The 288,358-nt window shown below is 36.2% G+C and overlaps 3 protein-coding genes and 1 pseudogene across 4 annotated transcripts; 2 read left to right on the top strand and 2 right to left on the bottom strand.

The window, feature by feature from the left end:
- Positions 1-18,046: 18,046 nt before the first annotated feature.
- Positions 18,047-46,323, bottom strand: NMBR (neuromedin B receptor). The gene is made up of 3 exons (XM_072643471.1): positions 45,680-46,323; positions 24,859-25,207; positions 18,047-20,714 (listed from the first exon to the last, which is right to left on the bottom strand). The coding sequence occupies exons 1-3, from the start codon at positions 46,135-46,137 to the stop codon at positions 20,313-20,315; spliced, it is 1,209 nt and encodes a 402-aa protein (XP_072499572.1). The 5' UTR covers positions 46,138-46,323; the 3' UTR covers positions 18,047-20,312.
- Positions 46,324-85,263: 38,940 nt separating this feature from the next.
- GJE1 (gap junction protein epsilon 1) lies at positions 85,264-89,599 on the top strand. Its single transcript, XM_072638476.1, has 3 exons — positions 85,264-85,299; positions 88,009-88,191; positions 89,207-89,599. Exons 1-3 carry the CDS (start codon positions 85,264-85,266, stop codon positions 89,597-89,599), a joined length of 612 nt encoding a protein of 203 aa, XP_072494577.1.
- Positions 89,600-98,144: 8,545 nt separating this feature from the next.
- Positions 98,145-221,316, top strand: VTA1 (vesicle trafficking 1). Of its 2 annotated transcripts, XM_072643473.1 has the most exons (9): positions 98,229-98,393; positions 139,263-139,341; positions 142,786-142,880; positions 145,305-145,432; positions 146,391-146,466; positions 169,318-169,429; positions 178,673-178,843; positions 198,173-198,253; positions 220,212-221,316. In XM_072643473.1, the coding sequence occupies exons 3-9, from the start codon at positions 142,800-142,802 to the stop codon at positions 220,355-220,357; spliced, it is 795 nt and encodes a 264-aa protein (XP_072499574.1). In that variant the 5' UTR covers positions 98,229-98,393; positions 139,263-139,341; positions 142,786-142,799; the 3' UTR covers positions 220,358-221,316. The 2 variants fall into 2 exon arrangements, with proteins under 2 accessions (XP_072499573.1, XP_072499574.1); XM_072643472.1 differs by lacking the exon at positions 139,263-139,341 and having other exon boundaries at positions 98,145-98,393.
- Positions 221,317-245,462: 24,146 nt separating this feature from the next.
- LOC140523844 (large ribosomal subunit protein eL6-like) lies at positions 245,463-246,312 on the bottom strand (annotated as a pseudogene).
- Between the last annotated feature and the right edge of the window lie 42,046 nt (positions 246,313-288,358).

Below are 288,358 nucleotides of genomic sequence, written 5' to 3' on the forward strand. Positions count from 1 at the left end.
GAGGGTATAATATCTAGGCCAAAACCTCAATTTTAGAAATGAGGAAACTAAGGCCCAGAAAAGTTAAGTGTCTTTCACAAATGATATAAGACTCAGGGTTCTCACCCTAGGTCCTCTAATTCTGAGTCCAGTCCTCTAGACATGTACTACTTACTATTAGACTCTAAACCTGTTGAGTCCAGGAAGTATGGAGCTTTTCACCTTCCTATTTCAAGTACCCAATACTATCTACACCTTGCAGAGAGTAAAAATTTAATAAATATTTTATTTCTCAATGTAGGAGGAGATTGAGATAACTTTAAGATCCATAGACAAAGTATTTTTATACATAGAATCAAGCTTTAGAAAATTGAATGTGGTAGTGGTGTATAGGATAAAATGAAGGCAAGAGGTTAGGTGATATGGAGACCATTGACCATTTAGGGGTCTCTACTTGTAGCACATATTAACAAAGTGATAATAAGGGACTAAACTAGGCGATCTCTCTCTCTCTCTCTCTCTCTCTCTCTCTCTCTCTCTCTCTCTCTCTCTCTCTCTCTCTCTGTGTCTCTCTGTCTCTCTCTGTGTGTCTCTCTCTCTCTGTCTCTCTCTCTCTCTGTCTCTCTCTCTCTCTCTCTCTCTCTGTCTCTCTCTCTCTCTCTCTCTCTTTCTATTTCACTCTCGCTCTCTTGTGCTCTGCTTTCTCTCACTCTCTTGCTCTCATTACCACTTCAGAGAAATTCTCTATCATGTGTTATAAGTCCTCAACTACAACATTTCTTTTCTTTAATTTTTGTTTTCAGTACTCTGATTTTCCATCTTAATATCTTTTTAGAAGTTTTATTTCTCTTTTGAACTATTCTAGAAGATTTCTTGCTGTTGTTCTGTAATTTCTGAGGAATATGCAGAATTATGTTTCATTTGGTACTTTTTCTTTAATTTTCTCTTATAATATTTTTCAATGTTATTAACTTTTACAAACTATTGATCATGTTTTCTTCTGTCTTTATGAATCTTGTTATTGGTTTATCAGTGTAGAATCTAGAAATATGCCCACACTAACTCTCTTAGATTTTTTAAAAAACATTTTTGGGTTATTTCTAATAGCTTTTTTTCTGGCTTCCTTCATCTTTATACTGCTGTGGTGGGCACTGGAAAGACCCACAATGTTGGATGACTTCAGTTTCATCCAACTTGGGGCATAGCAGAATCTTCACCTGGAGTAAATCCTTTGGAGACAGAATTTACTGCAGTTAGATTTCTATTCCCCCCTAACAAAGGCATGGAAGCCCTATTCCTCTTTAGCATACATTACCTTATGACCTTTATTGATATACTCCCTCCCCTCCAAGCTATTCTATCATTCTACCTTATCTTTTCCTTAAACATATTTTTTCATTTATATTGTTATCTAGTCTTACCACCACTCCCTTCAACTGAACAACTGACAACAGTAACAAAAATGAAATGAAATAAAATAAAATTCTCATAACAAATATTTATAATCCAGCAATACAAATTTCCACTTTGACCATATCCAAAGATATTTGAATCTCACTTCTGACACTTAACTCTATGATCATGAACAAGCCTATTAATCTTTCTGAGATATAGTTTCCTCTTCCGTAAAATGGGGATAATAATAACAACACTATCTACCTCAAAGAGATGCCAAGAGGCTCAAACAAGATAATGTATAAAATACTATGTAAATATTCACTAGCATTCTTATTCAATAATATTCACATAATTCTTTTCACAATATTCAATAATATTGCACAGCATTTCTGAATACCAAGTTCTAAATTATCTGGAGTTTCCAAAGAAAGTTTGGAGGGATGGAGGAGAGGAAAGGGAGTGCCACAAAAATATTTAGTGCACAGGTAACAACATGGCTATGAGTGACAGGTTAATGATAACAGTCCTTAGCACTTCCTACATCACAAGGTTAATGTGATGATACATTTTATAAAGCACCAAGTGTAGATGTGATCTATTGTTAGTTACTCATAAAACAAAATGAACCACTTTTTGGTTTAATATTCATATTAATAATGTTTATCAAGGTAATGACTTCTAGTCACATGTTGAATGGTTCAGAGTCATAGAACACCTCAGTCTTCAATTAATTAAAGGAGGTCTCCAAAGCACATCCATCTGTAAACTGTAAGATAGTGGAGGAAAAAAATAGTTTGTTCTGTTTGGGAAAACTTCCTGTGGTTATTGCTGTAGTTGTTCAGTATTTTCAGTCATGTCTCACTCTTTATGACCCCATTTGTGATTGTCCTGGCAAATATACTGGAGTGGTTTGCCATTTCCTTCTCCAGTTCATTTTATGGATGAGGAAACTGAGGCAAACAGCATTAAGTGAGTTGCCCAGGGTCACACAGCTCATGTTCATCCTTCATTGCTGAAGAAGAAGACCATGCCATCAGAGAAATGATGACATGACTTACACTTGACTTTGTTTTGAGTGAAGGAGGACTGTGCAGGTCACCAGCCTCACTTTTCCTCCAGAGCCATCTGCATCCAGTGTCCTGATATTCCTCAGGATGACTGAAGATGGCCCAGGATGCACTGGGAGAACTTGGGCCCTTTAGGTCAAGGTCTTTGCAGGCACTCACTTAGGGTGAGGCCCGCTCATTGAATAGGTCTGTTTAAGAAGTAGCCAGGGCATGGCCCCTTTAATGAGGTCAAAAAAAAAAACCAAAGACATCAGGCTAGGTGGGAAACAGCAGCAGTTACTATTGATAATCACTGTAAAGCTAGGGGGGTCCAGGAGCCCTTGGCAGGGGCCCATTGGAGTCCCAGTTTCAGAGTGTAGTAAGTTTAAGGTTGTGGGACAGGACAGGGAGCAGGAGAGAGGAGAGGAAAGGAGAGGAGAGGAGAGGAGAGGAGAGGAGAGGAGAGGAGAGGAGAGGAGAGGAGAGGAGAGGAGAGGAGAGGAGAGGAGAGGCAGTAAAACCCAAGTCAACTGGGCAACTTTTGGCCATCCAAATTTACCTTCCTTTGGAGAGGAGAAGGAAGGAGAGCAAGAGGCAAACAGGAGAGGAGGAGGTGAGGTACCCAGCTAGCATTTTGCCAGCTGCATCTACTCACAGGATCGTAAAAGTCTGAGGCCCAATCTCAATTCAGGAATACGAGTCTTCCTTATGCCAGGCCCAGAGCTCTAACCATTGTGTCACCTAGTTGCCCCCCAAACTTCCTGACCTTGAAGCTACTGTGAACTAGAATAAATTACCAAAAGATATTGAAAAATTGCTTCCCTTAGAGACTTTATTTTATTATTATTATTATTTTAGTTTATTTTTAGTTTTCAACATTCATTTCCACAAGATTTTGAGTTCCAAATTTTCTCCCCATCTCTCCCCTCCACCCATCCAAGACACCATGCCTTCTGATTATCCTTCCCCCAATCTGCCCTCCCTTCTATCACACCCTCCCTTCTTTTATCCCCATCTTCTCTCTTTTCTTGTAGGGGAAGATAGATTTCTATACACCATTACCTGTATTTCTTATTTCCCAGTTGTATGCAAAAACAATTCTCAACATTCATTCCTAAAACTTTGAGTTCCAACTTCTCTCCCTTCCTCCCTCACCACCCATCTCCACTAAGAAGGCAAGCAATTCAATATAGGCCATACATATGTAGTTATGCAAGAGACTTCCAAAATAGTCATGTGAAAGACTAACTATATTTCCCTCCATCCTGCCCCTCATTTATTCTATTCTCTCTTTTAACCTTGTCCCTCCCCAAAAGAGTTTACTTCTAATTACTCCCTCCTCTTATTTGCCCTCCTTTCTATCATCCCCCCACACCCCACTTATCCCCTTCTCCCCTAATTTCCCATAGTGTAAGATAGATTTTCATACCAAATTGAGTGTGCATGGTATTCTCTCCTTAAGCCAAATGTGATGAGAGTAAGCTTCACTTTTTCCCTCTCACCTCCCCCCTTTTCCCCTCCATTGAAAAAGCTTTTTCTTGCCTCTTTTATGAGAGATAATTTGCCCCATTCTATTTCTCCCTTTATCCTTTCAATATATTCCTCTCTCACCCCTTAATTTTATTTTTTTTGATATCATCCTTCCCTATTCAACTTACCCTGTGCCCTCTGTCTACATATATATATATATATATATATAAAATCCCTCCAACTACTCAAATACTGAGAAAAGTCTCAAGAGTTACAAATATTATCTTTCCATGTTCCCTTAGAGACTTTAAAGACAGGACAACACTTTGTGTCTGTCACTGCCAAACAATGTGGCGAGGGGGGCAGGTCTATCTGTCTTTGACCATGTGTTGTTTAACATTGTAGTCAATGACATCATAGACGACATTCAAATTTATAGATAACACAAAGCTGGGAAAGACAGTCATTTTTTTTGGATAACAGAGTAGTTACCTGTGGCAGGAAAAATTCAATAGAGATGTAATGTAAAGTGTAATATGGATTCAAAAAAAGTCAACTTCATAAATATAAGATGAGAGAGATAATTAGATTGTTGTGCATGTGAAAAGAGCATTGGGTTTTTAGTAAAATGCGCTAAAGTTTTACATGAGTTAACTGCATGATACAGCAGCCAAAAAAGCTAAGATGACCTTAGGCTGAATTGAGAGAGGCATTGCATCCAGGAATAGAGAGGTAATAGGCCAGTTATAACATGTCCTAGTCTGCCACATCACAAGTTTTGTGTTCAGTTCTAGCCATCACATTTTAGGAAGGACATTAATAGCTGGAAATGTTCCGAAGAGATTTCTTAAACTGATGAAAGGTTCTACGGGACCCATTTTAAATCAGGGACTTTATTTTGCTTCTTTCTATATCTCCAGCACTTAACATAGTGCTTGGCACTGTGAAATTCAAATACTTATTCTATATTTTATATTCATCTCTATGTAATTCTATTCAGCATTTGATGCAAAAACCCAAGCTTCGTCTCTCAGTGAAGAAGCTTATGAGTTCAAAAGTTTCAATCTTTCTCTCTCAGAGTTAAATGCCAAAGGATTAAGCTTTTCCATAATCACTGTTAATTAAAAAGAAACTCTGAACTTGGCTTATACAGTTTTTTTTCATAAAGTGTTCTAGTTCTATTGGAATTTTTATCTCAGCTTCACCTGCAAATCATTCTTGCCAAGGGAAGCTTGTTAATTCATATAACTTCAGTCTCTGAGAAATTGAATGATATCATGTGCCATCCTTTGGAATCAGACTAGCTGATCTTGTCTTATCTTAATGCCCTATCCTTGTAAATTTTAGGTGCCTTAGAATCTAGTGCTCCTGTTCAGTATGAATGACCTCAAGATGCCGTTGGCCCCCATAAAATCACAAAAATATTCCTTAGAGACAAAGGGAGGTGGATCTAGTCCTATGTTTCCATATGCCCCTTATTTAATGTAACCAATCATGATCACCCAACCCCCTGACATTGACAATTCCATAACTAATGACATGATTTTTGTTCCGGTCTTTGTTCTACACTTCTAGAAGTGAGTCACATCTTCAGTTCTGGGTCTTTGGACAGAGTCCATGCCGTTGACTCCTCTTTTATTAATAGGCTTCATCACCTGTAATCATGCTCAGAGAATTGCTTCATTTTACCTTTTTATTAAATTTCAATCATCATAGCACAGAACAGGTACTTAACAAATGTTTATTAATTATTTATTTGAGAGTGGAGTGTAATATTATTTCAAACATTTAAAAAGTTTTCATGTTGAAGAAGTATGATCATGTAGAAGAAAGATTAGACATGCTTTGTTTGGAGCTTCATTTTTTTTCTTTTTTGGCAAGGCAATCAGGGTTAAGTGACTTAGCTAGGGTGACATAATAAGAGTAAAGTGTCTGTGGCCACATTTGAACTCTGGTCCTCCTGACTCCAGGGCTGCTGCCCTGTTCACTAAACCACTTAGATGCCCCCTAATAAGTTATTGTTAATTTGGACGTGTTTGGCTGCAGGGAACAGAATTTAGAGCAGCAGATGGAAGTTGCTGAGAAGTAGAAGTCATCTCAAGATACTGCAAGTATCCTTTCGCTGTAACATTTAAAGGGAAAGCAAGTATGTTGTATAGGTGAACGAGATGTTTTCCAAGGTTTCTTCACAATCTAGGTTTCAGTGATTCTTTGATCTGCAAAAAGAGGACCTAACATCAAATCCTGACTCTATCGAATACTACCTATGCATCCTTAGGTAAATTATTTCACCTTTCTCAGCCTCAGTTTCATCATCATCATCATCATCATCATCATCATCATCATCATCATCATCACAATAACAATACTGGCTAAAGTTTATATAACTTTAAAATTGCAAAATGCTTTACCTATGTTATTTCATTTGATCCTCACAATAACCTTGCAAGATAGGTGTAACTAAAACAATATACAACAGGAAATGAGAAAACAGAGGCTAAGAGAGATTGTGATTTGCTCTGGGTCACATATCTAGTGTGTGTCTGAGGTCCAGTTTGGACTCTGGTCATGCTGAATCTAAATCCATTATTCTACCCACTTTGACTGCTCTACTTAATTATCTAGCTGCACATATGAAATACTTCCCTATTTTCATCATCATGTTTAAATATCAAAGCATGTATCAAAGCCCATCTTTGTCCGAGGTCTCTATGGTTTGATGTATAATATAAAGGAAAGAAAAACAATCAGCACTCAGCTAGAAACACAAATAAAATAAGAAAACAGTTTCTTCTATGGTATTAAATCATCAGCCATTTTCACCAAAATACCTGCTAATAGTTTCAGAGCAGAGTGGATGGAAAGCTACCTCAGGAATATGTTAACCAAGAAAGTCAATGGTTTTCAGTATTTAAACCTTTTTAACTCAGAAACTAGATCAGATAACCAAGCACTCAGAAGAGTCAATTCCCAGAGCTTCAGAGGGTGAACCTCTAAAGCCGTTTCTGCTCAAATCAGTCAAGCTTATCTATCTGTGATTACTATGTTTGGAAACCATTTGATAAGAATTTTTTTTTGGCTTCACTCTTTGGGCTCAGAAAATATTTATCACAATGATTTGAAACAGCTAAATACCAATTGCAATCGCAATGTAAACATGTCTCCATTCTCTCACACAATTAGCACCCTAAGACATTTGATGGATCTGGATTAAGGTATCTTCAGATACTGAAAGCAAACAAAATTTAGTCACTATCAATTAAGTAATCCATACAAAAAAAGAAGTCGGTTTACATAATAAGAATCAGTGGACAATTTGTGTCTGGATTGTTCTACTCCTTTTTATAGAATATTTGTCCTAGGGAATGAGGCCATGGCACAATCTGAACTTGTTAATCTATCAAAAAATCATCAAGAATTAATTGAGCATCTGCCATGAGCAACATTATATGTATATTCTGCCTCAAAGCACTTGTAATCCAGGCAGGCAGATAAGATTAACACATGAAACAGTAAAAAAAAAAATAATAATAATGCAACTGAGTAGAATTAGATGCTATTTTTTGCTATTACTGTTTTAGTGGTTTAGAATAGGAGAGATTAGTGTACCCTGAAATAATTGACAAAGGCTTCCTAGTAAATGTAGCAGGTTGATTCTTAAATCGCTGTATTTGTTAGGTTATCTCACTTCTAAACAAAAATTTCAACAACTCTACTGCCTACTGTATGAAGTATAAACTCTTTTCCCACCTGATTTTTAAGTTCCTTCATAATCTAGTTATCTCTCTTATGCAGCCTTATTTCCCACTATTTCTCAACATGAAAATTTTGCTCTTGTCACATCAATGACCTCTTTATCTCCAATTGATTCCATTTTTTATTCCCTTTTTCATGTCTTTGCTCATGTTCGAATCCCAGATCTCTTTCTTTTCTCTGAAGAGAAGAAGCAGTAGGAGTAATAGTATCCAAAAATGGAAATAAAAGGCAACATACACATAAACTCATCAGCAGCAGATCCATCAAACAAATACTGTTATGTAAATCCATATATACAAATGGAGGAGTTAATTACGTCAATTCAGGACTAGATTACTGCCATCAAAAATTGCACAAAGTTTATTCTTAAGTGTCTCAGATTTAGTGATCAATTTAGATCATACAAGAAAATGGCAAAAAGAAAAAAATAAAAGGAAGAGAGATAAGAAACGTTTATATAGTGTTTCGGATCTTATAAAAATGTTTTACTTATATTATCACATTTAATTCTGAAAAGAAAACCCAAAAAAGTAGGAATAATTGTTTCCCCCATTTTAAATAAAAAGTAATAGAAGCTCAAAAAGTTAGATGACTTGCCCAGGGTCATATTGCTAATCTGAACGGAATTTACACTTAGATCTTCCTAAATGCAAATATAGAATTCTTTCTAATATAAAATGCTGACTATTTTTTTTTTGTTGTTCCTTCAGGTTAAACTCCACTTTATTCATTGAACTCACATAGTAGAATGAGCAGAATAGATGAGATCCAGTGACACTGGCCTCCTTACTGTACCTTGCATAAGATACTACGTCTGTCACCTCTACACATTTTCCTCATATCTGGAATTATCTCCATTCCTCTTGGCCTCCTGGGCTATCTTCAAGCCCTAGATATCCAAGAAGAGCTTCCTGAGAACATGGGCTACACTTTGTTCTGAATTGTTATTATTATGCTTATTAACAATGATAATTTTTGTCTTTCTTTCCCCTCCCCCCCAGTGCCTAACTCAGTTCCTGGAATATGTTAAGCATTTAAAAATTCTTTTTGATTGACTAACTAACTGGATATAAAAGAGAGATACTTGAGTGGAAGTTAGTCACAGCAACTCAAGGAATGACTGTCATATTTTTGTGCTCACATTTCCAATAGCCAAAAGACAACTCCACTTGAACATCCTACTGGCACTTCAATCTCTGTAATGTACAAAACTCAGCTTAAAAACCTACTTAAAACCACTGTCAGTGTCATTATCATTCACTATTTTCCATATTCTAAGCCTTAATATTGTTTTTACTTTGTTCTCTCCTTCACCTCTTGTATTTGATTACTTATCACATCCTACTATTTCTACCATCACAATATCTCCACTATCTAATCCATCCGCAAATTCCTGGTTCTAGAAACTTAGCACATGTTCTCATTAGTGCCTTTTTGTACTCTTTTAATAGTCTCCCTTTAAATTATCTCACCTCCACTCTTTCCCCCTGCCCCAACCCTATTCATCCTTCACAGCACTGCCAAATTCATTTTCTTTTTGCATGGATTTGGTCATGTCATTCTTCTACTCAACAATTATCAGTGACTTTCTTGACTGGTGAATTCAAGTCAAACTCTTTACTTGGTATCGAAAGCATTAAAACATTTGGCACTATCTTACCTTTCTATCTTTGTTACACATTACTCCCTATCTTGTGTCATATGTCCCAACCAAAGTTGACTTTCTTTCCTGAAAACATGCTATTCCTTGTATCTCCAATGTATTCCCTCCTCCTCTTCAATAGTTGAATTGTCATCCATCCTGTAAAGTTCAGTTCATATGTCACTTGTTCCATGAAGTCTTCCACAACCCTCATTATTTTAATTTCATTTTCCTCCTTGGACCTTATATAATGAGGAGTCTAACACTGCTCCAATGCATTATCATTGATTATAATTTTGTATTATAATTATCTGTGCATTTGTATCATATTTTCATATTAAAATTATCTTTCACATTTCCTATATACTTCTAGATTATAAATGTTATGAAAGCAAAAACCATGTCCCATGGTTTTGTATCTCTCTCTGGGCCTAGCTTCCAAGATCAAATACAAAGTGCTCTATTTGTAATTCAAAGCCTTTCATAAACTAGACTTTTCCTTTCCAGTCTTATTACCTTACTCCAAAGAGTACAGACATGTACTATTTGATCCAGTGACATTGGCCTCCTGGTTGTTCCACAAACAAGACACTCCATCTCTCAGATGAAGGAATTTTCTCAGGCTATCATTCATGTCTGCAAAACTTTCCCTCCTCCGCTCCAGCTCCTGACCTCCCTAGTTTCCTTTAAGTCTCAACTAATATCCCACCTTCTACAAGAAACCTTCCCCACCCCTTCTTAATTCCAAATTTTCCTTTTCAATTATTTCCTTTTTATCCTGTATATAGCTTGCTTGTATATACTTGTTTACATGTCATCTCCATTAGATCATAGGGCTTGTCTTTTGCCTCTTTTTTATCTCCAGCCCTTAGCACAGTGCTTGACACATAACAGATACTTAATTTTGTTTATTGATATATTGTTTATTGATTTAATTTTATTGATTATATTGCTTTTATATTATTTTTATTATTGATTTATCATTGATTATAATGCTTTTTACACAGGGAAAAGGTGAATGGAGGAAAGACTAAACGTTTATTAAGTGCCTCCTGCATGCCAGGTACTGTGCAAAGGCCTTTACAAATAATCTCATTTGAGATTTATATACACAGTAAATAAGAGAACATGTAAATAATTAGTAATTGGCTGTAAATTGAATGGTAACTTAAAACTGATAAGAATCTTAATCACCATCTTAGCCAACCCTTCCATTTCATAGATAAGGGAATTGAAGTCTTGGGGAGCTTACAAGGTAATGTGGTATACTAGAAAGAGTGCTAGTCTTGGGAGTCAGGAAAAACCCATATTTAAATTCTACCTCTAAGATTTACCACTTTGGGTGACCTCGGGCAACTCTTCAACTTCTTCTGTCTCAATTCTCTCATCTCTAAAATGGGGCCAGTAGTACCTTTAGAACCTATCTCATAAACCTGTTATGGGGAGCCAATTGAGATAATGTGTGAACTGCTTTATAAACCTTTGTAAAGGTCAGTTTTTATGTTTAACTGACTTGTCCATTAGTTTTCAAATAACATAAATCTTCATTGGGCATGGAAGGCTCCTACAAATGTTATTTTTCACCACCTCAACTTTGAATACAAAATCTTGGAAATGTGGAAACTTTTTCTAAAAAAAAAAAAGAAAATCAGCTCATGCCATTGGCAACATGTCAAGAAAACATTTGCCTAGATGGTTGACTCATAAGCTTCCTTCAGAAATATTATTCTTCTCTCTCAAGACCACCAAATCACCAATTATATTGGCAACATAGTATCACTTAGAGAACTACCTAGGGAATCTACTCAAAGAAGCTAAAGACTTGAAAGACTTTTTATTATTTTGCCTGAAAAGTATTTTGTGTATGCATCCTGTTTCTCATATAAACCTTTGAACGCATTATCTAGATATCTTTAAAACAGGCTATGAAGCTGGAAATGACAGTTGATTATGGTACAAGAATAATGAAAGGATTAGGATAATTTCCTGATCAATTTCATGGGGTTACAGGAAGGTTAGCTTTTGTTTTGGACTTTTTTTTTACATTCACAGAGCTTAGCACATTGCCTTGCACATAGTAGGTATATAACAAATGCTTGTTTACTTGACTTCACTTGACTTGATTTTTACGTGATTTGATTTTTGTTTATCTGTTTCTCTGGAGGGAATGAACCTATCCTGTGATGTTTCCTGGAGGGTAAGTCTCAATGATAATGTGGTAGTTGTCAAGTGATAACAAATTAGTTGTCTTAGACAACTATGCAACAAAATGTTGTGGAAGGAATCTAAGAATCTGTAATGGTCTGTAAAAGGGAATCTTAAATCTTTAAAGACTTCAAGATGTTGGTCTCATTGTTCTCTAAGATCTTTTCCCAACTCTAAATCTGCTCATTTGAGAATATCATTAACAAAACACTTTTCTTAGACTATTCAAGTGTTCTGGTTGTGTTTATACAAATGCTCAAATATTTCATTAAAAATGAAACATTTAGTCAATCATCTGCACTTGAATAATAGTGTGAATTTTTCATCCAGATGTTTGGCATTATCCATGCCAATTTTAGAGGGCAAAGACTGTGTCCAACCAGTCAATAGAGAAGAAAAGGCAGAAAAAATATAAAAATTTTAACTGGTGTTTTTCTGGTGATGATGAAGCCTCAGAATTTTTATTTCAAAATTCCAAACCCATCTGTCTCTCCATGGGTTAACCACAGATATCTCCCTTATGGATTTAAAGCACATATTCACTTATAAATCAACTCAACTTCCAGCAATCCACTGGAAAGGATTTAGGACTCCAAGTGTTGTACTAAGAAGAATATGTTCTCCCACAATAATTTTAATGCTTAGAACATAAAGTTACAATGACTAATTTGCACTTTACATATTCATTAGGCCTGGTAAGAAACGTGGCCAAATGATTTCAAGAGACAAATACCAAGTAAACACTTAAAACAGAAGAGATCCTGAATGCTAAATCCCATAGTAGTGCTGGACATGCAAGCAAAAGCTTACTCAGAGTATAGGAGCAGTTGCTCTCTTGTCTTAGAGAATACAGCCTGAAATAGACCAAAGTTTTTCTCAATCAAATCATTTGTGTTTGAAAAGAACTAAAGAGCTCATATTTTCATTCTTCTCCAATACACATTGGTTTTATGTTACTGAATTTTGTCATTTTCCTCTTCATCAGCAACAGTATGTTTCGTTAGTCAAGTTGTTTTTGAAATATATTTTATTGTTGTTACTGCTGCTGTTACTGTTTTTTGTTTGTTTTCTTGTGCAAGATTGGGATTTAGTTGAATAAATCAATAAGTTCATCCCACCTCACTTAAAGTAAATGATAAGTTGTCCAATACCTTAATCAGGTAAAAAAAGATAAATCTCAGTCATAGACTTTAGTTTTAGTCCATCAATTATGAGCTTCAACTGTATAAAAGGCCTTTTACACATCATATTTCAATAGACTGGATTGGTTGAGGAAATGTGGTCACATAAGGGTCGTCAAGAACCAGAGTTATTCCCAAGCTTGAAAGAAGAATGGTATTTCAATAAAACTCTGGAAGAGGAACCACTTTAGTTGGGAGATGGAAAGACTTCAACTTTGTCCAGTTATTGCCCTCTGAATATATCTTGATTCTGACTCAGTAGTCAATCCAAAAACCTGGAACCAGTTGAAAAAGTCTGCTCACATGGCAAAGACCATGTGGACACTGAATCAGTTGCATAAGCTGCATGCTCAGAAGTGTGATCCTGGCCAGTCCAGACCCTTTTAAACTTGAACACCAAAAAAAAAAAAAAGGCAGAGTTCCACAGTTTGGTGAAAATCCAAGGAATAAAAGCAGGCAGTTCGTACCATCCCATAAAGCATTGTTAAAGTTGCAATGAATCAAAAACACAATGAATACAAGTGAATCACTAAATGCCTTTAAGGGAAGCTATACAGTCAAGTGTTTGGTAGCACTCCAATTATGATCTTTGTCTCAGTAATAAAGTGAGACAGGATTCAAACATATAAAATAAACCCAGAAATATTCTGGGTTGTTACAGATTCCAAGATGGATGATAGTGAGCTACTGATTGGATTTAATTCATGTTAAATTAACATCGATTCTGATCTTCACTAAAATATATTTACCCCAGACTATATCACAGATCTAAGCATTCCTGCCTGGATTACCAAAGATTACCAAATTTTAACCATAGAAATTTCAAATCTAGTCCAATATACCTGAATCCTAATTCTTGTGAATCCTTAAACTGTGATTTCTAATAATAGTAGCTAGCATTTATATAGTGCTTTAAGGTTTGCTAAGTTCCTTAAAATTATTATCTCATTTTATCCTCACAACCATGAAAAGTAGATACTATTATTATTCTCATTATACAGATGAAGAAACTGAAGCAAGCGGAGTATAAAAAGACTTGCCCAGGGTCACACAGTTAGTGTTTGACATCAGATTTGAACTCATGCCTTTCTAACTCCATTTCTAGTGATATATGCACTAGGCTGCTTAGCTGGCTAATTAAAGGATCCATGTTGAATCCCAAAAGACCTTTAACTTATGACATTCAAAAAAAAAAGTCATGTTCTTCATTCTGTCACTTCATGTGATGCACACTTTGAGTTAGGGACCCTACTAAAAATGCTCTGTGCTAGATGCCATGATTTGCCAGCTAGTATGACTAAAATGTAAAAGGAAATAGATTTAGGAAACTTAAGAGGCTCTGAGATGGTCAAGATTAAGCTAATTAACTAGTGACAAAAGTTAGCTGACATGTTTCAAAAAGTTATAGGAAAAAAAGGTGAAAATATAGTCTGGATTAGTCACTGAATCTATGCAAAACATGGTATTAACTGTAGTCTACAACCAGAAAGTTTTGGTGCAACTGACACCAAGAATTTTTTTTTTTTTTGCTTTCACTTTAAAAAATGGGATTGTTTACATATGAAAGTAAGAAATAAAACAATAAGTATGATGAAACTTAATAGAACTGATCACAGCAAGAGCAGAGAAATTTCTCAAGGTTCCCAAAGGATGGAATTTGTGGAATCAAAGGTCAGCAGAATTCTAGTTTTGGCCCAAAGGAAAATAGCTGTCTTAGTAGTAAATTATGTTAGCCATGATTGTTAGGATATGCAGTATCTTTAGGAAGTTTTTAAAAAGGAAAAGGACATCATTATGAAATAATTTAAGTAGATCTGCTTGAAAACACTAATTCTGTTAGTTTTCTCTGTGTGGCTTATGTAATTAGACATCAATTTTGAATGATTTTGCTTTTGGATGGTGTACTTACTGTCCCATATTCCCACTGCACTGACTTAATATACTTACATTAATTACTTGTGCATAAACTTCCTAAGGTCAAGGAGAACATAGGTTTTCATTTTTAACTCCTTAGCATCCAGCCTAGTGCCTTGCACACAGTAGGAGCTTAGTAAATGTTTGGTAAATTGAAATAAATTGACAAATAGTGGCTATAAAATTATGAGTGTGCATGGTAGGGGAGGGAGGATGAGTCAGAGAAGAAATAAGGTGCTGTCCCAAATACTCATCTTTGTTTCATGTTTCTTAAATCTCATTCGTTACAGATAAATTCTGAGAGAAAATGTATCCTTCTGTACTGGGTAATGGGATACACAAAATAATTTCAATACAAACAGTACCATGTGACATTAAAGTGCTGTCTGAAAAACTACCTAACAAACCAGAATAGTCCTAATTTTTAAATGTTTTAGACAACTCATTACAGTCAAGGCTGAAATCTCAGACTGATGCACAAGCCACACTGTACCACTAACATTAACAGACTTTGCATGACTAAAATCCAATACATTGCCTTAAAACACCCACCATTAACTTCACAGCTAGAGCTTATCTGGTTGACAATATGAAGAAAAATGAAGCTGCTATTGGTAAATCATTATTTGGATAATTTTGTGTTTCTTAAATCAACTGGAAATGCTTACTTGATAACTGCCTACCCACTGAATTCAGTAAATTAAACAAAACAAACAAAATTTAAATTAATCAACCATTCGGTTTAGGGTTTGAGCTGCATCATGCCAAATAACTGGCTTCACTAATTTCTTAGTTTATAACCAAGGTGTTTAGGAAACATGGAGACATGGTACCCATTAGAAATCAAGGGAACTTGTGAATATTTTTAGTTCTAACAGTGACAATAGGTTCATATTGGTATCATTTTGAGCATTGGACCCTACCTCTTTTCTTTCTTCAACTACATTAGACCATTCTTCCAAAATGGTGAATGTTTTAAGGACAGCTGGATCTGGACTCAGGAAGACTTACTTGAGTTCTGTTTCCAATCCTGTCTCAAACACTTTCTAGCCATATGACTGTGGGCAAGTCACTTAACCTCTGCCTGTTTTAGCCTCCTTATCTGTAACGTAAGGATAATAGCACTTTGTGAGGTTATTGTGAAGATAAAATGGAATATTTTTTCACTACTTTACAAATGTTAAAACACTCCATAAATGCCACCTCTTAGTATTATAAAAACAAAACTGTGAGGTCTCTTTTTTTGGTTGACATAATGGTAAAAACAAATCATTATTAAAGCCTGAGGATTGCACAGTTAATTGCCTAGATGAGTAGCAGTAAAGCAGAAATGTTATAATTTAATCTCTCTGGTGGCACAGGGGGTAGAGTCCTGGGCCTGGAGTCAGAAAAACCTGAGTTCAGATGCTCAGTAGTTATGTGACCTTAAGTGAGTCACCTAGATGTTGTTTGCCCCAGTTTTCTCAATTGTAAAATGAGGATAATAATAATAGCATCTCCCTCCCAGGGTAGTCGTGAGGTTCAAATGAGATGCTGACAAAGTATTTAGCATAGTGACAATCACAATAGTGGGTGTCATCAAGACGTTAGCAATTATTATCATTTATGATCATTCCTCTTTACAAATGAAAACATGAATTGGAGGATCCAGAAGGATGTGAGTGATTTGGCTGTTTACAAGACCTAGACTTAATAGATGTTTTGGAGGTTTCTACTTCCCAGGGTACTATTAAATAATATAAAGGATTCTACTTAATCATTTTGGTGCCCTCCATGTTTCTTGATCTGACAAGGGAGATTAATTTATATTTTCATCTTGCACAAAGAGATATGCTATATAAGTCTTGCTTATTTACTAACAAAGTTAGTTCCCAGTAATGAAATTTTGGCCAAATATTGTTGAATCACACTTCAAAAAACACAGTCCAATAGCTGCCCCTCCAAAACTAAAGCTCTACTGTTTGAAATTTTGGTCAGAAGTGACATATGGAACAACTTGACAAAATAGTTTAGAGAGCAAAAGGATAGATGAAGTTACAGACAGGATTTTATTGTCATTCCTGCTTTGATGCACAATAATAATAATAATAATAAACTTTCTCAGCCAAAATATGTAGGTCATCTCAAAGTTCCTTTTTTCTAGGAATCCTAGGAAAATACATACAGTTATTGAAATAATCAAAGTTTCTCTACTTTAAGAGAAATTTATAGATTGAAATTTTCACTTCTTAGATCATCAGATCTTTTGAAGTGCCCTTATTTCAGGGTAAAGTATCTTCTGAGCCTATTACACCTATGTTAAAGCAATAAGTGAATCAGAAAAATTAGGGTTTTTATAAGTAAATAAAAACAAAACCTCGTAATCATTGTGACTATGAAATATTATAAAGTCATTATTAATATTCTGAGCATTTTCTGGATTTTCCTAATATGTATGGTTTTCTTAGTCCACAAGTGTGATTTTCCCTCCTTTCCCCTAATTTTTATCTTGTGTATTCATCCTTCATTGCCAAAGAAAACCAGAGAAATGATAACATGACTTGTACTTGACTTTGTTTTGAGTGCAAGGTCATCAGCCTCTCTTCTTCTCCACAGCCATCTGAATCCACTGACCAGATATTCATCAGGATGACTGGAGATGACCCAGGATGCACTGGGAGACCTTGGCCCATTTAAGATCAGGCAGACGACAAAATGGAGGAGAAAGCTGAGAGACTGTGGGCCTTCGCTTCCTTTGTCCTAAAAATGTTTTTAAAAGAAACATAAACTTGTAATACTGCAATTATTAAATTAGAGTCACCAATGATTAACAGTGGTTGGTATGTCAAATGTATAATACTTAACATAAACCTAATATGCAGACTGCTTTATTAAACAGATTCTTTCTTTCTATTCTTTGCAAAATTTGACATTGATCAGATGTCAGATTAAATACTAAAATTATTCACATAGTTTTAAATTAACAGGATTTTGGATATAAGCCATAACATATGTGAATTGAAAGATGTGAATTTGGAAGAGAAATGAGACTATGTAAAGTAAACAGCTGACTATGAATGAAGATGTTGTCAAAAAGCAAGACTTAATTTTTCAGATCATAGCTTAAGATACTGGAATGACAAATTCTTGACTAAGGATGAAGGATATTTAATGAGGATTGAGAAAGCTATGTACGTGGCCAGAGCCTTGCTGGTCTGATCAAAAGAGTTTAAAAATAAAAAATGAAAGAGGGGAGGGGGAAAAATCCCCAGATAAATTATAAACCTGTTTTTACAGGAAATACAAAATATAACAGAAAGAGGAATTTGTGTAACGTAGTTGAGATTTTCCACTTTTAACAGAAAAAAATAATCATAAAGATAGGAAAAGCTCTGACATTTTTAGATGTTTATTTAACAACACAAAACATAAATAATAAATAAAATATATTGAAATTTAACACATAAATGATAAATACCCTCACATGAATTGTTGAGCCTTGGTGGGAAAGAATTCATGACTGTCAATGTAAATTTCAGGGATAATTTCATTTTTGTCTTTGCATTCCCAGTGCCTAAGAAAGTGCTTTGTATATAACAGTCACTTAACTAATAATTGTTGGATTTAATTTTAAGGAAACAGATACAATTTAAAGGGCAGCAGAGTAGCATTACTGTTCAAATCTATACCTACACACAAATACAAGAACCTAAAATATAGTAACAAACATTTAGGTGAAGAAATAAGAAAAGAAAAACAAAGTATTTTATAGGAATGTAATCCAGACCACCTTGATGGATGGAGGAAATTAATGATGAAATTATTGATACAGACCACAGAACTGACACTGAGGTCAAATATACTAGTGATGGGGGGTTTAAACTACACAGACATCTGCCAAAAACATCATTCCACTAAAAATGCCATATGAAGTGAATCCTTGGTTTTCTAACAATTTTAGTTCCTACAAGGTAAAGGACTTCAACAAAGTGTTAATCTAGAACTGATTCTGACTAATTAGGAGCAACTGGCTGGTCAAGCAGAAGTTTCAGGCACCTAAAGAGATAGGGACCATTTGGCCCTAAGAATTCATGGTTGTCAAAAAGGGAAATAGGGTACCTAGCAGACATCTCTCTAATTCTATAGTTATTCAGTGAATTTTTTGAACCCAAGTGTAGGCCTTTATATGTATTCACAAGACAAAATTAAGATCAATGGTTGAAAATTATAAGTAGGCAGATTTCAGCTCAACAGAAGATAGAACTTTCAAACAATTAGAACTACATGAATATCAAATACTTTGTCACTAAGAGCTCATCACTTGAAATGACCACTTGATTACTCACAATGTTTGAATAAGATAAAAGTCAACAACTGCTTTTCTGCTGATGAGTTATAGGGCCATGAGGTGTTACTATCTACCCTTTAGCCCCCTGGCACTGTCAACTTTACTATCTAAATAATCTAATCATTTCTGCTATATGACATTTGAAAAGAACAGTGATTTAAAATGGGTTGATTCAAAGGCAAGGCTTTCTCATTCCTGACTGGAAATAGAATCATTTAATTAAGAGCAGGTTTACTTTTAGATTAAAAAAAAAAGATGCCAACTCACAGCAGATTGTGAGGTACTATGGCATAGTGGATAGCTGTCTGAATATGGAATCAGAGAGCTCAGGTTCAAATCTTGCCTTGGCCACTTGTCCATTATGTGACTTTGTGTAAAGTCACTTAATTTCTCTCGGTTTCAGTTTCTATATTTATAAAAAATGAAGTTGTACTAGATGACCACTAAAATCTATTCTAACTCTAAATCTACGATCCTATAAGATGTGAACCATAAAACAACTTAATCAGCTACAGATTTTTAATGTTCGTCGTTGTTGTTGTTCAGAAGCTGACATGAATTGCAAAACCCCCATAACCATCATTCTCAAAGGAGAGCATACATATAGTCAATCACACCCACAGGAACAACTCATCACCAAAAAAGAATTCTACTGTTTAATACAGATGGTACTAACCCTTATGCTATTTCATTGGTTAGTGAATTACTGTCGTTGTTAGTTTTTTACCGTGTTTAAAAAAAATATCATATCATCTTAGAAGCCAATGTTCTGAAGGTCAGGGATGCATTTTATGCTGACATAGTCACTGAATTTTCAGTAGCTATTATCATCACTTAGAATTTAGGTCCAAATTTTTGTGCATATATTGGCATCATTTGTAGCAGAAGTTCCCAAACTAAGCATCTCTAATTGTAGCCTATACCAGAAATGAAAAGTCTCCGAAAAAAGTAAATCTCAATATCATGTAATCCCTTATGGAATATCTTAATAAACACAGAAATTCATGTCATATTTCCAAGAAAAACACTTTGAAGGAAAGTGCTCTGCAGTCAGCTGTAGCAATAGCTTAAATCCTACAATTTATAATATTGTGTGTTATATCAGGCTGGAGTATTTTTTTAGGGGGGAGGTGCAGGTTGAGAACATGGAAGATATTTTAAACTGCTCTTCAGTCTTCCTCTATGTGGGCAATCCATGTGTTGAATGTAATTAAGGGACCCATTCAAAGAAAAACACTTTTCTTGTTTGTCTTGCTTTCTCTGAGTCAACAGTGATCAATCCTCTAATGAACTAGCTGAAAGAACATTGGAAGAAGGAAGGAATTGTTTAGTTCTGCTCAGTTCAACAAGGATATGAGTGTATTCTTTCAAGATAGTGAGTCAAATGACTGGAATCACAGATTCATTTCCTGCTTCATGCTGTGCCCATTCAGGAAGGCAGAATTGGTCACTGTGTTCTTAGCATTGCTTTTCAGAGAAGTCATTCGCACAGCAGAGGAGCTAAGCAGGTAACTGGTAGATCTCTCCCTATAGGCCCTCCTCCCGCAACAAAGCTGACTATTGAAATGTCTCCTGAAGCTCTCGCTGAGCAGGTAAAGAGCAAAGGGGTTGACACAAGAGTTGCAGAAACTCAACACACGGGCCACTAAGGTAATGATCATGTGGCCAAGGGATGGATCAATTTCTTTGTAGTTAAAAGATCGATACATGTAGAGCACATGATTCGGAAACCAACAGAGTACAAAGCATCCCACAAAGACCAGGACAATTTTAGCCAGGCGTTTTCGTGTTTCCATCTGAAAACAGAAAGAAATAATCATATAGATGAGCAAAATAAAATCAAGTCAGCCCCCAACCTAACAATCACTGAAATAAGTGAAGTGGACCTTGATATGACAATGCATCCAAATTACTTCAGCCAAACAATGACTTTCCTTCATCAAAGTGGCACCTGGCACTGCTGTGAAATCTCTTAGCTTAATCGCACTTAGCATTGCCTTTACCACTTATATTTGACAGTTTACATATATTGATGATAAATCACAAGTAAATGCCTAAGCCTTTACATTTCTAATCCACAATCTTTCAAAGTTCTCTTGTGTTTAACTGTTTTTCTTGAGCTTCCAACTATTAACATGAATTATCTCTGTTTATGTTAAATCCACCCAATAAATGAGGCATGAAAACTAAACAAACTTGGGCATTTTTCAGACACCAGACTAGCCTCAAGAGGAAAAATATAAGAGGCTTTTAAAGCAGAGATGATTTTTTTAACCCTCACCTTTCCAAACAGACATCTAATACTACTGTACATTGACAGAACCCTTTAAAGTTTACAAAACTCTTTCTTCCAAAGAACCCTTTGACATATAAGCCTTAGTATCTCTATTTTAGAGATGGGAAATCTGAATCTCAAAGAGCTTAAGTGACTTGCCCATGATCACATGGTGTAATGCAGTGCAAAGAATGCTGAACTTAGAGCCACAAAATAAGAGATCAAACCCAGGCTCTACCACTTACTGTCTGAGTGACTTTAGGCAATTCATGTAACTTCTCTGGGTTTCCTTATAGGTCAAATGAAGGTGTTGAACTAAATTTATGACCTATGATCTATGACCTCTTTATTTAATGTCGACCTTGCTTCCCACATCTTGCTACCTGTGAAAATTATCAAGTATTTCACAACTTTAAAATGGTTAAAAATAAATTTTTTAAATCTCAAAAAAAATCAAAATTAATTTCCTTTCATTTCACTGTAGGAAACATTTTGAAGGTAATTATTTTGTGGAAAGTCTCCAAGAACTTCCTCAGGGGGGAGAGAATGGGGGAATTGCTGTTCTTTTATTTTATCTCTAAATCATTTTCTACCACTGTTTCTGACAGTTTGATTATATCTGTCTTAGAATTTCAAAATAAGAGTTGTGTAGCAAATTGAGAAAAGGTAGTGCTGCCAAGCAAAAATTTTCCTTGAGTTACTAGTGGAATATGTGAACTATGTTCAAATCTGTGATTTTATTGTTATAGCAAGATCCGGGGAAAGTGTTCCCCATACAAACTGGCAACCACTCCTAACATCCTCTTAGAGAGTTATCTGGCACTGAAAGGTCAAAGTGACTTGTCCACAGTCAGTTTATGTCAGAAAGAGAATTTGAATATACTTTCCTGATTCCAAGACCAGCTTATTATTCTCTATATCATGTTTCCTTCCAGCAGAAGATGCCAACTTTAAAATTGTGCTTTTGATGCCCATTTCAGTAACAAATTACATCAAGATTTATAGAAAGCAGTGCCTCTGATCCAAGTTAATATTCCAAAAATACCAACTCTATCTCACCAGTCTTCTTGCTCAGAAATTATTACTTCAATTTCACCTCCTATCTCTCTGGCTGCTATGATCTAATATTTGACAGTAGAGTTACTGGAACTATCTGGTAGTGCTGCTTAGACAAACAAAAAAGCTCCAATTACTACCCACTCCAGCAATATCCAATAAGTCATTTAAAATGACCGGGAACTTCATGAGCTCTTGGCTGCTGCACTCATTTCTCATGGTGCGATGATGCCCAACATTCTTCATTCCACACACTTCCCTGGAAGATTACCTAGAAGATTTGTCATATGCAAAACCCTCTTTATCCCAAGATATTTAGCAATCTTCTAGAGAAGAGGAAAATAGGGAAACCTATGGGGCTTTTACCTTTACACTCATATTGCTTTCTCTAAACAACTTCATTTGGCTTGGAATGATTTAGCAGTTGGTAATTTGGATTTTTAATTTTTTGATGAGTCATTTAAAGAAATAAACAAATATTTGCTACCTAAAAAAAATCCATTAACTATAGGTAAAGTCCAAATGTCCCCTGTCCCTTACTGATCTCTCTTTCCCCTGAATTTTCATTGTCTGCAGAATAAAGTAACAATATTATAGAATGTTAGAAGAAGAATGGACCTATAGAAATGATCTAGTTGAATACCCTAATTTGTTGATGGATATTCTCTACATCTATATCTTATCTTCCCAGGTATATTGTAGCTTTGTTCAGACAGAAATCATGCCTCCAATTTCTTTGTCTTTCCCAGACTCTAATATGGTACCTTGAAATGTCGTAGGCTTCCAAGAAATATTTTATTAGTGGACTGATTTGTTCAGCAAATACATATTCTGACTTTGACACTGTTAGGTACCAAAGAGAAGAATTGCCTAGGTTAGGAAAAAAGTTCTATGAGCAAGGAATCTCCATATATAATACCCTATTTGAAGGATACACAATTTGAAGCCAGTGAATTTTTAATTTTGTTGTCAAGAGTTTTCAAACTGCTCATCAGATTGTCATTGTGGAATAAAAGACAAAAGTTCCTCTACTGGGGCAACTTTGAGGCTAGAAAACAGAAGAAAGAGGCAATGTAATAAAAGAGAAAGAGCACTAGGTTTGAGTCTCAGCTCCAACACTAGATATATAATACTAGGCAAGTCAATTAAACACATTGTGCCTCAGAGTTACTATTTTAAAAAGGTGTTATTTTCAATGTTATTTTGCATCATAGAGTAAAAATGGTAATTTTCCCACTATGCCAGATCTGAGTAAAAATGTACAATTGAACTGTATACTTTTCTTTTTCAGCTCCAAATATCCAGATGCTTAAAAGCAATTGTGTGACTGTCCGAAATGAAATGTTCACTTTTCAATAAGAAAAAGAATCTCACTGAGACCCAGGATAAAAAAAAATAAATGTTGTGATTAAAACCCCTACTCAAGAAACCAAATATTGATAATGTTATTTCAGTAGAGCCCAGAACCCCATCCATATATGTATCATTTATTTGTATTCTATCTAATTCAAAGGAAGTTATAAGACTCCTTATTTCATAATTTAAATCAACTCAATTCTTCTTGTCTCAACCAAGGAACAAGCAGAGGTAATTTGTCCCAACCTATGAAAACCAATAGAGGATTACTCTCTCCAGGTTTATATACAAGGCTAACCTTTAAAGCTCTGGCTTCCAGTCGTAGTATTTAGGTTCCTTTTTTTTTTTTTTTAATTAAAAAAATCCATATGATTGGTTCCTATTGGTGATGCTCTTAGTAGTGAAGTAATTTTTTAGTGGTGAAAAAATTTTTACTATGGAAATTCAGGGCCAGCTCTAAGCAAAACTGCACAAGAGTCAAAATTCACCTTTCAGTTTCTTTCCACCTCCTGGCATTCAATTCTCTTTGGTGTTCTACACTTTCATACTACCTTCAAGTTGCCTTGTAACAACCAGTTTTACCCCGCTTATGTCTCCTTCCCCATACTCTAAAACTAACTCTTTTTTTCCATCCTTTATTTTTCAACAAAACTCCAATTCCCTACCTGAATTTCAGTTAGCTGCTCTGAGAAAAAAAATATGATTAAACTAAGGCCAGAATAACTATGACCAACAGTGTTATATGACAAACCCTGCTCACCAAGACATTTACAAGTAAAAATGAAGATATTAACTATGAGAAATTAATTTCTAATAGAATTTTAAACCTTATAATGGGATAGAGGGCCATATATTGGGGAAGGGGGATAAGACCTTCTAAGAGCACTTCAAATCATACCACACTGTGTAAATATATAATCCATCTATGTACCAGCCTAGTCCTGACTACAAAGAATGCTCTAATGCTACTCTGCTATTTCGTCCTAAGAACAATTGAACACTTACATCTGACTTGTGACTAAAATCTCTTATATGTATATTCTACTCTGCTTTAGAATGTGAGCTCCATGAAAACAGAGATTCTCCCTCCTTTTCTACTTATATCTCCAGTGCTTAGCACAGTGTTTTGCATATAGGAAGTACTTAACAAATGCTTTTTCATTCAGTCAGTCATTCATTTAGTTTCCTGAGCTGACTAGATAAAATGAAAAATAATTACTAGTATATAGTACTTATTCCCACTCATTTCTTACCTGTTTTTTAGAATGCTCATTGTATTCTCCAGGGATGTTGTGGGCACTTTTGATTAATGTTTTTGCAATGTGATAATAATAAATACTTATGATAACAAGGGGTATGAGGAAGTAGACCAAGAAAATCATCACTGAATGGATCTTTGGATGTAATTCATTAGTCTGTGGGTATGGCATACATGCTGTGAAGCTGCCATTATCCATACTACTGATGTGGGCCACTTCGGAAAACACGGCTTCAGGAACTGCTAACAGCACAGAAATTACCCATATGCCAATGGCTTTCAAACAGGTCCACAGGACTGCACCTGATGTCTGGATATCCATAGGATTCACAATGGCTTTATATCTAGAAATAAAACAAATTTTTATTTTATTTTTCAAATTTCTTCTATGTAAAAAGGAGCCAACACTCTTCTATTTAGGGATAGATTTTCCAGTGTGTGAATTGTCTAAGTATTTTACTCCTCATTTTTCTAACTATAGGTCATTTTTGCTATTTGTTAGTAAGGTGGACCAAGGATTAGGTATGAATCACAAATTCTAAATTCAACTGTTAATGAAGTACACTAAATGAAGGAGCAGAATAATGCAGATAATTAAAAATTGCAGCAATTCAAGAACTGTTAATATAGAATGATAGCTCACATTTATATAACACTTAAAAGTTCATAAAGCACTTTACATATGTTACCTAATTTGATCATCAGGAGATTCTATCATTATAGCCAAATTTTACAGATGAAAAACTGAGACAGTCAGAGATAAGTGACTTGCCTATGGACATATAGCTAGTGTTAGAGGCACAACTCAAATCTTTCTGAGTTTGCGTCCAAGTCTAGAACTCTATCAGATATATCATTACATCACCCAGGCAATGTTCACAGTACCAAGGGTGATTGAATGCCAGCAAAGTTCTGAATTACAAAGTATAACAGACTCTCCATATAGGAGGCAGAAGAAAAACGTTTATTCAGACACCAGAGAGCCAAATCCATCATAGCAACCAAGAAGTCAATACACATTAGCACTGTAGAGGACAAAGCCATTCCCATGCTTCCCCCACTCCTTTCCAAAATCAAACACTCATGAGTCCAGCTGTTTGCTTGCCTGTGTCCTTCTCAGTTCTCACTAGCCTGACCAACTTCTTCCCAGTTCTGCTCCACCCTTCCTGTTCCAATCTTTCAGCAAGCTCCTCCCACCACATGTGATGTAGGCTTCCATTTGATTTAAGCATGTCAGGTAGTCCTATTAATGAATGGGAACAATCTTCCCATTTAAATTACCATTACAACCATCTAGCTGCCTTAGTATATTTTGATATTTACATTTGTCAATGTCTAATGTCCTAGAAGAGCAGCTAAGTGACACAGAGCCCTGGACCTGAAGTCAGGAAAACTCATCTTCCTAAGTTCAAACCTGACCTCAGATGCTTATTAGCTATATGACCCTGGACAAGTCACTTAACTCTTTTTGCCTCAGTTTCCTCATCTGTAAAATGAGCTCGAAAAGGAAATGACAAACTACTCCAGTATATTTGCCAAGAAAACCCCAAATGGGGTCACAAACAGTTGGACATGACTGAAAAACAACAATGTCCTGAAAATTCATATTTCTTTAATCATTAAGACTGGACTCTGATGTATGAAAATGTGATTATACTCTGCTCAGAACTTTCCCTGATTTCCAAAGGAAAATCTTCTTCCTGGAGATAGCATCCTTTCTTTGCACCAACCTAAGTAGTATTGCCCTCTTTCTGCCTTAATTTGCTATATTTACAGTTTATCACCAGGGAGTCTGAGAAAGACAGTTAAATGAGTTAGATCCCTCCATTTGAATGAATAATGGAACTAAAATAAATAATAGTTATTAATGAACGACTTTATCACCTGCTTTATCATGTAAATAAGAAATTGAAAGTATACTTTAAGATTAAATATTATAAACACATCATTGAAACTTGACTATACTGTAGAACTACTTGAAACTGTAGTTAAGAAAAATTCAGTAATAAAGGTACAAACTCTTAATTTAAAGGAAAATCTGGAGTTAACCTCAGATTCATGTTCTTCCCAATTTCACATTATCAAGTATAATCAAGACTTAGCTTTCTACTCTGTTTTTAAAGTCAGTGGTCTCCAAACTTTTTTGATCATACACTCTTATCAGTGTTTTGTTTTTTCCTGGTATACAGATTGGCTAGAGGAATAAGAAAGAGTGGGAGATGCCAATGGCACCAGTGCAGATGCTACTATAAATACTCAGGTAGGGGTTAGGTTATAATTGCCTGAGAGCTTAGCAGCTGTCAGAACAGTGGAACAGCAGTGATCTGGGAGAGTATTGAGCCATAATGAGAATGAGTAGATAAATAAATATCTTTGTGTTGGATAAAAGGCTCAAGATTAACAAGTGTGGAAAACCAATTCATCATCCCACCCTCTGATTCGCTGATCACATATCTCATTGGGGTCCAGTCACAATTTCCCCAAGAAAGTCCTAGCCCCGACTTTAGAGACTACTAATTTTACCAATGCACCTGATATATTAAAATTATGACATTTTAAACCTAAAATAGACCTTCAGTTTCATTTAGTCCATCCCTTATATTTTGTGGACAATGGTTGATTGCGTAGTGATGCCACTTCCTACTTTTTCCTTACAAAATATAGCAGTAAATAGAATAATTTCATAAGAGAATTCCTGTCACTGTAGTGTAAAAATTACAAAACTAATGATACCTTTGAACCCAATGAAAACCCAATATTGAGAATATAGCCTGGGACCATTGCATGCTTTGCTTTTGGAGGGTGCAAATCCAGCCGTGATAGAAGCTAATGGGAGAGGCCATAGGAACCTTTGTTCCTCTAAAACCACGAGAACACACAGCTTAAATTTTCTTGGGTTTAAAAGGGAGAGATGGGGCCAATGTGATGTACTATGTAAGTATCATAATATGAATTCAAATGCCAGAAGATATATCTGAGAACAGACAATTTATCAAAAACTCAGTCCCAGGATGGCAATGCAACTCTGTTTTATAATCTGAAGAGTGTTCTTACCTATATATCTTTTGCTTCAAAAGGATCTGTCTCTGTGAAAGTATTTTTTTAAACTGAAGGAATATAATACAAATGAAAACAGATATAATCAATCAGGTTTCCTTCAAACATTGATGGGGAAAATGTGTGAATAATAATGGTCCCCAAACTATTTCTTATATAGGTAATAATATAGCCTGATATGTGCAGGGGGCCATTTTTCACTCATACAAGTAAACTCAGTAAAATAGTTCCAATTTTAACAAATGAGAAACAAAAAATAGAAAAGGATAAAAGGAAATAGAAATGCAAGTTATGTATTGAAATTTTAATAATCCTTTTATTGAATCTTGCCTGCCATCTCTGTTTGATATGAACAAATAATAAATTGATTCAATCAAAATTTTTAAAAGTAAAAGAAAATTATCTTGTCTTCTAATTTCTTTTCTGCTTGGAAAATCATCACACAGTCTACATTCACCTTCACATTTTCCTGAAGTGGAACTTGGTATTTTCCATCTTGGATTATATGTGCATTACATGCTTATGACTTCCATTGACTTTCAAAACTTCTGGAAAAGACAATAAGTATTCTCTACTGTAGATATTGATACTTTGTAAACATTTTATGTCAGATTAAAATACAATATCTTTCAATAAGTGTTTGAAGAAGAAAGCATATCAGGGTTTTTTTTAGCAGTTTAAAAGTTTTTAGATATTAGAATGATAACTAACATCAGTATTTTAACTTTCCTGAGTGGCAGAGTAATTGCCCACTTGCACTGGTAGAAGAGGAAGCTTCCTCTATCAAGGAAGCCATAATCAGATTCTCTAAAGTAAATTTTTTCCATAAAACTATACTTTATGTAGCCCCCCAAAGGACCGTGCCAGAGAGGGATGGGACTAGTAATTTTATCTTCTTATGGAACTTATGAGTGGGAAAACTACTTCTAATAAAGTAGACTGGCACTTTCTCTAAAACTTAGAGGCCTAGAGAGCTGCCTAAAACGCTGAAACAGTCAGTAAATTACTTAAAAGTCCTGACTTCTCTATCCACCACACCAAGATATTTCTCCATTATATTCCATTCCCCATACCAATCCCAACAAATAATACAAGAGTTATTGTTTTTAGTTTTGGTGGGGATGGGGGTGGTGTGAACCTGTGATTTCATCAGCCTGAGGAACTTACCCAACTCACCTCTCACTTTAAATTGTGAACTCCTTGAGATCGGCTGTCTTTTTCCTCTTTTTGTTCCCCAGATCTTAGAAGAGTCTGACACATAATAGGTATCTAATAAAGGTTTATTGATTGACTGACTGATTATGGCCTCAAGAGCTGCCTGAGGCACTGAGAGGTTATATGATATGCTAATTGTCATAAAATGTGTGAGAAGTATAACATGAACTCCCCCATAAGGCTTCCTGAGTCCACGACCAGCCTGTTAGGTCACACTGCCTCTCATAGAAATTCCTAAAAAGAAGAAATGTGGGTTGAAAGTAGTAGAAAAAGCCTAGTACAAGAGAGAACTTAGCAAAATGTTATATCCCCTGACTTTCATTGTTAAGAAGGGGACTAGATTTAGTACTTGTCCTATAAAATTTCCCCCCAATAATAATAATAGCTCAAATTAAAGTATGTAAAGGTTTTATACACATTATGTCATTTGTTCATCACAATAATCCAATGAAGTAATGTTGCATGAATTTCCTCATCAGTGCATCTAATTCATGGCTTTAGATAGAACCAACCATAGAAAAAGACTTTTTTATACTTCAAGTACGACATATCCCACAAGCAATTGATAGGAATTGGTATTATTCACAATTCAGCTAGTAGTATTTATACATTACCCCAAACAAACAAAACAAGATGACTATTCATTATACTGTGGCTAGTTATACAAAGAAAAAAAGTGTGATTTTTTTTAGAAGAATTTATATAGTTAGCTACACAAGATAGGTAAGAGACTGTCCTTTTAGTACTCTCAGCTCTGGCACGCTCTGAACCTCTGATTCCTCATCTGTAAAACAAGAATGTATGCCTCTTGTGATCAAATGACCTAATATTTATAAAGTATGTTATCATCATAGATCCTATCCTATAAAAACACTAGCTATCATCAATATCATTCATTATTATTATTCATATTATTATTATTATCCTGAAGACTGAAATATTTAAGATCTAACTCTGAGCATGTGACTCATCATCCTCCCCGTTTAAATATCTGCCCCAAATTTAACATGATTCATTATTTAAATAGAGAGGATGCGTCATTCCTGTAGTGGGCAAACCCTCAACTTAGATCAATTGTCCAGGCTTTTACCTATTTTAATTCTGTGTTGTAGAGACCAGCTATTTTTCCACAAACTGTGTGACATGAGTCTGACAGGTAGAATGAAAGCAATTTACTGCTACCTTCAGGAAGCCAAAGACTTTGGACTTTTTCCTAAAATATTAGTAGTAGTCTTCAGGAATGGAGACATCCAACCCCGCCAGGAAATGCTATTTGTTTTAATAGTAAAAGGAATCAATTTGGGATATTCCAACAAATTTCACTGGCAAAAAATAAATAGAGCCTTAGAACTGCCACATGTTGAGTGTAAAACATGGACTAAGCAAATAATGGGCTTCTGAAAGGTTATTTTTATTTACTAAAGGGAGTAGAATTGACAGTTTCTGACAGTTATTTGGAATTGTTTGAATGGCTCATCTATGAAAATGGTCCTGGGGGCACTTCTGTACCTGGAAAATGCTTCATAGAAATAGGGATTCTGAAGAAAGAGTTAGTTTTGAGTGAATTTCATGCCTGTTGGTTTTGATTACTGAAATTGGTTACTTTTATTTATGAAGGCAAGAAATCAAAGATGTCATTTTTTACTTAGAGAATGTGAGGTTCTTGAATGGTAAGACATTCCTCATAGGTGAGTTCAACAAGTCAAGGCTGATTTTTCTTTGAGTAATAATACAATTTATCAACTTGCTTAGAACAAGGCTCAATCCACCCACATTTCTTAAAATAGAAAATATCCCGTATTTAAAAAAAATTATTCTTATTAATTTGCCATATGATAACCTGTATAAAATGACTTTTAGTTTTCACTCTAATATTAACATTTAAATTTATAATACACATAAATGCCTTAAATAACAATGCAAAACATTTTAATCACTGCCATGTTCTTATCCACTGAATTGACTGGTCCTATATGAAAGCCCTTTCCACACAACTTTCCCGTTTTTCATTCCAGGTATTCCATTTCCATAGTTTTTCACAGGCTGCTTGTCACCAGTGCCTGGAATACACTCCCTCCTTACCACTGCTGGCTAGAAAGTCTAGCTTCCTTCAACGCTTGGCTCAACATAAGGTTTTCCCTAATCCTCCCAGATGCTACTGCCTCCCCCACAATTATTTTGTATGTGTTTTTTTCTACATACTTTTATGTTCACATATATTCTTCCTCAACATAGTGTAAGTTCCTTGAAGGTAGGGAATGTTTTTATCTTTGCTTCCATAGAATCTCATACATAGTAGCTATTTAATAACTACTCATTGATAAAATTATTGATTAATTTAGAGAGCCAAATAAAAATATAATTTAACACTGGGCTACTCCTATGTGTAGTCAATATCAGAGGGAAATCAAAAAGTTTCACCTATCCAAAAATGTCTCCATTAACAGCCCGTCATCTCACCCTCTGACTACAAGACCTTACTTTGACTGCGTATGTTAGTATGTTTGACATGGGCATTAGAGCTGAAATATTGAGACCCCCTTTGCCTCTATTTTGGCAAGCCAAATAACGTGTAGAAGCCTGAATACATGCTGAAAACTTTAAATTCTACATATCTTACATTTTTCTGCTTTGAAGTCTCACAAAAGTTATCTAACATAAGGAACATACAACTTAGATTAGTAACAGCTTACACTTCATATAGTATTTACTTGTTATAAAACACTTTCCCTCCTTTTGAAGGACTTAGTAAGAGAAAAAGAAGAGTAAGATTCAAGCTAAGAACTTTTCATTTTACAATAGGAAGAATTTCCTGAAAAAAAAAGGAATGGAATTAATGAGAGAGAAAGTAGACCTTCCTCCTTTGGGTCTGATTGTGGTCATTTAAGTGTGGTGACTTAAATGGCATGCCAAACTTCCTAACAGCTTATGAAAAATTGTTCAAAATTGGGATGGTCAAAATTAACAGAAACTCTCCTTTTCTCAGTTCCTTTCTCTTGGTGACCTCTATTATACAGAGATTTATAGGACTTCATAGAATATTAGAATTTCACAGGACCATAGAATCACATTATTTTTTATTTAGAAGGCACTCTATTGATCATCTACTAAAACTAGTACTTGAAGAGAAATATTTACACTACCCCTGAAAACTGATCATCTAGCTCCTACTTGAAGATCTCCAATAATAGGAAGCTGATATATGTAAAGTACTTTCCAAGCATTAATACAAATATCAGTTAATATTACATTATTTCCTCTCAAGATAGCTCACTCTATTTTTTAATATATTTCATCATTAGAAATTTATAGCATACCTATAATATTAAACACTCCCCAGTCCATCAGCCAGTCCTTATATAGCCTATTCTCAAGACTCTTCATACTTTCCCGTGAACTTATTTTGTCAAAGTGATTCTTAAAATATGAGACCTAGAATTGACTTCAGTACTCTTGATTCTATCTGATCTGGACAGGAGAAATGCAGGATAATATCTGATCTGATTAATGAGATTATTTTACTGGGAACCAAGCCTCCACAACACTTTCTGACCATGCTCCCACCATGCTGTCTACACTCTGACCATCATGTTTAAACCCTCATCATGACCTTGGACATTCTTGCTTAGTCTCCCAATTCTGACAGGGTAAACTTTCACCTTATTTTCCTGGGAACCAGCCTTCACACCATTTCCCAGACATTTCTGAACCATGCTGTGAAATACTTGTCCACCTTCTTTCTAGCTTTACTTTATATATTGTCTTCCCCTATTGACATGTAAGATCCTTGAGGGCAAAGTATGTGTTACTGCAGGCTAGGATTTCATTAGTTTTTTGTTGTTGCTTTTTTTTTGGGGGGGGGGGGCGGTAATCTTGCTATGTTGACATCTCACGTTGAGTTTACATTTCATTAAAACATTAAAATCTTTTCCATACAAATTGTTGTTTAGTGACAGTTCCTTCAATTCTACTTGTTTTTGAAAGCTAGTGTAGAATTTTAAATTCCTTTATTAAATTTCATTTTCTTAGAACATTCTAGCCTATTGAAAACTTTTTGATTCCTGATTCTCTCATCTAACACGTTAGCGATCCACTATTAGTTTCATGTCATTTCAAAATTTAACAGTCAGATTTTTTAAAAAGTTTCATCCAAGTCATTGATAAAAATGAACAACAGATGTCAAACTCAGAGTCATGAGGGATTCTATCAAAGGATATCCTTTAAATTGACAGCAAGTCAATGATAAATCCTATTACCAAGTCATTCAAATAGTTCTACATTTATTATAACAATGTTAATTATATATTAATTTTATTATCATATAGCTCACATTTTTCCAAATTGTCCACAAGGACAACATGACACTTTCTCAAGGTAGCTAAAATCAAGTATACAGTGTCTATAGCATGCTCATAACATTCCAGTCTAGTAAATCAATTTAAAAATATAAAGAAAAAAAAGAAATTGAGGTTAGACTTAAAGAAGTCATTCTCATCCCTGGTAATCCTGAATCTCTGGATGTGAAGTATTTGTTGACCTAATATAAACAACAGGTGTGTCTGTTTTCCTGGCGCATATATCTGGAACTTGAAGGAGAACTTCCCAAGAATTATCAAGCCTGTGAACTTCTACCTACTTCTGGCAATACTTGTGATGATAAATAATGTTATAACAAGGGATCTAAAAAGCATTGCTAAGAATTATTTTAAGAATCCAAAAGACCTTGGGAAAACAGGTGGTATTTTCATTGCTATTGTGAATTGAGTAGAGAATTTATAAAAGAAAAGCAGATTTGGGGAATGAATTGCTGACTAAGAACATAGTATCTAAAACTTAAATCTTAATGTCACAGACTAAAATATAGGAATATATCACTTTTGGCACGGGATAGTGAACATCTAAGAAGATCCAGCGTACGCAAGATATTAACAATAGCTAGTATTTATATAACACTTTATGGTTTTCAAAGAGCTGTCTATGTTTCTTCATATGATCCTCACAACAACCCTTTGAGGTAGCTGCCATTATTATTCTCCATTTTACAGATGATGAAACTGAGACAGAGAGGATAAATAACTCACCTAGTCACATAGAAAGTATCTTAAGCAGTATTTGAATTCAGTTCTTCCTGACTCCAAGTCTTCTACTCTAGCCACTGTGAAATATAGACACTACATTGAAAAGAGAGGAGAAAGAATGTATGGGGAAAAAAACTAACTACATATATGATATATATATATCATATATATGTATGTATACATATGTATGTGTGATAAGCCTGATACCACACAGAGTAACAAGTACAAAATGACAGGAGAACTAAAGATTATATGAAGAGAATCAGCAAGAAAATTCCTGGATTTAGATAACTGTAAATGAGAGCACAAAATCTGGTCAGCAAATAGGATTTCAGATACTAAATGCAAGGGGAAAAATGACCTAGAAACCATCTCTGAGAATCATTGAGATGACACTTATGCCTGGAAATTTGGCTCTGGAATGGCATACCTTATTCATAGGACGGATTAAAAAATCAAGATGTCCTACTGTGGTATATGAAGAATATATTCATGAGAAAAAACTCTAGAACCCAAAGGAAGAAACATAGTGAAAAACATTTAAGTGAAAATCAAGGTAGGTAGAAACAGAAGCAATGTTGTTATAGGAATGCATTACAGATCATTTCTACAGACAGATTAATTATATGAGCTTGCAAAACAGATAATAAACCTGGCAGAGAAGCATGACATCATAATGATGGAGAACTTCAACTGCACATTTATCTGTTGAATCTCTCTCTCTCTCTCTCTCTCTCTCTCTCTCTCTCTCTCTCTCTCTCCCTCCTCTTCCCTCCTTCTCTCCCTCTGTGTATGTCTCTCTCTTTCTATCTCTTTCCCCAGTGCAGAAAAGCTGATAAATTTTGGCTTAGTTTGATGATGACTTCACTCAAAAATGATAAAGAAAACAGGTATCTTTGATCTACACATATATTTGAATCAATAACAAAGAATTGCTTATAAAGAAGAAATGACAAGAATCCTGGGATTGTGATTACTCTATCCTAGAGATAGTAAAAGAGAAGGAAATGAAATCTGAGCATAGTCTCCCACTCACCCTAGATGAATGGAGAATGGATTTTACCAGGTTAAGAGAAAAGAGAGTTAGGTTACAATGACTATTTTGTGGAAGTCATACCAAAAGGATTAGAAATCCCACAAGATTGAAATTCTGAAGACAAATGAAGAAATTATTCCAAAAAAGAGAGAAAATTATATCTGCCTAAAGATACTGGTGTGGATATAGGGAATTCAAGGATAAATTCAGATTTTTTTAAAATGTCATTTACTAAAGATAGAAGCAAGGGGAAATAATTGAAGATGAATATCAAAAAGTAGTATATCCCTATAAGAACTGTGTCAAGATCTGAGACTGATAGTGAATGATAAGATAGGGGGATAAGAGAAGGATGAAAGGAAGGAAAAAACAGTTTCCCAGGTCAATGAGAGGATAACATATAAGAATAAGAAGACAGAATCCAACACTTAGCTGGCTTACATTTTCTCTTCCATAGAGAAAAATTTTTGAAGTAGGGAGGATAGAATAAAACTTATCAGCTATGAGTGACATCCCAAGAAAGTAAGGAGGTATTCAATATTGTTCTTCTTCAGTATCATTCTCTAAGAACTTTTATAAATCACTGACCCATGGCTTGCCATTTACCACTGCCCATTATTTCAGTACCTTAGGAGCTATTTAAAGGAACTTAGTTCATTTGTGCCTGGGAAGTTGAACTCATTGAAAGTGTCTGACCAAAGAAAACTTAGATTCTACTAAGGGAAAGAATAGAACATGTTCACAGATAAGTAATGCAGGATACACTAAAAAATTTGCATATTAATTGGGGGTAAAGACTTTCTCAAAGGAATGGCACTTGACTTCATACTTGAAGGGAACCAGAGGTTTCAAGATGTAAAGTTGAAGATGTAGTGCATTCGAAGCATGGACAACAGATTGTACAAAGACATAATAATAAGAAATAGAATGTCACATACAAAAAGCCACAAGTAGACCACTAATATGGCTGTAGCCTTGATTTTCAAAAAAAGGTAGGAAGATAGTAGGATCTATCTGAACTCTAGGACAGTGTGCTTGTTGTCCATGCTTTGAAAAGAAATGGTTGGTGAACACTTAGATGGGAAAAATATGATTACTAAAAGTCAATATAGCTTTGTCAAGGTCAGGTCATGTGACAAACTTGATTGACTCCACTGATTATTTAACTAGGAATAATAAGAGATACCTCAGTATTTGGAGGGAGATATAACCTTATCACTATGAGTATTCCCATTCAGTGATGAGATTATCACTTATTTATTTCCCTCCCTACTCTTCATTTTCTCTTGTGTTCTATTAATCTTCTCTAAGAAGGCTACCCAACATTCTGTGCTAGAAGCTTTCCTCTAGTTCTCATGACTCTACATATATACCACTGGAGTAAACAAGCTATAAGTTAACATTTGTTTGCACTATGCTCCTCCTGTCTTTCTTTTTAATAGTTATACATTTTTATGCTTCCCCAGTGTGATTCTGCATTTCAGAGTGTTACAGTGTCTACCTTGTACCTCTCCATTGCCTTTTGTATGACCCATAAATTTAATTCTTCTGAGATTATGGTATTCCTTGCTTCGTAGTCAGTCATAAAGGATTACCAGAAGAGTAGTGCTGTTGATTTTTTTTGATGGCCTTTTGTTTCTGGAAGAAGTTTGCTGCATTTAAAGCACTGAAATGAACACTTTTTCTGCCACATGTAGAGTACCGCCTCTCATATACAAAACAGTGATGATGATGATGACAGTGATGATGAGGATACTCATGCTATGTTCCTCTCAGAGTTTTGGGGAGGAAAGAACTTTGTAAACCAACAAATGTGAATTACTGTTATTGTGAAAGGTGGGTAAGTGGCAAAAAAAATTGTTCCAATCTGAAATACAGGCAAAGGTAACTCAGAGAATCATTAGTGCAAAAAGAAGTGAAGTTGAAATAAGGGGAGAAAATGAAACCAGATTCACAGTGAGAAGAATATGGGATAAGTACTAGGCAAATGTCAGCTTTTGGCATTATTGAAGGAGTTGCCTCTGGGTAAAATTGTGATGTAAAGAGTTTGTTGCTGATGCCCTCAAACTTCTTCTTCAAGTATCTCTCTTTTCCTTCTTTTTCCATCATAGTCTTATACACTGCATCCTTGTTTATTATATTCTGCCTCACCATGTCTATTTTTTCATTTAATTACCAAATATCAAATAATTAGCTTGTACCATATCAGCAAGCATTTATTAAGTACCTTCCTTGTGTTAGGCCCAGCATTAGGTACCAGACATACAAATATAATTAAAGTGAGTGTCTGACCAAAGAAAACTTAGATTCTACTAAGGGAAAGAATAGAACATATTCACAGATAAGTAATGCAGGATACACTAAAAAATTTGCACATTAATTGGGGGTAAAGACTTTCTCAAAGGAATGGCACTTGACTTCATCCTTGAAGGGAACCAGAGGTTTCAAGATGTAAAGTTGAAGATGTAGTGCATTCGAAGCATGGACAACAGATTGTACAAAGACATAATAATAAGAAATAGAATGTCACATACAAAAAGTCACAAGTAGACCACTAATGTGGCTGTAGCCTAGAGTAGATGAAGAGCAGTAATGTGTATTTACACAGCATGAAAAAATAGGATAGAACCAGGTTGTAAAAAGTTTTATTGCCAAAAATAGTAGTTTGGTTTTCATCAAAAGAAAGAAAAATGAGGAGCCACTGAAGCTACTTGAGCAGGGTGTTGACATGGTTAGACCTGTTTCTAAAATGTATCTGCTTGGTAGAAGCAGGGACCTGCCTGAGCTCTCCACTCAAACCCCACAAAATACCTGTAAAAAATGACCCTAAACAAATTTTAGAGCAGCAGAAGCCACAAAATGACAGAGTGAGATAGATTTCAAGTTCAACAGAATCTGGAAGGCTGACAGGATAGGTCTATTGCACCCACTCAGAGTGGGATATGGCATTCAGAGATAAGCTCAGTCCTGCACAGCCAGGACTGGAGCAGACCTCAAGGCACTGAATTACTGCATTTTGGGTTTCCAGACTTCTCAACCCACAACTCCAAATACAGCTTTAAGATCAGTGGGAAAGTTCTTTCATCTGGGTAAGAGAGGAACACGGTCTGACTCCAGCACCAAGCCCAATCACAGGGCAGTGGGAGCCATTGCTGCAGTAGCCAGCTGCTTCTGGAGCTCTTGGCCTACAAACAGTTGGGAATCAAGGGGCTGACCTGGGTTGTAGTCCTTGCTGGTGGCCCTGAGGCAAGGAGGGGCTCTGGCATGGTGGAATTGGTGGCAGTTCTGGAGAGGGAATCCTACCCGCAGATCCAGGACAGAAAAGATGGCTTGTGGTTGTTCACAGACAAGAGTGCAGGTCAGGAGGGGAATAAAGAACTCTCCTTTGATCAAACCTCTTTGGAGGAGGTGAGAATTTACAGGTCTCTGGAGATATCTCTGAAAGCATTTGCACAAATCCCCTGAAACTTAGGGTAGTGCACCCTCCTTTCAACAAGGAGCTAAGAGGTCTAGTAATTGACTGGGGAAGTGACTAAAAGGGGGAAAAATAAGACTATAGAAGGTTACTTTGTAGATGAAAAGGTATTTTCTTTGGACAAGAAAGATCAAAGTATTCACCAGAGGAAGACAGCAAGGTCAAGGCTCCTACCAAAGCCTCTAAGAAAAATATGAAAAAGTCTCAGGCCATGGAAAAACTCAAAAAGGATTTTGAAAATCAAGTAAGAAAAGGAGAGAAAAAAATGGGAAGAGAAATGAAAGTGATACAAGAAAATCATGAAAAACTAGTCAATAGTTTGCTAAAGACCCAAAAAAATGCTGAAGAAAATAACAGCTTTAAAAATAGACTAACCCAAAAGACAAAAGTCAATGATGAGAAAAATGTCTTAAAAAGCAGAATTGGCCAAATGGAAAAGGAGCTCCAAAAGCTCACTGAAGAAAATAATTCCTTTAAAATTAGAATGGAGCAAATGAAAGCTAATGACTTTATGAGAAATCAAGAAATTATAAAACAAAATCAAAAGAATGAAAAAATAGAATACAATGTGAAATATCTCATTGGAAAAACATCGGACCTGAAAAACAAATTCAGGAAAGATAATTTAAAAATTATTGGTTTACCTGAAAACCATGATCAAAAAAAGAACCTGGACATCATCTTTCAAGAAATTATCAAGGAAAACTGCCCAGAACCAGAGGGTAAAATGGTTGTTGAAACAATTCACCAATCACCTCCTGAAAGAAATACCAAAAGGAAAACTTCTAGAAATATTGTAGTCAAATTTCAGTGTTCCCAAGTCAAGGAGAAAATATTTCAAGCAGCCAGAAAGAAACAATTCAAATATTGGGGAAACACAATTAGGATAACACAGGATTTAGCAACTTCTACATTAAGGGATCAGAGGACTTGGAATATGATATCACAGAGGTCAAAGGAGCTAGGATTAAAACCAAGAATTACCTACCCAGAAAAACTGAATATAATACTTCAAGAGAAAAAATGGAATTTCAATGAAAAAGAGGTCTTCCAAGCATTGTTGTTGAAAAGATCAGAGCTAAATAGAAAATCCAACTTTCAAATATAAGAATCAAGAGAAACATGAAAAGGTAAACAGTAAAGAGAAGCCATAAGAGACTCATTAAAGTTGAACTATTTACATTCCTACATAGAAAAGTGATACTTGTAACTCATGAGACTTTACTCAGTATTAGGGCATATAGATAGATAGATAGACAGATAGATAGATAGATAGATAGATAGATAGATAGATAGATAGATAGAATGATATAGATATACACACATATATATGTGTATCTGTTTGTGTGTATTTGTATGCACATGTATATGTATGTGTATATTACATGTGTGTGCACACATATGTATGTATGTGTGTATATGTATGTATGTATGTGTGTACATGTATAGACAGAGGGCACAGGGAGAGCTGAATATGAAGGGAGGATACCTAAAAAATAAAATTAAACATTGAGAGAGAAATGTAATGGGAGAAAAAGGGAAGGAAGAAGAAGAATATAGTAAAGTATCTCACATAAAAGAGGCAAGAAAGAGCTTTTACAATGGAAGGGAAGAGGGGGATGTGAGAGGGAATAAGTGAGCCTTACTCTTATTGGATTTGGCTTAAGGAGGGAATAACACATTCAATAGGGTATGGAAATCTATCTTACTCTACAGGAAGGTAGTGGGGGATAAAGGGAAGGGAATAAGAGAGGGAGAATTATAGAAGGGGCATCAGATTGGGGGAAGGGGTAATCAGAAGCAAACACTATTGTGGAGGGACAGGTCAAGGGAGAGAATGGAATAAATGGAGAACATGACAGGATAAAGGGAAATGTGTTTAGTCTTTCACAACATGACTGTTATGGAAATGTTTTGCATGGCTGCACATGTATGACCTACATTGAATCACTTGCTTTCTCAATGAGGGTGGGTGGGGAAGGAGGAATGAAATGTGGAACTCATAGCTTTAAAAATGAATGTTAAAAATTGTTTTTGCATGCAACTGTGAAATAAGTTGTACAGGCAATGGGGTATAGAAATCTATTTTGCTCTACAGGAAAATAGAGGGGATGGAGATAAGAGAAGGGTGGCATGTATGTGATAGAAAGGAGGGCAGATTGGGGAAAAGGATGGTTTGGGTACATGCTGTCCTGGGGTGGGAGTGGGAGAGATGGGCAGAAAATTTAGAATTCAAAATTGTGTGGAAGTGAATGTTGAAAACTGAAAATAAATAAATTATATTTAAAAAATAAAATGTAACTGCTTCAGAGGTCAGTGAATTTTAACAAAAACTATTAAAGATCAAAAAGATTTTAAGAAGCAAAGGAAGGGAAGCCTAACAGTGAGGTTTCAGGCATTATGACAGGTAACAAGAGAAATATTTGGGACAAAGGGGTGTTGCCAATATTCTGTAAATTATGTGAAGATATTCCCTAGTGTTTACCTATAAGGTGAACCCTAGTCATAAAAACTGGATCCAATTGAATCTTTTCCAGGAATATATGACTCTCCTCAAAGGACAACTGTAGCTAAATCAATTTACAAGCATTTTAAAGAGCCTTTTATGTGTGCTAGACCATGGCAGTAAGAACCCCAGGAACAAGTACAACAAAGCAGCACCCAAAAAGGTCATCAGTCTCTGTCCCTATATTAAAAAATATATCGGCCCCAAATAGGTATCTGGGCTATAATGGTGTGGTCAAAATTTGATACCTCAGTTATGTGATCTTGTTATCTATACTGATGAATTTTATCAAGTCCCCACTGTACTATGTAAACAGATTATGTTTCTTTCTATAATTTGGTTCCTTTTTTACAGCCCACTGTGTTTATGGCCTCTCTCTGGCCCCAGGAAAAGGCACACAGAAGATTAAGATTTATCAGATCAATCTTCGAGGATTCCATGACTATGAAATTTTCAGATATCTGAGTCTTTGACCAAAAAAAAAAAAAGCAGCCCAATTCTCTCTTGATTCAATATCAGGATTTTTGTATAAATTAGCCAGAAAATTGTTTCAACTTTCTCTTTAATTTATATTCAAATATTTGTTATTTTGTCACTGACTAGTTATAATGGTCTGCATTAGATATTATTGGATTGTTAAGCATGTGACTTTTTGATCTGCTGTCAAATAAGTCAGGTCAATAACAACTTCCTTTCTATTCTTTCATTGGGTTATCACAGTGTTTATACATTATATATCTATATATATATATATATATATATATATAAAACACTTAATAAGAGATAAAATATAAGATAGTGAAATTAAAGCTTCTAGACAAAGTATACTTATAAGGGTCACTTGATGGAATGGAAACAGGACTGGATATGGAGGCAAAGGACTTGAATTTGAATCCAAATAGGATTGGTACTAGCTGTGCAACCTTAGCCAAGTCATTTAATATCTCTGAGCTTCAGTGTCCTTATCTGTAAAATAGGGATAGAGATTAAACCTGTTATTTAATTTGTATGTTGAACTCCTTAGGCAAGGACACTTCCTCTACCAATGCAGGTCAACACCCTTTCTGCAACTTACAGTCTTAGTGAGTTAAGTTAAATCACTTGCCCAAGGTCACATAGCCAGTATATATCAGAGACAGAACTTGCACTCAGACTCTCAAGGCTCTGAAGGCAGCTCTCTATCCACCATACACTATCCACAGCTTCTCCTGTAAAATAAGGATATTAACTGTAATAACCTATTTACAGCATTATAGTGAGTATTGAATGAGACAATGTATTTAAAACACTTCGTGAACCCTAAGATCTTATATAAGTATTAGCTATTATCATGAAATTGGTCACAAGATGAATTAACCCATTGGTGTAGATAATTTGGACAGAATGTGAAGACAGGAAACTAAATAGGAAGAGGAGTTTGGGCTGAAACAAATTTGGGAAGTTGCACAAAGCCTTCAGTGATTTCAAGCTGCTCACTGCTGCAAATGCGTATGTTTTTAATAAGTTTCCTGGTGATGCTATATGGTTCCAAATCATATGACATCATAATCTCAGCAGTATAAGAATTGCAGGTTATTCAAAGGGCAATCAAGATGCCTAGTGTATATTCTGAAGAATTCTCTTCCTTATTCTTCTTTGTATAATAAAATATCTATTTTTTGCTAATGATTGCTACATCCATAATTAAAAAGAAAAGAAGAAAGAAAATGTGCTCCAAGTTCCAAATAACCAACGTATAAATGAACCTTTTGAAAATGACAGAAATGTAGAATATATTACCAACAACATGTTGGGGATGAGAAGTAGTAAGAAAAAATGCCTAATGTAAAGGGAAGTGAACAGAACCAGGAAAACCATCTACAGAATAGCAACAATAATATAAAGACAAACAATTTTAAAAGACTTTGGAACTCTGATCCACACAATGGAACCAACCATAGTTGCAGAGGACTCATGTTTAAAAATGCTATCCACTCCAGATAGAGAGGTGATGGAGTGTGGACTAAAGCATATTTTTGGAGGGAACTACCACCACTATCACCCCTTTATCATTCATACTTTAAGAGGAGGATAAAGATAAGGATAATAAAAACAACAAATAGCTTGAAAATCATTTTAGATTTTGAATTGAATTATCTTTTCATCTTGGATTGCTACTAAAACTATGTTTTATTCCCTAAGCACACCTTAACACAGAGGGAAATATCTAAAAATGTCAGTTGAATAAAAGGAAGGAAATTCATATGGCATTAAAATTATATGGAACTTATTCACTAAGAATGTAGTTTATATGGAAACCACCTACACTTATCTGTTATCTGTTAATACCTGAGAGGAAAAAAGAAAGCAGTATCTGACCCTAGACAGGACAATTTTACTTATGCTTCCTTGGCTGTTATGAAAACCAACTTGGTAAACTCAGGATTGTCCTACTGGGATTCTAAGATTCATGTCTGAAAAAAATTACATGAAAAATGATAAAAATTACTAGAACTGCTTCAGTAAGATCCATACATGAGGTTTGTCCAAAATCATCATAGCATCATTTTAATTTAAAATGTAAAAATGGATTTATATATAAAAGATAATACAAAAAGGAATATTATCTTAAGTTTCATACACTTCAAGAGAATTCCCAGCACATTAAAAAGAACAATAAGAATTGTGTCTATATAAGTAAAGTAATGTACATAATTGAATAAAGTGTCCAGATAACTCAGACAAAATAACTCTACTATTGTCTATGAAAGTGTGCATTGAAGTCTAATTTGTTTTTTGGAATGACATTGTATAGTCTTCAACTTAACAGATATTTGCTTTCTTCTCCACTTCACTTTATCCTTGTGCTAACTCTGACTAACTCTCCACTGACAAAGCAGAATAAGGAATCAATATAATGATCTGGATAATTCAGTAATACAAACTTTGTTTTTCATTAAGAACTTGGATTAAGAAATTAAATAACCTCCATTTTCCATACACTTATTTTTATTTCAGCTTTTCTTCATCCTTCCTAGACAATGTAACATTCAAATGTTTAGGTAGCACAGAGTGAGTTCCTGGAAGTGTAAACTAACAAATTAGTACATTCATGTTTTAAGGCATACACAGGTCCCAGTCCATGCTTCCATCCAGCTGTGGAGATATTGCCTATCCTTTTTTGCAAGAAAAAGAAAAATCATCTTTTTCCTTTAGCTATCTACTTAAAAGTTTGAAAAGATGAGAGCAAGATATAGTGAGAGTATCCTTGGACAAGAATAAAAGACCTGGATTCTAATCCTAGGTCTATATCATACCATGTTATGAAACACATGACCTCTCTAGATCTTCTTTTCTTATCTGTAAAATTAAGCAATTGGACTAGACAACCTTCAAGCTGTAAATGAAATTCTAGTCTTTATGTCTCTATAAAGTTATATATAGGATAGTTACATTTACATATCATGTGTATTTGTGTATAGACACACATATACACACATTTAAGGATGGTGTGGATTTTTTTTTTTTTTACTAGACTTGGGATTTCATTTGTATAGGGAATTCTCAGTAAGGAATTTTCTTCTACCATTGAAGCCTAGCACCTGCTCTGAAACTTACTTATTTTTGTAAAATATGCTGAACACATCTTGCATGGGGTTGAATTTCAATTTGCTCCATTGTCAATAAATAACAAAACTTGGTACATCCCAGTTGTAAGGAAAGTGTATGTTCTTAAATTGCTAACTGGTAGTAAACAAATATAAAATGTCCAAAATACTGGGTCTTAAGATACTGCATAAAAGTGGTTGCTATTGCTTCAAAGAGTAGTAATGCATTAGAAGTAATGCATTAGTGCAAAGGTTTCCCTTACCCAATTAAAAACTTCAGAGGCAAAATATTGATAATACTTGAGAGGGTTATTTTAAGGGATATTCTAAACTATCAAGTTAGTCTACTGATTAAAAGATAAAATACAGTGTCACTCTGAAGATTTCTCCTCCCCTCATAAGACACCTGAGATTGAACTTTTACTGTACAATGTGGTGAAACTATCTATAAGAGTGTCATCATGATAGTGATGTACTAACAAATGTATTTTAGAAATGACTTCAAGCACTTTGATATCTTCTTAAATAAATTTCTTAAATTATGTTTTCAAATTTAACGTTTAAATTATGTTTTAATTCATTTTATCCATTCTATCTCGTTGTCTCTGGCTTGCTCTCTCCCCCTCTCTCTTTGTCTCTCCTTTCATCCTTACTCCTTCCTTCTCTCCCTCCCATTTTCCTCATTCCCCCTCTCTTCCCTATCCCCTTAGCTCTCTTTCTTCTTTTCTCTTTCTGCCTGTTTCTTTCCCTTTACTTTTACTTTCCTCCTTTTCTCTCTTCACCTACTCATCTCACCTTCCTTCCTTCCCCCCCCTCAAAAAAAACATCAAAAAGTCTCGGTGTTATGGCAGGCATTCTTACCTGTCTGCACTAAGCGCGGTGAGAGTGAACACAGAAACTCCCACTGAGGTAAGCTGTATGGCGGGAATAAGTTTGCAGCCCACTTTCCCAAACATCCACTCTTCAAAGAAGTAGCGAGAGGCATCCACCGGCACGCAGGTCACCAGAAGCAGCAGATCCCCAGCTGCTAGGCTAGAGATAAAGATGTTCGGGACGCTTCTCATGGCACTGTTAGTGATGAAGATCTTCATTAGGGTGATATTGCCCAGCAAACCAACTGTGATAATAAGCAGGTACAAAGACGGGATCACGCAGCGGATCACGAACTCCGCGGTGCCCTGTTCTGAGGAAGGCAAGGAATCTGTCTCTAAGACCCCTGGAATCAAGTTGCTCTCATTCTCGTCGGTTTTCAGGGAAAGGTTAGAAAGAGATTTTGTAACCATAGTCTTAACTACTGGAAAATCAACTGTAGTTTTCATGCGTTTTATAACTCAGGAATGAAGATTGGTCGGTCTTCCTCTCTTCCTCGTCAAGTTTCTGCCACCAGAGAAAGTGTCCTGCAAAAAAATGTTAGAGGAAAAAACACAGTGGGAAAGTTAACCCATGCGCTCAGGTACTTTAATTTCTTCTTTAAAGTGCAGACTACCTTTTACCTGAAAAGTGGGTAAAATAATTCTTCCAGATGTTGCAAACCTCGCGGGGTCATGGGGGAGAGGGGGCGTCGGGAGAAGGGAGAGAAAGAGAGAGAGAGAGAGAGAGAGAGAGAGAGAGAGAGAGAGAGAGAGAGAGAGAGAGAGAGAGAGAGAGAGAGAGAGAGAGACGGAGGGAGGGAGGGAGGGGGGGGAAGAGAGAGGGAGGGAGAGAATAAGACTAGAGCTTTCCGGGGATCAGAATTTGTGTCTGGATTTCTAAGAGAACAGATCAAAACAGTTGCGGCAATGCCTCCTGGAGCTGTCCAGGGGGAAACTCTATTAGGATAACCAAGTGGTACTGGGGCAAATCTATTCCATCATCTTAGTCCTGCTGAGTTTCCCTTACTTCTGCAGTTTCCCCGAGCATGTGTGAGAGTGAAGGGGACCAGGATCCTCCCTCTCACAGTGTTCCTATATACATTCATACTGAACCGCCTCCATAGGGGAGGAGCTTTTCAGCTCTGAGGGAACACAGGCTAGAAGTTCTCTAGCTTCTCTGGGTTTGGACTGAACTGAAAATACCTAGGTGCCAAAAATCTAAATTGAATCTGAAGAAAGCAAGTATTTAGAGACTCATTGAGTAACATCCACAATATTCCATTTTATCTATCATTTTCCATATTCCATATAGCAAAATCCCCACCCAATGCTAGTACCATGACAGAATATAAAGGTTCCATTAGGGATGGACTGAGGAAGCTCTACTTATGTATAGACATTGGCCTGAGAATAGTCTTCGGTAACTGGAATTTACTGTTTACTATTAAGCCCATAATACATTACACTATGGCTTACAAGTGAAGGAAACTAGCTATCCAAGAAGAAAATAAGCTTTGAAAGAATGAAATTATGTGGCTGAAACTGTTTGAAAGAATGAAATTGAAAGAATTACATATATAAATTATACACATTTGTGTGTATGTCAGTGTAATGTGTATGCACAGAAAAGTGAAGTTAATAATTTCACCTATATAATTCAGACAATATTTGCTGAATTGTCCAAAAAATGCAAGCAATAATATTTTAGTTGAATTAACCAGATTTTTTTAAAATCACCCAAATGTGATCAGTGATTTTTATTCACCTATGATGACTTCTCACTTTTAATTTTCCTTTCTTGAGGTCTTCCATTTAACTTATAACAGGTTTCCCTGTTAAATGAAAATGTGACAATAGTGAAAACTGATAAAATGAAGCCTGTTCAAATGTCATAGTGAAGGGAGTTACAGTGTAATGAAAAGCATCAAACAAAACTAAAAATTATATGCCAATTAGGAATAAATATCTAAAATATTTAGCATAATGAGATTGAAATATCATTAAGCTATAAGACTAAATCTGTCTGATGTTCATATTTCATTGGTACTACCTGTCCCTCTGATTGATTTAACACTATGGCTAGAGGGCAGGGCAATGGGCTTCAGGGACTGTATTTAAAGAAGGGACTCAAGCACAGTTTTTCTCCCCATTTCCCAACAGCTACACAACATTTGGATTTCTCTAAAACTCTCTAACCCACCTTTCCCCAAAAAACCTCTCAACCCTCCCCTTTTTTTCATACCTTCTTCCTCACCCCTTCACCTTTTTGCTTCCTTTTGTGTGCAATCTCCCCTCATTAGATTATAAACTCCTTGAAGGCAGAGACTTTTTTTTAAATTTGTGTTTGTATCCCCAGAGTTTAGCACCAGCATCTGGTACATAGTAGGTGCTTAATAAATGTTTACTGACTTTATATTAAGTTCTTAACAGCTTTAATGGTTAGCCTATCCTCTCCATAGACAATGTAACACAGTGGAAAGATTGCTACAAATGAAATGAAGAAAAATCCAAGACTATGTTTGTGGTCAGACACTTTCTATCTGTGGGATCATGAACAAGTCATTCAAAGTTTCTGAGCAGCTGTTTTCTCCAGTGCAATAAATGAATGAAGCCTGTAGTATCTATCTACCTCACAGGGTTATTTTGATGATAAAATTATATGTGTTTAAATGCTACATAAATATTAGTTGTTATTACTCATTCGAAATAAATTAGAAAATAGAAGCAACTGTATAGGCAATCCATCTCTCAAAATGCACACACACACACACACACACACACACACACATAAACATTTATGTACACATAACACATTCAAAGTACTTTTATCTCCGTTATTTATACACTTTTAGTAAAAAATGTATTACTTATATACTTTCTGACAATCTATTTTTCTTTGGTCAAACATATATAATACTTAGATGAAAACCAAAATATTCTGCTTAAAATGTCAGTTTTGTGAGCATTCACATCTTCAGCATTATATAATAAAGCATTTGGGGTTGATTTTTCAAGTCTTTATACAAAAGTTTGATATCACAGCAGGCTTAATGTTGTAATTTCAAATTTTTTTTACTTAGAGAACTAGTATTGGAGTCAGGAAGCCCAGTATTCTTGGTAAATGTTATTGCTGTATTTTGTTGTGCTTTAATTTGTAGCAGTGCAGTGGCATTGTATAATGGAAAGTCAGGAGATACCTGGTTTTGAAGTCCCATCTTTGACATCTCTTGACCTTGTGTCTGTGAGCAAGTCAATTTATTTGAGCATCACCTTCCTCATTTGTAAAAACTGAGATAAAGACACCTGCACAGGTGTCTCACAGGACAATCTCACAGGATTTTTGAGAGGATCAAATGTGATCATGTACATTAAGGATGATAATATAAGCAGATCTCAAACAAATTTATAAATGTTTCTTTTAATAGAATTAATAAGTGCAAAGATTTTCTATGCTTCTACATCAATGATATCACCTTGCATTCAATAGAATCAAAAATTAGGTTTGATATATAAAATCTGGCAATTTTTTTAAAGATTGAGTGCAATAAAACTAATGGAATTGTCATTACTCCAATTATTAAAGAAAGATGACCCAATTTATCATAAATATTTTACACCAACTTTTCTTTTTAAGGACTTAAAGGAATAAATTCAGTATGTTATGTACTCCCTTCCCTATATATAAATATACATATGTATATACATATATAAGTACAATCATATGAGTATATATCCACACAAATACATGCGGAAATTCTAAAACACACACAGAGGAACTGATTTAAAACCCTGGTATCATTAACATTGTTACAAATTTGCATAGGTCCTTAAATTGCTTAGACAACTTTTTTTGATCCAGACCTGAGATTTTTTTAGTAACTATTCTGAATCTTATTCTCATAGAAAGGTGCTTAAAGTACTGAAAAGTTAAATTACTTTCCCTATGTCATAGAATAATTCAGAATATGGATTAGAGACAGAATTTGAATACTGGGCTTCCTGACTCCAAGACTAGTTCTCTAAGTAAAAAATGTTGAAATTACAACATGTAGCTTTGAGATGGCACTTCTTTAAGATGTTTATGCTTGCTAACACAGCAAAGATAAATAAAATGGATTTCCTATACTTCTGATCCAGCAACTTTATTAGCCCATTCCAGTTTATATAACATAATTATACAATATATAGGGATATATAAACACATATATCTACATATATTTCCACTTCTATCCCCATTGCACTTCTCACATTTATCCTCTTCTCTTACCCACAAAGTGACCACCCTGGTTGAGGATCTTATTATTTCCCATCTGAACTCTTGCAATAGCCTCCTAATTATTATCCCTACCCCAAATTTCTCCCCATCCTCCCTATAGCTTCCATAGTAATTTTACTGGGACAGGTATCAACATGTCAGCCCTTTGAGGAACAAACCCAAATAACTCCCCATTGCTTCTAGTCAACTATTAACTCTTCCATTTGGCATTTAAAATTCTTCACAACTTTGCCCCTTCCTACCTTTCAAATCTTTTCAACATGTTATTTTCCTCCTTGCACTATGTGATATAGATATAGTGACTTACTCTCCACAGGAAGAGTACTCTATTTCCCTTCTCTTTGCCTTTTCACACTATGTCCTCTCTTGTCTAGAATATACTCCTTCTTCACTGCCATCCCTTGGAATATTTGGTTTTATTCATGATTCATCTTAAGTGATTCTTTGTATATGAAGACTTTTCTGATCCCCTCCTCCACCCCCATGGTTAGAATCCTCTTTCTCACAACCATCCTGTATTTATTTCATATGTACTATATAAATACTTACACATATATATGTTATCTCTATGATTAGAATATACATTCCTTGAGGGACTGTTTCACTCTGTCTTTGTTTCCCCAGCAAGTAGCACAGTGAATGACCCATAGTAGCACTTAAAAAATGATGTCTGATTGATTTATTGACTTACATATGGCCACAAAGATCTCATTCCAACATTCCATTGAAACATAGAGAAGACCCTGGTTTCTGAAACACAGCAGTATCAGTGAGCGCACCCTGGCAGTTTCTTTCAAGTCTTTTCACCTGTCTAGCTTCAGTTTCTTCATCTGGTAAATAAAGCAATTGGGTCAGATGACCTCTAAGGTCTCACCCAGCTATAAAGCTCTCATTCTTGCCCCAGTTTTTGCTCTGAGATGGCACTTTGAGAGGCAAAGTACTAAATGTTGGTCAGATTTGAGGAGACACATCTATTATTTGGCAATAACATATTAAAATTGGGAAGTAATGACAAAGGCAATGAAACCCAATAATAATTCATTTTGATATATCATTTTAAGACTTGTGAATGTTTTCCTAACACTCCTATGAAGTAAGATGTGTAAGAACTTATGTAGTTTCCCATTTCATAAATGAGGAAATCAAGATTCAGAAAAGTTAAATACATTACTCAGACAACTAGTTGAGTATGTGAGTTTAGATATAAACTAGAGGTGTAAAATATGTTGCACACTGACAGAATGCCTGCAACATTCCAGAGTGAGGCCCAAACCAGATTAAATGAAATTAGGAAATAATTAACAAAATAAATAAAAATCCAATAAAGCACAGGTATTACATTTTTAAAACTAGGTCAATATGCAGCTTGCAGAGATCCTAATGTATGGTTTAGTGGCCCCCATTTCTATTTAAGTTGAACACCATTGCTTTATACTACATACCATACTGTCAAAGGCACTAGCCTCACTGTATATGATGTATGGATGTGAATAGGTAAAAGATTTAACCAAGTGGGAAGTCAAATGGGGAAATGAAGCTAAACCCTTGTCAGCAGTTGGAGTAGAGACTCCAAGTGCTTTGGATTAGGTAGATGAAGAATATTGTCTATGGGTGAACAAAAAGGGAATAATAGTGTTTGTGATTTGTGGGAATGGGGAAGGACAAAAGCAGTGTTGGTTTTTCAAAGGTTTAGAGGAATTGGGGAGTTAGGACAACATGAAAAGAACCATGGTGATTTTAAGAAATGGGAAACTGGCAGCATGATTTCACACAACCATTATAGTGAATCAGAAAATTAGAACCAGATAGAATACATACATTAAAAGGGTGGAATTTAAAGAAGCAGGTTCAAAGTTTGTTTGGGTTGTTAATTTTTTCATATCCTTCAATTTATTTCATCCTCTAGTTCCCCATCATCTTTTTATCTTCTTCCCTCTATCCCTGTGTTCTTTGGTCTTTCAGTCTTTGCTTCTTTTTATCTTCCTTAAAATTCTAGGATAGGGAACTGAAATACATATTATTATTTATTTTACTCATTAAATAACTTTTTTTCTCTTATATGCAAAAGTAAGTTGAATATCTATTTTTCTTTTTCTCCATAAAAAAGTAATTTTCCTTGGCTGTAATCCTTGCCATTTTTCCTGAATCTGATATTTTGACACAAACCATGTATGTGTGTGTGTGTGTGTATACATACACACACACACACATACTTGTATATATATGTATATATGTATCTATCTATCTATCTATAAAACAAATATTATGCTATACAAGGATTGAATATCAATGATTCGTCAGAACAGAAAATTTAGAGAGAATATGATAGCTGCCTTCAGATATTTGAAGGTCCTGTCCCAAGAGTGCATTACTAGAAACAATAAGTCAAATAGAAAAAAGTCAGGTTATTATTCAATATAAAGAAAAATTTTGTAAAAAAAATATAACAAAGTAGAATGGGGAGATGTTGTAGAAAGAATTTCTATTCAGATATGGATTCATTTAGATTATCTTTAAGGTCTCTTCCAACTCTGAAATTCTATATATAGGGATCAAGTGATGTCTCAATTAATTTGCTTATAGAATGGTAGGTCTTTGTTGGGGGTTTTTTATTGCATCTCCCGAAGAAGGTAGTGCCTTTTGACAACTCTTACAAGATGAGTTTCATAGATAAAGGCTATTCCCAAGATGAATTGGTTGACTAGTATTCTATTATTGGAATAGCCACCCCCTCTGTGATGGCATATAAAAGAGAGCCAACAAACCAGCTAAACCCTTTGGCTTTTTCTACCTTCTTATTAACAGGTCGTGGTACCACAGAGTAGAGAAGTGAGGGTGATTTTAATGTTTGATTTATAACAGAAGCATAAGATAAACTTCAGAATCCAAGAAGCAACCCCAGGGAACAACCATCCCACCACCCTCTCCATTCAGTCTGAGAAATGGTACCCTCTCTGACCAAAAGACAATAGTAGCTGATACAATAGCAGAGGGTTGAGAGTTCCTGGAGGGGCACATGGAAGAAATAACTATATAGAGGAAACTAAACACTAAAGAGTGGTGACTTCTTGGTCTCAACCTTGGTAAGGCAGTGAAAAACCTTACAGCCATATGTCAGTCATGAAAAAGAAAAACAGAAATCTAAATGGTGAGGGATTTGAGGATTACCTATCTAGAAGCAAAAGCCAATATTCATGCCACCTGTCTTTAAAGCCAGAAAAAAGAGAATTCCCTTATGATTATGATTCCTAGTCCTTCCTTCTAGAAGAAAAGTGGGAAATTTCAGGGTAATACCATCGTTGAGAATTGCCTTACAAGTAACTCCAAGGTGAAAAGAAAGTGTCTGAGTAATGAAATTGGTAGAACCATATGTCTCTCAGAAAGAGAAAAGGATTACACACATGGCTCTGGGTGCTAAAAAGATCAGCAACAGGGGATTAAACCATAGCACAGAGGAGCAAGGAATCAAATCAAACTCATCTTACTATGAGTTATTCAAAACATGTGAGTCTAATGGGAAGCAGGATTACTTAAATACCAATCCCAAGCACATTTACCTCCTGAGATAGTCCAAGACCTCAGAGGAGTATCAGAAAACTGAATACTTTGTAAGTCATTCTGTATGTCCTTCCTTCATTGCCAAAGAAGACCATGCCATCAGAGGAATGATGGCATGACTTCCACTTGACTTTGTTTTGAATGAGGGAGGGCTGTGCAGGTCACCAGCCTCACTTCTCCTCCAGAGCCATCTGAATCCAGTGACTGGAGATGCCCCAGGATGAGGTAACTGGGGTTAAGTGATTTGCCCAAGGTCACACAGCTAGTGAGTGTCAAGTGTCTGAGGTAAAATTTGAACTCAGGTCCTCCTGACTCCTGCACTAGTGCTCTATCCACTGCACCACCTAGCTGCCCCATTTTGTAAGTCACAGAAAAATAAAAAGAAGACTTACTAGAACAATGAGCTTTTGTCTTTCTAGCAGTCCTAAATTCACTTCCCTTCTAGTGGAGCACAAACCTTAAGGAGTTGCTATGAATCTGGGTACTGGTTGTTTCTGTGGAAAGAGACCACCCAGGATGTCTATAATTGCCCTATTGACAACCCTATCTTCAGTTTCCTTGCTAGGGGATCCAAACCATTGGATGGCACTGAGAGAGGAATATAAGACCCTGAAAATAACCAGAGAAAATTGAAAATGTATTGACTCTTTATAGGTTATTGGGAGTCCTTCATGTTTGGGGAGCAGGGGGGTTGCACTTGAACCTCTCTGAGTCCTTTGTATTTTCTATATGTTCTGTGGCATGAAATAAAGGTTGTCCAGTAATAAATATAGGTATAGATAGATATTCATTATGTTATAAGGAATTTAGGAATATGGGAGTGCTCTTTTACTCACAAAGAGGACAATAATATCTCTTGATGTTTCTCAGACTATCTTCTGGATATGTGCCTGACACAGTGATTGGAGGGGACACTTTAAGAACTGAATCCTGTCCATGTTGGCCTAGGACTTAGAAACAATGGGCCATGGGTTACATATTATTGAATGTATATTATTTTAAACATACCTATTATTTACAATATTAACATATAAGGTTTTCTATCTATACCTAAGAATGGGGAACATAAATAAAAATATTAGGAACTGATCATATTGATCAAGTCTATACCTGCAGTTTTCACACATCTTGTTTTATATCAAGTATCTTTTTCTTGAGTTTTCTTTAAAAAGTTATCATATAACATGCACTAGAATAAAAGATTAAATTCAGTGGCAATACCATGACCATGGAGGTTCTTAATAATACTTTGAATGATGTCAATGATGTTAGAAATAATCTATTAATATTTATTAGTAGTAATAGTTGAAAATTATATAATTAAGATTATTTATTCAAAATAAACCACATTTACAATTTCACAATTGACTAAAAATATAGAAAATATGATCCAGCTGTCTTTTGTTGATTCAAAACAAAAATTCTATTTGGTATAACAAAATGCTGTTACAGGCTATTTATTAACAATGTGTCTCCCTACCATATCATATCATAAGATAACTATAAATTCCTTCAAGTACATAACAGAAACAACTTTGTTTGATGACCCTTATTAAAGAGGAAGATAAATACTTGCCAAAAGTATGTCACTGTGGTAGAAGAAATCTGGCATAGAGTCCAGGTCAGGGAAAGTTTCCTTATGGATGGTGAGGTCTTTGAGATAATGCTGATTATCTTTGAGATACATAATAAGATGATATTTTGTTGATTGATTATATCAAACTGAAGACACTACAGAACTTTGTGGAAGACACCTGTAATTACTCAAAAGAAAATTGTATGTCCATCTACACAGGAAAGACCAAATGCATAAAGAATGTCTATTGCCCAGAAATCAACATTCATCTGAACTGACCCCTCTAGAGATTTCCAATAATATATATATCTGGGACAGATAATACAGATGGACAATGGACTGGACCCAGTGTTGAAAAGCCAGAGAAGAATGAACTAGTTTCCCTTTAGAAAATTGCACAGCACTTTTACTGAACCACAAGCTTCCTATAACAACAAAATCTTATTTTTGATTTTTTTTAAAGATCCCATTATCTCATTCCAATTGGAAATGCAACAACCATTCATGGACCAGACCCCAATATTGGTGGCTGGGGGCTCACAATATAGCTGACAGACTTAGTGTGGATGCCAAATCAGCTTTAACCCTTCTACAACTCAGAATTCCTGAATTCAAGTGATACACCATCCTTACCCCACACACACCCAAGTAGAAAGCATGTGTCACCACACTCATCATTCATCTTTTCAAAATAAACATTTTACCCCTGAGGTTGTATGGCATCAACACTTGAAACACTATTGCCTCTAAAGAATTAAAAATGAGCATCACATAGAGGGCAATGAAAAAGCTTGTGGTGAGTGTGAGTGACTGTGATATATAACAGATGAGATACCTGAAGAACAAGAGTCAAAGATGCCATCAAAAATATATAATGGAAACAAAATATGAATTGGTCACGTGGAGAGGGTGAGATGTGGCAGGTAGATAGCCAAAGTGCTACAGTGTTACTCCTGCCCCACTCCCTACATCTACCAATGTCCGGACAAATCTCACATGGACAAAAGTCACCCAGAAAAGACAGGAATGGGTAGATTGCAATCGCAAAGAGTTTTAGACCTGATAAATAGATCCATTTAAGTAGTGAATGGTGAATACACTAAGGTTTATAAAACCCTTTATAATATATTATCTAATTTGACTCTCACAACTCTGTGAGGAAGGTATTATTATTCCTATTTTATAGATTAGGAAAGATCAAGATGAGCATGAGGTAGACCTGATAACTTAGACCTCTCTTGCTCTTAAATCTAGAGACCTGTTCACTATTCAATATGACTAACTCTTAACATGGAAACTGCTAAAATTATTTTCATAATTACTAATACAATTTGAGGTTTATACAATCAAGGATCTACTGTAGATATGGCATACAGAAATAGAAAATGCACTGAGTGAATTGTTAGGAGACCAGGATTCTAGATCTAGGCCTGATGTGTGTCCTTAGCAAAGTTATTTCACAATTTTTTCATCTGTAAGTGGGAAGGCAGTATGACATAGATATATAGTTGGCCTCTGATTTAGGAATACCCAGATTCAAATCCTGCCTCCAACACATATTGGCTACATGGTCCTGGTCAAGTTGCTTACGTTTTTAGTGCCCTAAGCTACTCTATGACATCGTAAAGTTTCAGAGTATATGATGATCTGAATTGGTAGGAGGAGTTTCTTCATTAAGTTTTGAATACCATTGAAATTAGAAGTTTGGTTTTAAAAACTGAAGTTTGGAGTTGAATTTGATGTTCTTTAATGTCCCTTCCATTCCATGCTATATCACAGAAATATATGTATATATATATATATATATATACATATATATGTATATATATATATATATACATACATACATACATACATACATACAATATAGCCTCATTTATGCAGCATTGTCAGGGAATCAAATAGTCCTAATAAGTATTTTCTCAATAACTAAAACTTAATGCTTTACACATTTATTTTTTTTATTTTAATAGGTTTCAATTGAAAATTTTCTGAAATGTATTAAAAACTTTCCAATATTATAAGAATATACAGACCGTGATTATAATTCTCAATATATCATACCTTATCATTACGTATATCAACTACTACTGTATATACCACCGTAATGATATCAAGGGGTTCTTGAGGAGGGGAGAATTTCACTTGCTTTTTTTACTGACTTACCCCAGGACACAGCACTTTTGTAGCTAGTACTTCTGTTGTCTTGCCCCTAAAGTGATACCCTCAGGATGTATAAAGTTATATGGGGCTATTCCTTACATCGCTAAATATTTCCAAAATCCTGCACTAATTTTAATGATTTCCTTCTCTTCCCTCCTTTCTGATTACCTCAGTTCTCTCCTTTTACTTATTTACTATCAATGCATCTGTTCCTTATGCTTCTACTCTTACCTACCAAAATGTTGCCCCATAATTTCTGTTTTTGATCTGCCTACTCTGGTTGTAACTTAGAAGAGAACCACAGATTATTCAATAACCAATAACATGTATAAAAATGTTACATTTGTTTTGTCTTAGAAAGAAAGAGTTGACTCCTTTGTGAAATAAAGTCTGTAGGTTTTGTGAATATCCTGGTTTATTTCTTCTTTCTGGATGAGATTTCAGGTAATCTGATACCTAGATTAGTGGAATATCCCAGTATGTTAAATTGCCTTCTGAGTTACTGTTTCCATATTTATTTCAACTGCTATTAATGTAAATCCATTCAATTCTCTGTAATCTGCTAATGGACTAGCCACATTTAGGCTTACTCAAAGTAAGTCTTTTTATAAGTATATTTCATTAGACAGACAGTAATGGAAGTGACTAAGATATTAAGAATGACAACTTCCTTCTTCTAAGACAACATTATTGTTTCATTTAGGAGAAAAATCTTGCTTTCAATGTCTTTCTAACAATATCTTTTGTTACCTTAATTCCTTTCCTGCCATTACTGTCATCCTTGTTATACTTATTCCAAATCATTCTACAGCTCAAACAGAAATTAGGAGAAAATGAAATCTGAAGTTTCCTATCCTCACATTTAAGTTCTACTATTTAAAAACCCTAGAAGACCAAAATAATGATTTTCTTTGTAATAATACTCCTTCAAAATACCCAATCAAATTGTGAATCAGACAAAGAGCTAGATCAGAGAATGAAGACTGCTCAACTTATGTGGGATTTTGCATTACTATGCGGAAGTGATTTTTTCCATCATGTAGAACAAAAGTTGAGCACTTAGGAAATGCTAGATAGGTTTCTAGTCGCTCCTAAGGAAGGCCTTCCCAGATGGAGTTCGCTATTTTGTTTGATGTATAAATAAATTCTAGAATAAATAATGATGATGATGATAACTAACATTTATGTAGTCCTTACAATGTGTCAGACATTGTGCTAAAAATTTTACAAATATCTTGTTTGATTCTCACAACAATCCTAAGAGGTAGATCTACTTATATTTCTATTTTACAGATGAGAAAACTGAGGCAAACAGAGGTTAAATGACTTGCCAAGAGTCATATAGCTAGAAACTGTCTGAAGTTAGATTTCTAGTAATTTAATTGAATATTATTAAGCACCAACTTTGTCCAAGGCACTGTCCTTGGGTAAAGGTAAAAAAGGTACAACAGTATCCCAAACTATTTCAATACTTTGGAAGATCTTTGATTTTATTTATGTGGGAAATCCCTTCAGTGATGTATACCGCATCCCATTCAAGCCTTCTCAACTTGTTTGCCTCTAATCAACAGTCTGATCTCTGGTAGATCTGCTCAAACTGTTCAGGATCTTCTTCTATATAACTTCTATAGGAGTAGCAACAGAAAAGTTGGTTCTCACTCTCAATTGTGAGAAATGATTATTTCTCTCTTGTATTAATACCTAATTATTGCATAAAGACCAAGGTTTTTCCCCTTTTCTACTCTTCATCCAGAAATCAACCAGTGTGGGAAATTTTCTGAAACACTCAAGTCAGGAGGGCTAAGATAGTAAGCAAAAGAAATCAAAGATAGTAAAAGAAATTCTAAGTTTTGGTTAGTGGTATATGCCTGTTCATTGTGCTTTCTCAGACAGGTCTGGGAAAATATGGATCTTCTTTTTTGTCAGACAAGCAATATGGAAATTGATAATCTTTTTAACCAAGATTGGGTGATCCAAGTAACATACCCCAAGACCCTCATTGTAATATAACCTACCCTCTCATTGTAATATTCATTCTTTCATTAATTGTTAACCAATTAGAGTTGATTGCCATCCTCAGGAATAATTGCTCTTTCAAGGGTATATAAACTGTAAGCCTATCTCCATGAGGGGGCTTTGGTCTAAGAGAGAGACACCCTAATGATCACCCTTTTATTAATAAACATGCTGGCCTTATTAATAAAGTGATTAAATAATCCAGAAATTATGTCTCCAGAAAATATGTTCACTTCCTTTTCCAGTGTGACATCATTTATCCTCTCTCCTTCACAATTTTGCATTGGTAATATGCTGCTACCTCCTCATAACCACTATGCACCTCTCCATTATCTTTTAAGTTACCCATAATTTTAATTTTTCAGACACTTCCATTCTATGGCTTGAATTCATAAAAGCACCAATAGAAGGAGACTGATATTAAAAAGATGAGGTTATGTCTTAGGCAGAAGCTTGAACTTATAAAAATTACTGTACAATTTTTAAAAGATAATCCAGGCTACTCTCTTCCTCCTGTTCAATTCTAAGACCAAGTTGTGATTTATCTGCAATATTTGTCTAAGATATATGTACTGATAGACAAGCTCTATGGGCTATCCATTCAATTGTAAATCACAGTCTGGAAAATAAATATTTTTATTTTACTTGATTTTACCTATCTTAATAGGAAAAGCCAAATCTTGAGCCAAGTTCTTAATGGATTATGGATATCATATAGGATGAGGCTATACAATATTACAAGGATTACTAAATTCTGCACAATAACATATAGAAACAGGAGCATCTGGAAGTCCTCACTGTCCTATAGAGCAAATTTTCAGTTAAAGTCTGTGCTTTATATACATCCTTTATAAAATTGGGAAATATTTTTGGCAAGCATTTCTCTTTCCATCTTATGTCTTGCTTGATATTATATGGGAGTTAATGAACAGAGTGATCTCTATTGTTATATCTTTCAAAGAATCTTGTGTGATAATGACATATGCATGGGAGACACCTTGTTGAAAGAGAGTAAAAAGATTACAGAATCAAGCACTTCTTTTTATAGTCAGCAAACAGCAAACCCAGGGACATACTGTATTTGGTACACTTTTGAGTAAATTATGTGACATATATATATATGTATATATATATATATACATATACGTACATATATACATATATGTTTTGCTAAGGCATATTTAGGAAAGCTGTGTGTTTCTTTTCTATGCACTCACCAAGAATTTGGTTATTGTTTAGTAGTGTCTGACTCTTCATGGCCCCATTTGGGTGTTTTGTTTTGGATTTTTGGCAAAGGCACTGGAATGGTTTGCCATTTCCTTCTCCAGTTAATTTTACAGATGAGAAACCTGAGGTAAACAAGGTTAATTGACTTACCCAGAGTTATACGGCTAGCAAGTGTCTGAGGTTGGATTTGAACTCTTTCTGATTCCAGGTCTTTCTGATTCCAGGCCGGTACTTTATCCATTCTGCCACCCATCTGCCCCTTCATCAAGAATATGGATTATTTTATAAAGGCTTTGTAGAGGCAGAAAAGTAGATATATGCATCAGTTGTTGCTGACATTTATTTGGTCATCTTTTTCAGTAATAATAAAGTTTGTGATTTTTTTCCCAAATTTATATTCCCCTCTTTCAATTTTCTGAATTGATTTTTCAACAGCCTCAAAATTTTATGACTTACATAGATTACCTCATTTGTATATTCTTTTTTCTGTTTTCTTTAGTATCATTTCTACTCTTCATTTGTCACAACAAGAATTGTAATGTTGGAGTAATTTGATCTATCCATTGTCATTAATAGAAAAAACATGTTATAGAAATTTTGACAGATACTAATATATTATTCGTGGAACTGTGAATTGATCCAACCATACTTAAAAGCAATTCAGAATTAGGCTAAAAGTGACTAAAATATCCATACTCTTTGACCCAAAAATCTTATTGCTAGGTATATACTCCAACAAAGTCAAAGAAAAGATTTACATACACCGCAACTTTTATACTGGCATTTTTTCTAGCATGGAACTAGAAACAAAGTAGATGGTAGATGCCCATCATTGGGGTGAGGGAACTAAACAAATTATTAAGAAACAATGATAATGAAGGATACTGAGAGCATGGGAAAACATGTTAATCAATATAAAATTAAGTAAGCAAAACAAAGAAAACAGTATACACAATGCCTCACACAACATAAATGAAAGGAACAATGGTAACAACAACAACAACAAAAATCCTCTCAACAAAATGAATGCTGAATAATTATAATGATCAAACGGCAATGAAGAAAGGAAAAAATGTTCCTTCCTCTCTCTTGGCTCTGGAACACTGTATACACTGCCTGACTTCGCTAAAGCAGTGATTCATTTTGCTTGACTCCTTTTTTCTCTTCTTTACTCTGTATTACAACAAACAGCTCTTTGAGTGGGGAGTGGGGTAAATATAGTTGGAAAAAAAGATACCAATATGTTTTTAAAAAGAAAGCTTTATAGATCTTTTTTCTAGTTTTTGTCTTAATTGTCATCCTTCCAGTTTCATCTTGATATGCCATCAGTATCACTTGACTTAGTTGTGTTTCTAATCAAGCTTTCTCAAAACATTTTTTCACATTGCTTGTAATTTTCTATGAGGTAATACTGCTCATTATATTCTACTGTCTCCTCCATAATATTTTACAAATGATTTGATAATGTCCATGCCTGCTATATCTTTCCACTTGGCAAGGAGATAAAGGACTGTGCTGCCTGATTCATTTTCTAGGCTCTTTATCTCTGATGTGATGATTGATTTACATCAGTTAAGAAACAATAAAAGTAAATGTATAAAGCTTATTTCTTATTTTTGACATAAAACAGCATGTTTAAACAGTTCAGATTGTAACTGCCTCTATCATACATGTCTTTTTACTTTTTTCTGATTAATTACAATTAATTAAATCTTTTTTATCTTTAATGATAATTTAGGTTTATTTTTAATAGTCGTTATCTATCAGAATTTTGTCGGTATGAATTATTTTTTCCACTTTTGTGACTGCCAACCAATCTGTGATTTAATAGCTGTTTCTTGAGGCAAAAAGAAGCTGTGATTTACCCAGAATCACCCTATAAGTAAGTGTTAGAGAGCAAAATTTGAATTCAAGCCTTTTTGATTTCAGAACCAAACTTTACCTACTGCCTCATTTGAAACTAGTGCATATGGATATCAACTATGACTGATTTTACTTGGAAATAACTTGAACCAATGAGCTACTCTGGAAACAAAATAATGTCAATAAGGATACAAAAAGTATACCATATACACACAAAAAAGTGTAGAACTAAGACTAAGAAGATGTCACATTATTTTTATACATTCTCTTAAATTCACTATATATGAAATGAAGTCATTTCTTTCATTTTTAGTTAGATAATTCCAAAATAGCTTTTGCCCAAAAGACTACCAACTTCCGTTCTAATCTATAGGAAACCTTTCACTGAGTAGCTTTATTCTCAAAATGACAAGGTAAGCAAGAACTCTGGTCCTTTTTAATTAAATTGTGTTTTCTCTTTCTAAAAAGTCTGTTTAGCTCAAAAAGTACATCTGGTTTATATTTTGAAAGCTCAGTAGAGCAAATAAAAAAGCAATTTGCTTAGTGCTTGACGGTATTTCTTAACACTTAGATTGAATGGGAAACTGGTGGATAACCTGCTTGGTGTGTGTAAAAGATAAGCAAGGTTATAATTTCTTGGGAGGCAGTAGCTGCCAAGAATCTCATATGAATTCAGTATATCCTGCTTAACCAAAGAATCACCTCAATTTGCTCCAGGTTTGTTTATTTGCTTGTTTGTTTGCTTTTGCAGTAGAAAATTGGCAAGACAGCTATATGGACAAACTATAGCTGGTTTTCAGCAACAGAAAATGAAGCAAGTTTTCAAATTTTGAAGGAGAGGCAAGAAATGACCATTTGGGGACACACAGAATACATTTTTCAGTATTTTGTGTTTGTGATGGAAGAAATAGACACACAAACTTCAAATTCACTGTAGAGGAGGGATGAAATAAATCTCTAAAATCATTTAATGTGACTTTACTATTCCCCAAATGAGGGACTGTGTAAGATTACCCAGTCATTACACTGACATCCTTATTACAGGGCTGTAGAATAAAAATCTGCTTAGGAAAAGGATTTGACAACTCAGTATTGCGTGGCTCATAAGCGCCACCTACTGAGATTTGGCCACATTTCATCAATCTTACTAACAATCCAGTGGTTTATATACTTAAAACAAAGGAGTCATAGGAACAAATCACAAAAATTATATTGATGAATTGATAGAATTACTTTACAGAAGAAGTCTCATTCAGGATAGATCATATTTCAAGAAGGATATGCATCATTAAGACTCCCTGGTCTCACCTATACTGTAAAGCTGAAGGACTCTGATTGGGAAAATGATGAGATGGATTTTGGTTCTTCCCCCCAAATCAAGGTAAGGGCATTTCTCAAATTAAGAGAGATGACCAGACTTCTCTGTATCCTCACCTACAAAGGAGAGGATAATGATGTGGCAGAGGTAGGGGAGGTAATTGTCCCATTTATATACTCTGGAAGAATAATATTCAATATAAAAGAGAATCTGAGAGGAAGAATTTGCTGTCTAACACTGTGTGAATTTGTGGAGGACTTCCTTCTAGAATTTTAAAATATCCAAGCCTAACTATTATGTTAAGGAACCAGATTTTTTAAATTATATTTTACTTTGGCAATTGATAATTATTATCTGGAAGAAAACACAGAATAAATTAATATGAATAAATCTCCCATTTCATTTCCTAGAGATGTGACTCATGAAAAGAACTCCCAAGCCAATGGTGTGGCTTATGCAACTAGTAGCAAATAATATTACTGTGGCTATAGTTATTATTCTATTTATTTAATCTTCATTATAACTACTAATGTGATATTAAACATGTGACTCTAAAATCAATTGTCTGGGAAAATAACAATAAATAACATTTATAAAGCATTCTCTATACATCTAAATACAGTAGAATCCTGTTATTCTATTGATTTTGTAAGGAGAAGATAATAACCACTTAATAAGATTATCATATTATATAGTATACTATATTTTATATATATTATACCATATATCATTGCTACATGATATATACCATAGTATATATAGCATTAATATCGTCTATAAGATATATTCATATGCTATATACCATAGATCATATAGCTATTGTTTATCCTTCATTTTTGAAGAAGACCAGTGAATCATGGTAGAATATCTTGACTTGTGAGTGAACTGAATTTAAGTGAAGCAGAGTTGCACAAAGTTATCAACCTAACTCTATGTTCCAGAGTCATCAAGATCCAATGGCAAGACATTTAGGAGGCTCTGCAACGTTCATGGGATAGATATATGAGGTATATGGGGGTGTTCAAAGAAGACTAACGTCTCTCATGTAAGGGCTTGCAGAGTCCATTTCAGGGCTAACTTTGGTGTTCACCTTCACTCAACTCTCATCAGTAAGTCCAAGAATCTATAGCATGTACAGTGGCCACACCCCAGTAAAACTGTCTAAGAAGACAGGATAAACCATGTTGAAGGAAACCAAGGTGCCTCAAATCTGTCATGTTAGGGCAATGTGTATTTCAAATGTGAAAACTTCCCTAAGTGGAGCAGGCAGATAAGAACAATTTGTTCCAATGGTCATGAAGGCAGCTAAACCAGGCAAGTGTTGTGGACACTTAGAGCCTGGTCAGACATTGAAGATGCCAAGGTCATCCACTGCGGTCCACGACACTGCCAGTCATCCTGACTTTTGTCTTGCCAGTGGACTTTGATGATCCCAGAAGAGAGTGAGGTTGACAATTCTGTGCAACTCTATGTCACTTAAATCTAACTCATTCACAAGTTAAGACATGACCCCAGGAAGTCAATGATCCTCTTCAAAACCAAGGACAAACAAAAACATATTACATAACTATATACTATAAAATAATATAATATGTGACATATCAATAATATATTATAATATAAAAGAAAGAAATAATATATCACCATGTATATAGAACTTTATCTTAACTGTAATCCATCTGAATTCAGAGTAAAAAAGGTAACTTGGTTCCCCTTAATTTGGAAGTAATTATCTGAAAACAGCTAGAAATTTGTTTAAAAACAGAAAATGACTAACACTTTCTATATGAATGCTTTGAAACTTTGAAGCCAAATAAATATATTTTTAAAAATCAGTTGTTTTTTCAGTATATCAATAGATGATCTACACATTTAAAATATTTTTTTAAAAAATTCAGTTTATTTGTATGCAAATTTCTGAAGCTCATCCTCCACATTCCTAAAATGTTTTTCTCCATGAAGACATCAGTTAGTAAATAGAGTTTATTCAAACTTAATACATGTAGTGTTAAAGGATTCTAAGGAGGTTAAAAGTTTGATGTAAATTTGGTTCACCTGCTGCAATCTCAGCAAAGGATAAAAATTTAAATATGTCTAGGTTGACAAAATGAATTACTTTTTCACGTTTCAAGGCAATTTCCAGGGGTTAGAACTAAGAGCCTTTTCTGAGAAATGGCATAGAGAACCATCTCTTTTTTTCTTTAAGATAATTAAGGTTAGGTTTCTTTTTGACATCTTTGGGTGCAATAATCTCATTTATTTCAAATAGTGTTTCAGCAAAAGAAAACTGTCATATTAATTATGATTATCATTTCACATAAACTACCTTTTCCAAAATTTTATTAAATTTTGAGAAATAAGTGGTAATTTGAAATCAAGATTGGGAGGGTAATAAAAGATACTATCTTTCCTTCTATTTCAAGGGGATGTGCCATGTGTATGCTAAGTATACTACCAGCTAACGTAACATAATACCAGCATCAAAGAAATACAATTAACAAATTGGAGAAGTTCTGTTTATATTTCCATCAACAAAACTAATGATTGGATTTAAATCAACTCTAACCTGATTAGGATCATCAATAAATATTATTAAAGCAAAGTATACGATGAGAAAAAAAATAACTCAGTAATGGGGAAGGGCAAATGTTCCCTTTTTTTAAAGGATGAGAACTATAGTTAAATTGACTTCTGTTTTGGGGAGAAAAAAACTCTAAAGAAATATTAAAAGGATGATTAGTGAACATTAAAAGTCAGCATGGCTTCATCAAGAACCATTCATGTCAGATTAACCCCACTACATTTTTAACAGGGTCAGTAGAATAATATAGACAAAATTTAGCCCCACTTTAGCACAGTATTTGATAAAATCTCTAGTTTTATTTAAGGAATAAAGATAGAGTAAGAGAACAGTACAGTTAGGTGAATTCAAAACTATTTCTATGGCCATATGTAAAGGGTGGCCCATTAATAGTATGATGTCAACTAAGAAGGAGGTCTCCAGTAGACAGATCCAGCTATCAGTGTTTGGCCTGTGCTTTTTAACCTTTTTATCAATGTCTTGGAGAAAGGTATGGGTATTGATAAAGATCTGGAAGGGATAGCTAACACACTGAATAACATACCTGATGCAATAAAACATTGACCAAATTGAATAAGCATGAATTTAATAGAGATAAATATAAAATCTTACACTTGAGTAAAAAAAAAAAAGTTTTTTGAGTATAAGATGGAAGATATAGGCTGTGCAGCAGGTTTTCTGAAAAACAGAGCTATGAATTTCAATAGAACAGAAGCTCAGCAGGAGTTAACGAAGAAAATGATGAACCTAAGATTTTTGCACCATTTATGCTATAAACCACATGCACATAAAACTATATTTACAGAAAAAGATAATGTAATCACTACAAACAGTAGAAGACAAGACTGGAAACAGTGCATATATTGTGTCAAAGGAGTTTGAGTTTCATTTAATAGGCAATGTGGACCCATTGAATGTTTTTAGGATGGAATCAATTCAATCAAAATTGTGTATCTGGTACTAGTGTGCAGAATGAATTGGAAGGTGGAAACACTAGAGACTGGGGTACCATTTAAAAAGCTATTGAAAGAATCTAACCATGAAGTTATAAGATCTTGAGCTAGAGTGTTGGGTTAGAAATTGAAAGGGACAGATGACAATAATGCTTTAATTGTCCAAGTTCTCTTCCATTCTATATAAAAAAATTAGCATTCCGTCTTTATCTATAACCCTTATCTGTATCTACAGGATGATTCAAAAAGTCCTGCCAGGCATTTGACACAGACACAAAGTATCATCAGAGAATGCATGCATATAAATCATATAAACATTCTCTTTTTTTTTTACACCTGTTAGTTTTTAGTTAATTTTAAATTTAAAAAAATGTTCAGTTCCAAATTTCCTCCCTTCTACCACCCCTCCCCCACACATTGAGAAGGCAAGAAGTACGATGCCCACCACACTTATGAAGTCAGGTAAAACATTTCCCCATTAGCTATGTTGCCAAAAAAGGCAAGAAAATTAAAATGAAAAAATACACTTTATTCTGCATTCAAAATATATCACTTCTTTCTCTGGAGATAGCATATTTCATCATGAGTCCTTTGGGATTGTTGTGGATTCTTTTTTATTAATTAATTTATTTATTTTTAGCTTTCAACATTCACTTCCATAAGATTTTGAGTTCTAAATTTTCTCCCCATCTTTCCCCTCAACCTCACCCCAAGATGGCATGAATTCTGATTTCCCCTTCCCCCAGTCTGTCCTCCCTTCTATCACATACCACCCTTCTCTTGTCCCTGTCCCCTCTATTTTCCTGTAGGGCAAGATAAATTTCTATACCACATTGCCTATATGTTTTATTTCCCAATTGCATGTAAAAACAATTGTTAACATTAATTTTTAAAACTTTGAATTTCAGCTTCTCTCCATTCCTCCCTCCCCACCCATCCCCACTGAGAAGGCAAGCAATTCCACATAGGTTATACATGTGCAGTCATGCAAGACATTTTCATAACAGTCATGTTGTGAAAGACTAAGCTTCTGTCCATCCTATCCTGCCCCCCATTTATACTATTCTCTCTTTTGACTCTGTCCACCTCATGTTTACTTCTAATTATCCCCTCCTCCCATTTGCCCTGCCTTCTATCATTCCCCTCACCTCAACCTTTTCCCCTTCTCCCCTACTTTCCTGTAGTGAGATAGATTTTCATACCAAATTGAATGTTCATGTTATTCCCTCCTTAAACCAGATCCAATGAGAGTAAGATTCACTCTTTCCTTCCCTTCCCCACTCATCCCCTCCACTGAAACAGCATTTTCTTGCCTCTTTTATATGAGAGATAATGTAGCCCATTCTATTTCTCCCTTTCTTGTTCTCCCAATATATTCCTCTCTCACTCCTTAATTTTAGTTTTCTAAATATCATCCCTTCATATTTATCTCACCCTGTGCCCTCTGTCTATATGAATATAGTCCTTCCAACTACCCTAATACTAAGAAAAGTCTCAAGACTTACAAATACTATCTTTCTATATGGGAATGTAAACAGTTCACCTTTAGTAAGTGCCTTATGATTTCTCGTTCATGTTTACCTTTTCATGCTTCTCTTCATTCTTGTGTTTGAAAGTCAAATTTTCTATTCATCTCTGCTCATTTCATCAAGGATGCTTGAAAGTACTTTATTTCATTGAATGACAATTTTTTCCCCTGAAGTATTATACTCAGTTGTGCTGGATAGGTGATTCTTGGTTTTAATTCTAGCTCCTTTGACCTTTGGAATATCATATTCCAAGCCCTTCAACCACTTCCTGATTGTGTTTTAATTGTACTAGAATTGTTTCTTTCTGGTTGCTTGCAATATTTTCTCCTTGACATGGGAGCTCTGAAATTTGGCTACAGTATTCCTAGGAGTTTTCCTTTTTGGGATCTCTTTCAAGAGGCAATCAGTGGCTTCTTTCAACATCTATTTTAACTTCTGGTTATACAATATCAGGGCAGTTTTCCTTGATAATTTTTTGAAAAATAATGTCTAGGCTCTTATTTTGATCATGAATTTCAAGTAGTCCAATAATTTTTAAATGGTCTCTCCTGGACCTAATTTTCCAGGTCAGTTGTTGTTCAGTGAGATATTTCACATTGTCTGCTGTTTTTTCATTACTTTATTTTTTTTTATAATTTCTTGATTTTTCATAAAATCATTAACTTCCATCTGCTCCATTCTAATCTTTATTTTCATCAGTAAGCTTTTAGGCCTCCTTTTCCATCTGGTCAGTTCTATTTTTTAAGGCACTCTTCTCCTCATTGGCTTTTTGTATCTCTTTTTGGGTTGGTCTATTTTTAAGGTGTTATTTTCTTCAGCATTTTTTGGGTCTCCTTTAGCAAGCTGTTGACTCATTTTTCCTGGTTTTCTTGCATCACTTTCATTTCTCTTCCCAACTTTTCCTCTACTTCTCTTACTTGATTTTCAAAATTCTTTTTGAGCTCTTCCATGGATTGAAACCAATTCATATTTTTCTTGGAGGCTTTGGATGTAGGAACTTCAACTTTGTTGTCTTCTGTTTGCATATTTTGATCTTCCTTGTCACCAAAGTAAGATTCTATAGTCTAATTCTTTTTCTGGTTTTTGCTCATTTACCCAACCATTTACTTGACTTTTGAGCTATTTGTCAAGGTAGTTCTCTGTTTCCCATACTGGTAGGAGAGTGGACTGTCAGCTGCTCAATTTACCCACAATCTCTGGGCCTACAGCTCCAGAAACAGCTTGTACCTCTGCCCGTGCTGCTGCTGTGACTGCCACAGGCTCCTCCACAGCCTCCACCGCCCTGGGGCTGGGGCTGGACCACTCATACTTCTTTTCTTTACTCAAGTTGTAGTAACAACCAGAATATAGAGTAGATAGGTGGTTTCACTGATAGAGGGAACTCAGCAAAGAGGAATTTCCTCTACCAAAGCAACTCAATATTCACGCTGAAGCTTATAGTCTTTATAGGGTTGCCTCAAGTTCTGAGAGGTTAAGGGACTGGCCCAAGATCACCTGACCAGTATGTGTCAGAAGTAGGACTTGAATCCAGATCTTCCTGACTGGAAAGGATAGACCACTGCCTCTAAGTTATAATAAATATGGAATATAGTCCCTATACATTTACAAGCATGATGTTTGCTTTATCAAAGCACACATAATTCTGTAAATATGTGGTTCTTGATACATATAGTAACCTTGATAAAGCAAACATTATCATGTTTGTAAATGCATGGGGACTATTTTCAACATCTATTATAATTATATATACACATATAAATATGTACACATATATGCATATCACTCTAAAAAAACCAGATACAACTGCCAATATATAGTATATTATCCTTACTAAGGAATTGGTTGCTTTTAACTCTCAAGACTTGCACAGATATCAGATAATTATAGTATATAGCAGATTGATGTAATCAACCAGCATATGGTTTCATATTTTTGCCAAAAGTATATTTATATCTTGAGAACTAGAATAAATTAGTAAATCTTAATGCTTATTGAGTAATAATATCTAAATTCGTGGAAGAAAAAATGGACATCAAATAAATTTTCTTTAAATTAGAGAACAAAGACACAGTTAATAAATTAGATCGATACTAGCATTTCTATTATTCATTTCAAGGGAAAGCATTGATCAGCATTCACAAACTAAGTTTGTTTAAGTTCATTACTATTCCAAGCAGTGGATTTTCCCTGGTAACATGCATCTCAAAGGGAATAAGAAATGAAAGTACTAATGAAAGGCTACCAATTTAGCATGCTGCTTGAATTCAGTAATCTAGGGTTTATGCACATATGTTCAGTTATGTGCAGTGAAGCTCAATTCTACAAGCATTTCTGAACCAGGGTAATGCTGTGTATTTTGGTAACGGGCTATCTATTTTGTAATTAGTGGAATAGAGCCCAGAATCTCCTGGATTTCATAAGCAATTAAAGTATCCTGAAGCTGCATTGCTCAATGTGAAATAACACTCCATTTCTGCAAAGAAAGCACAGGAGAAAAACTACTCATGTCTTCTTATTACATCTAGAATAAAAATAAAAGGAGAATCAGGGAAGTATGGGAATTACCAAGCTTAACCTTTCTGATCCCTTGGACTCACAAATTTGTTACTCTTCAACCTTCTCTGAAGGTCAGGCACATATCTAAATATCATTAACGATTTTAAGAATAAAATTAAATAAAACTTTTTACCAATCAAGTATAATCCAGGTCAATATTTGAATAGATACAGTTATATGGTGGCAAGGCTGAACATAACTCCTATGTCTCTGAAATTTTAAATAATATGATCAATATTCAATTCTGAAGAACTATTTACATTTTTTTTTTAAAAAAAAAGACTCTACAATTCTTTAACATGCTTATTTGTAGATCACCAGGGGAAAGGAACTAAAAGAATTTATTGTGTCCATGCAGTCAAGCCTAATCCTTGAGCTACTGGTTTGCTAAGTATAGCCTATGATAGCTGCAAATAAAAGCATACTAAGGTCATGTTTATATGGTACAAATTGTCTGATGTTGACATAACCTCTGAATTGAGGAGCTATATTAACATGCCCTTCAGATTTATTTAAAATTAACTGTTAGTAGAAGTGCTAATACTTGAAAATTGTTTGAATATTTGAATTCTTAATAAAAATTTCAGGAATCCTGGAATCTTATGAGCAGCTTGCACGAATTTCAGGGGAAAGAAATATTCTATCTTCCAGCACATCAAATACTAAAACATCAGGTTCCAAGAGCTCTTTAATGAGATCACAGGGGAACTAGCTGGCTGATCTTGAATATGCCCTTCTTTCTACACATAGGATACTACAAGATCATGGGATTTAAAACCAGAAGGGACCTTAAAGATCATCTGTATTTCTTGTTAGCTCCAGTAGCTTTCTTGTGGGGATCTGTCCCACATTTATAAGAATTCTGGTGTGGATGCTCCATTATGGGCTTTCACTTTTTGACATGATTTCCACTGGCATACAGACAAAAAGTATCAACTTTTTCCTGCACCAGAGGTGATGTAGCACCTGAATTTGAATTAAAATTTATTTGGGGGGGCAGAGTCAAGATGGCAGAATGAGAGCAAGTATTCACCTAAGCTCTAAGATAAATTCCTTCAGGTACCTCTAAAAAAAGAATCTGCATAACTTTTAGAGTGGCAGAATCCAATGGGAAACAGTGTGGCAGATTTCCAACCCAGGACAGCCTGGAAGGTTGATGGGAGGGATCTGTTGCATGGGGCTGGAAGAGTGCACAGTTCATAGGCTATACCAGCATAGACCCCACCATAGCAAAGCTGAGAGGGAAGCCCCAGGTGGTTTGAAGCAGCAGCAGCAGCACTGCAGATTCTCAAACATATCAGCCCAGGATGGGAGCCCAATGGAACTGAACAAGAAAGAAGTGCAGAACCCCAGGTAACTGCAGCACCTGCTCCTGAGACTATCAGCAGGCAAATTAAATGACTTCAAGTCACCTACTTGAACTTCTGGGAGCCAAGATGGCAGAGTGATCTGTAAATGTTATCTTCCTCCCCTTGTTGACCTTGAAAAATTCAAAGAATATTTCCCCAGGAAAAATCCTGGGATCAGTAGAAGAGGTAAACAGTCTTTTAGCCTGTGAGACTAGGAAAATCTCAAAGGGGGGGGTCCCTCTTGCTGTGGCTGAAGGGGACCAGCGCAGGACCAGAGCTGTACCAGACAGCCCCATATCAGCAAACTGGGAGGAGATCCTGAGCCCCAGGAGGGTGGAGCCTATAATCACCAACACCAGGACCCCAGGCATGCCCCACCACAACCAGGGGAATCGGGAAGACACTAGTGCAGATGGGGTTCACCAACTGCTAAGCTTGCCTATGCTGTAGCTCAGGAGATGAGACCTCCTGCTGCCAGCTCACCCCCTCCCCCACACCTATTACAGCGAGTTCCAAGGTAACTCCAGGGAAACTCAGAAAGATCTCACCTGACCTCTGCTTTGGCACACCAGTCAGCTCAGCACCAGGTAAACTGCATCATTTCAGCTTCTAGCTGAAAGAACTAGAGGCCGCAACACATAAAGCCTCAATTTCTAAGCACAAGAACATGAGATAGAGCCCCCTGTGCTCCAGAATCAGAAATCCACTATAAAAGTCAGGAAAATGATGATTTTCATGAGCAAGAAGCAAACCAGAAAAGAAAAGACCATAGAATCTTTCTATGGGGACAAGGACCAAAACATGAATACCAAAAAGGTCAGCATTGAGACTATAGTCCCATCTGAAAATACAGAAGGGAATATGAACTGGTCTCAAGCCCAAAGAGCATTCTTGGAAGAGATCAAGAAGGATTTTAAAAGCCAAATTAGAGAAGTAGAAGAAAAACTGGTCAATGATTCAAAAATATGAAAAAAGAAATCACAGAAGAATTTAAAAGGAAAATTGAACAAATGGAAAAGGAAGTGCAAAACCTAACTGGAGAAAATAACTTCTTAGAAGGAGCAACTGAACAAATGGAAAAGGAGATATAAAAGTTAACTTAAGAACGCAATCTATTAAAAATTAGAATTGGGCAAGTAGAAACTAATGACTCTACAAGACATCAAGAATCATTCAAACAGAATCTAAACACTGAAAAAATAGAAGAAAATTAAAATATCTCATTGGAAAAAACAAGTGATCTGGAAAATAGATCCACTAGAGAAAATATAAGAATTTTTGGTCTACCAGAAAGCCATGATGAGAAAAAAGAGCATGGACAATATCTTCCAAGAAATCATCAATGGAAACTGCCCAGAGGTCCTAGATTCAGAAGACAAAATAGTCATCAAAAGAACTAACCAATCAACTCCTGAAAGAGGCCCCAAACTGAAAACACCAAGGAATATTGTTGCCAAATTCCAGAAATTTGTAGGAAATCAACTGAAGGAGAAAATACTGTAAGCATCCAGAAAAAAAACAAATCAAATATCGAGGAACTGCAGTCAGGATTACACAGGACATTGTAGCTTCTACATTAAAAGATTGAGGGATTGGAATATGATACTCTGTAAGGAAAAGGAGCTGGGACTAAAATCAAGGATCAATTAACCAGCAAAATTGATCATAATATTTCAGCCAAGGAGATGAACATTCAATGAAAGAAGAGACTTCCAGACTTTCCTGACAAAAAGGCCAGAGTTCAATAGAAAATTTGATGTTCAAACACAAGTCGCAAGAGATGCATAAGGGGGTAGAGCCAAGATGATGAAGTGGAAAGACATACATACTCTAGTTCTTCCCCCACAGCTCATAAAATACCTGTGAAGAAAGACCCTCAATGAATTCTAGAGCAGCAGAGGCTGTAGAGTGACTGAGTGGAGATTTCCAGCCTAGGGTGACCTGGAGGGTCAATGGGAGGGGTCTGTCATGCAGGATGTGGAGCACAGCCTAGCTTGGGCTATGCAGTGCTGGGAAGTGCAGGCCTCAGGGGCAAAGTCCCCAGCAGTAGCAGCTGCAGTTCTCTGATCCCTCAGCCCACAGGTGCTAAGGGCAGCTTCAAAGGTCAGTGAAAGGGCTTTTTCACCTCTGTGACAAGGGAGCAGAGTCCTACCCTAGCCCTGGCCATAGGCGGTGGCGCTGGTGGTGGCAGGAGCAGCACAGGCTCCAGTGCCTGGCTGTGGCCTCAACAGGCTGCCAGTGTCCATTGTTCTATTGTTGGAGTGCTCAGCATAAAACCCCTAGGGGAATTGAGCAGCTGATTTGAAACTCAGCCTTGAGCCTGGCCAGGAAGTAAACTCCTCTATCTTAATTATGCCACCTTGGAGGAACTCACAACTTACAGGTACACAGAGTATACCCTACTGTTGACAAAGGACCCAAAAGTCAGGTAACTAGTTGGGAAAATGCCCCAAAAAAGGGGGGGAAAAATAAGACTATAGAAGGTTACTTTCTTGGTGAATAGGTTTTCTCTCCCATCCTTTCTGAAGAAGAAGAACAATTTTTACCATCAGGGAAGATGTAAAAGTCAAGACTTCTGCATCCAAAACCTTTAAAATAAATATGCAATGGTCCCAGGCCAAGGAAGAGCTCAAAAAGGACTTTGAAAATCAAGAGAGATGGAGAAAAAATTGAGAAGAGAAATGAGAGAGATGTAAAAAAATCATGAAAAGTGGGTCAACAGCTTGCTAAAGGAGACCCAAAAAAATGCTGAAGAAAATAACACCTTTAAAAATAAGCTAACTCAATTGGAAAAAGAGGACCAAAAAACGAATGAGGAGGAGAAGGCTTTAAAAAGCAGAGTAAACCAAATGGAAAAGGAGGTGCAAAAGATCACTGAAGAAAATAGTTCTTTAAAAATTAGAATGGAACAATGGAAGCTAATGACTTTATGAGAAACCAAGAAATTATAAAACAAAACCAAAAGAATGAAAAAATGGAAGATAATGTGAAACATCTCATTGGAAAAACAACTGACCTGGAAAATAGATCCAGGGCAGACAATTTAAAAATTATGGGACTACCTGAAAGACATGATCCAAAAAAGAGCCTAGACAAAATCCTTCATGAAATTATCAAGGCAATCTCCCCTGACATTCTAGAACCAGAGGGAAAAGTAAATACTGAAAGAATCCACTGATCACCTCCTTAAAGAGATCCAAAAAGAGAAACCACTAGGAACACTGTTGCCAAATTCCAGAGTTCGCAGGTCAAGGAGAAAATATTGCAAGCAGTTGGAAAGAAACAATTAGAGTATTGTGGAAATACAATGAGGATAACATAAGATGTAGCACCTTCTACATAAAGGGATTGAAGGCCTTAGAATATGATATTACAGAAGTCAAAGGAACTAAGATTAAAACCAAGAATCACCTACCCAGCAAAGCTGAGTACAATACTTCAGGGGGAAAATGGTTATTCTATGATATAGAGGACTTTCAAGCATTCTTTATGAAAAGACCAAAACTGAATAGAAAATTTGACTTTCAGACATAAAAATCAAGAGAAACATGAAAAGGTAAACAGGACAGAGAAATCATAAAGGACATTCTTAAGTTGAACTGTTTACATTCCTACATGGAAAGATAATATTTGTAACTCTTGAAACTTTTCTCAGTATCTGGGTAGTTGGAGGGATTACACACACACACACACAGAGACAGAGACAGAGAACACAGGGTGAGTAGAATAGGAAGAGAGCATATCTAAAAAAATAAAACTAAGGGGTGAGAGAGAAATATATTGGGAGGAGAAAGGGAGAAATGGAATGGGGCAAATTATCTCTCATAAAAGAGGCAAGAAAAAGTTTTTTCAATGGAGAGGAAAAAGGGGGGAGGTGAGAAGGAAAAAGTGAAGCTTACTCTCATCACATCTGGCTCAAGGAAGGAATAACATGCACATTCAATTTGGTATGAAAATCTATCTTACCCTACAGGAAAGTAGGGGAGAAGGGGATAAGCCAGGTGGTGGGCATGATGGAAGGGAGGGCAAATGGGAGGAAGAAGCAATTAGAAGTAAACACTTTTGGGGAGGGACAAGGTCAAAAGAGAGAATAGGAGAAATGGGGGCAGGGCAGGATGGAGGGAAATATAGTTAGTCTTACACAGCATGACTATTATGGAAGTCATTTGCAAAACTACACATATATAGTCTATACTAAATTTCTTGCTTTCTCAGTGAGGATGGGTGGGGAAGGAGGAAGGAAGACAAGTTAAAACTCAAAGTTTTAGGAACAAATGTTGAGAATTGTTTTTGTATACAACTGGGAAATAAGAAAGACAGGTAATGGAGTATAGAAATTTATCTTGCCCTACAGGACAAAACATAAGTTGGGGATAAGGGAAGGGAGGGGTGTTAGGAGGGAGGGCACATTGGTGAAAGGGGCAATCAGTATGCAAGTGTTTTGGGGTAGGGGGAGGGAAGAGATGGGGAGAAATTTGGAACTCAAAATTTTGTGGAAACAAATGTTGAAAATTTAAAATTAATAAATAAATAAATAAAAAAGAGAGAGGCATAAAAAGGTAATCAGGAAAAGAGCCTGTTATTCAATATGGGCACACTGCTTATATACCTATAAGGGAAGATGACACTTGTTAATCTTAAGAATTGTACATTTATTATGATATTTAAAAGGGATATACATAGATAAATGGAGTGTGCATAAATTAAATGATGTGATAATAAACATGTGATTTAAGATTGCAAACAGATTGTAAGGGGAGATGTGAAAAGGAGGAGGCAGAAAAAGGTAAATTATCTCACAGGGAGAGTCACAAAAACATATTACGGTAGAGGGAAAGAGGGGAGGGAGATGAGCATTGTTTGAGATTTACTCTCATATGATTTGGTTTAAGGAGGGAACAACAAATTCAGTTAAGTATAGAAATCTAGCTCTACAGGCAATAGGAAGGGAAAAGAGAAAGAAAATGGAGGGGAGGTTAAAAGGGAAGGAAGAAGTAGTAAGGGAAAAGAGGAGTAAAAGGGAGTGGGGTTGTAAGAAGGGAGGGAAGACTGAGAGAGGCAGTGGTCAAAAATTGAAACTCTATTCTGGAAGGGAAGGGAGAAAGGAGAACTAAAAGTGTAAATGGGGGGGAAAGGATGGAGGGAAAGGCACAGATATTAATCATAACTGTGAATGTGAATGGGATAAACTCTCCCATAAAACAGAGGCAGACAGAAGAATGGATTAAAAACCATAGTCCAACAATATGTTGTTTACAAGAAACACATCTGAAACAGGGGGATAGACACAGGGTAAAGGTAAAAGGTTGGAACAGAATATATTATGCTTCTGCTGATGTAAAAAAAAAGCAGGGGTAGCAATTCTAACCTAAGACAAAGCAAAAGCAGAAATATATCTCTAATCAAAAAAGATAAGGAAGGAAACTATATCCTGCTAAAAGATACCATAGACAATGAAGCAATATCACTACTAAACATATATATCTACCAAGTGGTATAGCATCCAAATTCTTAGAGAAGTTAAGGGAGTTACAGGAAGGAATAGACAGCAAAACTGTACTAGTGGGGGGACCTCAACCTCCCCATCTCTGAACTTGATAAATCTAAACTCAAAATAAACAAAAAGGTTAAGAAGGTGAAGGGAACTCTGGATAAGGTAGATATATGATAGATCTCTGGAGAAAAGTGAATGAGGATAGGAAGGATTATCCCTTTTTCTCTCAGTACATGGCACATATACAAAAACTGAACATGTAATAGGGCATAATCCAGTACAGAAAGGCAGAGATAGCTAATCCATCCTTCTCTGATCATAATGCAATAAAAATTATATGTAACAAAAGACCATGGAAAGATAGACCAAAAATTAATTGAAAACTAAATAATCTAATCCTAAAGAATGAGTAGGTTAAACAACAAATCATAGAAACAATCAACAACTTCATTCAAGAGAATGACAATTATGAGACAACTTACCAAAATGTTACCAAAATGAATACTGCAAAAGTAGTTCTTAGGGGAAGCTTTATATCATTGAATGTCTACATGAATAAAATAGAGAAAGAGGAGATCAATGAATTGGTCATGCAGCTGAAAAAGTTAGAAAATGAACAAATTGAAAATTCCTAAGTCAATACCAAATTAGAAATACTGAAAACCAAAGCAGAGACTAATAAAATTGAAATTAAGAAAATTATTAAACTAATAAATAAAACTAAGAGTTGGTTTTATGAAAAAATCAATAAAATTGATAAATCTTTGGTCAATTTGATTTTTAAAAAAGAAAGAAGAAAACCACATTACCAATATCAAAAATGAAAAAGGTGAACTCACTTCCAACAAGGAGGAAATTAAAACAGAAATTAGAAATTACTTTGCCCAACTGTATGCCCATAAATTTGACAATCTAAGTGAGATGGATGAATATTTTAAAAAATATAAATTGCCCAGTTTAACAGAAGAGGAAGTTGTATACTTAAATAACCCCATCTCAGAAAAAGAAATTGAATAAGCCATCAATGTACCCCCTAGGAAAAATGTCCAGAGCCAGATGAATTTACAAGTTTGAGATTTACAATCTCAAACATTTAGAGAACAATTAATTCCAGTATTATATAGACTATTTGGGAAAATTAGTGAAGAAAGAGTCCAACAAAATTCTTTTTGTGATATAAATATGGTTCTGATATGTAAACCAGGAAAAGCCAAAATAGAGAAAGAAAAATATAGATCAATTTCTCTAATGAATATAAATGCAAAAATTTTAAATAAGATATTAGCTAAAACATTACAGCAACTTATCACGAGAATAATACATTATGATCAGGTAGGATTTATACCAGGAATGCAGGGCTTGTTCAATATTAGGAAAACTATCAGCATTATTGATCATATCAACAATAAAACTAACAGAAACCACATGATTATCTCAATAGATGCAAAAAAAGCTTTTGACAAAATATAATACCCATTCCTGTTGAAAACACTGGAGAGCATAGGAATAAATGGAGCCTTCCATAAAATAATGAGTATCTACCTAAAACCATCAGCAAGCATTATATGTAATGCAGATAAGCTAGATGCATTTCCAGTAAGATCAGGGGTGAGACAAAGATGTCCATTATCACCACTGTCATTCAATATGGTACTAGAAATGTTAGCTTTAGCAATAAGAGAAGCAAAAGAAGTTGAATGAAGTAGAATAGGCAAAGAAAAACTAAATTATCACTCTTTGTAGATGATATGATGATTTGCTTAGAGAATACCAGAGAATGAAGTAAAAAAACTACTTGAAATAATAAACAGCTTTGACAACGTTGTAGGTTACAAAATAAGCCCACATAAATCATCTACATTTCTACATATTATTAACAAAGCTCAACAGCAAGAGATAGAAAGAGAAATCCCATTTAAAGCTATGGTAGACACCATAAAATATCTGGGAGTATACCTGTCAAAACAAATCCAGTGACTATATGAGTGCAATTAAAAAACACTTTTCACACAAATAAAGTCAGATCTAAGTAAATGGAAAAACATGAGTTGCTCGTGGGTAGGCCAAGCTAATATAATAAAAACAACAGTTCTACCTAAATTAATTTACTTATTCAGTGCCATGCCAATCAAACTACCATTTAATTACTTTCTAGAGTTAGAAAAATAATATCAAAATTCATTTGGAAGAACGAAAGGTCCAGAATATCCAGGGAATTAATGCAAAGAAATGCTAGGGAAGGTGGCCAAGCTCTACTAGATCTCAAATTGTATTACACAGCAGCAATCATCAAAACCACTTGGTACTGGCTAAGAAATGGAGGGGTATACCAGTGGAATAGGTTAGGTACTCAAGACACAGTAGTCAATGAATAGAGCAATCTACTGTTTGACAAACCCAAGGACCCCAGCTTCTCAGATAAGAACTCGCTATTTGACAAAAACTGCTGGAGAAACTGGATAATAGTGTGGTGGAAACTGGGCATAGACCAATACCTGACACTATACACAAGAATAAAGTCCAAATGGATACATGATCTAGGTATAAAGATTGATACTATAAACAAATTAGGGGATCAAGTAATAGTGCATTTGTCAGATTTATGGAGAATGGAGAAATTTTTTGACCAAACAGGAGACAGAGAACATTATGAAGTGCAAAATGGATAATTTTGATTACATTAAATTGAAAAATTTTCACACAAACCCAATGCAACCAAGATTAGGAGGGAAGTAGAAAACTGAGAAAGAATTTTTGCAACTAGTGTCTGTGACAAAGGCCTGATTTATAAAATATATAGAGAATTGAGTCAAATGCACAAGAATACAAGTCATTTCCCAGTTGATAAATGGTCAAAGGATATGAACTGGCAGTTTTGAGAGGAAGAAATTAAAGCTATCTATTGCCATATGAAAAATTCTCTAAATCACTAGATTAGAGAGATGCAAATCAAACCAACTCTGAGGTACCACAGCACACCTATCAGATTGGCTAACATGACAAAACAGGAAGATGATTAATGCTGGAGAAGATATGGGAGAGTTGAAACACTAATTCATTGTTGGTGGAGCTGTGAGCGGATCCAACCATTCTGGAGAGCAATTTGGAACTATGCCCAAAGAGCTACAAAAATGTGCATACCCTTTGACCCAACAATATCACTTCTAGAACTGTATCCCAAAGAGATTATAAAAATGGGAAAGGGTCCCACATGTACAAAAATATGTATAGCAGCTCTCTTTGTGGTAGCCAAGAACTGAAAATCAAAGGGATGCCAATCATTTGGGGAACGGCTAACCAAGCTGTGGTATATGACTGCAGTGGAATACTATTATGCTATAAGAAATGATGAACAGCGCAGCCTGAAAGAACTTATGTGAACTGATGCTGAGTGAAATGAGCAGAACCAGAAGAACTTTGTACACAGCAACAATCACAGTGTGCGAGGAATTTTTCTGGTAGACTTAGTCATTCACAACAATGCAAGGACCTAAAACATTCCCAATGAACTTTTGAGACAAAATGCCATCCACATCCAGATAAAGAACTGTGGAATTATATCGCAAAATGAAGCAGACTATTTTCTCTTGTGTTATGCTTTGTTTTGTTTTATTTTTTCATGATTTTTCCATTTCATTTTAATTCTTCTATGCAACATGACTAAAATGAAAATGTATTTAATAAGAATTTATGTGTAGAACCTATATAAGATTGCATGCAATCTCAGGGAGTGGAGGGAGGAGGAATGAGGACAAAGGGAGGAGGAGAAAATCTAATATATATGGAAGTGATTGTAGAAAACTGAAAACAAATTAATTTTCTTAAGTTTTATTCTAGAAGAATGAGTATACAAAAAATAAAATAAAATTTTTGTTTACTTCTTCTATAAAATATTTCTTACATTTCACATTTTGTCATAGTAACACTTCATTTATCTAGAGATCATAGGCATTTACCCAACAACCTCAACTATCAATAACAAGGCTGTAAGCCATGTATAGCATCTGAGAAATCCCAAGACAGAGGTTTCTACCAAACAAAATTGTCCAAAGTTCAAGATACTTTGTGGGTCCACATCCACTTAAAATGATCACTCATAACCCTTATCCTATTTTGTAGGTCAAATGCCATAACTAGTTCAAAGCAAAGGCCTTAAAATAGCATGATTATGGGGATAGAACCAAGATGGTGGAGTAGAAAAAACACTCCAGTCCAGTTCTCTCAATACTTCCATCCAATCAACCTTAAAACAATTCCTCAAATCAAATTCTGGAGTTGAAGAGCCAACCAGTGGACAGGGTGAGATATTTTTCTAGCCCAAGGCAATTTCAGAGGTCGGAAGATAAGACTGAGACATTGGAATGGGGGCTAGATAAGAAAAAAAAAGAAATTAAAGGAATAAGAATAGGCAATGAAGAAATAAAACTATATTTCTTTGCCAAAAATATGATGGTGTACTTAGAGAACAATTAAAATCTAGTTGAAAAAATGATCAAATTAGCAAAGTTGCAGGATATAAAATAAATCCCAAATTTCTATAGAGCTGGAAAACTTTCTGAGATGTCTATGTAAGGGTAGGAGTATAGAGAATTTGTCTGTGATGATAGCTCTATCAATTCTCAGCTGAATTTTTTATTAGATAAAATCACAGGCAAAGTTAATATTCACATCAGGCTGCGTAAGTAGAAAATTGGAGAACTTATAAAAAAGCAGCTTAAAGATGCTTCTTTTATGTATATGTTGAAAACAGGTAGATTGGTAACAAGGCATGTACACACATGGTCAATAACATCCAGTAGTAGCTCCTAAAAGAACCAGAAAGAGGAAAAGAACCTGAATGATGAAATATGCTGTAAGAACCTCTGAATAAATAATATCTGTTATCTATGCCCCATCAGAGCCTGATTTGGTTTGGTTGAACCCTACAAAGATAACTCACTCCCAGGGATATTTTGCTAAGTCCTGGTATCAGCCAGGTCTAGAGGAAATTGGCTTGTTTCTGATGAGTTCAAAGGGATTATGATCTTCTCTAATATAAGCTAAAGGTATACTCTTCTTCCTAACCAGTCAAGGATCTAATAGTTCAAGACAAGTCCAGAACTCAAGAATGTGCTCTGGATCAGTCGCTTGTGTGTTTTTCAAATTTGCCCTAGTCAAGACTTAACACAACTGGAGCTAGATCAGAACAGATTTTGTCTCTAGACAAAAAGGAAAAGGGGGCAGGAGTAATAGTTGTGATATCTATGTGAAGTTTAGCATCTTATATAGAAAAACAACAACATATTGTGTAAGGGAAGAAATGAGTCTTTTTGTTAGTCAATTACTACATCCTATGGAATTCCTGGAAGTGGATTTCACACTAGAAGCAATTTTAACAAAACTGATTCAAGGCTTTACCCTATGAGAAACTTAATTTTATTCAAAAAACAAGTGATTTTAGTGTGGTAGCTACCTACATCATCTTTTTCCAAAGGCATAACTTCCTCTTTTAATCATTCTTAGAAATATGACATGAGGGACTCAAATTGGATTCCATTCCACATGGTTTAGGAGTCAATTGACTTTACAACCAAAATTATTAGAATAAAATCCAGAATCCTAAATAATTCTGGGCCTTAAGATTCTCTATTTGCTAAATGAAGGTGTTGGACTAGATAATCTCTAAGATTCTTTCTGGTTCTGACATTCAGTGATTTTCATTAGATCCTAGAGTCATTGATCTAGAGCTCCAAGGAACTTTAGAGGGCATTTAACTCAATGTTCTTATTTTATAGGTAAAGAAACTGAGATTCGAAGAGGTACTAAGTAGCAGAGATGGTATCTGAATTCAATTCTTCTAACTCCATGTACAGCACTCTTCATTAAACTGTATCTGTGATGTAGTCCAGAATTATGGAATGTAAAAATTGAGAAGGACCTCAGAGATAATCTAGTTTAATTCCCTCTTTTTACAGAAATGAAACTGAGGCTCAGTGAAGTGACTTGCTTGAGGTCATACATCAGGCTAGCAGCAAATTCTAGGACCCAGATTTCCAACTACTACTCCAATAGTCTTCCAACACTTCACCATGAAAGAAAAGTAGGGAAGAAGCTCACTTCATTTGAAACAAGTTCTCAACAGGGCACACATCACAATGCATTCAACATATATGTGGGTATGAACAAACACACATACACACAACTATGTATGGCCACTGAATGTCCTATAACTAAAAATATATAATACTTCACAACATTTGGGATTCAATTACTTATGTATAAAATACTTCTTCAGCCTATTAAACTGTATGGTCCCTGAGAGTGTGAACTTTGAATTTTTTTTCATATTTCTATCACCTAATGTTTCTTAAATATTTCAGTATTTTAATATGTTCATGATTTAATCTTATTTGGTTACCTCTTCCACCAACATACATCATAACTCTTCTATGCCCTACATGTTTGTGGCGGGAAGAGGATGGGGCGGGGCGGCAAGGGGAGGATCACCAGGGGATTAATACTTTGATGAATTTCTATGAGATGCAGCTTGGTAGCACTGATAGAGAGCAGATCTAAAAGCTAGGAGTCCCTGGATTCGAGTTCTACTTTTGTCACATGATGGTCATATGACCCTAGACAATCTGCTTCATCTTTCAGTGCACTAACAAGCTCTCCAAGACTATAAATTAAAGAGAAGGTGCTGACTTGCTTTGGTAGAGGTAGTTCCCTATACCAACCAATGAAATCACTGGTAAATCCCCTAATCTCTTATCTCTAGACTAGATTAACATTCAGCGCCTTTGAAGCTTGCTACTAGAGCTCAAGTTCTAATCCATTTTATAGAGCCCAGATTCATCCTCCTACTCAAGATGAGGTACTAGAATAGCACCTGAGTGGAAGCTGTATAAACTTTTAAAAGTGTTTTTGAGCCAAAAATCATTCATAAATAAGTTATAAACACAGCCAAAAACTGGGAGGAAATGCTAGGGAAAAGAGGAAGCCCATTGTTTTGACTTGGGAAAGATTACTGGAATTCAGTTTTGTGTTTGAATGTATTGGGGGTGGGAGGGGGGAAGGGAGGGTAACAAATTGAGTTTTTCTCTCTTTCCATCCTGCAGACAGCACATCAGAGAGGTCCAAACCAGAAGTTAAATGAATGGAATGTCCAAACCAAACTATACGGCTACAGCTGGTGGGTATGCCAAAGAAATAAATGGTTTTGGCTTTCATTTCAACACTACATTTGAACTAATAGGTATTTTTATGTAGTTTAGAAAATTTTAGGGGTATGAAAGTGAGCTCTATAATGTCAGGGAAAAAGAGGAGGAAAACAGCCTTTTCTTGCCCAACTTGACTCTCCAGGAGCAGTGGTAGGAATTTATCAAGGTCTGCTCTATTTTTTCAGTCCTAAAAAAAGATAAGGTAAGGGCAAGAAAAGGATCATGTTATTGAATTAACGAGATCGTACTCAGAGGTGAAGACAATGTCCACCAGGGTTGACACTAAACAAATCACTTAGAATTCTGCCTATTTCTGACTAGGCTGTCTGTCTACTTTGCCCGGGTTATACACATTCCACAAAAGGCTCTAGGAAGGAAGGAGGATTTTCTCCCTCCTTGTTGAGTTCAAGGACAGAGATAGAAAGTCATTTCCTCCTAAGCCTCTCCAGGATTATACTTAAAGTTGAAAGGATCTCTTTTGTGTCTTTGTGAGTTGGTTTCAGGTTATTACAAATATTTTCAGAGCTCACTGCTCATGACAAGCTGCCCCCTTATACCATTGGCTCTTGCTGTGTTGGCACCTTTGGCTGTCTGAATGAGATTGTTTAGGGATTATTAGATCAACCACATGCATTCTGCTTTTGTTTTAATAGTTTTTTGTCCAGAGGTAGGGAAGTTAACTGGGGCCCCAGAGATGAAAGGAGGTCTGTGGGGTTAGGGGGAGGTGAGGGTATAGAAAAAATAAAGAGAGACAAATGTGCAGTGATGAGTGTTTTCTGCTTGTAAGAGTCATGGGAGAATATAACAATTTGAGTTTGAGGTGAGGGGGAACAAGATGACAATGTAGGACAGGAAATTATCCCCCATAGTGGTGCCAGGATAACATCTACCAAGATATGTCTCTAAATTACATCAAGAACTTCTATGAAGGATGTGTGAGTATTAAGAAAATAATGAAATCAAATGAGTTGGACATGTTCATGTATTTTTACCTGATTTGCATAAATGAAAATAGATGTTATATTCTGAAAATAATATAAAGTATCAATGATGCTTTTAAAAATTAATTTATGTCCCTAAGGTTAAACAACAAAACGAAATAAATATATACTTAAAACTATTTACACATAAAGGTTAGTTCCTACATACAATATTTCTTCTGCATCCACTTCTACTTTAGGTTTCATCATCTCTATTGTGTGTGTGTGTGTGTGTGTGTGTGTGTGTGTGTGTGTGTGTGTAGACATAGATAAATAGATGTAGATATGCATCTGTCTCTCTGTATATAGATAGAGAGATAGATCTCTATATATATGGACTACAAACATATATATGTATATATGCATATATATATATACACTAAATCATATAGGCTTTGCTTTCTTCACTTTTGTGTAAATATCTAAAAGTCTTTCTGGATACCTTACAGTGTTCTATTTTTTTGTATCCAATGGTAGTATTCCATTATACTAATATCTAGTTTATTAGAGTCAGTTGTCAACTCTTTGACATTTAGGTTTGTTTCTAGTTCTTTGGAATTATAACTAATGTTGTAAATCTCATTTTTCCCTTTATGTTGATGTTCTGAGGATGTATTCCCAATAATGAGATGTTTGTCTCAGAATAAGATTATTTTTGATTTGTATACTACCAGATTGCTCTCTGAAAATTTGCCTAACACTTCCTTTTCAACTATAGTATATGATCATAACGACTACTAACTGAAAGCTAAAATAAATTAACTCATGAATCTGTTTGGCTATTGGCCCATAAAACAGTCCAGTGCTTCAGTTTTCTCCTTAAGAAGTACAAAATTATGATGATCAACTGTGAATGACTTAGTTATTCTCAGCAATGTTTCCAAGACAATTGCAAAGGACCTATGATGAAAAACGCTATCCTCTTCCAGAGGAAGAACTGATGGAGCTTAACTGAAGATCAAAGCATACTTTTCTTAACCTTCCCTATTTTTCTTGTGTGTTTTTGTCTGTGGTATCTTTTACAAACATGACTAATATGAAATATTTAGGATGACTACACATGTATAACCTATATCAAATTGTTTGCCTTCTTAAAGAGGGGGAGGGGAAGAGGGAGAAAGAGAATTTGGAAGTCAAAAAATTTTTAAAACAAATGTTAAAACTTTTTATATGGAAATGGAAAAAAATATTAAAAATTTAAAAGCACAAAATTAGCAGCTAGTACCAAGTAATACTAGCTGCACATTAGTTGGCCATTTAGTTCCGAAAGCCTTAAAGTACTATATCAATATTAGTCATTATTATTTATAAATGTTAACATATATACATTTGAGTTTAATGAGGATTCAAAAAACACATACAGGTTCATCTGATTACTCTAATCTATTCTAGATGAAATAATAGGCCATTCATACAAAAAGGACTATAAAGCTAGTGAATATCATCTTAAATCAAAACTTTAAAAATAATTTTTCAATTGCACTATTAAAAAGAAAGTATTCTTTGTGTTATTGTACTATAAATATTTCAAGGATTAAGAGGAGAGTGAACAAAGCTTTTAGCAATATATCTTGAGGGTTGGACTAAATGACAGACTCTAAGGTCATTGATTTGAAATAGCTTCCAACAAATTTACTCATAGAAATATTATACGTTTTCTTTTTTTGCCTATCAAATGACATTTTATTATAACTGTCACAGCTCAGACCTCCTACAGTGATCGGTCAGTTCCACACCCTTTTCTTTGGCTCAGTTCGAATGTTCTTCCTCGGGGTACTGGGCTTTGCAGTCTATGGGAATGAAGCCTTGCATTTTAGCTGTGATCCAGACAGGAGGGAAATAAATCTCTTCTGTTACAACCAGTTCAGGCCAATAACTCCACAGGTAAATACTTTTTTTAAAAAAGAAAAAGAAAAGTTATCTTATTCAGAAGTCTGCTATGATAAAAAAGTAGAAAAATAATGGTATTTTCTAGATAATTCCAGAAAAATGTATTTTAGCTTACATTATCTCTACAATGAGAGAGTTAGCTATCCATGTTGCCCTTAAGCTCTACATTCTTTGGCTCTTATAATCTTCATGTTTCAGATAAAAATGAGTTGGGAGGAAAACTCACTTATTTAGGTCAGGGCTTCTTAAACTTTTTCCACCTGGTACCCCCTTTTGTATTTGGGCAGTATTCTTTGGCATTGTATGACCTGAGGCCATATGCAGTACAAGGTGCACATGCTTTGTGTTCAGAACCAAGGTTGCAGTGAAGTTGCACAATCCAACACGGACAAGCACTGCTAGCAACACCTCAAATTCATTATGAATTTGATTTTCAGTTAATTGTTGATCGTTATAAGTTCAGCAACCTTTTAGTGTCACCAAATTTTTCATGGGATCGCAACCCACAGTTATAGAAGTTCTAAATTTTAGGTAATGTACTCATTTCTCAACTTCATTTTGGACATCTGGGCTATATTAATAAGAAAAAAACAAAATAGCTACTTAAAAGAACACTATTCACCATTATTACTAAGTTGGAATAAAATAAATGAAAAAAATGTGTAAATATATCTTTTAATTTTAACAAATTTTAATACTTTGTTACTTAAGAATGAATTGAAAATATATTAAGTTCTATTAACTTAATTGAAATACTAAAATGTTTGAGAATAAGTACAAATTTATATTAGTAGAATTTTCCTTAATGGGGATTTCCTACACTAATAAAATCCCAGGTCAAGCTGTCTTCAAATAAAAGTATTTTTATGGTTGACAATATAAGTTTTGAAACAAAATCTGAAGTTGAGCTCCCGAGAGAACCAATGCAGGTTTTGGGGGTTTGTTTGTTTATTTTTCTTAACAGATATATGGATGAAATGATTTGACTAATTTTTCTGCCATACTTTAGGTATTCTGGGCTTTACAGCTAGTGACTGTACTGGTTCCTGGAGCTGTTTTCCATCTTTATGCTGCATGTAAAAGCATTGATCAAGAAAGCATACTTCAGAGGCCCATCTACACTGTCTTTTATATCCTCTCTGCCTTACTGAGAATAATCCTCGAGGTGATAGCCTTTTGGCTTCAGAGTCATCTTTTTGGTTTCCAAGTAAAATCTCTTTATCATTGTGATGTCAGTTCACTTGAAAAAAGATTCAGAATCATAAGATGCCTGGTCCCAGAACATTTTGAAAAGACCATATTCCTCATTGCTATGTACACATTTACAGCAGTCACAGTGGCATTGGGAGCTGCTGAAGTTTTTGAGATCTTATGTAGAAAGTTAAGTTTTTTAAGTGGATAGTGACTGTGGTTCATCTACTACTCTGGGGGTTCATCCACTTCATTTATTTTTGATTGCATTCAATGAAAGCTTAAATTCAAAAGGGTTTTTTTGGTCTTAATTTGTTCTTAAAGCATAGGTCAACTTCTCTGGAGTTCTCTTTAGGCGCCTATTGTTTAAAAGCTACTGTTGGTACAGTTCTAATGGAAAATATACTATAGAACAATGATATAGTACTTTTCTAAAAAAAAAAAAAAGACTGGATTTAATTTTGTATGCAGCCCTTTACTCCATGACTATTTGAGTATGTAATTATCATTTTGAAAATGTCTTCCACAAAACATTAGGATTTGACCAGATTTCTAGTCCAACCCTTCTCTGAGAATGATATCCCTCAACTCATTTTACTCTATCCCCCCAAGTGAATTCACCATCTCCTAGAGAAGCCCATACCATAGCATCCAGGTGAAAGTTAACTTCTCTAAGTCATGTCAACCATGCAAAAATTAATAAATAGGATATACTATAGTTTGATTAGAGAGTGAAAGAAAGGAAGTTAGATGCATGTACTCATTCCTATCATTGCACTGATATTTAATGAGAACAAAGACCAAAGACCTGAATCACTAGATGGAATAAATACAAGATGATTTCCACTAAATGGAAGATTCTAATGCATGTTTGTCTACTCTAGTTGCGGCTTAACTGCCTTTTCTCAAAATATAATGATAAGGTGTGGGGGGGATAAAATCTCAATTGTATGGCAGTGATTGTTAAACATTAAAAAATAAAAAATAAAATTAAAAAAAAAAAGAAAAACAGAAAACTGTCATGTAAAGAAAAAAAAAACAAAATATAATGATAAATATGATACAAATCCTGACCATAGACAAGATTCTCTTCCAAAGAACTTTATAGACAGGATGCAAAGGCAGGAAATCTCAAGGTTTCTTCTTCTGGAATTATGAATTAGCTCAGGTAACAACAGTTAACGGGCAATGTCACTGACTTTTCATCAGGAGTGGGCCTCATGGATACATACAGACAGGCTATTGGTGTTTATTTGAGGGGAGTTTAATAAAAATCTGAATTCATAACACAAAGATATTCTGATATTTCTCATCATGATGACTTAAAGTTCAAGATGGAATCAATGCAATGAAGCACCATGGCGGGGAAAAGGGTTTACAGCTAGTCTAGATGATGTATTCATTTCTCAATATTGTTTTGTAAAGCAAGCAAAAGTTCCGAATAAAGGGGGAAGATAGACACATACATGAAGAAGGTTTCTGAACTCTATACGACTATTTATCATTCAGTAACATCTTATTATTTCCTAGATTTGAGAAAAAGTCACGATTAAAGCTTTGTTTAAGTGAAAAAAAGACTGAAAAAATAGGCTACATTTCACAGAGAGAGAGATGGAAAGAGAGAGAAAGAAAGTAACACAGAGAGGGAGGGGGAGAGGGAGGAAGGGAGGGAGGGAGAGAGAGAGAGAGAGACAGAGAGACAGAGAGACAGAGAGACAGAGAGAGAGAGAGAGAGACTAAAAGTGAAGTGTGATAGTAAAAGATTCTAGTGTTACATTTCCTGTTGACCTTGGTCAGTCATCTAACCTCTCTTAGTCTCAATTTCTTTATCTATAAAATGAGGTAGCTGGACTATTTGATTTCTAAGGCCCTTATCAGGCTTAAAATTATATTAATCTATGACAACATTGATTACCAAAACTCTTACTAGTCCACGCTGTTTGGTTCTATAATGAAGATTTAGTATTTATAAACTCAGATCAAATTAAAAGAAGTTACTGGCAAATGACAATACCTAGGAACTATTGCTTTGTTGATAAATAACAGTGGCTAAGCATGTTACAATATTGTCTGCTAATATGCATAATGTAGCCACAGCAAACCTCAAATTTGACATAAATTATTAGAATAAATTGCCCAAAGGGGTCTAAGTTTGAATTAATTGATTTTAAACAAATCTCTTCAAGAATTTTTTATATAAATGAATGTTTTAGAGGACACGACGCCACAGATACGTAACATATTGCTATAAAATGCTTCTAAAACAGGCCAAAATATAAAATGATAACATATCTTTATGTTCTTAGTCTAAAGTTAAAGTATACTGAGAATATAGCCTTAATTTGTAGTGCTGAAGATAGAACATGTACTAGTATTATTACCAAAATAATAAATCTTCTGTGAGTAAAAAAAAGTGTAACATATCAACTTTTTGTTAAGGTTTCACTCTATAATAAAATCCTGCATTAGCCAATTTTATGCACAATTGAAAGAGTATGAAAAATTTACCATTATCTGCCATGCACATTATGTACATAGTAAATAATTCTTGAATTCAATTAAAATTACTCCTATTTTGATTCTGGATAAAAAATGAGAAAATACTAGTCAAATTTTTAATTTTGTTTAAACTATTTCAACCTAGAATATCTAAATTCATTAATGAGAATATCTGCTAAAAAATACTTATGTGATGATTTTGATTTTTTTCCAAGCAAATCAATATTTATACATTTTTAAAATATTGTGATTTTGTTAGCCAAATGCTATCAAGCCTGATTATTTATTTGGCAACTTCAAATATTTTAAAGGAAAAAAAAATCTGATTTCTTTACATGAATTCAGAAGTTAACTCTGCTTCTGAAACATTTTGTGATTTTTTACCAAGTCATCTAAGATTTTTAGACTTGTTTCTGCCCTATTCTGTTCATATCACTTCAACCTAAAATATATGAATCAGGTAATAAGGTTACCTGATTAAAATATTTTGAAGTAACTATTTTGATTTTTCTAAAGACATCAATCGTTTTATATTTTGAAAAGATTGCAACTTTGTTAGATAAATACTATTTAGCTAGATAATTTATTTGATAACTTCACATCTTTCAAAATGACAATATAAATGTTTTCTTTATCTGAATTTGAAATCTTAATTTGGCTTTTGGCTCACTTTGTGACCTTTCCTAAGTCACCTAACTTTTAAAAATTTGCTTTCCAATCTGTAAATTGAGGATAATGATACATATTCTGACCTATCACATAGGGTTGTAAATTTCAAATGAGATAATAGCTATGAAATCTCTTTGACAGTATAAAGCTCAAGATACATATAAAGAACTTCATAATAAGGTTTATATTGTTCGTTGAGATGTAAAATATTCATCCAACTTTTTTAACTTGTATGAGTTGTGTCCTTCCTATTTATTTCAGTTGTAAAAACACAAAATGTTTTTTTGTTGGAGGCAACTAGAATGTTTACTTCCACTGGTATGTTAAATTATAGTTCAATATAATTTTTATAGAATTAGAAAATGTATCTGGAGAGGACTATACAATTCATCTAAAATATTTTAGAAAAACTAAAATGCTTATTACAATTTTGTTAGTTTTACTATTCTTCATTTAGAAGTGTACATAAATTAATTGCTACTTTATTTTCATCACAGCATTATCAGTTATAATTTTGAAGCTTTCTTCTTAAAACTTAATCTCTCCTAGAAAATTTAGTTGAACTATTTCTAATGGAGCAATAATCATTTCTGGTGAAGTTGTCAGGGTTAGACTAGTGCAGAATACACCGCTGCTTTAAAGGAAATGCTTTAAGGGAAAGAGAAATTTCTAAGTGGTCTCACTGGAAATTTGTACAGCCTGTTCTACAGAATTAGTCCAACACTGTTACTTTGCATTTAGCTAAGGTTTGGTTGACAAAGTCATTTTATTAGATCGTCAGATTCATAACCCATGTGTAAAGATTAAAATGCTGGCTTCTCTATCACTTCCTAAATTTACTCTCGCCTCAATAACTTGCTACCCTTCTCTAATGGTCATCTCTTGGCTTCTTATTTCAACTTCATTTCTTCAATGGTCCCTTCCATTCAATGAAATTCTTCTAAGAACTATGAATCTCTCTCCATATATATTATTGTTTCTATGTAATATATTATTTACACACACACACATATATATATACATATATATATATATATGTATATATATATATATATATATACACACCTCCTAATTTAAAGCTTTTATCAACTCTTTATGATGGACTCCTAAAACAGGGTTACTTTATTTTGATCCTGTAGGCATCCTATCATGAATGAATAAATGAATAATAAAGCATTTATCAAGTGTATAAGATGTGCTAGGCACTGTAATAAGCACTGAGGATAGGAATACAAGCAAGCAAGATAATCCCTTCTGTCAAGGAGCTTACATTCTAGTGGGGAAAGATAATGCACAAAGGAGAGCTAGTAAGGGGGCAGGAGCACATGCACTGTAGCATGGATTACAAATGGCCTGAAAATATTGTGGAAGCCAGGTTCCAAACAAGATAAGGGGAAAGCTCATTTATCAGAGGCCAGTGTCTCAGGCCTTGTCCAAGGTCCCAGTGGGAAGGGAATGAGGAGAATGCCTTAAAATGCAGGTGGCATGGTTCAGAAATGTTCCAAACAGAATGTCATTATTGACATAATTTTCTTTTTTTTACTAATAGTGATACTGAATGAATCTACCAACAAGTTCAGCCACACCAGTCAATTCGTACATTTATATGATAAAAGCTCATTTAATTCACAGATTATGTAGCCTCTGGAAAACTTAACTGTAAATTTATGAAAGAGTTTTTTAAAAAGGCAAATAATGTCAGCATTACTTTGTGAAAATAGTTCTGATTCTGTGATCCTATGAAAGGGTCTTGGGGACCCATAGGGGTCCACAGACCAGACTCTTGGAACTGCTGTCTAAATATCAGAATGCATCAAGGTCATGAAGGAGAGAGAAAAAAAACACTTTTTTGAATTTCGCAATCAGTTGTCTTTAATGACCTTTTAAGACCCAATAAAATCAGTAAAGATGTGGTAATAAAAGCCAGATTGTAGGAAGTTAAAGAGTGAATGAGTGATAAATAAATGGAGGCAGAAGTTAAAGAATAAACTTTTATCAAGTTTGGCAGTACGACAAGAAGACATATCTGGAGTGAACTGAGATAAAAGTGAAGGTTTTTTCAAGGTTAGGGAGGGCTATGCAGTTTTGAAAACAGAAAGAAGGCAGCGGTAAGAGAAAGAGAAACATAATGCTGGATAAGGAAGAAATATGTTTCATAAATAGACCACAAGAGTCAGAACATGATGAGAACAAGGGTGGAAGTTTAGAATAAGTTTCTATAAAAATCAGAATAAAATACTAAAAACATGCAGAAAGATAATATTGCTTAGGAGAAAGGGGGAGGAGTCTAAAGAAATCAACGTGGACGCATTGTAGACTTGTATATAAGCCAGAAACAAGGTCAAGCAATAAAGTATAAATACAAAAACAAGGAACGGTTCTTTGAGGATAAAACTGGAAGTACTAAAGCTTAGAATGAGCTGGAGTTTACAAGAAAAGATAAGGATGACAAAAAAGAGTTAATGTTGTTGCTTTTAGCTACACTGGAAAAAAAGAGGAGAGACAAAAAAGAAATGCCTACTGTTGAAAGTGGTGGGAAAGACAAAAAGAATCAATTCTTATTTTGTTTCTATTACCTCTGCTAAGGAAAGTTATCTTTGGATTGCAAAGGACAGAATGGAAATGCCTAGTAAGAAGTTAATACCCAAGATAAATGAGGAGCAAATAAGAGAAGATGTAGTTGCCCCGGATGAGTTTGTCACCCTCCTTAGATTAACTACATTCCCAGAAACTAATAGAATCCACAGATGGGACTAACAAGCAAATCAGTGATCTTTGAAAGATGAACAAGAGAAATACTACATAATTAGTGGACATGTCCTAAATTTATAAAAACAATAAGATAATGAAATCTGTAAATTATAGGTCAGTGAGCTTGACTGATTACTGGCAAAATTCTAGAATATATTATTATAGACATGGTTAATGAACATCTAGAAGATGAATTAATTGCAGAGAACTACCATGACTTCATTAAGAAAGATAAAGGAAGATCAACATTATTTTCTTTTTTGATAAAGTTACTAGACTGATAGGAGACTGCTTTTACACAGAGCTTCCATAGATTTTCCAAAGTGTTTGACTAAGTACCTCAGGCTAATCTTGAGAAAAATATGGAAAGATGCAGGCCAAATTGATGGTATCATTAGGTGAATTTGGAAATAGTGGGACAGTTATACCCAGGTGTCCAGTGGAGATTCCAGAGAACTCATACTTGGCCCTGGGCTGCTCATTGCTCTATCAACAACTTGGATAAAAGTATAGATACACTTAACAAATTTACAGGTGACACAAAGCTGGAACACCTAACACACTGGATAATTGCATCAGGATTTTTGTAGTTCCTGAGGGCTAGAATGTTAAGCCTAATCAAGTAAAATGATGTTTCATAAGGATAAATGTGAAGTCTTATGCTCAGATTAAGAAAAATTAACTTCATAATTCCAAAATGGGGAGGACATTTAGACCTCTGAAAAAGGTAAGGAGGTTTAGTGGAGCATTATTTGACAGCCAATAAAACTAATTCAGTCTTAGAATGCATTAGAGAAGGAACAAAATCCAGGAATAAGGAAAGGGTTGGACTAGATGGCCCCCTTAATCCCTTCTAGGTCTACATCTGTGACCTTATCACTCCCAAAACCAGTGCTTTATCCACTGAGCCATATTACCTCCCTGGGGAAACTTCTAAGCTTTTATAGTTTTCTAATTTTTCTTTTCTAAGTTTCTCTTTATACTAAAGTTTGCTTTCAATAGTAATTGCTGGATTTCAAGGATTTCCTTCCACTGAAAGATGACACATACATAAATAGCCACAACTGCAATAATCTTATAAGTATTGTCCCCACATTGTGATTTGCCCTACAATCTAGCCTACACATAAGATTGATCTCCCTAAAACTCAGCTATAATGTCACCTGAAAATCTCAAAAAACTTCAGAAAATTACCAAATAACATACAAATAACTTTGCCTAGTACACAAAGCCTTTGAGGATCTGACCCCAATCTGCCTTTCTTGTGTCTTGTACCTATCTTGTTACAAGATACATTTCTTGTAACTTGAAATCTATCTTGCATCCCCAAATCCCACAGCTCTACACACATTTTGTTCCAAACTAATGTGGATTATTCACTATTACTCAAACAAGCCCCCCTGTTTTCTGGTCACCTGAAATGCCCTCTCTGACATCATTCAGTCAAAGTCTTAGCTATGCATTAAAGTTCCTATCTAATACCATCTAATTTAGAAGTACTTATTTTCTTTCCTCCATACTCCCCAAGGGAGGCCACTAGGTGGTCCAGTGGATAGAGTGCTAGACCCCAAGTGAGAAAGACTCGTCTTCCTGAGTTCAACTCTAGTCTCATAATACTTCCTAGCTCTGTGGCCGTTTGCCTCAGTTTCCTCATCTGTAAAACGAACTAGAGAAGGGAATCACAAACCACTCCAGTATCTTTGCCAAGAAAACCCTAAATGAGGTCAGGAAGTTATTTGTATGTTATTTGGTAATTTTCTGAAGTTTTTTGAGATTTTCAGGTGACATAGCTGAGTTTTAGGGAGATCAATCTTATGTATAGTGTGGATTGTAGGGCAAATCACAACGTGGGGACAATACTTAGAAGATTATTGCCGTTGTGGCTATTTAGGTATGTGTCATCTTTCAGTGGAAGGAAATCCTTGAAATCCAGCAATTACTATTGAAAGAGAACTTTAGCATAAAGAGAAACTTAGAAAAGAAAATGACCAAAAGGCTCCCCAAACACTTTATACTTTTAATTTTTATTCCCTCTAACTTCCCACAGGAGTTTATGTTTGTCACAAATTCTGCTTTGTGTTACAATCATGTGTGTAGATATTCTTTCATCTTCACTAGGACTTCCTTGTTAATAGGGATGGAATTTTAGTCCCCTCTTCATCCCTGCAATGCCTTAAACCTAAAAGGTGCCCAAGAAGTACGTGGTTGAAGTCATGCATGAAGACCACTTACAAATTAAAACCACACTTTTGATGTAAACTTTCAGTTTCGAGCTGTGAAATCTTAGCACAGAGTGCTTGTTGGGGGGTGAGGGGGACAGGAGAGATAATCTCTCTGAAAAGGCATTTTAGAGAATGCACCTTAAATACATTTCTCATTTGCGGTAGGAACTGAATATAAAGTTCCAGAATATACAGCTCTTAGGAAGTCTAGCGTTACTGTCAAACATTACGGGGGTTTGGGGGAGGGGGGTGCTGGGCCAACTCATCCATTCATCTCTCTAACAGTCTACTACGGGCCAGAACATCCCCTGCCCCCAAGACACCACTAGATGTACTAGGAGGCTGGGAATTTTACATACATTCACAATAAACCAAAAGGCTGGGGAGAGGGAAGCGTACGCGATGGAGAATTCGAAACAACTCGTGAGTGACAGTGATAACATCTTCTCCTTCGCACCCTTACCCTATTCCCACAATCTTCCTCAACAATTACACCCGGGCGCAGCTTCTGTCCACCCAAGAAGGTCACGCCTCCTTTAGGTGCTCTGCCAAGGTGTGAGTGCGCACGCGCGCGTAACGTGCGTGCGCGCTCTCGCTCCCTCTTTCATTAAAGTCTTCGGCGGGCGTGCCTGCGTGTGAGCGCGCACGTCTCCCAATCCTCTCGCTCGTGCGACCTTTCAGGCGGAAGCGGAAGCTCCCGGTGACTAAGGTGGCAGTGCGTGAGTAAGGAAGCGGCAGTGCCGGGAGCGGAGATGGCTGCCTTGGCCCCATTACCCCCACTGCCCCCGCAGTTTAAGAGCCTCCAGCATCATCTGAGGACGGCGCAGGAGCATGACAAGCGGGACCCCGTGGTGGCCTACTACTGTGAGTCCCTCCGTGACGCTGCTCAGCCCTGGACCCACCGCCCCCTCTCTAGACTCCCGGTCCGGGATCAGTGGCACCCCTCTGTGCAAGCGGCCCTGCCCTCGCCCCATCCCCGGCGCCTGCCCGAAACCTGACCAGGGATGCCTTGGTCCAGGCTCAGTGACCCCTGCCAATGGCAAGGCCCCTGCCCCTGGATCTCTGGTGCTTACCTTTTCCGAGGTGGGCCAGTGCTTCCTTATTTATACCTCCATAGACGTTGTTAGTTTGTGAACACCAGGGCCACTACCCTAGTTCTCTCCTTGAACAGTTCTGCAGAAGGGAAACGTACATGTGTTGATGTGTATGTATATATGTGTGTGCATGTATAGTACATGTGCATATGTGTTTACATGTATCTTCGTGTGTGTGTATGTATACACATGTGTGTACCCGCATACCTATTCCATCCATAGTCATACCCTACATTTTAAAATTTGACAGCAGACAGTCCACAACTTCGATGAACTTCACGTGAATAAATGACATGCAACAAATAAGTTTATTCATGTTGATCAGTCACTGGGTGGTTGTCCCAAAATATAGTTAATCTCTGCAATATACACCATTGAAGCTTTATGTAAAGATTAAATTGATTAATTTAGAACTTCTGCAGCGAATGAGACAACAACTATAATTGGTACAAAGGTATTTTGTTTTACATATTATACTGTGTCTGCCCTGTAAAATTAAAAGGAGCAGACATGTTACAATTATTAAGAATTCTGCACTATCTGCTTTTTCTGACAAAGGGGATAAACTTCAGTGTATTGTTTCCTCAAACTAGAGAAGATTTAGAAGCTAGAAAGACTTGCTAAAATTATCATAGATACTCAGATGTTCATTTTATCGAGGGATTTAATAAAATCTTGGTTAAGTTTTTACACCTTCCTGATTACATCCTATTCAGGAGAAAACTGAAACAGTAGGGAGTAGAATTATGAATTAATACAATGACTGAATATAAAAACTGGTGTGTAAATCTGGGATAAAGAAGGAATTTTAAAGAGGCAAAAATTATGGAGGCATGTGACATGATACAAGTAGTGTCTGATTAGTAGAGGTGCATAACTTTTTAAATAAACTTAGCTTAAGCAGCTTAAGGCCAGAGTTATTAGCTCTCCCCTCTAACATCCTCCCACTCCATAAAAAAGTTATGATTAAGCTTGCTTAAGTGACACATTGTGTTGTATTTGTGTTTACTGTGGTTTCCTAAAGTACTTTCAAGGGAACTTGTATTTATTATCTTTTCCCTAAATCTAGAATAATAAGAAAGGAGTGTGTGGACTTTGCATACCAAGTGGCTAATTCTGTGCCCAGATACAGTATTCTCACAAAGTTTCTACCAGTGGAGAATTGTATCAAGAAAATTATTTAAGGGCCTTCTTAATTCCCTGTCTTCTACTAGATTCATGGGCTTCTCATTTGAAATTTATATCATCAGCTTACACTCTCCTCTTGCTGTTTATCACTTCCACCTTTCTTGATGCCTTCAATATCTCACTCAGTATTCCTCTTCCTTGTCATCTGATATTGTTAATTTCAACATCTTTGTTAAAGAGCTATCAGATTCCTGGGTCTCAAACTCCTTTCACCCCATATCAGTCATCTACCTACAACTCGTACCTCACTATCATTTGGCATTGATCTACCTCTAACCTCCACTTTCTAACCTCTCTCTCAGTGCTGATCCTTCTTGACAATCACTCCTAGTCCTTAACTCCTCTCATTTTAGCCCATTCCTTATTCTAGTTATCTGGGGCTTGGTGGTCAGCCATTTCATCATTGTCTTTAATAAAATTTCATACTTTCTTAGTCCTCTGACTAAGATGAAATCCAACCCTTTCACTGTTTACTTTTTCTGTTCCTGCTTTTGGTTAACAGACTAGCTTTTCTAGAGAAAGTTACAGGACCATAGTGATTTGACTCTGCATATTCATACTGTCATACTCTCCACACAGGCCTTGCCAACGACCTTCATTTTCTTCAGTCCCAAATCCAGTCTCACCCTTTAGTTTTAGTAGATAATCTTGTGGAAATCATCCAAAATGATTTCTCTTTGTGTATATTCCTGCCCCCTCCCAGAGGAAGAGGCACCTTGCTTTAGAGTCTCATCTCTTCCCTTTCAGAATATTAATCTCTTCTTAGTCTTCCATTTCTTCTTTACATTCATTCAGTTCTTCAACTTACTCGCTTTCCATGGCCTACTCCTACACTCCAAAGCACTTAAGCTACATACACAAATGGTTATACCCTTGATCTTGCTATCAACCACAAATGAACCAACAATATTCATTAATTCCCAAATCCTCTAAACTGACCATAATCTATTGGCTCTTCACCTCTCCCTCTCCTTCCTTTACCAAACTCTACACTCTTCTAAACTGTGACTTCTCATCCCTTGACCCCTCCCTCAGTTTTCTCCCAGTCTTAACGCTGCATAAACCATCAACTTTGTGCAGTCTTCTTCCCAAATCCCTGGCCACCTTGTGTCATCAATTGCACCCTGCTATGCTGCAGGCTTAGATAATTTCCATATCCACCACCTTCCATCCCACACAGGTAATTCTAAATGAAGGTGGAGAAAAACACTCAGCTGTTCTGACAGAATCCACCACAGATTTATGTTACATAGCCTTTCTCCTCTAACATATCCTCAGAAACCCTCACTTTATCCTTCCATCCCGCTATCATCATATATCTTTTCTACCTTTGTCCTCGTACTCTCTTCTCTACCCTTTACGTTTAGGCATTAGACCTTATTATTCCACCAAAATTACTCTCTCTAAAGTTACCATATGATCTCTTAATTGTCAGATTCAGTGACCTATTCCCATTTTCTCTTCTTGACCTCTTTTCAGCCTTTTGACACTGTTGATGGGATGACAGAGGGGGTAATATTATCTTCAATCTCTTTTTGTCTACTTGTTCCTTCACTACTGACTACAAACATAGCAATGTCTCCTCCATCCTCCTCTCTTTGATATTTTGTTTTTTCTAGGTTTTGGTAACACCACTCTCTCTTCCTCCTGCCTATCAGACCTCTCTTTTTCAGTTTCTTTTGCTGGAATCTAGACCAGGTTGTGCCCTCTAATCTTAGGTGTCCTAAAGTACTCTGTCTTGGATCCTCTTCTCTCTTCTCTCAATATTACTTCATTTGGTGATCTCATCAACTCCCATGGATTTAATTTTCATCTCTGTGCAAGGTACCTATCCTTCCCTAGCTTCTTTGCTGACCTGCAGTCTGGTATCTCCAACTGCCTTTCAAACTTCTTCTCCAAGACATCTTAAACTCACCATATCCAAAGTAGAATTCATTATTTTTCCCACCTAAACCTTACCTGCCCCTCCAAACTTCCCTATTACTGTAGAGGGCACTACCTTCTTCCGAGTCCCTCAGGCACAGATTGGATATGGGAGGGATGAGAAATAGTGAAGAACTGCAAACCCCTAGGTTGCCAGGGCCTGTTGATTTCATCTTTGCAACATCTCTCTAATGTTTCTGCTTCTCTCCTCTGACACTGCCACCACCCTGGTGCAGTCCCTCATCATCTCAACCATGGCCATATCCTGCTGATGGGTCTGCATGCTTCAAATCTCTCCCCACTCTAATCTATCCTCCATTCAGCCACTAAAATGATTTTCTTAAAGTGTAGATCTGATCATGTCACCATGCTGTTCAATGAATTTCACATTATATCCAGTATCACATATAAAATTCTCAGACATTGAAAACTCTTTCTAACCTGCTTCATCTTCTCTACTTTTTCAACCTGCTCCCTGCCACATACTTGGGCCTCTTTGCTGTACAGCAAGCAAAACACTCTATCTTTTGGCTCCAGGCATTTTTTTTTTCTGCCTGTCCTTCATGCCTAGAACACTCTCCCTCCTTATCTCTGACTCATTTCCTTGGTTTTCTTCAAATCCCAACTAAAATCTGTATCTTTTACAAGAAGCCTTTCCTAGCCCCTCTTAATTTTAGTGCCTTCCCTCTGTTAATCATTTCCTATTTATCTTGTGTGTGTTTGTCCTTCGTTGCCGAAGAAGACCATGCCATCAGAGAAATGATGCCATGACTTGCACTTGACTTTGTTTTGAGTGAGGGAGGGCTGTGCAGGTCACCAGCCTCACTTCTCCTCCAGAGCCATCTAAATCCAGTGACCAGATATTCATCAGGATGACTGGAGATGACCCAAGATGAGGCAGCTGGGATTAAGTGACTTGCCCAAGGTCACATAGCTAGTGAGTGTCAAGTGTCTGAGGTGAGATTTGAACTGAGGTCCTCCTGACTCCTGCACTGGTGCTCTATCCACTGCACTACCTAGCTGCCCCTTCCTATTTATCTTATACATAGCTTGTTTGTACACATTTATTTGTTTGTTATGTCCCATAATAGATTGTGAAGTCCTTGAGGGCAGGAAATGTCTTTTGCCATTTTGTATCCCCACTGCTTAGCACGGTGTCTGGCACCTAGTAGCTGCTGATCTTATTAGTGTTGCCTCCAATAAAAATGCTTTGGTCTCTTCTGTCTGGGGACAAAAAAAACAAACAAACAAACTACAAACACCTTCACTTTTCCAAACTGTTTTAGTTGCCTTCTTTCTTTTTACTACTAAGTATTTGGAATATATAATCTGTCTCTTGTCTACATTTTCTAAATAATTTTTCCCATAATTCTTTGTAACGAGACTTCTGCCCTGCTCTTCTTTCAAAACTGTTCTTTGTCAGTCTTCATTCTTCTTGGTGTTTCTGCAACTTTTAACACAGCTAAATAATGCTCTCCTTCTGGAAGCTATCTACTCCGTTGGTGTTAGTGATATCACTCTTTCTTGGTGCCTAGCTGTATGACCAGCTTTTCTCTTTACATTGTGGGCTCCTCATCAACTTACCTACTTTTGTGGTAGATATTCCCTTGGTCTTTTATCTTAATGCACTTTCCCTTGGTATTCAAACTCACTCAGATAGCTTTACCTATGCATCCTCTGGATAGAAAATAGTGTGGTATAGTGGAAGGAGGTCTAGGGTCACAGGATTTGACTTCCAATCTCACTAATAATTACCACCTGTGTGACCTTGGTCAAGTCATTTAGCATCCCTGGGCCTCACTTTCCCTATCTGTACAATGAGTAGGTTGGACTAGATATGTTGGTTTCAGATTCCCACTTCTGATCATTTCTCTTTGTGTGATGTTAGACCAGTCATTTCAGTCTTCCTTGGGTCTCTGTTTACCTACATGTAAAAGAAAGTGATTGGAATAGATGGCTTCTCAGGTCCCTTCCAGTTTCAATTATATGGTGATATATGTCTCCACCCCTAATTTTTCTTTCGCGTTCAAGATCAGCATCTCTAACTGCTTAACATGTTACCCTTACAGTTATCATCTTTTTCTTAAAAACTGCCTCTTTATTTGACTCTTGTTTCTGTCAATAGTACCAACATTCACTCATGGTGGTACAATAAATTGAATGCTGAGTCTAGCGTCAAGAAGACCTGAGTTCAGATCTAGCCTCAGATATTTACTGTGTTACCCTGAGCAAGTCACTTAATCTGTCTGCCTCAGTTTCCACGTCTTTAAATGAGGACCAAAATATCACTTACTTCCCAAGGTAGTTGTGAGGTAATGAGATAATATTTGTAAAGTACTCAGCACAGTGCATGACACAGAGTAGCCATTTAGTAAATGCTTATTCCCTGTTCCATCCAGTTTCCCATGTTTGAAACTGTGGTGTTAATTTTTCATTCTTCCTTCTCTCCTTTCATTTCTGATCTATTCCTATAGTCTTTGGACTCTAATTCTGCAATATCTCTTGCAGCTGCCTCTGATTCTTATTATATTTTACTTTGAACTGTTCTTGCTGACACTCTTCACTATGGTTGAAATGCCATTTGTACAACTCCTCCTCTTCTTCTCTTCCCCACTGACTAATTTCCAGTACCCGTTCTTTTAGAACCCAAATCCTGTTACCTCATCCATGTAGCTTTCCCTGAACCAACCCCCTCCCACTAGTCAGTGATTTTTCTTCCCTTAAGCCTTATAAAAACATTTTGTTGATTCTCTTATCATGTAGTATTTTGTTTTATACAATTGTGTAAATGTCATTGTGTAAATGTGTAAAAACTGTAAACTCAATGAGAATGGAAATACTATATTATCTAAAATTGATCTTTCCTAAGGCCTAGCGCAGTGCTCTGCTCACAGGTTACATTTAATACCTATTTGTTGAGTTGACTTAGTTTACTCATTTCTTCATTTTTATTCATAATGTTTCCTTTTGCAAATGCCCTTCCTTGTTCCATCCTGTCCATTCTTCAGCGTCATATTCAAGTCTCACCTCTGCCATAAGATTTTTTTTTGCCACTTCATCCCCATAAGTTTCTTCTTACTCTGAACTATAGCAGTTATGGGTACCAATCATATAACATTTCTCATTCATGAACTACATTGTAATATTAGTGATCTTTTAGTGTCTATGCATCTTATCTCTCCATCTGGAGTGAAAGCTTACAAAGGAAAGAGACTTAGGACTTTTATTTTTTAGTTCTCTTACCATCTTGCTTGTGGTATGTACTGAATGTAATATTTGCTGTCTTATTGACTCTGAGATAAAGTTCACAGCCTTAGAGTGGAAAGAAACCTTGGAAGTCATGCCCCTGCCTTATATTTTATAGATGAAAAAACTGAACCCAAGAGATGTGAAATGACTTTCCCAAATTTATGTACCATATTTCACCATATAATCATAGCAGGTTTTATGCCCTTTTTTTTGTTATTGCAAAAAGGTGGTTTTGACCATTAGGTGAAGCTTTTTAAAATTGTGCCACTGTTACTTAAAAATCATTTATTACTATACTGTCTTTGGTGCAAGATTAGGATGCACAGAATACTTGTGAATATATATTAAAATGGGGAAGGTGCAAGTCTTACCATATCACGTGACTTATTCATGGCAGCTTCACCTGCACACCTGCTCTCCTTGTGCCTATGGTTCTTCATTGGGTTGAGTGACAGTACTGTTAGTACTGCAGTGTTCTAAACAAACCCTGCAATTTGGCTTTCAAAAATAGACTTTCAGTGTGCACGTGGTGAGAATTTTAGGCTCTCAGCTTGCAATGTGCAAGAGATAAATGTATATCCATATGCCGCTGGTGAATACATTGCTGCTTTGTTTACCTTTTAAGCAGTATGACTAACAGAATTATACCCTATGACAATTATACAATGAAAGATTATAAATCAACTTTTGGACTAAAAAATAGGGTGTGATATTTATGCAGTGGCAACGGTTATGCAATGGCAATGGTTATGCAGTGAAATACTGTAGATAACAAGTGACAGAAAGGCAGGTTCTGAACACCGAGTTTTTAACTACAAATCTAGTACTGTTTCCACTCTACCATATATTCGTCTCCTTCACTCTATCAAACTTTTCCCTACATTGTAACACACTGCCTCTCTCTTTCAGTGTCTTATTTTTACCTTAAGTTCAATTTGGCTAAAATTAGTACCTTGTTCCTTCTTTCTCCCTCACAAAAATTCTTTGTTTTTTATTTTCCCTATTTTTATTAAAGCCACCATCATTTCCCCAGCCCCCCCAATCTTGAATTCATCATTATGTTAGTGTCTGTTTTGTCTCTCTTAGTCAAATCACCGTATTAAATAGCTTTTCTTAAAAATGTCTTTGAGATAAACCTCGTTTCTCCATTTTTGTGGCCAACAACAATTTCAGGATCCTTATAACTTCAGCCTGGTTTTATTGTAATAATTTCCTATTTCTGCCACCTCTAATCTTTTTTCCTTTACAATATAGTTTACCTTTCATTTCATTAATTGAGTAGATCTTTAACACAAGCTCATTTTATGTCAAAAATATCTTGTTGGAAATTTTTCATAGAGAGTCTACATTCCTGAGAGAACACATGAAGGTCTTTCTCTAGATCTTTTAACATTTCACTAGTACTGCTGAAGCATATTCTTGCTTCTCACTGCATGACCAGTGCACTCCCATTCCAATCATATATTTCTTTGATGATGTACTTTACACCATTTCTTGTGTATAAATCATTGTTATCAATATTTTGCTGTGCATCTCACCATTACCCTTTAGGTCACAAGTAATTTTAACTCTACAGAAGTTATAGTGACTCTTCCATCACAGCAATATAGAATCATCAGGCGATGATTTCTGCTAAAAAGATGACAGTTTAATGTTCCATCCATTTCAGTGAAAATGTTTCCATTTTTCAAAATGAGTTTGAGACCAGACATCTGAAGTAACCAACCTGGATCTAGGTACTGACACATTAACCCAATATTTCTCTTGTAATATGAGCAATAAGTGTTTTTCATCCTCTTATTTTTTATTGTCAGTATTGTTAGGCAGATGTCTTTTAAGTAACCACAACCAGCACCTTATCTTTAATTAGAGTACTCTGTGCCCTATATGTTCCAGTCCCTTAACTTTATTCTATACGTGTCTCTCTCTGTTTCAAGTGTGTTTCTTGTAAACAACATGTTGTAGGATTCTGGTTTTTGATCTGCTCTGCTGTCTGCTTCCATTTTATGAGAAAGTTCGTCTCATTCACATTACAGTTATGATTTCTACCTGTGTATTTCCTTCCATCCTATTCTTCCTCCTGTCTTTCCTCTCTCTCTGTTCATCCTTTTCTTCCTCACTATTGTTTTTCTTCTGTCTGCCACCTCCCCTGATCTTCCCTCTCTTCTGTCAATCCCCACTCACCCCCTTTACTTAATCTTTTCCCCTCCTATCTTGCTTGTTGGGTAAGATAGAGTTCTATGTTCAATTAATTGTGTGTAGGATTGTCTGAGCCAGTACTGATAGAGTAAGGTTCAAGCATGTCGCCCACCTTCCATCTACCCCTCCACTGTAGTAGGTCTTTTGCACCTCTTCATGAGAAATAATTTACCCCATTCTTCCTCTGCCTTCTTTCTGTACCCATTATATTCTTCTTTCTTATCCCTTAAACTTTTTTTGTCATTCCCTCAAATTTACCTTCTACCTATATACCTGTCAATGTATATTCCTTGTTACAGTAATATTTTTTAAAATTACAAGTATCATCCTCCTGTGTAGGGATGTAAGTTGTTTAGCTCTATTGAGTCCCTTATGTTTTCTTTTCCCTTTTTACCTGTTTATGCTTCTTTTGGGTCTTGATATTGGAAGTCAAATTTTTGGTTTAGTTCTAATCTCCTTATGAAAGCTTGAAAACCTTCTATTTTACTGAATGACCATTTTTTTTCCCTTGGTGTATTATGCTTAATTTTGCCAGGTAAGTAATTCTTATTGTAGTCCTAATTCCTTTGCCTTCCGGAATATCATATTCCATGACCTCTGATTCTTTAATTTTGCAGCTGCCAAGTCCTATATAATCTTGATTGTGACTCTCCCATATTTGAATTGTTTCTTTCTGGCCACTTTGTAGTATTTTTTCCTTGACTTGATAGTTCTGAAATGTTCCAACATTAGTTCCTTGGAGTTTTATGTTGGGATCTCTTTCTTAATGTGGTCAGTGGATTCTTTCAGTGCCTATTTTGCCCTCTGGTTCCAGGACATCAGGGTAGTTTTCCTTGATAATTGAAAGATTTTATCCAGATCCTCCTTTTAATTGTGACTTTCAGGTAGTCCAATAATTCTGATATTGTCTCTTCTGAATCTGTTTTCCAGATCAGTTGTTTTAACCCATGAGGTATTTTCCATTTTTTTCCATGTTTTCATTCTTTTGAATTTGATTGATTCTTCAAGTGTCATAGAGTCATTATTTTCCACTTGCCCAATCCTCATTTTTAAGGTGCTGTTTTCCTCAGTTAGCTTTTGGACTTTCTTTTCCATTTGGCCAGTTGTACTCTTTAGGGAGTTGTTTTCTTCAATGGATTTTTGTATTTCCTTTTCCATTTAGCCAGTTATACTTTTTAGGCAGTTTTCCAAGCTGTTGATTCTTTTTCCCTAAGTCTCTTGCATCAATCTTATTTCTTTTCCCAATTTTTCTTCTTCTTCTCTTATATGATTTTTAAGCTCCTTTTTGAGCTCTTCCATTAGTTCTTTCTTGACTTGAGCTCACTTCCTGTTTTTATTTGGGGGTTTGTTGTCCTCTTCTGAGTTTGTGTCTTGGTCTTCCCTGTCACTATAATAATTTTCTATGGTCAGATTCTTTTTTTGTTGTTTTTATGGTCTTTTTTTTTCTTTGTCCTTTCTTTTAAATTTGAAATTTGCTCTTGGGGTTCTGAGGGCTGCAAGTTCTGACTGTTTACTTAGTGTTGTACTGATGTTGCTCAGGCCTGAGGGGACCCTCTTATCTGATGCTATGGTGAGGGGGTAGGGTGGGTGGTGACTAACACTGCTGGAGGCCATAGGGGTCTTGAAGTTTACCTGATACTGAGCTGGGGTCCTAGTGGTTGTGTCTGGTGGGTGCTGGGGTGTTTCTGTGTTTCCTTGGGGCTACACTGAAACATGTGGTGGTTCTCAGAAGTGGAGTATGCCTGTTCCACTAGCTTTGCTAAGGCACATCCATGGAGAGATGAGTCCTGGTGCCTCCTTCACCACACTAGGGCTCAGAATCTGCCGATTTGTTGAGGAGGAACTTTCTGTTGGTTTGCTTGGGGGCTTCCAGTCCTGGAATGTGCTCCCCTTTTACCATAGTGAGATAGACCTTTCTTTTCAATCCTCCAAGTTTCTTGGGCTAAAAGATTATTTTGCTCTGTCTTTTTACTGGTTCTGTTGTTGTAGGATTTGTTTTGGGGTGCTATTTTATGGCTGTTTGAAAGTGAATATGAGAGAGTTACAGCAATTTATTGCTTACTCCACCCTTTTGGCTCCTGGAAGTCTCCTCTTCAAGGTGATTCCAAAGACTCTTCTACACCCCACTTACAAAGTTTCAGGCTATTGTCAGATGCTTTCTTCACTCCCTCCCTAAATACTGATCCCTTCCCTGCTGCATTACAGATATGGCTGAGTCCTTCTCACCAAAAAAACAAAAAACTTCTCACTAAACTCTACCTTCCTATCAGGTTGCTCTCCTAAATTTCTCTTCTTTTTCTCAGTCAAACTCCTAGTTGCAGCAGTTTCTTCTTCTTTTCTGTTTCTGCCCTCGTAATCCATGTTTAATATGAATTCCAACTTTACTCAAATAAAACTGTACTCTCAAAAAAATGAGTTGTCAGGCCCAGTTTTCTCAATCTTCATCCATTTAATGTTGTTGATCACCTTCTCCTGGATACTTGCTCATTTCTGGGGTTTTGTAGCACTCTCAGTCCTCCTTCTACATATGTGACAACTTTTTTCATATTCCTTTGCTTGATCATTCATATATTGCCTCCAAACTGTTAGTGTACCATAAGGCTCTATCCTAGGCCCTTCTACTTTGTATTCTCTCCTTTGGTGACATCAGCAGCTCACTTGGGTTTTAATGATCATTTCTATGCAGGTGACTCCTAGTTTTCTCCACACCTCCCTTCCATTACCACATTGCCAACTGCTTATTTTTTTCTTTCAAACTGGATATCACATATGCTCAACATGTCTAAAACAGAAACCATTGTTTTTCTACCTAAATCCACTTCTACTATTCCTTTATTACTCTTGAGGATACTTCCTCTTTCCAGGCACTGTGGCTCACAGTCCTGTTAGTTGCCGTATCTTGTCATTTATACCTCCACAACATGCCTTGCATCATCACATTCCCTCCATTCACAAAGCCATCACCCTAACTGAGGCACTTATTATTTCATACCTCAATTATTGCAGTAACTTATTTGGTCATCTTACTTCAAGCTTCTCTACTCCAATCTATCCTGCACATAGCTTCCAAAATGATCTGAAGCTCAGGTGTAATGATATCATTTCTCTTCTCATTAAACTATAATTGTTTCTTACCACTTCACACCTTAAATGATTTAGTCAAACCCAACATCTTTTTTTAAATTTATTTATTTATTTATGTTTTCAACATTGATTTCCACAAAATTTTGAGTTCCAAATTTTCTCCCCTTCTCTGCCCTCCTCCCACTCCAAAACGCCAAGCATTCTGATTACCCCTTCCATCAATCTGCCCTCCCTTCCCTTATCCCCATCTTCTCTTTTGTCCTGTAGGGCAAGATAAAATTTCTATACCACACTCTCTGTATTTCTTATTTCCCAGTTGTATGCAAAAACAATTCTTAGTATTTGTTCCTAAAACTTTGAGTTCCAACTTCTCTTCCTTCTTCTCTCCCCACCCATCTCCACTGAGAAGGCAAGCAATTCAATATAGGCTATATATGTGTAGTTTTGCAAATGACTTCCATAAGAGTCGTGTTGTGTAAGACTAACTATATTTCCCTCCATCCTATCCTTCCTTTCTATTCTCTCTTTTCACCTTGTCCCTCCCCAAGAATGTTTACTTCTAGATGCTCCCTCCTACCATTTGCCCTCCCTTCCATCATACCCGTCACCCTACTTATCCCCTTATCCTCTACTTTCCCATAGTGTAAGCTGGGTTTTCATACTGAATTGAGTGTGCATGTTATTCCTTCCTTGAGCCAAATGTGATGAGAGTAAACTTCACTTTTTCCCTCTCACCTCCCCCCTTTTCCCCTCCATTGAAAAGACTTTTTCTTGCCTCTTTTATGAGAGATAATTTACCCCATTCCATTTCTCCCTTTCTCCTCCTAACATATTCCTCTCTCCTTAATTTTATTTTTTTTAGATATGATCCCTTCCTATTCAACTCATCCTGTGCTCTCTGTGTGTGTGTGTGTGTGTGTGTGTGTGTGTGTGTGTGTGTGTGTGTGTGTGTGTAATCCCACCAACTACCCAGATACTGAGAAAAGTTTCAAAAGTTACAAATATTATCTTTCCATGCAGGAATGTAAACAGTTCAACTTTACTGAATCCCTTATGATTACATTCTAACTCTAAATGCACTCTTTCCTGTTTACCTTTTCATGCTTCTCTTGATTCTTGTGTTTGAAAGTCATATTTTCTTTTCATCAAGAATGCTTGAAAGTCCTGTGTTTCATTGAATGACCATTTTTTCCCCTGAAGTATTATACTCTGTTTTGTTGGGTAGGTGATTCTTGATTTTAATCCTAGTTCCTTTGACTTCTGGAATATCATACTCCACACCCCTCGATCCCTTAACGTAGAAGCTGCTAGATCTTGTGTTATTCTGATTGTATTTCCACAATACTCAAATTGTTTCTTTCTAGCTGCTGGCAATATTTTCTCCTTGACTTGGGAACTCTGGAATTTGGCTGCAGTGTTCTTAGGAGTTTTTGTTTTTAAATCTCTTTCAGGAGGTGATCGGTGGATTCTTTCAATATTTATTTTGCCCTCTGGTTCTAGAATCTCAGGGCAGTTTTCCTTGATAATTTCATGAAGGATGATGCCTAGGTTCTTTTTTTGATCATGGCTTTCAGGTAGTCCCCTAATTTTTTAATGTCTCTCCTGGATCTATTTTCCAGGTCAGTTGTTTTTTCCGGTGAGATATTTCACATTATCATCCGTTTTTTCATTCTTTTGGTTTTGTTTCGTAATTTCTTGATTTCTCATAAAGTCATTAGCTTCTATGTCTTCCATTCTAATTTTTAAAGAACTGTTTTCTTCAGTGAGCTTTTGACTCTCCTTTTCCATTTGGCTAATTCTGCTTTTTAAAGCGTTCTTCTCCTCATTGACATTTTGGACCTCTTTTTCCAATTGAGTTAGCCTATTTTTAAAGGTGTTATTTTCTTCAGCATTTTTTGGGGTCTCCTTTAGCAAGCTGTTGACTCACTTTTCATGATTTTCTTGCATTGCTCTCATTTGTCTTCCCAGTTTTTCCTCTACCTCTCTTACTTGATTTTCAAAATCCTTTTTTGAGCTCTTCCATGACCTGAGACCCTTGCATATTTATTTTGGATGCTTGGGATGCAGAAGCCTGGAGGATGGGAGAAAATACCTGTTCCCCAAGAAAGTAATCTTCTGTAGTCTTATTTTTTTTCCCTTTTTTGGGTATTTTCCCAACCAGTTACTTGACTTTTGGGTCCTTTGTCAAGAGTAGGGTATACTCTGGGGACCTGTAAGATCTCAGTTCCTCCAAGGTGGCACAATTAAGCCTGCACACTGGTCTGGGAGCCACCAGAAACTTCTCTGCCCAGAATCTGTGAGTAGTAGACTTCCCTCTCCACAACTGCCTCCAGTTCTGCCATGCCAGCCCTCAGGGCTGAGGTTCAGATCAGCTGCTCAATTCCCCCAGGGACTTTAAGCTAAGGGCTCCAACAGTGTATGTTGACTGCTGCCTGCTGTGCCACCACAGCCACCGCCTGGGGCCGGAGCTTAGGGGGGTCCCTGATCCCTTTTCGCCCAGCTGAAAAAGCCCTCTCACTGAAATGAGAGGTGTGTTTGTTGCCTGTAGGTTGAGGGATCTGGGAACCTCTGCTGCTGCTGGAAATTCTTCCCCCAAGGCCTGCTCCAGTCCTGCTCCTCCTGGTGCCATGTGGGTAAGGCTGGGCTGTGCTCCACTCCAGGTCTGGTGCAACAGACCTTTTATGTCAGCCTCAGGTCACCCTGGACTGGAAATTTCCTTCACTCCTTTGTTCTATGGCTTCTGCTGCTCTGGAATTTGTTGAAAGTCATGCTTTACAGGTATTTTATGGGCTGTGGGGGAAGAGCTAGAGTATGTGCATCTTCTACTCGCCCTTCTTGGCTCCACCCCTCAAACCCAACTTCTTCCTGTTCAGCACGTATGCACTTTATTTTCCATTTTAATGCCTTTATACTGGCTGCCTCCAGTACCCAAAATGCACTGCCTTATCTGCTGTAATTAGAATTCCTAATTTCCTTCTTTGTATGAAGCCATTCTTGCTACCCCACCCCCAAATGCTAGTGTTCCCCCCAAATCATTTTGCATTTATTTGTACACGTATTACATATACCTATATGTATACATGTTACTCTAATTGAATTTAAACTTCTTGAAGGCAAGAACTTTTCACTTTTGTCTTTATATCCACAGGGGCTTACAGTGTTTATAATATAGTAGGTCCTTAATAAATGTTTATTGTTTGATGCTTTGACATTTGTTCTTTCTGTTTGTGTGCTTTTATGAATCTGATTTCATCAGTGTGATTGTCTCTCTCCAGTGGTGATAATCCCCGCCCCCCTTATCTGTACTTTGTCATCTTATGCTACTCTTGTTCATGTCATGTCATAACTCCTTGTGGGAGGGTGGCAGAGGAAAAGAGGGAAGTTGATCCCAATGTTCTAGAGATATTTCTTCAGGCACTTTAACATTTGATGGGTACCAGTGTATCACTGAGACTAATGCTTTGATCTTGAAGCATGCCCAGCCCAACTGCTTTCCTAGTTATATTCAAGTTATAACATATATTTAAAGATGAACAGTCTATCAGTTACTTCACCAGAAAATATTTCAGTTGTCAAATTCAGCTAGCATCTGTTAAACCCTTATTACATGCCAGTGATTGTGCTAAGTGCTGAAAAGCTGGCTATATTCCTAGAATTCATTTGTAAGTCAGGTATTTCAATTCCGTGGATATTTATTGAGTTTATGTTTATGACAGTATGACACATGAAGAGAAGACATAGTCCCTACCTTCCCTTTCCTTGAGCAAAGGTAAAGAAATTGTTATAAATGGTGCTCATATTTCTGCATAATTCTACCAAAGTCTCTTTAACCCATATTGTAGGTGAAATTGTATTAATATGAGTTATAAGTTCTTCTAGTGCTCCTGAAACCTGACCTTTTCTGAGCCCTGATTTACGTGTTTAGGTAATAAACTAGAGACTATCTGTATTCGTTTATGGCTCAATTATATATTGTTTTATTTATATATAATATATATATAGTGTTATATATTGTACCTCTTTGTTCCCTTTAAACTCAAATTTAATAAGTTCTTAATGTTTTATCTATATGCATAAGATTGTAGATTTAGGGCTACAAGAAACCTTAGAGGACACCTAAGCCAATCTCCTCTTTTTACAGATGAAGAAACTAAGGCACAGAGAAGTTGTGACTTTCATATATAAACAGTTTTCATACATATGTATGTAATGTGTGTATATGAGTGTGTGTATGTACACATATTTATATACCTATATGAGAGAGAGAAGATTCTGTAATCTTAGATTTTATATTCCTATGATTTTAGAGTTAGAAAGGATTTTAAAGACTTTATTTTATAGACAGGAAACTGAGACCCAGGAAGGAAAGATAACTTGCCCAAGGTCACACAGGTAGTAAGTGGCAAAAGTGTAATTCAAATATGACCTTTTAGCTGCAAATCCATTGTCTTTCCAGTGTACCACAATGTTAGGAAGGTTTCGTTTTCTTATTACTGTCCTTTCTATGTTTTTTTTCAATTATCCATCTTCCAATCATGAACTGATAGTGACATATCTAGGATTGTAACCCAAATATTCTCAATCCTAATCCACCACTGTGCTCTTTCCACATATATGCTGTGTGTATTTGTGTGTGTTGTGTATAAACTTCTTGTCATGCTGTAATTTGACATCCTGTTTGAAGTGAAAGGAGTTTAGTGGAAAGAATACTGATTTGGGGATTTGAAGATTTTTACTTAAAATACTTCTTCTGCTTCTTACTATCCATGTAATTTGTATAAAACAACCTCTCAGGTTCTCCATTTCCTCAACAGTAAAATGAGGAAATAGAACTAGTTTAAATCTCTGTTGTAATTCTGGATTCTCTCATTTTATAAATACTGAAAGCCAACATGCATGACTTGAAACTTCTCTGGAGAATCAGAGAAGTAGGAACTGATGAGTCTCAAAATTGATAGGATTGGCTCTCTACTTCTTCACAGAGAGGATGCTTCTCTGGGACCTGAGCTGGAAGCAAAGAATTGAATAGAAATTTGTTATTGTATTTGTTTGGGCTTTTTGCCTTTTGCTTGTCAAAAAGAAAGAAAAGACACTCCTTGGTATCCTCCAGAATCTTAAAAGTATTTCTGAGAATTACATTCCTTTTAATTTTGTTATAGATTATCACTGCTTTATACAAATTTAAAATCTTGACTTACTATTCTTTTGCTTGGAAAAATCCTCTAGGGGGCAGCAATGTTACAGTAAAGGACTTTGGTTTTAAGGAGTTTGTATAAACATCCAAATTAACAAGGTAGTCTCTATTTTACTTTTTTACAATGTCAAATGATTAACCATAGATTATCTACTTTGGCAGTGTTGTAATATAGAATATATCTCCAGGTATATTTTTGTAATAAAATAGAATTTTTGTAACTAAACATAATCTCAGAAATTTTAAAATTAGATGTAAATTTTAGGTGGCTTTTTTGTTGCGATTAAGAAAAAAATTGTTAAATTTCTCCAATCTCCAGTGCCATGATGATAAATTACATTACTGTTCTAGTTCTTTCTCTGTCAGTTATTTCCTGTTTATCTTTTATATAACTTGTTTTTCAGTAGACTCTTTGCCACTCTATTTGGAGTTTTCTTGGCAGAGATACTAGAGTGATGGAAACTGAGTTAAACATGGTTTGGTGACATACCCAGAGTCACACAGCTAGTAATTGTCTGAAGCCATATTTGAACTCAGGAAGATGAGTCTTCCTGACACTAGGCCTGGCACTCTATGCACTGTACCACCTAACTGCCCTTGTATATAAACTTGTTTTACATATATTTGTTTGCCTGTTTCTTCTCCCATTAGATTGTGACCTCCTTAAGGGCAGGGACTGCCTTTTGTCTCTTTTTGTATTCTCAGTTTAGCACAGTACCTGGCAAATAGTAGGTGCTGAATAAATGATTGATTAATTGAGTGTTGTACACTCTCAGGGGTTCTTAACCTTTTGTGTCATGAACTCCTGGCATTCTAGACCCCTTCTCAGAATTTTTTTTTTTTAATATATAAAATGAAATGCATAGGATTACAAAGAAAACAAATGGAAATACATCTATAAAGTTTTTAATTTGTGGGTCCTGGGTTAGGAACCCTGCCTCTAGAAAGTTGCATCTGCTGCATAGGAAAAAGAATTGGTGGAAGTGGGGGCGGAGCCAAGATGGCGAAGTAGAAAGACGCACATACACATAGCTCCGAACACACAAACCACAGAACGGCTAGAGGGGACCAAGCCAGGGCGAATTCTGCACCCAGAGACCACGGAGTATTGGAGCGAGGGAGATTTCTGCTCCGGAGAGACCTGCGGACCTCTCGCGGGGAGTCCTTTGCGCCGCGGACTGGGCGCCGGTCGGGGAGCGGAGTGTGGCCCTGCCCCGGCTGCGACACTGAGGGGAGGAGATCCGAGAGGGCTACGGGGACGGGATCTTCAGCGGCCACGTGGGTCCCCCCACCCACAGAGGGACCTGCAAACCTCTCGCAAAAGGTCCGTCACGCTGCAGATGCAGAGCCCAGCCCGGACCTGCGGTGGCGGCGGCCACGGCTCCAAGAGGCACAGATCTGAGAGGGCTCTGGAGGCGGGATCTTCAGCGGCAGCACGGGCCCCCCCCACCAACAGGTGACTGACGGGGGTGGGTGAGAGAGTCTCTTTGGCGGGTTGAGAGGGGAGTGGGGTGCCCCCAAGGCTCGGGACCCCCGGGAGGTGGGGGCTGAGAGGCGGCTGCGGACGGGGCTCCCCAAACGGGCAGGAGCCTGGATCCATTGTGGAAGGTCTGTGCATAAACCCCCAGAGGGAACTATGCCTGAGAGGCGGCCCTGCCCCTGACCACCTGAACTTAATTCTCACACTGAAAAGCAGCCCTGCCCCCGCCAAAAATCCTAAGACAGGAAGCAGCATTTGAATCTCAGTCCCCAAACGCTGGCTGGGAGGACCAGGAGGCGAGGTGGGTGTGAGGAGAACATTCAGAGGTCAGGCCACTGGTTGGAGAAAATGCCAAGAAAAGGGAAAAGAAATAAAACTATTGAAGGGTACTTTATCGGAGAAAAGACACTTCCTCCCTTCCTTTCTGATGGGGAGGAACAATGCTTGCCATCAGGCAAAGACACAGAAATCGAGGATTCTGTGTCCCAGCCCACCCAATGGGCTCGGGCCATGGAAGAGCTCAAGAGGAATTTTGAAAATCAAGTTAGAGAGGTGGAGGAAAGACTGGGAAGGGAAATGAGAGGGATGAGGGAGAAGCATGAAAAACAGATCAGCTCCCTGCTAAAGGAGAACCAAAAAAATCTTGAAGAAATTGGCACCTTGAGAACTAGCCTAACTCAGCTGGCAAGGGAGGTGCAAGGGGCCAATGAGGAGAAGAATGCTTTCAAAAGAAGAATTAACCAAATGGAAAAGGAGATTCAAAAGCTCACTGAAGAAAATAGATCTTTCAAAACTGGAATGGTACGGATGGACGCTAAGGACTTTATGAGAAAGACAGATATCTCAGAACATACCGCGCAGATTCGAAAAATGGAAGATAATGTGAAATATCTTATTGGAAAAACAACTGACCTGGAAAATAGAATCAGGAGAGACAATGTAAAAATTCTGGGACTACCTGAAAACCATGATCAAAAAAAGAGCCTAGACATCATCTTCCATGAAATTATCAAGGAAAACTGCCCTGAGATTCTAGAACCAGAAGGCAAAATAAATATTCAAGGAATCCGCAGAACACCGCATGAAAGAGATCCAAAAAGAGAAACTCCTAGGAGCATTGTGGCCAAATTCCAGAATTCCCAGGTGAAAGAGAAAATATTGCAAGCAGCTAGAAAGAAACAATTCAAGTATTGTGGAAATACAATCAGGATAGCACAAGATCTGGCACCCTCTACATTGAGGGATAGAAGGGAATGGAATAGGATATTCCAGAAGTCAAAGGAACTAGGACTGAAGCCAAGAATCACCTACCCAGCAAAACTGAGTATAATACTTCAGGAGAAAAAATGGTCTTTCAGTGAAATAGAAGACTTTCAAATTTTCCTGATGAAAAGACCAGAGCTGGAAAGAAAATTTGACTTTCTAATACAGGAATGAAGAGAACCATGAAAAGGCGAACAGCAAAGAGAAATCATAAGGGACTTACTAAAGTTGAACTGTTTACATTCCTACATGGAAAGACAATATTTATAACTCTTGAAACATTTCAGTATCTGGGCACTGGGTGGGATTACACACACACACACATGCACACACGCACACATACAGAGAGACAGAGTGCACAGAGTGAATTGAAGAGGATGGGATCATATCTTAAAAAAAAAATGAAATCAAGCAGTGAGAGAGAAATATTGGGAGGAGAAAGGGAGAAGTTATATGGGGCAAATTATCTCTCATAAAAGAGGCAAGCAAAAGACTTATTAGTGGTGGGATAAAGAGGGGAGGCAAGAGAAAAACATGAGGTCTACTCTCATCACATTCCACTAAAGGAAAGAATATAATGCACACTCATTTTGATAGGAAAACCTATCTCATGATACAGGAGAGTGGGGGACAGGGGCACAAGCAGGGTCAGGGGGAGGATGGAGGGGAGGGCATGGGGAGGAGAATGCAATACGAGGTTGACACTCATGGGGAGGGAAAGGACCATAAGAAAATAGAAGTAAAGGGGGACAGGATAGGATGGAGGGAAATATAATTAGTCCTATACAACACAACTAGTATGGAAATCATTTGCAAAACTAAACAGATATGGCCTATATTGAATTGCCTGTCTTTCAAGGGGAAGGGGTAGAGAGGGAGGGAGCTAAGGAGGTTGGAACTCAAAGTGTTAGGACCAAATGTAATGTTCTTACCACTGGGTAACAAGAAATACAGGTTAAGGGGTCAAGAAAGCTATCTGGTCCTACAAGACAAAAGAGAAGACGGAGACAAGGGCAGGGAGGGAGAATAGAGGAGAGAGCAGATAGGTCACAGGGGCAATTAGAAAGCTCGGGTTTGGGGGGGGAGGGGAGAAAAGGGGAGAAAATTTGTAACCCAAAATTGTGTGAAAATAAATGTAAAAAATTAATTAAAAAAAAAAAGAATTGGTGGAAGTAATGATACCTGTGAATTTATATGATGCTTTGCATTAAAGTAGAAAGCATTTTTTAAAAAGAGAGAGCAGCTGGTGATTTGTTAGGCATGTTGAAGAGAACACTGTTTTGAATGTGGGTTGGATTAAACGACCTTCTGAGATTCCTTTCAACTGTATTACAGCTTGATTTGTGGCCCTCTCCCATTGGGGGTTTCAGTTTTGGGGGAGAAAATAGGCAAAACTTTCCTATGCTGTGTAACATGGTGGGTAAGTGCTCAGTAAGAGAAGGGTTGAGTATAGTACATCCTGATGATTTTCCAGCACGATAAAAGGAAGGACTCAAACCTGAATCTGTGCATTCACTTGTTAACACTAGCACACCCACATATACATATGCATTCTTTGTACTTATATCACTCTTATTTTGCTGATGTCATGATAGATTTTATGTAACCTTGAAAACTGAATTAATAAAAACTTTATTTCATATGGTGTGCATCTAAGGGAAAATCTGTACAGTCAGAAAACAGGTCCGCCTGGTCAAGTGACAAACTACTACAGGATTCTATCTGAAGAACTGATTCCCAGAATTGTCTGAGAGCAAATAGCGAAGGACCTGTCTGTCATCCTCTACCAAGAATCTTGCCAGAGGATCAGGAACACTGATGAAGGGTTTTGATGGATGAGACAATATGTGTTATTACATCTCCCATTTAGTAGGGTGGGGCAATTATTCAGAGGGTTAGGAAAGCTGAACTGGAAGAAACTACTGTTCTCACTTAGAAAGATGGCATAAAGGTGGTACAATGGATAGAGTGCCAGGCCTGCAGTCAAGAAGACTCATCTTCCTGAGGTCAAATCCGGACTCAGATACTTATATAGCTGTATGACCCTGAACAAGTCACTTAACTCTGTTTGCCTCAGTTTCCTCACTTGTAAAATGAACTAGAGAAGAAAATGGCCATCCCCTCTGAAGCCTTTGCCAAGAAAACCCCAAATAGGGTCAGAGTGAGACAAATGAAATTACAGAACAACAACAAACATTTGAAAAGGCCATTCCCAAAGAATTCGAAGGAATTAACAGAAGGAATCAGATTAATTTAATTACTTTGTTATATCATGGGGAGATGAAAAACTGAAGATAATATTTAAAACTCCCTCATGTTCATTTTTATAAAGCTCTTAGCCTGGCACTTAAAGCCCAGTTACCTTTCCCTTCTTGTTTCACGTTAACCTATTCAAGATCTCTCTGTTCCAGTCAAACTGTGTGATCCTGCTTTATGAAACATTTCAGATGCTGCTTTTTGACCTCGCTTATATTTTGTAGCTCAGGTGAAACCTGCAGCACATGAGGCCTTTCTTAATCTCCTCCCTGACCCCACCTACCTTAACTGTTAGTGCTCTCTTCCTCCTAATGTTACTTTATAGATATTTTATATTTAGTTATCTGTGTGAATGTTACAATGTAAAGTTTTCAGGGGCAAGCACAAGCAACTGGGGGCAGGGGGGATGAGAAGAGATTTTCTATAGGAAGTGACATTTGAGGTGAATTTTAAAGAAAGTTAGATAATATACTGGGCAGATATGAAAAATGAGTACGTTTCAGGGATGGGAGACAGTCTGAGCAAAGCTCTGAATACATTTCAGGCATGGGGAACAGTGTGAGCAAAGGCACTGAGGACTTTGGAATACCATGTGTGGGAAATAGCAAGTAGGCCAGTTTGTTTGAAATGTAGAGTCAGTCAATCAGTTATTAAGCACCTACTATGTACAAGGCATTGTGCTAAGCATTGGGAATGCATAAAGAGGCTAAAGACAATCCCTGCCCTTAAGGAGCTCACAATCTAATGGAGGAGGCAATAAGCAAACAAATATGTAAAAAGCAAGTTATATACGGAACAAATAAATAATTAACGGAGGGAAGGCACTAGAAGTAACGTGTTGGTGAGGACTTCCTATAGATGGTGGGATTTTAGTTGGAACTTAAAGGAAGTCAGGGAGATCAGTAGTTAAGAGTTTTCCAGGAATAGAGGACAGACAGAGAAGATGGAGTGTATTGTGTAAGAAACAGTATCACTGGATCAAAAAGTATGTGATGGGGAGTAAAGTGTAAGAGGACTGAAGAGGTAGGAGGGGGATTAGGTTAGGGAGAGTTTTGAATGCCAGAATGAACATTCTGTATTTAATCTTGGAGGTGATAGGGAGACAGTGGAGTTCATTGAGAAGGTGAATGATATGCTTTGACCTGCACTTGAGGAAAATCACTTTGGTGGCTGAATGGAAGATTAGTGGAGAGAGACTTGAAGCAGGCACACCCCTCATCAGGCTATTGCAGTAGTCCAGATATGAGGTGATAAAGGCCTGTACTCTAGTGGTGGCAGTGTCAGAAGAAATGAAGGATCGTATTTGAGAGATGCTGCAAAGGTGAAATTGACAGACTTTGGCAACAGATTGGGGATGGGAAGTAGTGAGAGATAATAAGTCAAAGATGACACCTTAGTTGTGAGGCTTAGGAAGGTGGTGATTCCCTCTACCATAAAAGGGAAGGGAGGAGGTGGGGGAGGGCTTAAGGGGAAAGATACTGAGTTTTGTTTGGGATATATTGAGCTTAAGATGTCAACTGAACATCCAATTTCAGATGTGTGAAAAGTGGTTGGAGATGTAAGATTGGAGGTCAGCAGAGAGGTTAGGGCCGGAAAGGTAGACTTGAGAATCATCAGAAGAGAAAAGGTAGTTAAATCCATGGGAGGTGAGATCATCAAGTGAAGTAGTACAGAGGAAGAAGAGAAGAGGGTCCAGGACAGAACCCAAGAGACGTATAAGAAGGAATGATCTAGTTGAGGATCTAGCAAAGGATACTGAGAAGGAACTGCCAGATAAGTAGGAGGAAAACCAGGAGAGATGTGTCCCAAAAACCTAGAGAGAAGAGATTTATTATCAAGGAGGTGAGAATGATTTGCAGTGTCAAGAAGTCAAAGAGAAGTTAAGGAGAATGAGGATTGAGAAAAGGCCATTGGATTTGGCAACTAAGAGATCATTAGTAACTTTGGAGAGAGTACTTGAAAGTGCTTGAAAGTTTTCAGTAAGCCTAGAAAGGCAGGCTGGAATCAGATTGTAAAGGTCTTTAAAAGCTTTGTAGTTTACACATGATAATCACTGACTAGCTCTATGACATTAGACAGATCACATGACCTCTCTTAATCTCTTTCTTCATCTGTTTTTCTTGTTTTATTTTTCTTTTTAACAAAAATGAGAGGGGCTTACCCTCGATAAGGCCCTGGCCCTTGAGGTGGCTATATTAGTGAGGTAGAAGAGCATGCAGTCTAATAAATGTTGACACATAGTTAGCATATATAGAACAATTTACAAGGCCTGTATTAATACACATATTGTTATACTATTCTTTCATAGATTTGAATATTTAAATGCTTTCTAAGTAAGTGGGGAGAGGGGACAAGTCACAGAAGTTCAAGACAGAAATAAGCATTAAAAAAAGATTTATTTCATTTGGGGAAGAAAACTTGATATGAGGTCCGAAAGTATGAAGGGATATTCAAAAAGTCTTAGTGTGGATTCAAATTACTAAAGCTTCAAACTGCACTAAAATTTTGGGACATCCGATGGTTGTATGGTTAAAGTATGTAAGAAGTTAAGAATCACCATACTAGGTTAGGTCACTCAGTATCTTGAGCCAGCCTGTGATTCTGAAGAACATTTTCTGGATGAGAATTCTTTTCCTTTGTCATGTTAGCTTAAAAAAATTAAAAATGAAATCTTCTCAGCTAAGGATCTCTTGTCTCCTACTTCACCCAGTAAATTGATACTGTTTGCTGAGAACTCATACTCCCCTCCTCATCTCAGATCATCTAGACATTTTCCTATTGTCTATTTCCTCACTTTGGTCTCAGATAAAGAGGTGGCCATTCCCCTTGCCAAGGCAAATCTCTGTGTGCACTCTTAATAACATCCCTTTGCTTTTTCTACAGAAAATTCTTCCCCTGTCATCCCAACTCTCTTATCTTCAGTTGCTCCCTATGTACCAGCTCTTTCTCTGCTTACTATTAATACCTCTGTGTCTTTCCTATGTTTCAATCACCACTACTATCTATTATGCCTTATCATACCTCCCCTTCTTGGCTAACTTGGGGAAGCTATGTATATTCATTTCCTCCACTACTTCTCTTTACTGCCTTCTAAACCCTCTACATTCTGATTCCTGACCTCATCATTCAAGTGAAACTGCCGTCTCCTTAGTTCCAGTAATTTCTTAATTGTCAAATAATGGCCTTTCTTTAATTCTAATCCTTCATGACCTACTGTCACAGTTGACACTGATTTACTTGATCCCTGATCCTCTTGTCTTCCTAGATATTCTCTCCTCTTTGCTATTTTGTGATATGACTCTATCCTCCTTCTCTGACCACTCCTCAGTCTCTCTTTGTTGGTTCTTCATCCACATTACACCCCACTGAGTATCCCCCAAGGCCTTGTTCTAGAATCTCTTCTCTTTTCACTTTATACTGCCTTTCTTGGTGATCTCACCAGCTCCCCTGGATTCAGTGATAATCATACAGATTATGTCCAGTCCTAATCTCTAATGCATTGCTACAGTCACTCATCACCCAAATCACATGTCCTGAAGGTATCTTATTCTTCTAGGCAAAATAGAACTAATTAATCACTCTCAAGAATACCACTATTCTCCTAGTCATGCTGGCCTTGATATGTCATGATTAACTGTATTCCTATGTCATACTATTTCCAGCCATTCTTCAGTTACTTTGTTTTCAAGTCTTTACTACCATAAAAAGTGTTGCTGTGAATATTTCTGTTTATACTGGGTCATTGTATCTTTGACTTCCATGTGCTGTGTGTCCAAGAGCAGGATTTTGACAGCTTTTTTTGTTCATAATTCTAAACCGTACCCAAAACAGGCTAATTCACAGCTTTACCAGTATATAGATATGGTTTGTTAGTGGAGTGCTTCTTAAACTATGCAACAGTAAAAGGTTTCTTCTGAGCATACAATGACCAAAAATTAATTCAAAATTGTTGCATGCAACTTCACTGGAGCCTTGGTTCTGAAAACAAAACATGGACACTTTGCAATGTCCTCAGACCAAACAAGGCAAACTGCCCAAGGGGTCACAAGTGGAAAAAGTTTAAGAAGCCCTATCTTCCCACATCCTTGCCAATGTTGATAGTTCCTTTTTTTTTTTTTTTGGTCATATTTGCCAACTTACACGGTTTAAGGTGAAACAATTGTTTTAATTTTTTATTTCTCTACTTACTAGTGATTAGAGCATGTTTCAGTTTAACAATTTACACTTTGTAATTGTTCTTTGGAATTCTCTTTGTTCACACATATCCTTTGCACATTCTTTGATTGTTATATTAGATAAAAATATTTTTCCTCCAAAATTTCCCTTAGTTATCAACATAGATTTTATTCTTGCAAAGACTTTTATGTAATTTTGTCTTATAACCCTCTTCAGTTTCTAATTTGTTTAAGAATTCTCCTAACCATTGTTGTGAAATGTTCTTTCTCTCATTCCTTACCTATTTTGAGAAGTGATATGAACTTTTACATTCAGGTTAGAAATCCATTTTGAGCTTATTGTGGGAGTATTGGTAAAATGTTATTTGAAATAAATTCTCAAAAGCCAATCTTTGAAAATAAAAATTGCTTAAATTTTTTAAAATGCAGAAAAAAGCTTTTCTGTTAATATTCCTTGAAATTAAATATTTGTTTCTATTTAGCCATCTGAATTGATGAATTACAATACTAAAAGAAAAGTTTCAAAAGCCTCAAAACACATGTGGTTCCTATTTTTTTGTTAGGGCCATGTTTTTTATACCATGCTTATTGAAAATGTGACTGATTGAAGGAATTAGAAAAGGCAAAGAAGAAAACTAAGTTATTACTCTTTGCAGATGATATTATGATATGCTTAGAGAATCCTAGAGAATTAAGTAAAACCTACTTGAAATAATAAACAACTTTGGCAAAGTTGCAGGTTACAAAATGAACCCAGATAAATCATCTGCATTTCTGTATATTACTAACAAAGCACAAAAGCAAGAGATAGAAAGAGAAATTCTATTTAAAGTTATAGCAGACACTGTAAAATATTTGGGAGTCTACCTGCCAAAACAAACCCAGGCACTATATGAACACAATTACTAAAACACTTTTTGCACAAATAAAGTCAGATATAAGTAATTGGAAAAACATCAGTTGCTCCTGGGTAGGTCAAGCTAATATAATAAAAATGACAATTTTACCTAAATTAATTTACTTATTCAGTGTCATACCAATCAAACTACCATTTTCTAGAGCTAGAAACAATAACATCAGAATTCATCTGGAAGAACAGAAGGTCCAGAATATCAAGGAAATTAATGAAAGGAAGTCCTAGGGAAGGTGGCCAAGGCAAACCAGATCTCAAATTGTATTATAAAGCAGTAATCATCAAAACCACTTGGTACTTGCTAAGAAATAGAGGGGTAGATCAGTGGAATAGATTAGGTACTCAAGACACAGTAGTCAATGAATATAGCATTCTATGATAAACCCAAGGACCCCAACCTCTGGGATGAGAGTTCACTGTTTGACAAAAACTGCTGGGAAAACTAGATAACAGTATGGTGGAAACTGGGCATAGACTAATGCCTGACGCCATACACAAGAATAAAGTCCAAATGGGTACGTGATCTAGGTATAAAGGCTGATGCTATAAATAAATTAGGGGAGCAGGGGATAGTGTATTTATCAGATTTATAGAGAATGGAGAAATTTATGACCAAACAAGAGATAGAGAACATTATGAAATACAAAATAGATAATTTTAATTACATTAAATTGAAAAGTTTTTGAATAAACAAAGCCAATGCAACCAAGATTAGGAGGGAAGGAGAAGACTCGGAAAGAATTTTTGCAACTAGTGTCTGTGATAAAGGGTTCATCTCTAAAATATATAGAGAACTCAGTCAAATTTTCAAGAATACAAGTCATTCCTCAGTTAATACATGGCCAAAGGATACAAACTGGTAGTTTTCAGAAGAAGAAATTAAAGCTATCTGTAGTCATATGAAAAAATACTCTACATCACTATTGATTAGAGAGATGCAAATCAAAACAACTCTGAAGTACCTCATCACACCTATCAGATTGGCTAACATGATAAAACAGGAAGATGATAAATGTTGGAGAAGATATGGGAGAGTTGGAACACATTCATTGTTGGTGGAGCTATGAGCTAATCTAACCATTCTGGAGAGCAATTTGGATCTATGTCCAAAGGGCTACAAAGATGTGCATACGCTTTGTCCCAGCAATACTGCTTCTAGGACTGTATCTCAAAGAGATCATAAAAATGGGAAAAGGTCCCACATATACAAAAATATTTATAGCAATTCTTTTTGTGGTGACCAAGAAGTGGAAATTGAGGAAATACCCATCAGTTGGGTAATGGCCAACCAAGTTGTGGTATATGAATGTAATAGGATACTATTGTGCTATAAGAAATGATGAATAGTTGAACTTAAGAAAAACCTGGAAAGAATTATATGAACTGATGCTGAGTGAAATGAGTGGAACCAGGAGAACATCATACACAGTAACAGCCACAGTGTACAAGGACTGTTTCTGATAAACTAAGCCCTTCAGAGCAATGCAAGGACCTAAAACATTCCCAAAGGACTCTTAAGGTATAATGCCATCTACATCCAGAGTAAGAACTATGGAATCAGAACTCAGAATGAATCAGGCTATTTTCTCTTGTGTTATGTTTTATTTTGATTTGGTCTTTCTCATGGTTTCTCTCATTCATTTTAATTCTTCTATGCAACATGACTAGTGTGAAAATGTGCTTAATAAGAATGTATATGTGGAACCCATATAAGATTTCATGCCATCTCAGGGAGGGAAGGGGGATGGAGGGGGAGAAAATTTAAGATTTACGAAGTGCTTGTTGAAAACTGAAAACAAATTAATATAAAAGAAAGAAAATGTGACTGTACTCAAAAGAAACAAACATGTCTCCATATGACAGGATGTCCCAAAAGTCTGCACTAAGAATTTTTGAGATACCTTGTATTTTTGTTATCCGTCACAATTAGAAGTCAGACCATTAGAGGGGAAAAACATTGGTACATGGGCAAAAAAAATAAATGAAAAATGAGAAGTTTGGAGGAAAAAAAATTGAAGGAGCATTAAACAGAAAGTATAAAATCTTATCCAGGTAACAAATTACCAGAAAATTAGAATGGAGCCTACAGGACTTAGTGACTTCTTGAGATACAAAGAAATATTAAAAATAAAACCTTAAGATTAAAGAAAAGAATTAAATATAAATTATCTTCTATCAGAATCAGTTGACTTGGAAAACAGATAAAAAAGACATAATTTAAGACTCATCAGTCTCCCTGAAAACCAGAGACAAACATAAAACTTGGATGTCATACTTGAAGAAATCATAAATGAAATCTGTGCAATTTTCTTAGAACAAGAGTAAAGTGAAAATTAAAAAGAAACCAGTAGTAACATCCTGAATGAAACCCCAAAATGAAAAACCCAGAAATATTTTAGCCAAATTTCAGAACTTGTAGGTAGAAGAAAAAATACTGCAAGCATCTAGAAAGACTTCAAAAATCAAGGAATCATCAATCAAATATCAAGGAGTCAAGCTTACATACAAAATTGGCAGCAACTCATATAAAAGAGAGAAGAGGTAACAGATAAGGGTTTTCAATTAATACTATAATTTATGGGACAGTATAATATTCTTTTGTATGGACAGTTAATAAAATAGAGGGTTTTCAAGCAGTATTGATCAGTAAGATCAGAAATGAGTAGAAACTTAAAATGCAAACTGAAGAATCAAGAGAAACCTTGAGAGGTCAATAAATGTGAACAAATGGAAGGGGCCAAATGATGATGAAATGTTTGAATGCTAATAGGAATAGTAGAGACAAATGTCCATTTATAATCTCATTATCTTCAAGGGTCACAGGGAATTAAATAAGAGACTGATGGAAAGGAAGGTTGGTTTTGTTCCGTTTTGATGATCTTAAGAAAGAAAAATGAGAGAGCAAAAAGGAATAAACCAAGGAAGAAAAGAACAAGGGGATAGAACTTAGTATTTCTCATAATGTGTGGGAAGAAGAGTCAATAAAGATGAAGCAGGGTAGAGGAGCAGACATTATCTGGACCTCATTCTTACTGAACCAGACAAAAGTTGCATGCATACACACACACACACAGATGTAGAAATACATTAAACTTAACAAGGAAATAGACAAGGACATTGGGAAGGGACAAGGAATTTAAGAGGGAGGGTAGAATCACAAGCAGAGTAGACTTTACCTTTAGAGGCTGGATTATGTATGAGTGATTTTTAAAAAGTCAAGATGACAGAGTAGCAGGAAGCAGTGAGATGAGTTCCCATCTACAGAACTCCTCTAAACAGATCTAGAAAATGCACAAAATTTCCCTAATAGGGAAATCTAGAAAAAGTCACAGTGGGTCTTTTGTCCAGCCCAGGTTGGGATAGGGAGACATATGGGGAGGTTGGCTGATACTGGGGACTGGGTCAGGAGAAGAACGTAGTTCTCATGAGCACTCCAGTACCTTTAGAAGACCTGTGCACCAGGGCAAGAAGTCATCCCAGAGTCAGTCTCATATCAGGGCCCTGCAGTGTAGACAGGTGCTAACTGCAGGTTTGTCATGCATTACCCAGTTCTGGGTTACAGATCTAGGTTGGATTAAGAGGGGAATCTGTAACCATGGGGATGGCATTCCCAGGTAGTGAAGCCCCATGTAGGCCGAGAAAGGGAGTTGACAAACAAGCAGAAAGTGGTTTGGTGCAGAGTGGAATGTCATTTCTAGCTTCAGTTCCGTCCTTCAGAGGCATAACTAGGGCAAGAATCCTAGACTAAAGTGGAGCTTTTAGTTCTGTCATGCTAAATGAGCAGAACTAACTAGATAGTTTAGCAGCATTCATTTCTTGCACTGACTAAAACCAAAGTCAGGAACTTAAAGAGGGAGTTCATACCAAAGAAACAGCAGTCACTCTTTTGCCTGGGTAGCCTACTTTAGAAGTACCAAAAGCTTGCAGTTCCCAGCCTATCCTTTAGACACAACATTTTATTTTCCCAAGAAGGCAGCAACAGAACCAGCCCAGGTCTCCCCTTCTTGGCACCCCTCCCCCCCCCACAGTGTGGCCAAGCATATCCCTAATATGAAGTTTGATGCCTGGAAGTAGGCTGGAAGAATAGGAAAACAGAAAAGGAAAAGAATAATAATCATAATGAACTGTTATGGTAGCAGGAATGCTTAAGATACTGATGCAGAAGAAAATGATTACTCCAAAGCATTTACAAGTAAAAGCTCATTTACAACTTGGGCGCAAATCCAACTAGAATTCCTAGAAGAGATGAAGCAATTTTTTTTAAAGAGTTAAAATATTTTTTTTAAAGTGAAATAAGAACACTTAAGAAAAAACCGGAAAATAAATGAGTTCTATGGAAGAGCATTGGAAAGAGAATTAAGAGCTTGGCACAAGAGGTAGCAAACATTACTCAAGCAACAAACTCCCTAAAAATGAGAATGGATTAAACAGAAGCCAGTAACTCCATGAAAAAACAAACATTAAAATAAAGTAAAAAGGCTGGGGAAAAAAAAAAAAAGAAGAAAATGTAAGATACCTCTTAGCAAAAAAATTGACCTGAAAAACAGATTGAGGATGAACAGTTGTTTTTTTTAAAAAATTAAAGCACCAAGTGTGTTATCTGACCTCCCTGACCAAAAAAGAACCAAGACACCATATTTCAAGAAGTTTTCAAACTGCCCAGATCTCTTAGAATCAGATGACAAAGTAGAATAGAAAGAATCCACCATTCACCTCCTAAAAGAAACCCCAAAATGAAAACTCCCAGAAACATCATAGCCAAAATCCAGAGCTTCCAGGACAAAGAAAAAAATACTACCAGCAGCCAGATAGAAAACATTCAAGTACTAAGGAGCCACAGTCAGAATAATACTCTGTTTAGCAGCCACCCTCTTAAAGAAGCAGAGAACTTAGAACATGGTAATGCTAGAAAGCAAAGGATATGTCTGGTCTTATAGCCAAGAATAAATTATCTGGCCAAACTGAGTAGAATGCTACAGAGGGAAAAATGGATCTTTAATGAAATAAAGTATTTCCAAGCATTCCTTACTGAAAAGATCAGAGCTGTGTCGAACTTTTGAAATTCCAGAAGAGCAGTTTAAAGAAACATAAAAATGTAAACATGAACAAAAAAATAATAATTAACTAAAACTGATAATAGGGATTTGATACACATGTGCTCTTTGAGTTCTATTATCAGAGTTCATAGAGGAAGTCTAATTAGACAAGGCACTGAAATGGCTCTGTTATGTATTGATCTTAGGAGAAAAATGGAAAGAGAGAAGAAGAGAGAAAGGAAGGTTAGGAAAATTATTTCATATAGTTATGGTATACAAGTAGATATTTATAGAAAAAAAAGGGAGGAGTAGCTGACACTTCAGCCTCACTCTCATCTGAACTGGTTAAAGGAAGGAAGAATACACATACACATACGTCCATATATGGAGTTGGTTACAGCAGTATATTTCATTCAACAAAGAAATAGGAGACAGAGGGTAGAAGAAGGGAGGGCAGATTAAGGGAGGGATTAGTCCTAAACAAAATAAACTCTAAAGTTGTGCAAAAATATATATAGCTTTTGTGAAATGGCAAAGAATGATAATCTGAGGAAATGCCCATAAATTGGAGAATGGATGAACAGTAGTATGATGGAATACTTTTATGCTGTAAGAAATGATAAAGGGGATGATTTCAAAGAAATTTTGAAAGACTTGTATCTGAATTGATACAAAGAGAAATGAGCAGAGCCAGGAGAGAACAATTCATAAGACAGCAATATGATAAAAGCAAACAATTTTGAAAGAATAAGGAACTCTTGTCAGCATATTTACCAACCACAGTTCCGGAGGACTGATAATGATATATGCCACTCATCTCTTGATAGACAAGTAAAGGACTCAGGGTACAGAATGAGATAAATATTTTCTGTCTACAGCGTATTTGGAAATTTGTTTTTTCTGACTACATATTTGTAATAGATTTGTTTTTCTTTTGTTCTCATTGTATACCATAACTATATGAAATAATTTTCTTAACCTGCCGTTCTCTCTTCTTCTCTCTTTCCATTTTTCTCCTAAGGTCAATACATAACAGCCATTTCAATGCCTTGTCTAATTAGACTTCCTCTATGAACTCTGATAATAGAACTCAAAGAGCACATGTGTATCAAATCCCTATTATCAGTTTTAGTTAATTATTATTTTTTTGTTCATGAGGGAAGATTTGAGTGCTAAAGGGGAAGAAGATTAATTTTTCCTGATAAAAAGTACATATATATATATATATATATATATATATATATATATATATATATATATATATATATGTTATATGTATTTTTTAAGGTTGTTTAATAACCTGTGATTGAGGTCTGAGTAACTAGAAACAGGGAAAGACAATGTAGGAGAAACATATTACTTCAGTTATTGATTACTAATATTGATCACATTCCTTCTTCTCTCCACCTACTTCTTGTAAAGAAGGAGGCCAGACAAAGTGAGGGAAAGATATAAGATGATATGATGAAGAGAAATACATAGTTAACAGTCATAACTCTGAATGCAAATGGGATGAACTCACCTGTGAAGTAGGATGGATTAGAAAACAGAATATAGCAATATATTGTTTATAAATAACGTATTTGAAACAGATTTATGGATTTAAAAGGATGAGCTGAAATAGAATTTATTGTTTTGATAATTCATAGAGGGAAGAGTGACAGTAAAAGTAGACATCTAAAAAAGCTTAATAGGGAAACTGTATTAATGCTTAAAAGCATCAGAAACATTGAACACACACAGAATAGCATCTAAGTACTTAAAGGAAAAGCTTATTGGATAAGAAGGATAAATAGAAAGCAAAACTATAATAGTTGTGAAACCCATGGTGGTCTTTTTCCTATCTGGACAAAGGCAATAAAAGGAAGAGCAAAGTACTGAGGTTTAGACAGATTGGATTTCATGATGAGGATGATTTGGAAATATATAGGCTTAGGGAAGGATAGAATAATAGAAGAATATTTGGAGAATTTGGAGATAGTAGGAAATCAAAGTTATGGCAATCCCTATGTGTAGCCAAGGAGTAGAGGACCAGGTCACAAGATCACAACAATTGTAAAGATTGTGGAAATAGGAAGTTAAAGTATTTGAGAGAACATATATACATACATACATATATATATATGTATGTATGTATGTATATATATATATATATTGATGTCCCCTAGGATAATTGAATAGGAAAGGAATTGAATAGGAAAGCATTTAATCCCTTTTCAGATATGCTTCATAATTCAGCATCAAATGATATTGAGTAGAGACAATGAAACAGGCATTAAACTCTGAGAACAGGGAGAAAGTCCTGGAGGTGAGCAGAAAACAGCCACCAGGACTTCATTTGGATAATAAATTGAATAATAAATCCCAAATAAAGAGAAGTTGCTGAATGACAGAAGTAGGAAATTCTCAAAGTGGCAAAGGAGAACAAGGCATATTCAAGGGGAGGGGGGGAATGAAGGATATGGGAGGTCAACAGTACTGGAAGGGGTACCTAGAGAAAGACCATCATCTAGTAGGAATAAGTTCTTTGTGCCAGAAGATAAAAGGAGCAAGAGAACTAAAATGAAAGTTAAGTTTGATGATGATGATGATCATGATAAAATAGAATGAGAGGGCAAAGTTAAAAGGACCCAGTAGATCTGGAGTGGAACACTGGAATAGGTACCATTGAAGTTGCTGAAGAGGAACAATTTTGGAATAGAAAGAGAGCAAAGTGTCCTAAAAAGGAATTGCTTCTTTCTTTTTGGGGCAGGATAAAGAGCAAAAGGAGTATGGAGACAGTAATAAATAACTATTGTGAGTAAAACTCAGCCCATAGAGTTGAGAGCTTTAATATCAACTTTTCTGAAAAGGTTGCTTGGTATATCATTTCCAAGGTATTTTGATGATAACTCCTACTCCACAGTGTTAGCATTACTTTTGACATTATCTTAAATATAAAATTACCAATTTATGTTTTTTAAATCTAGTTTTTAAATTTAAAAAATCTGGATTTTATTAATCTTTTTATTTATGTGGCACAAGTGAAAGACATTTGTTAGGTTAATTTCAGTATAGCTGTTGGACCTATTTGACTCTATACTTCAATCAGCCTTTTTGGTATTTTGATATTATTTTATTCCTCAATACTTATTCCTAATGGTGGGTAAACTAATGTTTCATTATAGAGGTAACGCTATTTTATGGTGCTTTAAGTTGAACATGCTTTTCAGATTATTAAATATTTGTATAACTGCCTAACACCTAATTGAAATTGAATAGGAAAACATTTAATCCTTTTTCAAATATGCTTCATAATTCAGCATCAAATAATATTTATTCATAAAAGCAAACACTTTTACTTGGTGAAATTCAGTAAGTAAAATACGTTTTCCTAAATGATATCTAGCCATAAGTATGTTTATCCTGTTTTAGTGGTTAATTTACTGTTTATTTAAATGTTCATTTTGGATCTTCATTTTAATTGTGTTTCTTTTGCTAACATAAATTGCTTCTCTGTAACACAGGTCTGTACTAAAAAGATTTCTTTCTTCATAATTTAAAATTAATATAGAAATAGATTACATTTTTTTCAGCTAACTTAACATTGTTTCCAGAGCAGATAAAAAAGCTTCTTTATACTTTTTAGTAATGTATGTTGGAAAAAGTAAATTAACTTTTTCTCTCCCTAATAAAGATGTTGAGGAATATGAAAACTACTTTTTAAATTTAAAATCTTATCCTGAAGAAGATTCAACGCTTCAAGTGAAGGACTTACACATAGGAATATCGTCGTATCCGGGATGGCTGAACTCACAAGTAGTTTTTGCTCACTGCATTTAACTTTAGATAGTAGTCATCTATATTATAAAGTTGCCCATAAACAGGTAAAGAATGGACATTTAATTTTATCTCAGAGAAAAAAGTACAAGAAACTATATTAATTTCTGCTTCAAAAGTATAATTCGTTTTTTGGGTATATTATAGCAAAAATATGTAAGAACATTGGAAACCTAAATGTAGAAGTATTAAATAGGATGGAATCAGCTCTTTCTGTTTTTCTGCTCTCTTCGATACAAAGATGATTGTTTTTTAAAAGAGGGTACTTATAAAACAACAGCCCTGCTGCTGAGAGCTGATGCTGTTATACCAAAGTGTCTTATCCCTTCTGTTTAAAGCATATTCAAATAAAACATAATATAGCTCTCCATAAATCAGCCTTTTAAAATCTTAATATTTACAATTTCTAAATTTCTCTAAATGCAAGTATTGCTTTGGAACCAAAGATGTAGCCACTGAACAGCCAACAATAACTCCACAAGGCTGAGAAAAGCAGAAGATTCCAATTTTATAGTCCCCATGCTCTTTTGTTTATCTTAGGGAAGGAAAGAGGTACTAACAATTGTCTATAAAAGGCTTATGTTTTTCATAAAAAAGTATGGAAGAAGTGACAGAATACAGAAGACTGAAGAAATGAGAAAAACAGAAGAAAGCAGTAATTAAAATGACTCACATTTTCTCAGTAATTCTTACACCTTTTTGCCTCCACATACTCCTCAGTGCAGCACTACTGTCCTCCTTGTTGTAATCCATCCAAGACATTCCATCTCTAAACTCCAAGCATTGTCACTGGTTGCCCCCCATACGTGGAACTCCCTCCCTCCACAGCTTCATCTCCTGACTTTCCTAGTTTCCTTCATGCCCCATCTAAAATCCCACCTTCTACAAGAAGCCCATCCTAATCCAAACTTTTAATGCTAATATATAAATATACACAAATACACACATTAGGTAACATTTATATAGCGCTTACTATGTATCAGGCTCTGTGCAAAGGAAATGCTTTATAGTTATCTCATTTGATCCTCACAATAAATTTGGGAGGTAAGTATTATTATCCCCGTTTTACAGATGAAGAAACTGAGGCAAAGGTTAAATGACTTGCCCAGGGTCACATAGCTAAAAGGAAGGGGTCAGATTTGAACTTAGGTCTTCCTGATTGCAGGCCCAGTACTCTTCCAACTGTGTATGTGTGTGTGTTTGTGTGTGTATGTACTTATATGCGTATGTATGTGTGTATACATACGTACACAGAGGATACATTGGAGATAATGAACATATCAGAGGCATTAGCTGGGGAAATAGTGAGATTTTAGCAGAAATTTGAAGGAAGCCAGAAAGGAGAGATGAAGGGGAGAGTTCCAGGCATTAGGGAGAGCAAGGGAAAATGCAACAATATTTCACGATTTTCTTTAGCCTTGTTCAGTAGCATGTAAATAAGAGAGCACACAGCGATGGTGGAATACAAAGAAAGGTAAAAGGCACTCAGCTGTCAAATTGATTTTTCTAAGTACTTATTTGGCTATAAAATCCCATCCCGTCCCACCTACGTTCAGACAAGTCCAGTGACTTCCTGTTGTCTCAAGGATCAAATACATTATCTTCTATTTAGCTTTTAAAGCTTTCTACAATTTGTCCCCTTCCTAAACTTCTAGTCTCCTTAAATCCTCACCAGTGTACCCTGCAATCCAGTGAGACTCACTTCCTCAGTGTTCCTCACATTAGATATGCCATCTCCCAACTCAGAGTATTTTCACTTGTTATTGCCCATGCCTACAACTCTCCTCCACCTTTCCTGCCTATCCTCCTTCAAATATCATTGAAAATGCTATTTTCTTTAAGAGTGTGTGTGTGTCTGTGTGTGTGTATGTATATGTATATGTATGTATGTATGTGTGAGTATCACTGTGGCAGAAACACAGTAGGAACTTAGTACATATTAACTGACTGACATATTGATGTATTTGTTTATATCACCTAAATTTCCATATGCCTCTCAGATTCATCCCATATTAAAAAGATTTTTAAGGAAGCAAAAACAACAGAAAAAATAAGGAGGAAAAAGAATCAGCAAATACATTTTTTGAAGTGTGAAAATATATGTAGTATACCACCCCTATGGACCTCTTTTCTTTGCAAAAGATGAAGGAGGAGATGTTTTCTCCTCTCTTCTTTGGAGCTTGTTCTTTGTAATTTTATTTTGTAGCATTCACTTCTAGTTTTTATGGTGATGATTCTTACCATTTAGATTTTGTAGTCACTGTGTATATTGTTTACTGGCTCTGCTTACTTCACTGTAAGTGATTTCAAGTCATTTCATGTTTCTCTGTACTTATCATATTCATCTTTCCTTATAGCACAGCAATATTCCATTACATTCACATGTCCAAATTTGTTTAGGAACTCCCTAGTCAATGGACATCTGTGTTACAGCTTTTTGTCACAAAAAGCAGTGCTATAAATATTTTGATGTATGTGGGGGCTTCTTATTAATGACCTCTAAAGGATATTGCTTAGTAGTGGAATCTTTAGGTCAAATCTTAGTCACTTTATTTGCATTATTCCAAATTGCTTTCTAAGTTTATTGTACTGATTACAACTCCACCAAGCATGCGCTAGTGTGCCTATCTTCCTAAAGCTCCTCCGAAATTAATCATTTATTATCTTTGTAAATTCACTATTATGATTCAGTCATTTCAGTGATGTCTGATTCTTTGGGGTTTTCTTGGCAAAGATACTGGAGTGGTTTGTCATTTCCTCCTCCAGCTTACTTTATAGATGAGAAACTGAGGCAAACAGAGTTAAGTGATTTACCCTACAACACACAGTGTCTGAGGGTTAGATTTGAGCTCGAGAAAATGAAACTTACTGACTCCAGACCCAGTACTATATCCACTATGCCATCTAGCTGCCAGTTTACTGAATATGAGGTAAAACCTCAAGTTGATTTAATTTCACTTCTGGTATCAGTAGTGATTTGGAGACTTCTTTCAATGTTTGTTAATAGTTTAATATTCTGTTGAGTACTTCTTCATATACTTTTGCCACTTATTGCAGGGAAATGCCTTTTGGTTTCCTGTAAGGATTCTTGATCAAGTTATCCTCTTTCAGTTTTCCTTACATAATGTATTAAGTTTGTACTCTGTTTTTCTTTTAGTTTTTTTCTTTGTATTATTTGAAACAGAAAAATACATATAGTTTTCTGTCCTGTGTACTACCCTCCTGTTTCTGTGACAAATTACTGGTAGAAGAGTGGCAAAAAAAGATGACAAAGAATGTAAAGAATCAAAATTAACCTAGATTTTGGTATGCTAAATGTGAGTATACTGAAAGAACTAAATCATATCATTCTTTATATGTTTGCTATAACCAAGTTCAAAAAATAGTAGAAAGTTGCAACCAAGCTGAAAGATAGCTGATAGGTTCTCTAAGTAGGAGATAAAGAAATTGGCAGAATTAGCTTTATCATATAGCCAGAGCCAACAGGAAACATTTCATGGACCATTTTGCAATGTTCATGAGTGAGTACTTGGGAAAAAGCTCACTATGAAATAATTACACCTTGTTTATCAGCATCTGTGGTAGTGCCCAAATGATTAGGGCAGCATGTGAAAAACCCAGGATACTCCAAATTAAAGAATAGATTTCAATATTTGGTAGCTTCACTGATAAAGAATGGAAGGGAACAAAGCATGAAGACAAGACAGAAAGAAGCCTCATGCCTCTATAACATGATCATTCTCCTTAAAATTATTGGGAGGTCTTATAGATAGAAAATACAAAATAACATCACTAAAAATGAAATCAGTTATATTTTAGCAGATAAGAAAGACTTCTTACTCATATGGAAGTCATTCCTGAATCAACAGTTTATACTCAGCACACTTGTTGGGCAAAGATCACAGTTGATACAAAACTAACATAAAGAATAAAATGAGAAAAAGACTTTGAATTTGAAACAACTCTGATCTATTTAGTTGAAGCATTAGTGCTGGAAAAATGGGAAGTAAATGAAAGAACCTTAAATTGGATTATAACAATTTCATTCAGATATAATCAGTTGTCATAATGAGAACAAAAGAATTTAAGATTCAGCCTAGCAAACACTTGACCTTTCTAATAAAGAGATATATCAAAGGCAATACTAGCTTAATAGCAACTACATTGTAAAATCTTAGAAGTGGATGGTGGAAAATTATACTGAGTACTGCCTCATGAAATAATGAGAAGCAATGTCTGGAAAAAAACAGTATTAAAAAAAAAAAACCTTAACAAGAAACTCAAGTAAGCAAAGTCATCCTAAGAACATTTAAGACTGAAAAAGATGTAGCAGTTTTTTTCACAGACTTCTTTTTTACCATCAAGGAGAGCAAAACCCCAACATTTGGGATGCTAGCATTTAGATCAGCATTATTTTCTGGATCACTAAGATTTCTCTTAAAATGAAGAAGAGAAATAATCAAGTTGTCCCACCCTTTTTGAATCTTGTGTTTATTGGTAAATGTGAATCTAAGTAAGTGATTTTGTGGTCAGTTAATGGCCATGCTTAAAAAGAAGAAAGTCCACATGTAAAAACTGCATATTCAGATGAGATTTAATAAAAAAATATCCTTAACTTTTATTGCCAACCAAAGCAACAAAAGAGGATTGTACATGGGATGCCGGAAAGTCATAGAGATTGGAGGATGCCACAAAAATAGCTTCCAGCTTCTAACTATATATATATATACATATATATATATATATGTATATATATATATACATATATATATATATGAATATGTACATTTCCTATATATAGGAAAGGTTCTGTCATTGTTTTGTGTCAGTGATGTTTCACCAGTTTTCTTCACATCCTAGGTGTTCAAAGACAGTAATTGGTGAGGAAAAGCAGGTTGTCATTAAATTCTTAAAGGACATGGCGAAACAAAGAACAAAGGTGGTTAAATTTATTTTTTTTGCCTGAATTTTAATATAACTCAACTTTTATACAATTCTAAAATATGCTCTATTTGCATTAAATAGGTTAACATTCATTATGACTTTTGACTCTATTATGTATATTGGAGCTTCTTGCATCTATGAGATGGATCCATGGACAACTTCAGAATAAGTTCTGATAATATATTAATACAGACCTCACCTGTGATTTTACAGGAAGTAGAGATGAAGCTGAAGAAAAAAATGATGAAAAAAAACAGTTGGGACTAGATCAGGTATACACAGAAGAGGTTCATGCTGGAGGCAGTGCAATTGAGGGGACCTCAGGGTGTCAATGTCCATATATCTGAAGATGGAAAAATACAAAAAATGAGGGAAAAAATCTTGGTTATTATTGCCACCTAAAAAGGTGAACAAGAAAACATCAACAACTACTGAGCCACAGATCTACTTTTCTACCTGTATGAAATTTTTCTGAAACTAATCTACACATACATAAAGCATTTTTGATGAGGATATTATAATGGAAAAAGCACGCTGTCACAAATAATATCCCACAGTTGACTTAAATCTTAGTCATGAGACAGTGAACTGAATGATATAGAGTAGTGATGTCAAACAAATAGAAACAGGGACCACAAACCTATATATAAGGATACTAGTGGGCCACATATTGATTTAGTTTTACTGCATAATATTAATTGTGTTTTATTTCATTTTAATTTTGTTATATATTTCTCCATTTTTAATCTGGCTTATACCAAACTTGTTAGTGTTGTGGGCTACATGTGACTGATAGGCTGGCCACATTTTTGGTATCTCTAATGTAGAGAATACAAGGTCCCATGCTTGTATCCATAAAAATTAATTGAATTTTGAAGAACAAAATTGCCCTAAAGAAGGATGTCTAGTTTAACCAGAGAGAGAGAGAGTTAAATTAGACATCTTATTTGAAGTCTGAATTAAAGTGAGCTACGTATGATCAGGTAACTTACTAGTTGTAGTCAGGATTAGAATCCAGTTCTGATTCTGGAGATTCCTAGTCCATCAGTGTATCTAGTATAACTGCTGACCTTATGTTCATCAGGATGATCAAGATGATAAAAACAGAAAATGACAATTGTTGGAAAGGTTGTAACAGGACAGTCACACTGATAGACTATTGGTGGAGTTGTAAATTGGGCCAAACATTCTGGAAGTTACTTATTTTGCCCAAAAGATCATTAAACTCTGTTTGGTTAATTTAATGATCAATTATAACTTCAGAATACTTTCTCAAAAATGTTATTTATTTACTAACTGGTTACTAGTATTTTATTTTTTTCCATTGCATGTAAAGATAGTTTTCAACATCCATTTTTTATAAGATTTTGAGTTCAAATTTTTTCTCCCTCTCTTCCATCCCCATTCCTTAAGACAGCAAGCAGTCTGATATAGGTTATGTATGTGAAGTCATGTAAACATTCCCACTAGTCATATTGTGACCATTTTAACAGGGCTAATTTGGAATTTGGGTGTTGGAGGAGTTTGTTTAACAAATTAACAATGTTTTTTAAAGGTTTCAGAAGAAATATTTAAGAAAGTAAGTTTTCAAACATCTTTATATTCAAGCATCTAAAATTTTTAGCATTATATTTGATATATTCAAAATTATACTCTCACATATTCTAATCTGTTCATTAAAGGTATCCTGAAAGACCCTTCTCGGCAATATTTTATAAGCTATTAGTTCTTGGAAGAAAAAAAAATCAGTTCTTTAGAAGTAGTCTCTAGTTCCATTTTTTCAGTGATTTGCTCAATTCTGATTTTAACTGTATTAAAATCTTTAATACTAATTGGTATTTAGAATTCAGGCCATAGCCAATATTTAACTTTTCTTACCCTTGTTGTAGCTCCCCTGTTGGTTGGTCTTTAAACCTATAGCAAATAGAAAAACACATAATAAGTGATTCTCAGTGCTATTGTTTTACCTCAGTATACCTAATTGAGACACTTTTTTGGTTTTGTTTGTTTTTTGCCTGTAAGACATAGTAGATTTGAACTCTTGGCAGTTGCTTGAGGGATTCTATAAATGTGATATTAAAAATACCTCAGCACTCAACCATAAGTGATTAAATGGTTTTAAATATAAGTTTTTAGCTGACTTTTTCCAAGTGCCAGGATGTTTGTTTCAGTTACAGTTAGACATCCACATCTCATTTGTTCACACTTTTCTTTACTAAAATAACTTCTCTTTCCTGAAATGTAAAAGTACTATTGTACCAAATATTGCTACTAAAGACATCTCCATTGGATTTTTTTTTTAAGTTTATTATAAACTTAGCTTTCGGTTTCTACATCTTTGAGACTTGTCCAGACCCTTGACAGTTCGCACCATTATTATCACAAGCACCTCCTAATGTCATTTCACTACCTCTAATCTCTTCTTTTTCCCAATCCTCTGTACTTCTGACAGATTAATCATCCTGAAACATAGTTTCTGTTGTGCATTTCTTTGTTTAAAAACCTTCAGTAGCTCCCTATTATTGAATAAATAAATGAAAATTCCTCGACCTCACATTTAATACCTTCCACAATTTTGTATAGCCTTTTTGCCTTCTGTTCATCTATCCACTCCATATGCTTCTGCCGAAACAGACAAATTGCTGCTACACCTTTGCCATTTCTACGTGAAATCTCCTATGTTATCTCCAGCTAATAATGGTTCCAAAATAACCTTAAATTTATTTATCTCTGTACACTTTGAATTTTCAGTAGAATACAAGCTCGTTGAAGTCAGGGCCACTTTCATTTTTGTCTTTGTATCCATGATGCCCTTTGCAGAGAAGATACCAAGCAAATGTGTGCAAATTGAATTGTATCACATGGCTCTGCCCTTCCTTCCAAACCTTGACTTGCCTGAATTTGTTATCTGTTATCATCTGTACCGGTATTCTTACTCATTTTCCTTCTGTATTTATTAATTTATCTTTCTAGACCTAAATCCCTTGGCAGCAGTGACTGTATCTTTTATCTCTTTGTATTCTCATTATTTGGCACAATGCCAGATGTATAGCATATATGCAAAACATGTTTCTGTTAATGATATGTTGGTTTTCACAAGTTCTGTGGGTAACATTTTTATTTACTTAAACTATATAGATTTATAAATGTACTTGTCTGCCTATTCTGAATTTAAGCTCCTTGTTAATAGGAATTGTTTCATTCTTTGCATTTGTATCCTTGTTTGACCTACTTGATAAGTTCCTACTTAAATCCGTAGTGAGTTAAAATATTAGTTTTAGTTCTGAATTCTATTCAGATCTGAATTATGTAGAAATTTTTGCAACTTATTTCAAACTTTCAGTGAAATAGATAAATTAAGCTACTATTTAGAACATTTTTGCCTTGTTGTTTTGATTTACTTAGGTATTGCTTATGTTATTTTTCCTTTCCTTTAAAGGTCGTTTATATGCAATGCAAACTGGAATGAAAATTGATAGTAAAACTCCTGAATGCCGAAAATTTTTATCAAAGCTTATGGATCAGCTGGAAGCTGTAAGTAACAAATTAGTAATTCATTTCATAACTAATGTTTCAAAATGGAATTTGAAAATTGGAATTTTTGTTAGTTGTCTTGTTTCCTTTGCCTCACTGCAGTCAACAGTTCCAGTACATAATAGTATTAAGGGAAAACCATGCATTTTAAAATATCATGCTCTTAGGAATATACACTATTCTGTAAAACCATATAGAAATAAGACATCATTGCCCCCATCCATCTCATTCTAAGCATACTAATGCCCATGAAAGGGGCTTTTTAAAGTATTAAAAAAATAAATTGAATCAACAGACACTTGTTGAATAATTTCTCTGTACATGTCACTAATATTAGGTGGTAGGAAATATAAAGATGACAAATGATAGAGTCTCTTATATTGCAGTAGTGAAGAATATTTGAAAGCATTCTCTTTTATATATTTTTGAAAGTAGATTATCATTTCATAGTATATTTTCTTTGTAAATTAAGTTTTCATTTGTCATATTTTTTGTTATACATGTAAGGTAGTCCAAGAAATTGCTTTAGAATAACTTGAAGCACTTTGAAAAACTTATACTTTTGTGATTATAAATTTAAGGTGAATTATGGTTTAAAAAATGACTTTCTCTCCAGTTTTAAATTTTCAGTGTAGTTGTTGCTGATTGTAGGTGGGTTATCTATAACAGGTTGTAAAGACCTAGAATATACAAAATAGAGTAATTAATAGTACTTAAAGGTTAAGTAAGGACTGTATCATTCCTTTTTGAATGCTTCAGCATTTAGCATAGATCCTGATCCATACTCCAATAGGTCTCCTGTCAGTAATTACTGTAGGACCTAGACTAGAAACAGACCATTAGTCTTGGACATCATACTGTTTCTAGGGCTCTTGAGTATAGATTCCTGTGGTGTCTCCACTGGGGTTTTAGCAGAAATGCTGTTTGAGGCTGTGTTGGTCATTTGACCTGCCTGATACCTGCCATCTCCTTTCTCCTTAGTGCCTTACTAATGTTGTTTGGTCACTGGTTGCAGTTGGTTTATGAAATGTGCATTCTTAGATTTGAAAAATGTATTGACTAGTCTTGCTCTTACACACACACACACACACACACACACACACACACACACACACACACACACACACACACGAAGGAATGGGTTGATAGGTTAGCGGTTATTAACGAATATACAAAAATACAGAAAGCATCAGTAATTTTTTTAATTGATGGAAGAAAACAGAAGGGACTACAGAGGAGGAGGAAACAAATAAATGGGGCAGTTTGTTTGCTTTGTTAAATCATGTATTTGTATATTAGATATTTTTAAATCTCTTAAGAAGTTCACCGTATCTTCTACTATTTTGTCGTTCTTTTTATATTGGAATCTTTGTGATCATTGACAGGTACATAGTAGGGAAAGATTTATTTTTTTTAATATGTAAAACTGAAGGGAAAATGAAATGTCAATTTAATGCCATTTAGATAATGAGCAAAGAGAGAAAGTTTATTTTTTGCACAAAGTAAAGGCTAATTTATGTTTTAATACTTGTTTATATTATATTGAAAACTTCAAGTCTGCTAAATTTTTTTTTGAGTTTCAGGATACTCTCTCTAAAAAACAGCAGTCTAGCATTTTGAAAAATCTTTTGGCAGTATAGAAACTGTAAGCTACTGTCTTGTGGTTATTTTTGTTTTTGTTCTAGCAAAAACCTAAGATTTCCTTAAATCCAGACAGTTAGTCTATTCAGGAGCTGTAAATCCACCTGTTTAAATATCATTTATATCATTTGCTTTGCTGACTTTATTAGGAAACCTGAAGCTTATTATACTCTTAACATCTTTGAAAAGAAGCCTTTGAATCAGAGTAAGGTACTCACATCATTCATGCCTTTAAACCTTTAGATTTATTTTTTAATAGTCAAAATAGGGGCACATTTTTCATTAGATTGTTGATGTTTTTATAAAGCACTGAACAAACATGGGTAAAATGCATGGATGCGCAAAACTACAGTGACTTAATGTATTATATTGTATAAACTTATTGTATAAACTTAAATCCTCTCTTCTGTTTAAGATTCTAAGTTTAGTTCTTTTTTGGTTAATTTAAGAATGTCTTTTTGTATTATATATCATTGAAATGGTAGTGAAAATACTTTTGTATATCATAATGATATGTCTCTATTTACTTTATCACCACATTAAAGGCTTTCTTTATTGTGGAATAAAGTTAAAATGTTTAAATGAATTTGTATGTTGGGAAAAAATAATATCTATATTTTAGACACTACTTGTAATAGATTGATAAGCCAGTAGTGTTTTAAGATATCTGTTGGGTGCTATATATGCAAGTATTTTTCTTTCCATGTGTATTTTTTAGATCTAATCACTAAAGCAGTCACTTTAAGGGACCCCTAAAAAGAAATATTTCTGATTTCATTTCAGCTTAAAAAACAATTGGGTGATAATGAAGCTATTACTCAAGAAATAGTTGGTTGTGCCCATGTGGAGAGTTATGCTTTGAAAATGTTCCTTTATGCGGACAATGAAGATCGTGCTGGGAGATTTCACAAGTAAGCAAAAGAAAAAAAGAAAACATGGTTTTACTAGTTTTATACTTTATTTGAAGCCTATATTTTTTACTCTTTAAAAGCAAGTATATCTAAAGGTAATATAGTTTTCTCCCATACATTTTTCTAATTTTATTTTTAATTCCCAACTAACTCTTGTCCTAATTTTTAGGATTTAAGTGTCTTTTGCAACCAATTGTATATGGACCTTAAAATAAGAACACTTAAATTGTATTTTGTGGGTTACCAAGTGTTTTACAAATATCTCATTTTATCTTCACATCAGCTCTTGGGAGGTAGGTGCTCATCTGTTTCCATTTTACAAATGAGATAAGTGAGACAGACAGAAATTAAATGGCTTGCCCAGGGTCATGCAACTAGCATCTGTGGCGGGATTTGACCTCAGGTGTTTCTAACTCCAGGTCCAGCTTTATATCTACTGTATCACCTAGCTACAAAATCATCTGAAAAAATGTTATAGTGGTAATTCTTGCTGGGCCAAAACTACTGAACAAATAATTTGGCTGTAGCCTTTTGTTCACAAATCACCCTGTGATTAGTAATTTTTCCATGATAAAAATCTCTTTTTTTTACTTCTATAAAGATTGTTGATGAAGTACGTTAGAAAAATCTCTCAGAAAATTATTCCAAATGATTATGTGTTTTTTCTTAAATAGTTTTATTGCCACAGATTACATTCTTCAAATGTAACTCACAAAATGTTTGTTATAATAAGATTAACTACAAAAGTGTGCTTTACTCCTATCCCTTGATTCCTGGATTATAAAAGATTGCTACATATTCCCCAAATTGATTCTCTCTCTCACCCCTAAAATATAATTGTATGTAATTTTGACTTTTAAAATTTATATTTTTGCAGTTTTTGTTTTCTTAAGATGTGTTTTTAACTCAACATTTGATATACCCAGCTAAAAACAGAATAAATATTTTTCTCTTGCAGAAACATGATCAAGTCCTTCTATACTGCAAGTCTTCTGATAGATGTCTTAACAGTATTTGGAGAACTCACTGATGAAGTGAGTATACATGGTTTTTGAATGCTTTTTTAAAACTAGATGTTTATCAGTGGTATATTTTTCATCAGTCATACCTATTTTTATTTATTCACATTGTTCTTTATTCATAGTTTAATATTTCTGTGTTGAATAGTTAAACAATTGTATAATTGACATTTACTGTAGATAACATTCACTACCTAGCATTAAATAATTACCATATTCTTAAGTGGTATTGTTTTCTGGAGGGGAAGGCTTTCTTTCTTGAAGTGCATTAGTCCCAATTTTCACTTCTGTCTAAAAGTATTAAGTCTTTTATTTTAGGATGTTTTATTTCAGTGGCAGCAGTCAAGTACATGGTTTTGCATTTACCATGTAAGAAGGAAGAAATAAATCAAAGAAAGACACACACAACTATTAGAAGGTAGGAAGTACCTACCTTATGAGTAGGTAAATCAGTTGTTTAAATATATTTCATCATTTCCCCCAAAACAAACAAACAATATTATTGTTGTTGTTGGGCCATTTTGGTGAAGCTAGAATATATGGTGTCAAGACTACAGAGGAGGGAGGCTGGGGTCTCCTGCTTATCCAAACTTCAGTAACAGACTCCAGATCTGTGGTTTATGTTTTAAGGGACTTCAGGACTGACCACATTTACCTTTTTATTGCTACCATCTGGTAGCTCTGACCACTTTCTCTTTTACTTGACTACTTGGGAAGAGAATTTGGTCTTACTGCTTCCCACCCAGAAAAATAGCATATGACTTTTTTGAACTTTCCATGCTAACAATATGGAATCAGAAAAGACAAAAATTACAGTTGAGAGAAAACTTAGAGAATTTCAAGCAATTAGGGATTTGCTTATCTCAGCTACCATGCTCTCTTTTGTCTACTTTTAACTTGTAGAGAAAAAATATAAGCAAAATGGATAATATTGGTGGGTGTTTGGGTATATAAAAATGAATCTGCCTATTCACGAGCAACTGATGTTTCTCCAATTATTTAGATGTGACTTTATTTCTGCAAAAAGTGTTTTGTAATTGTGTTCATATAGTCCCTGGGTTTGTTTTGGCAGATGGACTCCCAAATATTTTATAGTGTCTGCAGTAACTTTAAATGGGATTTCTCTATCTCTTGGTGTTGGGCTTTGTTGGTAATATCTAGAAATGTAGATGATTTATGTTTGAGTTTATATCGTTATTTTGTATCATGTTTTATTATTTTGTATCTTGCAACTTTGCCAAAATTGTTTATTATTTCAAGTAGTTTTTTACTTGATTCTCTAGGATTCTCTAAGTACATCATCATATTGTCTGAAAAGAGTGATAACTCAGTTTCTTCTCTGCCTATTCTAATTCCTTCCATTTATTTTTCTTCTCTTACTGCTAAAGCTAACATTTCTAGTACCATATTGAATAACAGTGGTGATGATGGACATCCTTGTTTCACCTTGGATCTTATTAGAGAGGCATCTAGCTTCTCCCCATTACATGTAATGCTTGCTGATGGTTTTAGGTAGATACTACTTATTATTTTAAGAAAGGCTCCATTTACTCCTATGCTCTTCAGTGTTTTCAGTAGGAATGGGTGTTGTATTTTGTCAAAAGCTTTTCCTGTATCTGCTGAGATAATCATGTGGTTTCTGATAGTTTTGTTGTTGATATGAGCCATTATACTGATAGTTTTCCTAATATTGAACCAGCCCTGCATTCCTGGTATAAATTCTTCCTCATCAAAGTGTGTTATTCTCTTGATTACTTGGAGTAATGTTTTTGCTAATATCTTATTTAAAATTTTTGCATCTATATTCATTAGGGAAATGGTCTGTAATTTTCTTTCTCTGTTTTGACTCTTCCTGGTTTAGGTATCAGCATCATATTTGTATCATAAAAAGAATTTGGTAGGACTCCTCCATTTTTCCCAAATAGTCTATATTGTATTGGAATTAACTGTTCTCTAAATGTTTGATAGAATTCACTTGTAAATTCATCTGACTCCGGAGGTTTTTTCCTAAGAAGTTTTATTGATAGCTTGTTTAATTTCTTTTCCTGAGATTGGATTATTTAAGTATTTTACTTCCTCTTCTGTTAATCTGGGTAATTTATATTTTTGTAAATACTCATCCATTTCACTAAGATTGTCAAATTTGTGGGCATACAATTGGGCAAAATGATTTGTAATTATTGTTTTAATTTCCTCTTCATTGGAGGTGAATACATCCTTTTCATTTTTGATACTGATAATTTGGTTTTCTTCTTTTTTTTTAATCAAAATGACCAAAAGTTTGTCACTTTTATTGTTTTTTTCATAAAACCAGCTGTTACGTTTATTTGAGTTCAATAGTTTTCTTAATTTCAGTTTTATCAATTTTTCCTTTGGTTTTCAGTATTTCTAATTTGGTATTTAATTGGGGATTTTCAGTTTGTTCTTTTTCTAGCTTTTTCAGTTGGTGTTCCCGATTCATTGATTTCTTCTTTATTTATGTAAGCATTCAGAGAAATAAAGCTTCCCCTAAAAGCTGCTTTCGCTGCATCCCATAGGTTTTGGTAGGTTGTCTCATTATTGTCATTCTCTTGAATGAAGTTATTGATTATTTCTGTGATTTGTTGTTTGACCCATTCATTCTTTAGGATTAGATTATTTAGTTTCCAGTTAATTTTTGGTCTGTCTTTCCATGGCTCTTTATTACATATAATTTTTATTGCATCATGATCTGAAAAGGATACATTGACCATTTCTGCCCTTCTGCACTGGATTGTGAGAATTTCATGCCCTCATACATGGTCAGTTTTTGTTTATGTGCTATGTGCTGCTGAGAAAAAGATATATTCATTTCTATCCCCATTCAGTTTTCTCCAGAGGTCTATCAAATCTGCCTTTTCCTGAATTCTCTTCACCACCTTAACCTCTGTCTTGTTTATTTTGAGGTTAGATATATAAAGTTCAGAGAAGGGGAGTTTGAGGTTCCCCTCAAGTACAGTTTTTCTGTCTGTTTCTTCCTGTAACTTCCTTAACTTTTCTAAGAATTTGGATGCTATACCACTTGGTGCACATATGTTTAGTAATGATATTACCTCATTGTCTATGGTGCCTCTTAGCAGGATATAGTTTCCTTCCTTACTTCTTTTGATTAGATCTATTTTTGCTTTTGCTTTATGTGAGATTAGGATTGCTACCCCTTCTTTTTTTACTTCAGCTGAAGCATAAAATATTCTACTCCAGCCTTTTACCTTAACCCTGTGTCTCTTCCCCTGTTTCAAATATGTTTCTTGTAAACAACATATTTTAGGATTATTATTTTTAGTCCATTCTTCTATATGCCTCTGTTTTATGGGAGACTTCATCCCATTCACATTCACAGTTCCAATTACTATCTGTGTCTTTCTCTCTATCCTATTTCCCCACCCCTGTTTATGCTTTTATTTCTCCCTTCCCCTATACAATAGAGTTTTATTTTTGACCACCTCCTTCCTCAGTCTTCCCTCCCTTCAATCAGGTCCCCCTCCTTTTCTTTCCCTTTTCTCTTAATACTTCTTCCCTCCCTTCTAACCACCTCCCTTTTTCTTTCCCCTTTCTCCTTCTACTCCTGTAGGACAGGTTAGATTTCTATACTTAACTGAATATGTTATTCCCTCCTTGAATCAAATCTGATGAGAGTAAAGCTCAAACAATGCTCATCTCCTTCCTTTCCCTCTACTATATTTTTTGTGCCTCTTTATGCAATGTAATTTACCCTTTTCTGCTTCCTCCTTTCCTCTTTTCCCTTTGTACCCCTTAATTAGGCCTTTTATCATCACATCAGTTAATTTATACCCACATCCTCTTTTTTATGTATATCCTTTTTTAATGTCATAATAAATATACAGTCCTCAAGATGAACAAGTGTCATCCTCCCATATAGGGATGTAAACAGTTTGCCCATATTGGATAACAAGGTTTTCTTTTCTTTTTTTTCAATTTACCTTTTTAGAGAATCTTGTATTTAAAGCTCAGATTTTCTATTGAGCCTCTGGCCTTTTCATCGAGAAGTTCTGAAAGTTCCTTTTCCGTTGAACGTCCATCTGAAACATGCTCAGTTTTACTGGGTAATCGATCCTGGGTTGTAGTCCAGGCTTCTTTGCCTTACAGAATATCATATTCCAATCTCTATCATCTTTCAGGGTAGAAGCTTCAAGGTCCTGTGTGATCCTGACCATAGTTCTTTGGTATTTGAATTGTTTCTTTGGCTACTTGCAGTTTTTCTCCTTGACCTGATAATTCTGGAATTTGGCAACAATATTCCTTGCAGTTTTCAATTTGGGATCTCTTTCAGGAGGTGATCAGTGGATTGTTTTGAAGACTATTTTGCCTTTGTAATGGCAAGTGAAATAGGATCTTCTGCTGTTTTTGTTTTAGTATAATCAAGAAATAATAATGCCTCTGAATAATCTGCTTAAGAAGGATCTTTCCCATCCATTGTCAGTCCTGGAAAGATTTGAAGGAAGATTCATACCTTTTGTTAATGAGGCACTGGTTTTCAAGGGATGTGATGCCCTCTGGCTCTAAAAAGTGTATAAATACTCTGTGAGTGTGAGATTTTAGTGGAAATGTTTGCTTGGCCAGAGGGGTATTCTGGGAAGCCACTAAAGAGCCCCCAGCTTTGAAAACCCAGATGTCTGTGCTTCCCTCTCTAGTTTGTTGATGGTCAGGTAGAGGAAGCCTTGTCTGTTGATCTTTGATTTCTCTGAATTTTCTTTGAAGTTCAGGGTGCTGACTCCCAGAACTAGGTGAATAATATATGGACTTGGTTAAAGGAATGACACGTGTTTGATTAAAGTGATTGTTAACCCCTCAGAAGTTGCCTTTCATTTTGTGAATGCAGATCTAAGAACCTATGATAGCAGGCCCCCCTGTGTATGTTGGGATGCTTACTGATATAGCCCTCTGGATCTGGGACCTCAGGGTAGTTTTTCTTGATTATTTCTTGGAAGATACTGTCCAGGCTCTTTTTTTCATCATGGCTTTCCTGTAAGCCAATATTTCTTAAGATTTTTTTCTCCTAGATCTGTCTTCCAGGTCAGTTCCAATGAAATATTTTATTTTTTCTTCTATTTTTTCATTCTTTAGATTTTGTTTGACTGATTCTTGATGCCTCATAGAGTCATTAGCTTCTATTTGCCAAATTCTGGGTTTTTTTAATTTTTTTAATTTTAAATTTATTTATTTTCAGTTTTCAACATTCACTTCCACACAATTTAGAATTTCAAATTTTCTCCCCATCTGTTGCCACCCCAGGACAGCATGTATTCTAATTACCCTTTCCTCTAGTCTGCTCTCCTTTCTGTCATCATCCCCATCTCTTATCCCCTTCCCTTCTATTTTCCTGTAGTACAAAATAGATTTCTATACCCCATTGCCCATATATTTTATGTCCTAGTTGTGTGTAAAAATTTTTAACAATCGTTTTTAAAGCTTTGAATTCTGCATTCTCTCTCTTCCCACCTCCCCATCCATCCTCATTGAGAAGGCAAGTAATTCGACATAGGTTTTACATGTGTAGTCATGCAAAACACTTCCACAATAATCATATTGTGAAAGACTAACTCTATTGTATACTGACCTCCATTTATTCTGTTCTCTTCTTTGACCTGTCCCTCTACCAAAGTGCTCTATTTTTTTACCCTAAAGAATGATAGTTTTGTTGGGTAGGTGATTCTTGGTTTTAATCCTATCTCCTTTGACTTCTAGAATACCATATTCCAAGCCCTCAGATTCCTTAGTGTAGAAGCTGCTAAATCTTGTGTTGTCCTGATTGTGTTTCCACAGTACTTGAATTGTTTATATCTAGCTGCTTGTAATATTTTCGTCTTGACAGGAAACTGGAAGTTGGTTATAGTATTCCTAGGAGTTTTCTTTTTTGATCTCTTTCAGGAGGTGATCAGTGGATTCTTTCCATTTCTATTTTACCCTCTGTTTCTAGAATATCATGGCAGTTTTCCTTGATAATTTCTTCAAAGATGATGTCTAGAGTCTATTTTTGATCATGGCTTTAAGGTAATCCCATAATCTTTAAATTATCTCTCCTGGATCTATTTTCCAGGTCAGTTGTTTTGCCAATAAGATACTTCACCTTGTCTTCTATTTTTTATTCTTTTTGTTTTGTTATAATTTCTTGATTTCTCATCAAGTCATTAGCTTCCATTTGCTGCATTCTAATTTTTGCGGAATTATTTTCTTCAGTGAGCTTTTGGACCCCTTTTTCCCATTGGCCCATTCTGTTTTTAAGGCGTTCTTCTCCTCATTGGCTTTTTGGACCTCTTTTGCCATTTGAGTTAGTCTAATTTTAAAGCTGTTATTTTCTTCAGCATTTGGGGGGGGGGGGGTGGAGGGTTCTTTTAGTATGCTGTTGACTTTTTTCCTCATTTTCTTGTGTCACTCTCATTTCTCTTCCCAATTTTTGCTCTACTTCTCTTACCTGATTTTCAAAATCATTTTGAGCTCTTCCACAGCTTAAAACCAATTTATATTTTTCTTGGAGGCTTTGGATGCAGGAGCTTTGGCTTTGTTGTCTTCTTCTGGTGGTATGTTTTGATCTTCCTCATCACCAATGAGATAAGAAAATACTTTTTCACCATGAAAGTAAAAGTCTGTAATTAGTTTCTTTTTCCCCATTTACTCATTTCCCCAGCCAATTACTTGACTTTTGAGCCCTTTGTTAAGTGTAGGGCTCCAAAAGCAGCCTTTGCTTCACAAGTGGGTGCCACTACTGTGGGACTGAGGCCCGGGCTGGGGCTGGTGCTGGGGCTGGGACTTGGGCCAGACCAGGTTCCCCTCTCAGCCAGTTGAGAGACCCTTCCTACTACTGACCTTGAAAGCTGTCTTTGACATTTGTGGGTTGAGAAGTCTGGAAACTGGCAATGATTCAGCCCCCTAAGGGCTGCTCCATCTCTGTCCGCAGTCCATGCCAGATTGTACTCTGCTCCCAGTGTGGTGTGATAGACCCTTCCTGTTGATCTTCCAGATTGTCTTGGGCTGGAAATTTGCTTTAGCCTGTCCTTTTGTGGTTTCTGCTGCTCTAGAATTTGTTTGGAGTCATTTTTTACAGGTTTTTTGAGGGGTTTTTGGGAAGAGCTCTGGCAGGTCCCTGCTTTTGTGCCACCATCTTGGCTCTACCTGCCTGATGATGATTTTTAACAAATTGTCTTCTTCAGCTAACTTTTGTACCTCCTTTTCCATTTGTCTAGTTTTTACTTTTAAGGAGTTATTTTCTCCAGTTAGATTTTGTATTTCCTTATCCATTTGGCCAATTTTTTAAGTTGATTGTATTTTTAAAATCATTGATCAGTTTTTCTTCTACTTCTAATCTGGCTTTTGAAATCCTTCTTGAACTCTTCCAAGAATGCTCTTGGCTCAAGACCAGCTCACATTCCCTTTTGAGGTTTCAGATGTGAGTATAGTATTAATGCTTTCCTCTTCTGAATTAATGTTTTGATCTTCCCTGTCCCCTTAATAAGATTCTATGGTCTTTGCTTTTCTGATTTGCTTCTTGCTCATGGAGATTGCCTTTGTCCTGGCTTTTAAAGTGGATCTCTACTTCTGGGGCACAGGGGGCTCTGCCCACATTTCTTGTACTGGGAGCTTGAGGCCTGGTTACTGGCTTTGTGTGCTGTGGCCTCTGCTTCTTTCAACTAGAAGCTATATAATGCTGCAGCTTACCTGGTGCTGAGCTGGCTGGTGTGTGCCAAGGCCGAGGCCAGGTGAAGTCTAGCCGAGTTTTCCTGTGGTTACACTGAATTGTGGAGTGAGGTGTGGGGTAAGCATGTTCTGGCTGCTAGAGGTCTCCTACTCTAGGACTGCACTAGAGCATGATGAGCAAGTTCATCAGCTGGTGAACACTGTCTGCACTGATGTCTGTCTAATTCTCTTGGCTGTGCTAAGGCCTGCCTGAGGTCCTGGTGTTGACACTTTCTAGCACTACCACCTGGGGCTCAGGATATTCTGCTGGTCTGCTCATTTGGGGCTTGCTGGAACATCTCTAGCCCTGCACTGGTCCCCTTCAGCCACAGCAAGAGGGACCCTTCCCGTCAATATTCCTATCCTTGTGTTGGCTCCACAATTCCAGGATTTTTCCTGGGGCAATATTCTCTGGGATTTTCAAGGTCAACAATGGGAAGGTGAGAGCACTTACAGTTTACTCCACCATCTTGGCTCCTGGAAGTTCAAGTAGGTGACTTTCAAATGTTTAGCCCCAGGAGTAGGTGCTTTTGCTGCCACAGGCCCTGTGCTTCTTTCTCACCCAGCTCTGCCACATTCCCATCTTGAGCTAAGAGGTTTGGGAATCCACCCTGTTGCTGGTTGATTCAGTCCACCCAGGCCCATGCCCTCTCCTCTATGGCTAAATCTTTGCTGGTGTAGCCCATGTATTTTGTGCTCCCCTAGCCCAGTGTAACAGATCCTTCTTGTCAACTTTTTTGGCTGTCCTGGGCTGAAAATCTGCCACGCTGTCTCCTACTGGATTCTGCCACTCTAAAATTTGTTTAGATTCGCTTTTTAGAGGTATCTGAAAGAATTTATTAAAGAGCTCAGGTGAGTCCCTGCTTTCACTCTGCCATCTTGGCTCCATCCAACCCAGACACTTTTAAAAATAACTTTATGTGTTGAAGAAGAAAGATACTCTGGTCACTTTTACAGGTGCTAAGGTTTTGACCCTAGAGTAAGGCAAAGGACAAAGGTTCTGTACACAGGTGAAGGGAAGAGACAGTGGAATGGGGTCTCTGCCAAGATATTCACAGCAATTAGATGGAAGGAGCAACTATCTTAAAGCTTCCCCTTCCCTTTTTCTCTCCCCTTCCACATCCTCTTCTCTACTGTTCAATCTATTATCACAGACAGACACTGTTCTCCGCAGTGACATTGGAAAGGTAAGAAGCAAGACTCATGTAGGGACTAAACAAATGTTCAAGACAGCACCTACAGCAAGGAAAGAGAGGGAGCAACTTCGTCCCAAGCAGTGTGATGTTAAGGAGGGTCCCTGCAGCCATCTGCCTAAGGATTGAATATATTGTAGAGGGGATTCTTTTTCAAGTATGTATTACTGTTAATGGCCTCTTGAGGTCCCTTTTAACTCAGCTTTTGTGATTCTGGATGTTGGATGTATACAGGTCATAATCTACCTGAAAGTAGATGTTTAAGAATACAGCATGTTATACACATATACATATGCATAGAAAAAATCTTCTTGTCTAATGCAACCCTTTCATCAAACTAATGAGAATATTGAGAACCCCCAAGAAGTAAAGTGATTTCCCTAATTTCACACAGCTAGTTAATATTAGAAGTCAGGCTTCTTGACTCCTGACTTCTGCCCCTATAACGCTGTTAACTCTCCTACTTCTACCACTTTTCAAAGATGACTATCGTAATAATATTAATAAAACATAAGTTCACACTGAATTCATTTTAGAAATACCTTACTTGCTTTGTGCGATCAAAATCACAACTTGATACATGAATTACTAGTTTTTCTGACCTTCTTCCTTATATATTTAATTTCTATCCATTTTTAACTACTAATGCAATGCAGTTGGAACCAAAAAGTATAGTTGGCTTAATTTATTACCTTATTTATACAGCTGAATCACTCAGCAAGTAATAGGAAACACTGATGTTACTGCCTGTATGTTATAAAGTTGTTTTTCACACAAATTAGGATGATCTTTTTTTTTTCTTTTGGCATACATTTTGTTGTGGGGCTTGGTGTGTATTCCATCATTTCCAAGATTTTTTTATGTTCAGTCTCTAAATTCTGAGGGGCACTATTGTCTAATGCCTAGAGGGCCAGCCTTACAGTCAGGGAGAACTGTGCAGCCATGGAAAAGACAGTATCCTAGGCAGTTCAGTGACTCATAAGTTATAGGTAACATTTCATTTTACATTAAAGAAGAGATTACCATGTTTTGATCATAGGATCACTGATGAAATTACTGATCTGGGCTTTAGAAATATGTACACATACACATATATACAACAATGCTTAACATAGCACTTTTCATGTAATAAGTGCTGAATAAATGCCTTACTCAGTTATTCATTTATAGTTTGTAGAAAAAGCAAAGATATTACTGACACATCTGGGTTGTCAAAAATAATAGAACCAAATCTGAATAGTTCTAGTGATTAAGTGTTGTATATTAGAAAGAACACAGGACTGGAAAGTGGACAACCTGGATTGACTCTGCCATTTGCTATTCACAGGACCTTAGGCAAGTTATTTAACCTTTGAGGTCCAGTTTCTTTTTTTGTCCCATGAGTGAGTTGAATTGAATGACTGACTTCTAATATCCTTTTTAGCTCTAGGGATTTATGAATTTTTCAGTAGTCAAATTGAGCAGGCTAGAAGGCAGATCAACATCTCAGAAATCTGCAATTTGTTTATTTCTACAGTTTTTACATATACATGTATGTGTTTATATGATATAGATATCACAGGTAATATATATGTGAACACATAAACCAGAAAGTTCAGCATCAACTGGCATTTGCCCCTTCCCCAGGAGAATTTAGATTTCCTTGTTTTCAGTGACACTTAAGAGAAAAATAGCTTGAAGTTTTGATTTGCTAGGAATGCTATAACCCTAGGATGTGTTACAAACAAACGACATCCTATCTCACAAGGCTGTCAAAAGAATTAAGTACTTTGAAATCCTAGATTGACTCATTCCCTCCTCTCCCTTCCCATTTCTAAACCAGCCCCATCCTGTACTTTGGAACCACTAGCAAGGGCAGAGACAAGAGTGAGAATGCTTGGAAAAGGGATTTCAGGTATGCAGATTTTCCATACTCTTCTGTATTTATAGTTCCAGACCAGTTGCAGTGCTCCATATTGGGTCATTGAAAGAGGGTCCCAGGGTACTGTTTTCTTCATCTTTTGCATCCTGGCTATACCATAGGCTTTTGTGTCTCTGTTTCTTAGACTAAAACTTCTTTTAAAATCTATTAATCCTATTCATGCTTCTGTTTCTGTGTATATGAATATTAAAATAATATTTAAAATCTCAGAAAAACATCATTATAGATGATTCATGTTTTTATCACTTATATTAGCTTTAAAGTTTAGCATTTTCTCTATTAAATGTAAGACTACATTCTATATGATTTTTTTTTTCCCTTATACTATAGTTGTCACCTAAAATTTATTGATTAACTCATCATAGTCCTTTGGAATTTGGTGCCTCAGTTATGTGGTAATCAGGTGTCTAACACCATCAGCTAGACAGAGTGACTTAGGAATGTGGAAATTAACAAAAAAACATTTTTAACATTAACAACAGCAAAAGCCAAGAAGTGGAGATGCTTTTTCGTTTGTTTCTTTTTTTTAATTATCTCTGGGCAGCATAAGCTTTACTTAATACTGTGCATACTTTGATCCACACCTCATACATAAGGCTAACAAAATCACTCCCATGAAAAGACAAAAGTCCTGGATTCATTTCTGTCATAGTTGTTTCCTGAACCTCTGCCTCCTCTTCCCCTTTCCTCTCTCTCACCATATAACCCAAGTTCTGAAGATCCACTTATTCTCACTATCTGAATTATTAATCAGTGTATATAACTGTTCCCTATTCCATTTCTGCTATAAAACTGCTCCATCCTTCTCTACTCTGTGAGCCTTCCTTTGCAACAAAGGGAAAGAAAAAAGTTAAGCAAAACCCACCCACATATCGACTTCATCTAACAATTTATGCAATATTTAACACCCACACTCTTCACCTCTCCAATAAAAGTCATTCTTGAAAATATTTCCTATCTTGGCTTGGCTTTAACCTTAGACTTATGTTGTTGAACATTTATATTATCTAGATGGAAGCATATATGGCATACTAAAGATTGTGAGCTCTAGAATCCCTATAATTTGTATTGTATATTGACCTAAGGTCTTATAGAATATGTTATTGACAATTTCATGCATGAATTGGTCCAAGTTAATAAAATCAGACTTTTACCAAGATGAGGACTTATCTTTTCTAATAGATCATATTACTTATATACTAAAAATGTCCCATTCTATATTTTCAGCAGAGACTTCTTGAATTCCAATTTTCAGTTGCTTACAGGATATCCTGCAGGATATCCTAAAATTAAATGTCAAAAGCTTTTTTGTCCCAGTCCCCTTCATTTGCCTCTCCTTTCTCATTTCTCTGGTTCTATCAGTTATACAGGCATTCTTCTAGCCTACCAGGATAGAAACTTCAAAAATCTTTGACATTTCTCATTCTTTTGTCCCTTTTATGCAATCTGTCACCAAACCTTTTCATTTGTTTCTTTTGAAATATCTCGTTTTATCCCTACTTTTCCTTCCTCACTGTCATATTACCTGTATCTCAGTATTCCCAATCTTTTCAGCCTTATTTCTTCTGATTCCTTTGCCACAAATGCCCACCTTATATTTCTTTTAGGTAGTCTTTTCTGTTCCTTACACATGCTATGTTCCTTCCCATCGACATGTCTTTCCTTTTGCCTTCCCCTAAAATATGTACTCCCTTCTTCAAGCCTTTTTAATAAATACAAGTCTTCAATAATCACCTCAAGTCCTCCCATCTCTGATGAGTCTTCCAGTCTGCAGTATCATTTCCCATCCTTGGATTCCTATGTACTTGGGGGCCTATCCATAAAGTCTAATACCAAATCTTTATGGGCTTGCAAAGTTCTTAATTGTTCATGTTTGGGGATATAGATTATAATGAAACATTTAGCCATACTGGTAACTCCTTGAGGACAGAGATGATAATTGATACTACTTCTGTGTTTTCAGAAGCACCTAGGACAAAGTTGAGCATATACATACTCAAAAGTTGTTAGTTGATATTTCAGAAATTTTTAGCTTTTCACCTTTCTGTAGATGGTAAAGATGTCCAGGGTAGTTTAAACAGAACTTCTTTCATAACTTTTGCAGTTTTATAGATTACATTTGCTCAGAAAGTTTGATTTGGTAAGTTGCCTGAATTTTCTGCTTCAGTTTCATCTCATTACTCATAGTTGTACCAAATTAAATAATACCTATCTTTTCTTACTCTTTCGTTATTTTAGAGTACTTAGCAGGCCAAGCCTTTCATGGTATTCCCCAACTCTCTAGTTTTAGAGTTGGAAGAGATAATGTAATCTAATACCCTTATTTTAAAGACATGGAAACCAAGGTCAAGAAAATTGAAGTGATTTGCTCCTAATTTTAAGCTATTTTTCTTTGATTCTTTCCTCTAAAAATAAGCTGTGTTAAAATAGGGTTCTGTTTAGATATAGGAAATATAGATACAGTTAGGAAATAACCTAAATTTTGGCTATTATAAATACCCTAAATAATTTATTAAAATGCTGATTAAAATTACTTAGAAATTAGTTTTTTAAAAGTTGTATTATTGAATTGACCTTTCGATGTTTTGTTTTAAAACTTGCTAGATTGATTTTTTTCTTAAAATTAATCAGATCCCAGTAATAACTCAGTTTTGCCTTTTGGTTTTTTTTTGGATGGATAGCCCTGATTAAAAGGAATATACATTCATATATTAGGGGAAAAAATCTTATTGTTCATTTAAGGTTGGAGTGGTAAAGACGTATCCAGTCTGAATATTTTTTTTTCCTATGAAATTAGGAAATTTTAGTGCGCCTTTTATTTATTTTGTTTTCTAAAAAATAAAATAATTTACGTAGAGAGTCATCACAAATGACCATCTTGAATAAGTGAATGTCATCCATGAATGAGCACTTCAGTTTCTGAATCTTCCCTATAGTAATACTTCATTTGTATAGTAATATAAATTAGAATTTAAAGGGCAGAGACTGTTCTTGGTTTTAATTTTTTCTTTCTTATAACAGTGCCTAGCACATAGTAAGCACTAGAAGTTCTTGATGGATTGAGGATTTACTTTTTCAAGGATCTATTCAGTTATATTATTTCAACCCATCATCCCTATGGTGTAGATAATTCATGTAGTATTAATTCTCATTTTACACATAGAAACACTGAGCAACCTGGAGGTTTAATTATTTGCTGTAGGTCATAGTTTATTAGTAATGATAGAGCAGCAACTAAGACCTAAATGTCTGACTTCAAGCCTAGTCCTCTTTGCCCTAGATTATACTGCTTCCCAGATTTATTAGTGACCCATATTCGTTAACAAGAAGTCTTGTTCTCTGACTTACTGCTGCTGTTTTATAAAGAATACTTTTCTTTGATGGACAGCAAAAAAAGCTTTTTGAAGGTGGATGTGGGGGAGTGCTACTTAGAGCTTCTAAATTTTCACTGCTGATTTTTAGTGGTCATGCTTTTCAGAAACAAATGTCAATTATTTTCAATCATCCAATAATAATTTCTGTGAAAACAGGAACTTAAAGGCCATGAGTAAGAATTGAAGCAATTTTTGTAGTTCCTGTTTCCCAGAAAGGATGTCAAATCATCCAAAGGAAGGTAAGGGTTTCAAAAATATTGATGTCTTGAAAATTTTCACTTACAACTTTTTCTCATCTTTCACATCTTTTTTACTTTGGAAATAGAATTAGAAAGCAAAGAAGTAGATTCCTGACAGGAATTAAAATTACCTAGGGAATAATAGGATTATAATTTTAATGTTAAAACTATTAATATTTTAGCTGATCCCTTTTTTAAATGTCAAAATCTAGTTAATAAAATTGTAGTAAATTTAATGTTAGAATGTTGTAGTTCTTATTAACTGCTTATTTTTACAGTTACTACAGCTAGTTTATTTGCAAATTCTTCCCTAGAGGGGGCAGCATAGAATCATAAGATTGGAAGGAAGTTTAAAAAGGCATTATATCTATTTTTCCTCTTCACTCTAGAGATAGGATTATCCCAAAGAGGAAAATCTCCTGTTTTCAGACATTTTAAGAGAAAAAAAATGATATATTCTCTCAGTAACTCTAATTACATTGTTTAATCCTCAAGAAATTGACCTTTTATCTATCCAGAATTTCTTTTGTTTAATTTTAACTCGTCCAGAGGTTGTCCATTTATTCATTTAACAAATATCTAGTCTGAGGCACCATACTAAGTACTGTGAAAAATTCCAAAAGGAATAACACAATTCCTGCCTTAGTGCAAAGGAGACAACTATATTGTATCTGCTTTGTAGCTATAAACAAAACAGAATTCAGTTAGATGCCTTTTAGAGAGGTCTAACAAAGGAGGAATCATGTTAAGCTTTATAGGAAAAAGTAGGAAATGGAATAGGTGGCATCTGCATCTGGTCTTAAAAGATACATTAGGATATGATTTCAATGAATGAGGATGGAGAAGAAAGCATCGAAATGTAAGAAAAGATGTAAACAGAAAATGCCATATTTATTTAACAAATGCCTATTAGTTTAATTTGACTTGGGTATTAGGGTTGTAAAGATAAATTGCATGGACATTATTGCACGTTGTATAAAGTAGTGACTATCAGGTTAGGAAATAGTATGACTTATCATGGTGTATTAAAATGATCACGTCAAAAATTGAGGTTTGAAGCCCATCCCTGGTAACATTGGCCATGTTATTTAATTAATCTCTCAGATTAGTAAAAATTAAGGCATTAGACTAGAGTTGCAGTTCTCAAAGTATGTTCCAGGGTTCCCTAAGATTCTTTTAGTGGGAAATATTTGCAGTTAAAACTTTTTTTCATATTGATATTAAGACTTTTTTAATTTAATATGGTGAATGTCAATAGATTTACTCTCAGAAAACCTAAGCTCTTAGGGTTCTCGATTTTTAAGAGTTGTGGTAAAGGGGTCTGAAATCAAAAACCTTAAGAAATACCAGACTAGAAGATCTCTAGGATCCCTTCTTGCTCTAAATCAAAAGATCCATTACTTAGTCAGTGACTGCAGCCAAATATTTGCCTAATGAATGCTCCTAATCTTAACTCTGTTAACCTTAACATTTCTTTAGTTATTTCTTACTCCCTCATTATAGATGATGTCTTGATACTTCTTTATTTGTAGATGGAACTGTGAATAGTTTCTTTACTTCCCAATTTCCCCTGAATTGTACAAAGCCAAGAAAAATTAGTGATTTTTCTGTTAACTAATTAAGAGGATCTTTCTCAAAATGTTACTGATAGACCCAGAAATTAAGGGAACTAGCATGTGTAATTTGGGGGAATTTAAAAGATCATGCATTCCACCCATTGTATCTGACTGAAAAATTTATCTCCAGTTTGTTTGTACACATCATTCCTATGAGGCCAAGCAGAACGATCCCTCTTAGTCTCTCTTCTATAAGGTAGTCCTTTAAATATTTGAAGACGATTATCATTATCTCCTCCTCTATTGATTTTTTTCTTTTCTCCCGCTATATTCAACTGATTCTTATAGTTACATCTCCCATAAATAAAGCCTTTCCCAACAAAACTGATATCTTTTGGGGCTCCTTTGGCAGAATCAGTTTTAACATTTATCATCACCATTAGATGTGTCATAGATTTAGAGGTTAAGTGATTTATGCAAGGTTACTCAGATAGCAAATAGCAGAGCAAAGATCTGAATTCAGGTCTTCTGATGCTAAATCCAGCATTTCCACTGTACCAGTGCGTTACATGATTTTCTTTATCAGTCAAGTAATGGGCAGTAATCTTTGCATTTTGTCACCACAAGACAATAAGCTTGTTTGAGGACATGGACCATGTTTTATATTTTCTGTTATATCCCCTACAATGTCTCAGATAATGAGTATTATATAAATATTTGGTTGATTGAATCCAAATTCCAAGAGAAACTCTGTCTTGGTTATTTTCTTTTTCCAAAGGTACTCTTTTGTATAAAAAGTAAAGGAGAAGGAATAGTTCTGTTTTCCCCTCTGGGACTTGACATTTCTAGTGTTTGTAAGCTATTTTCCATTCAAAATACAATTTGTAAGTTATTAGAATTTTATAGTACTATGTTTTTAAGACACTCAGATTCAGTGTTCAGACACAGAAAACAGTATTTGAGGATTTTTACTTCTGCTTCTTACCTTTCTATGCCTTTTTTCTTAATTGAAAATTTCTATGGGGATACCAAAATAAAGAGAGAGAGTGTGTGTGTGTGTGTGTGTGTGTGTGTGTGTGTGTGTGTGTGTGTGTGTGTAAAACCATCTCTGAATATCTCTTGAATTCTACACCCAAATCAACTGCTTCAGCTGCTTCCTGGATGTATAATCCTAGATGATTTTTCTCATAGACATTTTAAACTTAACATTTCCAAAACAACTAAATATTTCCCCTAACTTTCCCCTTATTTAAAGTTCTCTATGTATTTTGAGGATACCATCATCCTCCAAGTCACCTAGATTTGTGATCTTAATTGTCCTTGGCTCTTCTTTTTCCTTTACACACTTTATCCCCAAACTTTGTCTAGTCTCCCTCCACATCTCCCACATCCCCCTCTCTCTGTTGCATAGTAGCCAGCCTAGTTCAAATCCTTGTCCCCTCTCACTCAGCTACACTATTATTATAATCTCCTTTTAGGTCTTCTTGTTTCTAGTCTGCCTCCTCTCAGTCTATCTGCCACACAGCTACCAAAACAAAACTCTAATCACTCCAAACTGGTCATGTCTCACTGCGTTGCTCAGGGAATTAAAGTGATTCTACTACTGACAAAAAGAGAGACTCCTACCTGTCTCTCCAATGTTATTTCCTATTATTCCCATTTACATACTGAGTGATTCAACTAGACTTGACTGCTACCTACAGTTTTACAGTCTGGACATTCCATCCAGGTATATTTGCACTGTTCTGCCCCCATTCCTGAAAGACGTTTTTTTTTATCTCTGCTTTGGACAATCCTTGACTTCTTTCAAGATTGTTCAAGTGCTACATCATCTTGTGAAGTCTTGCTTCATCCGTACACTTGTTAGGACTTATTAATTATGATTTTTTATTATGTAGCACTTATAAAATAGGTTCTCTTGTTTTCCCTCCAACCCTTTCCAGTGGAAAATAAGACCCTCAAGGGTAGGGTTATTTCAATTTTGTTTCTGTATTTTTTATGTCTGGCTCAGTGCCTTGCACAGGATAAAAATCAAGTACTGGTTGCTTATTGCAGAAAACTGATTAAGAATTCTATAAATTTTATCACAGTATTTTGATGAGCAAGGAAATCAAGGTGTGTTAAAGTGTTAGGCCAAGAAATAAGCCCATTGTGTGAAGCCAGGATGGCAGAGAAAAGGCAAGAATTCTCCTGAGCTCTCCCTCCAAATACCTTTAAATAGTGCCTCAAAATTCTCAAGTAGCAGAACAAAAGGACAAAGTGAAACAGTTTTCCAGCCCAAGACAACTTAGAAAGTCAGCAGGAAAAGTTTGGGAGAAAAAAGGCAGGAAAAGCACAGATACCAGAACTTGTAGCTCAGGGGAGTGTATATTCTGATCACAGTTTCAGAGTGGAAAAAAGTGCCTGTAGTCGCTCACAAATCAGTGCACATTACAAGAGAGTAATAAACACTTCTTCCTAGATCATACCACCTTCCAAGAACCAAAAACTTTTACAGATCCCCAGAACTTACTTCTGAAAACAGCTGCACAAAAAAACTGAAGCTTGAACCTTGGAATAGCTTCCCCCATCGCTCTGGAAGCAGAGCCCCGCTTTAGCAGAATTAAAAGTCAAGAAATAGACTGGAAAATGAACAAACAGCAGAAAAAAAATTCCTGACTTTAGAAAGCTACTGTGGTGTCAGGGAAGATCAAAATATAAACTCAGAAGAGGACAACGTCAACCTGACTGAATCAACCTCTAACCTGTATATGACCAGAGCCAAACAGAGCAAGCTAGAGACAGGAGAGTCAGGAATTAATTTCAAGGTGAGGGGAAACAGCTTGTAAGCAAAGTTCTCCTCCCTAAGAAGGGGCACTCACCCACTTATGGCAGGGATAGGATTTTTAAGTGTGAAAACCACAAATGACTACACCACAATACAGGCATTCTTGGGTCTTGAGTAAACAGTCTCCAAGTCCTTTGGGTAGTTGAGCCTTGTATTTGTTCGATAGGGCACAGAACCAGGCTTTGTGTGGCCAGGAGCAGCAGTGGGCCACCTGGTTCAGTTTACTTGACAGAAGCATGAGGGATTATTGGCAGTTAGAAGTTTGGGGAATTATTGGTATGCCAAGCTCAGTGCATAGCTTGCTTACTTGGCCTTAACTTGGAAAACAGGGTGTCTCCTAATAGTAACTTGACAGCAGCAAAGTCAAAACTCCTACATCCAAAACCTCAAAGAAAAATATGAATTGGCCCTAGGCCATGAAAGAGCTCAAAAAGAATTTTAAAAATCAGGTGAGGGAAGTAGAGGAAAAATTGGGAAAAGAATGAGAGTGAGGCAGAGAAAATCATGAAAAAAGAGTCCACACTTTGGTAAAGGAGGCACAGAAATGTATACTGAGCAAAACAATACCTTCAAAAACAGAATAGGCAAAATAGTAAAAGAGGCACAAAAATCCAGTTTAAAGAAGAATGACTTGAAAAGCAGAGTTGGCCAAATGGAAAAAGAGGTACAAAAATCCACTGAAGGAAACAACTTAAAAAGTAGAATAGGCAAAATGGAAAAGGAGGTACAAAAGCTCACCGGAGAAAATAATTCCCAAAAAATTAGAATTGAGCAAGTGGAAGCTAATGACTTTATGAAATATCAGGAAATAAAAATCAAAAGAATGGGAAAATAGAAGAAAATGTGAACCATCTCATTGGAAATACAACTCATCTGGAAAATAGATCCAGGAAAAATAACTTGAGAATTATTGGACTACTTGAAAGCCATGATCCAAAAAAGACCCTTAATATATTATTTCAAGAAGTTCTCGAGGAAAACAACCTTGATTCTAGAACCAGAGGGTAAAATAGAAATTGAAAGAATCTACCAATTACTTCCTGAAAAGAGATCCCAACGTGAAAACTCCCAGGAATATTATAAATAAATGCCAGAGCTCCTGGGTCAAGGAGAAAATATTGCAAGCAGCCAAAAAAGGGAAAAAAAAAAATCAAATATTGTGGAGTCACAGCTAGGATAACACATGATTTAGTAGTATCTATATTAAACGATCTAGAGGGCTTTGAATATTTTATTCTGGAGGGGAAAGGAGCTAGGAATACAACCACAAATCAACTATCCAGCAAAACTGAATAAAATCCTTCAGAGGAAAAAGTGGATATTCAACAAAATAGAGGACTTTCAAGCATTTGTGATAAAAAAGACCAGAGCTGAATAGAAAGTTTGACTTTCAAATACAATACTCAAAAGAAGTATAAGAAGGTAACAGGAAAGAGAAATTATAAGGGATTCGATGTATTCCTACATGGGAAAACATTGTCATTATTAGGGCAGTTAGGAGTATACATAGAAAACACAGATGTGAGTTTAATATGAGGGGCTGATTATCTAAAAAAATAATAAAGGGATGAGAAAAAAGAATGCAGTGGGAGAAGGGGGATAGGGAGAGGTAGAATGGGGTAAGTTATCTGACATAAAAGAAACCTGAGATTTTATAGTGGGGGGATAAATGGGGAAGGGAGGAGAGGAGTGAATGAATCTTTACTCTCATCAGAAACAGCTCAAGAGGGAATGACATAACACACTCAGTTGGGTGTAAAAATCTATCTTACCATAAAGGAAAGTAGGAAGGAAAGGGGATAAGGAAAGAGAAAGGGGTCTGTTAGAATTGAGAGCAAGTTGAGGTAGATACAAATCAGAAGCAAAATACTTCAGAGAATAGAAAAGGTAAAAAAAAGAGAGACAGGGAAAATAGAATGGAGGGAAATATGTAGTTGGAAATCGTTACTATGAAAAAAAATTTTACAGTGTTTCTCTGATAAAGACCTCATTTCAAAAATATGTGGAAAACTTAGTCAAGTTTATAGAAATGAGTCATTCCTCAGTTGATAAAATGGTCAAAGGATATGAACAGGCAGCTTTCAGACAAATTAGTCGAAGCTATCTATAGTCATATGAAAAATACTGTAAATCCGTACTGATTAGAGAAATGCAAATTAAAACAGCTCTTAGCTTCCACCATACACCTGTCACACTGGCTGATATAACAGAAAAGGAAAGTGACAACTGTTGGGGGGTATTTGGGAAAATTAAAACGCTAATGTACTGTTAGTGAAGTTGTATATGGATTCAGCCATTCTAGAGAGGAATTTGGAACTATAACCAAAGGGCTATAAAACCATACATATCCTTTAACCAATCAGTGCCACTATTAGGTCTGTATCCCAAAGAGATTTAAAAAAAAGAAAAGGAACTATGTGTACAAAAACATTTACAGCAGTTCTTTTTGTTCTGTCAAAAAAATTGGAAATTGAGGAGATGGCAATCAATTGGGGAATGGCTAAACAATTTGTGGTATATGATTGTGATGGAATACTATTGTTTTACAAAAAATACCAAGCAGGATGCTCTCAAAAAATATCTGGAAAGACTTACATGACATGATGCAAAGTGAAATGAGCAGAACCAGGAGAACATTGTACACGGTAACAGCAATATTCTTCGATGGTCTACTGTGAATAACTTAACTATTCTCAGCAATACAATGATCCTAGACTATTCTGAAGGACTTATGTTCAAAAGTACTGTCTACTTCCAAAGAAAGAACTGGTAGAGCCTGACTGCAGATCAAAGATACTTTTTCTTTCTTCAGTTTTCTTGTGGTTTTTTTTGTCTGTTGTTTTCTTTCACAGCTTGAGTTACTTGAGTTTTGCATGACTACACATGTCTAACCTATGTTAAATTGCTTTCTCATGTGAGGGGGAGAGGAAGAGATAATTTGGAACTCAAAATTTGAAAAAAGAATGTTAAAATTGTTTTTATGTGTATTTGGGAAAAAATAAAGATTTGAAAAAAATAAAGAAGCCCATAAGTAAAGAGAAAGGATGCTATCTCATATAATGTCCTATATGTGAATCAGTATCCTTAAATATTAACGTTCTCATGAGTGGTAAAGGAATTGCTTTGTTTTTGCCTGCAAACTCATTTTTCATACTTTATGATGAAGAGGAAAATGGCCAGTGAATTAAAGATCTTATGTTCTTTATATACATAGTTAATTTTAAGGTTCCCTGAGACTTGTTTCAAATAATCAAGATTTAGTGCTCAAATTCAGCTAAAAATTTGAAATGAAAACTAGCTCATTGCATGTTCTAAGAGAGGTTTTAGTCCTCTTATAATTGGAGACAAATATATTTCTCATTTCACAGTTATATCTTTTTAGAGCTTCCATGAAAATCCATATAAATGAGAAAACTGAGGCTTCAGAGAAGTGAAATGACTTAATATTATTCAACTTAGTGGCAGAGCTTAGAGGTTTGTCTGAAAATAGTTCCAGCGCTTAGACTATCCCTTTTTGCATCCTTCCATTTTATCTACAGAGATTTAGAAAGAGCTTGTTTTTGTCTATATTAGGGGTGGGAATTGTTTTAACGAATATTTAATTTTAAATTTAATTTTTACTAATATTTAGGTCCATTGATTCTAAGTCCTTTTTTATGACCTTGTTATTCATTTAACCTCGTTTTGTCCTTCCTCTATTGGGAATACCATTTGTATTCCACTGGATACATAAATGTTCCTGAAATAGAACCACCCTGAGGAAAAGAACTGTCATACTAGGGGAGGATATAGATTACGGATGATATAAAAGCTTCAGAACTGGCATACTTGTCCTCTAGCCCAGTAGAAGAATTACTTAATCTGGAAACATTTGTCATCCCCTTTCAACTCAGCACCATACATTCTCTGTTTAGGAAACCTATATTGGATTCAGCAATACTTTTTTTGGGATGTTATATATTTTCAACATAACAAATCAGTTTCATTCCTTAACTATATTGTTAAAATAAATATAGTTATAACCCCAAAATATTGTATTTTTTCAGAACATGAAACACAGAAAATATGCCAGGTGGAAGGCAACCTATATCCATAACTGCCTAAAAAATGGGGAAACTCCACAAGCTGGACCTGTTGGAATGGATGAAGAAAGTAATGGTGTGTATTAATTTAAGTGCAGTGATTCAACAAAATTCATATTTTTCAAGCTCTATTTTATTCAGAGTATATTGAGAACCCAGCCTAATTTGCATCCTTCATCAGGGCCAAAAGGCACAACAGAAAGGTATGGGTGGTAGAAATCATGAACCTCCAGAAAAAAGATACAAGGATATAAGAAACCTTAACAACAACAAAACAGTATGGAGGCTGTGGCTAAATACAATCAGATTGATAACCTAAGAGAAAAGAAATGCAGTCTCCGTCAATCAATAAGGATTTATTTATTAAGTGCCGGTCACTATACAGGCACTTAGGAAATAAAGACAAAAAAGGAAATACTTCATGTTTTAGGATGCTTATATTCTATTGGGTTAGCAACATGTACATATATAAGTATATACAAAATAAAAACTAGTTAGGAAAGAGCAAGGCTCAACTACCCAAAATCTTTGTAGAGAAGATGATGCATCCTCAAGATAGAGATTCTGTGAGACAAATAGGAGATAGGGGAATAGCTGGTGAAAAGGTACAGAGATAGTAATTGGAGTGCCATATGGGAAATAAGAGGATAGTATGATTAGCCTATAAAATGTGAAAAGGAAATGTTTAATGAGACTAGAAAGACAGGTTGGGAACAAGTTATGAAGAGCTTTAGGAGTCAAACAGGAGTTTATATGTCACCCTAGAAAGAATAGGGAGTTACCAGGGTTTTGTTGAGTGGGAATGATATGGTAAGATCTGTACTTTAGGAAAATCACTTGAGCAGCTCTTTGGAAGAGTAGTTATAATGGGTAAAGATTTGAGGCAGAGGCCAATTAATAGGGTAGTATTTGGGATAAGGAAAAGTGAGTAGTCAAGGATAGTGTAAGAAAATCTGTGATAGAGAACAGACTGGATTATTGGATTATATGTGTATTTTAAGAAACAAATGTAGGAATCGGACTGGACCCATGATTTCATTTAGATGAAGTACAGCAGAACTAACTAGCACATTAACTGAGTCTGAGAGTTTAAGCAGTTTTCACATTGATAATTCCTGACCTCTGCAAAGAGGGATAAAAGATGAATTTCCTCATCACTTCTTTGATGCCACAATAGAGCATTTTAATGTAGTATTCAGTTTGGTCTTGTACTTTCCGTTGGTATTGTTAGGTATTGACATAAGTCTCTTTTGCTGTATAGTGAGTCTTTCTTGCTTCAGTTTCCTTAATTATAAGCCTAGCACTGGGATCTCTCAAAGAATATGGATGTTTAAGTTACGTTCTTAGCATAATTCCAAATAAATGTTTGCTTCTTTGGAAATTAATTTTCTACTGTGTAATTTTTAAAGTTCTACACAAGATAATTAGAATAAAAAATATTTAAAATACCTCAAGTTTTATAGAAGATTATCTGAATCAAAATACTAGATACTACTCAATAAGATTATCAAAATCATTAAGTTAAGCATGCAAATCAATTTGCATAGTCATATACACTTTAAATAGTAAGGATTTTGTTTTCTGACTTTTGTGTCTAAAGTAGTCTAGTTTTATACAGTTCCTGATTCCTATACTTGTTGCTTAAAAAACAATAACAACCCTATAATGTAGACTAGATAATCCAGTATCATCTTAAGTTACCATATTCCTGAACATATAAATATATGTATAAGATGAAGTATAAACGTGTGAGATCTGGTCCACTCCTATCCTGTCTCCCCCTCTCACCCCCTGACAAACACACGTCTGACCTCATCATGTAACGAAAACTACTCTCTTCAAAGTTACCAGTGATCTCTTAATTGCCAAATTTAATAGAGTTTTCTCAACCCTCATCCTTAGTGGCCTCACCCACCTCTTGATATTCTCTTCTTTTCAGGCTTTTGTGATGCTGCTCTCTCCTGGTTCTCCTCCCATCAGATCACTCATCAGTCTTCTTCGCTAAATTTTCTTCTAGGTCATGTGTTCTAATCTTAGGTGTCCCTTAAGACTCTATCAGGGTTCCTCTCTTTTCGCTATTTCACTTGGCAATCTTATCAGTTCTCATGGTTTTAATTACCATCTTTGTTTCAGTGATTCTTACATCTGCTTATCCAGTCCTTACATTTCCCCTGACCTTCAGTCTCACATCTTGAATATTGGACATTTCAGACTGGATCTAAAACTCAAAATTTCCAAAACAGAACTCATTATCTTTCCCCCTAAACTCCACCCTCTTTCTAACCTCCCTATTAATTACCTGAAGGTACCACCATCCTCCCATCACCCAGGATCAAAATTTAGGCATCATCCTTAAGTCCCCACTCTTTCTTGTCCCCTGTATCCAATCTGTTGCCAAGCCCTATTTTACCTTTGTAATCTCTCTCACATGTACCCCCTTTTCTCCTCTAATACTGCTACCACCCAGGTGCAGGCCCTTTTAGGGTTAGAGTACATCTAGGCTTAGGATTAGTGTTAGGACCTGGAGATTTTGCCATATGAAGATTTACTGGAGGAACTGAGCATTAATAAGCTGCAAGTTGGCATGGGAGTTATCTTCAAGTGCTTAAAAGTTTGTAAGGTACAAGAAGAGATGTTTATAGATTTCAGGTTGAGATCTTAGAACTCATCTAGCACAACATTCTCATTTCACAGACAGGAAAATTGAGGCCCATATAGGTTGCCCAGAGTCACACAAGTACTAAAGTGACAGTTCTGATATCTGAATCTGGGTCTCCTGACTCTATATCAGTATTCTTTCCGCTGTACCATGACCTACTTGCTTCAGAGTACAGACTTAGAAGTAATGGGTAAAAGTTGCAAAGACATAAAATTAGCCTATATGTAAGAAAAAATGTTCCTCTCAATTAATGCTATCCATGAATAAAACAAATAAGATAAGCCACCTTAAGTGGGAGTGGAGCCCTCAGTGGAGGTCTTAGAGCCAAAAACTTGATGGACATTTATCAGGTGCATTCTAGAGGAGTTTCTTATTCAAGTGTCAGGTTAGACCAGGTGATTTCTGCTATCATATGAATTGTATAGTTCACTGCATTCCTGGTTCTTCAGAGTACTCAGCTGTCTTAGTCTTGACTGGCCTAGGCCTAAGGCTAACCTGCATACTTTGGTTATCATTTGTTCCATTTATAAATGTTTGTTTTAAAACAGATCAGTTAAATCCCTTAATCTATAACTTATCTACTTGTTTTCCTCTCCATCCAAATTACAAATTTGCATTGACATTATACAACAACTGTTTAATACAGTCTGCATCAATGCTTTATAGCTAGTTTGGCATGTTATATGAAAAATAATGAAGTGCTAATTGGGCACAGGATATATATACTTATATAATTTTCTTGAGTCAGCAAATTGCCAAACTAAATAGAAAAGTATGTGTTGACATTAGGATTTTATAAAGTTAACCATAGCCTAGTAGATAAGAGAACTGGCTTTGAAGGTAGGAAGATCTGGATTCAAATTTTACCTCTAACATATGTTTGCGATGTGACCCAGTACAAGTCACTTAACCTCAGGCCCCTAGGCAGCTGTCTAACACAAATAGTTACAGAGACCTGCATTAGTAGAGAAAGTTCCCTACAACAATGAATTTACAGATCCAGCCCCTATCCTACTTCTACTTTTGGTAGTCATATGTTGGTTCATCATCCATGGAAAATATTAAGAATTTTCCCCAAGCTGTTATTAAAATAATATTTTAGGAATTAAAGAATAAGTTTTATAAATTAAATTTATGAGACCTAATATTAGTGCCTCAATTTTTGTCATGACATAAAGTTTTTTTCCTTTTAGATGTAACTTTATTAACTAGTGTAAGGCACTCTCTTTTATATTTGAGCAGTTAAAATATGAAATATTGTCAGTAAAGAGTTTGCTACCATCATGCCAGATGTGGCATACATGCTATAACATTTTAGAGTCTTTTGGAGCCAAAGGTCATATTCAAATACTTTGATTGCAGAAGACTCTAGAAAAGGAACTCATCACAATTTCTATTCTGCATCTTTGAAAGAAAGGAAGCATTGTTTAAAAATACACTGCTGGGCTTTTCTCCATTCCTTTCTGCTTACTCATTTTATTCCTTCACTAACAAAGGGGGGAAATGTCCATTTGTAAATGGGATGAAACTATCCCTGTGTAACATTACAAATTGACAAGTTTTCCAGCATTTTATGCCCTTTAATTTCAAAATTATGCTCTACCTTTGATATTATTTTCGTAGAATGTAGTTCTCTCCATGAGTATCAATACATTTACATATATGTAAATCTTCAAGATGCTAAAATGATATACTTTAATTAGATTATATTAGTACAATTTGACAAAAGAACTTTGGTTAACATTTTAAAATTCAAATTTAGAATTATAGTAGTGGGAAAATCTTGTTAGATTTTTAAGACATGAACAATGTAGTTTCTCAAGACAGGAAATAAAGTGAAAATTATTAGCCTAATGCTTGAGAATGTACAAATATGTGACTATTTTAAAGATTTTATTCCTTTAATCTGATAACCCATGCCTATAATCATAGTCAAACTTTAGATATTAGTTATTGTGTGTGTACTAAATTTAGTTTTTAGTTTTTCAAAAAATTTAAAAATATATTTTTTAAAAATTTGATTTTTATAGATCTGTTTTGGTGCTTAATTAAAATAGATTTTAAAACTACCAAGAATACCCAGACATACTACATATATATTTTGGAAATTGTATATCAGTTAGAGTTACAAAAGAGATGGGAACATAGGAAATTAGCTTAATTTTGACATTTATAATTTGTAATTTATGATTTTTCATGTTGACATTGTGACCACATCAAACCACAGCCAGTAATATAAGCTGTTATCTCCTTTTATAATATGTAGACCGATCCTTTTTAGTTTAATAGTCACATTGAAGAGAGTCCTTAATAGTAATAACCAGAATGATATTTATTTTTACTCCTAAGTTACACGTAATTAAAGACAGCTCTCCACCTATCACAGGTACAGTACAATATTTAAGGTTTTGACTCTATAGAAATCCTCAGAATGTGTTCCTCATAATAACATTGCTTTTCTGTATCATAACTTTTGCAGTTTGCAATAAGTTGTATTCTTAATCTAAAATAATTAGATTTGGGGGTTTTTTCACTTTTTATTTTTAACTCAATCTTTTATCATTAATTTGTATGACAAAAATCAGCATATTGCAAAAGGTATGAATTGAATTCAAAACATTTTTGAAACACAAGTGGCTCTTTTTTAATTGACTCATTTTAAACTTATTTTCAATTCCATTGTTCTAAGCACAAAAACTGTTTTCTAGTAGAAAATACTTATATTTTCATCACCACATTGTCCTTCATGGGTAAATTCCTAATTTCTGAACCGTTAGCTTATTTACTGCCACTGTAGTTCATTCAGATCAGGTTAAGGTTTTGTAACTTGCAGGGATAAATAAGTCTCTTTACCTTTACTCTTGAGATTCTGCCTTTTTATTATTTACTTATGGCCTTAAAAAGCCTTGTAATGTATGTGGGTAGAGAGCCTGACCTTCAAGCCTCTGGCTAAGTTTAAGGCCTCCTTTAAGGCCTTAATGGCTGGGTGACCCTGGGCAGGTCAATTAACCTCTCAGCAGAATATAAGGTGTAGAATATCTCTCCAATACTTCTGATCTTACTAAATGCTAGCTCTGAGATATTGAGACTAAGATTTTATGGTACTTGAAATGCGAGACAGAGAGTGATCCAAATAGGTATTAAAGGATGGAATAAAGTATTTTCATCCATAACTAATCCACTTACACTATAAATCCCTAAGAATTACTCATGATTTGAGTTTTAACAAGGAATTTAAATGTCTGTACTTAAATGACTGAGTTAGTTCAAAGATGATCTCTAGACTAGTAACTTGTTGGAAAATATCTGTTTACATATCACCTTTTGTTTTGTTTTTCTGATTTAGTAAACAGGTGAACTGAACAAATAAAAAAAGTAATCTTTTCCTACAGTTTAACATTTTAAAGCCAATAATAACATAATGAATAACCTATCCACTGTCGTTGTTTTTGTGTTAGTTACTGAGATCTTCTTGGGTTAGGAATTGTTATGGTAAATCAAATTCTAATAATGTATTGTTCCATACTTGGATATTTGATACATTAGGTAGAAAATAGAATGCCATATACAGTTCATCTGTTTTTAAAAACAAAAGATGGTGTAGTGTATTTCTAGGAATAGTAGACTTTTTGGAAGCTTATTTGGTTTGTGAAAAAAATCTAAATGTTGCAACCTGAATTAATTCTGCCGTTCAGAAAATTTTAAGTGTCTAATTGCATGTTTGTCCAAGAGCTATTGGCCAAATACTACCCCACCATAAATCACCTAAAAAAATACCAATGTAGAGTTGACAGTCCAGTTCAACTCAATTCAGCTAACATTTATTAAGCACATATTTATATGCCAGGCACTGGGGAAGCGAAGTCAAAAATGAAACTAACCACCTTTACCTTTATGGAGCTTTCTGGGGGTAAATAATTATTTATATTTACATAGCTAGGTAAATAAAATATATACAAGGTTAGGACAAAGTAATTTTGGAGTGTGAAAGAGAAAGCTAACAATAGCTAAGGGTATCAGGAAAAGATTAGTTAGAAAATAGCTCTTGAGCAAAACATTGAAGGTAACTGGGGATTCTCAAAGGTGGAAATAAAGTGAGAAAGCATTTCTGCTATGAAAGAAAGCCTGTGCAAAATCCTGTTGTGTACTAGGAACACCGGGTAATGATAATAATTATAGCAGTAATAAATACCTAATATTTGTGTAGCAGGAACCAAGAGTAAATGGTAGAGGCCGAGGTTGAGGAGAGCAAGGGTAACTCAGTGTATAAAATCATGTTGGTGCTAAAATAAATGTCCGTGGACTTCATGGACTTCTATCCTATTAAAAATAACTGGATGAACCCTATTAGAAAAATCTGTTTGCAAACTCATAAGAATCTTTTAACCTTCATGATAATATGAAGGGGAAAAAAAATTGTATCTGTTATTATTAGATGTAACAGAATAGTAAATCAGGGGAAGAAAAACTGGATTTTTGCAGAGGTTGTGTTACCGTGTGTGTGTGTGTGTGTGTGTGTGTGTGTGAACACTTAGCAGAATGGGCACAGATAGAATTGTGTCCACTGAGCCATTGTAGCACCTTTAAAATGAATAAAACCATTAGAACACAGAATTTTTAAAAATTATTTCTGTATAGATGTATGATGAACCATTCTGTATTAAAAGTCATAGAATGGTGTTTACTTTTGAACTCTTTTTTCTGTTTCAATATACCATTTTTTTGCTGCCAGAAATCATTGCCAAGTGGCATTACAAGTTACCTGTGAAAAATAAAGAAAAAAAGAAAAAAATCCAATTTAATTAAAACTTTCCTTACACTTCTAAAATCACCAAATGATTATTACATGACAAATGAATGTATTTAGATTAAACCAAATCTTTGTCAATTCCTCACATGCCCTCCCATCTTTTTTAGAACTTGAGCCATAAATCATTCATTCTCTGGCCCTCTTTACCTGTAAACATGTTCAGGGCTCCTACATCCTTAAACCCTTATTTGACCCTTTAATCAAATTATCCTTGTTTCTTCTCTAATTGCCAAAGTGCTAGGAAAAAATCATGTATACTTGCTGTTTTGACTTCTTCACTACTCCCTAATTTCTCAGCTCCTTGCAGTAGGGCTTCCAGTGCTACTACTCAATTTAAACTGCTCTGCCAGGTTACCATAGTAGTAATTAACATCTATGTAGTGCTTTTAAGGTTTGCAAAGTATTTTATAAATATTATTTAATTTTATCTTCACACTCTGATAGGCAGGTATTGTTATTATCCTTATTTTACAGATGAGAAAATTGAGACTAAGGGAAGTTAAGTGACTTGCCTAGGGTCACACAGCCACATATCTAGTATCCGAGTGCCGAATTGAACTCAGGTCTTCTTATCACTGGGCCAAGGGGTATACACATTTTAGTAAATTTTGGTGATATCCCTCCAAATTGCTTTCCAGAATGACTATACCACATCACAGCTCTACCAATAACACAGTAATGTACTTGTTTTCCCACAACCCCTCTAACCTTTATCATTTTCTTCTTTTGTCATCTTTGCCAATGCCAATCTAATGAATGTGAGGTGGAGCCTCAGAGTGGCTTTAATTCATGTTTTTCTCATTATTAGTGATTTGAAGCATTTTTTCATATAATTGTTGATAACTTTGATTCCTTCTTTTGGAAATTTGCTGTTCATATCTCTTTACCTTTTTTCCTCTATTGCAGAATGGCTATTGGTCTAATAAATTTGAATCACTGCATTATGTATCTTGTATTTGAGACCTTTATTAGATAAACTTCATGCAAAGACTATGTTTAAAATGTTTATCTTATAAACAATATGTTGCATTCTCCTTTCTAATCCATTCTGATATCCTCTTTCTGTTTATGGGTAAAACCATCCTGTTCATCATGTTCACAGTTTTGATTGTTAATTGTCAATTTCTCTCTGTACTTTCTCCTCCCTGTGCTCAGCCTCTCCCCCCCCCACCTTTACAAATAAAAAGAAAATGGTAAAAGACAGGGAGTATGCCTAAACTGACACTTGTGATCTCTAAATGAAAGAGCCTGTTTCTCCCTTTCTCCCTTCTCTTCCTCTTTCCCTAATGTTTTTACTTTCTTCCTTAATTACACCCACCTCCAGCACTGGAGTTTGTTTTGCTTAAGACTCTTTTACCTATCCTGACCTACTTCTTTAACCCCATTCCTCCTCCTTACTTCTCCTCATCCCTTCCTTTTAAGTTTAACTTACTTCTATACCAGTCTTCCTTCCCTTTCTCTTCAGACTATTTTTACGTACTCCCCCCATTATTCCCAAAGCCTTTATCTACTACCTCCTCCATCTACCTAGAATGTTGCTCCCTATGGGGTTCCAGGGCTCCCTCGCTGAACTCTTCTCAGAACCTTTCTTCCATTGTTCCAGGGCTACTTTGTGCCATGCTGTACATCTAACCCTGTCTTATACATTTCAGGTTTCCACAGGATTCTAACAGTTTTTTTGTGCAGCCCTGTACTATATGGAGGAGTTTGTAGCTGATGCACCATGCTGGCATCATTAAATAAAATTTATTTCTAGATTGTAAGCAAGCAATTGACTTATTATAGTAAAGTCTGCTTTTTTATTACTATCTTTAAAGTTTTACCCTGTTAACCTGTTTATTTCATAACAGATGAAGAAAATGAAGAAGCTGGGACTTCTCCCCTACCCAGTCACCCACCCCAACGGTCATCTTCAGCTTATGACCCAAGCAACATGCCATCAAGCAGCTATACAGGAATACATATTCCACCAGGTGCTCATGCACCAGCTAATACACCAGCAGAAGTTCCTCATAGCACAGGTAGGAAATTTAAAATATTTGAAAATATTTATCATAAATTTTGATATCTAGGATGCTGTTAAACAAAACGGCTTATTGTTTGGCATTCCTAATTTTATAAAAATACAGTTATCATTGAAAATAGTAATGATCACAAGGAAGAGGAAGTTCCTAAATTACCATCTGAAAGATTAAATTGTGTTCATTATGGTTTCATTATGATGAATATACTGTTAGATATTCTGAATTTTTATAGATCCTTAACCTCTTGACCTTATTTATTCCTCTCTACTATTTGTCACCTGGAGCTATCACACCTAGGATAGAGGGTTTGTTACTGGGAAAGGAGGAGGAGAGGGGTAAGTGCTGATCTGTTCCTCTGTTCGAGCACCTCTGTTCGAGGTGCTCAGTGCCTTCTAAGCTCCAGTATAAGTCATTTCCAGTCCTCCCTATAGAGAAGCAGTATGCTCTGATGAGTAGAAAAAAACACTGGATTTGGATTCAAAAAATAACTGGTTGGTAGAAGCTAGATTTTATCGTTCATCCTAGTAGAGGCAATGAAGAGTTATTACAATTTCTTTTTGTTCAGGGGTTAGGGGAACGAGACAACAGGGTCAAGTCTGTGCCTTGAAAAGATTATTTTGGCAGCTCTGTGGAAAGTGGATTGAAAAAGGAAAAAACCAGAAGCATGAAAACAGATTAGGAGACAATTACAGTAATCCCAAGAAGTGATGAAGGATGCGTAAATGGAAAGAGGGAAAAGGGTGAAAGATAGAAAGTCAGTATCAGCAAGATTTGGCAAAGTCATAAGATGTGGGGAACAAGGGAATAGGAAAGATTGTTAATGACTTGAGATTTCAGAATAAAGTGACTCGGGGGATGTTAGTGTCCTTGGTAGAGATAAGAAAATTTACAGGTTGAATCAGTTTAGGGAGAAAGGGTGGTATGTTCTGTTATAGACATGTTGAGTTTGCAATACCATTAGATCATCAAGGTAGTGAGTAACATTCAACATATGCATTTATGCAGACCTGGAATTTAGGAGAGAAATTAAGACTAGATTTATAGATCTGTGTGTCATCTGCATAGAGTTGGAAATTGAACCCTATGGAAGCTGATAAAATCATCAAGAGATTATTTCAGAGAAAGAAGAACATGGAGATAGAATTTTAAGGGACACTCAGACATAAGAAATAAGAGGTGTATGATAGGACCACCCAATGATACATATTGAAAAGGGACTTTAGGCATCCAGGAAGGAGCTAGTAGTAGAAAGGAAAAGATTGACAATAAGAGAAGTTAGGTGGAGATGGGATCAAGAGCGCAAGTTTAAAGTTTAAATTTGGTAAGAAGAAAAATCACTTCTTCAAAAACCAAAGCAAAGGATAGATGAAGGTATAATAGGGATTTTTTTTTTATATTCTCCCATTAAAGATGTCACTATTTCTGCTATTCACAACTTCTGTTACATCTAATTTGCCTTTTTTGCACATTCATTATCATTTAGCACATATTCACTCCACTTTGTATGTGTTTAAGTAACATAATGTATACATATCTGAATGCCAGATTTTGTTGCTAGGTTTTGTCTAAGAACCTTTGATAGTCTGAGTTTTTCAATTTTTTTAATATATATAAATTTACTATTCCCATAATGAATTCAGTTTTCCTTCATAATATTAGTCTTGTAATGAGTTTTCTTTGTATATTTTAATAATAATGTAATAAAACATTAAGAAAAGGTATAAACACATTTAGTGTAATAATTTCTTCTCTTATTATCCTTGGATCCATATTTTACCTTTCTTGGTGCTAGATTTGGATTTGTAGCAAACGTACTTAATAGAAACAGACTATATGACTCTTTGGTGATCCAGCATGTTTTAGAAAAAACATGTTAGAGAGTAAATCTGAGAAAAATTTATAATAAAATTTTATAATAAAATTTACTAATGAGTTTTAAAGACTATATTAATACAGAATAAATTGAAAATGGGCTTATTAAAAATGGTACTAAGAATATTTATAAATTAAATAATATTAATTGAGTCTTATAAAGAACAGGAGTTCACGTGTCCTAATTATAAAATACCCATAAATCACAAAAAAATTAAGAATTATTAGAGACATTGATAGACTAAAAAAAAACCAGTAAAAGTAAAATTAGTCTCAAGTACAGTTGCCCAGTATTAAATATAATTTAAATACTACTTGATTATATGAAGATCAGGAACCTCAGACAGGAAGTACAATTAGAGATAGAAGGGCAGGGGATGAACTCAGGTTTAAAACAGTTTTGTTTTTTGTTTTACCCCTTATATTTACCAAAGATTTGGGGAAAGTTATACCATTGCATTACTAAAGACTTGGTCACACAGTAGTTTCCTTCCTAATCTTTGTTCCCCTCCCCCCCTAAAAAAGCAGACATGTTTAATGATGTGATGACTGATAAAGTTTTCTTAGAATTTGGTAGTTGAAGAGAGAAGTAGGAGTCATTAGCAGCCATAGGTAGATCACACACAAAAGCACTACTTTCATGTTCTTGAACTCAGAAATTCCTTAATTTCATCACGATCTATTGGTATACCACCCCTTCCCTGTCCCTCTGCCTCACAACTCTTAAACTTTGTTATTTATTTTTACTGTGACCTCTAATCCCTTCACCCCTCATTCTCCCCCAAGTCATTACCCCTGCACCAGCTACACTCTCCTCCCTTCCTCATCTTGTTCCCTTGGTAGACCTGTTCAACTGTACATTGTTCTCCTCTCTAGAGTTCCTTGACCCTTTATCCTGTAACTAATCTTGCCCTAACAACCCCTAGTTTCGTATTATTCCCATTCTCTGCAGCCTGTACTCCTAGTCATATGCTGCTGAAATAAGCCAGAGAGAATCACAACACTGTACAAGTTTATGTTAAATAATCTCAACTGAGCCCACACTGTAGCAATGCATTTCTTGAGATGGGTGCAAGTGAGGAATTAGAGAAGACACAGAGTTTGCAAATGTAAGAGCATTCCACAGTAGCAGGAATATGTAGAAGAGGGTAGAGTTTGGGGAAAAATATAATAAATTCGCTGTAATTTATTGAGCTGGAGATGCCTACAGAAAATCATCTCTAGGCTATGCTCCTGGTGGTCTCATGGTTTTTCTCAACAATGCTCCAAAAACTCATTCATCTGAACTTAGGCTTCAGCCACATCCTATGGTTTTTCCTTCTGTTTGACAGGGTCTTCTCAAAACTTAGATTTTAAGAAAGAGACCCAAACTATCCATGTTTTCATTTCTCTCCAGATTGCACTAGTCCCTGGCAACTCCCCTCCTTCACCCATACGCCACTGATATTATTTCAGCTTTTAATTATATTCCCAGCTCAGAGCACCATTCCTGACACATAGTAAGAACTTATAATGCTTGTGTAAGACAGTGGAGTAGCTGGATGAAATATAGCGAATGCCATCCTCCATCTCTTTGATTTCCCCCTGCCCCTCAATAAAAGCTCCTTCAAAGAAATCTAGAAAATGCACCTAACTGAATCCTCTCTAAGAAATCCAAGAAAAAAATCACAGTGAGCCATCACCAGGGCAAAAGGAAATGCCAACCAGCAGCTGTGTTATCTACCACCCAATCCAGTGTCACAGATCTAAGGCAAATACTAGATAGTGTACTAAGAGAAGAACAAGTCCAGCAGCTGCAGCACAGACAGGCTCAGATCTCAGAAGCCAAGGACTATGGTCTTACCGTCTGTTCTAGCCAAGTGTGAAGCCTGCAGATGAGTAGCTGGGGCAAGAAACCAGGGCAAACCAAAGAGAAGCTTACAAATCTGTCCTCTGAACCAGCAGCAGTCTACTGTTGCTCAGACACAAACACAGGTCAGGAACTTTAGATCTCACAAAAGGAAAGCAGCAGTCAGACTTTGCTCACATCAGACCACATTGGAACTCTGAAAGCTCGCTTGTTCCCAGCCTGTGCTGTTCCTGACATCTAGGGATAATGTAATACTCAATATCTCAAGAAGGCAATGGCAGGACCAGCCCAGACATTACTTCACAGAGCCTGGCCCTAATTTGAGCATGGAGTCAGGAAGTATGCTGGAAGCATGAGCAACAAAGAAGAGAAAGAATCCCATCATAAAAACTGTTTTGGTAACAGAGACCTACTTTTTTTTCCTCCGAGGCAGTTGGAGTTCAGTGATTTGCCCAGGGTCACACAACTAGTAAGTGTCTGAGACTAGATTTGAACTCAGATCCTCCTGACTCCGAAGCCGGTGCTCCATCTACTGAGCCATCTACTTTCCCTTAGGGAAAAGACTTTCAAGACACAACCCAGGAGAAGAAAATGATGTCAAAATATTTATAGGCAAATCCTCAGGGAGAAACCTAGCTTAGATTCAAACTCAACTAGTTCCTAGAATAGAAAAAGTATGAGTTAAAAAAAAAAATATATATATATATATATGTATATATATATTTTAATAAATGAAGCGAGAGCTCTAGAGGAAAAAATTGAAAAGAATTAAGAGCTGTGGAAAAAAGCATTGGAAAAGGAATTAACATCTTGGCACAAAAGTTACAAAACCTTTCCCAGGCAACAAACTCCCTGCTAATAGAAGGCAGTGACTCTGAAAAAACAAGAAATACAGTTGAAAGATGGAAAAAAAAAAACAAAACAAAACAGAAAAGCATAAGGGATCTCATAGCAAAAACAGCTACCTAGAAAAACAGATTGAAGAGAAAGAAATTTAATAATCATTAAACTACCTGAACACTATGACCCCCCCCAAAAAAAAGGTTCAAAATCATATTTCAATTTATCATAAAAGAAAACTGCCCACATCTCTTAGAACCAGAGGTCAAAATGTATATCAAAAAAATCAAGTCTTCTGAAAGAAATCCCAAAATGAATATTCCCAGAATCATCATGACCAAAATCCAGAACTTTCCAGGCAAAGAAAAAAATTACTATAAGCAGGCAGAAGGAAAGATTTCAAGTACCAAGGAGCTACAATCAGAATCATACATGACTTAGAAGCCACCATCATCAAAGAACATAGAGTTTGGAGTGTGATTTTCCACAGGGTTAAAGCCGAGAATAACTTTACCAGCAAAATTAAGTATAATCTTTTAGTGGGGAAAAATCAATTTTTAATGAAATGGAGAAGTTGCAAGAATTTCAGATAAAAAGATCAGAGCTACACAGAAACTTTGAAATTCAAACATAGGAGTTAAGAGAAACGTAAAAAGCCTTTTTGGCATATCTAAGCTGCTTCTCTCACCCATCAGAAGTAATCTCTCTTATCAGATATTCTGCCTAACTAACATATGCCTAATTATTGTGCTGGTTTTTCTATTGATTTTTCATCTCAGAAGCTCACAGTTACTAGGTTTAACTAGAGAAAGCAAGAAGACTCCATTTGACTTTGGTCTGTAGAAAGCACAGAAGGGAATCAAAAACTGTGAGTGATCTGCAGTTACACAATGAGAGAAATGATTATTGATAATCAGTGATTTGGGGAGATCCAGAGTTTCCCCTTTTTCTAAAGACCTCATTTTGAAGCTCAACCTCTGAAGAACAGGAATGATGATAGTAGATATTAACATTCTCCTCAATCTAGGTATTGATACCCAACCCAACCTTACAGGAGATATAATCAAAGGTGAAATTTCCAGCCTGTTGTCTTCTCCTTGGGTGGGGGGCTTAGATTCTTTGACCAGATTTCCCAGATGAATTGGAAGTAAATGATGTAATCAAACTTACATCCCTAACTCCTCATTGGAATAGTTTCACCTCTCATTGTAATATTCTCTCATTAATTATTAACCAATTGGAGTTTATTGCTATTCTCAGGAGCACCCACTCTTCCAAGAACATATAAACTGTGAGCCCACTGCCATGGTTCGTTTTTGGCATTTGAGAATATCACTGACCCTTTTATTAATAAAATGCTAGCTAATAAAATTATTAATTACACAGAAATTATGTCTCTTGAGCTTTTTAAACTTCCAGCAACTAGGTGAAGAGAGATTTCTAAGACTAGCAGCGCCTTATCCTTCTCATCTTTAGCCTTACTTCAAATATGGTAGAACTCATTCCATACCTTGGGGCAGTCTCTCCTGTTCCAAGGGCAGTCTTTCCCTTGGTCAAGATCTAAAGACCTAGACATACAGGCCTGACAGTGGCCTAGTGGATCATGCTAAAGATATGGAGTCTCAAAAACCTAGGTTCAAATCCTTCCTCTGACATTTAGTGGCCATGTGGCACTAGGCAAGTTGTTTAATGTCTCAGCACTTTTTACTTTGTTCTTTTTTCCCTTTCCTCCCCATCCCCCCCTCCCCACCTCCCAAGAAGACTGTGCTTAAGGGCAGATATATTTACAGAGAGATATAAATATATACATACACATATATGCATATATAGACATACTTTCCCTAATAAATTCTACTCCTGATCTTTGTTTCTATGTTTGTGTATATCTCTTTATTCTCTATCCCTCCTGACTCCTCTACTTTACTTCTACTCACTGCCTCCTGTTACTTAACCTACCACCGCTATAAAGATCACTCCCTTATCCCATTAATTCCTATTAATCTAAATACCCTTCTATATCCCTCTTTAACCTATTCCCTCAGCCTCCCCTCTAGAAATTTCTCCTTGTCCTCTCCCTCCTCCCTATCCCCTTAGCAAATTTCTTAAAGTCTGACAATTCATTAAATGTCCTTTTTTTTTAAATTGAAGATTATGCTTAGCTTTGCTGTGTGCAGTATTTTCAACCAGAACTCCAGTTCTTTTGTTCTTTGATATATAATATTCCAAGACCTGTTAGATCTTGTGTGATTCTAATTTTGGCACTGTATTTAAATTGTTTTTTTCTTATTGCTAATAATATTTTATCCTTGAATTGGGGGTTTCAGAATTTGAGCATGATATTCTTATGAGTTTTTCCATAGGATCTCTTTCAGGTAGTGATTGGTGAATTTTTTTTTCTATTTCTACTTTCTCCTCTTGTTCTAATGTTTCAGAATGATTTTCTTTGATTATTTCTTTTATTATTGTGTCAAGCTTCCTTTTTTTATCATAGCTTTCAGGGAGTCCAACTATTCTCATATTTTCTCTGCTTGTTCTGTTCTCCAGATCAGTTGTTTACTTATGAGATGTTTCACATTCTCTTCTATTTTTTCATTCCTTTTTTATTATTATTTCTTGATCTCTTAAACTTTGCTGGCTTCCCCTTGCCCAATTCTGATTTTCAAGGAGTTGTCTTCTTCCATAAGATTCTGGATCTCCAGCAGAGCCTAGATGACTGAGTAAAATCTGGGACTTGCTAGAGCTCTCCCCCCAACCCAGCCAAATACCTATTTTAAAAAATGACTCTAAACAAATTCTGGAGCTGCAGAACCCACAGAATGATGGAGGGAATCAGCTCTCCAGCCCAAGACAGCCTGGAAGGTTGTCAGGAAGCATCTATTGCACTGGGCTAGGAGCAGAGCACAATCCAGTGTGGGCCATACTAGCACACATGGGACCTGAGCAGGCCTCAGGTAGACTGAACCTCTGATACCTGTGACAGTTTCCAGACTTCAGGACCCCAAAACACTGGGGACAAATTGGAAGGTCGATGGAAAAAAGCTATCAGACCTGTGTGAAAGAGGAGAGTAGTCTGGCCCCAGCCCCAGGGTGGCAGGGGCCAGAGGAGCCCATGGCAGGGGCAGTGGCAGTGACTGTTCAGGAGCTCTCGGCCCACAGATTAGGGGATGGGGTGAGAGGGTCCGGGGGGAATCAAGCTGCTGACAGTACACTCCCTGATCAGAAGGAGAGAGCTACCCTAATAAAGAGCTCAAAAGTCAAGTAATTAACTGGGAAAATGACCAAAAACAGGAAAAAAAATCAGACTATAGAATCTTATGTTGGTGACAAGGAAAATCAAAACATATATCCAGAAGGAGACCACACAGTCAAAGCTCCTATATCCAAAGCCTCCAAGGAAAGTATGAATTGGTCTCAGGCCATGGAAGAACTCAAAAAGAATTTTAAAAATCAGGGAAGAGTAGTAGGGGAAAATTGGGAAGAGAAATGAGAGTGATGCAAGAAAATCATGAAAACGGAGCCAACTGCTTGCTAAAAGAGACCCCAAAAAAATACTGAAGAACATAACACCTTAAAAAGTAGACTAACCCAAATGGCAAAAGAGATCCAAAAAGCCAATGAAGAGAAGAATGCCTTAAAAGGCAGATTTGGCCAGATGGAAAAGGAGGTCCAAAAGCTCACTGAAGAAAATAATTCCTTAAAGAATAGAATGGAGCAGATGGAAGCTTATGACTTTATGAAAAATCAAGAAATTATAAAATAAAACCAAAAGAATGAAAAAATCACAGACAATGTGAAATATCTCATTGGGAAAACAATTGACCAGGAAAATAGATCCAGGAGAGACAATTTAAAATTTATTGGACTACCTGAAAGTCATGATCAGAAAAAGAGCCTAGACATCATCTTTCATGAAATTTATCAAGGAAAACTGCCCTGTTATTCTACAACCTGAGGATAAAATAGATACTGAAAGAGATCCCAAAAGGAGAACTCCTAGGAATATTGTAGCCAAATCCCAGAGCTCCCAGGTCAAGGAGAAAATATTACAAGCAGCCAGAAAGAAACAATTCAAGTATTGTGGAAACACAGTCAGGATAACACAATATCTAGCAGCTTCTACGTTAAGAGAACAGATGGCCTTGGAATATGATATTCCAGATGTCAAAGCAGCTAGAATTAAAACCAAGAATCACCTACCCAGCAAAACTGAATATAACACTTCAGGGGGGAAAAAGTAGATATTCAATGAAATAGAGGACTTACAAGCATTCTTGAGGAAAAGACCAGAGCTGAATAGAAAATTTGACTTTCAAATACAAGAATCAAGAGAAACATAAAAAGGTAAACAGGAAAGAGAAATCATGAGAGACTTACTAAAGTTGAAATGTTTACATTCCTACATGGAAAGGTAATCTTTGTAACTCTTGAGACTTTTCTCAGTATTAGGGTAGTTGGAGAGATTATACACACATAGACAGAGGGTACAGGGTGAATTGACTATGAAGGGATGATGTCTAAAAATTAAGGGTTGAGCGAGGAATATATTGGGAGAAGAAAGGGGAAAATAGAATGGGGTAAATTATCTCACAAAAGAAGCAAGGAGAAGCTGTTCAATAGAGGGGAACAGGAGGAGGTAAGAGGGAAAGAGTGAACCTTACTCTCATCGTATTTGGCTTAAGAAGGGAATAACATGCGCACTTAATCTGGTATGAAAATCTTTCTTACACTACAGGAAAGTAGGAGGGGGGGATAAGCAGAGGGTGGGGTAATGATAGAAGGGAGGGCAAATGGGAGGAGGGGTAATTAGAAGTAAACACTCTTGAGCTGGAACAGGGTCAAAAGAGGGAATAGAATAAATGGGAGAGCCGGATAGGATGGAGGAAAACATCGTCTTTCACAGCATAACTGTTATGGAAATCTTTTGCAAGACTACACATGTATAATCTATATCAAATTGTTTGCCTTCTCAGTGGGGATGGGTGGGGAGGGAGGAAGGGAGAGAAGTTGGAACGGGAGGAAGGGAGAGAAGTTGGAACTCAGAGTTTTAAAAATGAATGTTAAAAACTGTTTTTACATGCAACTGGGAAATAAAACATACAAGCAATGGGATGTAGAAATCTATCTTGCCCTACAAGAAAATAGAGGGGAAGGGGATAAGAAAAGGCAGGGGTGTGATAGAAGGGAAGGCAGATTAGGAGAAGGGGTAATCAGAATGCATGCTTTCTTGGGGTGGACAGAAGGGAGAAAATTTGAAACTCAAAATCTTGTAGACATGAATGTTGAAAACTAAAAATAAATTCATTATTTTTTTCTTTTTTTTAATTTAATTTTATTTTATTTTTATAAATTTATTTATTTAACTTTTAACATTCATTTTCACAAAATTTTGGGTTACAAATTTTCTCCCCTTTTATCCCCTCCCCCCCAACACCAAGCATTCTAATTGCCCCTGTGACCAATCTGCTCTCTCTTCTATCATCCCTCTCTGCCCTTGTCTTCGTCTTCTCTTTTGTCCTGTAGGGCCAGATAGCTTTCTATACCCCTTTACCTGTATTTCTTATTTCCTAGTGGCAAGAACATTACAGTTGATCCTAACACTTTGAGTTCCAACTTCTTTACCTCCCTCCCTCTCCACCCCTTGCCTTTGGAAGGCAAGCAATTCAATATAGGCCAAATCTGTGTAGTTTTGCAAATGACTTCCATACTAGTTGTGTTGTATAGGACTAACTATATTTCCCTCCATCCTATCCTGTCCCCCATTACTTCTATTCTCTTTTGATCCTATCCCTCCCCATGAGTGTTGACCTTGAATTGCACTCTCCTCCCCATGCCCTCCCTTCTATCATCCCCCCCACTCTGCTTGTCCCCTTATCCCCCACTTTCCTGTATTGTGAGATAGGTTTTCCTACCAAAATGAGTGTGCATTTTATTCTTTCCTTTAGTGGAATGTGATGAGAGTAGACTTCATGTTTTTCTCTCACCTCCCCTCTTTATCCCTCCACTGATGAGTCTTTTGCTTGCCTCTTTTATGAGAGATAATTTGCCCCATTCACTTTCTCCCTTTCTCCTCCCAATATATTTCTCTCTCACTGCTTGATTTCATTTTTTTTTTAAGATATGATCCCATCCTCTTCAATTCACTCTGTGCACTCTGTCTCTCTGTATGTGAGCGTGTGTGCATGTGTGTGTGTGTAATCCCACCCAGTACCCAGATACTGAAATGTTTCAAGAGTTACAAATATTGTCTTTCCATGTAGGAATGTAAACAGTTCAACTTTAGTAAGTCCCTTGTGACTTCTCTTTGCTGTTCACCTTTTCATGGTTCTCTTCATTCTTGTGTTTGAAAGTCAAATTTTCTTTTCAGCTCTGGTCTTTTCATCAAGAATGCTTGAAAATCCTCTATTTCATTGAAAGACCATTTTTTCCCCTGAAGTATTATACTCAGTTTTGCTGGGTAGGTGATTCTTGGTTTTAGTCCTAGTTCCTTTGACTTCTGGAATATCCTATTCCATGCCCTTCGATCCCTTAATGTAGAGGCTGCTAGATCTTGTGTTATCCTGATTGTATTTCCACAGTACTTGAATTGATTGTTTCTAGCTGCTTGCAATATTTTCTCCTTGACCTGGGAACTCTGGAATTTGGCCACAATGTTCCTAGGAGTTTCTCTTTTTGGATCTCTTTCAGGCGGTGTTCTGTGGATTCCTTGAATATTTATTTTGCCCTCTGGTTCTAGAATCTCAGGGCAGTTTTCCTTGATAATTTCATGAAAGATGATGTCTAGGCTCTTCTTTTCATCATGGCTTTCAGGTAGGCCCATAATTTTTAAATGTCTCTCCTGGATCTATTTTCCAGGTCAGTTGTTTTCCCAATGAGATATTTCACATTATCTTCCATTTTTCCATTCTTTTGGGCTTGTATTGTGATATCTTGCTTTCTCACAAAGTCCTTAGCCTCCATCTGTGCCATTCTAATTTTGAAAGAACTATTTTCTTCAGTGAGCTTTCGAATCTCCTTTTCCATTTGGCTAATTCTGCTTTTGAAAGCATTCTTCTCCTCATTGGCTTTTTGAACCTCTTTTGCCAATTGAGTTAGGCTAGTTTTCAAGGTGCTATTTTCTTCAACATTTTTTTGGGTCTCCTTTAGCAGGGAGCTGATCTGCTGTTCATGCTTTGACTTCAAGTCTCTCATTTCTCTTCCCAGCTTTTCCGCTACCTCTCTAACTTGATTTTCAAAATGCTTTTTGAGCTCTTCCATGGCCTGAGCCCATTGGGTGGGCTGGGACACAGAAGCCTTGATTTCTGTGTCTTTACCTGATGGTAATCATTGTTCTTCCTCATCAGAAAGGAAGGGAGGAAATGCCTGTTCACCAAGAAAGTAACCTTCTATAGTCTTATTTCTTTTCCCTTTTCTGGGCATTTTCCCAGCCAGTGACTTGACCTCTGAATATTCTCCTCACACCCACCTCGCCTCCTGATCCTCCCAGCCAGCACTTGGGGTCTGAGATTCAAATGCTGCTTCCAGCCTTAGGGCTTTTGGCGGGGGCAGGGCTGCTATTCAGTATGAGATTATGTTCAGGTGCTGAGGTCAGGGCAGGGCTGCCCCTCAGGCTCAGTTCCCTCAGGGTGTTTATGCACAGATCTTCCACAATGGATTCAGGCTCCCTCCCGCTTGGGGAGCCCGGGTCTGCAGCCGCCTCTCAGCTTCTACCTCCCGGGGGGGGGGGGCCTGAATTATGGGGGCACCCCACTCCCCTCTTGACCCTCCAAAGACACTCTCTCACCGACCCCTGTCACCTGTGGGTGGAGGGACTTGTGCGGCCGCTGGAGATCCCGTCCCTGAAGCCCGCTCGGATCTTTTCCTCTCAGTGCCGCGACCGCGGCAGGGCTGCACTCAGCTCCCAGTCCCGGCGCCCAGTCCGCAGCGCGAAAGACCCCCCCGCGAGAGGTTTGCAGGTCTCTCCGGAACAGAAATCTCCCTCACTCCAATGTTCTGTGGCCTCTGGGTGCAGAATTTGCTGTGAGTTACTTCCCTGTAGCCATTCTATGGGTTGTGGGTTGGGAGCTATGTGTATGTGCGTCTTTCTACTCCGCCATCTTGGCTCCGCCCCCCAATAAATTCATTATTAAAAAATATTCTGGATCTCCTTTTCTAATTGGTTGACTTTCTTTTCCTAATCTTGTTTTTCTTGGAGTGTTTCTTTTTGTTTGTTTGTTTTAGTTTTTCCTCAATCTCTCTCGTTTGATTTTTAAAGTCTTAAGTTCTTTGATGAATTTGGGCAGGTGACCATTTGACATTACTCTTTGGGGTAGAAGAGGTATTCTTTACTTCACTGTCCTTCTCTGAAGATGAACCCTCGTCTTCTTTATTCCCATAGTAACTATAGTTGAATTCTTTCTCCTTTCCTGTGTATTTTTTTTTTTATTTGTAATAGCTTAGTTTTTGTAATCACCTCTAGTCCTGGGTTATGGGGGGAATGGTACCTCTGGCCTCAGATCCTCCTTCAGTTCTACCCTTTGGCCTGGAACCAGCCTCCTGTAAATGCCCACAGCCAGTGCTCCCTGCTTCTACACTCACCAGTCTTGCGCTGGTTCCTTCTTGCCCTAGGCTGTGGGCATAGCTAGAGTTCCTTGTCAGCAGAGGTTCTCTCATTCTTCCCCAGCTCAGATGCCCAACTCTCTTCACTGTCCTGGGGGTAAAAGTTACTGTGGCTCAGGCCAAGACAGCCTCCCAACCCAGCTAACCCTTGGACTTGCTGCTTGTTGTTTAAACAGTCCTAGCATCTAGTGGTATTTACTCTTCACAGGGACTAAACCTTGTCCTGGGATTTTTCTTCAGATTGTTCTGCCCCTACTCTTATTTATTTTTACTGCTCCATGTTTGCCTTGAGGCACTATTTTATCTCTTTTGTGGGGGGAAATCTTGAGAGCCTATAAATTACAGAGAAAGCACTAGTTATAGTAAAGTGGGAATTCATATGAACTCCCTATATCAATGAAATCACAGAGTGTGAGCATCTGGATTAGATGGGATAATATATTATAAGGTACTTGGCAGAATTTTCAAGACCTTTCTAGACTGGTAGAAAGTAAATTCCTTGGGTGCAGAAGTTGGTCTATTATTATCTTTGTGTCCCCAGAAATAACATAGCATCTGGCACACAGTAATTGATTAATAAATGTTTATTTGATGGATTAAATAGCCATAATAATAAATGCATGTTGACTTTTCTGAAAGGCATGGGACTGGAACTCAGGAGAGAAAGGATTAGAAATATAAATCTGGGAATCATCTATACAAAGATGATAATGAAATACACAGTAGCTTATGAGATTACCAAATGAAACAGTATAGAGCAAAAAAAAAGAAGAGAGCCTAAGATAGAGCCTCTTGCAGGACACCCATAGTTAACGATCATGATATAGATGAACAAAGAAAGGAAACTGAAGGTCAGCCAGACATACAAGGGAATTAGTACCTCAAAAACCCCAAAAGGTGAGAGTATCCAGAAGGAGAGGTGATCAACAATGTCAAATGCTCCAGAAGTCAAGAAGAATTAGAACTGAGAAAAGATCGTTCAGTTCAGCAATCAAGAAAGAGATCATGAAGAAAGCAGTTTCATTTGAATATGTGGGTTAAATTTTGAGTAACCTGAGAGAAGAAAAAGTTGCAAAAAAAAAATCTCAGAGTAGTATTGTTGGACACACTTAAAGTATGCCTTGGGTAGGGTTTTTATTGATTAGGTTTTTTCTTTTCCTTACTGTGATAACTTATCTTATAATTTACTCAAGAATAGGAGTTAGATATTCCCAGAAGTGTCAGTGCAGGTGTCTTAATCAAAATGCCTTTGTCTCAAAAAAATATATATAATACATACTAAAAACTGATCCTTAGGAATCATTTCATTTGAATACTTATAGGCAGTTTTCAGCAATGTAGACCTTTTCTTCTCCTCTTTGTATATTCAGCCATTCAAAAAAGAAAAGTTATGTATCTTTTTTTTAATTTTGAGAGAAAAGCAATGTTGCTTCAACCTTCTTTTTGAGAATTTAAGGACTAAACTTTGTTATAAATCTAAACCTAAAATTTTGAAAATATAGTTTTGCCCTGGAGTTTGTAATCTTAAATTCTATTCAGACTTTAATTCTGTCTTTTACCTTTCACCTTTTCATAGTTATATTTAAAGTAGTAAAGAACCATTGGTCATAATTGCTTGATATAAACGTGAAACTTTTTTAAATTTGTAAATGTAGCAGATGTTTCCCCTCTTTCTCATTTTAAGAATGATTTACTTTCTCTCATATAAAAGTTCAGGATGCACTTTTATCAAAGGGAAATCCTTAAGATATCTGAGAAGAATAGTAGGTACTAATATACAGTTTCTACTTCCACCACCAAAAGTTGGTGGCAGAGGGAGGTTAGAGGGAGGGGGACAAGGAGAAAAGATAGACTATTTAAACAAGTGAAGTGTTTTCCTTTAGTACTTAAAGCAGCAAATATACCAAATGTAGAGGATTTTTTTTCTCTTTTGAAACAAATTGTTTCTAGTTCTATAATTATTTATGAAAGAAAGCTTTAGTGATAAAATCCAAATGCAAGTAACAGCTTTTCTGTAATTAATGCTATCTTTTTAATACTGTTACTACCCTCTATAAATTAAAAACTAATATCAGCTTTGTTATTGTTGTCTTTATGAATCAACATACCATACCATATCATATTCAAAACCCCTCAACTTCTGACCCCACCTGAACAATCCAGACTTATTTCCTCTACTCTCTTCTTTTACTTCAGGACATCAACATAGGTGTCCTACTCTCTTTACTTTGCTTATATTGTTTCTCCCCATCCCCTTCCTCTACAACATACATGGAATATCCTCCCAAGGTTAACCAACTCTCCTATGAATCTGACTACTTGGATCCTCCTCATCTTTCAATACCTAACTCAAGTTCCATTGAATTTATGCAGCCTTCTTTTAACTACTTTAGTCCATATTGAAGCTTGCCTTTATTTTAACTCTTGTGCAAGGCATAAATGAATAGTTTGCTTTCTTGAAGTGAAGGGGGATATTTTGGGTCTCCATACTTTATTTAGGGAAGATCATATAGATATAGATACATATTGTCTGCTAAGTTCAGCTAAGTTTGGAGAAACCCATCACCAGGTTGGCCTTGGGTAATGAAGTTTTTGGACCCAGCAACTCTTGAAGACTGTCTGATAAAATATAAAGGAGACTGCAATCTTTATCAGTGGAGGTGGTTTACTTACTGATGGAATTATAAAACCTTTGAAATATTAAAGTACATTTGAAGAAAGAGGAATCCCTGCCATAGTGTGCTTTTCACAAACTAGAGAATAGTAGGAAGGAGAGTTTTCCTTGATTACCAAGATTATTTTCTTTTCATATATATATATATATATATATATATATATATATATATATATATATATCTTTTTATATATTTGTGTATCTCTTTGTGCCTTGCATGTAATACATGCTTACTAACAAATTTGAATAGTTGAATCTATGACATCCAAGGTATTTGCAAAGACATTATTTCCAAGGTTCAGTTGTATGACTGCAGATATTTTATAGGTAAGAAGGAATTAATTTTTTTAACCTTGTAGTCAGAAGTTTGTAAATGTATGTGATTATATTGCAATGTTCATGAGATTACAAACAATCCTCAACTTTTGGGGGCAGGGAGAAGTAACATTCCTGGAAAACAGTGCAAAAGTAAAGAAAAACAAATGTTGGTACATTGAACTTATAGAAAATAGGAGGTTAGGTTCCCATAATCACCAAAAACCTATAATCTTTCACTGGAGATTTCTGAAAATACATTTTCTGCATATAATTCTTTATTTAAAAAAACCTTAATTTTGTTGATATTCACTTTTCCTAACAAAGTAACCGTGAAATAACATACTGTTCAGTGTGGGGCTGGGGCTGCTATGTCAGAAGAACCTTACGGTTAAAAAAGAAAGAAAACGGGGAACCTGCTCTCCTCTCCCTTTTGGCTCTGTGGTTGAACTGATTGTTCCTCAGTGAAAAGCACGTGCCTCGGTATGAGTCCCCATTCAAGCCAGGAACTCCTGCCTGTGCTAGCTTGACCCAGCAGCCTTCTCTGCTAGGCCCTACCAGGACGCTTGGGAGCCCAGCAGTACAGGCTAGTAGGGGAGGCAGGACGCTCAAGATTAGGGGTGAACATCATCTCATTTACACACAAACTTAATCACTTTTCCATTTTTTTCAGTTTCCCCATTAGCACTTGAAAGGTTACTTTAGCACTTTCTGGAGTGGATTCACAAGTACTTATGAATACTTTCTTCCTTTTTGTAGATATAAACTTATGGTAATCGTGGCTCATTTTTTTCTCTACTATGCATAGGCACAAACATGCACAGTTCCCAACTCAAAAGTGAAAATGAGGTTAACTAATAAAGTGATGTGAATGTTTGAAGGCACAAAATTTAAATTCACAAATGTTAACGATTGACTGTATATCCATCATAACACCTCTTGCAATATGCCAACCGGTAGCTTGCCTTTTTCACATAGTCCAGAACCATAGGATCATAGATTTAAAGCCAGAAGGGATCTTAAGGAACATCTAATCCAATACTTTACAAATGAGGAAATTGAATCTAAGAGAGGGCCTAAGGTCACCCAGGTCATAACTGGTAGATTTGAGAGAGGCAAAGTCAATTTGAGTTAGGAGCGCCTGGGTTTAAATAAGGCTTACCTGGGATCAGTACGTGGGTTCCACCTTAGATACTACTAGCTGTTAGAACTTGTTCATAATTCTTAATATTTCTGGGATTCAGTTTCTTCATCCATAAAATGAGTAAGTTGAACTTGACCTCTAAAGTCTCTTCTAGCTCCAGATTTGTGACCCAGTGACTCAAATCCCAGATCCTCTGACTTCAAATCTAACACTTTTCAGAATGAATTGCTAAGTGACAACAAAGCATTCCCTTTATAATTATATATGTACGTGTATATATGCATGTGTATATACATACATACACATGTATATGTATATAAACACATATCTACATACACATACGTAATGTACATGTGTATGTCTCCATACCTGTTTGTGTTGATTTAAATAGAAGCTTTCCCTAAAGAATAGAACCTGACAGTCACCAAAGACCCTTAACTGCCCTGATTCTGTTTAAAAAACAATCAATAAACTTTTTGTATAAGTCAGCTTTCCATTACAGTTACATTATGATAGAGATTTCTTATCCTTCAGCTACGAAATGGCTTCAAGGGAAGTATTTTTTTGTCCATAAGAATCTTTAGGATCTTCCTTTCCTCTTCACTCATACTCCTCACACATACTCATCAAGTTCTGCAACTCTCTCTTCTCCTGTCTTTCTGAGTCTTGTTCCACATTTAACACCTAGAAAATAAGATGATTTCAAGGTCTCAGTATTGTCAACATCAAAATAAATCAAAGGAGTTTAGAACTTCCTATTTGAATTAGGACAGTTAATTTTATGAACTTTTTAGGAAAATATTAATGGGCGTAAGTGGTAATGAGGGATTTAGGTTAAATGTATATGTATCATTGTGTTTTGCAGTATTATTAAGTAATAGAGCAAACTCATGGTAAGGCTGTATGTAGAATGTTGTCCATAAAGAGTATACACAGATATCTACTTTACATGAACATCAGCTTCATGTTATTAAATAACATAATTTCTTGCTGACCTCACTTCTTGAACTTTAGAGTTTTAGGAATAGTATTCCACATTACATGTCATTAAAAATTGGATAAGTTTCATAGTATGTTTATATGCCAAGAACTTATAGCCATAATATACTCTGGAACCGTTTTTCTAGAATTTTAATAATCCTACCTGAGATTGTGACTCTAAAACTAATTTCTTGGAACATTTCTATATACAAACTGCCCAATTTGGCTTTTCTCCCTGATCTACTTTCTCAGTTCCTCTCTACCTTCACATTATTACCTCCTACCAACCACCTCTTGCCTCAAAATCCAGTCCTAAATTAGTATTTAATTCAGTAATGGCAGTTTGAGACAATTTGTATTTTGAAAGGATGTATAGTTTAGTCCACCTTAAAATTAGTAATAGTTTATACATTTATATAACTTTAAAGTCTACTCAGTATACATTATCTCATTTGATCACTTTCATTTTATTGGTTTTTGGGGAAAAGAGGCTCCTCTTCTTTTATTTTCAATGGAGCTTGAACCATATTTGCATAATTAGGGAAATGATTACCTTTCTTTTACTTTAATGTTTTTAATACCAATTAACCTTCCCATTAATCAAAATTGGCAATTACTAAGATGATGTGATATTTATAAGTTTCCTACTAGAAATAAAGAATGCAATAGTAGATCAAATAAATTAAAATAAATGTATTCACAAAATGCAAAGTGATAACAGTGTAGCCAAGAAATTAAAAGGGCTTTTTTTCTGTCTTCAGTTATTCCATCTATAGTTACAATTCAAAAGCAGTTTGAAATAACTACATATGTATGATGAAAAAAAATATGCAATCAGGAGCTTTCTACCAAAAAACACATATAAATTCCCAAAGTTTATTTTACCCCTTTACCATATATCTTCATCATCAAATACATCAAATCAGAATCCACTAAAGTCAGTGAGTATAGTTAGGTAACAAAGTAAAACTTCTATATGATTCCTTTCATGTTTTATGAGTTTATAATTAAGAGTTTGATACTTTTCATATCTATTTCTGCTTTATTGATTTTCAGGTGTAACAGGTAGTACCATCCAACCCACTACACAGAATATTCCTGCTGTTGATCCAGCCCTTTTCAGCACTATGTCCATAGGTAAGTCTGCATTTATTTGATTTGGGTATGTTTTATGAGGTTTTTATATTGTTTTACACCTTATTTTTAAAGATAATAATAAATTAAGAATTCCTCCATTATCCCCTGTTATAACCCATATGTGATTTATCTTTCTTTGTGACTTTTGTTCTTGTTGTGTTCTGTTGTTCCCCTCAAGATTCATCCAAAGTGCTAACGGCCTCATTCTAGGTCTTTTTTATATTTTGTAAATACCAATGATTACTTGATCTGCCCATTTGTTATCATCTCACTCTCATCACAGGAGATCCATCTTTTTTCTGATCATACATTTTCTCAGTCGGGGCAGCTAGGTGGTGAAGTGGATAGAGCACCAGTACAGGTCAGGAGGACCTGAGTTCAAATCTCACCTCAGACACTTGACACTTACTAGCTTTGTGACCTTGGGCAAGTCACTTAACCCCAATTGCCTCATCCTGGGTCATCTCCACTCATCCTGATGAATATATGGTCACTGGATTCAGATGGCTCTGGAGGAGAAAGTGAGGCTGGTGACCTGCACAGCCCTCCCTCACTCAAAACAAAGTCAAGTGCAAGTCATGTCATTATTTCTCTGATGGCATGGTCTTCAGCAGTGAAGGATGAACACACATTTTCTCAGTGATAGCCTTTGTGCCATTTTCTTACAGTTTTGATTTTTTAAAATGCATCATGTTTATATAGCTTTCCAATATACTTTGGTTCACCTGTAACTTTGATTCATTAGAGACTGTAGTATTCCAAAATTTGCAACTATTAAAAAAAATGCCATGAGAACATGTGTTTGAAAAAGATGGAAATTTGCACTTTGGATTTTTTGAAACACTCTACAGTTTTCAGATGTCATCCAGCTCACTCTCTTCCTTTTGTATAGATCTAGGCCCTCTTCACTGGCCAACCACTTTTACCTGTCATATTCTGTCCAATGGGCATTTAGTTTTTCCTATATGAACTATTAGGCTAATTTTTTTTAAAATGATTATGAGTCTCAGTGAAGGAGGCCTTGTAATATTTACAAAAGGCACAGTATCACCAATTCAGTAAACATTTATTAAGTGTCTACTGTGTACTAAACACTATGCTAAGTGCTGGGGATACAAGTAAGAAAGAAAAACAGTCCCTCCATTCATGGAGCTTACAGCGTCCAAAAGACTTCAGAAAAGGAGGAGGTAGAAAGAGAGTGTGATGCCAACAGAGTTGAATCCAAGGGGTGCAATTGGTGAGAAATGTCCAGACTGTTGGTCTTCTTTAAATAGAGGCTTTTTGCTTTGCCCTCCAGTCAAAGGGACAGAGACTACTGAGGAGATAGGAGTACCAAAGCAGATGTAATCTCTAGGATGATAGGTTTCCTGGCAACAAGCTTTTCTGGGAGCATGATGGTGTTAGTGTCAAATCCAAGGAATGCAGCTAGTTGAATTGTAATTGAAATTGAATTTATGGACCTAAATCCAGAAAAAACAATGTCATGTAAAAGTAGAAGAATTTAGAGGACACTGCCATCTAGAGAGAGTCATTTCCTCTATTCCACAAAACATCCTCCATGACCATAGCAAACACCTTTGGCTGTCATACATCTTGTTTCATACCTTACTTGATACTAGTGAAAGGAGAAGAATCAGGATGACCTTGGTAGAGAGGTCAGTGTGTGTTTAAGAAAAGAAGACTTAGGTGGTACATTGTGGCTGTCTTCAGATATTTTAAGACGTGCCATGTGGAAGAATTAACTTGCTCTATTTAGTCTCAGCAGCAGAGTAAAGAGCAGGAAGTTGCAGAGAAGCAACTAGTTAGGGAATTGCTTTATAATAAATAGAATATAGTAATAAAAGAGTAGAATGAACTTTGTCAGGTGATGATGAGTTTTTAGGGGAGAAAAAGTTTATTCATACCTTTTTGTTATAAAATCATGGCCATTTCCCCTTCTCCACTCTCAAGATCTCAACTCTTCCTTTTCCTCCCTCCTCTTTGCAGCCTTCTAATAGTTTCCCTTTGGAAGGTTTCCATTCAGAAGTGGATGTCAGGGATACTGCCATCTGTCTCTGAGATTCAGTAATATAATAAGTGGACAACAATAGAATAAAAAGTTGCTTTAATAGGAACTTTGTTTCACTGAGTCTTGTGATCAGACAGGGAAATGAAAACCCAGAGAAGGCTTGGTATCATGTGTTCTTCATTTATTTAGTGCCAATGGCAACTAGGCTAATATCTACTTAAGTTGATAAATGGCTAATTAATACTTAAGTTTAAGTAAGCTTTAGCAATTAAAGGAGTCATTAACACTTAAATACTTCATTTTTTTATGGAAAAAAACAATAGAACACTGGGCTATAACTTCCTGAGTTAACATGGAAATCAGTGATAAGTAGAGTTCCTTTCCTTTTGGTCTAAATCTCTAGATCATAATTTTATATAACATATATGTGTGTGCTATGTGTACATGTATTACATATGTGCATATATTTTATATATACATATTATATGTATGTTATGTGTGTATATATATGTAAATTATGTTATAGAAGTAATGCAAGTGAGCAGTGAAGATTGGAATAAATTGTAGGACAATTACAAATTTATGAAATAGATTGTGTCCCCAAAGTATTCCTGTAAGTTAGAAATGCCCAAATCATTTCCCTGTAGAAATATCATATGTTGTGTATAGGTTTCCAGTCTATCCTGTAAAACCTTACTTAACTCATTGACGCTCTGAGTTATAGTACTAATAGTATTATCTTGAGTTGTAGATCCTGAAAGCAGGAAATATTGAAGAGAAGTAGAGAGTTTCTTTCCTGTTCTTGGGCAAGACGTTCTTTTTTTAATAGATAACTGTCTTAGATGTCTTTCTGTGTCTTTTTCTGTACTTCTCAACCTTCTTTCTAGGTTCTTAATGCTTTAAGTCTAATGGGCCTATTCTAGCCCACAAAGTATTGAATGCTCCAGTTCTCTTAGTATAGTGTTAGTGTATAGTATAGTGTTAGCTGAACCAATTTTTAGTCTGCAGATTCTTCTAGAGCAAGTGTTCCTAATTACGTGTCTAGGCATAGATTTTAGGGGTCTGTGAACTTGGGTGGGGGTGTGTGGCATCTTTATTATAACCTGTAACTGAAATTAAGCATTTCCTTTAATTATGAATGTAGACAACAAGTCATTATCCTGCAAAGGGCTTCACCAAAGTGCCGAAAGTTGTCCATGATACAAAAAATTGTTATGAACTAGGTTGCTTACTCAGATGAATCTCAATTGGTGGAATCTCAGGAAATAAAACAAATGAAAAAATTCTTTAGATTCTATAGATTCTAATTCTCTAGGTTTTGTAAATCATCCAGATTTGTTTTTCATAATGTTGACAGTAAGAGTTCCAGAAACATATTTTATTTGTGTGTGTGTGTGCTAATTAATGCAGTGACTAATTTTCCTCATTCTATAGTTCTTATTTGCATAAAACAAGGTAATAATAGGGTATATGTAAATAACTTTAACTTTAATAGAAGTTTATATTCTCATTCAACCACACAGTATTTTAAAATATTGAAATCAAAATTGTGAAGTTATTAGTCAATAATCAGTAAGCATATATTAGTCCTTTACTATGTTGTGAGTACTATGCTGAGTGCTAGAGATACAAAGAAAACCAAAAGATAGTCCCTGCCCTTAAAGAGATCAGACAGAATCTGATGGGGAAGATGAAAAGGGGACTGGCGAAAAGCAGTACAGCTGGATAAGAAATGATGCATTGGCTGCCCTGAGGGTCCTTCTTAACTGGAGATTCTGAAAGGAAGGAACAAAGAAAGGAGTGAAAGGTACTGAGAAGGGGTGAGTTTCAGGGTTGATGTGATCTTGCAAAATGATGAGGTTCTGAGGAAGTCCAGGAATGTTATATATAGCACACATTATTATATAATCTAGATATAGAAATTAACTAAGAAGTTCTTTGTTTACATTTAATTACTTAATTGGATAATGACCTTGTCTGTTACTTGCATTTTTTTCCCATTCTCACAGGAAATAGAGTCAAATTGTCTAGTCAATTCAACCTATTTGGCAGAAATTGAAAACAGGGGAAACAACTTTTTCCTATTATGACTAAACTAGATTCACAAAATTAATTTAAAAGAATGAACTTTGGACATATTCATTTTTATTCGCAATTATTTTTTCCTCGAAAGTTTCAAAATTATGTAAAGATTATCAGTTGATTTTTTTCAAGTATACTTTCATTAGTATCAAAAAAATGCATTGTAAAAAACTTAGCAAAATATTGGTCATCACGTATTTAAACTATATGAAGTTTATTCATTTATTTTTGACACTGAGTCTCCATATCTAATCCAATCTAGAAATACATTGGCCACTCTGATTCCACTGATGATCATGGGAGCATGAGAGTTGCACCCTGGGCTTTTTTGCTCCTCCTTTGATAGCCTGGTGACCCTCACTCTCCAGGCTTGCCATATCATTGTTAGACTTATCGTAGTGGTACTGGATTTAATGAAAATACCCAGTTAACTTATTAGTACATTGCTGGTCAGAACTCCTGAGCTCAAGTCATCCAGCAGCCTCAATCTCCCCAGTAGCAGGAATTATAGGCACATCCATGTGCAATTTAAGTAATTTTCTTCACCTCTTAGGTGGAGCCTAAATTAAGAAGGAATCTTAGTGCTTCATTATGATCTCTTTAAAAAGTAACAAATAATAACTACTGTTGTTTTATTCTTACATTCTACTTAATGACATCCAAACCTGTTAATTGAAGAAAGTAAATTTCATTATTAGGTACACACACACACACACACACACACACACACACACACACACACACACACACACACACACACATTCTCATTATAAGTCTGGGAATTTATTCACTTGGCTCAGTGTGATGTCTGGACAGGTTTATTTAGAATTGCTTCTGTTACTTAATCCTCTTAGTGTATGCATTCTTTGCTCCTGATAAGAGATAAAGGACTCCAGGCAATGTAGATTCCTGATAGCAACCATAATCTTAGCTGATGCATGCTAGAGGCTTAGAGTTCCTGTGTGCTTATTCTAGCTTTCCCGGTTTTATCAGAATCTGAGGGGAAGGAAGCAAAAAAGTGAGAGTTGAGTGGCAATTGAATCTGAATGGGGTAGGGGAGGGAAAGAAAAAAGGAGAAAACTGGATATTGACAACTAGCCTCAGGTTGTACCAGAAAACATTTATTAATCAATCAGTAAACATTTAACAAGGACCTGTTATGTGGCAGGCACTATGCAAAAAAAGCACTGGGGTTACAAAAAGGAACAAAAGGTAGTTCTTACCCCCAAGGACCTTACAGTTTAATGGGGGAGACAACATGCAAACAAATATATACAAAGCAAACTATATACAGGATAAATTGGAAATAATTAACAGAGAGAAGCACAGGAATTAAGAGGGGTTAGGGAAAAAAGTATTATCTCTTCATTACATTGGTCTGTTGTTTAGGGACTTTTTGTTTCCATACTACTCTTAGTCCTAGTTCACTTGATCCCCTTCTAGTCATAAAAGTCATAAAATGTAAGAGTTGGAAAGGATCTCAGAAATCATAATGATGTGACTGCCCAAATTATGAACCTACTGAACAATATCCCAGTAATTCAATTACTATTCAGCTCCTTCTTGGAGATCTCCAATGATGGAAAACACTGCTCACCCTGCAAGAAACCAATTCCATTCTTAGATAGTAGTAATGTATATATTTGGGGCAGCTAGGTGGTATAATGGATAGAATGCCAGGCCTGGAGTCAGGAAGACCTGAGTTCAAACGTGACCTCAGACACTTACTAGCTGTGTGAGCCTGAGCAAGTCACTTATCCCTGTTTGTTTCAGTTTCCTCATCTCTAGAATAAACTGGAGAAAGAAATGGCAAGCCACTCCAGTATCTTTGCCAAACATACTTCAAATGGGGTCATGAAGAGTAGGGCATAATTGAAGCAACTGAACAATTGCAAACAGTTACTAAAAAGATTTTCATTACGTTGATTTAAAATATACATCCCTATGATTTCCACACATATATTAATTCTAGGTCTGCCCTTCAGAACAAGTCTTACTTGTGACACACTGTTAAATATTCAAAGATATCTAATATACTATCCCAGTAATTTACTCTAGACTTAACTATCCCCAGTTTATTCAACCAATCTTCATATGAAATGGTTTATAGACCCCTTATCACAGGTGTTCTCAAAGTATACTTTAATCCTACTTTAGACTACTGAGCCCCTTTCAGAGAATCCACAAAGTCAAAACTGTTTTCATAATAATACTAAAATGTCTTAATTTCTAATGTGATATATATTGTTATATATAACCCATATTGTTGTTCATCCTTCATTTTCAAAGAAGAGTGAAGACATCACAGTGTTGGGGTCAGGGTGTGGTGTGTTTGGCTCAGGCTGATCAGTTCAGTATGAGTTTGGAAGGTGCTACTACAGATCAGGCACAGGTGGTCTTTTAGGATATTTAGGATGGAGGTAGCTCTGGATTTTTGCAGTTCACCTTCCCTTTGTGCTTTTGAGATTTCTGCTTTGATCATGGAATATAATGCCTTCTTTGATAAGAGCAAATGTGCCCGTGCTGAGCAGTCCTATGCTAGCATTTTCCATATCTCACAGTCAGTGCTAAAGTTCTTCAGAGATACCTTGGGAGTGTCCTTATACCACACATACTGACCACCCTGCGAAAGCTTACCTTGTGCTAGTTCTCTGTAAAATAGTCTTTTGGGCAAGTGTGCATTTGGCATTAGGCTTATAAACAAAAACTCTTTGAGGGTCTTCAATACTTTTTAAGAGTATAAAGGGTTCCTGAGACCAAAAATCTTCAAACCATTGCCTTACCATTGACATTGCTATTGACATTCTCTAGATTGTCATTATTCTTTCTGTGATGTGACTGCTAAGACTAGCCTTGTTATTACAAATGCAGTCTAACCAAGGAAAAGTACAATGGAATTTTTATTTTTCTCACACTGGACATTAGACTTATATCATTGTACTCTATTAATCAAATAACCTTCTTCAGTTCCCACATCACACTATTAAACTAAGATTATACTGCATTAAAACCACTAGGTGTTTTGTCATTTAGGGGAATTTTTTTTTTTTTTAGAATCAAGTATGTGAAATAATTTTTAAAAAATTTGTTAAGGGCTTACTGTGTGTTAAACATTAGGGATATAAATTGAAAAGCAGTGACAATCCATGCTTTCAAGAGGCTCACATTCTAATAGTGAAGTTAAAACATAAGAAATTTTAGCTGCAAGGCAGATGGAAAGGTTCCATCATTCTTATAGTTCAGCAGTAAAGTAGAGGAATTCATCTTCTTTAATCAAATCTCCACTGATAGAATCATATACTTTCCTGATGTTCAACCATTTGACAAAGCTGAGGAGGCAAGAACCTTCTTTTCCAGGTCTTCATTAGCTATAACTTCTGGGGAAGCAGGGGCTGCACAAGCAGTTAGTTGCCATGTCACATCACAGGGTTTGTTTTGTTTGTTTTGTTTTTCCCTGGGTAAGACCTACAGAAGTGGGGCCAGATAGGCCTGGTAGTCTGTTAAGTGCTGCTTTTCCCGTGGTTCTTGGCCTCATTGTCCTAGACTATTTCTAGGATCTGATGACAGGAAGAGATGTCAGTGATTTCATTCTCCTACTCCTCTCTGTGCCTTAAAATGCTTTGGTGGATTGTTTTGTCCCAGAAGCAGTTGGTGAGATTGAATGGCATAGGGGAGACTTCCCTGGTTAATGGCTGCAGAGGCTGGACTGGAAACATGACTAGTCTAACTCTCTCTCCTAGCTCATGTCGTCGGTAAGTCTTCATTTATACCTCCATCATAATCATACTTTTACATTTTTTTAAAAGTTGTTTTGTTCATATCTTTTGTTTTTATATCACAATCATTTCTAGTAATCATCACTACTACCATAGCTTTAGAATTAAACAAAATAATAACAGTTAAGTGAAGATAACTGATAAAGTACCTCTATCTGACAGTCTCCATTGTAGACTCCATGTACCTTCCAAAAGGAGGGATCTGTTTGTACTCAAGACCAAAGTTGTTCTTTAATAAATATTTAATTTGACTTTCTTTTGGCAGTCTTTTAATTACTGTTACATTATGTATATTTTTCTTCTAGTTCTGTTTACTTCTGTCTACATCAATGTAATGGTAAGGGAATCTGAAGATCTTCCCTGCCCCTTAACAGGCCCATGTGACCTCCTTTGAGCTATGGCCCAACCCATAGCTTGAGTCACATGGAGCCAGTGGTGGGAGGAACTTGATGGAGGGTAGAGCAAGAAGAGAGAGGGAGGTGGAGCTGGGAGAGAGAGAGCAGAGTAGAGCAGCTAGCATGAGTAAAAGAGGGGCATTTTGCCTAAGAGAGCTTATTTGTGGGGAGACCTGACTGAGGGAGGGCTTTGGGATGGCCACACTCCCTCTGTTGGTAATGTGTAAAAACTTCCTTGTTATCATGGTGGAATTGGCTTTCTGATATCTGAATAAATATTTTGGTTTCTTCTTTGAGGAAGAAAGTTTATATTTTGCGTATTTACCCTGGAAATATGCCTGCATATCCAAGGCTACTGCTGTGGGTATCATACACATATAATCAGTTTGTACATGTCATCCCATTTTTCTCTGAATTCTTTATATTCATTATTTCCTGCTGCATAATATTCTGTTGCATTTTCATATACTCCTGTTTGTCACACCATTTGATGGGTATCTACTGTTTCCAACAAGCTACCACATAAATGCTGTTATTAATATTGTGGCCTGTGCACAGCCCTTCATTTTGTCTTTTACTTACGTGCATTAATGGAATTATTGGGTCAAACACTATAGGTAGCTTAATGACTTTCCCTCCATCCCAGATTATTTTCCAGCTCAGTTCTACCAATTTGCATTGCCTTCCTATCTTCCTGTAACCTCTCCAACACTATTTTTATCTTTATACTTTGCCAGATTTCTGGCAATGAGGTGAAACCTCACGTTGGTTAATCTGGTTTTTTTTTTTATTTGTGATTTGTATCTTTTTTTAGATTGATATTTTTGTATTACTTATCTGTTAAAGAGTGATTCTTGTTCTTATTTATTCATGTAAATTTCCTATATATTTTGGATCTCAAACTTTTGTCAGTGTTATTTTATGCAAAGATTTTTTTTTACCATTCAATGATTTCTCTTTTTCTAGCTGAATTTATTTGGTATAAGGAAAAACCTTTTTAATTTTATGAAATCAAGTTTAAGTTTCTTATTTAGTTAATTCTTTGCTCCTCCTTCTCCCACCCATAATTATGAAAGTCATCTCCTGCTGTTCTCTAATGTCATATAATCTTGATGGTATGATTTTTCTTTTGGAGTTTTATGTGGAATATGGTTATAAAATGCTTTACTCATTTATAAAAGTACTGACCAGAATTGAGCTAAGGAAGAAATCCTGTAGTGTTCTACTAAAACTCTCCCTGTTAGTCATTACTCTTTGGATCCAGTCACTAGACTAGTTCTGAACCTACTTCATTTTAGTTTCTTCTCTACTTTGTCCACAGAGATGGCTTAATATGGATGAAGGGAATAAGGATTGATTTCTCCTACATAAGTGATACCTGTAAACCGTGATATTACCTTAGAAAAATGATGATAATCTTGTGTTGTATTTTCCCAGGCAGCATCTGTCCACTACAAGTCAATAAATATTAACTAAATCCTGTCCATGTGCACGATGCCAGAAAGAGAAAGTGCAAAACTATTTAGAGCTCTGAGCCAGAATTGCTTTCCAGACTTGCTCTGCCTCCCCCACCCAAGTAGGGCCCTGCACCAAGAGCATCTCCAGCTGAGGGCTGCCCTGTGGGACAAGACCTTTCCTTTTTCCACCTCACAGAGCCTTGTATGAAACAGGCTTGGAACCCTGGACTCCTGAAGGAGCTCCCATACCTCTTCTTTGCTCAATAAATTCAGTACCTAGTTATGGACTTTGCTTCTTCATTGTCTTCTGCTTACATACTAGGAGACCTCAACATACTCCATCAAATACTGTTACTTCTAAGATCCTCGGTTTACTTAGTTCTAATAACTTCTTGTTCCACTCAATCTGTGCTCTGTGCCGAGATGATCATACCCTTGACCATGCCCATGGTGGCACAGTAGATAGAGTGCTAGGCCTAGAGTAAAGGATGACCTGAGTTCAAATCTGGCCTCAAACATTTATAGCTGTGTAACCTTGGGCAAGTCACTTAACCTCTGTCTCCCTCAGTTTCTTTAACTGTAAAATGGAAATAATAATAGTACCTACCTCATAAGGTTGTTTTGAAGATAAAATGAGGTAATACTTTTAAAGTATATGGCATATAATAATAAATGCTTATTTTTTTTCTTCTGTCATCCACACCTGTATCATTTCCATGTTCGTGGACTCCAAAACTCTATGCCTAATCATAATCTTTTATCATTCTGACATTATGCCTTCTGATCCCAAACCAACCCTTTCCTTCATTCTTATCATGACCTTGATTTCCTCCATTCCTCAGGCACTGCCATATCCTTACATTGTCTACAGTCTTTCCCCTTCATTATGTTTACCCCTTGGTGAGCCAGTTCAACTCTGAACTATCCTCCATCCTCAGTTCTCTTGTTCCCTTATCCTATTTCTGATTATGTCTTGCCAAGTTTTGATCCTGTATGACCTCACCATCTACTACCTCTGTTGCTTCTGTTCTCATGTTGCTGAATGCAGCATAAGGAAGTCACAGAACCATGCTGACTAGACTCACTATAAATTTATTATGTAATCTCAGCAGGGCTTTCACTATAGCCTGGCAAATATTCTGTTTCTCCCTAATTGAGTTACTATCATCCTCTCCTCAAGAAATATTCCAAATCAGACCTTAGAGGGGCAGAGCCAAGATGGCGGAATAGAAAGACATACATAAGCTAGCTCCGAACCCACAGCCGATAAAATATCTGTAAAAAAGAACTCCCAACAAATTCTGGAGCAGCAGAAGCCACAGAACAACAGAGTGGAGGAGATTTCTGTTCCAGAGAGCCCAGAAAACCTCTCGCAAAAGATCCCTCGCGCTGCGGACCTGGAGCCAAGCCCAGCCCTGCCTTGGCCGCACAACACTGAGAGGAGAGCAGATCTGAGCAGGCTTCAGGGACAGAATCTCCAGCGGCCGCACGGGTCCCTCCACCCACGGGCCCCAAAGGTTGGTGAGAGGGTCTTCTCGGCTTGCCAAGAGGGGAGTGGGGTGCCCCCATAATTCAGGCCCCATCGGGAGGCAGCAGGGGAGGCAGCAGAGGAGGCAGGAGCAGACTGGGGCTCCCCAAGCAGGCAGGAGCCCAGATCCATTGTTGAAGGTCTCTGCATAAACCCCCTGAGGGAACTGAGCCCATGAGGCGGCCCTGCCCCCTGAGCACCTGAACTTGATCTCACACTGAATAGCAGCCCTGCCCCCACCAAAAGCCCTGAGGCTGGGAAGCAGCATTTGAATCTCAGACCCCAAGCGCTGGCTGGGCGGATCTGGAGGAGAAGTGGGTGTGAAGAGAATATTCAGAAGTCAAGTCACTGGCTGGGAAAATGCCCAGAAAAGGGAAAAAAAATAAGACTATAGAAGGTTACTTTCTTGGTGAACAGGTATTTCCTGCCTTTCTGATGAGGAAGAACAATGCTTACCATCAGGAAAAGACACAGAAGTCAAGGCTTCTGTATCCCAGCCCACTCAATGGGCTCAGGCCATGGAAGAGCTCAAAAAGCATTTTGAAAATCAAGTTAGAGAGGTGGAGGAAAAACTGGGAAGAGAAATGAGAGACATGCAAGCAAAGCATGAAAAACAAGTAAACACCCTGCTAAAGGAGACCCAAAAAAATGCTGAAGAAAATAACACCTTGAAAAATAGGCTAACTCAATTGGCAAAAGAGGTTCAAAAAGCCAATGAGGAGAAGAATGCTTTCAAAAGCAGAATTAGCCAAATGGAAAAGGAGATTCAAAAGCTCACTGAAGAAAATAGTTCTTTCAAAATTAGAATGGAACAGATGGAGGCTAATGACTTTATGAGAAACCAAGAAATCACAAAACAAAACCAAAAGAATGAAAAAATGGAAGATAATGTGAAATATCTCATTGGAAAAACAGCTGACCTGGAGAATAGATCCAGGAGAGACAATTTAAAAATTGTGGGACTACCTGAAAGCCATGATCAAAAAAAAGAGCCTAGACATCATCTTTCATGAAATTATCAAGGAAAACTGCCCTGAGATTCTAGAACCAGAGGGCAAAATAAGTATTCAGGGAATCCACAGATCACCGCCTGAAAGAGATCCAAAAAGAGAAACTCCTAGGAACAGTGTGGCCAAATTCCAGAGTTCCCAGGTCAAGGAGAAAATATTGCAAGCAGCTAGAAAGAAACAATTCAAGTACTGTGGAAATACAATCAGAAAAACACAAGATCTAGCAGCTTCTACATGAAGGGATCGAAGGGCATGGAATAGGATATTCCAGAAGACCAAGGAACTAGGACTAAAACCAAGAATCACCTACCCAGCAAAACTGAGTATAATACTTAAGGGGAAAAATTGGTCTTTCATTGAAATAGAGGACTTTCAAGCATTCTTGATGAAAAGACCAGAGCTGAAAAGAAAATTTGACTTTCAAACACAAGAATGAAGAGAAGCATGAAAAGGTAAACAGCAAAGAGAAGTCATAAGGGACTTACTAAAGTTGAACTGTTTACATTCCTACATGGAAAGACAATATTTGTAACTCTTGAAACTTTTCAGTATCTGGGTACTGGGTGGGATTACACACACACACATGCACATGCACACACACATACACATAGAGACAGCGTGCACAGAGTGAATTGAAGAGGATGGGATCATATCTTAAAAAAATGAAATCAAGCAGTGAGAGAGAAATATATTGGGAGGAGAAAGGGAGAAATGGAATGGGGCAAATTATCTCTCATAAAAGAGGCAAGCAAAAGACTTATTAGTGGAGGGATAAAGAGGGGAGGTGAGAGAAAAACATGAAGTTTACTCTCATCACATCCCACTAAAGGAAGGAATAAAATGCACACTCATTTTGGTATGAAAACCTATCTTACAATACAGGAAAGTGGGGGATAAGGGGATAAGCAGGGTGGGGGGGATGATGGAAGGGAGGGCATGGGGAGGAGGGAGCAATTTGAGGTCAACACTCATGGGAAGGGACAGGATCAAAAGAGAGAATAGAAGTAATGGGGGACAGGATAGGATGGAGGGAAATATAGTTAGTCTTATACACCACGACTATTATGGAAGTCATTTGCAAAACTACACAGATTTGGCCTATATTGAATTGCTTGCCTTCCAAAGGGAAGGGGTGGGGAGGGAGGGATGAAGAGAAGTTGGAACTCAAAGTTTTAGGAACAACTGTCGAGTACTGTTCTTGCCACTAGGAAATAAGAAATACAGGTAAAGGGGTATAGAAAGTTATTTGGCCCTACAGGACAAAAGAGAAGATGGAGACAAGGGCAGAGAGGGATGATAGAAGAGAGAGCAGATTGGTGATAGGGGCAATTAGAATGCTTGGTGTTTTGGGGTGGGGGGAGGGGACAAAAGAGGAGAAAATTTGGAACCCAAAATTTTGTGAAAATGAATGTTAAAAGTTAAATAAATGAAAGAAGGCGACCTCAGTTCAAATGTGACCTCAAACACTTAACTAGCTGCATGACCCTGAGCAAGTCACTTAGTCTCTGCTCCAGCTTCCTCATCTGTAAAATGGGGATATTACTAGCACTTACCTCCCAGGGCTGTTGTGAGGATCAAAAGAATTGATCATTGTAAAGCACCTGGCACATAGTAGGTGCTATATAAATATTAACTGTTATGTAAAGCTAACAAGAAGTAGTTCTGTCATTTCTGTGTTTTTTATAATAATTTCTTGTGTTGGCTTTGAAGTTTTACTAAAAATAAAAAAAAATTTTTAAAAAAAGAAATATTCCAAATCTTATTTTGTCTACTTCAGACTCCCATATCACTTTCTTGTCCCATCTTCCTGTCTGAGACCCTTGACTCATACTTTACAAAAAGAAAAATTGAAACCATTTAGGAAACCACGCTACACGTACCTTTGATCTCAACCCTTTCCAGCTCTAGAAAAATGCACCCCCATCATCCCTACTCACTTTACTTTCATACTATCTACTGGTTCTTTCTCTACTGATTACAAATATTGAAATATCTGTCCTATCCATTAAGAATCTTCACTTTATCCAGCAATCCTCACCAGTTATGTTCCCGTAACATGCCCTCTCCTTAACATCTAAACTCTTTGACTATCATTTCCTTTACTCCTTTCCTCTTACTTTAAAACCTACTGCAATCTGACTTCCAGCCTTATCATTAAACTGCAACTGCCTTCTCCAAAATTATCACTACTCTCATAATTTTGCCAAATCTAATGGCTTTTTCTCATTTCTGATCCTCCTTAACCTCTCTGTAGCATTTCACACTGTCAGTCATTATTTTCTTCTGGACATTCTAAAGATTCGCACAGAAGACAGACTGTAATAAGAGCAAAAGAAATTGAGTGTTGAGAGAAATTCAAAGTGGTAGAGATTTCTCTGAACTGTGGATATTGGAAAAGGCTTAATGTGGAAAGTAACGGTTAAGTTAAGGCTTAAAGGAGGAAAATTTTATCAGGAATGTGGAAAAAGTCTTAACAGGTATAAGGGACAGCTTACACAAAGAAGGTGGTAGACTCAACAAAGAAATTTATTAAAATTTTTATAAAGCAGTGAGAGAACAAAGCGCGATGGACAAAAATAAGGAATTTCTGGAAGAAACAAACTTTAAGTGCCTACTATGTACCAGGCATTGTTTTGTGCTTTACAAATATTATCTCGTTTGATCTTAAGAAGAACTCTGGCATAAGTGCTATTATCATCTCCATTTTGTGGATAAGGATACTGAGGCACAGAGGTTAAGTAACTTGCTTATGGTCACACAGCTCTTAAGTCTCTTGGGCTAGATTTGAACTCAAGTCTAACTGATTCAAAGTCTAGTGTTCCATCTATAGCATCACCTAGTTGCCTTAAGAATGAAGAATTTCTTTTTAGATATGTTGAATCTAAAGTTATTACAGGACATCCAGGTGATATTTGTCAGGTAGTTGGAACTATGGGATTAGAGCTCAAGGTTGGATGTATGGATTTAAGAGTCATCCATCTAGATATGATAATTAAAACTATGGCAGTAAATGATACCACCAAAAAATGTGAAAAGAGATCCTTTGTGGGCATTCTAAAAATATATGGCATGTGATTTAGTGGAGGAGACTGAGGAAAAAGGTAGATGAGAAGAGAATTAAAAGAGAGCATCAGGTTAGCCCAGAGAATCAAGAAGGAGGAAGTAGTTACCAGTGTCAAATAATGCTGAAAGGACAAGAAGAAAAAACCAAAGATTACACAAACTTGGATGGTAAAACCCAAAAAATTCTTCCTTCAGAAGGTGTCACTTGAGCTGAATCTGGAAGGAATCCAGAGATTCTATGAGGCAGAGGTGAAGAGGGAAAGCATTCCAAATATCCGGTAAAGTGAGTGCAAAGGTTTGGAGTTAATGAGAGATGAAGAGCAATGCAAAAACCTGCAAGTAGGGCAGTGTAGCTGGACTGTAATGTATAGGGATAAGTCCTGTGTAAAGCTGGAAATGCAGGAAGAAAATTGTCAATGTCTCCGAGGAGTTCAGCTTTGATCTTAATGGTAACAGAGAGTCATTGAAATTTATTTAGTGGAGGGTAACATGGTCAGACCAGTGCTTTGTATGGGAGCTGAAAGAGTAGGGGAAGATGGAACAGGCAGACCAAATAGATTTTTTCAGTAGTCTAGACGTAAGAAGTGTTGATGGCCTCAACTTGTTTGATGGCTGTTTAAGTAGAGAAAAGGGCATCTGTGCAAGAAGGAAGTTAAGTGACTTATCCAAGGTCATATGTAAGTAAGCAACAGGATTGAGCTATGAATCCTAAGTCATCAGACTCCAGAGCCAGTGCTCTCTCCACTGTACCTTGGAGACCTGGGTTTGGCCTTTATGACCTTGGGAAAGTCTTTTAACTTCTCTGGGCCTCAGTTTCCTCTTCTGTAATATGAAGGAGTTTCAATCTATGATCTCCAAAGAGCCTTCTGTCTCTAAGTCTGTGATCCTGTAAACTGGTCAGACCCTACCTGAAGCTTTATGTTCAGTTCTAGGTGCCACAAGTCAAGGAAGCCATTGACAACCTGGAGAGTTTCCAGAGATTAAAGACTAAGATAGTGAAGGGCCTTGACTCCTTGCCATATGAGGATCTTTTAAAGGAAATGAGGATATTTAGCCTTAAAATACGAAGCCTTCAAAATGCCATATTGTGTTGAAGTTTTTTGAAGGACTATCCTGTGGAAAAGGGATTTAGTCTTGTTCTGTTTAGCATGGCAAGGCAAAAAAGCATTTATTAAGCATTTACTGTGTGCTAGACTTTGTGCTAAGAAAAAAGAAAGTTCCTAAAGCTTACATGTTAATAGAGGAAGATTATATACAAAAGGGAGCTGAAAAGTAGGAGGTCAGAGGTGGGGGGGAGGGGAGAGAGTCTTTTCTATTAATGAAAGCAGAAAAAAATTATTTTGTAGATCTTTTTTTCTTTTACAGTAGTCAACCATATTTCAAAATCCTTCTAACCTATAAATGATTTTCTTTGTTCATCTTTTTAAAACAATAATATTTCTTATTTTTTTGTTACATTTTGAGTTCTAACCTGTCTCCCAATTTTTCTCCCAGCTCTGCACTAGGCAAGGCAAACGTTTGACACAGATACACGTGTGTGTGTGTGTGTGTGTGTGTGTGTGTGTGTGTGTGTGTGTGTGTGTAACCATACAATACATGCATATCTCTGGAGGTAGATAGTATCTTCCTTCATGAGTCCTTTGTACTTCATTTAAATATTCATATTACTCAGAATAGCTTAGTCATTCACAGTTACCCTTCAAACATTATTGCTCTTACTGTATACAACATTCTCTTACTTCTGCTTGTTTCACTCTCCATTATTTCACCTGAGTCTATGGTTTTCGAAAAACAGCCTGCTTGTCATCTCTAACCTGACAGTATTATTCCATCATAATCATACACCACAGTTTATTCAGCCATTCCCCAATTGATGAGCACCTCCTGACTTTCCAGTTCTTTGCTACCACATGGAGAGATGCCAAAAATATTTTAGCACATAGAGGTTCCTTTGCTTTTCACCTGACCACTGTGGGAAACAAACCTAATAATGGTATTGCTCGATCAAAAGATATGCACAGCTCTTTGGGTATAATACCAGATTTCTCTCCAAAATAATTAGATTAGTTTACAATTACACCAACAGTGTATTAATGTCCCAGTTTTTCCACCTCTCTTCCAATATTTGTCATTTTTTCCTTTCTGTCATTTTAACCAGTCTGAGAGGTGTGAGATGGTACCTCAGAGTTTTTAATTTGCATTTTTCTAATCAAGAATTATTTAAACCATTTTTTCATGTGACTATATATATAGCTTGAGTTTCTTCCCATAATTGCCTAATCATATCCTTTGACCATTTTTCAATTGGGGAATGACTCACGTTCTTTATAAATTTGACTCCATTCTTTTTATATTTGAGATAGGAGGACTTTTTTTTAATGCCAACCTAAGAACAGGAAGAAAAATCGAATTAGAAATTTAAATTTGAATTTACTATTTTTCTAATGAAAGGTAGTTTTGTTTCCACATTAAGATAGTATAACTATTTTACTTAATGGTTTTTCTTTTTCTTTAGTTTTATAATTATAATAATTGTGTCCATCCTTCATTGCCAAAGACCATGTCATCAGAGAAATAATGACATGACTTGCACTTGACTATGTTTTGAATGAGGGAGGTCTGTGCAGGTCACCAGCCTCACTTCTCCAGAGCCATCTGAATCCGGTGACCAGATGTTCATCAGGATGACTGGAGATGACCCAGTTGAGGTTAAGTGACTTGCCCAAGGTCACATAGCTAGTGAGTGTCAAGTGTCTGAGGGGAGATTTGAACTCAGGTCCTCCTGACTCCTGCATTGGTGCTCTATCCACTGCACCACCTAGCTGCCTTTATAATTAGTAGAATAAAACTAAAGCTACCAACTGCATTTACGAAGCTTCCATGAAATAAAAATAATTTTAGTTTTTCTATGACTTTTACACAGTTGCTATCTTCATGATTTACTACTTCTAATAAAGTGCAGAGCCCACTTGTTAGCAGTTTTGTCATTAGAAGGCATGTTTAATTTATAAACTGAAAGAGTAAAAAGAGTTTTTTGCTACTATGCTCCTATATTTATATCTTAAAATTAAAAATAGCACAATGCCAGAAAAAAATACTAAGGCTGGTACTATAAAAGTAACATTAGATTCTTCACTTCAGGCCTCCTTCCAGTAAATAAGCTAAATTCTGGACAGATGCCTTGACTATTTTCTAAAGAATGGCTTACTAGTTTCTCTTGGCATTAAAAATATTAAGCACAAAATGAAGCAGTATTTGGGTTAAGTTTTATTTTCACCCAATTAGGTAATATTACACACCTCTAGGATGTTAGATTTACAATTGAAAGGTACTCTAAGTGAGTACCTGAATAGGCCAAGGTCTCCCATTGCATCCTGGGCCATCTCCAGTCATCCTGATGAATATCTGGTCACTGGATCCAGGTGGCTCTGGAGGAGAAAGTGAGGCTGGTGACCTGCACAGCCCTCCCTCACTCAAAACAAAGTCAAGTGCAAGTCATGTCATCATTTCTCTGATGTCATGGTCTTCTTAGAAAATGAAGGATGAACACAGACCTCAGAAGCCATCTAGTGCAACCCCCTCATTTTATAAGTGAGGAAACTTGAGGCTTGGGAAGGACTTTCTAGAAGTCATACAAGTAGTCGTTGTCAGAGTTGAAATTTGAACTCAGATCTCCTGATTCCAGAGTCATTGTTCTTTTTTCTATAGAAACTGCTGCATTTGAATGAATTTTCTTTCTTCATACTTCTTTCCCTTTCCTTTGCCTCTCCTTCCTTCCTTCTTTCCTTCTCTCTTTCCTTCATTCCTCCTTTTCCCCCCTCCCTCTTTTCCTTTCCTTTATTCCTTCCTTCCGTCCTTCTTTCTTTTGCTTATGTATTTGCTTGTGTGTGTATGTGTAAAACGTGTTCTTTTTCTATAATAATGTATTATTTTTTAATCCCAAGCTGAAACATGCCTTTCTGAGCTCAGTATACTAAATTTTTCCAGGTTTAATCAAGGAAAAAAAAATACCTGTTTTAATGTATTAATAGAAAGTATAGAATATGCTTTCGTTTAGCATGGAATTATTTATTAATTTGTGTTGCCTGACTTTTTGTTTTTGCAATAAAGTGACTTAATGTTCAAGTGTTATGGTTTTTCTTTATTTTCACTGTAAATCACATCAATGATAATGAACATAGACCATCTACATTTGAGTATATATTAAAGCTTAAAATCTTTTTCTTTTATTGATAATTTATTCTAATGATGTGTCTTAACTTCTTTTAAATAATATATCCTAGTTGAAGATTTTAGAAAATCTTAATTAGGATGATTATCTGCTTAATTTCACTTTAAGTTCCGAATATCTGGATTTGCTGTCTACTTGGTTGACGTGAAGCATATAATTGCCACAGCTTCTCTTTTGATTGTAGAATCATGCCATTAATCAAGAGTCATTAACTTGCTCCACAAAGAGCCCTCTGATATCTTGTTCTTATTAGTATGTTCCTAAAACCTCAAGGAAATACACATTTAGTCACTTGTTTCAAAGGGGTAAATTAATCAGAGACAGAATTTTATTTTAGTTTGTTTTTTAATTTCATTCCACAGTAATTCCCAGGCATATCTGAAATTTGTCATAAATGGAACTGAAAGTAATTAAAATTTGTATTTTTAACATACATTTTTAAAATTTTGAGTTCCAAATTTTCTCCCTTTCTCCTTCCCCACCCCCCTCATTGAGAAGGCAAGCAATTTGATATAGGTTATAACATGTGTAGTCATGCAAAACGTATTTCCATTTTAAGTTGTGAAAGAAAGCATAAACCAAAAATAAGAACTCAAGAATAAAGTAAAAAAGTATGCTCCAATCTGTATTCAGACATCATCAGTTCTTTGTCTAGGGATGGATAGCATTTTTCATCATAAGTCCTTCAGAGTTGTCTTGGTTCATTGTATTGCTGAGAATAGCTAAGTCTTTCATAGCTGATCATCTTACAAGATTATTATTACTTTGTACATGGTACATTTCATTTTGCATCAGTTCAGAAAGGTCTTTCCAGGTTTTTGTGAGAGCATCCTGCTTATCATTTCTCATTACACAATAGTATTCCACCACAATCACATAGCACAATTTGTTCAGCCATTCTCCATTTGATGGGCATCCTCCCAGTTTCCAACTTCCTCCTACCAGCAAAGAGCTGCTGTAAATATTTCGGTACGTATAGGTCCTTTTCCCTTTGTTTTTTATCTCTTCTTGTATACAGACCTAGTAGTCTGTATACTACTCAAAGGTGAAGTCAAAGGATATGTACAGTTTTATCACCATTTGGGCATAGTTCCAAATTATTCTATGGAATGATGGAATCAGTTCACAACTCCCCCAACAGTGCATTAATGTTTCATTTTTCCCACAACCCCTACAGCATTTGTCATTCTCCTTTTCTTTTGCTATTAGGCAGTCTAATAGGCATGAAGTAGTACCTCAGAATTGTTTCAATTTAACAGTTCTCCAATTTATGCAAACCTTTTTCTTTATCACGTTTTGATATCAGTGTTAATCAGAAAAATTCATTTTAAAAAATAAAGACAGTTCTACCTAGCACTAAATAACTTAATTTCAGAAGGGCATATAATTTGTCATATTTTAAAATTCTACTACTTTTATTTTTAAAAAAACCTTAATTATTTGATTGCAATTTAATATAGTTATAAAATTAGCTTTATCCTCAGCCTACCAATCTGGTCTGGTTTGTTTTTTTTTTTAACCTAATTGAATTACAGAAAATTCTTACAAGGATTATCATCTGTTGTGTTGATATGTAGGGATTTTAGAGCTGTGAACATCTGTTGCCCTGTTGTTATAGAGACCTTAGATACATGAAAAGAAAAACCCATTTCTTATTATACTCTTCACTGAAGGTAATCTGTGTTTTCAGTGTGGCACAAAATTTAACCATATAAGTCGTAACAGTTTGATAAGACTTTGGAAATGCCAGAAGCTCATGCTTCATAGCTCTCTATTAGTTCCCACCTTTGTACACAGATTAATAAAAATAAATGTGGGATGATTATTCCTTTATTTAAAAAAAACTTTGATAATCTTTGTTTCTTAAAGAGTTCAAGAAAAAGAAATATATAATCCCTGCCCCCAAAAAAGCAGTGGCGTAGAAAAATGCCACTTTTAAGAAATATAAAATATGAAGTATATTCATTTATTTTTGTCTGGAGTGATAGAATTGTGTTCTAGTTCAAATGGGGGCTGAAGCTTTAGTCTGTGTTTGTTATTCCATGAAAAGACTTCAGTGATTCCAGCATGAACACAGAAGCCAATGTCCTGGTTTCATCCAGAATGTAACACTCTTACAGTTAACTTGCTTCAAGTTTATAAAAAGTTTTTTTTTTTCTTGTTTCTGAAAGGGAAATTTTATTCTACATTTGTAGTATACAGTGAAAGCGTGTGTGGTTTTATTCTTTTAGTTTCTGTCAAGTGTCCTAAAAGAAGCCAAACTCTATTAAAATAGAAGTGAAAATAAAATAATTTGAAGGTTAAGTATCTACATTAAATGTCAAAAATAAACATTGATTTAACCTAATTGGGTAGCTTGCATTCACTTTTCATTGATTTTCAATTCTTTGATTACTCTTTTCTTGCAGGGGATGTCCGTCTAACACCAGAGGACTTTGCCAGAGCCCAGAAATACTGCAAATATGCAGGCAGTGCTTTGCAGTATGAAGATGTAAGCACTGCTGTGCAGAATCTACAGAAAGCCCTCAAGTTGCTAACTACAGGCAGAGAATGAAGCCTTTGTACAAAACATTCATGTATTTTTGGCCTAAAGAACTAACACTCCATTACTCCATCTTCAGCCCACCAGGAACACAATAATAAGAAAGGCTCCAGTTCCAATGAACATGACAATAAAACCTGTGTTTATGTATCTGTTTCCTGCTGTAGCCTTCAGCAGCAGCCTCAGCCAGCTTTATTTCCCACTTCATGGAACCAGTCATGTTTGGGTCCAGTGGGCTGATGTTAGCAAGATACTGAAAATGCACAAGGAGCTGTTGAAAACGGAAATTTCAATAAAATCTCTTTATACTGGGAATAACTTTAGTAATTCAATTTACCTATATTATTAAGGAAAAGAAAAGCATCACAGGCTGTGTGCAGCCATAGTGCTGTTTTACTATTTTAATCTGAATATAAATTTAACTTAAAGTATTTCAAAAAACATTTTGGATCAGAGATCATATTTGAATTTAACCTCAAGAATTTCTTGGTGAAAATCATTAGATAATCAGTGAAAAATCATTTTGAAAACTCAATTTATGTTCTTCACGTTAAATTCTACTAGATTACAGACAGTAAATTTTCTTGACAGGAAATAGAGTAATAAGGTAAGGAGGCCTCAAGCACAGCAAGTGCTCAGTGAACATTTGTTTAACTTAAATAATGCAGGTTTCAATACTGCTTGGTTTTATACATTGATTTTTGGAGCATATTAGTATGATTTTCCATAAGCAATTTAATTTTATGTTTTCCACAGAATGAAAAGGCATTAGTATTTATGTCTGAGAATTTGGCCCTTTGAATTAAGATACTGAACTACTCCTACTAGTGGAGCCTGTAGATTTTATAACTATGATCTTGAAGTTTGGAACTGTTTAGTGTGTAAGCTTTATTCTTGGGGATTATGGTGTTATTGTGTTATACCTGCATCCATATTATGTAAGAAATAAAAACAAAAAAAGATTCTTTTAACTATCATAACTTATTAAATGAGCGCAATGCCTGTTTTATACCACATATTGCAATAGACATGTGTTGGGACTGGAAGCTCAATTCCGTGTGGACAGTCTCGGGCAGGTAAAAGTGGGACTTCTAAATCTTAGAGTCTTACGAGGCCCTCCATGAACAGCGGGGGTTCGAGAAGGTCAGACCGAGCTAGCTCGGCTAGCTCGGGTATTTCCGCCTCTCCCCCGGAGATACCTGATGGGTGGAGTCTCCCTGCCCTCGAGGTCGTCCCGGATTGGAGCACACCTAGTTACCTAACAGCACGGTATTGAGATGCAAACTGTGTGGCTGAAGATTAAGTAGGATTGAGGAAGCCTAAAAGCTCTCTTAGCACGTGTGGAGCCAAAGAGAAAAGTAGGGCTCCGCTTCTTTTCTTTCCTCTCTCCCCTCCCCCTCTCTCCCCCGCTTGTACTTCTACTTCCATTCCCTTAAGCTTAGCCTTCTTAGGAAATCTCCCCCTCTTCGTCCTAAGAAAGAAGACCCCCTGCACTTGTAACCGAAACCCTGTAATAAAGCTCAACCCCTGTTTGACTCTGGAACGTCCTTTCTCTCATACGTGCATCCGGCGTGGCCAGCCGAAGACCTGGACAGGTAAGAAAGACTCGGGTAGCCCAATACAGGCCTCTAGGCTTGGCAGACATGTTTAAGAGAACATATTTTAATTGAAAATACAAATATAAACAATACAATGACGTCACAAGCATAGTATACGATTGGTTTATAAAGTGAACAAAATTTAGCAGACAGTACCTCCGAATTAGCGTACTTAATAGGGTAGTATTCAGATTGCAAGTTCTGCCAAACAATTTTTTGACAACGCATCCAAATAATAACTGCCAGTTGTATTTTCTTGAGTAAATCATTTTTTAAAAAATGTGATGCCCTTCTTTCTTTGGGTGGCTGTCTATAATCTAAGAGGGTTTGTCTGTGTTACATACCTTTGTACCTTAAGAATAAACTCCTTTGAGGCATAATAGAAAACTTAATTATTATTTTCACCCACTATTCCCCATTTCTATCTGTATTTCAAAACAACTGGATTTTTCAGTCTTAAATAAGATAATGTGTATATATATATATTTTTTGAATTTTTAAAAATGCCTATTGCCTAGACCGATAAGTATTTGCACAGGTGCAACCCATAGAACACTTGGACAGGCGTAGAAAATAGACATTAAATAAATAAACAATAAACTGGGTCTGAAACTAAACACAAGGAGACTATCTGGCAAGAATGCCTTTAGGAAATTGCAGTTCTCTAGCATTACCACATTTCTTCCTGAAACAAGGAGCCATATTTTCAATATCAGTATTACATGGTTATGAGTCATGGAACACAGTCTATAAATGATTGAAAAGTTATAGATCATTCAAAGGACACTATGATATACCACAAAGAGGCATATGAGAGTCATTAATCTGTAACACATAGCAAATGACACACAGGTGTATAAAGGGTGTCATCAATAAAATCTATGACCAGGAAAAAAAAGATGAATTGGTCACAAAGAACAAGAGAAAACCAATGGATAGCTCACATGCCCCCCTAGTATCCTGCAATGTGTACACATCAGGTGGACTCCTGTGGTGGATTTATAGGAGGACAGAGATGAGAGTCACATAGGGTAGGCAAATAGGAATGAGTTGCTGCATTATTAGAAGAAGTACACACACCAAACATTTATTAAATAGCTACTATGTTTAAAATAGCCAGAACACTAAGACAAAAATAGCAGTCCTTACCCTCAAGGAGCTTACATTGTTCCAGAGGAAGCAACAGATAAAACAAAAATACGTGTGTGTGTGTGTGTGTGTGTGTGTATAGATATATATACTTATGTCTACATACATGTACATGTATATATTTATACGCACATATGCCAAATTAGGGAAGGAATCAAAGGCTTTGTGAGGAGGCAGCTCCTGAGCTAAGCTTGTAAGAAAGTTGGGGATTCTAAGTGGAGATGAGGAAGGAATACATGGCAGACCTGTTAGCCCACCTAATCAAAGGCTCAGAGATGAGCAATGGAAGTGTTATATATGAGGACTAACAATGAGACCAATTTGGCAGGATCATAGAATCCTAAAAGGGGAGTAATACATAAATAATAACCCTGGAAAGGTAAGATAGGACTGGACTCTGAAGGGCTTTAAATGCCAAACAGAGCACTTTGTATCTCATACTAGTGGCAATAGGAAGCCATCGAACAGACTGAGTGGAGAAATGACATGATCAAACTTGCCTATGCTATAGGAAAGTCTATTTGAAATTGTGTAGAAGATAAATTGGCTAGTGGGGAGACTCGAACTATTTCAGTCAGATATGGAGAGTATGGAAAAAGTTGAATATCATTCAATAGTCATAGATTTTGAGTTGGGAAGGAACTTAGATGTCATTCAGGCCAACCCTGCTCATTGTGCAGATGAGGAAACAAAAAAAGTGGTCGTGGTCACAGTTAAGTGGTAGTGCTGGAATTTGAACTCATCCTCCATCTAACGAACTGATACACTTCTACAGTACATTGCCTCCCAAAGTTGTGAACCTGGGTAACTAGAAGGATGGTGATGCTTTGACGTGGTGGCCAGACCTAACTCAGAATGATCCCCTCCTGTTTAGATCTGATATTAGAATAACCTGAGACATGTCTGTCTAAACAATGAACAAAAGTTTGGTAAGCTTTCCAAAGGAAGGCTAATCAATGAGGATTCTATTAATTCAGACACAAGTACCTGCCCAGCATTGGCTATACTGTTTGTCATTCAGAAGCCTTAGAGAGCTGGAGATGCTTGTGGCTTTATACTCAGGTAAACAGGAAGCCATGTCAATAGCTTTAGTCAGTCTTCTAGCTGATCAAGTCATAAGGAAAGTTTTATTACCTTTTAAAGAAAATAAATAGCTTAACCTGCATAGACCTCAGGAAAAGCTATCCCTGCCTACATCATGGCAGAGCCCTAGCATCAAGAGTGACTGTATATTATACATATACAAAATAAACTCAAGGCAACTTAAACTTTCAGAACACAATTTGTAGAAATACTGCACATCCTCTACACTGAGAATAATTGTTGATTAAAATAATATCAAGGAATAAATAAAAAAGGTGTCCAGTATATTGGGAGGACCCCTGTGGGAAACTTATGGGAAGATATGGGTAGAAATGGCTCAGGATGCACAGGCATGGATAGGTTCCTACCTACACTGTTGGAAGGAATTTCCAAATTGATCAAGTCACAAATCCATTGGGGCATTTGAGTAATGAATAAGTCAATCAAAGATAGCTCATATTCATATATTGCTTCACAGGTTGTAATGTGCTTTCCTCCCAACCTTGAAAAGATAGCACAATCACTTTATTACCCTTGAGGACTGGACATTCCTAGAGGTGATACTCTCTCTCCTGCCAGGCACAGAGTTTTGCTCTTTAGTTCACTTTAATCCAATCACATTTTAACTTCCCATTAGGCTTCACTTAATCCAATACGCTAAATGTTCTATATATGTTATTTCCCTAAAAATAACCCCCTCAATCCACCCAACCACTCTCTTATTTTACGTAGGGCAAGAAAACTTAAGGGGAAGCTTCAATAAACCATTATTCAAAACAATGTAATCTTTTTTAATTTTTTTATTTGTGCATAAAGAGCATGTTCATCCAGTGCACAATATAGTGCTCTAAATACAATAGGCCCTTAATGTTAGGCTAACTATATGTTACATAATAGGGATACCATTCATGTGTGGGTTGGACCCAACTCTCAAGTTCTATGATTTTGTGAACACCCTATGGTCTGTGCCATCTATATCTTTAGCACTCGACAGTAATTCACATCGATGATACTGGGTTATCAAATAAGAGTTCATTGTGTTTGAACACTCTACTTATTCACAGGAAGTTGTGATTTCAAAAACATTTCCACCCAAAAGGGTTGAAATAAAAGTGCAGATTCTACCATTGCTCAGAGACCTTCATTGCACAGTCATGGTTGGTAACCGAGTTCTTAGACACTGGGGAACTAAGGCCTTTTCTTACCTCTGCAAAGACTATAATAGCCACATAGGTGCTCAATAAACTCTTACTGTTTGACTTAGTAGCTAGAATACACAGTTATTTATTAAAATCCACAGGGTAGGCAATAAACATCCATGTCTTAACAGTATATAAGAACTGCTTCTTTCTAAGGAAATAGTTCATGTTTTTCTGATCTATCTCTATTCCTGTCAGGAAATTGCAAAATTTAAGTACTTCATTCACCCAATAGATGAGGAATGCCTCTTGCCCCAGTCCCATAGTAAAAGTGTTCAGCATGTATTTAAATGGACACTCTACACACGCACAGACATACACACACACACACACACACACACTCTAAACTGTGTGTGTGTATATATATGCATATGTGTATATATGATATATAGCGAATGTGTGTGTGTGTGTGTGTGTGTCCTATCTGTGATATGCAATACAGTGGGACAGTGAGTTGTCCCAAGTTAAGCAGGAGGAGCTAGATTGCTTTTTAGAAAATGCAAAACTCCTTTACCAATTCCAAACTTTCCCTGAAAATGAAGGCCCATATTTTCAATACTAACACCCTGTGGGTATTGCTAGATGACAGCAAGATATAGATAATAGCTGCTACTAAATAAAAGTGAATGTTCCACAGAAGGCAATGGGGAGTATGAGCAAGCTGCACCATAGAACCAAGGAACTTCAAAGAACAAAAGTTAAAAAGCATCATCAAGGCATTATTTGATAGAGCAGAGAAGAAAGGCTGATCATGGGACAAGGATGAGAGATGAAAGGACAGACAGAATGCTCTCTTGGTACCCTTGCAATGTCAGGAGAAAGCAAGGAAGGCCTCCAGCCATGGAGTCAACCTCTCTGTGGCAAACTTATGGGAGAACGTCAACAAGAATGTCCAAGGATGAGTAAGCATACCCCCTGCATCGTTGGCAGGAACTCAAGTCAATGAACTCACAGATCCATTTACATGTTTTGAGTAAAGTTACCTTTCTCTAACAGAGCTTTCAAATTTTTACAAACACAACCTCAGAATTCCCCAAGCCAGCCATCATTGGAAAGAAATGAAGGAAGGCTAAGGACCATCTTCTTAGATCAAAATAGATGCTGAAATCAATTTCTAATAACGTGTTTGAAAAGGTATGACTATAATAAATTTTTTCCCCTCCTGAATTGAGAAAGTAATAACTTTGAGATTGTTGATTTGAACTGAAGTCTTCCTGATTAGAGGCATAACCTATTCACTTCACCACTGGCTGCCTCTAAAGTGTTTGGTTCTTGACCCCATAAACACTAAGATAGGACTGAAAAAAGGTGGGACTACAAGATCAGAGGCAGTGCTATGTAATCATTTAAGCCCTGGATTGCAGACAGGAGACCTGGACTTCTGCCAGTAGATGCTAAATGACCTTGGGTAATTCACTTCAACACCCTAAACCCTATTTCCTTATCTGTAAAAAAGGTGGGGATTAACCAATAGTAATCTGATCCTGAGGTGCATTTAGTCCCATAGGATAAAGTGTACATTTAACTAGGATAGTTTGGTGGTACTGTTTCTTTTATTATTTTGTGACTAGATATTCTGTTTCTTCAAAGCGTCTATCTCTCCACATTTAGGGGGGGTAAAGCTTAATTTGAAGACCACAAGTTGTAAATCTTCATTAGCATAATAGTGGACCCCAGTTTTGTCAGTGTATAAAATTTTAACTTGAGTCATGACCCAGTTCACACTCAGGTGGTTTCTGCCTGAAATAATCAGCAGCAAAATAACAGACAAGAAGTTCATCACTTTAAATCTGAGCTTCCTTTGCAACACAATTTTTTAAAAGAAATTTTATCGAAACAAACTTTTATCTCCTTCTGTAAAGGAATGCTGTATATTGTTGTCAGTTTGAGCATTTTATATTCTACCAGTATGCTCCATGAGAAGGAATATCGGCCTCAGAAAGGTTGCTATAATCAGAGTTCCTTCTACACCTTGTGGATTGTTTGTAAAGGCGAGAATAAGGTTATTGAATCCTTCTTCAGAGCCAGACACTTCATGCCAAGCTTTCACAGCTTAATCCTGTCATTCATCCTGTTTAATGAACAAATATGCCCAAGTATTTTTTATCAATATGCTAAACATTAAGTAAATGCCTCAAAGAAACAGGAGATTAATAACCAGCCAGCAAGTTAGCTTCTGTGTACCAAGCCAGGAATCTATTTCCTTGTAAAGACTATTTTATGGAGAACTCACACAAGACACGTGATCACCTAGTCGTCAGAAGAAGGGTTACAAAGACACTCTCAAGATCTCTCTCAAGAGCTTTGGAACTGATTTTGTGACATGTGAGACACTGCTACAGGACCGTTTAGCACAGCGTGCCCATGTCAGAGAAGATGCTGTGCTCTACGAGCAAAACAGAATTGAAACAGCTCAAAGGAAAGGCAGAATGTGAAAATTTAGAGTAGTCACCCCAAATGTTCACAAGGATTATTTGTGCCCAATCTATGGCAGAGCATTCTGAGCTCATATTGGTCTGATCAGCTACAGTCGGACACATTAAACTTGACTTTGTCATAGTGATGTCATTTTAGTTTCCTACATTCACCATCACTACCACCACCAAGCCAGGAATCTATTTTCCTGGCACTGTGAGGATTGCTAGTACGGAGGAATCAAGCAGAAATCAAGACATGATATTTTCATTATGTCATTTAAAAATCAGACCTTAGGACTCTACATGAAGAAAATTCTCTTAGATTTCTTCCATTTTTCTTATTGTGCCCATTCAGCTTAACTCCAAAGGAGGAAGTTGAGAAAATCAGCACCCTTTTCCTCATACCTCTTATGAGTCCATCATACATTAACACAGTCCTTTCATTGCTTTAGAGTTTGGGAGTTTGGAGTTCACTAGTATGGTTGGAAGAGTATTGGGGAAGTCAGAAGAACTGGGCAGATCCAAGGCCACCACAAACTGGCTCTTTGACCATGAGCAAGTGTTTGTATCTCTCTGGAATTTCTATAAAATGAAGATGTCGTAAGAGCTTAATCAAAGAGCATTTATTTTTATTTATTTGTTCTATTTTAAAGAAATGTACATTTTTAAGCATCTATTATGGACCAGTAATGTTCTAGGTTCTGGGACACAAAGTCAAAAACCTAATATGATCTCTAATTTCCTTTCCAGCTCTTACATCCCACCTGCCATTCTGTGGGATTATATGGTCTTCTAGGGTATCTATAATATATCCTACTTGTGTGCATCTTCCATGATCCGTAACACAAGCAAAGTGCTCAATCTTGTGTCTGGTAAGGGAAAAATTGTTTGACAACTCTTCCCATAACTCATGAATACAAAATATGAAATGTGATTCGTCAGTCTTAAAACACGGTCTTTGTTCCAAATATCTTATAAACCTTTGGCCTAGTCTCATCTGCTATATTTATTCTAAATCTATTTTAAATTTGGGGCAAGTAGATGGCACAGTGCTGGACCTGGAGTCAGAAAGGCTCATCTTCATGAGTTCAAATCTGTATCTCAGACACTTATTAATTATATAACCCTGGGCAAGTCACTTAACTCTGCCTCAGTTTCTTAATCTGTAAAATGAGCTGGAGAAGGAAATCGCAAACCACCCCAGCATCTTTGCCAAGTGAACCCCAAATGGAGTCACAAATCATCAGACAGTACTGAACAACAACTGTTGGATTACCGTTTGGATTTGCCTTCACAGTGTATACTGAGCATACAATACAACAGAACAAATACTGAATTTGTAATAAACGATACCCTCCAATTACCAAAATCTTACTATAGTATATCATAACTGGGAAAAACTCAGTCTTGATCTCCAAGTATTAGGTTTGAGTAATTCTCTGCATATGTAAAGTTTGCAAGCTGAAAAAAAAAGGAAACGTTCTTTCTTTTCTTAATTCTAATTCTTTAATGAATTTACACCTCCCACCCCACAAAAAATACAAATACTTCTACCTGTATACTCTCCAACTATATGAATATACATACCAAAAATATTTATAAATTCTATCTTTTCAGTACCACCTTGGAACCGCTACTTAGAAAGATCCCCTGGTACTCTCCCAAAGTTTGCAGTGATATTCAGGAAGGGAACTTAAATTGAACACAGGAGAGATTTGGATTTTAATCCTTCATCTGACACTTACTAGTTGTATAGCTATATGTAAATCAGTCATTTGATCAATCAATAACTATTTATTAAGTGCCTTCTATGCACCAGGCACTATACTAAGTGCTGGAGATACAAAAAGAAGCAACAGACATTCCCTGCCTTCAATGAGCTCACCATCTAATAGAGGAGATGACATTCAAACAAATAAATACAAGCAAGTTACATACAGGATAAATACGAAATAATTTAAAAAGTTAAAGATGGGATTGAGTTGGGACTTAAAGGAGTCCAGGGAGTCAGTAGGCAGAGCAGAGGAAGGAGAGCATTCCAGGCATGGGGAGCAGCCAGAGAAAACATTCAGAGCAGAGAAATGAAGTGTCTTGTCCCTGAAACAGCCTTCCTCTCAATATGCTCTCTTGAAGTCTGTGTGTATCTCTTTTAAAACACTCATGCATGACTCAAATTCTTCCTTCTGGCTCAAACATCTCAATAATCCAAATAATTCTCAGAAATACAAGGAGATGAGTTGTTTGTGCCTTTCCTTGTATCACCCGTTTTTATCTCAGTGCAGGTTGACTGATTCATTAACTGAAAGCTTATCCGTTTGAACCACAAATCCCGGAATACTAATCAGTTCTCCAACTCCTATTATACTTGTAGTGTCTGTGGTGTTCTGAAATGTTAGCCATGTTCCTAATCCACACCAGGTTTACCAGCCCTACTAAAGTTTTCTAAAATCACAATCTTCATGATACAGTTTGAGCGAGATATTATTAGTGAGAAGTAGCAGAATAGATTGAAAGCATACTAGTCTTGAAATCAGAAGAGTCCCAAGTTTGAATCTTAATTCCAGCATTACTAGTTATAGGACTGTTAGAGACAAACTTGACACACAAAAGAAAAGGTATCAAGAAAATTTTTTTTAAATGGAGTTCAGAGGAGGGAAGGCCTACGATCCTTCCCCTGAAGGGACGGGTAGCTTCCAGCATGGCCACATGAAGAACTCCGACCAGATCAAGATGAGGCAGAACCCTTATAGAATTCTGAACTTTGGATTTCCCACGATACTGTCCCCTGGCCATGTGACTTCATGTTCTCCTCTGATAGGCTCTTCCTCACACAGCTCCTTGGACATGCACATTAGTTTCTGACCGCTAACCTGTTCATGCTAGGTCACAACCTCCCATCAAAGTGTAGAAATAAAACTTATTTCCTGTTTTCCCGCAGGATCAGCACTTACCTAGGCTTTTTCTTCTTTTTCACCTGTAGTAACTGACTCATAGGGTTGTTCTAAGGATGAAGTGCTATATTAATGTTTTGTTTTGGGGTTTTTTTGAGCAAGGTCACATAGGTACCAAATCCTAAGAGCCGTAAGATTTTAACTCAGGGCCCCTGTTTACGGATTGATCTATTTACAGTTTCACCTTGCTTCTCATAGTCAGCTAAGTAGTACAGTGGATAGAGTGCCAGGACTGCAGTCAGGAAGACTCATCATCCTAAATTCAAATCTGAACTCAGATACTTACTAGCTGTGTGAGCCTAAGTAAGTCACTTAACTCTGCCTCAGTTTCCTTATCTGTAAAATGAGCTGGAGATGGATATGTCAAACCCTTCCATTATCTTTGCCAAGAAAACCTCAAATAGGGTCACAGAGTTAGAAGTGACTGAAAAACAAGTGAACAACAGTTGTTTTTCATATGCATAAATTGCTTGCTATACACAAGGTATTGATCTAATTGCTTCAGGGGCATCATTTTAGTGCTTCCTCCATCCCCAGGTAACAGTTTAGTTGGGGAGACCTACTGTTATCACATGAAAGATAACAAATAGAAATCAGTATATGCTAATGGCCAAATGAGCAAAATCAGTAAATAATACTGTGGAAATTCAAAAGAGGGAGCACTTGTCCTGAGACAGTGGTATGGAAATGTGTACTTCACAGAAAAGAAGAGGCAACCTGGTAGAGGTCATGAGACTCTAAAAGAGGAGAAGGTGTCACTGTTCCAAGCCCAGCACTGCTTCGGTGTGCAGTCTTTGGCAAGTCACTTCATCCCTGGGAGTTTGTTTCTTTACTTAAGTGCCAGACACTGTGCTAAATGCTGGGAATGCAAATACAAGCAAAAAAGGTTATTTCCCATACAAATGGGAAAAGACAACACACAAAAGAAAGCTGAAGAAGGAGTGGGGGATGATGTGGAGGAGCCCTGATGACAGCCTGGCGAGAAATGAAGACCAGCTAGCCTGAGCACTGTCCTTAAATGAAGGTTCTGGCAGGAGTCGTTAAATGAGGAGGAGCCACCGCAAGGCCACCTGGCAGTTCTGAAAGTCTAATAGAAATGTGAGTTGTTATTAAAGTGACACTTGAGCTAGGCTTTGGAACAAAATGATATTAATATGGATTTTTTATTTTATTATTTATTTATTTTTATTATACTCTATATTCTCTTATATATAGTTCTATTTGTTCTTTTATTTACTTAGATATTTTATTTATTTATTATAATTTACCTTCGATCTGTTTTCTTTTAGGCCTTCCTGTGCACACTAATTCTCCAAACTGTCATTTTCTAGCTGTCTGCACTCCTGAACTGCATCATGGTCTCTAGAAATTTATCATCCTGCAAGACCACACCTCCTCAGTACTCAAAGCTCCAGGACCCCCCGTCTGATTGGACAGAGAGGACACAGAGAGTTACAACTGATGGGGATGGGATCTGAATCCCTAAAAGAAAAAGACCATGTCTTTGTGATCTAGACCTCAAAAGGAAAAGTCCCTGCACTTTCCTAAGAGGCCCTGGTACCTGGCATTTGCCTGGGGCAATCAGCCCTTCCCAGCTAATTAACTGCCCTTTCATTGTCTGCACCTGGCCCCACCCTAGACCACCACTCCCTTACTTCCATCTAGACCCCTTCTCTGTTCCCAAGGTCTCTGATGCATAAAATCCATTTTGCCTCCATTAAGGGGCTCAGATACAGTCTAGCCCACTTGCATTAATGACACAAATGCTCAGATTTCTTAAGAGTCTAGTCAATGCTTAGATTCCTTACGAGTCTAGCCAATATGGTAGATTTTTAGAATCGTGCCTACCCTCTAACTGGTGTTTTAATAAAACTTGCCTTTGGCTGAAAGAAGGCTTAGGTCAAATTCATTTGGGCAGGACCCATAGGTGGCTATTTCAGGGTCTCGCCACCCTTAAATCTCAACACTACCAGATCCTCTATTTAAGAAGGGTGTTCAGGGCATCCATTTCTCACCTGCCTGCACTCCTCTGGACTTCGTCATTCCCCCTTTACCATTTCCCCTTTACCCATTCCTCCTTCAGCTTCTTTTGGGATGTTTTCCTGGAGACAGAGACTACCTTTTGCCTTTCTTTGTGTCCTAAACACTTAGCTTGGCTTGGCACATAGTGGCATTTAATAAATGCTTATTGACCGACTGACTGAAAGGTATTTCTCCTCTCCTTGGCATCCCAGGACACATCCTTCTTCACAATGTTCACTGCGCGTCAGGGTAGAGTAAACATGGGAATCATGGAGTTCAGTTATCTTGTTTAATACATTGGGGCTTACAGAAGCTCACACAAGCAGGAAGTGAAAAACTTAAGATTCAAACTCAGGTTTTCCTGACTTCCAAATCTTCCCAATATCCAGGTGTTGTTCAGTAATTTCAATCATGTCTTACTCTTTGGGATTATATTTGGGGGTTTTTTTGGCAAAGAAACAGGAGCGACTTGCCATTTCCTCCTCATTTTACAAATGAGGAAATTGAGGCAAAAAGGGTTAAGTGACTGGCCCAGGGTCACGCAGCTAGTATGTGTTTGAGGCCACCTCTGAACTCAGGTCTTCTTTACTCCAGGACCAGTGTTCTATCCAATGTGTCACCTAAATGCCCAATAGCCAATACTGCCCAGAATCTGATCACACTCATTCAGTAAAAGAGCCACCAAAGTTAGCTAATGTGGAGCAGAGCCCTTTATGGAAAATGGTTTGTCTTCATACTAATTCCAAATGTTCCAGAAGATTTCCCAGTAAAGCAACCACAAGTATATTTCCGAATACAGATGACAGTTCTTTTCTCTCTTTCTTTTTTCCCTTTCTTTTTCAGTCATTCTTATTTTTTCTGGCTTAAGCTACTTCCCAGTTTGGATTACACCCACACATAGAGCCCCACTCAAGTGAGCATAAGAGCCAAGGCAAGAAGGATTTTAATCCTTGTAATCAAACTTATTATTTCATGCATTTCTAACAGAATCATGCACTTTCCAAATATCATTCCAGGGCCATATGCAAGAATTCCTTTGGAAAAAGTTATGCAGGTGTGTCCCATAAACACATTAGTGCCAAAGAGGGAAAACCATTCTCCATGCTGGGTGTTGGAGTGACCCAGTAGTAAGGTCACACATAAACAGATTATAGTTCCCAGGATCCATTCAGGATCCCAAAACTAATTAAGTCTATGATCATGATTAAATCATGTAATTCATGTCTTAATGTTCCTAACTCTTAAATGAAAACATCATCACAGATGTCTGATGTGTACATATACATATATGTAATGAGGTTTGAAGGCTGAGAAAACTCATTCTGTGAAAACTATTTCTTCTTATTGTACTATGATTATTTTTTTTTGTCTATTATTTGGTGAGTTATTGAGAAGACAAACACATCTTGCCTTAAAATCCCAAAGGAGAAGGAAGTGGGAGAAAGTATGTCTGTTCATACTGTTCAAGAGGTGTGAAGTAAGCAATCTTGATTACATCTTCATGGAGCATGAGAAAATTTGGCATATGCTTCTCACAGTATGCTGGTTAGCAAGACATCTGCCTGAATTTTGCCCTCACCAGAGGCCTGTCAAATATGTGCAGCCCAGTATACAAAGATGAAAGCCAAAGCCTTGAATCCAAAAACTATAAAATTATAAACAACTAGCCAATTTGCATTCAGAAAAGAAGTACATTAAAGCATGCTATTGTTTTTCACAGGACCAGCCCCCTTGAGTAAAGAAATACAGGCATGTTAGTTTTACCAGGCTTTAGAATATGCAGTGTATAATAAAGTATGATATCTGGACCAGGGACAAAGTACAATGCCAGAGCTCTCGTGTTGCCAGCTTTCCACTGTGCAGAGTCTAATTTAGTAGATAAATCTGCTTTCCACATTTTCTGAATCTCAACATGTTTAAAAAGATAGTCAGGCCTATATTTCATATGTTTTAACGTCTCATGGTCATTCATGCCTCCCTAAACACAAAATGAAGTTGAACAAAATCTTGACTCCCTGTGTCTGAATTTTAAATAGAAAGCTTTAAATAAGACTGATTTTGGACATATTCACTTGAATGTTAAACATTTCCAGAATCATTTTAGAGTCGACCATCTAGTACAACCAGTACCTGAAAAATATTGCACTCCACAGTATACCCAGCAAATGGATATTCAATCCTTGCCTGAAGACTTCCTGTAAGAGGAAACCCACTACTTGTGGGGACAAAAAAAACATTTCAGTTTAGAATGACTCTAATGATTAGCAAAGTTTTCCTCACTGCAAAATGAAATGTGCCTTTTCCCAGCTTCTAAAGATTGCTCCTAATTTAGCCCTCTGGAGTCAACAAAACATTTTTCAGCCCTCTTCCATGTGACAGACCCACAAATTCTTGATGATAGCTATCATGTGCTCTTTTCACCTGGCTAAACATCTTTAGTTCTTTCATCTAATCATTAGATGGTAATCTCCTTGAAGGCAAGGACTGACTTTTTAGCATAGTGCCTGGCACAGAGTAGATACTTAATAATGTTGATTGATTGATTAGTCATATGGTATGAACTAAATGCCAATCATAATTCTAGTTGTCTTCCTCAGGACAATCTCCAGCTCATCAGTGTCTTCAGTGTAACCTGTCCCCAGAGGCCATACAGACACCCAACCTTATGGTATTCCCCAAAGGGCTTAAATTTCCCCTTACCTGGCAGCTGGGTGGTACAGCGGATGGAGCACCAGTGCAAGAGTCAGGAGGACCTGAGTTCAAATCTCCCCTCAAGACACTTGACACTCACTAGATGTGTGACCTTGGGCAAGTCACTTAACCCCAACTGCCTCATCCTAGGTCATCTCCAGTCATCCTGATGAATATCTGGTCACTGGATTCAGATGGCTGTGGAGGAGAAGTGAGGCTGAGGACCTCCCTCACTCGAAACAAAGTCAAGTGCAAGTCATGTCATTATTTCTCTGATGGCATGTTCCTCTTTGGCAATGAAGGACGAACACACACACAACACACACAAATTTCCCCACAAGGGAAATGCACCTTGGGCTTGCTAGAAAACCAACCCCTTTTCCCAAAATACCTGTACAGTCTAAAAAAATCAAAGGAATAATGGAAGGCAAATCTGGATATGGTTTTAGTCCCTTGCTAATATTCCAGCTGCTGGGGTAGAAGGGAATATATGTAATCTACTTCTACTCAAGAGACTTGCAAAATCTAGGACCTCCTCTTCTTGTTGGAAGGCAGATTTTGGAAATCTTGTCTATGGACATAAACACAAGGCAGTCCTAATACTGGTACTACTCAGTAGCCCCCTTTCAGTTAAATTCCAATGTGTTTGCTAAGTGATTCCCCTCTTCTGGTGACATAATTGAAAGCATGGAGTTGTTTTAATATATATTTCTCATAAGAGATTTGGAATATATTTTCATATGGTCATTGACAATTTATATATATATATATATATATATGTGTGTGTGTGTATATATATATATATATATAGAGAGAGAGAGAGAGAGAGAGCTGTATCTACCTAGTATTGGAACTTCTAATGAAAGCAAAACACAGTTGCATACTGTGAAAATATCAGTCAACAGGTTTGTTTGATTTGTTTTCATTGGATTTAGCCACCAGCTCTGATCCCCTACAGAAACTGCTCTGCAAAATGCAAGTATGATGACTTTCTTTTTTGTTTTTTACATTTATATAGTATTTTGGTTTTTTTCTAATTACATGTAAAGATTGTTTTCAACATTCATTTTTGTAAGATGTTGAGTTCCAGATTTTTCTCCTTACCTCCCTCCTCCACAAGACATCAATCTGACATAAACTATACATGTGCAATCATGTTAAATATATTTCCACTTCAGTCATGTTGTGAAGGAAGAATCAGAACAAAAGGGAAAAAACACAAGAAAAAGAAAACAACAAAAAAGTGAAAATCTGCTTGGATCTGCATTCAGATTCCACAGCTCTTTCTCTGGATATGGTTAACATTTTCCATCACAATAAGAGCTAAATCTATCACAGTTGATCATCTCACAATGCTGCAGTTCACCCAGTTTGGGTCACTTCACTTAGCATTGGTTCAGGTAAATTTTTCCCAGTTTTTCTGAAATCTGCCTGACAGTGATGACTTAATGAACCAGTCTAGTCTTCAAGGCTATGTATAATATAAAGGTTGTCTTGCTTTATGGAAAAACAAATTCCTAAAAAGTTTTGTAAAATTGGAATTTTTCAAACAAATAATGCATTTCCATTCATTTATAAGTTCAGCAATGTACTCTGTGAAAGCTTTGGCTACAAGTCATGAAAAATTAACACATTTAAGAATATGGAGAACATTTTTAAGTACACATTGAAAAGAAAAATCATGTCTTTTTTTTTTTAAACAAAAAATCATCTAGAAACACTTTCTTAAATCATAGAGTAGTTCTTCTAGAAAAGTTTAGGGCCTGCATTCATTTAAAGTCACATCTCCCAGGTTCCCACCAAAGTATATATACCTTTATCAGTTAGCCAGAGAATATGATTTGTTCAAAGCAAGACCATTTAATGAAAAAAAACATGAAGGAAAAGTAGTAAAACGTAAAATATCTCCCATCCGCTCACCCACATAAACCTAGGACACACAACATCAATGAGAGGAGTGGACATCCACTGAAAATACTCATGAAGACCCACACAAATGTGTAGGGATAAAATAGAACCCCACTGATGCAGGACCTCTATATATTCCTGTGATGTTTTCACTCTTCCTGCTGGATGCTTTATCTCTGTAAGAAATTGCCCCTCAGGGTGTGCGGTGTTCACTAGGTGGTACTCCTCAGATGTAGCTTTTATTGGCTGCTACCAGCCATGGCTTCACTAGGGACATGATTAGAAGCTTCTCTCAGCCTCTTTCTTATTTCTTGCTTCTTTAAATACCTTACCTATGGTGCTATCTCTTCCACTTAAGAAGAACATGCTTTACCTGACTATTTTAAGATGTCAAGGCTTTTAAAAATAAACAACTGCCCTCCTCCAAGAATCATCAAAATTCTTTCCTATGGACAAATCATTTAACTTCTCAGGATCCCAGACAATACATACTACTATAAAGTGGGGAACAGTTCCTGTCACTCCCCTGGCACAAGCCTTCAGCCTAGACTATTGGAATAATCTACCAGTTGGCCTGCCAGCCATAAGTCTCTCCTCATTCTAGCCTTCCCTGTACAGCTGTCAAAGTGATCTTCCTAAAGCACAGGCCTGGTCATGTCACCTTCTCTATTCAATAAACTCTAGTGGTTCCCTATCATTTTCCTTGTTGAGCTTTCAAAACCCTTCATAACCTGTTTCCCTTCCACTAACCTCTACTGCTGCATACCCACACACCTTTAGAGTCTTCTTCAACCTTATTCTTCTCCTCATACTCTGCAATCCATTGACACTGGCTTCCTTACTGTTTCTCCATTTCTCAACTCTAGGCATTTTCACTAGCTGCCCCCCACGCCTAGAATGCTCTCCCTTCTTGTCCCCAATGCTTGGTTTCCCTGGCTTTCTCCAAGTCCCTGCTAAAATCCCATCTTCCACATACAGGAAGCCATTCCCAATCTCCCTTAATTCTAGGACCTTCCCTCTGTTGATTATTTCCAGTTTATTCTGACAATAGCTTGATGTATATAATTGCTTGCATGTTCTCTCCCCCATTAGACTGTGAACTCCTTGCGACAGAGTCTGTCTTCTGGTTTTCTTTGAATTCTAATGCTTAGCACAATGCCTGGCACATAATAAGCACATAATAAACGTTTAGTCATTGACTGATACTCATTGGTAGAGAGAATTTCCTAAACAGGGAGCTTCTCACACTGATGAGATCACAGGACCCAAAACAAGATATAGGTGTAGAACTCCTCCCTCCCCCCAAAAAACAATCCTGCTTTTTCATTGATGAAACTGATTCAGAGTGTAAGTGACTGGTTCAGATAATTAGTGGTAGAGTTAGGACTTCAATATGGTGGTAAAAATTTCACTATTTCATAAGGCATTTTCCCTTAACTCAAGTGTCAAACAACTTCTTCACCTCATTCCATTTCAAGAAGATATTGGTGGACTTTTTTGCACAGACAGGAAGCTAAGTTTTATTTTTAAAATTTTAAAATATAATAAAACTTTACTTTAAAATGTGAAAGTCATTCTTAACTGGTAGGGCTAGACAAAAGCAAGGGCTGGGATGATTTCTGCAGCACACAAGCCCCTTTCCAGTAGCTTGATTTCATGGACCTTTCAGCATGACCCGATCAAGACATAACTTTCAACAGTAACACACAAATATATAAAAAATTAGCGATTTTTTTCCAAGCAAGGCTAATCCTTCTTTTTTTAGTTTTGTATTGTTTTATTCTGAACTTAATAAACACAAAACAAAATGATCATTTCCATATACAAAGTAGAACAGAAAAAAAGTTTATACATGAAACTGTCAATCTCTATTATGTACAGCTTGTTTCTCCTTTTAAGTGTATAATAAATTCAACATGTAACTTTCAAAGCTTTCTTTTTTGTTCAGGCCTTCCTCCAGTTCTCTTCTGTATATTGTTTACTTATTTTGTGAATTTGATGTTTATTTTTTAATGCCAGCTATTTTTGCTTTTATTTTATATTTCTCAATTATGTATAAAAAACTTAGCATTAATTTTTTAAAATCTTGAGTTCCAAATTCAATTTCTTTTCCATGCCCTCTTAGAAGGCAAGCAGTTGGATGTAGATTACACATGTGAAACCATGCAAAACATTTTTCCATCTTAGTCATGTTCAAAAGAAAACAATAACAAAAAAAGAAAAATGAAGTTTTAAAAATTATGTTTCAGTTTTTATTCAGAATCCACCAGTTCTTTCACTGAAAATGGAAAGCATTTTTCATCATAAATCCTGCAGAATTTTCTTGGATCATTGTGTTGCTCAGAGTAGCAAGGTCATTCATAGTTGATCATCATACAATATTACTATTACCATATGCAATATTCTGCTCCTTCTGCTCACTTCACTTTGCATCTAGTTTGTATAAATCTTCCCAGATTTTTATGAACCCATTCTGCTTGTCATTTCTTACAGCACAAAAGTATTCCATTACAATCATATAACACAAGTTATGATGTTCAGCCATTCCCCAATTGATGGGCATCTAAATCAAAATCTTAAGGTAATAATTTTCTTCAGAGATCTCACCCTGATTCTATCTTAGTAAATAATGCCTTGGAAGTTGTCTGAGTTAGCAAAATGTACAGTGACTTACCCAGGGTCACATAGCTATTACATATCAGAGGAAGTATTAGGGTTCTTCTGACTCCAAGGCCAGCACTCTATTCACTATGTCATGCTGCCTTTTATACTGACTTTCCCACTAAATCTTACACAGAAAGATTTAACTCTTGCAATGTGAAAGAAACATCAGTAATAACAACTGCTTGCATTTACATAGTATTTTAGTACTTTATCATATCTGTCTTTTCAATTAGATAATTCTTACAATTATTTTAAATGGACATCATATATAGTATGGTGACACATTCGGATTTCCATAAATTATGTAAATATAGTTCAATGCACTTTGTCTCATCCTAAATAACGATTTCTGTTTGACTGTTATCTGAGGGAAGGAGGAACAACAGTACACTAAATGGGAGTTGAATGATTCACAAAGACATGGAAGCCTTGGTTTATGTCTTTATAACTGCCTCCTTGCTTCTGTCTTCAAAGAAGATTCATAGGCTATGAGAAAATGACACTGGAGACTTTATTTACATAACTCTCTAGAGTTTAAAAGCTCCTAGGTATTTGTTCTAAGATTCATAATCATCAGAACCAAAATATATACTTGAGATTTTAATTCTAGGATGTCATTTTTTTCCCTAATAAAATATTTTTTTACTAAAGGAAGTAAGAGATATCAGATCAAATTCTATACTGGATACATCTTCCATTGACGTCTGTATAGGTATATGTTTCCTCTGGGTTTGATTTGGGCATGTGTACGTTGGCATCCAAAACAGCCCAGAGTAGTTTGGGCATTCATTTACCTATAAAACAATGAAGTTTTATCTTAGGGGGGTGAAGGGGAGAAGGCAATGTGAATATATGAATAAGTTAAAAGATTTTGCTCCCATAGTGTGAAAGACACAGGTTGGACCTGGTGGGTAGATGTAATCATTTATTCATTCTTTCATTTATTCAAGTTAAGTCAAGTCAATAAGCATGCATTGAGTTAGATACTGGGGTAAAAAGGAAAAAGGAAAGAAGGAAGGAAGGAAGGAAGGAAGGAAGGAAGGAAGGAAGGAAGGAAGGAAGGAAGGAAGGAAGGAAGGAAGGAAGGGAGGGAGGGAGGGAGAATAAGTTCCTGCTTTCAAGGAGCTCATTATTTGATGGTAGAGAAAATATGCAAACAATCATATAAATGGGAGACAATCAACAGAGGGAGGGCACCAGCATTAAGGAGGATCAGAAATGACTCTTATAGATGAGATTTTACCTGAGACTTGAAAGTAGCAAGGCAAGCTGGGAGTCAGAGATTAGATGAGGGAAAATTTCGGGCATGGGAGGTAACCAATGAAATTCTACCTATTTACCTACATGTCTTTCTATTTATAACCTTCACTGGCTATAAGCTTTGGTGAGATATTTAGATTAAAAGGTATGAACATTTTAGTCACACACTTCCATAATTCAGAATTGGTTCTAGAATGGTTTTACCAATTCACAACTCTACCAACAATACATTAATGTGACTCTCTTCCATAACCCCTGTAGCATTGACTATTCCCATCTTTTCTCATATTTGCCAGTTGTCTAGATGTGAGTTTAATCTCAGAGTTGGTTTGATTTGCATTTTGTTTACTATTAGTTTGGAGCAATCTTTCACTTGTTTATTTCTCTTTGAAAAACGGTGCATATCCCTTGACAACTTATCCATTAAGGAATAGCTTTTAGTATTATATATTTGTGTTAGTTTAAGTATCTTGGAGGTCAGATCCTATTAGAGATAGTTGACTTTCTTCTCCCATTTGATTTGATTTTGTTCAGTATTATAAGCATTGAATTGAGAGAAATTGAACTAAATTGAGAGAAAGAAATGTAGATAATACTATTTAAAATCTACATTGGAAATTTCAAGAAAAAGCAGGGTAATGAAGGTATCAATAATACATGACCTTCCCCAGCAGGAAAATGATGCTATTAAAAATAAACAATGTACGGTATTGAGAAGAATTTGTTCCTGAAATCTGTCTAAAATGGACACAGGCTTGGCATCTAGGTTCATCATGATTAAGTCAGAATATAATCTCACAGGAAATAACATATACAGGGAGCTTTTTTAGTGGGTCAATAGTATCTGTTAGCTGCCCACTGTGTTGAAAGAAAGCAGGTCAAATAGTCTGGCTCTTGAGGATTTATGAACTAATGAAAAAAACCAGAGTAAACAGAAAAAGAGGAAACATGAAAACATGTATGTGACTAACGCAGGAGGCACACACAAATGAAAAGGGCGGTGGAATGGAAGTCTTCATCAAGGATCTCATCCCTGTTCTAGTATCAATACTGACCCAAGGATTAAGCAGGTAAGGAATGGAATCCTTTCCAACTTAAACTCAGAGAGGAGAGACTATAAATAATGTGAGCTGACTGGATTAATGAGGATTCTATATATATAAAAAATGATTCTAAAGAACCCATTACCTGAAGAAGAGGGAACATAAAAACTCACTGAAGGGATAAACTTATATTTTAGTAATCTTGAAAAATCTTGCGTTTTCCTGGCTTGGTGAATAATACCTTGACTATAGAACTGATTGAAGTAAGTTACATTATACTTTGCATTTAACTGAAGGATTTAAAAAAAAAAAAATTCTTTATATTGGGTCCTCCAGGAAAATGATTTGCTCAAATTATTGTTGTAAGGGGCAGAAGGGCTGATGCAATCAACCAAAAGAAGCAAGGAAGCACAATTCCAAAAAGGCATAACTGATAATATAGAAGGTCTGCTTCCTGATTTGGAGAATGTATGAACATTCCATAACTGGTTCGGTTATGGTTATGGTTACGGTTAACCACACAGGGAAGGGTTTTTTGATTCTTGCAAAGCCATAGCAAAGACTGACCCTAGAAATGAAAATAGGAAGCAGATATTACTACCTATGGTAGCAGCTAGTGATACCCACAGAAGCATCTATTGCTACCTATGGTTCGAATTCAGTGACATGTTGAGGAGCCACCTTACCCTACATGTATACAGCTTCCAACGTCTGTTTATCTATCTGTCTGTCTATCTATCTATCTATCTATCTATCTATCTATCTATCTATCTATCTATCTATCTATCTCTGTCTCTGACTCCACATTAGTGTAATTGGTCTCCAAGAGAGTCTGTCCTCTTAAAGCACTTACACCAAATTATCCCGCCTAAGCATTGAGCATTACATCAGCATTCATTGTAACAGTTAGGATTCTCATCTAAACATCAGTATCCAAAATGCCCTAGGCTTATTTGGAAACCTAGGTTATATTATGGCTTAAAAGAAATGCCAAGATCCTATGATCAAAATAGCATTATAAGTGCCTGAATGATACCTTTTTTTTCCCATGGATTAGTATTTCTTTTTTATTTAAAGGGTCCTAACCAGAATATCAGTCAATAACATTTGGCACATGCCAAGCACTGTGCTAAGCATTGGGGATATAAAGGCAAAAGACAATCCTTGCTGTCAAGGAGCTCATAGTTTAATGGGAAGAAAACAAATAAGCAACTATGTTCAAATAAGCTATAGATAGGATAAAGAGGATATGATCAACAGAAGGAAGGCACTAGAAGAAAAGGGAACTGGAAAAACCTTCTGGAAAAGGAATTTTAGCTGATACAGAAAGGAAGACAGAAAATCCAGGAGGCAAAGAAGAGCAGAGAAAATATTCCAGGGTTGAGAGAGAGCCAGAGCTATTTTATTCTTTTTTTCTCACTTTATTTATTTTGTTTGTTTATTTACTACGTAGTATTTTTTTTCCATCTACATGTAAAGACAGTTTTCAACATTCATTTTTGTAAGATTTAAAATTTTCTCTCTCCCTTCCTCCTTCCTTTCCCCCCTCTTCAAGACAGCAAGCAATCTGATATAAACTGTACATATATAATCTTGTTAAAATATTTCCACATTAGTAATTTTGTGAAAGAAGAATCAGAACAAAAGGGAGAAAAAAATGAAAAAGAAGAAAAAAGACACAAGAAAAGAAAAAGAAGAAAAAATAAACAAAAAAGAAACAAGAAAACCAAAAATGAAAAACAAGTGAAAATGGTATGCTTCAATATGCATTCAGATTTCATTGTTCTTTCTCTGGGTATGGATAGCATTTTCCATCATGAGTCTTTTGGAATTGTCTTGTATTTTATAATTATAATATTTTATAATATTATTTTTACAATAATCTTGTATTTCCAAGAAGAGTTAAGTCTATCATAGTTGACCATCATGCGATGTTGCTGTTACTATGTACAGTGTTTACCTAGTTCTGCATACTTCACTCAACATCATTTCATGTCTTTCCAGATTTTTCTGAGATTCACTTGCTCGTTATTTCTTATAGAACAACAGTATTCCATTACATTCATATATGACAACTTGTTCAGTCATTCCCCAATGATAGGTATCCCTTTAATTTCCAATTCTTTGCTACTACAAAAAGAGCTACTATAAAAATGTTTGTACATGTAGGCCCTTTTCCCTTTTTTGTGATCACATTGGGATACAGACCTGGAAGTGGTATTACTAGATGAAAGGGTAAGAACAGTTTTCTAGCCCTTTGGGCATAGTTCCAAATTGCTCTCCAGAATGGTGGGATTAGTTCACAACTCCACCAATAATGCATTAGTTAGTGTTCCAATTTTCCCACATCTTCTCCAATATTTACAGTTTTCCTTTTCTGTCATATTTACCAGTCTGATAGGTGTGAGGTGGTACCTCAGTTGTATATTTGCATTTCTCTAATCAATGACTCAGAGAATTTTTAATATGACTACAGATAGCTTTCATTTCTTTATCAGAAAACTGCCTGATCATACCCTGTGACTGTTTATCATTTGGAAAATGACTTATATTCTTATAAATTTGATTCAGTTCTCTATATATTTTAGGAATGAGGTTTTTATCAGAAATACTGTAAAAATTGTTTCACAGCTTTCTTATTTCCTTCTAATCTTGGTTACATTGTTCTTGCTTGTGTACAACTTCTTCCTTCGATGTAATCAACATTACCCTTTTTGCATTTCAGAATGTTTTCTGTTTCTTGCTTGGTCATAAATTCTTCCTTTATCCATAAATGCAATTGGTAAACTATTTGTTCTCCTAATTTCCTTATGGTATTATCCTTTATGTCTAAATTATATGTGTTACAACCTTATCTTGGCATAGGGTGTGAGACATTGGCCTATACCTAGTATCTTCCATACTATTTTCCAGTTTTCCCAGCAGTTTTTGTCGAATAGTGACTTCTTAGTTCAGAAGCTGGATTTATCAAACAGTAGATTAATATAGCCATTTACTACTGTGTCTTGTGTGCTTAATCTATTCCACTGATCCACCACTCTATTTCATAGCCAGTACCAAATAGTTTCGATGACTGAGACTTTTTTTTTTTACTTATTCCAAATATTTTAATAAGAGTTTTTGGCTAGGCATTTAAAACACCAGTTTGTGAGGATAAACTCCATTGGAGAGAGAGAAAACAGAACATAGATACCCACGGAGCTGAGGAATTTTCTTGATTTGGGGGAGGATCTGGGAGTCCACTGTTTTCTGATCATCCTTGCGTTGCTCTGTAATCTTGTATTTCTTTTTTTCTGTATCAAAAATCTCTCCTTCTTGGTGTCTAGGTTTACGGAGCCTCTTCTTCTTGAAGTAAGCATCAGTAAGATGATTCGCAATTTTTACACCTGAAAGGTTAACCCTGGTAGACGTGGCAATGACAAATTTCTGATGAGTCCTTCTCAGAGGAACATGGTTGATGGTCAGGGTCCAGTCACCAGTAGCAAGCCACTAGCCAGCTGCTTCAGGAAAACCACTCGCTTGCCCCTGTGGCAGCTGGTGAGCATGTTCAGATCGGTGCCTGAGTGATGCTAGCTCGAAGTCTCCTCACATGCTGGCTGAAGGGCTTTTTGCCATGACTTAGCAGCTTTCTAGGCACATCCTCAGTAGGGTACTAGGTATTTTTGCGAATCTTTACCGAGCGGGTTCCTCCATTCTTATCGCCACCAACTGGCTTTGAGACGGTAGCAGATACTTTCTCTTTCTTTTTCCTTTGAATCCGGGTTTTTGGTGCAGCATATTGCCGGTTGTACATGGCTCTCTGGGAATACGTTGCAGACCTGGAGTACCTACCAATCCCTCGGGCCAGGACTGGGTTCCAACTGCAATGCTTTTGAGGCTTTTTCACTGCCTTTTCAGCCACATCTTCCTTTTTGCTCTTCTTCTTTTCCTTTTTAACCTTATTTTCCTTTGGTTCCTTTGGGGGCTTTTTGTCTGCCATCTTGAGAGACGGGAAAGAGTGACTTTCTAATATAGTTTTAGATCTGGTACATCTAGGCCACCTTTCTTTTCAATTTTTTCCATTAATTCTCTTGATTTCTGGACATTTTGTTCTTCCAAATGAATTTTGTTATTGTTTTTTCCAGCTCTATCAAATATTTTTGGTAGTTTGATTGTTATGGCATTGTATTAGTAAATTAATTGAGGTGGAATTGTCATTTTTATTATATTAGATTGACCTACCCATGAACAACTGATATTTTTCCAGTTATTTAGATCTGACTATTTCTGTGAAAAGTATTTTGTCATTTTTTTAATGTAGTTCCTGGGTTTTTCTTGGCAAGTAGACTCCCAGATTTTTATATTGTTTGTAGTTATTTCAAATGGAATTTCTCTTTCTGTCTCTTGCTGCTGGGCTTCATTGATAAAATGTAGAAATGCTGATAATTTATGTGAGTTTATTTTATATTCTGCAACTTTGCTAAAGTTGTTAATTGTTTCAAGTAGTTTTTTTAATTGATTCTATAGAATTCTCTAAGTATACCATCTTATCATCTGCAAAGAGTGATAGTTTTGTTTCCTCATTGCCTAGTATATTTCCTTCAATTTGTTTTCTTTGCTTATTGCTAAAGCTAACATTTCTGGTACAATAATGAATCATAGTGGTAATAATGGGCATCCTTGTTTTGCCCCTGATCTTATTGGGAATGCTTCTAGCTTATCTTCATTACATATAATGTTTGCTGATTTTTTAAAGATAGATACTGCTTATCATTCTAAGGAAAACTCTACTCATTCCTATGCTCTCTATTGTTTTTAATAGGAGTAAAATCTGTATTTTGTCAAAAGCTTTTCTTGCATTTATTGAAATTATCATATAATTTCTGTTAGTCCTGTTATTGATATAGTCAATAATACTGATAGTTTTCCTAACATCGAACCAGACTTGAATTCCTGGCATAAATCCCATGTGGTCATAGTGTATTATCCTCATAATAATTTGCTGTAATTTCTTTGCTAATGAATCATTAGGGAAATTGGTCTATAATTTTCTTTCTCTGTTTTAGCTTTTCCTGGTTTAGGAATTAGTACCATATTTGTGTCATAAAAAGAATTTGGTAGGACTCCACCTATTTTTCCAAAAAGTATACACAGAATCGGAATTAATTATTCTTTAAATATTTTTTAGAATTCACTTGTAAATCCATCTGACCCTGGAGATGTTTTTCTTAGGACGTTCGTTGATGTTTTGTTCAATTTCTTTTTTCTATAATGGGGTTAAAATATTTTATTTCCTCTTTTGTTAATCTGAACAATTTATATTTTTGTAAACATTTGTCCATTTCACTTAGGTTGTCAAACTTATTGACATGCAGTTGGGCAAAATAGCACCTAAGTATTCTTTTAATTTCCTCTTCATTAGTGGTAAATTCACCCTTTTCATTTTTGATACTTGTAATGTGGTTTTCTTCTTTGTTTTTTTTTAATCAAATTAACCAAAAGTTTAGCCATTTTACTGTTTTTTTTTCCATAAAACCAGATCTTAATTTTATTTATTAGTTCAGTAGTTTTCTTACTATTATGCTTCAGCTAAAGTTTAAAAAGACAGGGGTAACAATCATTATCTTAGAGAAAGAAAAAACAAAAATAGAACTAATTAAAAGATATAAGCAGGGAAACTATATCTTGCCAAAAGTATTATGGACAATTAAGTAATATGAATAATAAACATATATGAACCAAATAGCATAGTGTCCAAATTCATAAAGGAAAAATTATATTAACTACATGGGGACATAGGCAGTAAAACTAAACTAGGGAGAACTCAACTTTCTCCTCTCAGAGCTAGATAAATCTAACCATAAAATAAATAAGGAAGATATTAATGAGAATAGTTAGAATACTTAAATAATCCTATCTTACAAAAATAAATTGGACGGGGGGAGCCATCAGTGAGCTCCCTAAGAAAAAATCCCTAGGAGCAGATAGATTTACAAATGACTTCTATCACAAATTTAAGGAACAATTAATCCCAATGCTATATAAACTTTTTTGAAAAAAATAAGTAAAGAAGGAATGATACCTAATTCCTTTTATGGAATAAATATGGTTTTGATACCTAAACTAGAAAGAGCAAAAATAAAAAAAAAAACAGATGAATATCCTTAAAGATTATCAACGCAAAAAATTTAAATTAAATGCTAGCAAGGAGATTGCAATGATGCATCACAAAGATCATACAGTCTAAAAAGGTAGAATTCATACCAGGAATATAAGGTTGGTTTAATATTAGAACTATCAGCATAATTAACCATTTCAGTGATAAAAATAATAAAAATCAAACAATATCTCAATACATGCAGAAAAAACTTCTGACAAGATATGGCACCAATTCTTATTATAAAGATTAGAAAGCATAGAAATAAAGCGTGCTCCCTTAAAATGAGAAGTAGTTTCTATCTAAAACCAAGAACAAGTATTATCTGTAATGGGGATAAACTAGAAGCCTTCCCAATAAGAGCAAGGCTGTCCATTTTCACTATTGTTGAGTTTTGTATTGGAAATGCTAGCCATAGCAATAAGAGAAGAAAAAAAGAAATTAAAGGATTAAAAATCATCAATGAAGAAATAAAAATATAACTCTTTACAAATGATATGATGGTATACTTAGAGTACCCTAAAGAATCAGCTAAAAACTCATTAAAATAATTGAGAATTTTAGCAGAGTAGCAGGATATAAAATAAAACTACATAAATCAGCAGCAAGAAATTCCTTTTAAAATAACTACAGACAATATAAAACACTTGGGAATCTACCTGCCAAGATAAACCCAGAGCCTATCTGAACACAATTAAAAACATTCTTCACAAAAATAAAGATATCTAAATAATTAGAGAAATATTAATTGTTCATAAGGAGGCTGAGCTAGTAATAATAAGAATGAGAATTCTACCTAAATTAATTTGCTTATTCAGTACTATATTGATAAAACTAACAAAGAGTTATTTTATAGATCTAGAAAAAATAATAAAATTCATCTGAAAGAACAAAAGATGAATAATATCAAGGGATCCAGTGGGGGGAAAATGTAACAGAGGGAAGCCTAGTTGTGCAAGATTTCAAACTATATTATAAAGCCATAATCATGAACATTATTTGGTATTGTTTAAGACATACAGTGGTAGACCAGTGGAATAGTTTAGGTACACACTATATAGAATTAAATTACCATAGTAATCTAGTGTTAAACAAATCCAATGATCCAAATTTGGGGGACAAGAATTCATCATTTGATAAAAAAAATTTCTGGGAAAACTGGAAAGTAGCTTGGAAGAATCTAGACAGAGACCAACAGTTAACAGAGTATACCAAAATAAGATCAAAAATGAGTAAGTGATTTAGACATAAAAATTATGTCACAAGTAAAATAAGAAAGCAAGAAAAAATAGTTACCTGTAAGAGAAGAGTTAATGGCCAAAGAAGATATAGAGAGTACCATGGGAAGTTAAATGGCTAATTTTGATTACATGAAATTGAAAAAAGGTTTAGCATAAACAAAATGAATGCAGTTGAAATTAGAAAGCAGGAAACTGAGAAAAAAACATTTTTCTGCAAGTTCTCTGATAAAAACCTCATTTCTCAAATACACAGAAAATTGAGATGAAATTATAAAAATAAAAGCCATTTCCCAATTGATAATGGTCAGGTAGTTTTTAGAAAAAGTAATAAAAGTTATCAATCATCACATATAATTCCCTAAATCATTGTAAATTTACAAATGTACATTAAAATAACCATGAGATATAGTCTAACAAATCAGATTGGCTAACATGAGAGAAAAATAAAATCCTAAATGCTGAAAGGGATGTGGAAAAAATAGATACACTTGTGCATTGTTGGCAGATTTGTGAACTGGAGGACAATTTGGAACTATGCCCAAAGGGAACCAATATCAAAGGAACCAATGGAAAATAATTATGTGATGAAGGGAAGTCTAGCAGTACAAGATTTCAAACTATATTCCAAAGCAATAATCACAAAATAATCTGGTACTAAGCAGTAGAGTGGTGGAATGGTGGAATAGATTAGGTACACAAAACAATAGAAAATGACCATAGTAATGTAGTGTTGGATAAGCCCAAAGATCCAAGTTTTTGGAATAAGAACTCATCACTCTATATGTGCATAGCCATCAATTCATCAACATGACTACTAGGTTTGTATCTGAAAAAGATCAAAGAAAAGGGTAAAGGACCTATATATACAAAAATAGTTATAGTAGCTTTTCTTGTGGTGACAAAGAATTAGAAACTGGATTGGATGCCCATTTTATGGGAAATGACTGAACAAGTTATGATGTACGTTTGTGATGAAATGTTATTTCATTGTATGCAATGACAAGTAGGGTGGTTTCAGAAAAACCAAGGAAGACTTATATGAAATGATACAAAGTGAGATGAGCAGAACCAGCAGAACATTGTATAGAGTAATGGCAATATTATAAGATATTATGAATGACTTAGCTATTCTGATCAATGCAATGATCTAAGACAATTCCAAAGGACTCATGAAGAAAAATGCTATCTACCTCTAGTGAGAGAATTGATGACCTCTGAGTATAGATTGAAGCATATTTCTCACTTTCTTTATGTTTCTAGTTTTTTTTTGCAGTACAACTAATATGGAAATATGTTTTGAATGACTTCACATGTATATTTGATATCATATTACTTGACTTCTCAATGGAAATTTGGAACTTGATTTTTAAAAATTTTAAAAATAAATAAATGTAAAAAATAAATCTGAGCTCAGGGAAAAAAATCAACTAAGGAGCAAGATAGAGTTAAAAGAATATTAAAATGAGACTGGTTAATTAATGTTAATTTAAACTATGCAAAGTTTTTGTAGGGTCATGTTTCCTTTTGTTCACTCCATGATTTGGGGCAAATTATTGTATATCACCTGTCATTTTTTGCCTCACTGTTACATCCAAAGGGGCTGCAGGTTCCTCATCCCTGTTAAGGCTATTGATCCAGTAATCAATAATCAATTTGTATTTGTCATTCAATACATCAACTCAAACACTATCCATTAGTTAGTGCTTTTTCTCGCAGGGTCAGCATGGGGTTTTAGTCACTTCAACCTCAAGATAATAAATCAGGAAACATTATAACCTTCAACATCATAAAATATGACATTCCAAAGACTTCACAGTTCCATACCCAAGCTGCGTTCCCACCTTGTACCAGGCTTAATCCTTCTCCCCTTTCTTCTTTTCCTGAACTGCTACATGAAGAGAAAGAACCAGAAAGTTTGCTTCCTTAATAATTGCTTTAAACCCTCCTGTCACCATACACCAGGACTGGAAAATTAGAAAGGTCATTCACACCAGTTAACTCAAGACCAGCTTCTTTTATTTAATTAATTATTTTTTAGTTTTCAACATTCACTTCTTTAAGATTTTGAGTTCTAAATTTTCTCCCCCTCCTCCCTATCCAAGACTGTGCAATCTGATATAGACTGTACATCAGGATTAGTTTCTATAGCTAATAAAGTCTTTTTTATTTTCTATGGGCAGTCTAGCTTACATTAATCACTACAAGAAAGTTGCTTTCTTCCCCACCAGCTGATAGCTCCAACTTGTGATCACTTCTGACACTCTGACTGTGACACCTGTGCCAGGGACCAGCTCATATTTGTCTGGTATTGCAGGCTTAGGAATAGTGAGGAAAAACATCTCCTTTTGATGCTATGTCTCCATCTCTCTTTGTGCATCCGTCAAGACTCTCTGCTAAAACAATATGCCTGTATATCTGCTATAAAGACTTTTTGGAAATCATTTTCAGGACCTTCTTTCAGAAAACTCTTTGTCAAGCGCAGAGACAAGGTGGTGGAATAGAAAGATACACATATGCTGGTTCTCCCCACACAGCCCATAAAATACCTGTAGAGAGGAACTCTCAACAAATTCTGGAGCAGCAGAAGTGGAGAACAACAGAGTGGAGGAGATTTCCAGCCCAGGGTGACCTGAAAGGTCAGCGGGAAACATGTGTTGCACCAGACACAGAGCCCAGCCCAGCCTAGCCTTGGCCGTGCAGCGCACAGCTCATGAACAGCCCTCTGAGGTGGAATCTCCAGTTGCAGTAGCAGTGGTTTGCAGATCCCTCAACTCACAGATGCCAAAGGTCAGTGACAGCATTTCTTCACCTGGTCAGGAAGGGAGAAGAGCCTTCCCATAGCTCTGGCCTTAGGCAGTGGCCCGCAGAGGCCACATTGGGCAGACGGCAGCAGTTCCCACAGCAGCCTCTACAGCAGCCCACATCCATTGTTGGATCATAAAATCACTTACCTCAGCCCTGTGTAGAGGCCCTGAGGGAGCTGATCTTTATCTCACACTGAATGGCAGCCCTGCCCATGCAGCTTATCTGAATCTCAGCCCCCAGTGCTGGCTTGGTTGAACTGGAGGCCAGGTGGCTGTGGAGAGGAAACTGCTAAGATTCTGGGCAAAATCCCTTTCTGCTCCCAGACCAGTGTACACATTCGATTGTGCCACCTTGGAGGAACAGAGATCTTACAGATTCCCAGAGTATACCCTACTCTCGACAAAGGACCCAAAAGTCAAGTAACTGGTTGGGAAAATGCCCAAAAGGGGAAAAAAATAAGACTATAGAAGGTTACTTTCTTGGTGAACAGATATCTTCTCCCATCCTTTCAGATGAGGAAGAACATTAGGAAACACTACCATTAGGGAAAGACATAAAAGTCAAGTCTTCTGTATCCCAAACATCCAAAATAAATATTCAATGGTCTCAGGCCATGGAAGAGCTCAAAAAGGATTTTGAAAATCAAGAAAGAGAGGTGGAGGAAAAATTGGGAAGAGAAATGAAAACAATGCAAGAAAATGATGAAAAGCAGGTCAACTCCTTACTAAAGGAGACCCAAAAAAATGCTGAAGAAAATAACACCTTGAAAAATAGGTTAACTCAATTGGCAAAAGAGGTTCAAAAAGCCAATGAGGAGAAGAATGCTTTCAAAAGCAGAATTAGCCAAATGGAAAAGGAGGTTCAAAAGCTCACTGAAGAAAATAGTTCTTTCAAAATTAGAATGGAACAGATGGAGGCTAATGACTTTACGAGAAACCAAGAAATCACAAAACAAAACCAAAAGAATGAAAAAAGGGAAGATAATGTGAAATATCTCATTGGAAAAACAATTGACATGGAAAATAGATCCAGGAGAGACAATATAAAAATTGTGGGACAACCTGAAAGCCATGATCAAAAACAGAGCTTAGACATCATCTTTCATGAAATTATCAAGGAAAACTGCCCTGATATTCTAGAACCAAAGGGCAAAATAAATATTGAAAGAATCCACCAATCACCTCCTGAAAGAGATCCAAAAAGAGAAACTCCTAGGAACACTGTGGACAAATTCCAGAGTTCCCAGGTCAAGGAGAAAATATTGCAAGCAGCTAGAAAGAAACAATTCAAGTACTGTGGAAATACAATCAATATAACACAAGATCTAGCAGCCTCTACATTAAGGGATCAAAGGGTGTGGAATATGATATTCCAGAAGTCAAAAGAATTAAAACTAAAACCAAGAATCACCTACCTAGCAAAACTGAGTATAATATTTCAGGGGAAAAATTGGTCTTTCAATGAAATAGAAAGCATTCTTGAGGAAAAGACCAGAACTGAAAAGAAAATTTGACTTTCAAACACAAGAATCAAGAGAGGCATGAAAAGGTAAACTGCAAAGAGAAATCATAAGGGACTTACTAAAGTTGAACTATTTACATTCCTACATGGAAAGACAATATTTGTAACTCTTGAAACTTTTTTCAGTATCTGGGTAGTTGGTGGGATCACACACACACACACACACACACACACACACACACACACACACACACATACACACACACAGAGAGAGACAGAGAGCACAGGGTGAGTTGAATAGGATGAGATCATATCTTCAAAAAATGAAATTAAGTGGTGAGAGAGAAATATATTGGGAAGAGAAAGGGAGAAATGGAATGGGGCAAATTATCTCTCATAAAAGAGGCAAGTTAAAGACTTTTCAGTGGAGGGAAAAATGGGGGTGGGGTGAGAGAAAAACATGAAGCTTACTCTCATCACATTCAACTAAAGAAAGGAATAAAATGCACACTCATATTTGTATGAAAACCTATCTTACAATACAGGAAAGTGGGGGAGAAGGGGATAAGCGGGGGGGGGGGGATGATGGGAGGGCAATGGGAGGAGGGAGCAATTTAAAGTCAACACTCTTGGGGAGGGACAGGATCAAAAGAGAGAACAGAAGCAATGGGGGGCAGGATAGGATGGAGGGAAATATAGTTGGTCTTGCTCAACATAACTGTCATGGAGGTCATTTGCAGAACTGCACAGATATGGCCTATATTGAATTGCTTGCCTTCTCAGTGGGGGTGAGTAGGGAAGGAGGGAGGAGGAGAAGTTGGAACTCAAGAGTTTTAGGTACAACTCTTGAGTATTGTTCTTGCATACAACTAGGAAATAAGAAATACAGGTAATGGGGTATAGAAATTTATCTTGCCCTACAGGACAAAAGAGAAGATGGGGATAAGGGAAGGGAGGGATGTTAGAAGGGAAGGCAGATTGGTGATAGGGGTAAATTAGAATGCTCAGTGTTTTGGGGTGGAGGGAGGGGAGAAATGGGGGGGGAATTTAGAACTCAAAAGTTTGTGGAAATGAATGTTGAAAACTTAAATAAATAAATTTAAAAATAAAAGAAATCTCTTGGTCCCAAAACCTCCTTGGAGACATAGTCCAGAAACAGATAATAGCTGTTAACATAGACGTTGAATTGTCCCAAAGCTTTCTGGAGAATACTGATTCCATAGTTTTTTTTTTTTTTATTAATTTTTTTTTTATTATTAAATTTATTTATTTAACTTTTAACATTCATTTTCACAAAATTTTGGGTTACAAATTTTCTCCCCTTTTATCCCCTCCCCCCCAACACCAAGCATTCTAATTGCCCCTGTGACCAATCTGCTCTCTCTTCTATCATCCCTCTCTGCCCTTGTCTCCATCTTCTCTTTTGTCCTGTAGGGGCAGATAGCTTTCTATACCCCTTTACCTGTTTTTCTTATTTCCTAGTGGCAAGAACATTACTCGACAGTTGATCCTAACACTTTGAGTTCCAACTTCTCTTCCTCCCTCCCTCCCCACCCCTTCCCTTTGGAAGGCAAGCAATTCAATATAAGCCATATCTGTGTAGTTTTGCAAATGACTTCCATAATAGTTGTGTTGTATAGGACTAACTATATTTCCCTCCATCCTATCCTGTCCCCCATTACTTCTATTCTCTTTTGATCCTATCCCTCCCCATGAGTGTTGACCTTGAATTGTACTCTCCTCCCCATGCCCTCCCTTCTATCATCCCCCCCACCCTGCTTGTCCCCTTATCCCCCACTTTCCTGTATTGTGAGATAGGTTTTCCTACCAAAATGAGTGTGCACTTTATTCTTTTCTTTAGTGGAATGTGATGAGAGTAGACTTCATGTTTTTCTCTCACCTCCCCTCTTTATCCCTCCACTAATGAGTCTTTTGATTGCCTCTTTTATGAGAGATAATTTGCCCCATTCAATTTCTCCCTTTCTCTTCCCAATATATTTCTCTCTCACTGCTTGATTTCATTTTGTTTTAAAGATATGATCCCATCCTATTCAATTCACTCTGTGCACTCTGTCTCTATGTATGTGAGCGTGTGTGCATGTGTAATCCCACCCAGTACCCAGATACTGAAATGTTTCAAGAGTTACAAATATTGTCTTTCCATGTAGGAATGTAAACAGTTCAGCTTTAGTAAGTCCCTTATGACTTCACTTTGCTGTTCACCTTTTCATGGTTCTCTTCATTCTTGTGTTTGAAAGTCAAATTTTCTTTTCAGCTCTGGTCTTTTCATCAAGAATACTTGAAAATCCTCTATTTCATTGAAAGACCATTTTTTCCCCTGAAGTATTATAGTCAGTTTTGCTGGGTAGGTGATTCTTGGTTTTAGTCCTAGTTCCTTTGACTTCTGGAATATACTGTTCCATGCCCTTCGATCCCTTAATGTAGAGGCTGCTAGATCTTGTGTTATCCTGATTGTATTTCCACAATACTTGAATTGTTTCTTTCTAGCTGCCTGCAGTATTTTCTCCTTGACCTGGGAACTCTGGAATTTGGCCACAATGTTCCTAGGAGTTTCTCTTTTTGGATCTCTTTCAGGCGGTGTTCTGTGGATTCCTTGAATATTTATTTTGCCCTCTGGTTCTAGAATCTCAGGGCAGTTTTCCTTGATAATTTCATGAAAGATGATGTCTAGGCTCTTCTTTTGATCATGGCTTTCAGGTAGTCCCATAATTTTTAAATTGTCTCTCCTGGATCTATTTTCAAGGTCAGTTGTTTTTCCAATGAGATATTTCACATTATCTTCCATTTTTCTATTCTTCTCTCTTTGTTCTGTGATTTCTTGGTTTTGCATAAAGTCATTAGCCTCCATCTGTGCCATTCTAATTTTGAAAGAACTATTTTCTTCAGTGAGCTTTTGAATCTCCTTTTCCATTTGGCTAATTCTGCTTTTGAAAGCATTCTTCTCCTCATTGGCTTTTTGAACCTCTTTTGCCAATTGAGTTAGGCTAGTTTTCAAGGTGTTAATTTCTTCAACATTTTTTTGGGTCTCCCTTAGCAGGGAGCTGATCTGCTGTTCATGCTTTGACTTCATGTCTCTCATTTCTCTTCCCAGCTTTTCCTCCACCTCTCTAACTTGATTTTCAAAATTCTTTTTGAGCTCTTCCATGGCCTGAGCCCATTGGGTGGGCTGGGACACAGAAGCCTTGATTTCTGTGTCTTTGCCTGATGGTAAGCATTGTTCTTCCTCATCAGAAAGGAAGGGAGGAAATGCCTGTTCCCCAAGAAAGTAACCTTCTATAGTCTTATTTCTTTTCCCTTTTCTGGGCATTTTCCCAGCCAGTGACTTGACCTCTGAATATTTTCCTCACACCCACCTCACCTCCTGATCCTCCCAGCCAGTGTTTGTGGTCTGAGATTCAAATGCTGCTTCCAGCCTCAGGGCTTTTGGCGGGGGCAGGGCTGCTATTCAGTATGAGATTATGTTCTGGTGCTGAGGTCGGGGCAGGGCCACCTCTCAGGCTCAGTTCCCTCAGGGGGTTTATGCACAGACCTTCCGCAATGGATTCAGGCTCCCGCCCGCTTGGGGAGCCCCTGTCTGCAGCCGCCTCTCAGCTTCTACCTCCCGGGGGGGGCCTGAATTATGGGGGCACCCCACTCCCCTCTCGACCCGCCAAAAAGACTCTCTCACCCACCCCTGTCACCTGTGGGTGGAGGGACTTGTGCGGCCGCTGGAGATCCTGTCCCTGAAGCCTGCTCGGATCTGTTTCTCTCGGTGCCGCAGCCGTGGCCGCAGCAGGTCTGGGCTGGGCTTTGTGTCTGCAGCGCGACGGACCTTTTGCGAGAGGTTTGCAGATCCCTCTGTGGGTGGAGGGACCCGCGTGGCCGCTGGAGATCCTGTCTGTGAAGCCTGCTCGGATCTTTTCCTCTCGGTGGCGCGGCCGCGGTAGGGCTGCACTCAGCTCCCAGTCCCGGCGCCCAGTCCGCAGCGCGAAGGACCCCCCCCCCCCCCCCCCCCCCCCGCGAGAGGTTTGCAGGTCTCTTTGGAACAGAAATCTCCCTCGCTCCAATGTTCCGTGGCCTCTGGGTGCGGAATTCGCCGTGAGTTACTTCCCTGTAGCCATTCTATGGGTTGTGGGTTCAGAGCTATGTGTACGTGCGTCTTTCTACTCCGCCATCTTGGCTCCGCCCCCCTGATTCCATAGTTTTTAAAAACATAGGTTACTAATGTTTTCTTGATTTATGTATTCAAAACTATAAAGTCCCCCTCCCCAAGTGCCTGTAAGTTTTCATTTTAACAGAATTTAACAAAAATTAACAGAATTTCAAGTAGATAGGCCCGTAAGAATTATCTACCTCAGCAACAGTTGTGTTATAATGTTGCAAGTTAACTATCAACTGGGATTTTTTTCAAGTGTACTTCAAGCACTCTTTCCTACTACTGAAAAACTTCTCCATGAAATAATATTTTGTTGTAAAAATTAAATGGGTGTAATGTGCATGCAAAGTATTTAATTATAGAATTCTTTGGGCCATGGGGTACAAGAGGTATGGGAGAAGATAGCCCTTCTCCCTATTCAGCTCTTGGAGACCACCAGTAAGACAGAGAGAGAGAGAGAGAGAGAGAGAGAGAGAGAGAGAGAGAGAGAGAGAGAGAGAGTCAGAGAGACAAACAGACAGAAATAGAGAGACTATCTCTATGTGGTAGTTTTACAGATGCAGCCAAAAGAAAATGCTTTTACCACAATGGTAGTAGGGGAACATAGAATGTCTTCTCCCAAAGGAGGTCCCCGGGATCTCCTAAATTGGTGCTTCTCTTAGGTTATTTGGGCAGACATCAAAGCCTTGTTAAATAAGTTATAAGGTACGAGTATTAAGATATAATATTATCACACTATCATCTTCTACTTTTCCATGTTAATCTTTCATTTATGTATAATGTTTTTCTTCTAAAATTATCCTAATTTTCATTCATTCTTGGTCCTTAATATTAGATGGATAGAAATAAAATCACCAAATCTAGAACTGCCTAGAGATATAAAATATTAGGAAAAAAAGGACCAGTTCTTGGAAGAGCTATAAAACACATGTTCAAAAAGGGTTTTCATCTTGGGACAGCTGGATCTTTCACAAAACAAATTTCTCACACTTTGAAAAAGTTCATTTATTTGTTCTATTATTTTTTTTTAATTCTCATAATTTTCTGGATAAGATAAAGTTAAAACCTGATTGAGAACAGGAGGAGGAGGGTGGATTCCAAATCCGTAATTTCAATATGAATAAATGAATTCTCCCTGAGAAATGTTCTCTTTAGTCATTAAAAACAATCCTGAATTTCCAGGGACCAATTCATGGCTTCAATTTGTTTAATTTCTTTTACAATGATCTGCTTCAGAGTTATAGTGGAAGTAAAAAATTGGGTGAAGGCAAAAGCTATTCATTTAAAAGGGGAAATGCACTTATTTCATTTTAGTTCAATTCATTTCAATGACCAATTGATTTAATAGTTATACAACCAAGAGGTAGAGGTAAAATTTATCATGGGGTAGGTTGAGGATATCCTTTACAACAATAAAGAAAAGAATCCAATTCCAGACAAAGGGCATGTAGCAATCTGTCATTCTCAAGAGTCCTCAGAAAACAACAACCAAAAGTGATTAAGTAGCTACAAGTTCCATCATGAAAGTTTTCCAGTGGGGATAGGCAATGAGTCCATTAAAAATAAACCACAAACAGGCATTCCTGATAGTGGAAAAAAAATTACAAAGAATTTTGCAAACTGGCAAGCATTTACAACAAATAAACAAGTTCTAAGAATAGTCAGATGTTGTAAAATTACCTACAATAAACCATTTCCAAAAGAAAATCCAGTTGTAAAGAAGGGACAACAAAAGAGTTTCAATGTACTAAGTTTCAGTCTATGGGTCTTTTTTTTCTCCCCCATTGGCTCCAGTTATATTCAAAAATTTAGAAACTTCCTTCTGTCCTAAATGTGGTAGTTCACATAGCCTAATATATAAACCAAAGATTTATAAATTTCAAAAAGCTAAAAAAGATTTCACCTTCCTCTATGGACCCAATATGGGATGAGACCTAATCTGTGATTTCTGGTATAGTGAATTCACTGCAAAAAAACTCCTTTTGCCAATGAAGAATGGGCACTTTAGGATTGCCTGGGAGCACTGAGTGGTTAACCCACTAGCCCAGGATCACACATCCAATAGAAGTCAGAAGAGAGCTTTGAAATTGTCTTTTTTTATTCTAAGATCAACTTTCTATTCATTATACCTATTACTGTTTTTGCTGTGATCATTGTTCAGTCATTTCAGTTATATCCAACTCTGTAACCCCAATTGGGGTATTCTTGGCAAAGATATTGAAGTAGTTTGCTATTTCCTTTTCCAGAACATTTTACACATAAGGAAACTGAGGCAAACAGAGTTAAGTAACTTGCTCAGGGCCACACAGCTGCTAAGTCTCTGCAGCCAGATTTGAACTGAAGAAAATGAGCCTTCCTGACTCTAAGCCTGGTATTTTATCCACTGTGCTACCTAGAAGCCCTATACCAGTATTTACATAAGACTAAATACTGTTATTGACCATAAAATCTTGCAAGCTAGTTTCCCATGTTCTTCCACCTCCTTTGGCCCATAATAAACTGTGGGGCATCTTTCCACATCATACTTTTAAGTTACGAAGCACAATAGTGAGAGCTTGGATATGCTTCCTGTCCGCAAGTGCCAAATACTTAACTAAAGCCAACACAGAACTATTGACAGAAACGATAGTTTCTGACGATTTTGTATATTGCTAGTAACTGTTATATAGCTTTGATCATTATAACTGAAGCTTGAGATATAACTGAGAGCATTTCAATTTTGAAATGAGAGCAAATCATTTGTGAGTATAACCTATTCCAAAAGTTCTTCCCCTACGATGGTCCTGCAACATTAATTTGGACTCAACCAAATTGAGTCCCTTCCCATAGAAAAATAGGTACCTTTGAGTTATGCTATATAGTATAAGACATACTAATTTCTCTTGCAGTTTTTTCAATATCAGAATCAATTCCAGGCCACCAAGCTCAGTTTCTAGCCAAGGCTTTCATGTAAACGTTTCCCAGATGTGCCACATGTAGTATGGCCAAGACAATGCACTGACCACCTTCTGTAATAACAAAGCAATTACAAGAAAAAGGCATTCTTTATGAGCAGATAACTCATGTTGACAGCTTGTGAATGGATTGAATTCCTCAGGCAATTGCTCCTTGAGTCACCACTTCTACCACTACTTTAGAAAGGGGTCAATCTGGAATCTCAGAATCAGACTTCTGGGGTTTCAATGGCATGAGAACAAGTTTGATTTAGACCCCAATAAAAATCCTATGGCCCGACATCAAGGCTTAACAGGGAAAAATGAACAATTCATAAAAAGTATGCTTCTTATCCAATTTGATAAAAGTGTAGATTCACGATGAAGAAGTAAAGATATATATCAAGATTTTGTGAACTTAGTGTAAAAGAAGTCAATTGAGCAATGAAATCATATTACAGGTTTTTAAAGATGTAAAAAGTTAAAAGTATTATTGTATCTTAATAAATTAATTTGCTTCTTCCTGAGTAACTTACACAGGACTGTAATTCTGGTTTAGGTAGGAGTTGACCTACATGCCTCTGTAATACTCTGAGATTCTATGACTGTGCATTCATGGAGAAATAGGCCAATTCCAGTTGGGCAACTCAACTCCTCCACTCCTCCCCTTTCCTCTTCTCTCATTTGATGGTGGTCTGCCCAAAAGTAGGTAAATTTTGATGGCCAAAAGCTATCTCGTTAACTTGGGGTTTCCTGGTTAGATTTTTTCTCAAAGACCAACCCTTAAGCCCAATTCACTCTTGGATCTCATGGATTGGTCCCTGCCCAAGCGCCACTCAGTTGTTGGTTTTGGGGCCCTCCTGGCTCAGAGAGAATGCAAATCGTAACTGTTTCTCTTGTGGCCAGCAACCCTGAGGGTCTTCTCCTCTCAGTATGATTTTTTTTTTTAATTAAAGGGGCCATCCCTTGACTCACTTCTTAAAGAGGACTATTCTCTGAATGGGCATTGCCTCACTCAAAGTGAGAAACTGAAAAGACCATAGCTTAAAAGGGCCAAGGTCTCCCCCTACATCCTGGGCCAATCTCCAGTCATCCTGATCGATATCTGGCCACTGGACCCAGATGGCTGCGGAGGAGAAAGTGAGGTTGGTGACTTTGCACAGACCTCTCTCACTCAAAGTCAATTGCAAGTTACATCTTCATATCTCTGATGTGATGGTCTTTTGGCTTGTATACAATTCATGTATTCTTTTAAAGCAAATGTCTTTGATTCTCTTCTGTCAAATTGCCATACTTTTTAAAATTTTTGAGGTCTCAGTCAGACAGCAAATCATTCAGTCAATAACCATTTATTAAGCACCTATCATGTATCAGGAATACAGAAAGAAGAAAAAGTCAGTCTCTACCCTCCAGGAGCTTACAATCTAATAGGGAAAACAGGCAAATAAATATATAATAAAAGGCTACATACAAATAAGTGGAAAGTAAATAAAAGGGAAGGTGTTAGTATTGAGGGGTTAGTAAATTTCATGTAGATGAGTTGTGACTTAAAAGAAGCCAGTGAAGTCAGTAGGTAGAGATGAAGAAGGATAGCATTATAGGCAAGGAGGACAGCCTGAGAAAATGCTCAGTTTGGCATGTCTTATTCATGGAACGGACGGGGGCAGTATCACTGGATCAAAGGGCACATGGTAGGGAAAAAGGTGTAAGAGGGCTCATAAAGTAGGAGGGGATTAGATGAGGAAACTAAGACTGAGGTAGGTTGAGTGACTTGCCCAAGGCTGTACAATTTGTAAGTGCCTCATGTAGGATGTGGACTCAGGTCTTCCTAAATTCCAAGTCCAGTACTCTTTCCATGTTAGAGCCCTTATCCATAACCTCAACATACCAATTTTTTCTTACCACAAAAAAATGTTGTTATAAAAATCTTGGTTTTTATGGTTCCTTTCTGTCTTCAACCTCCTTGGAATAGAGGACCAATAAGGATAACTAGATCAAAGGGTACAAACAATTTAATAATGTTTCACATTATTACAAATTGTTTTAGATTCATTCACAGTTTTACCAATATTATATTAACTTGTTAAGTCTTATCCCAATTCCTTCAGCATTAACTATTTTCATCTTTCATCACATTTACCAATTTGCTAAATGTGAGGTGAACCTCATAGTTGTTTTAATTAGCATTTCTCTTTTTATCAGTGATTTGAAACATAACTCTCTGACTTTGACAGATGTTAGCAATATTCAAAGAACTTATATCACTTGACAAGAGGTGGAGCCATGAACTTAGTTCAAATGAATCTAGGTCTTCTAAGCCTAAATCCAGAAATATTTTCTTGAAAGTAAAGTTCCATGGAGCATTAACAAAAATTAGAAGATATTAATCAAAAGACAGACACAATTTATAATAACAATAAAATGTATCAAATACTTGCAATTAACCAGTAAAGACTATATAGATATCCCTATCTCTATCTATCTATCTATCTATCTATCTATCTATCTATCTATCTATCTATCTATCCAGGTCTATCTATGTATCTATCTATATAGATCTATCTGTCAGTTAGGTGGCACAATGGATAGAGTGTTAGACCTGGAATTGGTCCAGTTGAGTTCAAATTCAGCCTAGGACACTTACTAGTTGTGTGACCCTGGGTAAATTACTTGATATTCTTTGCCTCAGTTTCCTCATCAGTAAAATGAGCTGGAGAAAAAAATGGCAAATCACTCCAGTGTCTTGGCCAAGAAAACCCAAAGTGGGGTCACAAAGATATGACTGAAAAAAGTGGGCAACAACTTACGTATATAGATATGTGTGTGTGTGTATCTATGTGTGTATATATACATATATATATAAATATACATACATACTTGCATACACACACACATATGGAGAGAGAGAGAAATATGCAGAGGGAGATAACATTAGAACAATTTTAATAACATGTCAAGGTGGCAAATGTTAACCAAAGCAATTTATAGATATGATGTCATAGTAATCAAATTTCTAATGGGCTATATAATCAAAGTAACAACAAATTTTAAGTTAAGAAATATCAATGAGAATTATAAATGAGAAAAAAAGGAGTGAGAACTTGTGCTGTCCAATTTTCATTTATACTTCAAAACAGTGCTTATAAAAACTTATATTAGACCTAAAATTATAACCAAAGGTCTACAATCCATTAATGTTTGGTAAATCCAAGATCAATAAATACCAGGAAAAATACTCATTATCTCATTTTTAAAAATTTATTTTAATTAAAAAGCTTTGGGGGAAATTGATGACAAAATGCTGAAAAATGAAATTAAATCTATATCTCATACTGAGGTCAAAGTGGGTCAATAACTTTTTTTTATTTAAACAATAAGAAAATGGAATGCTCTAGCTATTACAATTATGGAGAAAGAAAACATTGTTATTTACTCAACAAATAGAATATGTTTATAGATCTAGAGCTCCAAGACACCTTAAAAGTCACCTAGGCCAACCTCTTCATTCTACAGATGAACAAGCTGATGCCTACAGAGGTTAACCTTCTTAGCTGATATCACACAGATTGCAAATGACAGAGCCAGGATCTTAACTTAGGTTAACTTCAAAGTCAGAATGTCTTCCACTGCCCAGCACTGCCATTGTGGATTTTGTTATCTAAAAATGAAGAGACTTTCATAACAAAAAGTTATTTCATATGTGCTAAATAAAAAAGAAATAAATGGATGAAGAAATTGCTATACTATTGCTGTTAAACATCTCACATCCAACATTTGTTGAGAAATAGATTACATTCGATCTATTCCTATATATAAATTAGATCTATTCCTCTAAGAAGAAATTAAATGAACAATCTTTCTTGAAAGAAAAAGAAAAACACAAATTATCAGTAATTTCCAAAATTTGTTCAAATTCTCTAATAATCATGAAAATGCAAAATCAAACACCAAAATGCCAATTTACATCCATTAAGTGTCAGAGATGTTTTAAAGACTTAAATTTCTATGTGCCACACCTGTAGACACACCTAAAGGAGTGAGAGGAGGTGTCTTTTCATCTTTCCTTAGGGCTGATCTGAAATCTTGTAACATTCAATTTCAATTGCTTTGTGGTTGTTATTCTTCCATTTTAAATTTGGTGGGTTATTGCAAATATTGTTTTCTTGGCTCTATCTCATATAGAATCAATTCTTTTGTTTCTATGTTTCATTTCGGTATTCATCATATTCATCATTTCTTATAGAATAGTATTATGCTTTTACATTGATGTACCACCGTTAATACATTCCCCACTTGAAGGAATCTATTTTCATTCCAGTTTTCTGATACCACAAAAAGTACTACTATAAATATCTGGGTATATATGGGATCTTTGTCTTTATCCATGTAATATATAGTATATGCCTAACAGTGGAATGGCTGGGTCAAAGAATAAGAACATTTTACTGCATAATTGGCATATCACTAAATTGCTATTCAGAACTATTGCATCAAAAAGTATTCACTAGCCACAGTGGTATACAATCCATAATTTCTACTACTGAGAGACTGACTCTTTTCTTGAGCTTGGGAGTTCTGAGCTGTAGTGAACTAAAACAAAAGTCTAGCATCAATATAGTGAGTTCCTAAGAGCAATCCTAAGAGCTCCTGGATTGCTCAAGAGGATAACCAGCCCAAATCAGAAAAAGCAGGTCAAAGTTCTGGAGCTGATCAGTGCTAAAATCAGAGGAAAATGAATGGCTATTGTATTTCTAATCCTGGTAAGATAGGGAGACCTAGCATTAAAAAAAAAAAAAAAAAAAAAAGAAAGCATTATTAAGAGTTCCTGGTGTATGATGCATTGTGCCATTAAATTCTTTTCAAAAATATGCTAAGTGATAGAATAGGTGCAATCCATGTTAATGGAAAGAATTTCCACACAAATGCGATTAGAGATATTTGAGACTGTCAATATATATGTTGGCTGTCAGTTATCAAGCTTTTATCAAGAGTTTATTAAGCTAGGTTCTGTGCTAAGAGCAGAGGACACAAAGAAAACCAAAGACAGTCTGTGGCATCAAGAAGAGTGAGAATAATTTTGGTGCCCCTACTCAATTTAATCAGTATTTATTTAATTCATTGTAGTCTAATGGGTATCAAGAATTGTGTTAGGAAGGATAGAGTAAAGTTTGATTTACTTAAGTAGAATAGGAGTAATATAGGTTAGAATTAATTAATAATTATTTCATATATTATATAAAAATACATTACATATTAATACATAAATATAATATATTATAACTTATTTAATAATTAATAATGCTATATGTTGATGAATATGGCACTTCTATTGGATTGTAAGATAGATTTACATTCCATAGAATTCATACTTTGTTAATGAAGCTTATAGTAATAAAGATAGAGAGTTGCTATATTAATACAACCCCACCTCAGAGAATAATGCTCAAAAAACCCGCTGTTTCCTTTTACCTCTCTCCTTTCATGGCTGTTGTTCATAACTGCTAGTGGGAAGTCCTAAGTCTCAGTGACTAAACACTGCTGAAACACTGGTGTTTGATAAACATTTCCTTTGGCCAATCACAAGATTTCCCCATTTCTGGAACTAACCAATCATGAATTGTACTATCTCATTCTATTTTTAGTTACCACTCAATGTCAATTGAAAAGGACCAGAGTCCAAACAGAGAAATTCTTGACCACAAGGAATGTTTTGGATTCAACTGCTTAGGGACCACTGGTCTCCCTAATAAACTGATATCTGTTCAGAACTCTGCTTCAGTTGCCTTTGCTGCAGATTGGAATTTGGGGGCCCACAAAGCTCACATTCTGGGTAGACTCAGAATGAAATAATGTAAGAGGATGAGGCAGAGTTTAGGTAGATTTCTTCTGAAAACTTACTGTTCATCTCTTTTGACCATGTCTTAATTGGGAAATGGCTCTTATTTTTATAAATTAGACTCACTTCCCTATATAACTGAGAAATGAAGCCTTTATCAGAAAAGTTTGCTATCAATTTTTAGTTTCCTGTTTTCCTCCTAATTGTAACTGCATTAGTTTTGTTTGTTTAAAAATGTTTTAATTTCATGTAATCAAAATTATCTACTTTATTTTCTGTTATTCTCTATCTCTAATTTGGTCATAAACTCTTCCCTTGTCCAGAGGGACAGGTATATTTTTCCATACTCCCCTATTTTACTTATAATACCCTTTATGTCTAAAGCATTCATTAATTTTTACGTTGTCTTTGGTGTGTGTAAAAGCAAATACCCCAACATACATAGGAGGACCAGCTATCACAGGTTCTTTGATCTGCTTTTCTAAAAGGAAAACAACTTTCAAGGGGTCAACAATCACTTTAATCAAGCACATACATCATTCACTTAGTTCAGGGGGAAAAATCAGCACCCTGAACTTCAGAGAAAATACAGAGAAATTAAAATCAACAGACATGGCTTCCAACTGTTTGATATAAGCAATACATACATCATAGATCAACAGACAGATCCAACTGTCTGACCATTACATAGTTATCAGAGAGAGAAGCTCAAACATATGGGTTTTCAAAACCAGGGGGGCTCCTTAGCAGCTGCCCAGAGTCTTCCCTGGCATACAAACCTTCTTCCAAAACTAAGCCCCAAAGTAAAACTTCACCTCAAAGTCTTTATACAATTTTTAGAGCCAGAGGGCATCACAACCCTTGAGAATCAGTGTCTCATTAACAAAAGGTGTGGGCTTTCCTACAAATCTTCCCAGGCCCATTAATGGGTGGGGAAGACCTTTAATCACATTATTCAATCAGAAGCACTTTGATTATATGAAAACAAAAAAATGCATTATCAATACAGTGTGAAATATTGATCTATGCCTAATTTCTTCCAAAGCACTTTCCAGTTTCTCCAGTAATATTTGTCAAATGGTGAGCTCTTAGCCCTAAAGATTGGTTCTTTGGATTTATCAAACACTAGAATATCATGGCCATTTTCTACTGTGTTTTGTGTATCTAATCTATTCCACTGATCCACCACTTTATTTCTTAGCCAATATCAGATTGTTTCAATGATTGCTGTTGTTGTTCAGTCATTCATTTGTGTCCAAGTCTTTGCGACCCTGTGGGCTACAGTCCTGGTTTTTGTTGTTGTCGCTGTTGCTGTTTTGACAAACATACTGGAGTGATTTGCCATTTCCTTCTCTAGTGGAATAGGGCAAAAAGACGTTAAGCAATTTGCCCAGGGTCACACAGCTAGTAAATATTTGAGGTTGGATTTGAACTCAGATCTTCCTGACTCCAGGCCCAGCCCTCTATCCACTAAGCCACCTAGTTGCCTTTTGTTTTCATGGTTACCCACTTTATAATATAATATAAGATAAGATAAAATCTGACATTGCTAAACTAACTTCCTTCATATTTTTTTCATTGATTCCTTTGATAGTCTTAACTTTCTGCCCTTCCAAAAGAATTTTGTTATTATTTTTTCTAGCTTTATGAAATAAGTCTTTGGAAGATTAGTATGACAGTGAATAAGTAAATTAATTTAGGTAGAAGTCATTTTTATTATATTGCTTCACCTACCCATGAGCAATTAGCATATCTCCAATCATTTAGATCTATCTATATTCAAGTGAAAGGCGTTTCCTTATTGTGTTCATATTGTCCTTGGGTTTATCTTGGCAGATAGCACCTAAACTTCTTGTGAGCACACACGGTCTTCTTTCTGTCTGTCTGTATTTCAACGTCTAGTGTAGTGCCTGGAACATAATAATCTCTTAATAAATGCTTGACTTAACTGGTCTTGCCTTGCCACGTGCTAGTCAAAGGTCTATTCGTTAATGTGTTTGTTAACTCCTTATTTTTTAGTGTTACAGATTTCACTTAAAACAGAAAAAAAAAGTTCAGAAACACTGGAATAAGGCAGTAGGAGTATGTTAATCATTGAGAAGTCAGTAGCATTGGTTGGAGAGAGGTCTGTTGAGGGAAGCAAATGACTATTTGAGTCTTCCCTCAAGTACTTAGTTTATGGCAAGTAGTTGTGTGTCCTGTGAGGTTTTAAGAGACCATATAGAGTTGTTCTATTTTTCTCGTATGTCAATTTCTTGATTTTTGGACAAAGATGTCTCATTAAGAGCACCACAAATTAATTACTGTGTGTAGTCTAAGAACTGTGTGATTTTTAATACTTTCTTTTCTCTTCCAGTCTCACCAAAGAAGCTCAAGGAAGCCACAGGGAATTCGGGGCCATTTTGTAATTTTATGGGTCTTATTAATCACCAGGGGCAAAAATATGTTTGTAGCTAATCTCCCAGTGATGACTCCAGACACAGTCTAGACACAGTACTTAAAACTCTTTGGGAAGCATTGAGGAACAAAAGAAAAGCATGTTATTTTTAGAGTCAATAACATCCGATTTGAAATTCTGTCTCTGAGGCTTATCAGTGTGACCTCAGGAAGTTACTTACCTGCCTTGGGCCTCAGTTTCCTCATTGGTGATATAAGAGGGGTGGACCACATGACCATTGAGTTTCTTTTTAGTTCTATTTCTATGATCCAATGATCCTCTCCATCTTGGGAAAACTTTCCAGAGTGTGTGCTTTGGTCCTGTAGCCTTTGAGTACTTAAGGTCACCTCTGTGTCATGATGGGACATTAGAGTAGGAATGTTCTGGAAGTATAAAATACACAAAAAAATTAAAATAAAAAATTTCCAACAAAATGTTTCAACAAATAAAATCCCAGAGGGAGAAGGTTGTTTTATTCACTGAATTTGTAGCGTCAACATCTCAGTGCCTTCATTCATGTGGTATGAGTAGACAAGGTTACTTTAAGTCAAATGCAGAAATTCAGTATTGGGATGTGGTTTTCAGAAGTGTGACTGTGTAACTAGAAGGGGAACATTCCGACCCAGGAGAGACTCTGATATTCTCCAGAGGAATCATAGCACTTTCACATCCCCAAGCTTTTAATAAATCAGGAAATGGTAAAGGGATATTGGAAGAGTAGGGAGCTAAATGCAGAACCCTTGGTGGGGCTAATCCAGCGGAAACTAACAAAAAGCGCTACAGAGCAAAGCCGAAATGAGAAGCAGCACAGGGGAGTGGAGCTACAGAAAAAGACTAGGTCAATAGAAATTAGTATGACATTAGTATGGCAAAGAGAGCAAACTTTTCCAGACTGTCAAGATGTAAAAGAAAGTGATATTTTGAAAATACTTATGATGTTAGAATAGGAAAGGGTCTTAAAAGTCCTTTAGCAAAAATGTATTGATAGGTGGATTTAATTAAACTAACCTCAGATTGAGTAAACTGATACACAGGTAGGGTAACAAATTACTTCCTAGAATCACAGAGTTGACTAGTGGTGTAGAAGGGCCTGCATCTCAAATCTTGTGATTCTTTAGTTTAGTGCTTTTGTAGGCAGATAATACATGAATATATTTTACTAGAAAAAAAATTTTTGATCCAAAGTGACCAAAGGAGTGAGTAGAATAAAGTCAAGCTTCCAAATTCAAAATAGAATACTATGTGTTAAAATGCAAATGTATGAATATAATTCAACAGGTTTTGAAGCAGAGTAACCAAATGATACTGGGTAACTTTAAATGTTGCTCAATTGTTTCAAACGTGTCTTCATGACTCTATTTGAGGTTTTCTTGGCAAGTTGCTGGAGTGGTTTGTCATTTTCCTTCTCCAGCTCATTTTATAGATAAGGAAACTGAGGCAAATAGGGTTAAGTGACTTTCCCAAGGTCACATATCTGAGGCCAGATTTTAATTCAAGTCTTCCTGACTCCATGCTAGATGCTCTATCCATTGTGCCACCTAGCTGTCCAGTTATTTGAATATATACTGGAAAAGAGAGAAAGAGAGAAAGAAAGAAAGAAAGAAAGAAAGAAAGAAAGAAAGAAAGAAAGAAAGAAAGAAAGAAAGAAAGAAAGAAAGAAAGAAAGAAAGAAAGAAAGAAAGAAAGAAAGAAAGAAAGAAAGAAAAAGAAAGAGAGAGAGAGAGAGAAAGAAAGAAAGAAAGAAAGAAAGAAAGAAAGAAGAAAGAAAGAAAGAAAGAGAGAGAGAGAAAGAAAGAAAGAAAGAAAGAAAGAAAGAAAGAAAGAAAGAAAGAAAGAAAGAAAGAAAGAAAGAAAGAAAGAAAGGAAGGAAGAAAGAAAGAAAGAAAGAAAGGAAAAGAGAGAAAGAAAGAGGAAGAAAGAAAGAAAAAAGAAAGGAAGAGAAAGAAAGAAAGGAAGGAAGGAAGGAAGGAAGGAAGGAAGGAAGGAAGGAAGGAAGGAAGGAAGGAAGGAAGAAAGAAAGGAAGGGAGAAGAAGGAAGGGAGAGGAAGGAAGAAATCACATCTCTATGACCGAGGCTGGAGAAGGTGCCAATCTGAATTTCACTTTTTCATATTAGAACTTGATTGGGAATGCTGCTTAATGGCTATGTAAGTTGTTAGCTCATTTTTAAGTTAAATTAATTGAGAGTTGTTTCATCTACTTCCAGGACTGCCTAATCATACTCATAATGCAGATAAAAAGATCCTAATTAAAAGTGAGAAATATCTATAGTTAGACTTTTGTCTATCTTTCAAGTAAATAGGACAGAGTCTTAGCTTTAAAGTTTGGTTGTCAGAAACCTATGACTTTAGGGTGCAGTTATGCAGACTTTCTGGAGTCCTAAAGTTACCTCTACTTCTTTCGCGTACCTTCTCTCAGTAAAATGACTATGGAGATCATTATTCTTCAATTCTTTATCATAGGTCAAATAACATTTTTAGAGTTATTCTTGAAATTCAAAGGAAGTGCTTTCTCTGATTCAACTACCTTAGAAAAAACATGGTTTCAGTAAGAAATCTGTGCAGTGTTTTATCTTGAAAAACATCTCAGAGAATTATTAATTGTCAACACATAATGCAACTATATTACAGAGAAGAATTTGGAAATAATTTTGACGCTGAAGTTGTTTAGAAATAAGATTGAAACTAACATTAGTCAAAAATAATTGGCAAGCTTGTTATCTACCCAACTAAGAAGAGAAGAGTGCTGAAAAAGAGAGGGATTAAGAGTATCATCTTCAACATGATGATATCTAGCCTTTGGGGCAGCTAGGTGGTGCAGTGGATAGAGCACCAGTGCAGGAGTCAGGAGGACCTGAGCTCAAATCTCACCTCAGACACTTGACACTCACTAGCTGTGTGACCTTGGGCAAGTCATTTAATCCCAATTGCCTCATACTGGGTCATCTCCAGTCATCCTGATGAATATCTGGCCACTGGATCCAAATGGCTCTGGAGGAGAAGTGAGGCTGGTGACCTGCACAGCCCTCCCTCACTCAAAACAAAGTCAAGTGCAAGTCGTGTCATTATTTCTCTGATGGCATGGTCTTCTTCAGCAACGAAGGACAAACACACAATATCTAGCCTTTTATATAGTTCTTTAAAGTTTACAAAGTGCTTTACTTATGTCATTTGATCTTTATAATTATATTATAAATTTTTACAATTTATAATCCCCATCGTACAGATAAGAAAACTGAAGGAGAGAGAAATTCGTGATGTGCTCACAGCTAGTGAGTGTCTGAGAGGAGTATTCAAATGCAGAGATTCCTGACTTCAAGGGCAGCATTCTGTCCAGAGCTATCATGGAGCCCCCAGGAAGATGGAATTCAGTGGATGACTAGAGTGAATTAAAATCATTTTGTCCTGGCTCAGTTGTTTCAGTTGTGTCTGGCTCTTCATGACCCCATTTGAGATTTTATTGGCAAAGATACTAGAGTGACTTGCCATTTTCTTCTCTACCTCATTTTATAGATCAGGAAACTGAGTTTGAATTATGGTTCTGACCCTTACAATATGACCATGAGTAACCTCTCCAAATCTGTTTCCTGATCTGTATAACAGATACACAATACACAACTTAACTCACAGGGTTGTTGTGTGGAAAGTGATTTTAACCTTAGAATAATATACATACATATATTTTTATGTACACTATATGTATGCATATATAGTATATATGTATAGAGTAATACATATATTAATATCTAGTAATACATATACATCTATGTATGCAATGTTTGTTTACTATTTACTGTTTACTATGTGTGTTTACTATTGTTATAGTTAATCTTAATGGGAGAAAACTAAAGGAGACCCTCTCAGCCAGTCTTCAGTAATTCATGTGCCTGTGGTTCTTCAGAGAGTATGAGAAGTCCTTACTTCTCAAATATTTTAGAGAGCATTCCTATAGGAATTTCATGTCATATCCTCTGAGAGCAAGATATCATGGTAGATAAATGAGGCAAAAAATACTCCTGTGAAGTCTAGGGCATGTGCATCAAAATGACCCTAAATACACTTATGTAGAAAATACAAATAGGGCTGACAATGCCTAGAATACAGTGAAAATAACTGAAGGTTTTGAAAACATAGGGAACACTGTATCAGCCACCCTGTGACCATTTTTCTAGCTGACTTTTGTGAGACTGTATCTAAGTGTTATGCAGTGGTCCAGAGGGTGTGGTACTGTTCCTCTTTGGGATGCTACAGAGACCACTTGGTGGTGGGGGGAGGTGCTGCTTCTGGGGGTGGATACCCTAAGATCTCCAAGGATTTTGTTAGTTTTATACATAAACAGAGAATGTGACTTAGGGATGTGATCTGATTTAATAGAATCATAAAGTGTTTGAGTTTGAAAGGATCTAATCTAGCCTCACCTTCAGTGCAGTCCTTCTTCCAGGATTGATGGTTATCTAGCTTCTGCTACAACTCAAAAGACTACTCAAAATCTCAAAAAAAGTTTTGTTTTCAAACAGTTCTAGCTATGAAGTTTCATTTCATTTTGTCAAATTGAAATTTACTTCATGTATTGTCAAAGTATTTTTGCTTAATTCAAAGATCTTTCCCACCTATTAATAGGCCCATGTGACCTGCTTAAATCACATGTAAGCTTAAGTCACAGGTAGTGGGAGGAACTTGCTGAACAGGTAGAACAGGAAGGGTGGAGCAGAGCTGGGAGGAAGTTGGTGAGAGCAGTAAGGGAGGAGGAGAGAGGGAGCAGGTAGACACAGCAAGGCTAGTGAGTGTTTGTTCATGGGAAGGCCCCAGCAGGGGAGGAAGGCTTGGGACTGGTGTTATCCCCTGCAGTGCTAATGTATGTTGATTTCTTTGTTACTATGATGGATTTGGCTTTGTGGTGTTGGGATTTGGCTTTCTAGTGTCTGAATAGATGTTTTTCTTCTGCCTTCTATATGGAGAATCTGTTATACTTTGCTGTTCAGAACTATGCAGGCATATTCATAGTCACTGTAGGTGCTGTGAATATTGCCCTGGTGATACACTTCCCTATAACTTTCCATTCATGAGTCTAAGTCCTGTCCCTTAGAGAGACATTAAATACATTGAATTCTTCTTCCATATAAATTATTCAAGATTTCTACCAAGTCTCTCCTAAATCTTTTCTTCCCCACTGAAACATTCCTAGTTATTTAAGTGGGTTTCTTATATCCCATTCCTACAGCTCCAGTCTTTTTCCACATTATTTCCCTCTGTACCCTTCACAATACAATCCTACTGATCTACTTATTGTTCTATATACAAAATATTTCATTTATCATCTCTGTGCCTTTGCAATGACCAAGCCCCATGCTTATCAAATATGGCTCTCAGACTTCCTGATTTTCTTCAGGATTCAGCTCAAGTGGTATCTTAGGTAGGAGGCCTTTCTTGGGTCTCACTCTCCCACACCACCACCCCCATTCTGGTACAACAAAAGGTTACCTTATATTTAGTTTGTATGTGTGTCTTGTTTATACCTACATATGTATATGTAAGCCTCTTAAGTTCAGGATTTGTTTTGCCTATCTTAGAATTTCCAGTGCTTCATACAATACCTAGAACATAGTAAGTACTTAATAAATCCTTATTGTTCAACTGATTGATAGATGACAGTTTAAAATCCTATAATTTATCCTGGTCACCCTACTTTGGACTCATTCTCAGAAGGTAGCACCTAGAACTGAACACAATACTTGTAAAACTCTAGAGGTGCTTAGACTAGTGTAGAGTTTATTGGGGCAATTATAATCTCTTGCTTGGAATATACTTCCATTAATGTGGTTGAAGATTGCTTTCTACCACACACACACACACACACACACACACCCCCCACACACACACACACACACAATTCTACAACAGCTTACTTTGTAGTGGAGGTGATCCCGGGTTTTCCAAGACTGTGCCAGAGGATTGAAATTTCTGGCAGATCTTGGCAAACTAGAAAGGTCTTGAGTATGTATGAATGTGCTACATGGTGGCTATTAAGGCAGTCTAACAGTGCGTGTCTATTGTCTGAGGACCAGCCTAATTAAATTCAGAGAAGATCATCATAGGGAAACACATTATTTCACTTCAACAACTCTAAGAGATCACTTACTCAGGTTTTGAGGAGTCACAATCTAGAAGTACCACCCTGGGGTGAGGGGGGAGAAACAACCTATTAATTCTTAAAGTATTGAAGTTTCAATCAAGTTGTATTAGCTCTATTATGTGGTTTTATTTGTAAATTTTATCTTTTTTCATTTATGCTTTCTATTTTTAAATCACAACCATTTCTGAATCTATCCCTCTCACTCCCCTACCCATTTCAAAGCTTTGAAAAAGGAGAGAAGGAGCTCTTCTAACTAATCTAACACAGAAACTATGTCTGACAATAAGTGCACTATTTGACCCCCAAAGTCTACCACCTCCGCAATGAACAGGAAAAGGTGTATTTTCTCAAATCTTTTTAAAGAGTCATTTGATTGTTAGAGTTAGAGTTAGACAGCATCCAGCATTTTTATTTTTGGTTTTTGTTCTGTTGATACTGTTGTAGTCCTTGTATATTTTCTTCCCCTGTATCTACTTACTTCATTCTGTGGTTTAAATAAGTATTCTTAGGTTTCTCTGAATTCTTCATATTCATTGTTTGTAGTAGCACAGTAATTAATCAGTCTGTAAGTATTTATTAAGTGCCAATTATCTGTCATTACATTCATGCATCACAATTTGTTTAGCCAATCTCTAATCAAAGGACACTTCTTTCTAGTTCTCTGTTAATGAAAAAAAAGAGTGCTAAATTGCATTAGCGTTTGTGGTAGTGATATCAGCTGCCAGCTCATATTGAGCTGCCATCAGCTAAACCCCATAAGCCATTTTCATTCGTGTCTTCTTCAGTTAATTCTTTAAATATGAGTTCAGGACTTTACACATCTTTACTAAATTTAATATTGTTAGATTCAGTCCAGTATTCTAAGCTACCAAAATCTTTTCAGAGTCTAATTCTGTTGCCTATTTTTAAAACTATGTCTAAAGTATTATGATTATCCAGCATGCTACCCACCAGTTATACCATCTAACCATTTTGCAAGCATATCTCCCATGTTTTCATTCAAATCATTGATGATATGACCAAATATACGACTTGAAGTCCTCCAGATTGATAGTGATCAACAAGTTGTTCAGCAAATTATAACATGATATTATTCATATCACATCTATCTTATCTAAAAGAATTTCATAGGATATACTATATCTTCTTGAAACCCAGATACTCTATGTTTCTTGAAATTTAGTAGCTCATCTTATCAACATAACACCATCTCTCCACATATAAGGATTATTCTGTCTTCCATACCAATCTCTGGGTTCCTCTATATTGTTACTTGATAAAGCAGACACAGGTATTAAGAATGTCCTCTATATATCTAGGAGTGAATAAACCTTAAACTCCATTCACTCAGGGACTGTGTCTTATATAAACTTAATTTCTACTATTACATAGCCCTCTGCACACAGTCAACATTTAATATATATTTATTAAGATGGAATGGAGTATGAGATTCAGAAGAGACAAATAATTCCCTGGCATAATAGATGTATTTTTCAGATAAGAGAAGGGTAGTATTCTATTACTAGAAATTTGTATAAAAGTACTATTTATTTCCTGGAACAAAATTTTACAGCACACATAAAGTTATATTTACCTGGCTATGGGACTTGAAATAATTGTTCAGTAAGGCCCTGTTGAAGGTGGTTTTGTCTGTCTGATATACCTAAGTCAATACAAATCAAACTTGAGGAGATGAAGTGACGTAACAAAAAGTCTACTGAGGGTCAACTAATCTAGGATGGCGTCCCATGTTTACTGTTAATTGTCGTAGGGTTTCTGAGACTTAGTTTCCCCTCTAATACAAGATTAACACTATGTTTTCTTCCTATGTGTCAAAAGAATGTTGTGAAAGAAGGAAATAATAATTTATTAAACACCTATTGTTTTTGTCGAGTCACTTCAATTGTGTCCAACTCTTCATGACCTCATTTGGAGTTTTCATGGCAAAGATACTGGAGTAGTTTGCCATTTTCTTCTCCAGTACATTTTACAGAAGTGGAACTGAGGCAACCAAGGTCAAGTGGCTTGCCCAGGGTCACAAAGCCAGTAAGTGTCTGAGGCTAGATTTAAAGTCAGGTCCTCCTGAATCCAGTGTCTGTGCTCTATCAACTGTGCCACCTAGTGCCCTACTGAGCACCTACTCATATCAAACACATATCAAATATGTATATGTGTTACAAATATTATCTTATTTGAGCCTTGCAACAGTCCTGGGAGATAGGTCCTATTATTATTCCCATTTTACAGTTGGGGAAACAGAGGTGAGCAGAAGGTAAGTGTCTTTGCCATCTAGTATATAAGGTTGAATTTAAACTCAATTCTTCCTGACTTCAGGTCCAGTGCTCTATCTACCATACCATCTAGTTATTATGATAACGTTATTGAGGGCCTATACTGCCACTGCTTCTCCTGTGCTTGGTAGAAATATCTCTGGACTCCTGGGGAGAATTTAACATTGCTCCTTCAAAATCATCCCCAATGGCTTGTATCAAAAAAATCACCAAAAAAATCTACATTACCAAATTGTGATTATTCTTTTAAATTTCAAATGAAAAAAAAAAACAAAACAGAAAACAATAAATAAAACTCAAATTTTTCATCATAGTTATTAAGCCATCCTAATGTAACCTAACCTAGACTTGTCACATGCCTAGATCACCTAAGATGGTGATCTTCCACTCATGTGGAAGATACTAGGGAACAACTTCTGGGAGAGGCTCTATATTTCCCTACCATGTGTGTGGGAATAGGCTCCTTCCATTGTCTATGTACCAAGAACTGTTTTAAAACTGCAAGACTGGGAAAGCCTCACTTTCTCTTCCCTGTGGCATCTAGGGTAATGGTATTTTTCCCTCACAGCATGAGCACCATGCCCTAAAACTGAGAGGTTCGAGGAAGGGCGGCCCTCTTTCATTTTTCCTAGAAGTAGGTTGAGATTTTGGTCTGTTTCCTTTGTCTTTTTCAGGTCTAGGTGAAGGAATTAGAGTGCTTAGACCTAGGAGCTCAAGACATGGTGACCTTGAAGCAAGGATTCCAGGCCAAAGGTTACCAGCTCATCAGGGTAGCCCTGAGAATCCAGGATTCTAAGACATGAGGCCACTTTGGACTTGGAACTTGTTGGAACTAAACTCTCCTCTCTCTCTCTCTCTCTCTCTCTCTCTTTCTCTCTCTCTCTCTGTCTCTCTCTCTCTCTCTCTCTCTGCCTCTCTTTCTCTCTCTGTCTTTCTCTCTCTCTCTGCCTCTTTATCTATAATTTAGTTACTTAATTGAACTGAGATAAACTGTGAATCTAATGTCCCTTCCCTCCCCAAAGACTGAGGTGGTATATGGGGCATTATTCAATGCAATAAACATTCATTAAGCACATACCATACACTTAGTCAGGCACTGTGCTAAGCACTAGGGATACAAATAAAAAAAAAGAAGGATGATCCCTCTTCTCAAGGAGCTTACAATCTATTGGAGAGAGACATGGAGGATGAGAGCTAATTTGGGATAAATATAAGGTCCTGCACAAAAAAGGAGGCAAGAAGGCCAGGGCAGAAGGGAAGAACACCAGGTTCACAGAGCTGACAACAGAAAGATCAGCAGATGAACAGTAGAGTGAATCAAAAATCCAGTTTCTGCCCTCTATAAAGGAAAACACTGGACAGAGTTTGATACTCCACTGTCCAATCCTCCAATTGGACTGAAGGAGGTGGGGAAATCAACATGAGTGAGTGCTATGGTGACATTGCTTGTCCTTCATTTTCAAAGAGACCAATGACATCATGGGGGAATTCTCCTATATTTGCTTTTGCCCTACTGTTGAAGCAAATATTCCATTAAAAAGTTAATCTATTTAGTGGTTAAATAGAATTGAAAGCCAGGGATCCCTAAATCTTGGGGAACAAAATTTGTGGAGTCTTTGAGACAATGGTTGAGGTGAGAGACACTCCCAAAGCTCCTTAAAGGTACTGGAGAACTCTGGGGGAGAGTTGAAATGTTTATACTTGGCTCTTAGGCAGTGGGGACTATAGAAATTACTGTTAATATTATAATTTCAGGGTTGTGCTATTTATTCTCTCATTCATGAGGACATGAGGACTTCTGATTGAGGTGACGGGTAAAACTGTCTAGGCCCTATAACAATGAAATGACTAAAGATTTCTCATTCATCTGCATTATCCTTACATGTGAGGGTCTTCAACTTACCTCAGCATTTTTCCAGGCTAGGCCTAAGTGAGGCCTAACCAAAGTCCTTGGTAGTTAATTCTGAAAGTGAAATTAAAATGAGAGATTGTAGGTCAATCAGCAGTTGACAAGAAGAGATTTACTTGGCCACAGAAGGGAAAAGGATATTCAATAAGAGTCATTGCAGCCATTTTGAGTTGATTCATTTGAGGACTAAGCTCCCTTGTCTGAGTTAACCACCCTGAATCCCCAGCTGGGCATCACAACACCCTCTTAGCTCTTTGTGGTTATAATCAGGCATTGAGAAAATGACAGCAGTCCAACCTACTAGTCCACTAAGCCAACCAAAACTCAAGGAATATCTCAAAACCTTTTAAAATAAAACTAGTCTAACTTTCACATGAGAGGAGGTTAGCATATTGTTCCTATTTTGTGAACCTTTGAAGGAGAGTTTCATAAAAAATAAATGTGTATTCATATGCTGTGGAGAAAAAAGCCCGCAATACCCCCAAGAAGTTGGACATCCAAATAAAATCAAGAAATATGTAAATTATGTCAGTGTTAATATTTCTCTCCCCAACATGATACTAAATTAGAAACCTTCAATAAATTAAAATTTGATTAGGCTTCTTTAGGATGTAAGGCTATTTTAATAGCAATCAATCTTGAGAACCAAAGGACAATCATTGTTCTAGTACTTAATTGAGGAATTGGACTGGTGACATACTTATACAATTTATAAATGAAAAAACTGAGAGGGATAGGTAATACATTGGATGACAAAGCCAATATCCAAAAAGGTCTTGATAGACTGGAGCACTGGACTCAATTTAATAGGATTAGAGTTAATTTGGGATAAGCATAAGGCCCTGCATCTGGATTAAAAAAAACACAACTTCAAAGCAGTAAGATGGGGGAATTGTGGTTAGACAGAAGGTCATCTGTGGAAGACTGCAAGCTTAATAGGCAATAGTTATAATGTGGTAGACCAGAAAAACAAATAAAGCAAACAAAAAAAAAACCCAACTAATTTGATCTTAGGCTGTAATAACAAAGGTTTAGTGTCAAGAATATGAGTCCCACTTGCACTGATCAGACCATTTGTAAAATCTTGTATTTAATTCTGGGTATTATATTTTGGATAGGCCATTGATGAAATACTGAGCACCCAATATGGTGAGCTGGTTGGTAAAGGACCTTGAAATCATGACATTGAGGATCAGGTAAAGAAATTTGGAAAGGTTGAGCTGGAAAAGAAAAGTCTTTAGAAGACAATGAAAGCCATCTTTAAGAACTTTAACGGCTGCCATATAGAAGAGAAATTACATTTTTTTCTCTTTGACCTCAGCAGGGACTCAGTATAAAATGCTGAGGCAAAGTTATGCTTTTTATAAGGAAAAAATCTAACAATTAGAGCTGTCCAAACATGAAATGAATTATCCTGGAAAGCAGTAAGTTCCTCCTTCACTTATGGTGCTTGAGTAAAGGTTAAATGATTACTTGCAGAGCGGATTCTGACTCGGACATTGATTTTACTAAAGATATCCTTTGGGATCACCTTCAAATACTGAGTATAATTATGAACAAGAATAATTTTTCTTTTTACTCAGGATCGCAGAATCATAGAATTCTGAAATTTTGAGGAAATCACCTAAATCAATGCTTATTCCCTAAAGGAATCCCTACTGTAATATATACTTGACAAGTGGTCACCCAGACTCTGTTTAAAGACATTCAATGAAGGCAGACCCACTATTTTCTGAGGCAGTCCATCCCACTTTCAGATTGCTCTAATTGTTAGAAAATATTCCCAAATATCAAGCCTAAAACTGCCTTATTGTGACAGGTATCTACTCAATACTTCTGATTCTACCCTCTGGGATCTAACAGAGTAAGTGAAATCTTTCTTTTATATGATAGCCCTTCAAATACGTTAGAACACCTACCCCCTATGAACCTTTTCTTCTTCAGGCTAAACATTCCTGATTTCTTCAACAGATCCATGTCAGGCATGTAATCAAAACCCTATACCACCCTTCTTGCTCTTTTCTAGAGGATGTCAGGTTTATCAGTGTCCTTTTATACTATGATGTTGAGAAATGAGCAAAATCTACCAGATGTGGTCTAACAGAATACAATGAAACTATGATAATTTCTGGAAGTTATACCTCTCTTAATACAGAACAAAACCACATTGTCTTTGTGGCTGACATATCACACTGCTTCCTTATTAAGCCATTTGACACCTAAAACTACTGTTTAACTTGTGACCCAGATGTGATCTGGCTTGCTAGTTTACAAACTGGACAAAGTATTGAGAAAAATCTTATTTTGATAGAAAGATAAGATTGCATTTGCCTGAGTCTCATCAAAATTAATTTTAAGTTAAATGTACGGTTAACATTTGACCATGTCTCATGTTGTTTTATTAATTATCTTTTTTCTGTGCTATTATCTCAATATTCTTGAACAGTTTATCATTTGCTTTCCTTTGTCTCATAAATATAGAAAAGATCCAAGATCTCCATAGGGAAGTTGTGTGTCAGAAGGTGGAATTTAAACGTGGGCCTTACTACCATACCCAGAATTCTCTTCACTACACTATGCTGTCTTTTTTCTTGATGTTTTTGGATTACTATATACTGTCTGCATAGCTAGTCATATTTTGCACCTCTCTCCCAGCTTTTATAAGCATTTTTATGGCATTGCTTGAGGGCAGCTTGACTCACATCTCCTGCTTTGCCAAAGAGTTGTTAGTGTTGGCTTGGAATTTAGAGAACTACAGAAATACAGTTTCCTCTGTCTTCCTCCTTCTTTGCAGGTCAGAGCTAGTACCATCTTATTTTTCTTCTTTTGTATTTTTCATAAGTTCATGCTTCATTATTACCAGAATGAGTTGGACTAGATAGCTTCTAACTCTCATATTCTGTGGTTCTGAGAAATACACATATCCATTGTTCAGACTGAATGGCCTTTGAACCACAAATGTCCCGTGCCTTTTTAAACAGAGACAGGCAAAAGGAGTTTGTAATTATTTACAATATCTCCTTAATGTTGGAAGCAGTAGATGAGAAGTGGAGGAATATAAACCATGACACCAAAGAACTGTACTCTTGTCCTTTTCCTCCTAATCCACTTTTACCTTTCCTCCAGCTGGGAAGAGTTATTCACAACTATATTGGTGCTTTAAGATTTGCAAAAAGCTTCCCTCACAAAAAAAAAAAAAAAGTTAAGTAGACAGTTCAACTATTATCATCCACGTTTTACAGGTGAGGAAACTAGGACTTGGAGAACTAAGTAACTCTGAGATCTTTCTTTTTAGCGATAATTAATTATCACATCTCTGACACACTGGTCCCAGAGGAAGGAGCTGAAATATATGTAAGTGCAAAGACCGCACCCCCTGGCTATATTTTATAGCATAGGACTCCTACATGTAACATATGACCTCTACATCTACAACTCATTGGTCATGGGGAGCAAGTCAGAATACTTTTGGTATTCTTACTTCTATTGCTACTTCTAGACTCTACCTTTGCCACAATCACTCAGCATCCTCTTTTTCTTTGAGATTCATTTTGCACAAATTTATCACCCAGTCCAGATACTGGTGACTGTTATCTTTTAAATTCCAGAATATTCTCTCTCCTTTCTCTAATTGTTCAGTTCTTGGCTCACAGTATTCTTCATCTCAACTTCTGCTGCCTTCATTCTAGAGGATGTAATATACATATTGAAGTTTCCTCAAGTATCCTAATTTCTCAATTTCTCAATCTGATCAACTCTATGATTTATACATATACACAAAGATCAATATATACAAAGATCTTCATTCCCTTGATTTTCTATCATGCAAGATCACACATTTCCATGACCAACAACTATAAAATTCTTTCATCTGACAATGATTTTCTATCACTCCATCTTTTCCTATGCTTTATTCCACTCAAACTTATCCTTCATACTTGCCTCCACCTATAATCTCTCCACATTTCAGTAAGTTGCTAGATTGTCATCCCTGCTTTGACTAGATTCTCCTGCCTTTCCAATGATGATCTCTTAGTGAACTAGTTAACTCCACACTATCCTGCATTCTCAGATTTGCATACATATCCAGTTCCCATGCCCTCTTGCCAATATACCTTTTTCTGTTCCCATTAATATGCTAATAAAATAGAGCTGGAGAAATTCTTGCAACCATACTAACTGGAGCCACTACTTATATTGGTGGGCATGCAATGCAGAAAGCCTTTTTACTCCTTCCTAATTGATTCTCCATCCCACTCTTCCCAACGGCTATTCCAAAATTTCTCTTCTCTCATCAAGACTCCAATAGCTCCCCTCTCCCACCCTCTCTGTTGAGGCACTCACCTCATACTTTATTTTTAAAAAATCATTTTGCCAAGAACTTCCTCTTCATCTGACAAAACCCTTGACGTAATCCCCAGCCATTTCCTGCTTTACTTCAGTCTCTGATAGAGTAACCCTTCATCTTAGCAAGTCTTTCCCCTACCCTCTTTTCCAGTAAATTTCTCTCATTATCATTCCCTCAATCTTTCTATTCTTCAATATTTCTTTTTCTGTTCTCTACAAATAAACTAGTCTTTTCCATCTTTAAAAAAAGAAAAACCCACTAGATCAGATAATTCCTGTAGGCCACAGACTGATAATGCCAGCTATCAAAAAAACCCAAAACAACCTAGATCTGCATTGCTGTTTAGTTATTATGCCACGTCCAGCTCTTCATGACCCTGTTGGACTAAAGCATGTTCATGTTCATTGTTTCCATAGCAGTATCTATCTCATCTTCTGTCATCCCCTTTTCCTTTTGCATTCAATCTTTCCCAACATCAGGGTCTTTTCCAATGAGTCCCATCTTCTCATTATGTGGCCAGAATACTTAAGTTTCACCTTCAGCTTTTGAGCTTTCAATAAATAGCCTGAATTACCTCCTTGCTGTCCAAGGGACTCTCAAAAATCTACTACAGGACCACAATTTAAAAATATCAATTCTGCTGCATTCAGCTTTCCTCATAGTCCAACTCTCACAGCCATATGTTGCTATGAGAAAAAAAAACCATAGCTGTGACTATATGGACCTTTGTCAGTAAGATGATGTCTCTGCTTTTTTAGTATGCTCTCAAGGTTTGCCATAGTTTTCTTTCTCAGGAGCAAGGGTCTTTTAATTGCATGGCTGCAGTCACTATTTGCAGCGAGTGATCTTTTAGCCCAAGAAGATAAAATCTGACACTTTCCATTTTTTCTCTCTATTTTCCAGGAAGTAATGGTACCAGTTGCTAAGAGCTTAGGTTGTTTGTTTTTTTTTTTTTACATTAAGCTTCAAACCAGCAAAGCTTCAAACATTCTCTTATTTCACCCTCATCTTCTTCTACTCTGGGATCCAGATATGACTGTTATACACATTTGACATGCTGTGTCTTTGTCTCCATACATTTCACTACTTCTCTGTCACATTTGTAATGCTTTCCCTCCTTACCTCCACTTTTCTGGCATCCCTAGTGCTCAAGTACCACCTTCCATATGAAACCTTTCCTGTTCCCCCAACTTGATCTCCCTTCCAAAATTACCTTACATTCATATTTATTCTGTATATATTCTGTACCTATGTACATACATATATACATATATTAATGTTATTTCCCCATATTCTTTATGAGCAAGGGAACATTTCATTTTTACCTTTATATTACTAGTGGTCAGCATGATGCTTAGAGCCTGGTCAAAGATGCTTAATAAATACCCATTATTGATTGAGTTAAAAGATTTGGAATTGGAAGGAACTTTGTTCCTCTTTAACAATGAATCCTCTTATTCTTTTGTTTTTCAGCTATTCGCCTATCCTTTGTTGGTGTTAGGAGTTACTTCTGGTACTAGGAAAGAATTATTTCCTCACTCAATTCCCCCCAGGTGAGTGTTACAAGCCAAAGGAGACTGGTTATCAATGTAAACTCAGCCATGCAGACATAGGCATATTCACAGAGAGATAAAAATGGTTTACCATTTGAATTTGCCATGGTGAATTTTTGTTGACACTCACTTGAGCAAGGTCACTGAAAACATACAAGCTCCTGGTCAAATGCATTGAGAATATATATATATATATATATATATATATATATATCAGACAGCTCTGGAAAGCACATTTTCCAGAAACAATATGATCCCCCTGTAAAATGCCAAAGCATGGAAACAACTCAACTAATGAAAAGGAAAATGCCATGCATACTTTTTCTCTTTCTAAACATGTTGGCAAGCTCAAATGGGTGTAGGAGTGATTTCACCTAGTTAAAGATTCCCAAGTGTCTGTTCTGAAAGACTAAAACCTAAAGAAACATTTACTGGATAGGGTGGAAGGAATCAAGACATAGACAGCAGAATTTCCATATAATGAGCAAAACCATTCTATGGGGGAGGGAGAGGAAAGCGGTTTCCAGATGGCCAGAATGTCAGCCCCAGGTGGGAAGGGGTACTAAATGTCATACAACAACCAGCTTGTGAACTATAGATCAAAGAATAGTCTGAAGTTGTTGTGCTCCTGACTGATCAGATTGTTTTACTTTGGGGTATTCTTATGCCAGACTTCAACCAACACTGATTTATGTTCTAATGCCTAGTATATGACCCTGGGACACAGAAAAAGCCTAATGAATATGCATCGTTGCATTGAATTTAGCCCTATTCAATTATTTTTTATGGATTACATTTTATGTCCAAAGCATGGTGTCAAATACAGAGGTATATAAAAGGAAGACAAAGATTTTAGTAATCTGAATTAGAACATCACCTTCTTCATGAAGCCTTTTCTAATTACCCCCTCTCAAACTGCTAGGGCCTTCCCTAAACAAAACCAAAACCAAACCTAATATTTCTTTACTATGTACATATTTTAAGATATGCATTTCCCTCTAAGAAAATAAACTTTGAGGGCAGGGATTATATAATTTCTGCGCTTGTACTGCTAGCATAGTCCTTGCCATAATATAGGTACCTAACTGTTGATTAGCTGATTCATTGATTGAGTTAATAATTTATATGGCATTTTAAGGTTTACAAAGCACTTTATCTCATATAGTATCTCATTTAATCAATATAAAGAACTTTTGAAATAGGTGCTGTTATCATGCACATTTTACAGATGAGAACACTGTGGTGGATAGAAATTTACATGAATTGCCCAGTGGCACTCGTAGTAGTGTCTGGGGCCACATCTGAACTCAGGTTTTCCTGACTTCGGGTCTTTTGCTGTATCCACTGTTCCACCTAGCTGCCTCAGAAATTTAGAGTTGAACTTAGGACTCAGCACCCACTGTTTCCCAAGTTTCTACTGCATAACGAATTTTAAAACCACATATTCTGGCTGCCATCATTAGTTTGAAGATTTAGAGAAATCTAGACAAATCTAGAGGATTTCAAAACAAAATAGATAACAACTACATTGTTTTAACTATAGTTTATCAAATAATATATTAAACCATTGGGACATAATCTAACATACTTGTCCAGGGAACAAGAAGAATTTATGCAATCCTTGGTGCAATTTACTCTCACCTGCTGGATCCCTGTTTTTACCTGGCCCAGGAAAATGAGGCTGCAGAAATGACTTCTCCTGGAAGTTCAGCTCTATCCAGGCACTGACAGTCTAATCACGGAATGACATGCAGAATCTAAGCGCTGTCTAATTTTATACTGATTTAAACAAAAGGATCCTGAGTCTCTTGAAGGGGTCAAATAATACTACACAATAGCAACACAGAGGGTTGACAGAATTCCTTCTGGGGTCAGGGCTTGCAATCAATGAGTCAATTGACCTTTTGAATATTTTATCATGTGTCAGAGATGATAGAAATACAAAGAATGGTAAAAACACAAAAATAGTCTCTGCCTTTGAGGAACTTACATATTTATTAGGGAGACAACATGTAAGTCATCAGGTACATACACAACGAATATGGAGAATAAGGAAGATAACCTTAGAGGAGAAAACACTGGAAGCTAGGGAACCTAGGCAGGAATCCTGAAGAAGGTGGGAATAAATAAAAAAAGGTCAGGGTTATCAAGAAGTAGAATGTGGGGGGAGAATACCACAGGCATTAGGTTACAGTCAGTGCACAGAGATAGAAGATGGAGCTATGAGTGTGAGGAACAGCAATGCTACCTGCTTGTAACTATACTGTAGACTAATATGTAGAGGAGACTAAAGCATGAGAAAATTGGAAAGGTAGGAAGAGACCAGATTATGAAGAGCTTTAAATGTCCAATAGAATACTTGATCATTGATTCTGGAGGTAATAGGGAGCCTAAAGTTTATTGAGCAAGGAAATGACATAGTGAGACCTATACTTTATAAAATCCCTTGGCAACTTTCTGGAAAATGGATTGGAGAGCAGAAAGACTTGAGAAAAGGAGAACAATTACGAGGCAATTGCAAGATGTTATGTTAATGGGATATAAGATTTTCTCCACCCATTAAGAGGCATCACATGGAGCCCTGGCACAGAGCCAATTAGGCTCTGGACCACAAGGATTCCCAGACCTTCCCAATTAAGTGCTGACTTCCAAACTTCTCAGAACTAAGTCAATCAAGTGCCAAGTCTTTGATTGGATATGGTGTATATTGTAGTGCTTAGAAGGAAAGGTGTGGGCAGAGAGAAGCAGGCAGAAAGAGAAACAGAGGGAAGAACTTGCCTAGGGGAATTT

Source organism: Notamacropus eugenii, chromosome 2 (genome assembly GCF_028372415.1).
Source record: "Notamacropus eugenii isolate mMacEug1 chromosome 2, mMacEug1.pri_v2, whole genome shotgun sequence".
Lineage (NCBI taxonomy): Eukaryota > Metazoa > Chordata > Mammalia > Diprotodontia > Macropodidae > Notamacropus > Notamacropus eugenii.

What these genes read in the sequence shown, in the direction of transcription:
- NMBR (XM_072643471.1), bottom strand. Translation starts at nt 46,137, where the DNA reads ATGAAAACTACAGTTGATTTTCCAGTAGTTAAGACTATGGTTACAAAA. An exon ending in ACCGCGCTTAGTGCAGACAG is followed by an intron (nt 25,208 to 45,679) that starts GTAAGAATGCCT and finishes TTTTATTTCTAG; the next exon opens with ATATAAAGCCATTGTGAATC. An exon ending in ATGAGCATTCTAAAAAACAG is followed by an intron (nt 20,715 to 24,858) that starts GTAAGAAATGAG and finishes TTCTGTTTTCAG; the next exon opens with ATGGAAACACGAAAACGCCT.
- GJE1 (XM_072638476.1), top strand. Translation starts at nt 85,264, where the DNA reads ATGGAATGTCCAAACCAAACTATACGGCTACAGCTG. An exon ending in AAACTATACGGCTACAGCTG is followed by an intron (nt 85,300 to 88,008) that starts GTGGGTATGCCA and finishes TAACTGTCACAG; the next exon opens with CTCAGACCTCCTACAGTGAT. An exon ending in TCAGGCCAATAACTCCACAG is followed by an intron (nt 88,192 to 89,206) that starts GTAAATACTTTT and finishes GCCATACTTTAG; the next exon opens with GTATTCTGGGCTTTACAGCT.
- VTA1 (XM_072643472.1), top strand. Translation starts at nt 98,282, where the DNA reads ATGGCTGCCTTGGCCCCATTACCCCCACTGCCCCCGCAGTTTAAGAGC. An exon ending in CCCCGTGGTGGCCTACTACT is followed by an intron (nt 98,394 to 142,785) that starts GTGAGTCCCTCC and finishes TTTCCTTTAAAG; the next exon opens with GTCGTTTATATGCAATGCAA. An exon ending in TTATGGATCAGCTGGAAGCT is followed by an intron (nt 142,881 to 145,304) that starts GTAAGTAACAAA and finishes ATTTCATTTCAG; the next exon opens with CTTAAAAAACAATTGGGTGA.